Source organism: Eriocheir sinensis, chromosome 41 (genome assembly GCF_024679095.1).
Source record: "Eriocheir sinensis breed Jianghai 21 chromosome 41, ASM2467909v1, whole genome shotgun sequence".
Lineage (NCBI taxonomy): Eukaryota > Metazoa > Arthropoda > Malacostraca > Decapoda > Varunidae > Eriocheir > Eriocheir sinensis.
Genome location: NC_066549.1, coordinates 14,118,402 through 14,368,401, shown reverse-complemented (window position 1 = coordinate 14,368,401; position 250,000 = coordinate 14,118,402). Strand labels below are relative to the sequence as shown.

At 42.4% G+C, this 250,000-nt stretch overlaps 8 protein-coding genes and 1 long non-coding RNA gene across 26 annotated transcripts in view; 5 read left to right on the top strand and 4 right to left on the bottom strand.

Annotated features, from left to right (window-relative positions):
* Positions 1 to 212: 212 nt before the first annotated feature.
* LOC127009701 (uncharacterized) lies at positions 213 to 7,296 on the top strand. Its single transcript, XM_050883037.1, has 4 exons — positions 213 to 336; positions 5,150 to 5,291; positions 6,663 to 6,779; positions 7,004 to 7,296. Exons 1-4 carry the CDS (start codon positions 284 to 286, stop codon positions 7,112 to 7,114), a joined length of 423 nt encoding a protein of 140 aa, XP_050738994.1. The 5' UTR covers positions 213 to 283; the 3' UTR covers positions 7,115 to 7,296.
* A 2,369-nt stretch (positions 7,297 to 9,665) lies between these two features.
* Positions 9,666 to 44,310, top strand: LOC127009700 (ethanolamine kinase 1-like). Of its 3 annotated transcripts, none has more exons than XM_050883034.1 (9): positions 9,666 to 9,809; positions 12,944 to 13,085; positions 15,447 to 15,581; positions 18,967 to 19,128; positions 24,336 to 24,427; positions 30,318 to 30,544; positions 33,634 to 33,862; positions 36,037 to 36,143; positions 42,466 to 44,309. In XM_050883034.1, exons 2-8 carry the CDS (start codon positions 12,966 to 12,968, stop codon positions 36,116 to 36,118), a joined length of 1,047 nt encoding a protein of 348 aa, XP_050738991.1. In that variant the 5' UTR covers positions 9,666 to 9,809; positions 12,944 to 12,965; the 3' UTR covers positions 36,119 to 36,143; positions 42,466 to 44,309. The 3 variants fall into 3 exon arrangements, with proteins under 3 accessions (XP_050738991.1, XP_050738990.1, XP_050738992.1); XM_050883033.1 differs by lacking the exon at positions 9,666 to 9,809 and adding an exon at positions 9,872 to 9,992 and having other exon boundaries at positions 42,466 to 44,310; XM_050883035.1 differs by lacking the exon at positions 9,666 to 9,809 and adding an exon at positions 12,248 to 12,399 and having other exon boundaries at positions 42,466 to 44,310.
* A 6,623-nt stretch (positions 44,311 to 50,933) lies between these two features.
* LOC127009698 (carbohydrate sulfotransferase 11-like) lies at positions 50,934 to 70,511 on the top strand. Of its 2 annotated transcripts, none has more exons than XM_050883029.1 (6): positions 50,934 to 52,350; positions 57,147 to 57,308; positions 60,052 to 60,129; positions 64,119 to 64,240; positions 67,583 to 67,790; positions 69,470 to 70,511. In XM_050883029.1, exons 1-6 carry the CDS (start codon positions 51,793 to 51,795, stop codon positions 69,773 to 69,775), a joined length of 1,434 nt encoding a protein of 477 aa, XP_050738986.1. In that variant the 5' UTR covers positions 50,934 to 51,792; the 3' UTR covers positions 69,776 to 70,511. The 2 variants fall into 2 exon arrangements, with proteins under 2 accessions (XP_050738986.1, XP_050738985.1); XM_050883028.1 differs by having other exon boundaries at positions 50,935 to 52,350; positions 64,116 to 64,240.
* A 3,803-nt stretch (positions 70,512 to 74,314) lies between these two features.
* Positions 74,315 to 103,320, bottom strand: LOC127009699 (ZZ-type zinc finger-containing protein 3-like). 3 transcript variants are annotated; one of them, XM_050883031.1, is made up of 10 exons: positions 103,194 to 103,320; positions 99,443 to 99,642; positions 97,013 to 97,129; positions 87,819 to 87,932; positions 85,865 to 85,977; positions 85,492 to 85,568; positions 79,469 to 79,584; positions 78,107 to 78,253; positions 76,628 to 76,756; positions 74,315 to 74,693 (listed from the first exon to the last, which is right to left on the bottom strand). In XM_050883031.1, exons 2-10 carry the CDS (start codon positions 99,602 to 99,604, stop codon positions 74,502 to 74,504), a joined length of 1,167 nt encoding a protein of 388 aa, XP_050738988.1. In that variant the 5' UTR covers positions 99,605 to 99,642; positions 103,194 to 103,320; the 3' UTR covers positions 74,315 to 74,501. The 3 variants fall into 3 exon arrangements, with proteins under 3 accessions (XP_050738988.1, XP_050738987.1, XP_050738989.1); XM_050883030.1 differs by having other exon boundaries at positions 103,153 to 103,291; XM_050883032.1 differs by lacking the exon at positions 103,194 to 103,320 and adding an exon at positions 97,540 to 97,658 and having other exon boundaries at positions 99,443 to 99,591.
* A 1,679-nt stretch (positions 103,321 to 104,999) lies between these two features.
* LOC127009697 (TAF6-like RNA polymerase II p300/CBP-associated factor-associated factor 65 kDa subunit 6L) lies at positions 105,000 to 129,563 on the top strand. Of its 3 annotated transcripts, XM_050883026.1 has the most exons (10): positions 105,137 to 105,805; positions 109,373 to 109,486; positions 110,763 to 110,903; positions 115,177 to 115,274; positions 118,701 to 118,840; positions 118,980 to 119,131; positions 119,343 to 119,522; positions 123,588 to 123,692; positions 126,249 to 126,515; positions 127,204 to 129,563. In XM_050883026.1, the coding sequence occupies exons 2-10, from the start codon at positions 109,481 to 109,483 to the stop codon at positions 127,864 to 127,866; spliced, it is 1,752 nt and encodes a 583-aa protein (XP_050738983.1). In that variant the 5' UTR covers positions 105,137 to 105,805; positions 109,373 to 109,480; the 3' UTR covers positions 127,867 to 129,563. The 3 variants fall into 3 exon arrangements, with proteins under 3 accessions (XP_050738982.1, XP_050738983.1, XP_050738981.1); XM_050883025.1 differs by lacking the exons at positions 105,137 to 105,805; positions 109,373 to 109,486 and adding an exon at positions 105,000 to 105,107; XM_050883024.1 differs by lacking the exon at positions 109,373 to 109,486 and having other exon boundaries at positions 105,138 to 105,805.
* Positions 129,564 to 130,004: 441 nt separating this feature from the next.
* Positions 130,005 to 180,691, bottom strand: LOC127009695 (ATP-citrate synthase-like). Of its 2 annotated transcripts, XM_050883022.1 has the most exons (23): positions 180,532 to 180,691; positions 171,834 to 172,003; positions 171,042 to 171,164; positions 164,818 to 165,071; positions 164,448 to 164,706; positions 162,665 to 162,877; positions 159,788 to 159,945; positions 156,843 to 157,014; positions 156,535 to 156,591; positions 155,892 to 156,023; positions 151,965 to 152,088; positions 151,385 to 151,500; positions 151,073 to 151,269; positions 150,117 to 150,276; positions 149,881 to 150,001; positions 149,589 to 149,725; positions 146,000 to 146,101; positions 142,698 to 142,806; positions 140,458 to 140,654; positions 137,942 to 138,085; positions 137,486 to 137,682; positions 135,358 to 135,434; positions 130,005 to 132,068 (listed from the first exon to the last, which is right to left on the bottom strand). In XM_050883022.1, exons 2-23 carry the CDS (start codon positions 171,984 to 171,986, stop codon positions 131,974 to 131,976), a joined length of 3,297 nt encoding a protein of 1,098 aa, XP_050738979.1. In that variant the 5' UTR covers positions 171,987 to 172,003; positions 180,532 to 180,691; the 3' UTR covers positions 130,005 to 131,973. The 2 variants fall into 2 exon arrangements, with proteins under 2 accessions (XP_050738979.1, XP_050738980.1); XM_050883023.1 differs by lacking the exon at positions 156,535 to 156,591.
* A 4,337-nt stretch (positions 180,692 to 185,028) lies between these two features.
* On the bottom strand, positions 185,029 to 232,509 carry LOC127009693 (thyroid receptor-interacting protein 6-like). 3 transcript variants are annotated; one of them, XM_050883019.1, is made up of 9 exons: positions 232,347 to 232,509; positions 229,101 to 229,461; positions 223,897 to 224,434; positions 204,420 to 204,679; positions 194,460 to 194,718; positions 192,288 to 192,457; positions 191,898 to 192,076; positions 189,434 to 189,554; positions 185,029 to 187,492 (listed from the first exon to the last, which is right to left on the bottom strand). In XM_050883019.1, the coding sequence occupies exons 2-9, from the start codon at positions 229,260 to 229,262 to the stop codon at positions 187,361 to 187,363; spliced, it is 1,821 nt and encodes a 606-aa protein (XP_050738976.1). In that variant the 5' UTR covers positions 229,263 to 229,461; positions 232,347 to 232,509; the 3' UTR covers positions 185,029 to 187,360. The 3 variants fall into 3 exon arrangements, with proteins under 3 accessions (XP_050738976.1, XP_050738978.1, XP_050738977.1); XM_050883021.1 differs by having other exon boundaries at positions 194,475 to 194,718; XM_050883020.1 differs by lacking the exon at positions 232,347 to 232,509 and adding an exon at positions 230,152 to 230,226.
* On the top strand, positions 213,784 to 216,573 carry LOC127009694 (uncharacterized). Of its 7 annotated transcripts, none has more exons than XR_007762140.1 (3): positions 213,784 to 215,743; positions 215,779 to 215,813; positions 215,954 to 216,573. It is a non-coding gene; the product is annotated as an uncharacterized LOC127009694 (long non-coding RNA). The 7 variants fall into 7 exon arrangements; XR_007762139.1 differs by having other exon boundaries at positions 215,779 to 215,873; positions 215,979 to 216,573; XR_007762142.1 differs by adding an exon at positions 215,919 to 215,943 and having other exon boundaries at positions 213,784 to 215,813; positions 215,979 to 216,573.
* A 1,943-nt stretch (positions 232,510 to 234,452) lies between the features above and the next one.
* Positions 234,453 to 250,000, bottom strand: part of LOC127009692 (vang-like protein 2-B) — a 116,319-nt gene continuing 100,771 nt past the window's right edge. For both annotated transcript variants that reach the window (XM_050883018.1, XM_050883016.1), the window contains exons 2-11: positions 249,898 to 250,000; positions 248,716 to 248,866; positions 248,359 to 248,465; positions 248,028 to 248,177; positions 246,698 to 246,821; positions 245,944 to 246,092; positions 244,920 to 245,100; positions 243,386 to 243,557; positions 239,892 to 240,100; positions 234,453 to 237,211 (exon numbers count right to left, since the gene is read on the bottom strand). The exon at positions 249,898 to 250,000 is cut by the window's right edge and continues 767 nt beyond it. In XM_050883018.1, the coding sequence (XP_050738975.1) occupies positions 236,993 to 237,211; positions 239,892 to 240,100; positions 243,386 to 243,557; positions 244,920 to 245,100; positions 245,944 to 246,092; positions 246,698 to 246,821; positions 248,028 to 248,177; positions 248,359 to 248,465; positions 248,716 to 248,866; positions 249,898 to 250,000 (1,565 nt within the window). In that variant the 3' untranslated portion in view covers positions 234,453 to 236,992. The remainder of the gene's footprint in view (positions 237,212 to 239,891; positions 240,101 to 243,385; positions 243,558 to 244,919; positions 245,101 to 245,943; positions 246,093 to 246,697; positions 246,822 to 248,027; positions 248,178 to 248,358; positions 248,466 to 248,715; positions 248,867 to 249,897) is intronic.

Below are 250,000 nucleotides of genomic sequence, written 5' to 3'. Positions count from 1 at the left end.
ATAAACACAATGAGGTAAATTATTCATCATTTTTCCTATTTTTACTTTTTTTAATTCCTTTCTTCTTACTTTATTTCTTTTTATTATTCAAAAAGAATCGCCAGTACTGATATTATTGTTCTTATTATTTAGGTTCTCTGCTGTACATGCCATATGGTCACCATATCTGATTACGTAAAGTTATGTAAAGCCTTCCATCTGTGTTTTCGCAGGGTCGGAAGGACTATATAAAGGCGACGTTACCACATTATGGCAGAGAAGACGCATCTCCCACATCGACACCATGAAGATCTCCTTGGCCCTCGTTTCCATCGTAGCTGCCTTTGCCCTAAGCAAGTAAGGACATAAACGTAGAAAACGATTTTTTTTAAAATTATATATGCATCGTAATTAAGGTTCATTATTATTATTATTATTATTATTATTATTATTATTATTATTATTATTATTATTATTATTATTATTATTATTTACTATTAGTATTATCAGTATTTATTTATATATGCATAGTAATTATGTTTTATTACTAGTTCACTCCCTGTCACGTCGAAATTTCAAACTTTTCAGCATTTATTAAACCGATGTACATTTTGTAGTTTAATCATATTAAATGTCTTTTTTTTTTTTTCCCACGCCATTAACATACAGTACAATACTTCACACAGATGACAACCCCTTTTCACCATTACAACGCTATTTTAATGTCATTTAATTATCACTTACCCTTTTGTTGACAATATTGTCATCCACAGAGAAACTATCTTTTCCAAAAGACATGCCATTTTATCTGATACTGGCTCTCAACGCTTTCAGTTTTCATAGTATTCTTCCGGCATATTTTTATTATAGTAATTACCTATTGTTTTACATAAACTAATATTTAAAAACATTTAAATCATGTATACATTACGATCTTTAATTGCATAGATAATAATATTTATGCTATTCAATGGCGGCTGCCATTGGTGCGTTGTGTCCGTGTCGAACAGATGTAATGTGACCTAGGCATTTCGAGCATTCCAAAACCATACTTCAATAAGCAAGAATTATTGTCATTGACATGTTTGACGATAAAATCTCTCTCTCTCTCTCTCTCTCTCTCTCTCTCTCTCTCTCTCTCTCTCTCTCTCTCTCTCTCTCTCTCTCTCTCTCTCTCTCTCTCTCTCTCTCTCTCTCTCTCTCTCTCTCTCTCTCTCTCTCTCTCTCTCTCTTAATAATCTTATCAGCCGATTGAGATGAGAACTGAAAATCGAAACTACCTGATCAATGCGGAAGTAGACGAATTTGTGATATTTTGTCGAAATGGTATTTTTCTACAGCAGGAGAGGCTGATCAAAGGCCATAAAACAACCAAATACAAACAGAAACTCCGTTAGGGGCTCCTCCATCAAAATAAAAGGAAATGAGAAACTAGAAGAGAAGGAGAAATGTCTTAGGGTTGAAATTCTTTTACTTGACCGCTGCTCTCAATTTTTCGGTCCTACGAACCCAAGTTATCAAAATAGGCCAATCATGTTTTTTACCTCAAATGCGTGGCTGCCTGATGACTGTCAACCGTTCAAAGTATCAAATTCGCTGCAAATGCGATACAGTTTTGCAATGGTGTAACAAAACTAAAACTATGTAGAGTACGGTAATACCTTTTTAACCACAAATTATAGACATGATAAAGTACGTAAAATCGCATTCCTATAAACCAAGCTGAACAGATTGATTTATCTACGGTAAACTATGGAAAATTGGAATTTTTTCTTTCGTTAAAACTCAGTGCATAAAAATCTATCATAGACATGTTTGGTGGTATTGAGCCCAGGCAAAGCTATATTATGTAGATAGCCAAAGTAGAAAGATTTTGCAAACAAAATTTTCAAAATCACAAAATTACACGTATAATTATTCCACACTGCGAAAAAATCAGTTTCGAGATAAACACAGTTTTGTGATGTAAGCTACACTGCACCATACAGATCAAACAGTAAAGCATAATTTGCAAATATGGACTCACATGAACCTTTGGCTAGTCCAGGGAGGTCAGTAGTGCGAGGTCAGGTCATGTTCAAGCCACTCAAGGGTACGTTTATGTCACCCGTGTAGCCCATGTCAGGGAGGCCCGACTGCCCCTTCCACCTCAAGGCTTCTGATCCTCTGTTATTTATGCAATTATATATAATACTGGTTGTTGACCCGAGCCCGTCTTGGCGCAGGCAAGTGTTTATAGAGGCGCCATCTATGCTTTGCTCATATTGCCCCTCGAAGCTCATTCTTGATTTCCCTTGAACAGTTCCTCTAGAGTCCGGGTTGATAGGTGGTCTTCAGGACAGCATCTGGGTAGCCTTAGGCCACTCGGTAGTGACTGAAAAATCACAGGTGGTAGCGGCGGATTCGAACCCGCGTCTTCCAGAACGCGGCAGAACGGGGGACCGGCACACTAACCACTCAGCCACCGCCTCCCCCCCCCAAAAAAAAAAAAAAAAAAAAATATATATATATATATATATATATATATATATATATATATATATATATATATATATATATAATACATACTACACGGTTTATAAATAACAGGGTGTCGGTGGTGCCCACCGACCTCATTATTTCCAGTGACAAGGATGTTAGTCCTGATAGAGAAATAACAACCATTGTATTCTCATCATTTACTACACGAGTTTCTCTGTATTCTGCTGGCAACAAACTGTGTCTAAATTCGGCAGCTGAAACTTGTGAATCACGTGAGAGAGCGAACGATGTCGAAGTGAGGTTTGGCTAGGCAATGGCAGTCGCTGACGTGATGCGAGTTGATGAGGAATTGGCGACTGCCTCCAAATTGTATTGTATTTCATCTATTTAGTGTATTTTGGCGCAACAAGTTAAGCAAAGTCTTCCTTTTCTTGCTCACATACGGCATTGTCACTTATTTTCATAAAACAAAACAAGAACAAAACAAAGCAACAGGTTGTCAACACTCGCGAGCACATGTGCTCTGCCCAGATATCGATTGCACTGCCCGGTAGCCCCAGTGCAGCCAAAGCTGCCCCTGCCAAACGAACAGACCATCAAAACACAAGGAATGCAAGGCATGGTGCGGAGAGTGGGCGTGGCAGGGAGAACGGGCACCTAAAACGCAGCCATTAAAGCGGCAAATGACGCGTTTTTTTTTTTTTTTTTTTTTTTTTTTTTACAGCAAAGGAGACAGTTCAAGGGCACAAAAAAAGTAAACATTAATAAAAAAAAGCCCGCTACTCACTGCTCCTAAAAAGAATCCAAAGAGGTGGCCGAAAGATAGGTCAGTTTCGGGAGGAGACGTGTCCTGATACCCTCCTCTTGAAAGAGTTCAAGTCGTAGGCAGGAGGAAATACAGATGAAGGAAGATTGTTCCAGAGTTTACCAGCGTGAGGGATGAAAGAGTGAAGATGCTGGTTAACTCTAGCATAAGGGGTTTGGACAGTATAGGGATGAGCATGAGTAGAAAGTCGAGTGCAGCGGGGCCGCGGGAGGGGGGGAGGCATGCAGTTAGCAAGTTCAGAAGAGCAGTCAGCGTGGAAATATCGATAGAAGATAGAAAGAGAGGCAACATTGCGGCGGAATTTAAGAGGTAGAAGACTATCAGTATGAGGAGGAGAGCTGATGAGACGAAGAGCCTTAGCCTCCACTCTGTCCAGAAGAGCTGTGTGAGTGGAGCCCCCCCACACATGAGGTGCATACTCCATACGAGGGCGGACAAGGCCCCTGTATATGGACAGCAACTGTGCAGGGGAGAAGAACTGGCGGAGACGGTACAGAACGCCCAGCCTTGAGGAACCTGATTTAGTAAGAGATGAGATATGAAGTTTCCAGTTGAGATTTTGAGTTAAGGATAGACCGAGGATGTTTAGTGTTGAGGAAGGTGAAAGCTGGGTGTTGTCAAAGAATAGGGGATATTTGTTTGGAAGATTGTGTCGAGTGGATAGGTAGAGAAACTGTGTTTTTGAGGCGTTGAAGGACACCAGGTTCTTCTTGCCCCAATCGGAAATAATAGTAAGGTCTGAGGCTAAGCGTTCTGCAGCCTCCAGCCTTGAGTCGTTAAGTTCCTGAAGGGTGGGTCTTCTATTAAAAGAAGTTGAGTAATGCAGAGTGGAATCATCGGCGTAGGAATGGATAGGACAGTTCGTTTTGGAAAGAAGATCATCAATGAACAACAGAAAAAGAGTGGGAGATAGGACAGAACCCTGTGGGACACCACTGTTAATAGATTTAGGGGAAGAACAGTGACCGTCTACCACGGCAGAAATAGAACGGTCAGAAAGGAAACTGGAGATAAAGGTACAGAGAGAAGGATAGAAACCGTAGGAGGGTAGTTTAGAAAGCAAAGATTTGTGCTAGACCCTATCAAAAGCTTTTGATATATCCAGCGCAATAGCAAAAGTTTCACCGAAACGGCTAAGAGAGGATGACCAAGAGTCAGTTAAGAAGGCTAGGCGATCACCAGTAGAACGCCCCTTGCGGAACCCATACTGGCGATCAGATAGAAGGTCAGAAGTGGAAAGGTGCTTTTGAATCTTCCGGTTAAGGATTGATTCAAAACCTTTAGATAGACAAGAAAGTAAAGCAATAGGACGGTAGTTTGAGGGATTGGAGCGGTCACCCTTCTTAGGTACAGGCTGTATGAAGGCATACTTCCAGCAAGAAGGAAAGGTAGATGTTGACAGGCAGAGGCGAAAGAGTTTGACCAGGCAGGGTGACAGCACATACGCCTGGCAGCTGTCGGAGGACGTGCGTAAGAATTTTTTTTCCAAATAATGCAATTATTACCATTCAAACCGAAAATTTTCACCTTAATACTCTTCTCTTGAAAGAGTTCATCTCATAGACAGGAGGAAATACAGGACCCTTACGCGATCCATAACAATCAAATTTATTATTTCATAATAACTATAAATAACGTGTCCCTGTGAGTCCTGCAGAGCGCTTCGGCGGAAGTGGGACCAGATAAACAAGAAACAAGTTACAAGTAACTATGGTTCCAAAATGTCCTAAGCAGGAATTCTACCGTGCGACCTGGTAAAGATTATATAAACTCGCCCATCTGGGTGTAAAATTATGTGAAAACATGAGGTCACAGTGTTAGAATAGCCCTGTATGTAATAACATGTCTTCCTTTCACTTTCAGCGCCCAGAGCGAAGGAGGATGGTGCCGGTGTGCAGCTTTCGTGTCCTCCAGGACCATGGAAATCATGGTTCTGGAACTCCCAGAGGTTCCCATCACTGACTGTATGAGCCACAACCAATGCAAAAACCGTTGCGTGGACGAGGTGAGAATGAATATATATATATATATATATATATATATATATATATATATATATATATATATATATATATATATATATATATATATATATATATATATATATATATATATATATATATATATATATATATATATATATATATATATATATATATATATATATATATATATATATATATATATATATATATATATATATATATATATATATATATATATATATATATATATATATATATATATATATATATATATATATATATATATATATATATATATATATATATATATATATATATATATATATATATATATATATATATATATATATATATATATATATATATATATATCTATATATATATAAAACGGTCAGTCATTACATGTAATGCCTGTGAGGGGTCGGTCAGTTCATGAAATGACTGCAAAATTCTAGTCTTTTCGTGAAATGACGGAATTATTATTATCATCTGGCACTATTGTTTAAGCTCTACCATAGCTTTTATATTACACTCTAATATTTATTTACATAATTTTGTAGGTTGAATATTAATTGTTTATTATATATTTTTTTTTATTATTTCAGGTAGCGTTAGAATTGTCTCGCTCGGAACTGTCTACAGACCTTCCAGTTTGAATTGTGACGGGGTATCGAAACCCAGTCTCAAATGATTCGCCCATCACTGCTTCTGTCACTTCGCTCAGCACTCTTACTGTGAGAGCACACAACGCGAAGAATTGGCGCATTCCGGTTTATTCCAGTGCCATGACAACATGCCTGAGAAAATAGTTTAAATTTCGTGAAGTTATTTTCTAGGTATAAGAAGTGTCGCAAATATCGTATTCCGAAAGAGGAATATTTCCAAATGATTGAGGACATTCGTAAAGCTAGTGAAACGAAGAACACTAAGAGTCGCCATGAATATTATCTTCTGAGTAAATATGAAGTGCTACAGTGTGGTGATGTTGAGAAGCGACAAACTCCAGACGAAACACCGGTGTACTATGTCTCCATTGAAGACATATTTGATATAATTAAGCTACTACATAATTGCTATTGATCATGGTGGTTGTGACGACGAGACAAAATGATTAAACAGCTCCAAGTAAAATATGTCATTATTCAGTGGGATGCAATTGAACTATTCAAATCATTATGCCAGAAATGCCAGAAAGAGAGAAAGCGACAAATGACAAAGGTTGTTGAGGTTAAACCCATTCTATGTTTTTATATTGTATGATTATAGTAAATCTGTAATCATATATATATATATATATATATATATATATATATATATATATATATATATATATATATATATATATATATATATAATCACTATGTTTCACTAATTTAACGCTTATTTAACAGATCAACACGATGACAAACGAAATGGATCTGTGGTCAACAGTAAACGAGACCACCGTTGGCCAGGTCTTCTGCGAGGAACTCTTCAGCCACGGCCTATTCTGGATCCACAACTCTTATGTGAGTATAATAGTGTCATGTTTGGTTTTTCTTCAGAAGCTGACCCAAATACTTCAGTACGATTTTAGTGCCATGAAATATGTACTGATTAATCGTCCTCAGTATGTTTGCCATACACTCGGTGATTTTAGAAATATAGCTATTCTTGTGGTCTTACTTTCTGACGAAGGTAATCGCTGCTGGGTCTTTAAATGATCAGCACATAATCCCCCTTATTACTACAGATCCACGGATATTACGAGGTGTGCGGCGGACCTTGGGAATACACCGGCATTGATTCCCAGCAGATGCTGTGTTGCACAAGCAGTCAACAAATTCACTGTGTTACCAAGTAGAACTCTCTAGTACGTAATCCGACGATACGACAGGAAAAAACGGCCCCAGTTACGGAACATCTTGAAGTTTAGCCCTTTTAGTCATAATTTAGTTAATATACAGAGTCAGTCTCAAGCCATAGGAGTCAGCAGAGACACAAAATAGGACTGTATATACTCAAAGCAATAAAGATATGTGTTTACTTGCCTTGGATTTACATAACCTTATCGCCCTAATAGTTGTAATTGATTGATTTACTGATCAATGTTTTTTGGCGCTACTACATCACTGGTCATATGGCGCCGGATATAATTTCATATGCATCATATGCAACAAAAATCAAGGTTCAAAACATAGTTTCATTAGAGAAACTGTATTAACACAGTGAAAAACATCCCAAATGAACACCACTGAGTGCCAGGATTCGAACCCGGGCCTTCTGACTAGAAGTCAGGGCAGCATACCGACCAGACCACCGATGGGCTAAAAACATAACTTTGAGCATTTCTGGGTAGGCGGTGGCTGGGTGGTTAGCGTGCGGGGCCCGCATTCACCGCGTGATGGACGACGCGGGTTCGAATCCGCCGCTATCACCTGGGATTTTTCAGTCACCGTCGAGTGACTTAAGACTACCCACATGCTGTTCTGAAGACCACCCATCAGCCCGGACTCTAGAGGAAACCGTCCTAGTGAATTAAGAACATGCTCCGGGGGGGCAGTATGAGCCAAGAAAACATGGCGCCACTATAAAACACTTGCCTGCGCCATGACGGGCTGGGGCCGATTACCATCCAGGCCCCTCAAGAAAGCCTACCGGCGCCATAGGCTGGCACGTAAAAAAAAAAAAAAAAAAAATCATGCCAGCAACTAAAATCTATGTAAAAACATAATATAAGTATGGAATGACAAGAACATGCTCAAAGTTTGTGGACCAATCCAGCCTTCTCAACAGTACCGGGGACACACTCATTCCCAAGCATCTCCACCCCGGCGACGGGGAAGTCACTGCTCGTGTAGGTCCTTCAGACTGGAGCACTGGACCAGCAAGCGCCAAACAATCAGAGGGACCAAACAGTCATCGCAGTAGGGTTGAACTCTCCGGGACACTGGTCGTAGTCTTATATGAGAGGGGGCTATAGAAACACTGGAGAGAGATGCAGGTTGGGCCGCCGCTGCCTTGACAATGCGATCATCCCGCTGATTTTCAGTAATGGGGTGCTGCACTGAACACACCTGCCATCTACTGGCCCTGGTGGAACTACCGAATATTAATATGCATACGGCGTAAGTTCAAATAATTTTTCTTACTAGTTTTTTGCTATTATTTTGAAATTTTAGAAACGCTGGACTTACAAGTAGTATTTGAGAAACGAGGAAATGCAAGAAATAGGAAATTTATATATATATATATATATATATATATATATATATATATATATATATATATATATATATATATATATATATATATATATATTTCCCATATAAACACTCGTCACATGCTCTGTTGTTCCTTTAAAGTTTCATATAGTGAAAGTAATATTGTAAGATGCTAAAGATGTATGTATTATGATTTGAACTAGGAATTTTAAATAATTATAATACTTGCTGCCGGCAGCACGTACGATATGTTTAGAGGGGTTGCACTGACGTCACACCGCTTCGCTTTTGTTTTAGGAAAAACAACTATCAGCCATTTTGGGAGGCAAGAGCGATCACTGTTGGGCGATGGCGAGGAGGTTGAGGAGGCGTCACTGGTTGTACTACCGGCTTGACTGTTGGCAGGACTCCGGGACCGGTCTCTGGGCTCATTCCCAGGGAGGGAGTAAGCACGCTCCTGCTGTAGAAGCTGCCTGGACCGAGCAAGGCGACGTTTCTTGGCTTTGCTAGTCATAACAAAGTCAGCGTGGGGGGCGGGAACGTAAACCAAGCAACCCGCAAGCGGGCAGTAGGAGAACTCATGATGTTAATTGCTGTCTTTAATTTTTATGAGTTCCAAAGTATTAATTCTTTGTGTTACCTGTTTTTTTTATTTTTTAATTTGGGTAATAAAATTCCTTCAATTTGAGTTTTATATACTAATATAATATAATTTCCTTTAACGACACGTTTTGTATATATATATATATATATATATATATATATATATATATATATATATATATATATATATATATATATATATATAGTGCGGCGACGGCCTGATGAGCGAGCCTCCCATAACCCATTTAGCGAATGGGGTACCTCTTTGGCCGACTCGGTAAGGAGTGGCTCTCCCGTCACGTTGGTCGCGGGTTCAATCCCAGGCAGCCGGCGAATACCCTCTCCTTGATGTGTATAGTTTCTCGTGTTTCGATACACGCAGAGGACGTGTGGGACCGAGAGAGTAATAGAAAAAAGAGAATAGAAAACCTCGTCATTAAATATATATAGTGATATATATACATATATATATATATATATATATATATATATATATATATATATATATATATAAACGTACAATAATTTTCACAGGCATTTATAATATTGTACGAAAATTTAGGTCGAAAAGCGATAAATGTGGAACCTCAGTACGATAACTTTATAAAAAAAATCTGGCAACCCTGCTGACAGACGTAAACATTGACAGTCGAAGCAAGTACGTGGAGGCTGGATGTGCACTTTAAGGGCGGGCCAGTGCTGTGAGAGAACTGCCGGTGTTCATATTTACAGGTATTTATGTAATTTATAAGGACGTTTGTCGTTGAAATCCGTATCAGTTGAAGGTGTCATATCGGTGGTCCTAAGATAGGGAGGGTAGTGGAAGCTGAGGGCAAAGGGGCAGATAAGCGCGTGACCTGCATGTGGACAAACTCTTCCGCCAGCTGCACACTCCTGCCACTCCAAGTACTTGAGGTCAGCTGATGTAATCTGACATGACTGGTATTATTAGTTCATTTAATGTCACTCAATATCCTTATATTATGACGGACAATTTACCGTTTCACCCAACCAACGATTTTCTGACGTGGTTCATGTTTTTCTGGTGATAGATTTCGTGAATTGCACGATTTTGTACCTCATTTCCGTCGCAAATGTCTACTTTTCGAGTTATGCCTCTTTTCAAGTTATGCCTATCCCCTGCCCTAAACGATCTTGGGGACCTGTGGGAACACAGGGTTTTTGGGTGGGGGAGCATAAATTCGACTATAATACGCATTTCAAATGAGGTTGAGAAATCAACAGAATCACATTAGAACACCAGTGAAAAGGCATAGCCTACATTTGTTTTCATGAGAGCGGTGCAGGCGGCCATTAGGAGGAAAGCAGTGTTGCCAACGATCCGCTAGGGGTGAGCAGTGTTACCAACAATTCGCTGCATAAGCGAGCATAGGTAAGTGAGCAGTGTTGCCAACCAATTTAGTGGAAATACCTGCCGCCACGGTGAGGAGTGTTGCCATTTCATTTTTTACAACAAAGGAAACAGCTTAGAGGCAAAAAAAAAAGGGAAACAATCATTTAAAAAATAACGCGAATCACTGCTCCTATAAAAAGGGTTCACAAGACTAGCCGGCGGTAGCAATATACATTCCGTCCAGTAATGGTAAGGGATTATATATCGTTTGAAAGGGGGGGGGGGGGACCTTGGTTAAGAGATGGGTCGAATAGGGCGATGTCAGTTAATTAGGTCGCAAGGTTCGGCTGGAATAATTTAAATATGCTCGCCCACTAGGACCCTCCGAATTCTCACTGGTCCCCCAAGATCGTTCTAATGGGGGGGGGAGGGGGGGGTCCAGGGAGGGCGAAGCCCCCCTTGGTTAGGAGGGGGGGGGTCGAGGGGGGGCAAAGCCCCCCTCAGTTAGTCAGGTCGTAAAGTTCGGTTGGAATAATTTAAATATGCTCCCCCACCAGACCACACCGGGGGAGGGGGGGTCCAGAGGGGGCGAAGCACCCCTTGGTTAGGAGGGGGGGTCGAGGGGTTGCGAAGCTCCCCTCAGTTAGCTAGGTCGTAAAGTTCGGTTGGAATAATTTAAATATGCTCCCCCACCAGAACATCCCGAATTCTCACGGGTCCCCCAAGAGCCCCCCTTGGTTAAGAAAGAAATGTCTTTTTTTTATTTTTTTATAGTGAATCACACTCAATCAGTCAATCGGTATCAGTCATCAGAATCAGTGATTCATTCATTCTGACTTTTCAGTTATTGCTCAAAATTAAATACTAAATGAATAACTCAGAGTAAATCTGTTCGTCACTCAACCCAAGGCGCCATGACTGCCCCTGACGATGACTGTACATGGCAGTGTACAACAGTACAAGCAAGCACTAACATGATCGCCGCTCAATCTCATGTCCCATACAAATTTTTCTTTGATGCATAACATAGACCATAGTACGTACTATATCTGTTTTTTAACTTCATTTTAATTTCTCTATTTTATCATTCTCTCTCTCTCTCTCTCTCTCTCTCTCTCTCTCTCTCTCTCTCTCTCTCTCTCTCTCTCTCTCTCTCTCTCTTCAATGTAGCCAAGATCAATATTGTTTGATTATAATAATAATAATAATTTATCATTATTATTATTATTATTATTATTATTATTATTATTATTATTATTATCATCTCCTCGTTGAAATTTCCACGTGGTTTCTTTACTGAAGCATGAGACACCAGGGCTTACAGCTTTCCCACGGGAGCCGCTATTAACAGTTGCAGTTGAATCATGAGTTGATGTGTTTTGTCTTAATATGTCGGACAGTTTGAATAATGTTTCACTCTTCCTCTCATGACTTTCCTATATTAGTAATCCTTCGTTTTCGCTCAAATGCTGGAGAATATTCCTCCCCTTCCCCCCTCCCCTTTCACCCCCCCTCCATATCCCTGCAGCTGCACCACCCTTCCTTCCTTCCTTCCCACCCCCCACTTCCTCCTCCCCCTTCCCTGTCCCCTCCCTCCTCCCTCGGAAAGTTGCATTCCCTCCCCTCCCCCTCCTCCCCTTCCCATCCTCTACTCCCTGGCCTGTCCCCCCTTCCTCCTCCCTTACCTCCCTCTCTCCCTCCCCCAGTCCTCCTTTATTTTTTGTTTTTTTTTGTAGCAAGTTATTAGTTAGTCAATGGATAGCCAGGATAGGCACTGAAGTATTTTTTTATATTGACTAGTGACTACCGCTACCACAGTACTGCACACCGTGTACTGCACTGGGAAAGATAAAAAATGGGACCGCACTACCGCAACCACACTACTGATTTTTCAGTACCGCGCCCACCTCTGTCCAAACCCCTTATGCAAGAGTTAACCAGCATCTTCACACTTTCATCCCTTCATTGGTAAACTCTGGAACAGCCTTCCTTTGTCTGTATTTCCTCCTGCCTATAACTTGACCTCTTTCAAGAAGAGTGTATCAAGACACCTCTCCACCCGAAATTGACCTCTCTTTTGGCTCTCTATACTATCGTCTGTTATGGGAGCGGCAAGTTGTGGGATTTTTTTCTACACTCTTTTTGTTGCCCTTGAGCTGTCTCCTTTGTTGTGAAAAAAAAAAGGCAATATTTTCTTGATTATTGTCATTCTATGCTAAAGCACATTCAGTATGTATTGAAACACAAGAGAGAAATGTTCAAGCACTGAATAAAGTACAAATCTGAGGAAAAATTGTTTTTTCCAGTCCGTCCTAATTTTTTTTTGCCAAAAGTGGGTGTCTTAAGTTTTTTGCGCTGACTGTAACTCACCTCCCTTGATTTAAGTGGTGTTCCTGTCTTTTTAACTAAAAAATTTCCCACCGTGAGTGTCATTTGAAAATCTAAAGATGTTAAGGCTTTTACTGTCTAGACCTCATTCCTGTTTATAAAATAATTTTTGTGATTGTTTCAGATAAGTTGTGAGTGCATTAAAAATGCCACTGCATATCAATTTGACAGTGGATGGTTCAAGCAGAGTTGGTTTGGAGGAAGGTGCCAAGAAGATAGCAGTGAAGTTGAAACCTGACTGGATTGAAGATAACTTACAGTATCAGGTATGATATCTTACCAAAAAAATTGAAATTTTCTTCTATTAGTTTATATGAATTAATGTGAAATAGATAGAAATTACAAAGCTACATGAAAAAAGATCTGGAGGAGTATAAGAATTAGGGTTGTTTGATTTAAATCAAGTTGATTTTTATCAAATTTTTTTTTAAAAATCAAGATTTAAATTATATGATTTTTTTAATATCTTTAATTTGAATCTTCATATTATTACAGGGCAACAATATAGAAGGGAAAGATAAACAGAGAAAACATTCTTTAACTTTGGTATCAATATTTCCCTATCAACTTCCCAAATTTTTGTGAGCTGGTTAGTTCATTATATATACGTATCTTCAATCAGTTACAAATGGTCTGTCCTTGTTCTGGGGCATGACGGGATGTTGGGCACCTTTTTGACGGATCTTGCTAAGGCAGAGGGATATTTCAAAAATATTTTACAAGATAAACCAATGTTCTTTTATACAGGTTGAGAATCCCTTATCCGAAATTCCTGGGACCAAAAGTGTTGCGGATTTCGAATTTTTTTGGATTTCGGAATATTTTATTTGAATAAAAATATAATGACAACTGAAATAAGTCGACATTTTATTTTTAAAGTAATGGTACAAGTAATGACTCTAGTCATGTTACGCTCATGCATGGAGGTGAAATTCAGATCTCACGTAAAAATAATGTTTTGTACTTACTGGACCAAAAAAAAAAAAAAAAAGATCACTGCTTACAAAATGAAGATAAATGCACCCCACACATTACAACTACACAGAGCACACAACGCGGTAATCACAATGAGTAACAAACGAAGATGTTACTGTGACGACTGCTGTCAACAAACTAACGCAAAGCAGCACACCAGAGTTGAAAGGTTGTGGACTGTGCTCCCGCCTAATCCCATCCTAACACCCGCCCGAAACCCGCAACCTTAGTCTCAAAAAACAACCCCAAAACAGCCCAAAACCATCACTGGATTCATAAATTGGACTGACAGAGCTGCTTTGCTTACTATTTGATTAACAAGATAAGAGAACACCCCGTGCTGTGGAACCACAGTCCAAAAAACTTTTTCTCCAGTCTATGAAAATTGTAGATCTCCCGGGGTTGTTTCCCTTTTCTTCTTCTTCTTCTTTTGACCTGTAATGCATGGCAGCGACAGTGAAAAGTAATAGAGAAAAATTGCAAAAGGGCATAAAAAAGCAAAATCAGGGAAAGAAAAGGACAGAAAAACTCCTAAGTTCAGAGTGAAGTGTATAAGTGTGCACTGTTAAGTTAAGTGCATGTTGTGAAGTATAAAAGTGTGGAGAAGGAGGACCTAAGAAGAGATACAAAGCATTACAGGTCAAAAGAAGAAGGAGGAGGTCTACTACACTGGCCGGTGTTGCAAGAACTATCTCCCTGATGAAATTAGTCATTCTACTGTCCACCACGCATGAGCGCTGTGGGAATACACAGCATTAAAAGTATTAATTTGTCTGGTTTTGTTCTAGTCTGTCCGCTTGTGATCTTTGCGAGCGCTGAGGGAAATTTGGAAACAGTAAACAAGTTGAACCACTCTGCGAGCTATTTTGCGGCGGCGGCAGTGGTTTACGTTCAATAGGCATTGAAAAGTCAATCATGTCACCTGAATTTATTATTTCATGGGAGAGTTTTAATTGGTATCTTAAAACTATGATATGTCATAGTTTCTGGTTATCTCTCACTTTACAGAGGGCGCCGAAAATACTGGGACGCGCCCACTCTGATCGCGCTGGTAAACTCTGGAACAATCTTCCTTCATCTGTATTTCCTCTTGCCTACGACTTGAACTCTTTCAAGAGAAGGGTATCAGGACACCTCTCCTCCCAAAATTGACCTCTCTTTCGGCCACCTCTTTTGATTCTTTTTTGTAGGAGCAGCGAGTAGCAGGCTTTTTTTATTATTGTTTCCTTTTTTTGTGCCCTTGAGCTGTCTCCTTTGTTGTAAAAAAAAAAAAAAAAAAAAAAAAGGGATAGGATACTAGGGTAAGATTCTCCCACTGCACTAACCATAAAGCGACATCTGAAAGGGAGGTCCCAGTATTTTAGCGCCCACTGTAGATTTAGAATCGTACAAAGTTCAGGTAAAGGCATGTGTTTAGTAATTTCTGCAGATGTGCACATTGACCCTTGTCTCTGGGAAGTCATCCCTCTTTTATGAGTATTTTCTCCATTGCTTGTCATGCTTTCCAATGAGGTCATATTTTGGTTCCCGCTTTGTTTGAGCCAAACTTGATGAACAGTTTTATTTATTGTGACGTAATCAAGACCAATTCAGTAATTTTTGAAGAGCTTTGAACTTCAAACAATAATTTTTTATTCTTTTATCTCCCCCAGGTGTATACAAGTGGCATCACAAACCAACTCATTGGTGTGTGGGATGGTGAAAGGGACAGCCAGGTCCTAGTGAGGGTGTATGGTCAAGGAACAGACATGTTCATTGATAGAGATGCAGAGAAGAGAAACATTGAGGTATGTATCAAGCGTATGTCATTTTTCTTTGCAATAAATATCTCTTGTTGGAGAAGATAAAGTATTATGTTATATAATATATATTAAAACAAAACAGTGATATTGAACGGTAATAAAGTTGATCCCACATCATGATGAATATAGTAGAGTATGCTGAGGAATTTCATCATATGGAGATGATGTTAGTATGAATGGACTTTGTCAGTGATGTTGGCAAGAAAGGCAGGGAGGACTGACTTGAAGGAGGTGGTGAAGGATTGTTTGCAAGCATTGAATGGAAATGGAAGAAACTTGTAAGGTTGATAATTTTTAATATGAGTCGTGAGGTGAAGAAATTTTGGTTTTTGAGGCATTAGAGGACACCAAGCTCCTTTTGCTTTATTCAGAAATAACAAGGTCATACATAGCATTCTTCAGTTTCCAGCCTTGAGTTGTATAAATCTTGTTGTGATAGCCCTTTTTTTTTTAAATGTTAACCAATGCAGTGATAAGCAGATCAAGTGCCATTTTGTTAGATTTCCTACTAAGAAGGCTTTAATAAAATAGGTATTTAAGTAATGTAATTGCACTAGACATGGATGAAAACTTTAAAGGCATAAGGCCTTTGATTTATTGCTAGAGTGTCTGCCACATGTCACAATTGGGTTTAAATCCCACGCAGGTCATTGGGAAAAGTATTTATTCCCAAGCAGATCAGTTTATTATATGCCTTGAGAAGTGTTAGATTCCCCCCATGGCAGTGGTAGCATGAGTGCATCTACTATATGTTGAAGCACGAGATAATTATCTACTTGGTGATGCAGTCATACCTCAGTTTACGAGTCTAATTTGTTTCGGAACATTGCTCACACACCAAAACACGCGTAAACCAAAACGAATTTCCCCATTGAAATTAATGTGAATCACATTAATACGTCCTATATCTAAAAAAAATATTCATATAAAAATCATTTTACAGAATTAAAGTAATTTTATTAACAAATAGCAATGATAAATAATATAAAACACAAATCAATGTGTTATGGTTGTTACGGAGACTCCCGCAACCACTAACTACACTCGGCCCTTGATTTAACGGATTAAAAGGGGGGAAGGGTGGTCCGTTGCTTGAAAATACAGTTTTGACATTTCTAAAGCCGGTGTCACACCGGACAAATCTACCCAGCCTCCCTTCTAGCTTTGAACAATATATATATATATATATATATATATATATATATATATATATATATATATATATATATATATATATATATCTATATATATATAGATAGATAGATAGATAGATAGATAGATAGATAGATATAGAGAGAGAGAGAGAGAGAGAGAGATTTTTTTTTTATTTTTTTTTTTTTTTATGATCCGGGCAGCCAGGCGCATGTGTGCGAATGGCCCCGGCCACGCGCCGGGCTTGAGCAGCTGATGGGCGGCTGCTGATGGTGGTGGCAATGATGGGTGTCGGCTGCGTGGCCCCTGCATCGGCGCTGCCCGGACGGTGCTTTCGTTGCGCTGCCCGGGCGGTGCTTTCGTTGCACTGCCCAGGCGGTGCTGCCGTTGGGGCCCGTGTGTGTGTGGCTGTGTTTATTGTGGGCCCGGGCTCCTCAATTTGCTAATTCTTGTTTTCCACATGTTGCGTGGGACTTCTTTCTTTGCTTTAATCTCTTCTTTTTCAAAAAGAAGAGATGGAAGAAAGGAAAGGGGTACCGTGCAACATGTGGAGGATGGGAATTGGCAAATTGAGAAGCCCAAACCCATAATAAACACAGCCACACACGCGTGGGCCCTGATGGGGATGCCGTTTGGGTGCTGCCTGTGCGGGGGCCTCGCTGCCAACGCTCATCATCACCATCACCATCATCAGCCGCCCGTCAGCTGTTCAGGGCCAGGCTCGGCGCACGGCCGGGGCTGTCTGCACGCATGCGCTTGGCCGCTCGGATGGGTGGCCAAGCACAAGATGTCGACGGTTTTCAATTTTCCCCATAAAGGCGGACACACACTATACGATGCGTCCTGTCCGGCGGCCGAAAACTGGGCAGAGCTAGAGGCCATGAGGCGGTGTGTTGGGGTGTAATTTGTGCGGTGCGCCCTCACGACATGGCCCGATGGCATTCTGTTTAGGGTTTTGATGTTTCTAAAGCTGGTGTCACACCGGACAAATCTACCCAGCAACAGACAGAATGTCCGTTGCTGGGTATTTGTCCGTTGAGATTTTGTGGCCTGTTAAATCCGAAATCCATTAAATCGGGGTCTGTTAAATCGAGGGTCGAGTGTATACTCGAAGTGTAGGTCGAGGCACCAGAACTACGTTCGACCACCAACGTGAAGCTAACCTGACGTATCATATGTCTGAGATGGAGGTCAACGGGAGTCATTCACGTCCAGGAGGGCATACTAGCTGCCGGGTATTTGTCCGTTGAGATTTTGTGGTTCGTTAAGTCCGAAATCCGTTAAATTGAGGTCCGTTAAATCGAGGGCCATCAACGCAGACTCTAGATTCTCTTGACAAGTGGATCAAAGATGAGTTCCGGAGGGGGGGGGTGGCATGAGCCAAGCAAGATGGCGTCACTATAAACACTTGCCTGTGCCTCAGTGGCCTGGGGCCGACCACCAGGCCCCACCAAATAAGTCTACCGGGGTCAAAGACCAAATGTAAAATGTAAAATAAAAAATAAAAAGTGTTACAGAACCAATGCAGTGCGTCCTCCCTTTACCAACCTCAGACAGGCACTGAGGCTTTATGTGTGTGAGTCTGTGTGTAGAGAAGAAAAGATGCCAGATATCGCTAAAATGGCAGCAGTTTCTTGAAAATAATTGTAATAATCAATGTGTTACATGCCCAGTACATACCATAAGGTCAAATTTGATGTATGGGGGTCCATTATATGTTCATAAGAAAAAATAATATGCAAATTTTAACAAAAAACTCCAGATTTAGACTGAATTTGCATATGCATCTCAGGAATAATTTTCTCAATTATTAGTTTTGACCAATTTTTACCATTTTTTGCCCGGCTGACCCCCTTAAAAGTTTATTTGGATTCTGCTAATGCTGTAATATTTATGATTTCAGCATGAATTTTAACTCGGCAAAAAAGATTCAAGAATTTAACCTACAAACATTTGAATTTTCAACTTGTGTTTGTACTATATATGGCAAATTGAATAACTCACATTAGGTTGGTTTTTATGCTGGGGTTATTCATAATTCTCTGTTATTTGAGGTTACTTCATTTGTAAAAACAGAACCAATATCTGATTCCCCATAAAATATAAATAGTAATTTATTGCATGGATAAATATATCTGATGACATTCATGTAAAATTTTAATTTTAATAATTGGCAGTTTACCTAGGTCTAAGAAAACTTCAGAAAATCTATTTTCAGATTTTGCATAGTGTTGGTTGTGCTCCTAAGTTGCATGCAGTTTTCAACAACGGGATATGTTATGGATTTACCATTGGGATCCCTTCAACGCCTTCTTTAATAATCCAAGAGCCTGTTTGGAGAGCAGTAACTCAAGAAATGGCAAAGGTTCATAGAACAGAGGTAATGTTAACTTTTTTACAATAGTTTTATGGATATAGTCAAAAGATTTTTTTTACAGCAAAAGAGGCAGCTCAAAAGCTTAAAAAAAAGCCATAGTACCTGCTTTCCCAAAGCAAGAGTATAATAATGTCAAACTTTAAAATTAAAAATAAGTTGAAGGCAATTTCAGAGTCTATCAGCAAAAGGGATGAAAGAATGAAGATGCTGGTTAACTCTTGCATAAAGAATTTGGACTGTATAGAGTTGACTAGAATAGAACATCTTTTAAAGTAAAGCCACAGAGGGGGTGGAGGCATGCAGTTAGACTATCAAGTCTCCATATCTACATATGTCCAGTTTCTCTTTTAATTTGTGAATACTTTCCTGCAATCACTTCTTTAACACATTTGTAGTGTGGTGACGGCCTGATGAGCGAGCCTCCCATAACCCATTCAGCGAATGGATTATGGGAGGCTCGCTCATCAGGCCGTCGGTGCACTACACATGTTACCCCATCGCCGCACTGCACATTAACTGCCATATGCACCACCAGTGGTACATTGCAAACTTCTAGTTACTGCCACATGTACCACCGGTGGTACATTAATGATGAGAAAAAGATAATTTGACTCTAAATTAGGTAGAAACACATAAAGAGATTAATTAAATGCAAGTTAATGATGACATTACCCAAAACAGTGATACTGAAGGACTTTTCGTCATATCAATATAATACTTTTTATCTAACAAAAAATGCATGTCTTGTAAATTTGGCTAGGCACATAAGAGCCTTTCCTTTGAAATTCAATTAAATATTTTTTTATTCTGATGCAAAAACAATTTTTCTAAGAAGTTATAACAAATGTTTTCATTAGATGTGCCATATTACTCGCTAAAACACAGAAAAGGAACCTTTCATTCAACAAAAAAGTCTCCTATTTATGGCCACACACATAAAAAGCAGTATCCTTGAAAATTCATATAAACATTCCCTTATTCCAATGGAAAGTAATCATTCTTAAATCATCTAACATTTTCCTATTTGTAGTGCCATCATTACTCCTCAGGGTACAAAAAAATCAACTTTTCATCTCACATATAAAGAGCATGTGGTCTGTTTATTGGAAGGCATATAAACAGCAGTATCCTTGAAAAGTCAGCTAAATATTCTTTTTTTCTGAATCAAAAACAATGATCCTAAATAGAATACAATTTAAACAAAGTCTATTGCCTTTATTACTCATCAGAGTGCTTTCTCAATGATTTTTTATAAGTATTATTTCTTGAGACATACAGTATTTATCCTTTATGGGATTGGAAAAAGCAGACATTAATTGTAAATATATAATCTTTTTGTTCCACCGGTGGCCAGATTCTGAAAATTTCATTATGAATCGTAATTGTGTTGCCATATCGGTGTACCATGACTTTTGGGGTTGTTTTACAGAGTATTTAAGGAGTATAATAAACTACTGCCTCTTTGTGCTACTGCTGCTATAGCACTGAGCGTAACCACATGGGAAAATTAATGGCACCACAAGGGAGTTCCAATATTGCTCTTCGGCAGTTAATGTGTTTATCCATTCTAAGCATCTATGCCTCTGTGTGGACAGCAGCATTTCTCAACATCTTTCATGCATCAAGTCTTCCTCAGTTTGTTCTTGTGTTTTTTCTTTCTGTGTGTTTCTCAAGTTTCATGGTCCTCTTTCTGACTGGACAATCAGGTTTCCTCTGCTTACCTCTTCCAGTTAATGTTATTTGATAATTTCTTTTAAGCTTCCCTCATATGTTAAACTTGTCAATAGTGGAACCATTTTTTGTTGCAGATCTTTGTATTATTTCTGGTTTACTTATGTTTTTTTTGTTTTTGTGTGTGTGTGTGTGTGGTATGTGTGTGCGAGGGAACCACACAGTTGCTTCATATCCTAGTTTTGGTTTTATTTGCTGTTACTATTAGTCTCATCATGTCCTCATCTGTATAATGAAAAGTATTAATTATATATGTTAACATTTTGTATGTGGTCCTTAATATGCTATTAACCCCTTCGCGCCGGATGTTCAAAAAGCCCGCCTGGCTGATATACGGCGTGCTCGGCCGCGCGCGGTAAACCTGAGCCGGCATGTGTCTGCTTGTCGCCTCCGTATATTATGCTGCTGAAAGCCCTCATTACATGTATCCCGTATTTGCAAAGCAGCATACACAACGAGGCAACATATACCTGCTATGCATAATATAAATTGCGTCAACGCGAAATAAAAAAAAAAGCGAAATAAAGAAAGGGGGGAAAGGGGCAAGGGGGAAAGAAATAGAGAAAGCAGATGATTGTGTAGAGGAGGAAGAATGTCGAGAAATTATCAGAGAGAGAGAGAGAGAGAGAGAGAGAGAGAGAGAGAGAGAGAGAGGTGGGCGAGACGTGATGGTGTCGGCGCCATCGTTGCCAGATTATCATACTCGTAGCCTCGTATTTACCGGTTTCTGAGCCATAACTATTGCCAAAACACACCAATAATTAACCATTCTAATGATAACTGTATATGAAGGCAATTATTGGGGTCGAGGAGGCAGATTTTTGGGTCGGAAATTGGCAGACAGGAGGCCGAGTACGACAATCTGGCAACGTTGGTCGGTGCCTCGGTGTCTGAGAGAGAGAGAGAGAGAGAGAGAGAGAGAGAGAGAGAGAGAGAGAGAGAGAGAGAGAGAGAGAGAGAGAGAGAGAGAGCCAATGAGACTTCCTAATTTTAGACACAAGGCAGGAAAAAGGCGGTGCATACTGTAGCTCATTTTTTGTGATTGGTGGGAACAAGGATGGTGGGAGGAGCAATAAGATTTCAAGGACAGCATACGGCGTCTTTACTTAGTAACCAACACAAAGTACGGGACAACTCAATAGAAGAAGAAACGGAATAAAAATATGACGCCTACATAGGCGTCATCGTATATGCTACTGGGGTTTCATGACGCCTACGTAGGCGTCATCGTATTAAAGGGGTTAATATGTTTATTCAGTGATAGTGCGTCTTGTTTATCCAGTGATAGTGTCTTGTTTATCTAGTGATAGTGTATCTTGTATTACCACTCCTAAATATTTCTTCTGGCTTTCTTTATTACTTCCACTCATAGTTCATAGTTCCATGTGAGCCTATATTTGCTTTGTCATTTCAAACACATAATGTTCTTTGAATCAAATTTCACTTCCCACTTTTGACTCCAGTTGTATATCTTGTATATGTCTCCTAGCAACTCATCACAATCTCTTGTCTTTCACTCTCCTCATTAACCTTAAGTCATCTGCAAATAGGCTGACATAGCTGCTTAGTTCATCCATCATATCATTTTCATATGTCAAGAGTCTTATTGATCCCAGCACTTGACCCCCGCAACACTCTGCTTGCAACTTCCCTCCATTCAGACTGTTCATTCCTTAGAAATGTCCTCATTTGCCTTTCTTATGGATCAAGAATTTTCTATCCATTTCAATTCAGCCCCCTTCACCCCAGACCCCAGACTCTTTGGAAGGTTCTGGACAGGGAATTGGTACATGGCCTCATGAGACCTGGGGGAATGTAAGAGTGTCTAGGGGAAGGTGGTGTCTGAGTGGTCAACCTGCAGATGTGGTGTCCTGGAGGACCCAGGTTCAAGTCCCACCTCCCAATAAAAGCTGACAATTTTCAGTCATTACTGAGTGGCTTAAGACTACTCATATGCTGTCCTGATGACCAACTGTCAACCTGGACTCTAGCAAAACTTTAAAGAAAATTAACCAGGGATGGAGTATTTGTATTCATTATTCGTATTTGAATACATTCGAATATCATATTTGGATGTATTTGTATTTGAATAATTATTGATAGAAATTAAAGTATTTTCATTCATATTTAAATACAAGGGAAAATTATTCTTATTCTTCAAATATTCTGACAAATACTTCAGATTTTTTTAACAGAAATAACAGCCATTGTTCCTGACAACTTTAGCCTCCTGGGTGGACTTGTAATTGTCGTTTATAGCACAGGTTCGCAGACTGTGGCAGCATGGCGTCTGGAGTCTGATTCAGTTGCCACTTGCCACTGTGAACAGTGAGTGTGTAGTCCACTCATATGTCACTGTTCATGAGTTCATTTTACTTTTGCATAACTTAAGAACAGTGCTATACCCATTTACATCAAGAAGGTATTTTGCAATGAAGAGTATTCATGAATACTTTCATGAAGTATTCATATTTGTATTTGAATTAAAACCATTTCAGTGTATTCAAATTCGTATTCGTATTTGTTGGAATTTGAAGTATTCATATTGGTATTCGAATACACAACTCTTGTATTCACTCCATCCCTAGAATCTACCTATATGGCCATTTGTCCAAACGTCCAAACCCAAATTTGAGTAAATTGGAGGTAGAGGTGACATGTGGCAATCAGTGAGTCACTCCCAGGTCACTTGACAGCAGGAGTGTCAGGGTTGGATGCCGGCTGTCACAGATGGGTTTATTTTGTAACCAAAAATACCTAGTAAAAATGATTTTTTAGTGCAAGAATATACTGGTGGCTACATGGGTATGAGAGGAGCATGCTAATGCACACCCCATGCTGTATAGCAACGCTCATATTCCTTCCATTTTTAGCCATTTCTCATCCACTCAAAGCTTCAAGTTAGCTGAAGTAGATGGGTTAATTGGAGTTAAGGAGGGTAGCATGAGCCAAGCAATATGCCACCATGAAACACTTGCTTGTCCCTCTAACAGTCGAGGGCCAACCAGCAGGCCCAATCAAGAAAGCTTACTGGTGCTGTGGGTTGAATGGAAAAAAAGATAAGGAGTGGGGTGCCAAACTGTCATGTGTTTCAATGCCTCTGGAAAAAGGGGACGCAGGGTGAAATGTTTATGTGTGTGTGTGTATGTGTCTGTAGAAATTAGATGCAGTGAAACTATATGTCTGTCTGTCTGTATGTAGTGTTTGTATATGTGCAAGTTATGTATGGCAAGTTTATGTCAATGTGTATGTGGGTGCTTGCTTGAACACCTGTAGATTCTCATGGGGGTGGGGGGGAATGTGAGGGAGCTTTATGGATAGCAACAGACTGGCAGGCTGGATAGGGATGCAGGTGTGACTGTTATCACAATTGGTTGGATCCTCACTTACCCTTACATTAATTTGTAGTATGTTTAACTGGGTGTAGTACATGTAATTCTTCTGCAGTGAAAGTTGCTTATGGCTCTTTTTATTTCTAGGGAGGAGATAAAACAAGACCATCGACTTTTCTGAAAATCCGTCATTTTTTGGACCTTGTGCCTGAAAAATTTGAATCAGAGAAGCAAAACAGGTTGGTTAAATCATAATAATAAGGGATAAAAGTGCATTCATTTTCACTAAATTTTCTTTAGATTTGAGGCGCTCCGCAGCAGAAGGGTACTAAGCGCCATTTGGCCGAAAAACAAAATTTTCATACCAACTGAATCTCTAAACCTTGGTCTACATACTGGTGGAGGTAGTTCTCTTATTCAGAGACATTCATAGGGTCAAAAATCTCCTTGAATATAAGTATTTTTTTTCCTTTATCAGAGTACAGAATCCCTGTCCTGAGATTGCCGCTGTGGAAGGGTACTAAGTCATCACACACTGGCCAAGCCAATTGGAGAGTCGTGCCACATGACATCAGAGTGTCTGCCCAATCAGTGTGCTAGATTCACTATGCCTCTGCCTTCATGCTCCCTCCAGAGGAGGAGGAGGAAATAATTAAAGGAGGAGGAGGAGGAAATATGGGTTTGGGCAGAGAAAGAGGAATAGGGAAGGTGTTTAAAATAAAAATACCTGTGTTGACCCTCGCAGTCTTAGGATTATTTAAGGAATGCCAGGTGGCTGCCTTCGTTAAGCCCTCGGTGGCTGTAGGATATGGGCGGGTGTGTGAACACCTGAGAAACTGACCGCGTACACCTGACTGTCTTGGTGAGGGAGTGCCTGTGAAAAGATTAGCCGACCTCACTAATCCTGGAAAATTACAGACTTAACGAGCGGTACCAGGAGTAATTATACCCCTGGGAATAAATGGGGCGGGGTTCAGGGACGATTGGCAATTGGCAACGAACAAGAAAATACAGTGAGTTGTGATCTGACCGTTTACTATAGTAATAAAAGAAATAAAATACTCGCTATAATAAGTAATAATGTATCACTCGGGTTTGTGTTTAAACAATGTGTGTGCTGTTGTTGAAATACTATACTTTGTTGCCCTGTGACAGGTACAGGAAGCAGTAAAATTATAACACTTAACGTTCCACAGCGGCGGTGATGTCTGCTCAGCTGTGAAGTGATGAAGTTACCGATGAACGATGTACCTCTTCAAGTAATATCAACTATAGTTAAAATCCCCGATGACATATAAAGATTGCACAACACACTTGGTGAACACAAAACCACGGAAGCACGGTGAGCACTAAATCACAGAATCACGGTGAACACTAAATCACGGAATCACAGTGAGCACTAAATCACGGAATCACGGTGAACACTAAATCACGGAATCACGGTGAACACTAAATCACGGAATCACGGTGAACACTAAATCACGGAATCACGGTGAACACTAAATCACGGAATCACGGTGAACACTAAATCACGGAATCACGGTGAACACTAAATCACGGAATCATGGTGAACACTAAATCACGGAATCACGGTGAACACTAAATCACAGAATCACGGTGAACACTAAATCACAGAATCATGGTGAACACTAAATCACGGAATCATGGTGAACACTAAATCACGGAATCACGGTGAACACTAAATCACGGAATCACGGTGAACACTAAATCACAGAATCACGGTGAACACTAAATCACGGAATCACGGTGAACACTAAATCACAGAATCACGGTGAACACTAAATCACAGAATCATGGTGAACACTAAATCACGGAATCATGGTGAACACTAAATCACGGAATCACGGTGAACACTAAATCACGGAATCACGGTGAACACTAAATCACAGAATCACGGTGAACACTAAATCACGGAATCATGGTGAACACTAAATCACGGAATCATGGTGAACACTAAATCACAGAATCACGGTGAACACTAAATCACGGAATCACGGTGAACACTAAATCACGGAATCACGGTGAACACTAAATCACAGAATCACGGTGAACACTAAATCACGGAATCATGGTGAACACTAAATCACGGAATCATGGTGAACACTAAATCACAGAATCACGGTGAACACTAAATCACAGAATCACGGTGAACACTAAATCACGGAATCATGGTGAACACTAAATCACGGAATCATGGTGAACACTAAATCACGGAATCATGGTGAACACTAAATCACAGAATCACGGTGAACACTAAATCACGGAATCATGGTGAACACTAAATCACAGAATCACGGTGAACACTAAATCACAGAATCATGGTGAGCACTAAATCACGGAATCACGGTGAACACTAAATCACGGAATCACGGTGAACACTAAATCACGGAATCACGGTGAACACTAAATCACAGAATCACGGTGAACACTAAATCACGGAATCATGGTGAACACTAAATCACAGAATCACGGTGAACACTAAATCACGGAATCACGGTGAACACTAAATCACAGAATCACGGTGAACACTAAATCACGGAATCACGGTGAACACTAAATCACAGAATCACGGTGAACACTAAATCACAGAATCACGGTGAACACTAAATCACAGAATCACGGTGAACACTAAATCACGGAATCATGGTGAACACTAAATCACGGAATCATGGTGAACACTAAATCACAGAATCACGGTGAACACTAAATCACAGAATCATGGTGAGCACTAAATCACGGAATCACGGTGAACACTAAATCACGGAATCACGGTGAACACTAAATCACGGAATCACGGTGAACACTAAATCACAGAATCACGGTGAACACTAAATCACGGAATCATGGTGAACACTAAATCACGGAATCATGGTGAACACTAAATCACAGAATCACGGTGAACACTAAATCACAGAATCACGGTGAACACTAAATCACAGAATCATGGTGAACACTAAATCACAGAATCACGGTGAACACTAAATCACGGAATCACGGTGAACACTAAATCACAGAATCACGGTGAACACTAAATCACAGAATCACGGTGAACACTAAATCACAGAATCACGGTGAACACTAAATCACGGAATCACGGTGAACACTAAATCACGGTGAACACTAAATCACGGAATCACGGTGAACACTAAATCACAGAATCATGGTGAACACTAAATCACAGAATCACGGTGAACACTAAATCACGGTGAACACTAAATCACGGAATCACGGTGAACACTAAATCACAGAATCATGGTGAACACTAAATCACAGAATCACGGTGAACACTAAATCACAGAATCACGGTGAACACTAAATCACAGAATCATGGTGAACACTAAATCACAGAATCACGGTGAACACTAAATCACAGAATCACGGTGAACACTAAATCACAGAATCACGGTGAACACTAAATCACAGAATCACGGTGAACACTAAATCACAGAATCACGGTGAACACTAAATCACGGAATCACGGTGAACACTAAATCACGGTTAACACTAAATCACGGAATCACGGTTAGCACTAAATCACGGAGTCACGGTTAACACTAAATCATGGAATCACGGTGAACACGGAATCACGGTGAACACTAAATCACGGTGAACACTGAATCACGGAATCACGGTGAACACGGAATCACGGTTAACACTAAATCACGGTGAACACTAAATCACGGAATCACGGTGAACACTAAATCACGGAATCACGGTGAACACTAAATCACGGTGAACACTAAATCACGGAATCACGGTGAACACTAAATCACAGAATCACGGTGAACACTAAATCACAGAATCACGGTGAACACTAAATCACAGAATCACGGTGAACACTAAATCACAGAATCACGGTGAACACTAAATCACGGAATCACGGTGAACACTAAATCACGGTGAACACTAAATCACGGAATCACGGTGAACACTAAATCACGGAATCACGGTGAACACTAAATCACGGAATCACGGTGAACACTAAATCACAGAATCATGGTGAACACTAAATCACGGAATCACGGTGAACACTAAATCACGGAATCACGGTGAACACTAAATCACAGAATCATGGAGAACACTAAATCACAGAATCACGGTGAACACTAAATCACGGAATCATGGTGAACACTAAATCACGGAATCATGGTGAACACTAAATCACGGAATCACGGTGAACACTAAATCACGGAATCATGGTGAACACTAAATCACAGAATCACGGTGAACACTAAATCACGGAATCACGGTGAACACTAAATCACGGAATCATGGTGAACACTAAATCACAGAATCACGGTGAACACTAAATCACGGAATCACGGTGAACACTAGGACAGCGGGTGCGGGTGTGAGAGCGTGGATGCAAGCCGGAGCAAGCGGGGGTCGTGACCTTAGCCTGGGAGGGTCAGGAAACGAGTGTCTCAACTTTGCTCTCAGTTCTTGAACCTCCACCTCAATGACATTATTCTGTTGTCTACCTCATTCACCGAGTCGGACACTGAAACATTTCTTCATAACAAACGGAACCAACTGTCTCACTGATCTTTTATGTTTTTCACTTTTCACTTCTTTTTACTTTGGGGTTCTTGTTTCTCACTCCGGCCCGCAACCTGCTCCGGAAAGTCTCATCTGCCCTTCCCTTCGAAAAGGTTGCCCGCCCCTGGCCTAGGGGTTGTTGTTACTGGTACGAGATCAAAACTCAAAACACTTCCGTTTAGCGCAATAGTTCCCAGATGGCCCCAGAATGAAATATATACATTTATAAATTATTAGATAATGATTACAAATGAAAATAATGCTAAAATATAAAATTAACATAAGTCTGTCAGATCGTTGTCTTGATGCTGTAGATGTGAGACGGCCATTGTTGGTGTAGATACTAGATGGATGTTGTTGTTTTTGGCGCTAACACCTTACACAGACAAAATATGGCATCATTGTAAATAGTAATGCCCAGTTCAGTAATAGTTACAGTATTTTGTGAATAAAATCCTTGGTAATTTTGTCGAGGTAATGAATAGCTTTACGCTGAAGCCATAGCCATAATTTATATCAAGAAAGTGGCATTAGCTGATAACGCTTTGTGCACTTACCATGAAACATGATTATGCGCGTGCAGCCAGAACTGCACAGTGAGTGAATCTACCAACCAACCCTTTTGTTTACCATTGTTTACCATTTCAAAGCCACAGCTGCTCGGTGCAAGAGCACTGTAACTCTTCAACCAACAGTGGAACACTTTGAACAAAGAGAAGGGCAGAGAGCAATATACGGTCTCATAGTCATAATTGTTCACCAACAGTTATGATGATCACTGATAAACTGATATGATACTTCCTAAAGGAATAAAAGCCACTGAGATGTGTGTAATAAAATGTTCGTTTATAATGAAGTAAGGTGGCCAAATGTAATACTGGGTAGGTGGTGGCTGAGTGGTAGCGTGCTGGGCCCACATTCATCGTGTGATGGACGACACGAGTTTGAATCCCCACGCTACCACCTCAGATTTTTCAGTCACCGCCGAATGGCTTAAAACTATCCACATGCTGTCCTGAAGACCACCCATCAACCCGGACTCTAGAGGAAACCGTCCAAGTGAATCATGAGCCAAGAGAAGATGGCGCCACTAAAAAAAAAACACCTGCCTGCGCCAATACGGGCTGGGGCCGACTACCATCCAGGCCCCTCAAGCAAGCCTACTGGCGCCATAGGCATTGATGTAAAAAAATAAATAAATAAATAAGAATGTATACATTAAATTCAGGGAAATGTAGATTTTTTTTTTTTTTTTTTTTTTTTTTTAAATATATGTAGCCAAATTATAGGTACGTATTATACTATGGTGCATCTTATATGGTGGGAAATACAGTACTTTCAGTTAAGAGGGGATTTTAAACTTTTAGTGTGTTAAAAATCTTAAGGCATTGACAAAGTAGATTTTTTTTCATTTCATGATCATCACATTTTTCCAAATCTCAAATATAGTTGCTCCTTTGGTATCTTGTGAGGAGAAGCAATTATCTAAAACATTTATCTTTTATTGTCATTCCCAGAAAAGCAAATCAGAGATTACAGCTTTTTTTTTTTTTTTTTTTTTTTTTTTAGATTGGATGAACACAAGTACAACAAAAGGCTGTTAGATCAAGAAATCACTGAACTTGAAAAGATTCTCACTAGTTTGGGATGTCCAGTTGTCTTCTCCCATAATGACATTCTTCTGGGTAATGTAATCTGGAATGAAAACACAAAAACAGCCTCTTTCATAGACTTTGAGTATGGAGCAGCAAATTACCAGGCTTTTGACATTGGCAACCACTTCAATGAATTTGCAGGTAAGATATTCAATATACTCTGTCTGTATTGGCTGTAAGATGCATTTTTTTCAGGAGAGCAGGTCTAAAAAGCAATGTGCATTCTGTTCACTGGAGGTCAAAAGTTTAACCTTTAGCCAGCAGCAGAATTCATCAAGCTGTGAGGTGACTATATGTAGATGCTTCATATATCATGCCCTATATTTCCCAGCAAAAATTTTATGTAGCTGATAACATAGGATTGCTTTTAAGACAAAATATTGCAAGTGGCAAATTGTGAGTGCCCATGGTTCATGTGACTTAATACTCAAAGTCTCAGTCTGGTCCTAGCTGTCAGAAGTATCTAGAGCTGTGATATATATCAAGTTGCACTGTCCATAACTCCATGCATTAAGCTGTACCACACATCAGAACAATTTCCAAAGTAAGAGAGGGGAACCTCACAGCAATAAAGAGATAGAAAATATACCATATAAAGTAAGTGTAGTGCAACAATTTAGTAAGGAAGGGTGGAGGGAAGCCACATTCAGGTCACAATTCTAGGACCCAACTTTGACTGAGTGTGACTCCTTTTACCTTGTGAAAATATGAACAAAATCCACTTACAGACCTAAAGCTTTGGATGTAAACATACAGGAACATTTCCATATTGTAATAAAATCTATGAAGAGATGATGCTAAAATCTTACATATTGCTGTGATTCATATTTATTCTGCAGTCCTATGGTCAGCAGTTACTATATATAAATGATACTGTTTATCGGGCGCTGTTCAGCAACTGTTGCAGGGATAAAGTTACTACAGTACCCTCCCGAGTGTCACGCTATCCGAGTTTCGCAATCCTCTAATTTCGTGCTTAGTCCTAAATTCTTACCATCCCGACATTCATGCATTATTGCTTCGAGTTTCATGCTGCTTTGTCATGTACAGGCCACTTCTCCCTACCATCGGCATCACCCGTGCTTCCTAGAGGTGGTGCCATACTGGCTGTTTTCTTCTAACCGTTGGGGCTACTGGCAACTGCGGTTGCCCGTATGCCCAACTGGCAGTAAGTTGTTGGTTGTCCGTATGGATGGAAAACAGTTGGGGATACGTGCAACCGTGCGACTGTATGTAAACATACAGACGAAGGCAGTTGCCAAGGAGTGAGGATCAGTGGAAAATGGCCTTCCAAGAAACTCGTACAGTGGACTGGCAGAGCTGCTTTTTCTACTATTTAATGACAAAATAAGACAACACCCCGTGCTGTGGGACCACAGTTAAAAAACTTTTCTCCATTCTATGTACTGGAATAAACACGCGGATAACTGCTGGACCAATCAGCTGACACGCTCTTCTTCTTGTTACCACAACTTGCCGACCTCGCAAGAAAATAACTGATATGCTGGTGACTGAGATCCTGACTATAGTCTTCCAAATATGTCGAGGCCAGTCTGGCGGGGCCCTGAATGGAAAGTCCCCTGGTGCGGCTTTGCCAGATGTACTAGCAACAATTATTGTCTCATTGTTTGATTACTTTAAATGAAACTTCATAATAGTGCATTTATATAAATTTCTAATAAGGATGTATAGAGAGCTTTGAATATTGTTCTAGTGGAATAATAACAATGACTTTGTATAGATACCACAAAATGTGGCAACTCTGTTCTCCAATGTTGCTATTTCTGAGGCTGGGTCAAGGGTACATTGACTGCGCTAATCCACAGGTACATGAGAGGTCGATTCTCATGATAACCCGACACACACACACACAAGTGTGTGGTTCATGGTGACGAGAGGAAGGAAAGAAAAAATCTAACAGGAAAGGAGAAAGGATGGAAAGTGTCATATACAAATATCAATGGAATAGTGTCATTGTGGATAGAGTTTAACGACTATTTGAGAGACAGAGAACCTGATATTGTGGGGCTGACAGAAACCAAGTTGTGTGACCCAATTGAGGTGGTGGGGATTGGAGAAGGTGCATACAATATTATTATGGAGGAGAGACAGAAAAAGAAAACAGGGAGGTGTGATGTTGATGGTAAGGAAAGGCATTAGGGTGGAGGAGGTGATTGAGGGTGAAGGCTTGGCAGAGGTACTGAAAATGAAAATTGTGGGTGCTGAAGGAAGCAGGAGTTAGTACGTAGTAGGGTATGTGCCACCAAGAACCAATGCATGGAAGGCCCGAGAATATGAACAAATGATACAAGACACAGTGAGTTGCCTGGATGGAATGTTAAGAGAGGGTGAGAGAATAATTTTAATCGGTGATTTTAATTGCAAAGAGGTAGAATGGGAGGATTGGCAGACGCAGGGAACAAAAGAGTCGTGGGGAGGAAGACTCCTGCAACTGGCAATGGAACATATGCTGACGCAATGGATTAAGGAACATACTAGATTTGGGAAAGAAGGAGAGGCATCAAGATTAGACCTGGTTTCACAAAGTGATGGGAAGTGACCAAAATGCCAGTAACAGTTCCAAAACTAGAACCAATAATCCAATACCTGTACCAAAACACCAATAATGGTTCCCGAACTAGAACCAATAAGCTGATACCGGTACTGTTGTGACATATGTGGTGTGAATTAACATGGCATGCATGAAGATGGCCACAACGAAGGCGGAGAGTCTTTTATAACGTGATATCCTCGGTTCCTGATGGCGGAGGAGGCTGTTACTGGTGGGCTAGCATGTAGCCCCCTTCACCGTCCTTCTCACTGTTTGTGGTGCCACGGAAGGCTGGGGGGTGGTGGGCGGGTGGATGGAGTGGGCAGAGGGTGAATTTTTACTATATGTTTTCCTTGTTTTCCAGCTTAAAACATATTTCCTAAGTTTGCCTATGTATATTCATGTGTGCGTGGGCGTGTAAGGATTATGTGGGCGTGCGGGCGTGGGCATAACTGCTGTAATTCTATCATCATTTTTCATTTTATTTAGATTCAAGTAAAAATATTCCAAAAAGTGATAGGTAAACATTGCAAACAAATTACTCAAGTTTAAGTTTGTGTCTCTTTATGGCATTCAATTGTTACTGATTAGACTGTCATGGAACAATCTTGTGTGATTAAACAAGATTTATAAGCAATATAAGTATTTAACCAAGGATTTTTCTACTTTTCCTTAACAGGAGTAGATGAGGTCGACTACAAACTGTATCCAAATAAAGAATTTCAATACAAGTGGTTACGAAGCTACTTGTCTCACTACCTTCGGATAAAGGAGGTAGAAGTAAATGAAAAGGATATTGAAAAATGGTACATCTGGACCAATAAGTTCGCACTTGCTTCACATCTATTCTGGGCTTGTTGGGCTTTGGTTCAAGCCCACTATTCAACAATAGACTTTGATTTTCTTGGGTAAGTATCGCTTTACTTTGAATTCTAAGTAGAATGCCCTCTCTGCCCTCAATTCTCAGAAGGTTTATGGACCTGATGGAGTGCCTCCTATTGTCCTTATGGGGAGGTGAACCCCGTTACTTTGGAGGTAACATTCAGTTTTTCCCAATCCACATAATTTTTGGTGTTAGCCTTAGTACCTACATTATCACAGATCCCTAAGTTTTGGTGAGATACACTCTTTAGTTTAGGAGAAAAAAATACAATTTGCACTGTAAATGTAAAAAATGGCATTGATATTATTTGGAATTTCTCAATTATTTATGAATCAATTGTTTTGAAAACCAGTACGCATAGTCTGCGATCTTAGTTCTAATTTCCATTCTGTGGAACACCATCTCTCCTCCTCTAAACCTCACCTTCTCTTCCTCACCAAAACACAGGTTTCTGAGGCTACTGACAGCAATCTCTACTTTGTTCCCTCCTACTATCTCTATCCTAAATTTCAATCCAAAGCTGGATGTTGCGCCTACGTGCGCAACGACATCACTTGCTCTCGTGCCTACGACCTTGACTCTTCTGAATTTTCCACCATCTGGCTAAGACTTCATTGTCATTCTATTACTAAATACATCTGTGCTGTTTATCTCTCACCTAACTCTACTAAATATGTAAAATTCTTTGACTATTTGAACTCTAAAGTGGAGCACATCTTGACTCACTCGCCAGTATGGGTTCCGCAAGGGGCGTTCTACTGGCGATCTTCTTGCTCTCTTAACTGACTCTTGGTCATCCTCTCTTTGCCGTTTCAGTGAAACTTTCTCAGTTGCGCTAAACATATCGAAAGCCTTTGATAGAGTCTGGCACAAGTCTTTGCTTTCTAAACTGCCCTCTTTCGGATTCTATCCCTCTCTCTGTTCCTTTATCTCCAGTTTCCTTTCTGGCCGTTCTATCTCTGCGGTGGTAGACGGTCACTGTTCTTCCCCTAAACCTATCAACAGTGGTGTTCCACAGGGCTCTGTCCTATCACCCACTCTCTTCCTGTTATTCATCAATGATCTTCTTTCCATAACAAACTGTCCTGTCCACTCATATGCCAACGACTCCACTCTGCATTATTCAACTTCTTTCAAAAGAAGGCCATCGCAACAGGAAGTACATGACTCCAGACTGGAGGCTGCAGAATGCTTAACCTCAGACCTTGCTATCATTTCCGATTGGGGGAGAAGGAACATTGTGTCTTTCAATGCCTCAAAAACTCAATTTCTCTACCTATCAACTCGACACGAATATATGTTTCGAAGTGGAATTTAGTGAGGATTCTTATGGTATCCTCAAAATCCTCATACCCCTATTAGTTCCTGAGTTACACCAAGAAAACTGTATTTTTTCCTCTCCCATCAGAGTAGGCTAACAACTAAAAATTGCTCCACGCTCCTCATCTACGCTCCTTAGAAAGGTTGCCATATGTTACCATTAAAAAAACTTATCCCAACAAATGACGCTCCAATTTTGACGCACTTCCACTGAAAACTTAATTTTTGATCAATTTTTAAAACTTTTATGACGCGTTTCGCGTCATCGTGCGCCAGGATCTTTTACCCTTGATGACACGAAATGCGTCATCGTGCGTGAGAGGGTTAAGGTGGGGCTTGGGAGGAAGGTCATTGTACGTCGCAGGTGAGTCGGCGTATGTAAGATTTTGGCCTTGCCAGTGTGTTGCTAAAGTCTAAATTCGCAACAACTGATATCATTCATTTGAACCACTTTGTAAATATTCAGAGAAATTGAAGTGTGAAGGTATGCACTGCAATGTTCTCTCCATTACTTTGCAGGGATCCAGTGATTTAGAGGTTAGGATTTTATATATGACTTGTAGAATGACTCCTAATACTGACCTTATTAATTTGGATTCAAGGGTTGTCTTATATGCTGGCAAATACTCAAGTAATATATTATCTGTGGAAAAGATATCATTGTATGTGGCCACTGTAATAAGCGTCTTGACAGTGACACTACTCATGAGAACCCTGAGGGTCATGGAGATGTTTTAATCTTATTTTCATTTGGGTAATGGTATCCAGTCTGGTATCCTACAGGAGAGTATCCAAAAAGAGCAAATTATGAAAGCTATAACAAATAACCCTATGCTTACTGTAAATTATGTGAATCATTCATTATTTTCTTCTTTGCAGATACTCCATCATAAGACTTAATGAATATTCTCGAAGAAAAGATGAATTTTTGAGTCTATCTCCTGAAGGACAGCAAGATTAATCCTCTTATGTACAGGGATTATAAGGTAAAGGTGATCCAATTGTTAATCCATCCATGAGGAAAGCTAAATTTCTTGATATCTCATAGGCTCCTTGTTGTCCTCAATTTCTTTCTGTGACCCCTTGTATTTCAAGTATCCCATACAAACAGGTCAGCCCTGTTGATTATTTCCAAATTCTTAATTGTCATGTACACTGTCATCAGATCTCTTTCCTCCTCCAAGGTAGGGAAATTCAGTCTTTTCAACCTTTCCTCGTATGTCATGTCTCAAGCTTGGCATCATTTTTTGTTGCTGCTTTCTGAATTCTCTCTATTTTCCTAATATATTTCTTTCTGTGTAGAGCCCACACCAGCACTACATATTCCAATTTTGGTTGAATCACTGACAAAATCAGCTTCATCATATCCTCATTCATGTAATGGAGTGCCACCCTGATGCTGGTTAGCTTATATGTTTCTCCTGTAATCCTACTTGTGTTTCCCTGAGGACAAGTTGTTTTAGAATGTAACACCTATTTTTTTTCCTCTTGTGCTTTCCTAATTTTTATTTCTCCCCATTTTATAACTCCAGCTATGTCTTTTTTTTTTCTTTTTGTGTGTGTGTGTGTGTGTATTTACCTATTTGTAGTCTACCTTGCCCAGCCTTTCCTTCATTTGTTGGACACTGCTCACCTCCACCACCTCTTCCCGCAAGCTGTTCTGTGTTAAGACTTCCATGTGGAAAACTATACTTTTTCAAGTCACTCAAACAAGTTCCTTTATTAAGTTTCTTCCTCTCAGCCCCTGCGTTCTCGCAGTTGAGAAGAGATCATCTCTATCCACCTCATCAAACTTATTAACCAACTTATACAATGTGATCAGATCTCCTCTCTCCCTTCTTTGTTCCAGTGTCGTCAAGTCCATCTTCAATCTGTCTTCATACATCATATTCGAGAGTTCTGGGACTATTTTAGTTGCAATTCTCTGTATCCTTTCCAACTTTCTGATATCCTTCTTTTTGTGAGGCAACCACACAACTGCAATAGATTCAAGTTTTGGTCTTATCAATGTTGTTACTATTTTCTTCATCATTTCTTTGTCCATAAAATGGAATGATAGGGCTACCCTTATATTTTGCATCATCCTGTAGGATTCTCCAAATAGCTTGTTTATGTGCTTTACTGGGGATTGTGTGTCTTGCATCGTTACTCCCAAATCTTTTTCTTCATGTACCACCTTTAAGTTTTCTTCTCCCATCCTGTATGTTTTCCTCGGTCTTTTTTACTTTTCCCCATTTCCATAACATGGCACTTGTTTGCATTAAATTGGCTCCATCTGTACACTCTATCCAGGTCTTTTTGCAGTTCTTCACAGCCTTCCTTCGTCCCACTTTTTTATTACCTTTGCATCATCTGCAAAAAGGCTCATATAACTTTTTATACCCTTTGGCATATCGTTTATATATATTATGAACATTATTGGTGCCAGAACTGAGCCTTGAGGAACTCCACTTTCTACTCTCCTCCAATTTGATTTCTCTTCCCTAATCACTGTCCTCATTTCTCTTTCTGTTAAGTAATCCTTCATCCACTTGATAACCTTTCCGCCCATTCCTCCCCACTGCTGTAGTTTCCAGATTAACCTTTTGTGTGGAACCTTGTTAAAAGCTTTTTCCAAATCAAGATATACACAATCAGCCCATCCTTCTCTCTCTTGCACCACATCTATTGCTCTTGAGTAGATACATAGTAAGTTGGTGACACACGATTTCCCTTTTCTAAATCCAAATTGTCCCTTATTTATCGTGACTTTTTTGTTTTCCTTTTCTAAATGTTCGACCCATTGTTTTTTTCTTATACTTTCACAAATCTTGCACATTACACTTGTCAAAGAGACTGGTCTATAAATTAGTTTGTGTGTGTGTGTGTGTGTGTGTGTGTGTGTGTGTGTGTGTGTGTGTGTGTGTGTGTTGCCTTTAGCACTGGTAGGCTCTCTTGAGGAGGCTCTTGGATGAGCCCAGCCCAATAGTGGCACAGGTGAATTTTATTTGTAGTGGCTGCTGTGATGTTTACCTCTTGCTTGGCCCATGTCCCCCCCCCCACCCCCTTCAGTGCTCCACTTGAACAAAGTTGCTTAAGATATTTTATATATCTATCTATATCTCTGATGCCCTGCTCCCTAATGGGAACTTCCCCCCAGGGGATGGCCACGGCAGAAGAGTCTCCATCTTTCCCTGTTCTGGTACTCCCCCTCAGCACACTCAATCCTGCCACTTCCAACTCTCTCGCTCCATTACTCGCTCACCCTATTGATCATCTCTCGCCATTCAACGTTGCCGTCAATGGAGGACGAAATGGCGCCCAGTTCCTACTGTCGTCACTCATACGGGGACGTTCGTGACGTTATTAGTGTTGACGACCACCGTAAAAACGGTAGGAGCCCGGAATAGTGGGAACCTGGCCTGGTGCAGCATACGTGATGCTGATAGTAGGTAGATGTGACCTGTACATGTCAAAGCAGTGCGAAACTCAGAGGGATAATGTGCGAAAATCGTGATGGTAGAAATTTAGGACCAAGCGCGAAACTCGAGAATCACGAAACTCAGGTAGCATGAAACTTGGGTGGGTACTGTGCTCACTGTGGCAGGAAAAGTGTATGGAGCGGTTCTAAATGAGACGATGAAGAAAATAACTAAGAAAATTGTTGGCGATGAACAAGGGGGTTTTAGGAGAGGGAGGGATTGTATAGACCAAATATTTGCATTGAAAATATTTGTTGAAAAATACCTAGAGGAAAATAGGAAGCTGTTTGCTGCTCTCATGGACCTAGAGAAGGCATATGACATGGTTGACAGGAAGGGTTTATGGGATGTTCTAAGGATATATGGTGTGGGAGGGTGTTTGCTAGAGGGAATCAGATCCTTCTACAAGGATGTGAGTGCCTCTGTACACATGAATGATGAGTTGAGTGAGAGTTTTGGTGTTGGTTTGGGTGTGAGACAGGGGTGTGTGGTGTCACCATGGCTTTTCAATGTGTACATTGACGGTTGTATAAGAGAAATGAAAGCCAGAGTGAGTAAGCTAGGTCCAAAGCTGAAAGTAAGAGGTACAGAGGAGTCATTGGTTGCGGGACTGTTTGCAGATGATACAGTGTTGACGGCAGAGAATGAGGGGATGCTGCAGAGGATAGTAGATGAGTTTGACAGGGTGTGTAAGAGGAGAAAGCTGAGAGTGAATGCTGGAAAGAGTAAGATTATGGTATTTAAGCCCTTGGATGCAAACCTCCTACAAGAAGACACCACCAAGCTACAGAAGTGAAGCAAAAAGTGGCTGCTACAATTCAATGAAAAAATGTAGTCATGCATCTTGGGAGGGGATATCCAGCATACCAATACTACATGGGAAACACTCCACTATCCACCACAAAGGCAGAGAAAGACCTGGAAGTACATGTTACCCAGCTACCAGTGAAGGTGAAATCCATGCTAATAGCAGCAGAGGGGTTAAGAGGGCGAGAGAGCAGGTCATTGATTTTGCAAAGCCGTACAGAGTTAGAGCAGAGAGCACAACGAAGTGTAGGATAATTTTTTTTTTTTTTTTTTTTTTTTTTTTTTCGTCTTGGCCTATTGCGCCGGTTGGCTTCTTCCCGGTGGATCCAAGGCTTCCTCCCGGTAGATCCTGATGGTCGGCCCAGCCCGTTCTGGCGCAGACGAGTGTTTATAGTGGCGCCATCTTGCATTGGCTCATGCTGCCCTCCCGGAGCTCATCTTTAATCCAAGAATCTAGAGTCCAGGTTGATAGGTGGTCTTCTGGACAGCATGTGGGTAGTTTTAAGCCACTCGGCAGTGGCTGAAAAATCCCAGCTTGGTGGCACCGGTCGGGGATTGAACTCGCGTCCTCCTGAACGCGTGGCCGTCTTGCTATCCGTTCAGCCACCTGAACTGAGTTTAGATAATTAGGGACAGCTTTATATAAGCATGGAAGGTGAGGTGAGGGAAAGAGCGGTGAAGGGCAGACAGGTGGTGGATGCATTGGAGAGAGTTATGAAGGGAAAAAGTGTGAGCATGGAGGTAAAGAGGGGAATAAGGAACAGTATTATCCTACCAACTCAGTTGTATGCATCAGAGACATGGACATAGAATGCAGCACAGCAATGGAGAATACATGCAGTGAAAATGAGTTATATAAGAGGTGCATGTGGTGTTTTAGGATGGGGTGGAGAAAGTAATGAAAGCATGTATGAGAGGTTTGGTATGGGTGTGACAGCAAAATAAGTGGATTGTGGAGTGGTGGAATGGGTGAAGTGTGGTGCACTGAGATGGTTTGGACAAGTGATGAGAATGGGGAAGAATGAATTTGTGAAGAGAGTGAATGAGGGAAGGATTGAGGAAGGGGGTGTCAGGGGAAGACCACCTGTGAAGTGGATCAATAGGGTGAGTGAGTATTGGAGTGAGAGAGTTAGAAGTGGCAAGATTGAGTGTGCTGAGGGAGTGCCAGAACAGGGAGGGAGAGATGGAGACACTTCTGCTGCACCCCCTGGAGGGAAGTTCCTGTGAGGGAGCAGGGTGTCGGAGATATAGATAGAATATAGATAGAAGTGTTGACTCAATGTTGTTAGGCTTCAGCACTTCATCTTTTGACAGACTAATATTACTTGCCCTTATTTTTTACTAAACATTATCATCTGCATACTTTAAATTTTTGATACTCAGTAGGCCTTATTTTTCTTACTATTTCTACCTCAGTCCAACATTAAGATTTTCACTTTCCTCTGCCCAGCTAGATATTAGATACTCAAGGAAACACTGTACATTTAGTGTGACCTTCATCTATTCATGCTTCCTGTAAAATTGATTTCCCATATAACTTATCCTCTTCACTACATGCAGTACAGTACGTCCCATCCCACTATTAAAACTTTTGTTTTATAAATGCTGAAGAGGCACTAGAAATGTGTTTCTTCCATACATTCTCAAGGTCTTATTGCTGAATCTAGTTCTGTGCCCCATCTGGAATTCTCTTACTCATTGCTTATTTATCACACAGGTTTTTTAAAGCAATGTTATTGGTGTTATTATTTCTTTACAATAAAGAAAGCAGTCCAAGTGCAGATGAAAAAAAAGGTCAGCATAAGTCAGTTAAGTTCAGTTAAGTCTTATTGTTCACCTTTGGAAGCATTCAAACAATAGGAAGGTTGATAAAAGTGGAAGATTTTTTATTATATAGTGTAGTTATTTACCTTGTGATATACAGTAAATGATCTATTCTATGCTTGTGGGTTCCATTTCCATGTCTCAACTGGTCAAACTTAGGGCTGTATTACTAAACATTTTGTCGCCAAAGTTCACATATTTGACAAGGCTTTCCTAGGAGATTTCAATAAAAATCAAGTTTTTTGGGTCCCTATCGCAAACTCGGTGAATCGCAAACTTGAAACTCGCAATCCTGGAGACAGTACTGTATATATATATATATATATATATATATATATATATATATATATATATATATATATATATATATATATATATATATATATATATATATATATATATATATATATATATATATATACACACACACACACACACACACACACACACACACACACACCAAGCATGCCTACTATGTGTTTTCACACTATACAAAAGGCCTACTACACAAGGACCTGAAAGTTTAACCCACAATTGCAAAGTGCCCGAGTTGAACCCATAGTAAGCAAGTTGGAGACAAGGAATGGAGGAACTATTAAATTCCACACCAACAACAACACTCCAGTCAGTCAAACAAAACAACACAAAAACAGAAATAACCGAAGAAAATGCAGATTAAACACAATAATATATGGAAGGGCTTTGTGGTATGCACATGGCCCACCTCATTTGTTTGTTTATATACAAATGGTGTAAAGTCATTCTACATCATGCATGGATATATATAGCCAGTGGTTGTGTGCTCACAGGAGACTTATAGAGCAGTGGTACTTAAACATCATAGTCAAATTTTACACTTGATCTAATAAACAAATCCTAATTGTTTACCCCAAAAGAAAATATTGAATTTTACACAGAATTAACATTTACATTGGTGTATACTGTAGTTATGAAATGCAGAGTGCACCTCATTATTGCTTACCATAATTTTTGAGGGGTCTTGATGAATGCAGACCCAGTACTCTAACCTTTGGTAGGATCTTCTTAGTGAAATAATCTGGTTATAGTGGTTTGGTATCTTTTATTATATCTATTGGAAATCTATGTACAGTAAGATCTCGCCAATAATGATTTCCAAAGTATTGTTTACCACAATAACAGTAAGTCAGAATGAATATCAAGTTCCTTAAATAATGTATGATTGATTTTTTCTCAGATGTAGCACGCCCGGCTTACACACTTATCAACACATCATCAAAGTCATTTGAGGGATGCTTACAGCTACTTTTTAATTAACGAGGCAGAAATATCACATGACGGCACACACACCACTTTGAACTGCAATGTTTGAGAATTCTGAGCTATGAGTGCCCTGGCCATAACCAAGAATGATAGACTACAAGGACAGTTCACAGAGCATTGTTTAACATTCAGTGCATAATTGTTGTCATGATTCCTGGTCCAAATGTGAGCTCAGCATTGCATGATATCCTGATATTCCACTGCTTTAGTCTGTATATTATAACCATCCCACAGGTTGGCCACCATGCAGTGTTCATTGTTTGGTTCCATTCTGTATTGTGTGTGTTGGTTGGTAATAACATACAACACTTGATGCACTGGATTGCTCTCTTTTATCCTTAGTTGCAGTCAGTTCACCCACTAGGTCTAAAGTTCTTACAATCCATGTTTTAAAGTAGCTTTTGTACTGCTGTGTCATAGTTTTCCCTCTATAATTAGTAGTTGCAAGGGTTGGCTTTAAAGAGTTTTATGATATGTTGCTGGAAGTGGGTCTGCTAAGCAACAGGCGCCAGCATGGGGATGGAATGATCGGTACTCCACAGTAGCTGCTATGCGCAAGCCTTGGAACAGCCCTCATACAAAACACCTTTTTAACTCCTTCAGTTTAGGGCAAGTTTCATATTTCTCATACTAATTTATTTAGGATTTATTATTTTACAAAAGAATTATATTGATAGGAGGGTTTCAAATGAGAAAATGGCTGAAAGCCCTGGGATGGAGACACCTGTTATCCCTTTTTATACATGTATTTAAATATTATGCAAATAATAATTTGTTATTAACTGAATTTTTTAGGTACCAGTTAAACGTTATTGGTGAGATAGTACTGTATGATGGGTGGCAAAGAGTTTTTGTGGTTTTATTGGGTGAGTGGCTATATGGTTTCATAATGTCATTCATAGGAAATGTACTTATGTTTTGTTATTCCTGTTGTTATATTAATTTGTTATATTTGTTATAAGTGGTGTCATGATAATGTGCAAGGTATAGGTATAGATGATGCTCCAACACTGAAAACAAAAATTCTAGTTCAATGTAGTTGTAAAAGAAAATTTAGAGCTCAGAGCAGTTTCATGCAAAATATAGAAAATTATTTACTCTGCAAAAATCACAGATGATAAATGAGTGTTACTAAAATATCAAATAATATTCCTTAAAACAGATTTCTCTTCACAAGAAAATTTCTGGAAATTTCTTTGAGACTTTTTTTTAAATTTCACCTATGTATGAATCACAGACTTTCTTAAATGCTCATCATGTCTCAACTTCTCCGTCATGGCTTCAGAATAGCTTTTGACTTGGTGAAAAATGTGAAAGCTTTTTAACTTATCTGTCAGGATTGGTGTTTATGCTTTGAAATGGTCTCTGAATTGAAGTTGGTGACTGCTAAAGTTATGTCAACTCAGCATGTTGAATGTTCCACAAGTCTTGAGAATGTGTTCTCTATGATAACATGTGGAATTCTACATGAAAAATTAGGATTCTCAAAGTCTAGACTAGAGTCCACAGATTTTTATTTTTTTTCAGTTGTTGTTTTAGTTAGATTGCCTATTAGTATATCCCCAGAAAGTAGTGATGAAGCTTTCAGGGTTCTGCAAGATGACTTTATGAAAAGTATGCTTGGTTTCATCAATGAATGAAAATTCGGAAGTTGATGTAACATATGGAAGCATAATTAGAAAATCAGTAAATCTCCCTACCCATCCTAATAAAAGTGAATAATATATATATATATATATATATATATATATATATATATATATATATATATATATATATATATATATATATATATATATATATATATATATATAGAGCTGGGACTACCGATTGACATTTGGGATCGGTACTATAGATTACTGCTACCGATACGATCATTCGGTATTTTGAAGAAACTACGAATACCGCTACCGATCGCATGATTGGCAGTCAATCGGTATCGGTAGATTGAAAAGCGGACTTTTTGTTAAGACTTAAGAGAAGACGACCCGGTAAAATGAAACGGACAAGTTTCAACACGTTCGAGCGCATCTATGGGAAGCAGTTAGCAGGAAATTCCAGGTATTACTTTGACGTCATCACGCTTAGCCAATCACCGGCCGTTCTGGGCGTTCTCAGCCAATCAGAGGCAGCCACAACCTAGCAGATTCTCGCCCCGCCAAAGTTTTGGCGGAGCCCCACTTGTTTGGCCTGCCGACGCGAGTAGCCTACACCTACGCCTAGCTCCTACGCTCGACAACGTGCTCAGCCTCATCGCCTAGTGTTTTAAGTGGCAGTGTTTTTAAGTCCACCTCATGGCAGCAGCACTTAATCGTATTGTGCTTTTAACTTTTCAAGTGATTTTCCTTTTTTAAACTTTATTTTACATTAAAAAAGTTTTGATCAAGTCAGTGAACTATTTAATCATATTGTTACGAACCAGAGGTTAGGATATGCTGTGTGTTGAGTGAGTGTTTTGTATGTGGCGCAAGGGCCCGTGTGTAGGAGTGTGTGTTTGATGTTTATTTTTGAGGAGAAATTCATTTATTAAATAAGTTATGTATTTTTGAACTTAAAAAAGGTATTAAAAGACTCTAATTTACTTCTATTCTTAAGTTAACCGAAATAAGAGAGAAATAACTTAAAATGTGTGTTATGGGCCTTTAAAAGCATTTTTTTATTATATAATTATAGAGTTTTTTAATCTACCGATACCGAATCTATACCGATCGGTAGATTTCTGAAAATCACCGATCTACCGATACCGATTGACGCGGCTCACCATCGACTACCGATACTGTGGTAGATTTTTCTACAGAATCCCAGCTATATATATATATATATATATATATATATATATATATATATATATATATATATATATATATATATATATATATATATATATATATATATATACTCATAATTGAGGGCCTTACATATGCTTGGGCACTTAATTACAGTAGAAGTTCAGTACTAAAATTTTATATTTAACAAATGAAGACAGATCGAATGATACTCCAGTGGTTTATAATCCAAAACTTTTTTCTGTCATATGCAGTGATAAAAAGCACTAATCAGCATTCCATTGGATTATAGTTTTGCATCCTGACAAACATTAATCACTATCATCTAAGCTACCTGAACAAATTTACTAATAATGCAGTACTCAGGCCTCGACTCAACTTCATGATTGTCGGAGGGGCTCACATTTCCAACAGCATATATATATATATATATATATATATATATATATATATATATATATATATATATATATATATATATATATATATATATATATATATATATATATATATATATATATATATATATATACAGTCGTCCCTCAATTAGTACGGGGGTTAGGGACCCAGGATTCCCGAACTATTCGAAAATCCGTATAAAATTAGTGCCTCCCTTAGAAACACTCCTGGGTTGTGTTTGAGAGAGGGAATCGGGACTCTCAGAACATTCTGAGTGCTCTCAAATGCGTGACATGGCAGCACAAGTTGCCAACTCGGCATGCCCAGCAAGAATTTCTTTTTCACTATGATTTTCAGGGTGTTGGCCCTGAGGGAGTAAGCCATTTCAAAGACTGTAGTTGGGACGGAAAGGGACAACTACCTCCCGAACCAAGACCAAGGGAGAAATCCCAGGCCACTTGTGACATCAAGACCAAAATCAAGATCATAGATACAGTGAACACTGCTCTCATTCTTGTGGTATGCTCTCCCTACGGCAACATAACTCATCCCAAAACGTAACTTCTCCTAAGTCTGAATTCTGCAAGGTGAACACCTATCTCAAACGTTTTTGGGGTGCTTTCAGCAGGTGTTTTGGTACAACAGTGTTGCCACTCATGCCATAACTACTTGGTGCGACGAGCGGGAAATTTAAAAATCCTAAAAAAATTCTTCCATGACAATCCGTATAAAACTGAAACCGTACTATTTGAGGGGCGACTGTGTGTATGTATGTATGTATGTATGTATGTATGTATATATATATATATATATATATATATATATATATATATATATATATATATATATACATATACACAGTCAAGTAGTGTATGATGCGGATTTGTAAGGCACGGTTTCCTATGACGCGATATGGTTTCAGAACCGTATGTTCAGATCACACGGGTAAAACCATCTATGACGCGGTTCGTGGTCTCTCATGGCCAAACGAGCGCAGAGTTGCCAGGTTGGATTTTTATATCTGAGAGGGAAAATCTCATGAGTTGTTTTTTGGGAGGATTTCTATCCCGTCCGTCTCTCTCTCTCTCTCTCTCTCTCTCTCTCTCTCTCTCTCTCTCTGCGCCATGAGAAACCCACATACATATATAATCAGTTGTGCAAACATCCCAGGTTAACTCTATTTACATGGAGAAAAATACCATTACAATTGTTATACATTTTGGGCCATTACACCTATTCATTATCAGTTAATGCAAGTTGTTTGTGATATCATACAGATAACTCTCGATTTACGCGAGTATTGTGTCCTTGAAGAGGTCGCGTAAATCAAAAACAATGTAAATCAAACAAGAGGTAAGTTTCTATTGAAAAATAAATATTCACTTTATTCAGTGGAGAGAGAGAGAGAGAGAGAGAGAGAGAGAGAGAGAGAGAATATATCCATATCACCGAGATATCCACTCAGGCACTCAGTCTGAGCCTCACTTGTGTGAGGACGAAATGAGGGACACCAATGGGCAACTGGCTAGTATTGGTACCGGTACCGAGCAGTCTGGTACCAGTTCCGTACCGTATAGCTGGTACCGTTAGTACTGGTACCGGTACCTGCCCACCCCTCTTTTTGAGTAGCGTGGCAGCGTGGGTACTGTATTGTTGTTCAAGTAGCGTGCAGGAAGAACTGAGCTCAGCTGTGTGGCCACGGTGCCGTGTGAGTCCAGTTGCGTGAGATATCTGGTGGCCACTCCATAAAATATCGCGTATTAGTGAAAAAACGTGTAAATTAAACATTTATTTGAATTTTGGACCCTGCGTTATTTAACCCTCACAGCGTCGGCGTCGTACATGTACTACACAGGCTGAGTCACCTTCCCAGCGTCGGCGTCGTACATATACGACGCGACAATTTACGACACACACCGTGACTCAGATGTCATTTTTGACACTTTTCATGACTTAAACCTATGTTTTTTCAGCATTTCTGACATAATGGGAGAAAAAAAAATTTTGAAAAGTGCCGACGCTGGGGGGGGTCACGGGTGGGAAATGTTCCGACGCCATGGGGGTTAAAAAACGCGTAAAACAAACTCGCGTAAATCGAGAGTTACCTGTATTAACTATGAAAAAAAAAGTTTTCTTATTACCTTTAAGTCGTTTTAAAAATAATATTTAATACATTACTGATTGTGCAGTTTTTTTTGATGGGGGGATTATTTTTTAAGACTGAGGTTGCAGATTTTATGTTTTTTTGGCATGAGATTCCATGGAAATGCAGCCGGCAACCTGGCAATCCTGGCATAAGAGTCCAAATGGAGAACAAGGGGTGTCCAGAAGACCAACATGTGTAAGGTTGTTAGGTCTTAAAAATACTGGAAATAAGTAGGTGAGGGGGGGAGGTGATTGATGCAAAAGTTATCATGTTAACTAGTTGGAGCAATGGAGATTTCTAGTGTGGCCCTTGAAATGGATCCTAGAGAAAACAGGACAAAAAAGCCATTGACAGATAAAGTTGCACATTATCATGAGCCCACCAAACTGTACTTAAAGTTTTAACATGTACTTAACGCTTCTCTTAAATATTTTATGATGTGCAATACAGTCATACCCTGCTTATGTCATCAATTGGTTCCAAAAGCTCTGATGTAGCACAGTTTTAACGTAAATCAAACATAATGCTTTGAAATAGCTAAAAACTGTAAAATACCATAAAACTAGTATGTATGTGTGTATATACCATACAATACACATGTATACCACACTGTAACTGTAGCGTCATGTGGAAGGTATATCTATTACAATATGGTGCTGGTCCAGACCAAGTCTTGGTCTTGGTCATCAGCCATGAAACATTGACCAAATGAAGACTCACCAAGGTAAGCAAACCATTCATCTAGAGCAAGCAGATTACCTTCCATATGGTGCTGTCGTTACAGTATGGTATAGCTACATGTGTATTGTATGGTAAATATATTACAATATGGTGCTGGTTCAGATCAAGCCTTAGTCTTGGTCATCTAGCTAGTATAGGCTACATTACAAAAAGTCAAATTTGATGCAAGACAAAATGCTGCAAAGCAGGCTGTGACAGTGTGTGTGTGTGTGTGTGTGTGTGTGTGTGTGTGTATATATATATATATATATATATATATATATATATATATATATATATATATATATATATATATATATATATATATATATATATATATATATATATATATATACACAATTTTATGAACTCAATATAGATTTTGCAACAAAATTACAAACCAATACATATATGCTTTCTTTACTATGAGAAAATTAAGTTATGCAGGTCATGTTTGTTTAAGGCAACTAGTAAATCTGTTTGAGCAGTTGTTTATATCCTGATGAATGCCTCATGAAATTCTTTCATCTCAGTAAAATAAGTGAATATTGTAAACAGTGGTAATGGTTGTTAAAAACATGTTAAAGGACTCATTGATGGTAGAATGATGTAACATGTTCCTCAGTAATAGACATTTTTCTGGTTAATGGTTTTTAATTTATCTATTTATTTATATTTTTCTCAAACAGTAGTTCTTAGGATAAACAGACCTACAATTTAAGAATGGGAATAATTTTCCTTCGTATAGTATAGTGCAAAGGGTTCAAGATGAGGATTTAAGTGGATGAAAGATTATGTGATCCCAAAGCAATCACTGATTGGTGGTATCATGTTGTTTATTGATGGCAGAGTATACTTTTTAACAGTGCTGGCTGTCCTCTGTATTTCTGTTCACCAGCAGTGGTCAAAGACAGGAATAAGATTTATTGGGGGTTTGTATCAATTAGCAGGAGTACTAAAAGCACCCGTAAGAATGATAATTTATGCAGTCATAAATTTTGTAAATAAAATTTACTTCCCGTTATATTACACATATGTAATTAGGGAGGGATGATTCACTATTGTGGGGAAATAGCACTTTGAATAATTAAATGAGTTAGTTCATTATGATAAAGGTAATTCAACGATGGTAAATGCTAAATGGTAGTATCCATTGTACCTACAATCGCTTGCTGACATTGCATGAAGCAAGGTCTGCCGAATACCCATGCTGAAGCCTGCATTCCTACTTTGAACGGCACCCCATCAACACCTGCTCCTGACTCAAATCATCCTCATTTTTTCCTATAGCCTTTATGATTAACTCTTTGTTTGTACATATGTACATAAATTTGAATTAAAATGATCTGTATAGCAGAAGTATATACAGTCCCATGACCCAGAAGATCTCCAGGGGACAAGCTGATTCTTCCAACACCACTCAACTTCTCACCAGACTTCCTAAATGCCTGAGCTAAGTAAAATTAAAATCTTCAAAGTGAGGTAGTTGACAGATTAATATATCACTGAATCCCAATTTTATTATGGATCCGTAGTAGTATATATATATATATATATATATATATATATATATATATATATATATATATATATATATATATATATATATATATATATATATATATATATATATATATATATATATATATATATATATATATATATATATATATATATATATATATATATATTGATTGATTGATTGATTGATTTATATAGTGAAATGATTATATAAAAAAATAGTAACTTTTTATATAGATATCTTAAAATGATTTTAATACAAGATAGTCAACATATTGAAGTGTTCATATATGAATTTCTATGCAAATATATTATTTTTTGTGGCGTCAGGAAGGTTTTTCGTCGCGGCGCGTGAAATGAGTCAGATTCGGCGAATTTTCGTCGCGAATTCTGGTCAGGCTCGAGCAAAAACTACTAAAGCCAGGAAGGCGTGCTTGGTGGCAAATGAAAGCTCTATTAATACAGATTATTAATCAGGAAAAAAAATTGGAAAGCACAAAATAAATAAAAAAGTTGTAAGCAAAAAACTAGGACGTGTGCAAATCGCGGCAAAAGGGCCGAAAAACAGGCTATTATGTGACGGCTCGACGACAAATTTGGAATCGAGCTATCAAAAAATCCTTCGAGCTGGTCAAACTACATTGCCAAGAGGGGCTACTTGCCAAATTACAGCCTCCTAGAGGTAATAGCATGTGTGTGTGTGTGTGTGTGTGTGTGTGTGTGTGAGAGAGAGAGAGAGAGAGAGAGAGAGAGAGAGAGAAGGGAAAGGAATGGAAGGAGGAACAGGTGGGAGGAAGAGAGATCGAGGGAGTGAGGAAGAGAGAGGGAGGGATGGAGGAGAGTGAGGAAGGAAGGGAGAGAGGGTGGAAAGAGATGAAAAAAAAGGAGGAAGAGGAATGGGTGAAAGGAGAGAGAGAGAGAGAGAGAGAGAGAGAGAGAGAGAGAGAGAGAGAGAGAGAGAGAGAGAGAGAGAGAGAGAGAGAGAGAGAGTTTTATGCACACGAATGAATTTAGGTATGAAGCTATTTATGAGGTAATTATAAATATATGAAAATGCAAAGAAAGTGTTTTCTCGTCGATGTGCAGCAGGTCTGCCGCCGGTAGACCGGCGGTCTGCCGCCGGTAGACCGGCGGTCTGCCGCCGGTAGGCCGGCGGTCTACCGCCGACTGACCTGCTGCAGTCGCCGGTCGGAGAAATCGAAAATCGTATATGGTCGCCGGTCTACCGCCGGTAAACCGCCGGCTCACCGGCGGTGAGCCGCCGGTCCGGGGATTATTGCCTATTTTGTCGGCGGTCAGGCCCCGATCGGCTTATCGGGAGTCATCGGGGACAGTCGCGACCGGGACCGGGAATGTGTGAGAGCCCCTTTTCTGAGGTGGTTGGGGGTGGTGGTGGTGGTTGAATGCCGAGTATCCTACTCGGGGAAGCGGGGTTACTAACCTCCAGGCTCCGCCCCGCGCCGTTCCAGCCACAGCCATACCCATACCGCAACAAGACGCCGCGGAGTGAACATTATACCTACGCTATTCTACCTGTGATTTGCCTTAGTAATCCTTTGGAGGCGTTGCCGCTGAATATTTACATACAGTGATAATTTGTAAAGGGAATTCAAAGAAGAGTCCATATTTATTACAGTGCGGTGATAGTGTTGAAATACTGTACGTCGTGATGCCGCCAAATATGTTCCGAATTAAAAACATAGTGTTCGCTTTATTAATAATTACATTTATAATATATGCAAATATCAATGTAAACCAAGTGACAAAGCCTAAAATTGTTGAATATTTTAACGAACTGACGTCAACCAATTTTGGAAAACGGCGACACGAGCCCAACACCACCACCGAAAATGTAATTAGAATATGGAGAGAAAACCAGAACACACTTAATGAGAATGTGCAGGTTACATATGTGTCCGTTATTTTACCTCAAGAGATTGTCAGCACCACAGACTCACCACCACCGATTGTCGCCGAAACAGGCACCTTGGCTAACACAGGATCATTAGGGAAAGAAAATGAGGTGATATTTCCTGACATAACTAACTGTTCCATGAAAGAATATAAACGGAAATTGGCGAAGCACAAAAATTCTGCCAGGGCAAATATTTATATTTGTAGGAAATGGCATGAGCCCAACCCAAACGACCCTCTGTGGCCCATGGTGGTGCCGCCCACCAATGGCTCCATACTGAAGACATTTCCCATTCACCACCAGGACCCGGAGGTGAGTTCTAAGCCTGCGGGAGGGACTTTGTCGTGAGGTGTTACAAAAATATAATGGAAGTATGTTGATCTGACGTTATTATGTTGGTATGCAGAAAGTATGGCAGTGTGTGTGTGTGTGTGTAATTTACCTCTTGGTCTGCTGCGAGTCTCTCTGGAGACAGCCAGCCGTTCCGCTACGGAAGGAGCTCAGCAGTGACCGATCTTTGGGTACGACTGAGACCACACACACACAACACACCGCGACGACGAGGTCACAGCTCCTCGCCTTACGTCGCGTACCTATTCACTGCTAGGTGAACAGGGGCTATATACACGTGAAAAAAGATAAACCCAACTTATCTTCACCCGGTCGGGGAATCGAACCCCGGTCATTCTGGTTGTGAGGCAGGCGCTCTAACCACTGAGCTACCGGCCGTGTGTGTGTGTGTGTGTGTGTGTGTCATTGACCACGGCTTGATCACGTGTTGTGTGTGTGTGTGTGTGTGTGTGTGAGAGAGAGAGACAGAGAGATAGAGAGTGCACGCGTTGTCATCAGTGAGTGGATGTTGTGGGTCCCGTTAGACGGCAGCGGCAGGGCTGAGAAGGGTGTGTGTGTGTGGGGGGGGGGGTTGCTCCCTCTTGCACGAGGGAGCACGGGCCTTTGCCCAAGGCGGCCCGTAGCAGGGAGCCGACAGACCGACTCTATCGGCGATCGAAATCTAGCCGACCAAGTTGGTCCGTCGACGAGGACTGGCGTGTCTCTCGAGAAGGGTGAGGTCACGCAGTATTAAACAATAGGGGTGGGCAGGTACCAGTAGTAACGGTACCAGCTATACGGTACAGTACCGGTACCGATACTGATCAATGTCGCTCATGATGTCCCTCATTTCTTCCTCACACCAGTGACAGGCTGAGACTGAGTGCTTAAGATATCTCGGTGATATGGATATTCTCTCTCTCTCTCTCTCTCTCTCTCTCTCTCTCTCTCTCTCTCTCTCTCTCTCTCTCTCTTGGAGCCTTCTGATTAATGTAAAATCACTTAGGTTTAAGGACAGACCACCTAGTCTGGACCATGGGGTCTGTGTGGTCTGATTTTCTATGTAAATCTCTCTCTCTCTCTTGTATTGAAGTGAATATTTATTTTTTCGATAAAAAATAGCACGTTCTCCTTCTGCAGGCAACAAGGGCAGACTGAAAACGTTTGTTTTGAATTTTGATGCTACACGTGCGTCACTGATACACCAACCGGCTCATCGGTATTGCCAACCCTCCCGAATTATCAACTACACGAGTCCCGACGTTAGTAAAGGGGTACCCATAACTGTCGAAGATTTTATATAGATAGGAATATTGGGAAAATAATAAGTCTACATATCCTTGGTGACCCATTCAAATGGCTTGGGGACCCAACTTTGGGTCGCGACCCAGGGGTTAAGAACCACTGCTCTAGAAGCTGTGGCCCCACAGCCTAACTAGCCCCATAAAACACCCAAGAAGACTGTGGCAGGGTGTGTGAAGAGAGGAAGGAAGGAGAAGGCCAAAAGGGTGGTATGTGTGTCGTTTTCAGGGGTAACAATGGATAAGCGCAAACACTCACTAGTTTTAGTTAGGACTTAATTAAGGTGTGGAATGGTGGAGTCTGTGTTTCCCCGTGTGGGTGGAAACAATTATGATGTTGGTGCTACATATTCCCATGTGTGCATGTTAGTTTAAGGTGTTAATGTTAACCTGTGTTCATGGTATTGTTATGCCGGACGTGTTACTTGGGTTCCGTGTCGCCGTCAGGAGACTCCGTGGGAGGGAGATATGTAAACACTTTGCACAGCTTCTGTAGTTTAATATTCTTCCTTAGTAGTACACTTCACTCTGACTCTTCACTTACCACTAGCTTACTATGACTGGGACTGGCCCTCTCTCGCCCTCTTCTCCTATATATATCCAGAACAGTACAGTCTAGAATGTTACAGTATATTTTAGATCATACAAGAACATGTAGCAAAAATATATGCGAGTTGGCAACACTTCCCGCCTGGCGCCTGACCGCGCCCCGCGGGGCGCGAACGGCTCGCCTTGCTCCCCGCCCCCTTGCTCGTTTCTCCGGGAGCCTTCTAAAGGCCTATGGTCGCCGGGGGAAGCTTCCAGCACAACAGTATTTACAAGTGTAATTAGTGATGTAAGATACGTAAGCTAACCTCTAATCAGTGGACCCTGTCCTATGACCCTTAGTTCACCATCAGAATCTCTAAACAATAATTACCTCGAGTAACATTCTTAAAGTCGCGTTACCTATATTACTTGGACAGGTGATGATCCTGTGTGCGATAATGGTGCCTTATAAGACTGGGTGAATAAACTAGTAATTTTACTCTGTGGTTTAAATGATCAATTAATTCTACTTTGATGTATAATGAACCTACATAATTAATTAAAAGAGTGCCCATGAACGGCACGACAAAATGGTGGCAGCATTTTGAGAGCCATCATTATGACTGGGCTCTCAACCCACAAGGGTTTGTGAATACTCTAATGTACAAATATGCTGTTATCAAAAGTAAGTTCCCCAGTGACACCCTCCCTAAGCCCTATTGTCCTTGTTACCAAGCCAGATGGCAGTAAACGCATGTGTCTTGATTATAGAGAAGTGAACAGCCACCTCACCACTGACATTTATCCTCTCCCCAGACTGGAAGAGTTGGTGGAAACTGCATTAGGAAACAAGATCCTTCTCCACCGATGATGTTTCGAGGACTGTGTCATTCAAGACTTAGCTGGTGCCCGGATTATGTCTGCCGAAGTGCATGGTCCTGCACTTTCCCACATTGAACGAAAGCAGCCACTTCCTGCACCATTCTTCGAGTCGACTTAGGTCTCGCTGCATTGCCTCGATGTCTTCTTGGGTGGTGATGGAGCGGTATATCTTTGCATCGTCAGCGAAGAAGCTTACTTCAGATTCCAGACCGTCTGCCAGATCGTTGATGTATGCAATGAATAGGACTGGTCCTAAAACAGACCCCTGTGGTACTCCACTCTTTACTGGCAACCAATCTGAATGCCTCCCTCTGATCCCTACCCTGTGACTTCTGTCCGACAGGAAACTGGCGACCCAACGATGAATGTCGCCCCGAATACCCTGGGCTTCTACCTTGGCTAAGAGTCTCTTGTGGGGGACTCGATCGAATGCTTTTTCACAGTCGAGGTAGTTCACGTCTACACACTCCTTCCGGTCGATGGCGTTGACGATGTCATCCAGGTATGCAAGGAGGTTGGTTAAGCAGCTCCGCCTGGTCCTGAAGCCGTGTTGAGCGTTACTGATGATGTGGTTTCCATCCAGGTGAGCCACTATTTCTTGCCTGACCAGACCATCCATCACCTTGGAGATGACACTGGTCAGGGAGACAGGCCTGTAGTTGAGTGGCTGTGTTTTGCTACCTCTCTTGAAGATTGGCGTGATGTTTGCGCATCTCCACTCAATGAGGACTATACCCGTGTCCATCGACAACTGAAAGATGTGGGTGAGGGGTTTGCTGAGCAGCCCCGCACAGGTTTTGAGGATGAAGGGGGAGATGCCGTCTGGCCCTGGGGCTTTGCTCTCATCAAGCTCTTGAAGTCGTTGGTAAACACTCTCTGTGGTGAATCTTATGGTTGTAATTTCTTGTAGTGAGTGTTGCGCTGGTTGAGGTATTGGTTGTGATGCATCTTCTTCGATGAAAACACTGTTGAAAGCCTCGTTCATTACCTGAGCTGTCTCAAAGTCGTTGTTGGTCAATTCTCCCTCCGACGTGAGCAGTCTTGTAACCCTATCCTTCACACTGAGTTTAGACCGTGAGTACGCCCAAAAATGTTTTGGGTTTTGCAGGGAGTCAATTGCTACCCTCTTTTCGTACAGGCATTTGGCTTTCCTTACTTCTCTTGTCGCGATGTTTCTTGCTATTATGTACTGCTCTTGTCGGTAGGGTGTTCTTCTGGATCGAAATCTCTGCCACGCCTCTTCTTAGTAAGTTGACTGAACTTTCATCTACGACCAAGGTCTTTTTCGTTAGAATTGTGACTCCTCCACCTGGTGCTTGTTGTCTCCGTCTGTCTTTCCTGGTAACCACATAATGACTGGTATCATATAAGATGTTGTCCAACATGTCCTCATTCGTCTTGGTCTCTGTCAGGAGTACAAAGTCAGGTTGTTCCCTGTGGATGAGTTCACTCAGTTCAGCTGCTTTGTTGTTCAGTCCATCTAGATTGGTATACAGGCATTTAAGAGCCCTGGCGGTCTGGTGCGGGTGAGTGTTTGGTTTATTGCTGCTCCCGGGCTGCCCTGGCACGAAATGGCCTGCGCCCGGATTCATCAGCTGGCACTCGTTTGATGACTCCATTTCGGTGGTCTGCTATCCACATGTGGGTTGAATTAAGATAAAAAAAAAAACTTTGGGGTACCGGTATCAGTACCGGTACTAACGGTACCTGAGTTTTCGGTACCGGTACTACCGGTATTCAAATTAACAGTACCTCTCATCCCTAGTAAACAACGGGACCTCTGAGCCTTCTCATGGTCAGGGACTCACACGGAGTCAAGGGTTACTGTCAAACTTTTTTTTTTCAACCTGTGATATACGCTTAATGTTTGGCAATGGTGTGTGGTTAATAGATCACCACTAATCTATTATAATATAGCAAACTGCCAAATTCATATTCGTTTGGACTACTCGTGAATACAGCTGTGTTATATATTTGGAATCCACTCAATAGCATACGAGTACTCTTCCTGCACCCATTTTATTTGCACCTTTTTTTATCCTCTAATGTAATATACACGTGTTACAGGTGGAGAGGCAGCTGCTTGAACAGGTCGCAGTACAGGAGGAGCGGCTGGCGCTCCTTGCAACCACATGTCAGAGTCATCCTCACCTTGCTGTTCCGAGTAAAGTGAAGCTGGTATGGGACACTTCAAGGACACCTCCGCTCATTTATTGTCCTGTTTACAAGGTAGGAATCCACTTAATTCTCTCGCGGCCACTCATGGGCTTCTCTCTCTCTCTCTCTCTGCCTAATTTTGAAATAACAACCGATGAAGTCCTTAAAGCTCTCCATTCATTTAAAACAAATAAAAGTCCCGGACCCGATAAAGTATATCCTATAATGCTTAAAGAAACAAAGGGCGAAATACTCTCCTCCCTCTCAACCGTATTCAATATGTCCTTGCGACAAGGCATCGTCCCTTTGGATTGGAAAAAGGCTAACGTGACACCGATTTTTAAGAAAAGAGACAAAAAAATACCAGGTAACTACCGACCCATTAGTCTAACTTCAATTGTAGGTAAGCTACTTGAGAGCATAATTAGAGACAAAATTGTGAGTTACCTCGAACCCGAGACCTTCCGCTTGCCAGGTGGACGTGCTACCCGTTACACCACGGTCGCCTCTCGGTGACGACCCACATAGTTTGAAAAAATGGCAAGGGCCAGAACCAAATTGAATTTTCCCCATAAATTTAGTTATTCCTATGACACGGTTTCCTATGGTGCGCAATGCGGCCACCGCTGCGATTTATTATGGAATGTTCAAAACATATCGCAACTGCCTCTGCGATTCCCACATCACTCGACTCATCGCAGCGTGATCGCAGTGTGAACGCAGTGAAAGCGCAGCACACTGCGACTCGGCAACGATATCGTTGCAATGATTGCAGTGGCCTGCGACAAATTGTTGGCGAATCTAGCAACTTTTTCATCGCGAAATGTGGCAACAAAGTATCGCAGTGGCGTCTCCTATAAAATAAGCTGGGCGAGCGACGCTCCCTCGCTTGGTTTCCACACTGCCGTGCTCTGATGGCGACTGCCTCTCGCTCTGCCAATCACCGCTCCCGCCCACAGTGTGCCACACAACGTCTTGTCCCCTTCAGGACCCCTTCTACATCATGCCAGGACAGCAAACCCCCAAAAAAGACCAAGAAGACCAAAGTTCAAAACGTTGTCCTTTTTTCGATGTAGGGTCGAACACGCTCCACTATCTCGTTAAACATGGTCTCAGTGACGTGGATGAAGTTCTGGTAGAGGCAGAGCAGAGGGTCCTCGTCAGCCAGCTCACGCATCAGGTTTTGATAGTGGCCTTCGGTGGCTCGCCATATCAGGTATCCACGTACCCAAGTACTTCGGGCCTTCCTTTTCTTCCTTTTCTGTATCAGCTGTGCAACATTCAAAGGCCACTATAGCTGCCACTAACTGAGGATTCTTCACAATGTCACTGTCGATGAAGTCAATGAGGCTCATGGTGTTGGCATTGCTACTGCAGGGTAGATTGGCTAGTTACAGGCAGGTGGACCCACCCCTCATTTACATCCATGTTGGGACAACCAGCAGGTGGTCACGATTAGTTGCAGTACATCGTTGGGTTCGTTGCGAAGTCGAACTGGAAACGAGAGCCAGTCGAGCAGCAGTCGAGCAGCAATCTTTATCCATTTCAATACTCGTGCGTATGTCGCAGGTGCTCACGATGAATCCCTGCATGAGTTTGCGATAATTGTAGTAAGCTGCGATACGCACTCAATCTTTCCTCGCTTCGCCTGCAATGATTGCAAAGGTCTACGACTAAGCAAGCAGAGATTGAGCACACGTCGTACTGGATCGCCAGATCTTTCTTGTTGCAACAAATCGCGCTTCTCGGGTGGCGACCGAGTTGAGACTCCAACATTTTCAGTATCGCAGTAAGTCACTGAGGCAAAATCGCAGAATGTGATCCCAGCATATAACAGAGTCAGTGACAGATTGCCATGCGCAGGTCATCCCTAACGTGTAACAAAGACCAAGCCCCAGGGCTCAAATTAGAGTCGATAGATTACATCACTATAGTAAAATATAGTCATATTCACATACATGAATTACTCTAGTTAGAATGTAAAGCCTGTGTGTGCGTGTGTGTGTGTGTGTGTGTGTGTGTGCTAACCACAAAGTGGTGATTGATAGTGCTGTTCATAATTTACATCAGTGATGTTAATGTTGGATGCAATCAGCCTGTTCGTATTTTAACTTTCTCTTAACTTCATTAAGTAGAAGAGTGACTGAGCTATATTCAACTATATTCAACATCAATTTACAAAGGGAAGTTAACATTGATTGCCATAATGATGTAAGATAATGTCCCTTACAAATAGTCCCAGTACCCTCCCTGAATGAGATTGTAGCTCAGAGGTGATGGACCTGTGCACGGCTGAAACCTGACGTCCACACACACACCCAGGGGATGGAGCACAACCCCTAGCTGACACCCCATACCCATTCACTGCTGGGTGGACAAAGGGCATGGATCAAAGGAGATTGTCCATCTGTCTCCCCTTCACCAGGGAATCAAACCCAAGACCTCTTGGTTGCGAGTAAGCGCGTTACCATTGCACTTCATTAAATAAGGAATATCACTGGACAGAAGCTGGGCAACCACTAACAACAACAAGATAATGATGCTTGTGGTGCTAACACCATTATGATATCTGACATGCAATCCAAGTCATTAAAGTCAGCTGACCTTTTCAAATTCTAAGTGGGTTCACACATTTCGTATTACAGATTTTTCCAAATCAGATTATCATTCACCAAATTTATTGAGAGAGAGAGAGAGAGAGAGAGAGAGAGAGAGAGAGAGAGAGAGAGAGAGAGAGAGAGAGAGAGAGAGAGAGAGAGAGAGAGAGAGAGAGATTGCTTACAAAGTAACATTCTAAACTCTTAATTTTCAACAGGTAGCATCGACTACATGGGCAGCCTACTTCCTACGTTTAGCTCACATAAGAGCCAGTGAGCCACGGACAAAAAAAAAGGTGATTTTTCAGTCTATTTCTTTCAGGTACTAGATGTGTATATATACCTACAGTTGTATTTACCTAGTTGTGGTATAGTATAGGAAATGAGCTACACTTGTAGGTTCTGTCTCCAATTTTCAGTTTATAAAGTAAAGCTTTAAATCCATTAATACTTTTGGCTTAAACCATCTCCTTTTTAAGGTTATTCTAGGTGTCAATGCATCTGTGGGGAAAGCTATGTTTCTTGATATCCCTCAGGGACCTTGTCTTTCTCAATTTTGTACCATCTCTTTTGTGTGTGTATATACATACATAGTCACCTGTTAACCTAGTTGTGGTATGTGGGAAAGAAGCTACGCTCATACTATCTTGTCTCTGTATCTTCTATAATCTAAATTGGCTTTGAATTTATGAATGATCTTTGCATGGAGCACATTCTTTTCTAGGTCATTCCAGGCCTCCATCATTCTTTGTGGAAAGTTGTTCTTAACCCTCTTGCACACCGTAAGTTTCCAATAAGTTTCTGTTCCACTCACCATGCATTTCTCAGGCCCGACCGGCCTTTTTTAGCCGCCACGATACTCTACATTCCCGGACGTATTTTACCCTCAGATATATCGTACCCCAATAAATTTGGTATCAATGGCTTCATAAAGATTTGTACTAGAACAAGTGCACATAAAAATAGAGGAAAATAAACAATACAAACTCATTTCAAGTCTCCACATAGAGTATTGTAGACAATAAATTCTCTGTACCAACTCTTCCCTAGCTAGATAGCTCGAAATTTTGTGGGCCAACTTTTTTAGCCGAATATATGTTTCGAAGCGAAATTTAGTGAGGATTCCTATGGTATCCTCAAAATCCTCATACACCTATTAGTTCCTGAGTTACACCAAGAAAACTATTTTTTTCGAGGTGACTGACCCCTCCTCCATTTACTCCTCCTCCCTCCTCATCATTCCTCCCCATCTACGGTCCTTAACCCCTTGACTGTGGATTTAGACATCATTCACTGAAGAAAAATAAAGTCATAACACTCCATTATCCAACACAGAGGCAGAGAGATCTCTGGGAGTATATGTTGCCAGGCTACAGTGAAAAGCCAAATACGTGCACAGGGTTATTATCAGAGGCGGACACACACAATACGATGCGGCCTGTCCGGCGGGCGAAAGTGGGCAGAGCATTGTCGGCCGGATGAAGCACACACACTATGAGGCGGCCTCACGGAATACCGGGCGGCAGCCATCACTCTGAGCCCCACCGCCGCAGCGACGACAACACAATTTATGTTTTATGTTCCACAAACATGGATGGCCCTTGTACAGATCAATAAAACAGATCCAAAAGTCTTTATTTATCCAGACATCAGACATCGTGGAGCGCAGAGAATGTGTACACCACGGCTGTCGTCGTCGTCATTCAGATAATTCCTGCCTCAAGGCCACGCCACAAGGTGACACACACAGTGAGGCGGCGGGCCGTGCTGGATGGAATTTCAAACATAAACAGAAGGCCATCTGGCCGCGTCATGAGGCCGCGCCGCACAAATTACACCCATACACACTGCCTTAAGGCCTCTAGCTCCACCCACTTTTCAGCTGCCGGACAGGCCGCATCGTATAGTGTGTGTCCGCCTTTAGAAAGGTTGTCATATGTTATCATTAAGAAACTTATCCTAACAAATGACACTCCCAAATTTGACGCAATTTCACCGAAAACTTAATTTTTAATCATTATTTTTAACTTTTATGACGCGTTTTGCGTCATCGTGCGGCAGGACCTTTTTACCCTTGATGACGCGAAACGTGTCATCGTGCGCGAGAGGGTTAAATGCCTTTTTTAGGTCCAAAAATATGCAGTCCGCCCATCTGTCTCTCTCCTGCATTATATCTATATTTCTCTTGAGTAAAAACAATAGATTTGTGACACAAAGATTTACTATGTCTGAATCCAAATTGACTTTCATTTATTATCTCTCTTTCTAGATGGTTTACCCACTGTCTTTTAATTATTCTCTCACACAGTTTGCACATGACACTTGTTAGGGATATTCGTCTATAGTTCAGAGGCTCTTTTTTGTTTCTGCTCTTATATAATGGGACCACATGTGCCCTTTTCCATTGCGCTGGGACTTTCACAGTCTTAATCCATTCGTTACCGACTCCGTGATCCCCACGCTTCCCACCCCCCCTCTCCCGCACCGAGCTTTTCGCGCGCTTCTCCTAATTTCGTGGGGTTAGTTTATATTTATCCTTACACCCATATTTAGTTAGTTATGTATTTTTTTCACGTGTTCTGATAGATTTTGTTCACGAGATGTATACTATTTAAATCAAAAGTCCAAAGCACTCATGTCATCCCTTGGTACATCATGATGAACACCAGAAAAATCCTCAATTAGGGCAGGAACAGTGCCAGGACGATGATCAGCAAAGGGATCAGCCACGAGTGTAAAGGAGTGTAGGGGTGTGTGGAGTGTGGGGCTGTGTGGTGTTTCTTCATCGTCACCATTCACATCACTCTCATTTTCCTCGTCACTACTCACCTCTCTGTTATTCTCTGGCAAATAGTCTTCATCCGAATCAATTATGAAGCCTTCTGACCCTTGTAAGTCACCTTCAAGAGTCATATCGGACGGAGAAAAAGACGCCATGACGCGACACGTGTCAGTCACACATTGCCCCGCCACCACCCCCAGGCTTCACATCGTACCCCCCAAGGCCAGCGTCCCCAATGTCCTTGAAACACAAGGTGCCAACTAGTTAATTTGTCACTATGTCAAAAACCATACAAACCGAAAAAAATGAAGTCCTGTGTATCGTCAATGAGCGATGACGTACATATGTACTTCATTGGTTCCTTAGCCAAAATTTTATATGAAGTACTATAGTATGCCATCGGTAATGAAGGGGTTAATTGAGCAACTTATAATATCCTGAGTTGGTTCTGTTAACTGTTTACTGTACTCTTTTAGTACTTGACCTGATATTTCATCAGGACCCATTGCCTTCTTACCATCTAGTGATTTTAATAGTGCCAGTATCTCTTCTCTATCCTCTTTTATGTTCTCCATTCTCTTGACAATTCTCTCCTCATCCCTCTCTTCAAATTCAAGCTGGGATTTTTCAGTCATTGCCGAGTGACCTAAGACTACGCACATGCTGTTCTGAAGACCACTTATCAATCTGGACTTTAGATTCTCTTTCTAAAAAGAGGATCAAAGACGAGCTTTGGGGAACAGCATGATCCATCAAGATCACTATAAACACTCACCTGTGCCATAACCGGCTGGGGTGGACCATCAGACTCCCATCAAGAAAGCCTACTGGCACCGTAGGGGGAAAAAAAAAAAAAAAAAAAAAATAGAGTGCAAGGCAGATTGTTCCACTTGACTCATTATCAGCACCACTAGTTGGTGGATAGGCAGATGTCCAGCACTATGTTTGACAATTGATATTTTGTGTGGAGTTTGAAAAAAAAAAAAAATTGAAATATCAAGAGCAAAATGTCCAGTAATATATGGTCGAACAACAGGGGTTCCCTGTACATATATGGAAAGATTTTATTTAATTATTTATTTATTTATTTTACAGTTAAGCTTTTTCAATTTAAAACTGGAGTCCTCATGTTTTTGATTGTTAAGTATCAGGTAATCTTGTTTGTTGATTTTTAGCCATTCGTTATTTATTTATCATGATTGTCACCGGTCTTCTCTCATCAGGTGTTGGAAGGTTTAGTTTCTTCAATCTCTTTCTGCATGACTAGTCCATTAGTCTTAGTAGTATTCTAACTGCTACTTGTCACATTCTCTCTAACTTCCAGTTTTTTTTCACTAGGTAATTCGTCCTTTTTTGCTTGCAATTTCTTGTTCCTTGTGTTTGTGGCTCATGCCCACCTTGCATTATTAAACAAGTAAATGAGGTGGTGTACATTTTCTGTAGCTGCAACATCATATGATCAAAGGGGAATTACTTATTTTCCAATATTTTCTTTTTCAGAAGGCAGTTCCAGATGCTCACACCATAATGTCAGAGATATTCCATCCTCCAAAAAAGAGTAAAGAGAAGAACACAATATTTCCAAAGTCCTTACGTTTCATCGTGGTGCGACATCCATTTAGCAGGTGATTATTTCATAATAATATGCTATTATATAACAAATCCATTCATGCAATCTCTTCGATTTTCCTTATTTATATACTGCTTTATAATGACATTACCACCCCTCCCTGGTCTCTTCTCTCCTCTTTTGACATCTCTCATCTGTCCTCTTCATGGCTTTACACTATGGAATCTCATTACCTGTCCATACTTATTCAATGTATCATGTATCATCCTAACCCAATACTTAGCAGTTATTTTTTCCTTGCATATTTATACCATATTTAACTACCACCAACTAACGGGGAGCATATGCCAGGGGGCATGTTGCTGCTTCCATCCTCAACAGTCCCTCCAAGCAAGCCCCCATGCAGTTACCCTTCCGTCCGTCTGCCCATCCCATTCCCTTCCCATTCCAGGTCACTCTTGGAAGGGATCAGCTTGCCCCAACCCTGAGTTATGTAGCACCCCCAGCATCCCCTTGGTCTCCTCTACCCATGATAGTTTCATACATAAACAACACCTTAAGTAAGATCAACATCTGGGAAGTGTGCCATGTGCCCATATAGCTGGAGTTGGCATTCACAAGCCTTGATTCAGTTTCACCGCTCAAATCTGCTGATGATGGCCTAATATTTCCTAGGGATAATAGGTGAAAATTTATTTAATAATGGTGACAAGTATTAAAGTTCTATTATTTGGCAGATGTCAGCAAGACAGACTCTTCACCTATATATATTCATTACATTTGTTCATTATTCACACTTATTTAGGAGACTTCACATTTTTACATAACAGGGCTGATTTCATTATATGTATGCCCTATGCATACATATGAGCCTGTCTAGAATAATACAAAAGTTTGACCAAGAAGTCATTGCAGGTGATGGCAGTCAGGCTGGTGTTGTGAGAAATACATCCTCATACATACTGATAATGTGCAGCTTCTGATATCATAATTGGCATATTATTCTCACCATCACTTGTAGACTATGACAGACTAGGCAAGACACAATTCACACGGTTCTGGTGACAGCGCGAGCGTAGCACGAACCAACAAATGCTTTCTTTTCATTTTTTTCTTTTTCTTCAGCAAACAGCACAAAGCAACTGCTGCAATATTGGATCCATTGTTTGTTTTGTTTTCAGCTGATATATCTCAGAATGCAACAGTCCTTCGTGTGACCAAACTTGAGGATAAATTCACGGCAGAAAATTGTCAGGAGATAATTTCAGTGGAAAATTCCTGAGAAACTAGCCTTTAAGTGCTGGTGTCACACTGGGCCTTTTTCCTCCAACTGCGTTGGCAATAGGGGCAACTGGCAACTCCTACTTTTCCGAGTGTGCGTCACACACACGGCCTGGGTCGATTGCCCGTATTTACAATATAAACAAAGCAGTTGCCCTGCATCAACATGGTGCCATCTGCTAAAGTGCAGCTTGTGCTGCCGTTACCCAAGTTATGGACTTGTTTCTGCAGTTAAATGAAAGGAAGAAGCAGTTGTGGGCACGATCATGGCTTCAAAGATGGGAGGACAGGAGTGTCTACCCAAACCTTGTCAGAGAACTGTGCTGTGAAGATGGAGTCCTTCTACAATTTTCATAGAATGGAGTAGAGAGGTTTTTGAACTGTGGTCTCACAGCACGGGGTGTTCACATATCTTTTCAATTAAATAGTAAGCAAAGCAGCCCTGCCAGTCTACTTTATGAATCTCATGGTGGGCCATCTTCCACTGCTTCTCAGCCAATGCCGTTGTCTGTTTGTTTACATACAGCCGTGCAGTTGCTCATACACTATCCCTGTTTTCCATTCGTACAGACAACTCGCTACCGGTTAGGCGTACGAGCAACTGTGGTTGCCAGCAGCCCCAACTGATGAAGGAAAATGGCCAGTGTGATACTGCCTTAATGAATCGCGCGTGATGCCGACGGTAGGTAGACATGACCCATACATGTCAAAGCAGCGCGAAACTTGGGGCCATAATACGTGAAAGTTGGGATGGTAAGAATTTAGGACTACGTAAGCAGCAAGGGTGATTTACTAGTGTTTCATGTGTTTTGTAAAAGAACAGAACAGTTGTTAGCTACACCTAATTAATGGGGTACATTTTTCATAAACATCCTCTGACCTTTGTTTGAAATATTAGTTCAATAATTAGAAATCATAAAAAAAATATTTCATATGAAGGGCCCCCTAGTAAATTATGTAGCCAAAATAACTGATTGGAGAAAAGTCTCCTAGTTTCTTCAAAGTCTCATACCTTAGAAAATCAATGAAAATAGAAGAGGGAGGCAACTCCATCTTCCCAGAAATAGAGGACATAAGTGACATAAAACCTGGCCAAGTCATGGGTCTTGCTGCCTCCAATGTCAGCACCAACAGCGAGGCTTAATTTGGCACTTCATAAAAATTTAAAATTCACTAACAGCATACATTACCAGGGAAATTAATCCATTCAGAATGGACAATGCTTTTTTAGTTTAATTTGGCACTGCAAATTACATCAATTCCTTATTTAGTTACTTCAAATTTACATTTTTACATTAAATGATGCTTATGCTTCCTTCCTGAAAAGGTACAGGAGCAATCCAATGACATAATACAGTATATAGGATAAAGGACTCCTTTATGTTATGGCAATTATTCATGCAAAAAAAATTCCCGGCACTTCTAATGGTAAATCAAATTTCATTATTTTTTCTTTTACTTTGAAATTTAATATCTTACCTTATACATGATCATTATTAATGAAAATTATCTTAAAACCATATTTAGGGTCCAGTTAATGAACCATGATGCTGTTAAGAAACTTTGCCTTCATTTAAATATTATATGATTTTACTTTTTGATATCTATAGCTGTACGGATCATCCACACCTGGCGACGATCCGTACAATTTGAAAATTCTTCTTTAGGCCAATGTTTCACCTACTTGTGAAGTGTTCCCAGAGTTGTGCCTCACACTCATTGTAGTGAAAAGGTTATATTTTGTCATGCATAGAAAAGTTTTCCAGTTGATTCAATTTTTTTTTACAAATTAAAAAAAAAAAAAATTGCACAGATCCACAACTCAACCTACACTCATGTATAATTTTGTTTTTGTGTATCTATTTATATCTTTTCTTTAATGAATGAAATAATAATTGATACCATCAATACATTCTAGTTCTGGGGTATTTAACTTTTTGTCCAAACTAATCTGCACATTATCTGTAAACAACCAATCACGTATAATTTTCTGTTCTGCATTTCAGCTGTGATGACAGTGTCATTTATTGATTTTGAATATCACCTGATATGCAATGAAAGATAAGACAAATAAGAAGGATTAAGCAAAAAAATACAAATTATGATTAAATTTCAGGCTGCTCTCGGCTTATAGGGACAAAATCAACACACTAACCCCAAGGCCATTCCAACCATACTTTCTTGACCTACAACAAGCAATCATGAAAAAGTACAGAGCACGAAGCAGTAACATCACTTCGCCAACTCCGACCTTTCCTGAGTTTGTTGATTATGTCATTGACTCCACAGAAAAATTAGCAACCGCAAAAGATTGGATTGAGAAGGTAAGTTATATCTATTTGCTATGGAAGTACATGCTTTAGTCATTTAAATCCCTTAAATCTTTAACTTTAAGGATAAACTTGCTATATTATAATAGATGAAGATCCTGATGCAGATAGCATTCATTAGTAAATATTTTGCATGGTATAGCATGCTTAACCCATGTGCTTAGGTACGGCAATTTCTGTCCAAATGTGCTTTGTATCACTGATTCAGTACGGCTAATATTGTCTAATGCGTGCGACCCCAAATTTGAGTAAATTGGAGGCTTTGGTGACATGTAGCAATTGGTAGATCACTCTAAGTTCAGTTAACTGCAGAACTGTCAGGGCTGGATGCCAGTCGTTACAAATGGGTTAATTTTTTAACTCAAAATACTTGGTAACAATGATTTTTGAGGGGGAAAAAAAAAAAAAAAAAAAAAAACCGCTGCATATGGGTATTAGAGGAACATGCTAATGCACATCTCATGCTATTTTGCTACCCTAATATTCATTCCATATTTAGCTGCTTCTCAGGCACTCATAGCTTCACATTAGCTGAAGCGGGCAGGTTAAGTACCAGAAGTTGAAAAAGAAAATGGTATAGACTTATAGCCTCTTCCATTTAGCATAACCCATTTCTGGGTCGTGATCTGTAGAGTCCCTCATAGAGTCCCGACAGCCTAAGATTTGGACGCCATTATTGGCCCAATGTTTTTGCCGCGCTTTTCAAACGCTAGCGCACGCTCTCGCAGCGAAAACAGGGCCAATAATGGCGTCCAAATCTTGGGCTGTCGGGACTCTATCTATCAATGGACTCTACAGATCACGACCCAGAAATGGGTTACGCTAAATGGAAGAGGCTATTAGATCTCTCGCGCACACACACACACATGAAGGGAGAGGGAGAGAGATAGAGAGGGGAGGAGGGAGAAAGAGGGAGAGCAAGCAATCTCTCTCTCACACACACACACACACACACAAAACTATAAAATGTATAAGAGACAAGCTTATGTGGCGAGGTTTAAGAGCTCCAATAGGTGCATACACAATCATTTCGCTTATTATACTGATTCTGGTAAGGTACTGGTGAACTTGAGCGAACTGATTCTTCCGGAGGTGAATCTATTTTGGAGTGAGCTGAGTAGCGCATGTAAATACAGGAAGGCGCATGCGCAGTAGGTGGGGGGGGACCAGGAGGGACCAATCAGTCCACCACACCAGACAGCATGTGGGTGATCTGCCACTCGGCGATGACTTAAAAAATCAGCGTGTTTCGGTGGAGGCTCAAACCTAGTCTGTGCTAGGTCCTCGGACTCACTGAGTAGAAACAGCCCAAAAACTGACAATCAGTGACTATCATTTTTTCCCTACCAACTTTCGTTAAAAACAGCCCAATTGGATAGGTAAACCACAGACCTGGCAACCCTGTAGCACACAACAGCTGTACGTGGTGCAACCTTCTCATCACTTTGTGTAATTTTCCATTTGTGACGCATCATGTCAGCATTAAAAAAACTTTCTGATTTTGGAATTTCGGATAAAGGATTCTCAACCTGTATTATGTAATCTCAAATACGAGATGTGTGGTAGCATGATGCAAAAGATTTTACTAGCCAAAATTTAAAGAAGCATTTTTCATGTAATAAATGGACAAACATGTATTAGAGATGAATGCCAATAAGAATTTTATTTTTCAGGTTGTGTGCTGGACACCTTACTGGGTACAGTGTGGTGTATGCTCTTCTGACTACCAAGTAGTTATCAAACTAGAGACCATGGACATTGATGTACAGTTCCTAGCTGAAATTGCTCATCTGAAAGAAATTCAGAATGTACATGAATGGAAAAATCAGAGGAATAATTATACTTCATCTAGTGCATTTCCAGAATACTTTAGGGAACTGACAAAGAACCAAACACTCTTGTTATATCAGCGATATAAGTTAGACTTCGAATTATTTGGATATTCTATTGAAGATTACCTCAGTTTTGCTAAGATATAAACAAGACTATGTTGTTGTAAATATCAAAGGTTAAGAAAATAATTAAGTGGGTAGAAGAAATGCTGTTTACTTGCCAAAAGTACCATCTCTACTTAGTTACTCAGTCACTACTGTAAGCGCCGCCTGAGCATTTCAAATTTGGCATTTCATTGTAGTGTATTCTGCAGTTTTGCAACTCATATATATGTAACTTGTATTTGTTATTTTGATACATTTATAATTTTACATGTAGAATGGTGGCCAGTTTGATGTTACTTTTGTAATTTTTGCCATGTAAGTTTTGAGTGGATTTCGTGTGTTGTAGTGATTGCTGCGTAGGGGGGCAGGAAGGAGCCTTGGAGGGTGGCAGAGGTTCAAGACACACTTGTCTAGCACTCCGCAGCTTTAGGCGTCCTCCACCAGATTGAGATAGCGACACCGTGCTATTGTTGTTTGTGCTTATTGTTGCAAGATTGGAGAGGACTGGGAGGTGGATTTGGCTCGCAGGAGGTTGCTCGTTGAGGCATAGGAAGGGTTATAATCTTGATAAGTTCCCAACAGCAAGCCGTCAAATTTGCTGATGTTGAATATTTATAGTTTAAGGAGATGCCATTTTATGGCATGCATTATTGCTACTTTATTTGTGAGCCAAAGTGCCTATTTATTTTGTATGTCATTGTGATTGTGAAAAATGTTTTACAGAAACAAATATACCCATTTCAGCTGATTCAGGGAGGAATAAAGGCCAGTCTGACTAGGGGAGTTTTAGTTATACCATATGGATTGAGCATTCCTACAGTTTCAAGATTAGAGTTGAAGAGTTTCAAGATTCGTGTTTGAAGATTTTCAAGATCATCCCAATTCAAGGATACTTTCCATTCTCAAGGTTGGCACCTTTCAAGTTGGAAGTGTCAAGATCGTCCCATTCTGTGGCAAGGCTGTCCAGATCTCATTACCTCCCCAGGCTACAGGAACATCTACTTCACAGGTGTTGAATTTGTTTTGTTAGTTATTATATTGAATTAAGCATGGAAAGGTACACTATTGTTCAACTCAAGGAGCAACTTGAGTGGAGAGGTCTTAGCACCACTGGTAGTAAATGATTATTCACTGCCTCAAATTTGATATTCCATATTCGTTTGTAAGCATGCCATGGTATTGAAGGCACCCGGTGTTGCGTTATTTGGTGTCCCATCGTCAAAAGCTGGCGCTTTTGTTTACAAACACTGGTCTCGTGAACTGCTCATGTTCAGACCATTAAGTGTAGCCCTGACAGTCTCACAAAGCTTTTTAACACATTAAGAGTTGCTGGAAGGCTGAATCAGACATACAGTACCACCATCCTTACTGTTTCTAGAATGACACTCTGTACATATAAATACAACTCGTACAGAGTGTTGTTCTAGAAACAGCAAGGATGGTGGTAGTGGTACTGTATGTCTGATTTAGCCTTCCAGCAACTCTTAATTATGGTTGAAAAGCTTTGTGAGACTGTACAGGTCTATGCTTGCTGGTCTGAGCATGCTCAGTTCACGAGAGACCAGTGTTTGTAAACAAAAGCGCCAGCTTTTGACGGTGGATACGCAAAATAACACAATACCGGTTCAGGCGTTTCTAGTATTACCGTCCATATGTACATGTCAACATGTGGTTTTCAGGTTTTGTAAGTTTTCTAAAATACAGATGAAAATTTGAATTCATCTATGTTTTTTTTATTTGAAATATCAATATAGTATCGTTTTCGCCTATCGGACTTATCGCTAGCTAGTATCGGAATTGTGGATTTATATCGGGTATCGGTTATCGGTTATCGCCTATATTTGTGTCTCCAGTTAACGAATATCGGTTATCACCGATAAGGTTTTCCATTATCGGTTATTGGTTGTCGGGAATAAGGTTTTCTGTTATTGTGCCCAGCTATGAGGGTTTTAAATGTTTATAAAATATACGTATATAGATAAATAAATACAGTGGTACCTCGTGATTCAAACTTAATTGGTTCATTTGGGCTGTTCGAATTATGTTGTGCCCCGTGGCCAGATCACTCATAAATGGTCAACCAGATATATATTGTCAACTAAATATTGCCAACACGTGTAAATGTATTTTGTGGGGCACCGTGGAGAAAGGACGTATGGTTGGCGAGCTCCCCACTGATCAGCGCTGTTTCCAACGGGGCCTAGAGTAGTGTTTACAAAGAGCCTGGGTGATGTTCACTGTGGTACTCGTCTCCTATTATTGACCTGGTTGTAAGATGAGTGGGAGGGAAGATGATTTGGGGTGGAATACACCGAAGAGAAGAGGAATTGGATCACGAAGGAAGGAAAAACGGACGGATATGGAGAGTGCTGATGATGACATTAATGATGAAAGGTATGCTGGTAGTTTCTCTGGTTTTGTATTATTTATTCATTTCCATACTATAATGCTTAAGCTTCCTACCACCACTTGCACTGTCACTTTTCACTTTCTTGGGAGCCATAATGAGGGTTAATTTCAAGAAAATATGCAAAAAATATCAAGAACAACAAAGAGTGGCATTTAAAGCAGGGGAGTACAAGTGTGACTGACAGGAGTGGCTTCCAGCGTTGCTAGGTCCACGTTTTTCCTGCGCAATTGGGCTATTTTTCAAGGGAGTGTGCGGGAAAAAATGGCAGTCGCGGGTTGGCGGTTTTTGAGGCTGGAGTCCGCGGTATCACGTTCACTGACCTGGCTACACTGGTGGCTTCGTCTGCAGCCGTTTGTGTTCGAATTGTGATGCACATTCAAATTGGAGGACAAAATTTGTTTGATAAATGTGTTCGAATTGGGAATTGTTCAAATTGAAAGGCGTTCGAATCATGAGGTACCACTGTATAAGGTCACTACTTAGCAGATTTTCGCCTATCGCGGAGGATTCTGGAACCTAACCCCCGTGATAGACGAGGGACCACTGTATACCCATATCGCATACCTTGGGCCCAAAGGGAGGGGTATTGGGGCGCTTATTTGGGAGGAACAGCCTGGTAACCACTAAAAGGTGAGTCGGGGTGTGTGAACCTGGCCTTACAAGTATATTGCAGCAATAAATTCGCAATAGTGGCTAGCAGATGTTTTTGTAATTACCGGGTGTGTTTGGTTAAAAAAACATTCTCGGTCTGTCCCCGTAGATTTCTGACCCTCTGACCTTGTTCGTTTTATCCGAAATCCGTTATTTGTGGGTTCGTTATATCGAGGGTTTACTGTATTTGTATTTGCTTATAGATTAATAGACTAATAGAGCAAAGCTCTATTAGTCCTGTCTCCATATCTATATTTGTCCAACCTACCTTTCATCTTATGGACACTGCTTGCCTCCACCAGACTCTTCCAGGTGTCTACACTTCTATTAGGGAAACTATACTTCTTTATATCCCTTAGATGAGTTCCGTTTCTGAGTTTTCTGTCATGGCCTCTCTGACTCCTTGCTCCAGTTGCAAGTATCAGATCATTTCTATCTACAGCATCAATTTCATTTACCAATTTAAACAATGTTATCAGATCTCCTCTTTCTCTTTTGTTCCAAAGTTGGTAGTTTCATCTCCTTCAATCTATCTTCATAGATTATATTTGAAAGCGCCAGCACCAATTTTGTTGCAATCCTTTGTATTCTTTCTATTTTCTTGATATTTTTCTTTTTGTAGGGTGTCCATACTACAGCAGTATACTCCAACTTTGGCCTTATTAATGTTGTCATTATTTTTTTCATCATATCCTTATCCATATAATGGAAAGCAAACTTTATCTTTTGCAACATGCTGTACGTTTCTCCAAATATTCTATCTACAGTCGAGTCGCGTATGATGCAGATTCGTAAGGCGCGGTTTCCTATGATGCAGTATGGTATCAGAACCATATGTTCAGATCACGCGGGTAAAACCATCTATGACGCGGTTCGTGGTCTCCCCTGTGATGCATTTGAGGGTGGCTCGGACCGCCCGGACCACACACCTCCAATTGAACCATTCTTTCTTTCCCCTTTCCCTTGCTATGTACAAGGGGACATGTTGTTCTACTCCTTTGTTGTAAATTTCCAGGAATCTGTCATATTTATCTTGTACTAGTTTTTTTTTTTTTTTTTTTTTTTTACTTCATTCTAGTTAATTTTACTGAAGAATGACCTCATTCCTGTATAATCTGCCTTTGTATAGTTTTTCCTTTTCATTTTATGTACTTCATCTTTCTCTCCTTCTATATTGAGTTCCCATTCTAATATCTCTATATTGAGTTCCCATTCTAATATCTCTATATTGAGTTCCCATTCTAATATCTCATGATCACTTTTTCCTAGCGGACACACATACTTGACTCCTTTTAGTTGTATTTCTTTCGTGAACACTGAATCTAGCCTCGATGGTATATTTTCTCCTCTGTATCTTGTATGTTCTTGTACCGATTATGTCATGAGGTTTTCCGTTGCTATTTTCAGTAGTTTACTTCCCCAAGTGTCTTCGTCATCTCCAGCTTCAAACAAATCACTGAAAAATGTACTACCAGTGTGCAAAGTTTTATTTCTGTATGTGTTATTGAAAGAAACAGAGCTTATTTTCCAAATATATTTGGCAATGATTCAGCTTCACCTTGATTATGCCATTCAAGTCAGGCCTCCTTTGAATAAGGAAATTTGATATATTACATTGCTTCAAAAGTATTTGCATCGCATTATGAAAACTGCCTGCATTTAATCAAAGCAATGACTAATAATTATGGACAACACACCTGTTTAGGATCATTGTATCTCACTGAGGGCATCCTGTACACAAAAGGTTTTGATGGGCTCAAGATGGTGTGAAGGCAGATGATGTTCTAATGAAAAATTTGTCTTGACACAGCTTCCACAAATGTCAACACTTCTGGAGGGAGGACATTCCATGCAATGCCAGCGAGGTCCAATGATGGGCTCCACCCCACACCCATCACACTGTAAAAAGATAATAATGATAATAATAATAATAATAATAATAATAATAATAATAATACTCTGTAATCTTTATGCATGCAGGCCTATCTGGATGAATAATGCAGCACCCTCAACCACCACAAGCTGTATCTTTCTTTCCTTCTTCCTGAATAATCCTCCTCAGTGGACGTGCCAAACCTTAGTCCTCCCACATTTGCCTTCTGTGGCATCCCTGTAAGGCTAGAGGCTGAGCGATGCCGCAGTCATGTGCTGCAGCTAGTAACATACCTCTTTTGTCCCTTATTCTGGCTAAGATGGGCAGTCTCTCCTGGCTCAGAGATATCAATTGGGTAATCTGTGTGACCATAAGCCAAGCAGCCACCTTAGGTCAGGTGGTGCCTCCATATGCTCTGCTGCTACCTCTGGGCTCTTGCGCTTATAGACCCAATGATCAGCCTCCCCTTGTAGAGCTCTGTGGTGGGTGGAGCTTTACTAACTATTGAGGAGCATATGCCCGGTGGCACGTTGCTTCACTCACTCGCCACCACCCATCCTGATGGTCCCCCCGAGCAAGCTCTCATGCTGCTACTCTGTCCATCTCATCTCAAGTCCCTCCTGGCAGGATTGATTAAGTTGCCTCAGCCAGGAGTTATGTAGGCATCCCATTGGTCCTCTCCATTTGTTTGTTTTTTCATACAGAAACAACCCTGTGAGCAAGATCGATATCTGGGAGGCATGCTACATGCCCAAAAAGCCAGAGGTGGCATTTATGGACGAAGCTGGTAATAGGGTAGGGTAGGCGGTGGCCGAAGTGATAGCGTACTGGACCCACATTCGCCGCGTGATGGACGACGCGGGTTCGAATCCTCACGCTACCACTCGGATTTTTCAGTCACCGCCGAGTGGCTTAAAACTACCCACATGCTGTCCTGAAGACCACCCATCAACCCGGACTCTAGAGGAAGCCGTCCAAGCGAATCAAGAACGAGTTTCGGGGGGCAGCATGAGCCAATGCAAGATGGCGCCACTATAAACACTCGCCTGCGCCAGAACGGGCAGGGCCAACCATCAGGCCCCACCTGGAAGAAGCCTTGGGCCGACCATCAGGCCCCACCGGGAAGATGCCTACCGGCGCAATAGGCAACGTAAAAAAAAAAAAAGTCTCAACTCAGCTTCATCACATAGTCGCTGGTTCAACATGAACTCATTCCAGCGATACCTAATGATCCTGTGAAGGCATTTGGTACCAAAGGCACTTTAGGTCTGCATTAATGTGCAAAAATAAGTCTTTCATGCCTGAAACCAGTGCACAAATGATTATGAGTCTTGTGAGTATCTGGGACAGGCATTTTACAGATGATGGCAGCGCAAATATTCCAACACCTACACCACCTCCTGTTGAGCTAAAAATAATTCTCCTAGTGCTCTGCCAGCTCTCCAGAAAAAAGATGGAGATTAAACTCTTCCATAAGAACCATCTAAATTCTGGAGATCAATGCATTAAAGATAATTAAGGAAAACAACATGAAGTATTGTTAATCTGTAAGCACAGCATACTAATATGACATGCTGTACAGTCTGTATCCTTGAATTGTGGTGGCTGTTGTTATGGAAATGCAATAAAGTTCTCAATAATCGAATATCTTTAAAATACATTTCATAGAATTTATTACTTTCCTAGAGGTGCTATAAAACTACGTATATTGCAAATTACATATGCAGAAAGTACAAGGACAGACTGTACTATTTAATGCCAACACCAAATCAGAAAATGCCATTAATACAGCAGTATAATGAAAGTATGAGATCTTGATATCAAAGTAAATATTTTTTTATTGTTTATTACAGATTATAACTTCAACATAAACATATGCCTTCTTTTCTGGAGTGATGCAAAAATAAATCATGCCTATTCATAGTCAAATATGTTGGTGAGTAGTAAACCATTAACTTACGGAATAGCCATAATGATGAACAATTCCTGTTTCAGCTTCTTGCTCCTTGAGACGCTTTATGTGCTTCATCCTGAGAAGTTCACAGTACTCCTCACTGTTGCGCAGTTCATCAACAACATCTTCCTCATCCTGGGGGAGCAATTTCAAGATGAATTTCACGTAACACTAGTGATAACCATAAACTCACAGATGAGTTAAATATCTGTATGTAAGGTACTATCAGATCAACTCACAGCTGGTGCACCAGTGAGTGAAAAAACGAATATGCTTGACGGATGAGTTTAGTCTCCCGGGGGCACTTAATCCGCAGGTAGCCGTGGGGGAGGGACCCCAGGTCACTCTGCCCACGGCCATGATGGAAGCTGCCCTGGGCCCTGCCTGTCCATTCAGACTCTCTCGTTGGCACAACTCATTTGGGATCCTCCTGATGAACTGCGTGATCTCAGCCTTGAGTTCCTGAACTGTCTCAGAGTTATTTCTGTACACATTGTCCTTGGCATATCCCTACAAGAAAAAGTCCATAGGGTTGAGGTCCGGTGACTGAGGAGCCCAAATGTATTCCGTCTTGAATGAAATCAGACGGTCTCCGAACTTTTGGTGAAGAAAGTCAAGAGTATCCCTGACAGTGTGGGGAGTAGCCTCACCAGACCTCAACCCTATAGACTTTTTCTTGTGGAGATATGCCAAGGACAATGTGTACAGAAATACTAACTCTGAGTTCAGGAACTCAAGGCTGAGATCACGCAGTTCATCAGGAGGATCCCAAATGAGATGTGCCAACGAGTTATTGAAAACTTTGCAGTCAGACTCAATGCCTGCATGAATCGAAACGGAGGACACATTGAACATTTCATTCACTACCGAGATCGACGCTGAGGGCAAAAAGTAAAAAATCACGACACCACCGCTACCAGCCAAGAATTGATGACGCCACTATAAACGCTTGTGCCATGATGGGCCAACCACCAGGCCCAACCAAGAAAGCCTACCGTCACTATAGGGCTGGATGTAAAAAAATAAATAAATAAATAAAAAAATAAAAACATTGATAATTCTATAGGAGTAAGTTTCAAAACAATGGCAAAACGTTTTTTTCCAGCATGAGCTTCCCCCCGTTCATGCTGGATAAACAAGGTTCTACTGTATTCCAACCCTGCTTGATCAACTGATGTAGCTTGTCGATATTAGAATAATGCAAACACTGTATCGGGCAAATTTGATTCACAGAAATAAAAAGGATTCATGCAAAATTGAGAATGTGATCCTCATTTGGTTAGGGTCTAAATGTGAAACTGATAGTCTGAAATAGATTTGTATGAAATTGACAGTCAGATGTATGTAAAATAACAAAATACTTTGAAAAGTTTAAGATCAAAATAAAATAATATAAAAAATTAGTAGCATGAAGAAAACTTCCACTAAATCTCAAAATACTGAAGAGTTTAGTTATAGTAATACCAATAATATCCAGCAACTAACCGAGACATCATAAGTGTCTGCCTGAGAGCTCTGTGTCCCTTCTGAGGGTGTGGTTTTCAGGTTCAGGTCTTCATACATGTTGAATGCTTTCATAAAGCTGGAGGGGACCCTCCTGTAGGCTACTCCAGGTATGCCCCGTCTTCGTGACTGAAAGGAGTTTTCAAATGAGAACTAAGAAATACATTAGATTAATTATGGAGAAACATAACATGAAATTCTTTCTTTCCTAGACATATATCTGCATAGTATGAATCAACATGAGATGTCAAGACTCCATTTAAATCTAAACTAAAGTTTTTGAAATATTTATGGGTCAACGGGACTTCTAGGCTGATGCACAACTCTGCCGTGCCATTCTCAGTGTAACAATGGCAGGAGGAGTTTTTTGGATATTCCTTGTCTGATTCCGTGCCCAAGGATCCACAGCCAGTGACCTTGACTCCTCATAAGCCTCTTCTTGCTCCAAAAGAGCTCTCAGTGTGATCACAATTGGGAGAGAGCTGAATGTGACTTTTTCAAGCCGCAAAAGTGGTGTTAGTGGTGAAGACAGTGGCGGCAGAAGCGTTGAACTCTAACCCCTTGTCTTATCGGGAAGGCTGAGCCCCATTATTCTGCAACTTTGCTTTGATGGCTATCCTGTAGATCAATCTCATTACCGTGACGGTGGAAGTAATACTGAAGCCCCCGAGGATGCATCCAACCACCCTTCAGGGTTATCAAATTCAGAACATGAGGGTAATGAAGGGGCTTTGCAGCAGGCTTAAGTGCGGGGAGTGGAAGGGCCACTCGCTACACTGTGCCACCCATAACCTACACAGCCTTCCGAACACAGGCCTGCTGCAAGGTAAAAGTTACTGCAGTTCATCATGTCACCACAGAAACATCACATAATGTAGAGATTTCGGGTTTATGACAGACTGAAGAGGAAGGATGGGTCATAAATTTGAAGCTATTGGCTTAGGCAGAGCCATGAAATTGATAATGGAAAGTGAGCTATTTTCAGGAAAATGTCAGAACATTGCCGTACATCCCCGCCCTTTAAGGGTTAGAGAGGGAAGTAACAAGACACCTTTCCAACTGAAACTGGCCACAGGTTCTGTACTCTTTCTTTCCTGGAGGAGTGCTTGGCAAGTTTCTTTTCTGTTTTTTTATGCCCTTGAGGTGTTTTTATTGATGTAAAAAGTTAGCCCCCAGTCAGCAGATGTGGCAGTGAGTGAACAGCCAGGCAGTTGCAACAATAAACTATCATTGAAGTACTGTTCTCCCCTCTGTCAATGTTGATGATCCTGCTAATCATGATCATGACTAGGATGGTAATATTGGCATAATTTCTATGTGAAATGTGTGTACTTTCACTCTTACCATTTTCTTCAAAACTCTTTCCTTTGGGCATCTGCCAGGAACTGGTAGTCCTTCACGTTTTAGAGCAATGAAGTACTTCTGAACTCTGCTCTGTACTTGAAGTGGTGTTCGGGTGCCTGAAAAAATAAAAAAAATGAGTATCTAAAAATATAAACACTAGCAAAGTTCTTGAATAAGAGATGATTTTTTTTTCTTTTTTTTACAGCAAAGGAAGCAGCTCAAGGACAAAAAAAAGGAGAACAAAACAGTCTGCTAATCACTGCTCCTATGGATGAGTGAGGCCCCTTAGGGAGCCCCAGATGGATGTTGCAGTGGAAAGAGAAACTTATTAAACTTTTGGTGAGTGGAAGGGTTAAGGGAAATGAATCTGCCAACATTAGAGGATAGAAGAGAAAGAGGAGACTTGATAATGTTATAAGGACTAATCAATAATATGAAAGTAGAAGATAAAAACAGACGATTGTGCAATTGGAAAAAAAGACCACAAACCTAAAGGGGGTACAATAGCAAACTAAGGAAGACTAAATACATGGGTGATGTCAAGAAATACAGCTTTCTGCACAAAGGTATAGACGCTTGAAATGGATTGAAGAAAGAAGTGATTGCAGTGGAGTGTTTTCACAAATTACAAGAAAGGATAGACAAATGCAGATATGGAGACACACCAGGTTCTGTATACTACAATTGGGGAAGTACAAACATGGAGAAAAAGGTAACAATGGAACAGACGACGAATGTAAAAAAAAAAAAAAAAAAAAAAAAAAAGTCGGAGTTAATATGTAAAGATCAACTCTGTTCCAATTGACTCAATTCATTAATGATTATGACAAGATTGACACCAATAAGAGAGAGAGAGAGAGAGAGAGAGAGAGAGAGAGAGAAAGACAACAACAACAATAATAATAGCAACAATAACAACACCAACGGAAGCAGCAGAAACAGAAACAGCGGCAGCAACAGCAGTAACAACAATATAAACACCACCACCACAAACAACAACAATAACAGCAACTATAACAACAACAATAACAACAACAGTGGTAACAACAACAAAAAGAGGTAGTTTAAGAAACGGACCCAGCAGCAGGCAGGACCACACCTCACCTCACCGAGCACGCAACCCCTACCCCACCTGACTCACTCACAGGACGTCTGGTCACTGAGGGAGATCAGAGGAGGGGAAAGACGCCGGTGTGGATACTGCTTCCGCCCCGGCCACACAACCAAGGCGTGCTACGGCCATGATGCTGACCATCACCAGGAAATGCTACTCAGGAGAGTCCTGATGGAAGGCTTGGGGAGGCAGCAAACTCTCCAACCTCAGCAGCCCTTTCAGGACACCCAGCAGGCCCCCACCTGGCAACGCCAACAACAACAGCCTGAGCTTCACCACACCTGGCCCGCCCCCTTGTGGCAGGGCAGACACTAACACGTCTCGCCTCACCACCACACCTCGCTGCCAAGCCAACGCGAGGCGGCGAGGGCATGGGCGCCTCACCCGGAATCTCACCGTCGTGTCGGCCAATGTCAGGGGACTGCGCACAAATGTTGGCGACCTCACCCACAATTTTGTCCTGCGCCATCGAGCCGACGTTGTTGCTGTGACGGAAACGTGGCTCACTGAGGAGGTGGAGCCGACGTTTGGCAAAATCCCGGGTTATTCCCACTGGGTGAGGAAGGACAGGGAGAACAGAGCAGGCGGAGGTGTGGCTGCCTGCTTTAAGGACTGCCTGAATGTACAGGAGCTTGAGGTGACACTGCCTCACCAAACGGAAGCTCTATTTTTCAGGGTGGCACTGTCGGACAACAGTGGTCTCCTCCTCTGTGTCATGTACCGCCCCCCTAGGCAAGGGCAGGCTCCTCTGGATTGACTGACTCGACACCCTGCTCCTGCGTCACCAGTGCTCCCACGTGATGGTGGTGGGAGATCTAAACTTCCACCTGGAGCAGGGAGCCTTCAACAATTTACTGACGGTGCAGGGTCTGGTAAACCATGTAACTTTCCCCACACATGAGCGAGGAGGGCTACTGGACCCTGTGCTATCGGACCTCCCAGAGGCCAGCCTCTGCTGCCAGCAGCTGGGGCAAGTGGGCAGCTCTGACCACTATGCCGTACTGGCTCGGGTTGAGCTGACCACAGAGAGGAAAGACGCTGTCCCGCACACCATCTGGCTTTGGGAGAGGGCCGACTGGCCGTCAGTGAGACACGCCATGGAGGACACGGACTGGGAGACCCTGTTGGTGGGGGACGCCGAGGCCAAGGCACAGGCTTTCACCACCAAGCTTCTTGCCCTCCAACAACTGTGTCCCCAGCAGGGTGTACCTCGCCAGGCCTAGTGACCCCGCTTGGTTCGGTTTCTGATGCAGGGTTGCTGCCGAGGCCAAGCATGCCGCCTGGGAGAGGTACAAGCATCAGCCGTCACTCCAAAATAAGGTCCAACACTGGGAGGCCTGCAAACGGATGACAGCTACCTGCGCGTGGGCGAAGAGGAGAGGACCAGCAGCGGAAACTTTGCAGCCCAGGAGTTGGCAACAAAACCTGGTGGAGTCTCGTTAAGGAGCGGCAGGGGGCTAACCAACCCCATGCCGTCCCTCCACTCACCAGGCCTGACGGATCCACGACCACAAGCAGTGGAGACAAGGCCTCGCTCCTGGCTGAACTGTTCGCCAAGAAAATGAAGGTTGGTGACCCGGGACAACCCGCACTTGTGCTGCCCCAGGAAACCGATCGTGTTGTCTCCTCTGTGTCGGTGACGGCAGAGCAGGTTGAGCGGCTGCTCAACGCACTGGACGCAGGTAAAGCCGTTGGCCCGGATGACATAAGCCCACGCCTCCTCAAGAATTGTGCCAAGGAGCTCTCAGGTCCTCTCTCCGCCATCTTCACGTCTTGCCTGAGGGAGTGCAAGTGGCCTTCATTATGGAAGGAGGCGCGTGTGGTTCCGGTCCACAAGAAAAATTCAAGGTCCGAGCCCAGCAACTACAGGCCCATCTCCTTGCTTTCTGTGCTGGGCAAGGTGCTGGAGCATGTGGTGGCTGCAGTCATCTGTCAGCACCTGAGTGAGAGCCATCTACTCTCTGATAGACAGTTTGGCTTCAGGCCTGGCTGGTCCACCGCGGACCTCCTCCTCCTCCTCTCCAAGGATTGGCAAGACGCACTGGATGAAGGCCTGGACACACTCATGGTAGCCCTGGATATTGCTGGAGCCTTTGACAGGGTTTGGCACGCGGGGCTCATTGAAAAGCTTCGCGCCAAAGGTGTCCAGGGTGCCCTTCTGATGCTGCTCAAGGATTACCTCCAGGGGAGGACCCTTCAGGTGGTGATCAACGGGCAGTCATCAAGGCCTTCAACAGTGCACGCCTTAGTTCCACAGGGTTCTGTGCTCAACCCAATCCTGTGGAACATATATATTGACAATCTCCTCCGGCAGCTATCGGCAGTGTCAGCCTATGCCGATGACTGCACACTCTCCCGCTCTTACTGCTGCCCCGACAGCCAGCAAGCCGTCGAGGAGATCAACAGGCAGCTCAGCCTGGTGGAGCAGTGGGGAGAGGAGTGGCAGGTCACCCTCGCCCCAGAGAAGACGCAGGCCATGGTCATCTCACAGTCCCCAGACGCCTCTTGAGCAGTTTCAGGCCAGCTGCGTCTTGGAGGCAAGAGTCTGCCCCTCTAGGATCACATCAAGGTCCTGGGAGTGTCTGTGGACCAGAGCCTGCGCTTCGACCACCACGTCCAAGCTGTTGCCCGCTAGGCCTCCCTGCGAGTCTCTGCCCTGTGAAGAGTGGCGGGATCCCTCGACCCACGGGCATCCTCACTCTCTTCAAGGCAAAGATACGACCGTATCTGGAGTACGGTGCCCTGTGCTGGATGTCGAGTGCTGCCACCCACATGCAGAGGCTTGATGCAGTGCAGCGACGAGCACTGTGTCTGGTGGAGGCCAGCGAGCACCTGGAGGAGTTGTCTGCCACTGTGACGTTGCTGGAGCACCGCTGTGATGTCTCAGCACTGGTGGTGTGCCACAAAGCCCATGTGCAGGGGGTTCCCCACCTCAGCAGCTTGAGGCTCCCTCCACGCGCTGCCCAGAGGCTCACCCAGACTGCACTCGCCAGTGACCAGCTTGTGGAGGTGCCTCGATCACACTCCATATACAGCGCACATATACAGCCAGGACCACACGCCTGTGGAACATGTTCACGGCAGCCACTCCCCAAGTGGAGAACATGAACATGCAGAAGGTGAAGCTGGCTGCTCACAGGTGGCGTGAGGGATACCCAAGTGTGCTAGTGGTATAAATATAAAGTGACAAACTGACAATATTCCAAATTGCTTTTACATGTTTTCTTTCTTTTCCGTATTTTGTATTTGTATGTGTTGAATGTGCCAACAGACGACAATTCATTTTGTCCCATACGCAGGCTCTTAAAATAGTTACACCAAAAAAAGTGTAATTTTGAGCCTCCTTTTTTGTAGAAATATGTTTAAAAAAAAAAAAAGAGAGAGAGAGAGAGAGTGCGTATTTAAATAGTTGTGACGTAACTCTTTTCCCATATGTTACAACTAGGTAAATACGCACGCACTCTCACACACACACACACAAACACAGAGAAGGGGAAATGGGAAGCCTGTGGGGAGGGAGAAGCAGAAGTGAGTCAGGTCAGGTCCTGACCGAAGCCCTGACCTGACTCTCCCTCAGGACCTGACCTGACTCTCCCTACTAACCCTACCTCCCCACACCCTTCTCCTTTCTTCTTCTTCTTCTTCTTCTTCTTCTTTTTCGTGCATGTGTGTGTGTGTGTGTGTGTGTGTGGTCATATAATCTAATGGGGAAGGACAAAGGGAAGAAGAGTGATAGACTGAGAGATAAGGCTAAAGATACAAGGATGTGAGAAAGGAGGAAACAAGGGAAATGAGTGGAGGAAATGGGAGGAGAAAAGAAGAGAGAGGGTGGGAGGGTCAGGTAAAGGTGAGGAAAAAGGGAGGGAGAAAAGTGTGAGTGGGAGGGAAAGAGATTAAAAGAGAAAAACTGGGAGGGAGAGGAAAGGAAAAAAAGAAAGAAATGAGAAGGAAGGAGAAAAATACAGGGTAAAGAGGGAGAAGAAAGAAAGAAAGGAGGGAGGAGTGAACCAGGGAAAAGCCTAATGGCGCAATAGGCCGCGACGGAAAATCAAAAGTCGAAAATCGGGTTACAACACGTCGTTAAAAATGGAACTCCATCGTAAGTCAAGGACCTCCTGTACTCTTAAACACTTTCTACACTTTTAAACCAACGTAATTTTAACAACATATGAAATTCAAATTTTTTATAGTTTTAATTTTTTAGGCTAGAAAATGCTTTTTTTACTGCAAAAATATTTGAAATAATAAATATATAAAAATACCTATAAACCGCAAAATCCTGCGATATAGCGAAAAACCCGCGATACGATACAATTTAAAAATCCGTGATATAGCGAGACCGCGATAGGTGAACCACGATATGGCGAGGGATTACTGTATATGAAAATAATTTAAACTGTTTAAGCCATTAGGATCAGCTTGAAATTCTGTAAAACCTTTACTAAATGAGAATTATGAAAAATACTTGAAAACTTTTTTATTGTGGGTTCTGGGCAGTTGCTTGCCATATCTTTTGCATTCCTTAGGGATGCAAAAAATAGAAGAGATCTGTTGCAACAATGCATAGCTGGGAGAATTGCAGGTTTGACACAATTATCAAACCCAGGTCCTTAACACACTTCGCTTTGATTTTAACACCACATTTTATAATTGAACTTCCTGTTTTCTTTTCTAACTTGAAGAACCTAGCACTGATTTATGTTAAAAGGCACCTCCCATTTGTTCCTAACTACAACACTTTGTGAGTTCTTTCCCTTCATTCATTATCTTACTAGTATTCCAAATTTGTCTTTCCTGTGAGTTTCTTTGCATCTTACATTATAATCAACTTTGTTATCTGCATTTCAATTTACTAACATGATTTTACATCCTAGAATTTCAACAAAGAGAAAATAAAAAACAAACATACCGATTTCTTTAGAAATTTTTACCCAGCGATGCCAAGCAATAGGTTCATCTGGATACTTGATAAGAAGTTCTTCAAGCCTGAAATGTTATGATGAAACAATTAAGTAGTATACCATATTCCTACCTCAGTTTAAAAATTATTCATTATGCTTTATAATATTAATAAAACTATGACACTGAATAAAAATACAGGAAGGGTTTTTACTGTATGGTTACGGTATAAGGAGCCTGATGAAAATGAGTAGCAAGAAAAGGCACCACACAGTCAACAAGGTTGACCCTTCAAGCACATATGAAGCTTTTCAAACAAAAATTAACCAACTGGTTTTCATTAATAAAGGTATTCAAGAATTACCAGTCACACAAACTCTTACTTTCGCTGTTCTTCATCACTCCATGTCTGATTGAATGTTTGGGGTTTACTTTCATCATAAATTCTTCCTCGCACCATGACCTTGTGCTCAGCACTCAGGGATTCCTTACTTTCCTGAAATAAAGATTCAAACATTAAACACTTTGATAATCTAATGAAATTAGTTGACAATTTTGAATTTGCTTAGATCTGAATATCTGAGGTTTTATTACTTTTTTGATGGAAAACAAATGTTTAAAGATCAATGTAAAATTGGATCGACAGGGGGGGGTGGAGAGGGGTGAGATAGAGGAGGCAATGAAGAAGTTAAAAGTAGGAAAGGCCCCTGGAGCTGATGGCATAACAGCAGAAATGCTGAAGTATGGAGGAGGTGTAGTTGCAGAATGGATGTTGTGGATATGTAACCTAGCATGGCAACAGGGTGAGGTGCCAGAGGATTAGAGAAGGGCTATTGTTGTTCTGCTGTACAAAAGGAAAGGAAAAAGAGGTGACTGCAATAGTTACAGTGGAATAAGTCTACTCAATGTGGCAGGAAAAGTGTATGAAAGTGTTTTAATGAGAGGATGAAGAAAATAACTGAAAAAAGTGTAGGCTATGAACAAGGGGGTTTTAGTAATGGGAGGACACTGCAATGCACTGCAAATGGGTGTCCAGTGCAGATGTAGCTAACAGATGTGGAGTAGAGGACCTGGAAACAGTGCTCAGAAGGGAAAGACTCTGATGGTTTGGACATGTAAAGAGAGCAAATGAGGATACAGTGCTGGGAGTTGTGGAAAGATTAGAGGTATAAGGAAGGAAACCAGTTGGTAGACCTAGGAAAACAAAGAGGTGTATACAGGAAGACTTGGCATTGATGGGATTGGATGAACATCAGGCAGAAGACAGAGTAGAATGGAGGAGAGCCATAAAGCGTCCAACTCCTCAGGAAGAGTGAAAATGGACGTTACACGAAATGATGATGATGAGTATGGGCTAGATTACAAGTATGTAAGATAAAACCATCTTAATCATACTTTCTAGCTTGAACACATTTACCTTTCAGTTTATAAAGTTGACATGAATTATGCTGATATGACCTGTTGGTATCTGAAGGCTATGTTTGTTAGTAAAGCTAGACAAGTTAGATCACTGTCGTACTGCAATATAAATGATGGAGGTATTGAGAGCAAGTGATTGCAGAAAGCTGAGGTACATGGCAGGGATCAGGTGGCAAGACAGGGTGTCCAGTGCAGATGTAACTAACAGATGTGGAGTAGAGGACCTGGAAATAGTGCTCAGAAGGGAAAGACACCGATGGTTTGGACATGTAAAGAGAGCAGGTGAGGATACAGTGCTGGGAGTTGTGGAGAGATTAGAGGTAGAGGAAAGGAGACCAGTGTGGTATGCCAAGATGGTTTGGACATGTGATGAGAAGAGAATGAATTTGTGAAGAGTGTATGAGGGAAGGATTGAGGGATGGCATATCAGGGGAAGACCACCTGCGAAGTGAATCAACAAGGTGACCAAGTATTGGAGCGAGGGAGTTGTAAGTAGCAGGATTGAGTGTGCTGAAAGGAAGTGCCAGAACAGGGAGAGATGGAGACACTTCTGCCATGGCCACCCCTTGGAGGGAAGTTCCTATGAGGAAACAGGGCATCGGAGATATGGAATAGAATAGAATAAAACTGTAACAGATGGACAAAAGCATGGCAACCCAAGAATTGTGGAAGTCAAGGTTGACAGAGAACTAGATGGAGAGATGAAATCAGAACCTTTCTTGAGGCAGGATGGTGTACACCAACATCAGAGTGAAGTGGAGGACACTGGGAATGATCTTTGTCCTGCAGTGGACTAAAAATGCCTGATAATCATGATAACAGTTTCCTCTTACTACTATTCCACTTTTTTGGCACCCTGAAATGATTTCATCTTAGTTTGAGGTAATAATACAAACATGCTAAATCAGCAATTAGTACCTGATTGTATTGTTGGCATGTAGACATCTCTTGTAATATCTGCTTCCTTGTTTTTGGTCTCAATCCTTGCGTGATATAGCTGATGTTATATTTCTCCCAGTCAATTTGAGGGATCTGGAAAAATAATATAGAATCACAGCATCTCCTTTATTTGCAGGGAGGCAGCAGCTAAATGGTTAGTGTGCCGGTGCCTTGTCAAGGAGGAAGCAGGTTCGCATCTTGCTTGCCAGAACAAATTGGAATTTATCAGTCACCGCGGAGTGTAGTATGGAACATATATCTCTATTCCTCTGTTGTAAATATTCATAAAAAAAAAGTCATTTTCTCTTGAATATTAGTACTTCTCTTCATATCAGTCCAGTCTACCCCACCAAAGAAAGTCTTGAGTCCAATGCAATCTGCCTAAGCGTAGTTTTTCCTTTTTTCCTTATAAGCCTCATCTCGATATTCACATCCTTCCAAAGTTTTATCTCCAATAGTTCATGGTCGCTCTTTCCTAAGGGGCACTCATGACTTGACCTCATTCAAGAGGAGAGTATCAAGACAGCGGCAAGTCAACAGGACCTGACGGTTTGTCCCCTCGGTTATGAAAAGAGCTTAAACAACAAATACTTCAGCCACTCACTAACATATTCAACCAGTCTGTTCAATTGAACAAGGTTCCGGAAGACTGGAAGATGGCGAACGTAACACCGATTTTCAAAAGAGGAGACAAAAGCGTTGCATTAAACTACAGGCCCATAAGTTTGACATCAGTGGCAGGAAAAATACTCGAAAAGATTATTAGAGACAAACTTGTTAAGTTTCTAGAAGACAATAATGTAATCTCCAACACCCAGCATGGCTTCAGAAACAAGCGCTCCTGCCTAACAAATTTATTAGACTTCTTCCAAGGTATATATAAGAACTGGGATGCCTACATCCCCAGTGATGTTATATACCTCGACTTTCAGAAAGCCTTCGACAAGGTACCACACAAGTGACTCCTTAAGAAATTGCACTTGGCGGGCATTGGAGCCAATCTGATCGCGTGGATAAGAGATTGGCTCACTGACAGAAAACAACGAGTACTACTCAACGGACAGCCTTCCGATTGGCTTCCAGTCACTAGTGGAGTGCCTCAAAGGTCAGTGCTGGGACCCACTCTCTTCATTATATATATCAACGACCTCGAATCAGGACCAAAATCCACAATATCGAAATTTGCTGATGACACCAAGGTGGGTGGAAAGGCCCTCACAAAGACCGACTGCGAAATCATTCAGAAAGACCTCAATCACATTATCGAATGGTCGGAAAAATGGCAAATGTCCTTTAACGTTTACAAATGCAAAATCATGCACATTGGATCCAGAAATAGTAACCATACATACATCATGAATGGGAAACCTCTGCAAGCGATGCAGGAAGAAAAGGATCTTGGAGTCACTATCAGCAGTGACCTGAAACACTCGAATCATTGTAAAAAAGCATACAACAAAGCTAACACTATGCTCGGGTTCATAGCGAGGAACTTCGACTGTAAAATGCCAGACGTGATGCTATCCTTGTATAATTCCATGGTAAGACCGCACCTCGAGTATGCAGTACAGTTCTGGTCTCCTAATTACAGAAAAGACATTGATTTGCTGGAAAGGATTCAACGACGCGCCACAAAGATGACACCAACCTTAAGGGCTCAACCGAACTAGGGACGACTCAAGCAACTCAATCTCTTTACATTGGAGAAAAGACGCCTACGAGGGGATATGATTCAAGTCTTCAAGTCTCTGAATAAATTCAATAACGTCGATTTCTCCAAATTCTTTGAGCTGCAAACCAACCTAAGAACTAGAAATAACAGTTTACCCATTCAGTCGAGTCGATGTAACACAGACATCGGAAGGAGTTTCTTTTCAAACCGAGTCATCTGCCACTGGAACAATCTTCCCTCAGAAGTAGTAAATGCGAATACCATCAACTCCTTCAAATATAGAATCAACTGTCACTTCGCTGCATCGGGAGTAAACTGAATATCAAGGTGCTTTCATCTGCTCCTCAATGTTGAGGTGCTTTCATCTGCTCCTCAATATCGAGGTGCTTTCATCTGCTCCCCAGGCCCCAAGTGGCTGTCGAGCAGATCAAATCACCAAAGCGGGCAACCTCATAATGAGCCAATAGGCTTTCTGTTGCCTGCATTTCCATGTTTCCATGATCTCTCTTTTGGCCACTCATCTGTGCTTGCTTTTATAGGAGCGATGATTGACAGACTTTCTCATCTGTTTTTGTCCTTGAGCTGATTCCTTTACTGTAAAAAAAAAAAGCAAAAATAATGATAAAATGCTTCAACAATTTTTTGGAAAGGAGTGGAGTGGACCTGATGGAAAAAGAGGAAGTTTGACTGGCCTTATGCTGATATTGCCTCTCACATTGATCCTCAACAGTTTGGCAACATCAAAGCCACCTTAACCACACACTGCCTTGTCAGCCTTCTAGATTTTGTTTATAAATCTCTCGAAGAGAGGAAAACTGCAGTCATTTTAACTTTCATTGCCTTTACTACCCTATGGCTTTTGATCTTGTCAACCACACATTAATAATTGAAAAAGCAGTGAAGCTTGGAATACCCCCGAGCCTTGTGGAGTGGCTGGCAAGCTTTCTGTGTCAACGAAGTCAGGCCACTCAGTACCGATCCACCACCTCCCCTCCTCAGCCCATCACCTGCGGGGTACCATAGGGGACGAGAATGGGCCCACTTTGTATTTTTATCCTGATCAATGGAACCCTGACTGACACAGGCCACTGCTGGAAGTACGTAGATGACTACACCATTGATTATGCGGTTCAGTTCTGGTCACCTTACTATAGAATGGCTATCAGAATGTTAGAATCGGTGCAAAGGAGGATGACTAAGATGATTCAGGGGTTGAGAAATTTAACATACGAGGAAAGACTCAAACAGTTAAACTTGCATTCTCTATGTAGAAAGGTGAAGGGTGCGTGGAGATATGATTGAGGTTTATAAATGGATGAAGGGCTTTAAGAGGGCATGCAGGACAATACTTGGCACAACCTACACTACCTACGAGGAGGCACTCCAAGTTTTGGGCCTGCCCAAGTTATGAGACCAATGTGTCATGCACTTGAGGGGTTTGGACAGCGGCTTCACGCTCACCCCACCCACCACAACCTCCTCCCTCCCCGAGCCCCTCTACCATAAAGGTCAATGAGGCATGTCAACTGCTTAATCCCCATAAGGGCAAGAACAGAGATGCAGGAATAGTACCTTCCCCACCATAGTCAGTATCATCAACTCACCCTCCCCATCGCAAACTTAGATGGTTTGCAAGTTTGTATCTCACAATACATATTACCCCTTATGTGTTTTAGCTGTTTGTTGATTGTTACCTTGTGATTTGTTACCTTTGTTCTGTATGTTGTGTATATTTTTAGTTGCAAGGCTGCCTCTTTATCCTCAATAAACTGTTCGTTATTATTATTAACCCTTTCCATATGGTGATGCATCATAATTACATTTTGTTTTAGTTGTTGCTGAGTGATCCCATATTCTGTTCTGGGTGTACCTAGGAACTACGTTTATTGCCCTTGAGTTCCTATTTTGCTCCACCGCAGAAAATGCCTCAAGCCTGTTTATTTAATGGTAAACTATTTTCTCTCTCTCTCTCTCTCTCTCTCTCTCTCTCTCTCTCTCTCTCTCTCTCTCTCTCTCTCTCTCTCTCACAAACACACACACACATACACACACGTATGCACAGCATTTTGTGATGCATTATCAAGCATCAGACATCTCAACTACTGATGAAAACAGGCAGTGGACGCCTGTCTATTCTTTTTTACAGAGAGAGAGAGAGCAAAAAAATAGCTTACCACCAATTGAACAGGCTTGAGTGATTTTCTGTGGTTTGTCATCCACATCTTCAGGGTGAGAGAGAACGAGAGAATAGAAAGGAAAATATTACCGATGTAGCTTCATATCTTGTGTGAAATTATGAAAATTAGCTGCTGTAGCTCAGTGATGTATTGTGCTCTGCCATGACATATGACTGCCTGCTAACCACCTACACTGAACAGGAAGGGATCGAACTACGATCTTCCTAGGCGGAAATGAGCATTAGGTATATTGACTTTGCTGCCACGGCTATGGGTTCAAGAAAGGTTGCAGTTTCATCAAATCTTACTTTCCTTTCAACTCTCTCTCTCTCTCTCTCTCACACACACACACACACACACAAGACCCACCTCCGGGAGCATGGCCTTTCACCCTATTACTCCGTGAAATCTGTGTGTATTGCCGGTGAATCAGTGGGATATTTTCCATGATCTTACGTCTGTGTCCTTCCCTTCCCTCTCCTCCACTTTCCTCCACAAATCTATTTGTTTATCACAACTAATATAAGGAAATACAATTCAGCAGATACATGTCATCTACGCATAACACAAATTTCCCTGTATGTATATTGATGCATACATCTCAAAATTATCAACTAATTTATGTTTCTTTGTGCGCATCATTTAATTTTGCATATTTTTATATATAATACATGATGATTATGTTGACTTTATGGCTTAAAACTTATTATATTTAGTAGTGACGTTTGAAATTTGGCATGCGCGGCCAGACCGGATACGGGGCGGGGTGCTGTTGTCGCCCGGCCGTAATGAAGGGGTTAATATTCTTATTGTTACTATTAAGCCAAGTCTTTCATTCTCAAATTGAAACACAGTTTGATTACATCTCGATTTTTCTTGATACAAGTTCTAAAATTCAATCACTCAATAAACATCTATAACGTTTCTTATTTGTGGACCAGAAATTACCTGTGCAATATTCTGCGGGTCTGGCAAATCCAAGTTGTCCCCATTTTGCAGGCCTGTCACAAAGGCAACTGGGTCTTTGAGCACCTCCTCGCGTGCCTCCTGAAGTCAACAGGACCTGACGGTTTGTCCCCTCGGTTATTAAAAGAGCTTAAACAACAAATACTTCAGCCACTCACTAACATATTCAACCAGTCTGTTCAATTGAACAAGGTCCCGGAAGACTGGAAGATGGCGAACGTAACACCGATTTTCAAAAGAGGAGACAAAAGCGTTGCATTAAACTACAGGCCCATAAGTTTGACACCAGTGGCGGGAAAAATACTTGAAAAGATTATTAGAGACAAACTTGTTAAGTTTCTAGAAGACAATAATGTAATCTCCAACACCCAGCATGGCTTCAGAAACAAGCGCTCCTGCCTAACAAATTTATTAGACTTCTTCCAAGGTATATATAAAAACTGGGATGCCTACATCCCCAGTGATGTTATATACCTCGACTTTCAGAAAGCCTTCGACAAGGTACCACACAAGTGACTCCTTAAGAAATTGCACTTGGCGGGCATTGGAGCCAATCTGATCGCGTGGATAAGAGATTGGCTCACTGACAGAAAACAACGAGTATTACTCAACGGACGGCCTTCCGATTGGCTTCCAGTCACTAGTGGAGTGCCTCAAAGGTCAGTGCTGGGACCCACTCTCTTCATTATATATATCAACGACCTCGAATCAGGACCAAAATCCACAATATCGAAATTTGCTGATGACACCAAGGTGGGTGGAAAGGCCCTCACAAAGACCAACTGCGAAATCATTCAGAAAGACCTCAATCACATTATCGAATGGTCAGAAAAATGGCAAATGTCCTTTAACGTTTACAAATGCAAAATCATGCACATTGGATCCAGAAATAGTAACCATACATACATCATGAATGGGAAACCTCTGCAAGCGATGCAGGAAGAAAAGGATCTTGGAGTCACTATCAGCAGTGACCTGAAACACTCGAATCATTGTAAAAAAGCATACAACAAAGCCAACACTATGCTCGGGTTCATAGCGAGGAACTTCGATTGTAAAACGCCAGACGTGATGCTATCCTTGTATAATTCCATGGTAAGACCGCACCTCGAGTATGCAGTACAGTTCTGGTCTCCTAATTACAGAAAGGACATTGATTTGCTGGAAAGGATTCAACGACGTGCCACAAAGATGACACCAACCTTAAGGGCTCAACCGAACGAGGGACGACTCAAGCAACTCAATCTCTTTACATTGGAGAAAAGACGCCTACGAGGGGATATGATTCAAGTCTTCAAGTCTCTGAATAAATTCAATAACGTCGATTTCTCCAAATTCTTTGAGCTGCAAACCAACCTAAGAACTAGAAATAACAGTTTACCCATTCAGTCGAGTCGATGTAACACAGACATCGGAAGGAGTTTCTTTTCAAACCGAGTCATCTGCCACTGGAACAATCTTCCCTCAGAAGTAGTAAATGCGAATACCATCAACTCCTTCAAATATAGAATCAACTGTCACTTCGCTGCATCGGGAGTAAACTGAATATCAAGGTGCTTTCATCTGCTCCTCAATGTTGAGGTGCTTTCATCTGCTCCTCAATATCGAGGTGCTTTCATCTGCTCCCCAGGCCCCAAGTGGCTGTCGAGCAGATCAAATCACCAAAGCGGGCAACCTCATAATGAGCCAATAGGCTTTCTGTTGCCTGCATTTCCATGTTTCCATGATCTCTCTTTTGGCCACTCATCTGTGCTTGCTTTTATAGGAGCGATGATTGACAGACTTTCTCATCTGTTTTTGTCCTTGAGCTGATTCCTTTACTGTAAAAAAAAAGCAAAATAATGATAAAATGCTTCAACAATTTTTGGAAAGGAGTGGAGTGGACCTGATGGAAAAAGAGGAAGTTTGACTGGCCTTATGCTGATATTGCCTCTCACATTGATCCTCAACAGTTTGGCAACATCAAAGCCACCTTAACCACACACTGCCTTGTCAGCCTTCTAGATTTTGTTTATAAATCTCTCGAAGAGAGGAAAACTGCAGTCATTTTAACTTTCATTGCCTTTACTACCCTAAGGCTTTTAATTTTGTCAACCACTCCTTAATAATTGAAAAAAGCGGTGAAGTTTGAATGCGCCCGAGCCTTGTGGAGTGGCTGGCAAGCTTTCTGTGTCAACGAAGTCAGGCCATTCGGTACCGCTCCACCACCTACCCTCCTCAGCCCATCACCTGCGGGGTATACCACAGGGGACGAGATTGGGCCCACCGTGTTTATTTACCCTGATCGATTTAGCCCTGACTGACACAGGACACCGCTGGGAGTACGTAGACGACTCCACCATTGATTATGCAGTTCAGTTCTGGTCACCTTACTATAGAATGGCTATCAGAATGTTAGAATCGGTGCAAAGGAGGATGACTAAGATGATTCAGGGGTTGAGAAATTTAACATACGAGGAAAGACTCAAACAGTTAAACTTGCATTCTCTATGTAGAAAGGTGAAGGGTGCGTGGAGATATGATTGAGGTTTATAAATGGATGAAGGGCTTTAAGAGGGCATGCAGGACAATACTTGGCACAACCTACACTACCTACGAGGAGGCACTCCAAATTTTGGGCCTGCCCAAGTTATGAGACAAATGTGTCATGCACTTGAGGGGTTTGGACAGGCTCACGCTCACCCCACCCACCACAACCTCCTCCCTCCCCGAGCCCCTCTACCACAAAGGTCAATGAGGCATGTCAACTGCTTAATCCCCATAAGGGCAAGAACAGAGATGCAGGAATAGTACCTTCCCCACCATAGTCAGTATCATCAACTCACCCTCCCCATCGCAAACTTAGATGGTTTGCAAGTTTGTATCTCACAATACATATTACCCCTTATGTGTTTTAGCTGTTTGTTGATTGTTACCTTGTGATTTGTTACCTTTGTTCTGTATGTTGTGTATATTTTTAGTTGCAAGGCTGCCTCTTTATCCTCAATAAACTGTTCGTTATTATTATTAACCCTTTCCATATGGTGATGCATCATAATTACATTTTGTTTTAGTTGTTGCTGAGTGATCCCATATTCTGTTCTGGGTGTACCTAGGAACTACGTTTATTGCCCTTGAGTTCCTATTTTGCTCCACCGCAGAAAATGCCTCAAGCCTGTTTATTTAATGGTAAACTATTTTCTCTCTCTCTCTCTCTCTCTCTCTCTCTCTCTCTCTCTCTCTCTCTCTCTCTCTCTCTCTCTCTCTCTCTCTCAAACACACACACATACACACACGTATGCACAGCATTTTGTGATGCATTATCAAGCATCAGACATCTCAACTACTGATGAAAACAGGCAGTGGACGCCTGTCTATTCTTTTTTACAGAGAGAGAGAGAGAGCAAAAAAATAGCTTACCACCAATTGAACAGGCTTGAGTGATTTTCTGTGGTTTGTCATCCACATCTTCAGGGTGAGAGAGAACGAGAGAATAGAAAGGAAAATATTACCGATGTAGCTTCATATCTTGTGTGAAATTATGAAAATTAGCTGCTGTAGCTCAGTGATGTATTGTGCTCTGCCATGACATATGACTGCCTGCTAACCACCTACACTGAACAGGAAGGGATTGAACTACGATCTTCCTAGGCGGAAATGAGCATTAGGTATATTGACTTTGCTGCCACGGCTATGGGTTCAAGAAAGGTTGCAGTTTCATCAAATCTTACTTTCCTTTCAACTCTCTCTCTCTCTCTCACACACACACACACACACACACACACACACACAAGACCCACCTCTGGGAGGACGGCCTTTCACCCTATTACTCCGTGAAATCTGTGTGTATTGCCGGTGAATCAGTGGGATATTTTCCATGATCTTACGTCTGTGTCCTTCCCTTCCCTCTCCTCCACTTTCCTCCACAAATCTATTTGTTTATCACAACTAATATAAGGAAATACAATTCAGCAGATACATGTCATCTACGCATAACACAAATTTCCCTGTATGTATATTGATGCATACATCTCAAAATTATCAACTAATTTATGTTTCTTTGTGTGCATCATTTAATTTTGCATATTTTTATATATAATACATGATGATTATGTTGACTTTATGGCTTAAAACTTATTATATTCAGTAGTGACGTTTGAAATTTGGCATGCGCGGCCAGACCGGATACGGGGCGGGGTGCTGTTGTCGCCCGGCCGTAATGAAGGGGTTAATATTCTTATTGTTACTATTAAGCCAAGTCTTTCATTCTCAAATTGAAACACAGTTTGATTACATCTCGATTTTTCTTGATACAAGTTCTAAAATTCAATCACTCAATAAACATCTATAACGTTTCTTATTTGTGGACCAGAAATTACCTGTGCTATATTCTGCGGGTCTGGCAAATCCAAGTTGTCCCCATTTTGCAGGCCTGTCACAAAGGCAACTGGGTCTTTGAGCACCTCCTCGCGTGCCTCCTGAAGCCGCTCCACATCCTGTAAACAAACATACAAAGACATTCTTTTCATAGCTGTACCCCAGGCCTTATGAAAGCCTTACCCCAATAATTGTATTTTCATCCAGAAGCATGAAAAACATTGCAAGCAGGAAAGGAACTATCAGAATTTTACATTTTGAAGAATAGTGACCACTATGAATCTGGTACAAGTAACTGCAATTTCCACACATACTGACTCCTGACTCAAACTCCTTAGTCTCCCCTCAAGGTGTATGATAAATGCAATGCTCTTTCTCTACAGTTAACCCGTTAGCTGTGACAAGCCTAAATTGCAGCTTTAACCCTTTCATTGTGCAAGGCGAGGGAGGCGACTATCCCCCCCAGGCGCACTATGGCAGCCAAACAGGGGGAGGGGGTCTCCGTTTTTTTTTTTTTTTTTTTTTTTACGTCGTTGCCTGTTGCGCCGGTAGGCATCTTCCTGGTGGGGCCTGATGGTCGGCCCAAGGCTTCTTCCAGGTGGGGCCTGATGGTCGGCCCTGCCCATTCTGGCGCAGGCGAGTGGGGCCCTGCGGGGGGATACGTGTATAGGTAAAATTGCGCCAATCTCGCACAGGTAGACTAAACTTTTCTTCTGGTAGTTTATGGGGCGTTATGAAATAATCTGATAACTGTTTCTGTCACGAATCACTAAATGATTGACTTTTCAATGCCTGTTGTACACCCGCCACAGCCCACAGCTGCGTCACAAAATAACTCTCAGAGAGAGATGTTCAACTTGCTTACAGTTTCTACATTTCACTCACTGCTCACAAAGATCACAAGTGGACAGAATAGAACAAAACCAGGCAAATTAATATTTTTTCCTGCCATGTATCCCCATAGTGCGCATTTGTGGTGGACAACAGAGCAACTTATTTCTGTGAGAAGGTATTTCTCGCAACACCGGCCGGCAAACTGGACCACGCACGCCACCGCAATGTACCCGCCCCGCGCTGCGTATTTCCACGTCCCACACCGAGTGCCAAATAAATTTAAACTAAGATGTGTAATAATTCAATTTAAAGCACCCGGCGACGATGTTTATGACGAGCACTGTATATACCTACGTTTACTGGTTCGTCGGTATTATTTTACTTTTTTTTTTTGTCGCTCATAACGGACTTTCAGCATTAACGGACTAAGGTCCCCTCCAATTAGTTCATTATATCAAGGGTTTACTGTATTGTATATTTGGGAATTGTTAATCTAAAACCATTCAGATAAAATTAAGTAACAAGTGGTGCTAGTTAATACCACCAAGAGCAATTAGAAGCAGTATGAGGAGTGTTCAAATAAACCTTGAAGGATTCATTTTTAGCTTATGTGGCAGAGTCGACGAGGCAATCACAACCGACTTCAGAGGTTGGAAATGCAACCATGTTTTCTCTTGCAAACCAGACTTCAGGCTGAACACACCTCCCTCCACAAGTGTTAAAAATTCTCAGGAATTGAAAAGTAACCATGAAAATTCTGGCTGACCGAGTCATTCACCCAAAACAAAGTCCATGGCCATCTAGCGAGTACACGTGCCCACAACACGGATACATATCGGTCCAGCCACCCGCCACCAGACCGCATCCACGTTACCTCATCATCTGCCTTCTCCCGACTCTGTGCATTCCGACAACTAAGTACAAGATAGGATTGGCCAGTGCTAGTTTTGTCTTAGTTCTGGATAGGAATCAGGGAGAAGCTTTAAAGGTACTCACTTCCCTTGATTTTGTTAGTGATTACTCACTCAGTTTATAGTTAGTTACAACACCTGAGATGATATGAATTATAGACATCTGAAAAGCCACAGATCGTTCAAGTATGATCTGACTATACTGTTTGATACAAGCTTGTCTTTGTCTTTTCATGTGCTTGTAGAAATTATCAATGCAAATCAGTATGTTTGGGATTTATAAGGACTGTATTCTTTTTTTATATATAAACATGCAAATATATTATTGAAATATTAACCTGAATATCTATCACAACAGTTAATTTTCATGTATTCATGAACTAGAAATGCCACACTAGGTGCCACATCTATCAAAATTCCTGCTTTGTTGATGGACAGATGAAATGAAACTGACTATAGGGGTTTTACTGTACATCACCTGAAGTGGCTCATACCTATTGTGACAGGTATCTGACTGCCTACTCCTTAGGAGCATGTACTTGGGCCATGCCTCTTTGTATATAAGTTTTGTACCAGACATCCGAGGGCAGGGTTTATGCTACGCTCTCAGGATCAAAACAACAAAGCATTACAGAATTACCTGAGCATGGCAGAGATAGAACAATTCTGAAGATACATGCTCCTTACCTTAACTGCTTTCACACGCTGGGCTTGTAATTTTACAAGGGCTTTGATCAACTGTTGGTAATCAACATTATCCTTCAAAGCAAGAGGGTCAGACTCAAAATAATATTCTCCAACCTCCTCTTCATTTTCAGGTACTACAGGGGGGAAGCAATCTTCTGACATTTTTTTTTTTTTTTTTTTTGTAGCTTTGCACTGGATTTCTGTAAGGATATTAGAAGAGTAAGATGTAACATTTATGGCAAGAGGAAAAAGAGCCAAAATATCATATGCTTTTAAGTGATTGTATTTTTCAAATATTTTCTTAATAACAATGCAAGTAAAAAATCTATTTCTTTGATGCACATAACTGAAAGCTCTTTGATGATGAGCAGATCTAAATTCTGAACACCCAAGTCGTATTTCTGCCAGTTATTTTTAATAAGCCTACAACACAGTGAGATACCAGCTGTTAACTAACTTAGGTCATTTGTATTCATCAGTATGCTAATCAATTCCTTAATATTAATTAACATCCATTTATTAACCCATATCCATCCCCCCTAATGGAGTCCACGTCTCACATTTACACATCTATAACCCTACACTCATATCCCATTTCACTAATTATGCATTTCTTTTTTATTCCTTTTTAAAAATGTCTCATGATGAAAAGTTTTCCCTTTCTTTCTTCTTTCCAATGATACTTTTATATTTACAGTCACAAAAACAACAGAGAAATTGCTCTCCAAATAACTTACATTTTGAGATATGAGCAGTTTTAAGTTGAAAAGTGTCTATCATGATGGGCTTCATGCAACATAATTTTTACATTTTGAGGTAAAGACAAATAAAGGTAAACCAGTGTTTATTATATATAATATTCAGGCCCATTAAGCACCTGGTCCCCTCTTATTTTATAAATAAGACATTATACACTTGCAGGTGTGGGTGTCAGAGGGCACCACCCTCCTCACTATTACCAGGTTTTAGAAGCCTCCTTTCTCATAATGTTGGCTGTCTTTCCTTCTTTGTGACCTCTTTGTTGCCTTCTTTTGTGGTGTTTTTCTTTTGACTCTTGAATATTTAGAAGTCCTGCAACAGTGTGTTGAATGGCACCAAACCCAAGATGAATGAGAAGGCTGGTGTTCAAGAAACCATAATTGTAGTCTGTAGATGTCAAAGTACAAGCTGCAAATCTGACTCTGTTGGGCCTGCTGTGCTTTATTTTGCTGCATTTAGCCCACAATTTAGCGTGTAAGCTTTAATAGAGATTCTGGGTTCTACCCATCAGGCATCTCTCAAGCAGCTCTGTCTTGGTAAGATCAATGTAAATCCTCTTCTACTGCGGTGCGACCCAGCGGTGGACATACATTTCATGCGACCACAGGTGGGTCGCATCGCATTTAGAACAAAATAAATGTTGTGTTTGCTATATGACTCACTGGTGGGTAAACTGTATTTCATATTATTATTTATATCATTGCATTCCCTTTTACATATTCCAGAGTATAGAATATGGATAGACGGATGTTCTACGGCCACTCAGCGTCATCTGCAGAGAATGACAATGACCCCGATGATGATGCAAGTTTGGATGATTCATCTGATTCAACCTACAGGACAGAGGCTGCTTCATCAGATGATTACTCTGATTCTGATGACATTTCAGATATGCTTCAAAGAAAGCAAAAAAGGTGTCCACTTTCTGTCAGGTGTGTGAGGGAAACCCATACATGTGTGTCTCATGTTTTGCCACCAAGCATGCTTGAAATGGAACTGGCATTGTATAGCTTATAAATTATTTACCTACGGATTATGTATTATGAAAAATAACTTTTTGTTTGATCTGAAAGGCACATAGGCAGTTAAGTTCATACGAGCAAGGAAGAGCCAAGTTAGTTCAATATTCAAATTCGGTTTGTTTGTATTTTAAGGTATATTATTGTTCAATTACTTACTTAAGGAAATATTACAAAGAATGCTGATTTAATTGTCGAACATATCTAATTCACCAATATAAATTATAATGAATAATACTGAACTTTTACTTTACATTGATAAATAAATGGTCTTGAAATCTGGGTCAAATTTATGTAACTAGAATTGTGAATAAAATAATAAAATTTATGAAACTGTTTACTTTCACACCTTAAGAATGTGTTTGCCAAGCGTTCGAGTGCAATTGTTTGTAATGAACCTAGCCGCCTTGGTGTTGATTTGTTCTAACCTATCAATGTTTCTGTGTGTGTAAGGATCCCACACCGTGGAGCAGTATTCCAGTGTTGGTCTCACTAGTGTGTCATAAGCTATGTGTTTAATGTCAGGTATGCAGGTCTGTATGTATGTCTCTCCGTCTGTCTGTTTGTTTGTTTCCTATCATGTACATTTTTATATAATTCCACTCATCCACTCCCATGTGACGGTAAATGTCCAGAGAGTTGCCCATCTCACTGCGGTACTTCTCACCCTAACCATGGGTTAGATCTCACAATTCTATGCATTTTGAATCCCACATATATGCCTCGCAAATTGATAGAATCGCAGCAAGCGATTTTTGAAAAGTTGGTGTTTTAGTAATTATTGAAAATCACTCCGCGCCTCCAAAATACGATATTACGCCTCCATATTGTACTTAAGGGACGAAATACATGTCCCTTAACCATAATATGAAGGCGGAAAAACTTAAAAGTAATGAAAAAGTGGTAAAGGTAGTGAAAAGGCATATTGTACATACGCGCGATGTGTTTACATGGCGACGCCATTGCGATGTGAGCAGCGTTGCCAACGATCCGGTTAGCGGTGGTATGCTAGGCTAGCGATGGTATACTTAGTTAGCGATTAGCCCACGCATGTGAGACAGGTCCACCACGCGTGGTTATTTTTTTTTTTTTAAACACGCACCTTTACCCAAAGGCTTTTGTAAAGGTTTGGGCCGGGTATAGTATTAGGTAAAGGTGCGTGTTCTAAAAAAATAAATAACCCCGCGTGGGGGACCTGTCTCACATGCGTAATAATGGCTATCAAACTAACCGGATCGCGGCAACACTGCTCACCTCCCAATATGGCCGCCATCAAACACATCACAGTATAATATGCTTTTTCACTACCTTTACCACTTTGTCTACTTTTTTTTTTTTCGCCATATTATGGTTAAGGACATGTATCAATATTATCAAAGTATCCCAGTCCCCCCGTGACACCCTGAGGCGGCCGCAAAAAACTCACTAACTTTTCAAAAATCGCTAGCAGCGATTCTATCAATTTGCGAGGCATATATATGGGGTTCAAAATGCATTGAAGTATGAGATCTAACCCATGGTTAGGGTGAGAAGTACCGTGGTGAGATGGGCAACTCTCTGGACATTTACCCATGTGACACTCTATTAATCTTTATCATCCCAGGTATAGTAAGTAGGGCTACATAACTATATAATTATAATGTGTGTGTGTGTGTCTGTGAAATATACAGTTGAAAGTACTGAAAGTAGAGGAGAGGAAATGGAAATTAGCTAATAGCGGACTTACAATTTTGGCACTCCGCTAACGCTACCAGTAATCTGCTAAATTTTTCAATCCGCTAACGTTTTTTTAGCTCGATAATTAGCGATTAGCAGAATGCCCACCTCTGGTATTGACCTCGTGCGGGACTGACTGATTGACTGCGGAATGCCATCTTGGCGCCGCAACCTCATGCAAGATGGCCACTTTCCTTTTGCCCGTACGACTCTTACTTCTGTAGTAGCCGTGGGGTGAGTGGGGGAGCCAGGCTTACCGCTTGGTCTTCCACAGTGCTGCCCAAGGGCTCTAGAGTGTATTCTCTGGACTCGTCGGTGCTACCCACGACGCCAATGTGTGGGGGACCCCTTAAAAGTGAACCTCCGTCAACTCACCCCTTGAGGGTGTTTAGGGCTAGGCTGTGGGCCCCTGCCTCTGTTGACAGTGGACTAGTGTTATCAGGAGTTGTTGGTTGTTTTGTCCTGTGAACTTGAACCTGTCGAGTCACTTCTGCAATGGACAATCATGCGTGTTGAGGGCGTGGAAGGCAAATGGACAATCATCAGTGTAGCCTACTAATTTCGAGATGCTGACTGCTTATTTCTGGAAAAAATATGATGCTGTTTATCATGGATATAGTATTTTCTCCAAAAATTACTAAATGATTGATTTTTCAATGCTTTTTGTGGACCCGTCGCCGCAACCGCATAATAGCTCGCAGAGGTTCAACTTGGACACCCGTGGGAAATCGAGGGTTTTGGATGGGGGAGCGTATTTAAACATCTCCAGCCGAACTTTACATAACCTCCTCCATCTATTCTTCCTCCGAGATATAAACACTGTCTCAGAGTTCACACAATATTTCAGACTTTCACGCACAGCACAAGACCAGCGCTATTTCAGCTTGCTCCTCTTTCTCATATATTGAGGCACTATTTAGCACACAGAAGCACTTTTCAAACCATATATCAAGCATAATAATGAAAAAAATCTATATAAACACTCTGTCTCAGGGAGTTGTCCACAGCACGAATTGAAGGATCGAGTAGCTACTAGTAGGTAGAAACTTAAGTGTCATTTCTGCTTCTTGTTCCTCTTTTTATATAATGAGGCACTATATATTTAGCACACAGAAGCACTTTTCAAATTTCAGGTGTTCACAAACCACAATAAAACTGTTTCAAACCTCAAATTCTCACAACAATGCATCGATGCAGCAAATAAAGCGAACAGAATGTTGGGCTTCATTAAAAGAAACTTTTTATTCAAGAATAAAGATGTAATACTTCCACTTTGCAATAGTTTAGTCAGACCCCACTTGGAATATGCGGTACAGTTTTGGTCTCCCCACCATGCAAAGGACATTGCTAAATTAGAAGGTGTTCAGCGTTGGGCAACAAAAATGATCCCTAATTCCTTGCGCAACAAATTAATCTTACGAAGAAAGGTTTTCCACCCTTAACATGTTATCTCTTGAGAAACGTCGCCTCCGAGGAAAACTGATCGAATGTTTTAAAATACTTCATGGTTTCACGAATGTAGACAGATCAAATTAACATTGTTTATGATCGATGACACTTTGCGTACGAGGAACAATGGCGTAAAACTCAAATGTAGACAAGTAAATTCAGACTGCACCAAATTTTTCTTCACCAACGTTGTAGTGCGAGAATGGAATAAGCTCCCACCGTAAGTGGTCCAGTGTAACACGACTGACTCCTTTAAAAACAAGCTCGACCGTCACTTCCATGAGCTTAATATCAACTAGAGTTGAAATGCATCGTTTTGGAGCCTTCTGATTAATGTAGAACCACTTAGGTTTAAGGACAGACCACCTAGTCTGGACCATGGGGTCTATGTGGTCTGATTTTCTATGTAAATCTATGTAAATCAACTAATCCCAGAACCGAGTAAACCGAGTAGTACTCACTCAACTAATCCCAGAACCGAGTAGTATTCACTCAACTAATCCCAGAACCGAGTAAACCGAGTAGTACTCACTCAACTAATCCCAGAACCGAGTAGTACTCACTCAACTAATCACAGAACCGAGTAAACCGAGTAGTACTCACTCAACAAATCCCCAAACCGAGTAAACCGAGTAGTAATCGGACCGAAACTCACATCCCTATATAAGTTCAGTACAACACGCCGACACCAGCACACCGCCGCCAAGATGGCCTTCACCGAGGTAAACATCACGCCGCCCCCCCTCCCACTCTCCAATGTCCACAGCCAAACGCCTCATCTCCCGCACCTGCCACGCCTCCTGGGACGACATGCTCCCCCACACCCTCTGCATCACCTCCATGGGCCCGTACCGCACCAGCTCCACCCCACAGCCGTGGGTGAGGAAAACGTCCCGCGTCCTAGACGTGGTTCTGACGCGCCTCCGCCTGGGCCACACGACACTCGGCGCTCACCTCCACCGCCTGGCCTACCCCCGACCCTCACTGCCCCAGGGTGCAGGACCGTCGAGGAGACTATTGAGCACCTCCTGCTGCACTGCCCCCTTTTCCACTCCCAGCGAGTGTTTCTACGACACCAACTCCACTCCCTGGACGTGCCCACCTTCGGCCTGACCACACTGCTGGCGGCGGCAGACGTCCACCCCTCACGGCAGGAATCTGTCATCCGCCTTACCTGTGCCTTCCTCAGGAAGACGGGGCGGCTGACGCGCCTGTGAGGCCCTCACAGGACGACACCTGAAAAGAAGAAAAGTGGAGCATATAACTCATGAGTTGGAAAAGAAGGGAGGAACGTAGAGGCACACCCACTCAAAAGTAGACTGGGAATAGATAAATCACTAAGGCAAAACCGTCTGTCTGTCAGATAGGGGGCAGGGCTACACCGTGTGCTAAGGACATGGGAGACAGGAATGACAGCCGGGTAAGTAGCCCGTCATTATATGGATGTGATTCTGGTGCTATTATCTGGTGAGCCAACTGGCACTGCAGTCTCCATAGAAATAGATATAGGGAACCTTATATCCTCTAGGATACATAGATTTTGGTATTATTTCGGATTGTTCCCCATCTCACAGCAGTACTTCTCATCTGATATATGTCATTATTCTGTGCATTTTGAACCTCATGTATATTCATCGCAAACTGCTAGAAACGTTGCTAGCGAGATTTGAAAAAGTTAGTGGGTTTCTTGTGGACGCCTCTGGGCGCAGTGGGGGGGGCTGGGAGGGAGCATAACACCGAGGGGAGTCGAGGAGGGCGAAGCCTCCCCGTTAGCTAGGTTATGTCAAGTTAGGTTAGGGTAAATTTATTTGGCATGCAGGGTGGGGTGACGGAAATACTCAACGGAGGATGGGGCATGGCGGCGGGGGTGGCCCACTACGTGGGCGGGTGTTGCAAGAAACATCTCCTCGTCAAAATAAGTCGCTCTGCTGTCCACCATGCATGCATGCTGGGGGAATACACAGCAGGAAAAACGTATTTTGCGGCATATAATGCACACCTAAAGTTTTCACATAAAGAATGGCAGAAAGTTACCCCTGCGCAATAAATGCCGAAGGTACAAATTTGATTGCTTTTTTCTTCGGTCTGCCTTTTTCCACCATAATTTTTAAGTTTGTGTTCTCGCAGTTAAGAAGAGAACATTTCTATCCACCTCATCAAACTTATTTCCCAACCTATTTCGTGTGATCAGATCTCCTCTCTCCCTTCTTTATTCCAGTGTCGTCAAATCAATCTTCTTCAATCTGTCTTCATATGTCATACTCGAGAGTTCTGGGACCATTTAAGTTGCAATTCTCTGTATCCTTTCCAACTTTATGATATCCTTCTTTTTGTGAGGCGACCACAACTGTAGCATATTCAAGCTTTGGTCTTATCATTGTTATTATTATTTTCTTCATTATTTCTTTGTCCATAAAATGGAATGATGCCCTTATATTTTGCATCATCTTGTAGGTTTCTCCAAACAACTTGTTTTGGGGCTTTTCTGGGGATTGTGTGTCTTGCATCGTTACTCCCAAATCTTTTTCTTCATGTACCACCTTTAAGTTTTCTTCTCCCATCCTGTATATTTTCCTTGGTCTTTTTTACTTTTCCCCATTTCCATAACATGGCACTTGTTTGCATTAAATTATTAAATTATCTCCCGACAACTTTCTGCCTCAAATATATCTTCAAGTTTGGTTACACGGAGGACTGTTGCATTCTGGGATATCTCAACTGAAAATCAAAACAAATAATGGATCCAGATGTTGCAGAGTTTGCTTTGTGGTGTTTTCTGAAGAAAAAAAAAATGAAAGGAAAGCACTTGTTGGTGAGTGAGTGGTTAGCTCGGAGACCAAGGGAAAGTGTGTTACAGCTTCCTACCATTAAGTGCTATGAGAACTTAGCAGTGAGGACCCAGACACAATGAGGTAGTGGCTACGCTTGGAGGAGATTCAAGTCCAAGACCTGCTCAACCTGGTTACTCCAAGCTTATCTAGATTCATGGAACTCATTGTGGTACTGGAATAAAAACATGGATAGCTATTGAACCGATTGGCTGATACACTCTTCTTCTTCTTGTGACCACAACTTACCGACCTCACTAGAAAATAACCGACATGCTGGTGATTGAGTTTCTGACTAGAATTTCAATGAGTTTCCCATGAACTACAGCCAACTTTGAATCTGTACAAAATTCCCGAAAAACTAACGGTTGGGAAACCGTGTTCACACATGCTGGGGCGAGATTCACAGAGATGCGCACTAATGGCCCATGGTAAAAGCTACGAATTAATTATAATTATTTAACTACATATTAACGTTGCCCTCAGATTCATAAAGCTTTCGTTTCATCATAGTTAGAGCCAGTGATTGGATGAGTGCCATCGATCACATCATCAGACTCGGCCAATCACAAGCATGTTTTCAGAACTGTCAGCCAATCGTAAGGTAGCCAGCCGCCTTCAGCTGCGGCTTCAAAACGATCCGTTCTCTCTTCACATTTTCTTCCTTTTTACACAGTACACTCAACCCTCGATTTGCCGGACCTCCATTTGCCGGATTGGGATTTGAGAGACCGGTAAAAAAAAAAAAAAAAAAAAAAAAAGTCGTTTCAAACTAACTACGCGCCAGACAAAGGATGGGGCATCGCGCACGGCATGGCATGGCAGCGCATGCGCGTCACACGCTGGACTGTACACAAGTACACACCATGTGCACACATACATGTGCATGTTTATATATATTATATATTTATATAGGACAGTAGTAGACAGCATGTGGGTGGTGTAGTCCGGGGGTAGTTCGTGGGGGGGTAGGGTAAGACATTTTCCGGGGGTAGTATTGCCATTTCACATTTTTTGCCATTCCGGACAAAATTTTAACCCGTACAAAACCTTCTGTACAGTCACCTCTTGATTAACACGAGTTTAAATAACGCGTTTTTGATTTAACATGAGTTGATATCTAAGGAGATACGTTTAACTATTGCAATATGTTCGGTTTAACACGAGTTTCATCGATGAAACATTATTAATATATTGGTGGGTCACGGAAACAACAAAAACACACTCTCCCACTACTCAAATTTGCTCCTCACCCGTGTCGACCACTGTCCCTCCCCGCCCTGCGTCCCCGCCACCGGCTGCTCCCCTCACCTCCGCTATCCCGCCTCGCCTTCCTCCCTCCTCTTCCCCAAACCACCCATGCTATTGGTGACAAGGACAACTCCCCCAAGTTAAAGTTTTCTAAAGAAAGAATTGCTGCACCACACTTGCGAGTCGCTGAAAGACACTCACCATCACCACCCTGTTGATGCGTTGCTGGTCGCTGCCGCCGTCCGCCGAACTCTCTCCCCCCCCTCCCTCCCCACCCCCCACCTCCTCACAGAGGTGGGGGGTGTACCTGAAGGTTGATTCCCAACCACATGCTACGGTCCACAATGACATCAAACAACTCTGAGCACACCGCTCTTGTCTTATTCTGTAGCAGAGCATAAACACAGGAAACATGTATAGTGTTAAATGGAACGTTTAAGCACATGCACCTGAGTAAACTGTGCTGGTGCCATCTTGAAGTTGCCGTCCATGTAGATGGTCTCTGCAGCTGCCAGATGGCGCAGGTCCTCTTCTGTGGCAAAGGCAATAATGCGACTGATTGCCTCTGGCCCATTGTTGTAAAGTAGGAACTGCTGAGGGTTGGGTCCTAATGTATCCTTCCACTCATCTAGCAAAGTGAAGTTATGCAGGTGTTCGGGCACTGTTGGGGTGCGCCTGTGATACCTGAGGGATCGCTTGGTGTCTGAAGATCCTCACACGGAAAACGCTTCTGCACAGCATGGTCTTGATGGGCAACTGCCTGGGCAAAGATCTGGGATGGCTTGGGGAATCTTCGAAATAGAAACTAAAGCATTCAATATTTTTATTACTCTTTCCCGTTACATTTTTTCTTGTTACTTTTTTTCATGTTACTTTTATTCCTGTAACTTTCTGTCCTACAATCACAGGCAACCGCAGTTGCTCCTAGTTCCAACGGTTGGAAAAAAATACCCAGTGTGACACCGCCTTCAGACCATGTTGTACACTCGCAGAGGTAGCACCCGCATGCTCCGCTTATGCTTGTACGTACTCTAGTGCGCGATCTTTGTGTTTTCAGCACTATATTATTACTATATCATTTATACATTGTACTATATTATATATATCATTTATATTATTATGCTGTATTATTCATATTATTTATCATTGCTATTTGTTAGTAAAATTACTTTTATTCTGTATAAATTAACATTTAAAATAATTTTTGTTAATATTTTTTGGGATATAGGACATATTAATGGGATTCACATTAATTTAAATGGGTAAATTCATTTTGGTTTATGAGTTTTTTGGGTTGCAAGCAAAATTCTGGAATGGATTAAACTCGTAAACCGAGGTGTGACTGTAAATATACATCCTCTAGATGGTGTAACGGGTCCAAAACTACATAATGATACATCCCTGGATTGAAGCAGTCAATTGTGGAAAATAAATTTGCACACCAACCCCAGCTGCCTAAGGAGTAGTACCCTGTCACCACCCTAAACAAAAGGAACAGGCAGCAAAAGTCTTAACCCTTTCCTTGCGCGCATTGTGGATGCGACTATCCCCAGGCGCAGTCGGGCAGCCCAATAGGGGGTCTCTTTTAACCTCTGTATCTCAAAAACTATTCATCACAGCAAAAAACCAAAAACACCATTGGAAAGAGGAGGTCCAGATCTATAGGAGTCGGTTATGTATGCCTCTCTTGCGAACGTACATGCACGTTCAGGGAGTGTTGAATGTTAACACTTACATCAGTGCGTGCGTGATGATCAGCCATATTGAGGGAACTGTGGACGTCTTTTCTTCAGATTCTGGCAAGGGAGAATTGCCAACTGCAATATTTACAACTATTTGGTCAAAGAATCAGTCGGTGATAGGTGAAGCTATCCAAAAATGCCGCTATATTGGGCAAGAACATCCACCAGTTACTCGTCTGTAGATTTGCCGCGCTGGGCTGATATGATTTTCCACCAAATTTAGTGAAGAATCCACTCAATTGGCAATCCTATGTTGTGAGAATTAGTGTTGGAACACTCTCATACGTGGGAGATTTGAGTATGGGTGGAGGTCGCAGCGGGCGTTTAGCACCACCAGCAAATACGCCTAACGCCTGCTGCAAGCGTTTAGCAATGAAAGGGTTAAGGCTTAAGCAGTGTGAGGAACTGGGCAATCCCGGCTAATTTTTCTTCGAGAGTTTTAAAGGATACTAATTTGATTGTAGATCAGTTTATTTTGCCAATGGTCTATTAGTTCAGGTGAGTTTGTGGTTACTGTGTATATTTTATAAATACATTATATCTCAATTCATTACAGGGAGATGAGAAACGCTGTGCCCAGGTGGCTGTGGAAAGCATCATCACATGGGGGGAAGCAGTTGGAGTAGCAGACCTCCCTCAAGACCTAGCTCGGTCCATCGCAGCAGATGTCACTTACAGGCTTCGACAGACCCTCAGTGTAAGCATATATTTCATCTTTGGTTTCTGTTTGTACTGCATGGAGTGCCTTGAGATGCCAGTGGATACCTGCATAGCATCTACATGGTCCATTTCCTAGTGGCCTAGTAGCAGATAAAAAAATGTTTACCTCTGAACACAAATATTGCCATTGCTCACTTAATCAGATGTGACACTCTGTATCCGTACTACCATTTGCTTTTCATCAATTTGGACTCAAAATCTCTATATTTCAAATACTGTTATTTGTCCTCCTAGCCCCTATTTCTGTTTTGGGGTTGACGGGTGGTGCAAGTGTGATGCCTGCCCTCAAAACCAGGCCCAGGGTTAGCCTTCAAAGGGCTCTGCAAGTGGACTCATAGAACATCCTGGGCCTCTTGGATGATTACTAACTGCCTAACCTATTGAATATCTCAGAAAGCTGAAGTTGAATAAAGTGGCTGTCTGAGACCTGACAGTGATGTGATCAGTGGGGGGGCATACATACACCAATTGATGGTGTAACATGAGTAAGAGTGCCAGTTAAGGTGTAGCTATAGGCATCTCCAGCCATCCGTAGCCATTTGCTGAGGTTACTCTGATTGATGAGTGTATATACCAAAGACGAGTTGAAAAAATAATTTCTTTAACCCGGTAGCAGCGGGGATCACGTTTCTTAATGGTCCCTCTAAGCAAGAAAAATGAGAAAAAATCACCCTTCACACAAACCATTTCATAATATATATCAAAGCATTTCTGATCAGATTATGTATCATCTATTTGGGGGGGTTTAAATTGTGGCACAAATTTGGCCCATCGCTGCTACACGGTAAAGCCACAAATTTGACCCGTCGCTGCTACACGGTAAAGCCACAAATTTGACCCGTCGCTGCTACACGGTAAAGCCACAAATTTGGCCCGTCGCAGCTACCGGGTTAATCTCCGTTTTTAATTTCGTGTGGTTTGTGTGAGAAATGAGTGCTAGTAATTGAGAGGTGCCTCTGCTTATGCTGCTGCTCTCGCCCCACTGTGTGCTGGCCCATCTCCCTCCACCATCACTCCTCTCTCCTCTCGTGTGAATAGCAAAAGTCATCCTCATTAAATGTTGATTAAGACTTCAGCTTCTTTAATCTTCATCCTATATTAGTATGGCCTTTATGTAGAAATGAGTTCGGAGCCAAGAGGTGTCTACTGTCAGTCGGACTCTCATGAAGGAGTGGCGAGTTACAGGTTGGAAAATAATTGTTACAATTGGTCTCTTATGAATAACAAGGTGACCTCCATGCACCATCGGTGGTCACATTGTTATCATACAAAACTGAGACATTGTCACTCAGTCATTATCAGATACTATAAGGTATGGCGTGATCTATCTGTCGGGTTTTTCCATTGACAATTGTATTTCTACAAAACAAATCCAAATTAATAATAATACATTGATATCCTACTATAACAGTGTGAATAGCAAAAGTCATCCTCATTCATGTATAGCTGAAAAAATTTCTTTAATCTTCATCCTTTGTTAGTATGGCATATGTGTGAGAAATGAGTTCTGGTAACCAAGAGGTGCCTCTACTTACATCGCACCTCTCACCCCGCCATTGGCCGACCTATCTTCCTCCACCATCACTTCTCTCTGAGCTCTCTCCTCTCTTATGAATAACAACAAGTCATCCCTGAACTGCCTGTGCTTTGTGTATGCCACATTGTTGCCAGGTCAGCCAATTTCATTGTCACTCAGTCATTATCAGATACTTGAGATATAACAGGTACTTAGAACCCATGCTTTCCTAGTGGTTTTGGACCACAAATTCCATTTCATAATAAAAAATAGACTCAAACCCGCTGTTTCACTCGGTACATGTTTTAAAAAATAAGCACTTATGAAGGACGGCAGACTCTGCTGCTGCTGCTGCCACTGCCAACAATTGCATTGATAGTAGCGGTGGCAGCGGCACAGCAGCAGCAGAGTCCACCATTTTCATTGTGGGCTCAAGTGCTTATTTTTCCTAATTTCCATGTATTTCAAGGACAAAACCTTTATTTCTGGTGAGTTTTGATTTGTTTTATATTACTCTGCATTATTTGTTTCTCAGAAGTCACTAGTTTTTGGGACAACTTTTTGGCTTAGGTCATCATCATTTATCTCATGCCCCAAGCCTTTGGCACCATATCACACTCAGTATGGCAGTGGGTTACACTGGCAGGAGGGAGAGGCTGTCAAATTATCACATGCAGCAAATACTCATGACTGTTTCATCAGCTGACTTTGTCATCAAGATGGCGGCCGAGCCACAAAAAACTGAGATTGTACACTGGGAGTCAAAAATTCTGGCAGGAAGTAAACAATAACAATTCTGGTGGGCTGCAGTAGCCACCCTGTCAGTAATAGATACTAAATAAAATACATTTTCACTTCCCCATTTGAATCTTGATCTGAGAGGTGTCTTGATAGCTCTCCGAACCTTTTCTTTATTAACTTCTACAACATTCATGGTCTTCGTTCTAATTTCCCTTCTGTGGAACACCATCTCTCCCCTAAACCTCACCTCCTCTTCCTCACCAAAACACAGGTTCCTGAGGCTACTGACTAATCTCTATTCCATCCCCTCCTACTATCTCTATCGTAAATTTCAATCTAAAGCTGGATTTTGCATCTACGTACTCAATGACATCACTTGCTCTCGTGCCCACGACCTTGACTCTTCTGAATTTTTCACCATCTGGCTAAGACTTCACTGTCACTATGACTAAATACATCTGTGCTGTTTATCACATAATTCTACCAACTATGTAAAATTCTTTGACTCTTTGAATTCCAAAGTGGAGCACATCTTGACTCACTCTCCCTTTGCTGAAATCTCCATCTTAGGAGAGTTCAATGTTCACCACCAGCTTTGGCTTTCATCCTCTTTTACTGACCAGCCTGGTGAACAAGCCTCTTTTTTTTTTTTTTTTTTTTTTTTTTTTCCAGCACAGAGCAACTCAAGGGCAACAAAAAGAAGATGTAAAAAAAAAAAAAAGTCTGTTTACTGTTGCTCTCATATAGTAATAAGTATTGAGTGGCCAAAAGAGAGGTCAATTTCGGATGGAGAGGTGTCTTGATACACTTTTTGAAAGGTTAAGTCATAAGAGGGAGGAAATACAGATAAATGAAGACTATTCCAGAGTTACCAGTAAAGGGAATGAAAGAATGGAGATGCTGGTTAATTCTTGCATAAGGGGTTTGGATAGTATAGGGTTGAGCATGAGTAGAAAGTGTGCAGCGGAGCCGCAGGAGGGGGGGAGGCATGCAGTTAGCAAGTTCAGAAGAGCAGTCAGCATGAAAATATCGATAGAGGATAGAAAGGGAGGCAACATCGCGGCGGAATTTACGAGGTAGAAGGGTGTCAGTGAGAGGAGGAGAGCTGATGAGACGAAGAGCCTTAGACTTCACTCTGTCCAGAAGAGCTGTGTGAGTGGAGCCCCCCACACATGAGATGCATACTCCATACGAAGGCGGACAAGGCCCCTATATATGGAAAGCATCTGTGCGAGGGAGAAGAACTGGCAGAGATGATACAGAACGCCCAACCTCGAGGAAGCTGATTTAGTAAGAGAGGAGATGTGAAGTTTCCAGTTGAGATTTTGAGCTAAGGATAGATCTTTCTATAACATCCCCTATTCTTCGACAACACTCAGCTGTCACCTTCTACACTAAACATCCTTGGTCTATCCTTAACCAAAAATCTTAGCTGGAAACTTTATATCTCTTCTCTCACTAAATCAGCTTCCTTAAGGTTGGGTGTTTTGTATCGTTTCCACCAGTTATTATACAGGGGCCTTGTCCATCCATGTATAGAGTATGCATCTCATGTGTGGGGGTGCTCCACACACACAGCCCCACTAGACAGAGTTAAGTCAAAGGCTCTTTGTCTCATCAACTCTCCTCCTCATACCAGCAGTTTTCTACCTCTTAAATTCCGCTGCCATGTTGTATCTTTCTCTCTTCTATCGATATTTTCATGCTGACTGCTCTTATGAACTTGCTAACTGCATGCCTCCCCCCTCCTGTGACCCTGCTGCACTTGACTATCTACTCTAGCTCATCCCTATACTGTCCAAACCCCATAGCTTAGTGGTACTGTATGTCTGATTCAGCCTTCCAGCAACTCTTAATTACAGTTAAAAAGCTTTGTGAGAGTGTACAGGTCTACGCTTGCTGGTCTGAGCCCAGCGGAGAAAAAGTATTGTTTAGCTATGAATGCAATTTTCCTGAGTGTAAAATATTTGACAAGCAACTTTTATATCCTCAGGTGTGTGGACAGTTCCTAAGACACAGCAAGAGGCGCAGACTTACTCCAGATGATGTTAATCAAGCTCTCATGTGGATGGACATCCCTTCTGTCAATGGGTATTCAATTTAGATAAATGTTATTCCTAAGTTTTGTATAGCATTTGGTACATCACAACTCAGTGCTATTGGCATTGTACTCAAGTGCTCTGGGGATGGGTTTTATCTGCTGTTTTGATATGAAGTGTGGGGCTGAATGGGTAAAGGAAAATAACAGATGTTTTGAAATTAGATTACCTGAGAATAATTATGCCTTAGAGGTAGTATGACAATGAGAAGTAATGGTATAGCATATAAGTAGAAATTAGTAGTTTGCTGGATATGGCAAGTCTAAGGGTGCTAAGTGGTTCAGACAAGCAAATGAAATCTTAACCCTTTCACTACGGCCTGGCCAAAACAGCGCCCCGCGCCATATCCGGGCTCGCCGAGCGCCAAATTTCAAATGTCGCTATTGAATATAACAAGTTTTCAGCCATAAACTCAACTTAATCATCATGTATTATATATGAAAACATGCAGAATTAAATGGTGCACATAAAGAAACATAAATTAATTGATAATTTTGAGATGTAAGTATAAATATAGAGATAAAATTACTCGTATATTGGCTAAAGCGAACCAGGACGAAGTATGCTCGTCCTCTGATATGGTATGGGGCACGCAAGGATGCAGTATTCACGTCCTCATGTTGAAGGGGTTAAAGAAGGCAGGATAGGTAGAGTTTTAATAGGTGAAATGGAAGTATAAATATTTGAACGAAAGCTTAACCTCTTCAATCTGGTGACATATCTTTGTCCTTCTGTAGTTAGTCTACCTGAACCATTCACTAGTAGAAGTGCAAAAATGCGATCTAAGAATTATTCGTCCAGACCAGTGAAATCACAAAAATATCAAGACCTTCAAAAATTTTACCACTCCTGTTGAAGTACATGAAAGTGTCTCCAATTCAAATCCTTGTTTCCCACCATGTATGCTGTCACCAGCATTTCCATGGACAAGAGATTGGGAACATTGCCATTCAGTTGGGAAGGTACCACTGCTGTGCTATTTTCTTTTGTTTTTTCATTTTTAATCACAGTTCATGTGATTTATATGTATCACAGTATACACTTGTTAAGTGCAAGTGTTTGGTGCATATCATGTGTGATATAAATCAGATATATGATAAAATTATACAGTTGTGAAAAAAAATATTGTGCTGTCTGTGCTGGCATCTGTTTCATTGACATGATCTGTGCAGGTTTTCACAAATAAATGTTATTGTTTTCTATAGTTATCTGTATTACTGAAAAGCAGTAATTATTGGCCTACTGGAAGGGTACATCACACAAAGAATGATGAAGTGAGTATGAAATTCTTCCTCAACTTAAGAAAATTGGCTGCTTCAAGGGATTTCATTTCCCAGTTTGATGATGATTGTGCAATATGACAAAGATCTGGATCTTCAAGTTGCTTGTGCTCCATGTCTTACTCTTTGGCTATGAGACATGAACACTGACTGGTGACTTGAAGAGGTGGATTGATGCCTTTGACAATAAGCGCTAATGCAGAATCATTGGGTATCGCTGGAATGACTGACAAGCTGACGATTACTCCATGAGACTGATTCAAGGCCTTTCACATGCATAGTCTGTGAATGTCACACAGCTACACAGGCATGTGGCTTACTACCCAAAAGCCAACCCGGCTCACCTGATTTTTTTTGTAAGAGGCAATCCTGAGTGTAAGAGGCCAAGGGGATTCCCACAGAGCTCATGGCTTGATCATGTTGATAGATTCTGCCATGAAGTACTTAGGACGGGTAGGGGCCTGCATGGAGACTTACCTGGAGGAACCCCTGGGTCTGGTGTGGAAAAGTGGTCGAGGCAATGTTCCCCCGGAGTATGCTTCTATTAATTGATTTAGTGAGTGGACACAATTTTAGTCTTTTCAAGGACTACGATGATGATGTAGTTGGGTATGGTGTGATGTGTGGTAAGGCTGGGTGTGATGTGTGGTGTGACTGGGTATGATGTGTGGTGTGGTGTGGTGTTACTTGGTGTGATGTGTGGTGTGGTTTGGCTGGGTGTGATGTGTAATGGTGTGCTTAGGTGTGATGTGTAGTGTATTCTGGCTGGATGTGATTTGTGGTGTTGTGTTAGTGGGAGTGATGTGTGGTGTGGTGTGGCTGGGTGTGATGTGTGGTGTGGTGTGGCTGGATGTGGTGTATAGTGTGGCTGGATGTTGTGTGTTGCTGGGTATGTTGTCAGTTCCATACCCAAGGGGAGTCGGATGACGCCCCCATCTTCTAAAAGGTCCATTTTCAAAATCCCAAACTCCCCAGCTGATTTGGCTCACTTACCTTACCACTCGCCCCTCTTTAATGGGATTCACATTAATTTAAATGGGGAAATTCATTTTGGTTTGCGAGCAAAATTACGGAATGAATTAAGCTTATAAACTGAGGTATGATTGTACAGTGATACCTCAGTTTACAAGCGCCTTACTTTACGAGTGTTTTGATTTACGAGCCAAAAAAATTCACTAAAAATGCCTTGGTTTATGAGCAGTGACTTGGTGTATGAGCATTCTGTTTGTATAAGTTGGAGACGCGAGCATGGGTTCCCTTTCTTCGCTGCTAGACGAGAACACTCAGAGCGTAAAACAATGGGAATGGGGTCTCAGTCAATGTTGTACACTCAGTTAGCACAGTTAGCACCCGTGTACTCATGTCCGCTTACGTTTGTACTGTAGTGTGTGATCTGTGTTTTCAGCACTACAGTGTGCGTTCATTTTGGCTTACGTGTTTTTTGGTTTGCAAGCAAAATTCCAGAATGAATTGAGCTCATAAATCAAGGTATGACTATATTGTATATTTTCATGCTAACTATGTTTCTGTCAATTAAAAAACCCAAATAAAAGTGCATAACACACATAGACATCTGGAGGCTCTTAGTTTACTTGTATGGTTATTTATGAGGCATTAAAGAACATTTTCATCGTCTTTCAAACTGATGTTAGTCCACTGTATGTTCAAATGCATATCAATTATAACTATTTTAGGTATATAAATCAGTTATATGGAATTGATTACACAATTAGACATATCTGTAGGCACCTAGTTCACTCATGTGGGGATTTATGAGGTACTAAAGTATGGGTTTTTATTGTCTTCAACACGTACACCATCGTTATGTATCTGCTATTTATATGCCTTACTATTATTAGGTGAGAGTACAAAAAGTATCTGAGAAGAGTATGAAAAACTTTCCAGTTCAGTTTTAGCTTGTACACCAAATTTTTAAAATTGGCACTATTTTAAAATGACGTTGGCATGTCGTGCAGTTTATCTCGTCTGTTTTAAAATGGTGTTAGCATCCTGGAAGTTGATAGTATTTTTATCCTCTTAAACTACCTATTTTTTATTCTTTTTTTTCAGATATGCAGAAAGAAGCAAGTTGTCTAAAATATGTATTTTTTAAATCGGGGCAATTTTTTTTGTGTCAGGTACACAAGCAGTGAGCCAACGGAGTGGCAAGCAGTGCCAGAGGTTGGGGTGCACATCCCTCATGATCCCACAGTCAACTTGGCAAGCACGGGCCTCAGTGGAGATATATTTCACCAGCCCGGCAGCCCATGTGTTAGAGGTCAGAGAGGTTTAGCTTATTCGTTTTTGTTTGTCTTTAGTCATAGATGTTTGATTTTAGCAAATTAGTTTGTTTTTTCAGACTTATTTTAGTAAGAGCATACATTTCATGAAAAGCTATGACTTCTTTTTCTACACAGGAGAATGGGCCTATATCAGTGGACACACCATAGTTAAGGGAGAAGGTAGTGGAGACTCCATTCCTGCCCCACTATCCCTCTCTTCAGACCACCAACAGTATTATCAGACACTGTTCACTGTTATTGCTGGACCATCAAATGACCTCTTCAAAGTTAGTAGATATGTAATAGCTGCCACTGTTCTATGTCAGTGATACACCATTTAATGATCTGTTTTAAAAATAGAAATCATATATATACAGTGGTAAGGTTGTTCAATAGAGATGGTTGATTGAAAACATTTAGATTCACTCATTCTATAAAGATTTTTCTTAGAAATTGGTTGGTGTTAAACAGGAGCCCATTTTACACATTGTTCATCAGATGATGTGTGAGGATGTGGCCTCTAACCCTGGTGTGAATGGCATGGTGGGCTACATAGTGGGAGGAGTGATGCGCGGGGCTCACAAAGCAAGACAGAAGCCTTGCATCCTTCGTCGACTGCTCCTAATAGTGCAGGCACTCCTACTTAACTCCAACATTCATCTGGGGCCACAGAATTATGTGAGTTATTGGTAGCATGGTGTTCACTGGTTTGGTAACAGAGACTGAGTATCATCATAATAATCATCACAAACCCCTTCTTACTATTCAATCAATAAAGGAAAAGACATACCTCATGAAGCAAAAAACATTACTTATTCCATTCATTGTAGATTGGCATGACATTGACCCTCTTCTACTTCCTTGCACTTTCCCTTCTTCTATTAGACTGAATTTTATTTAATAGTTTCCCTGTATTCATTTAGTATTCAGTTAGAGATGCCATCAGGCCCGGGTGGCGGGTATGAATACACAAATTTTGCAATCTCCGTGCCAAGAGTGCTGGCGATATGTTCAGCAGCCAGCTGTTGACCCATGGCTTCATTTAAAGGGGCAGGTAGACCTGGGGGATGGAGGAGCTCTGTTGTTGGGCATTCAAGAATGTAATGAATTAATGGGTCCTGTTGCAGGTCAAGGCAGAGAGGGTAGGGGTCGGGTTCTCTATTGCTGATTTCAACTTTCGGGGTGGAAGGTTGGACGTTGAGGCTGGTAGTTAGTATTGGTCCTATACCAGGAGGCTTATCTGGATCCTTGGGTTATAGGCCTTGGTGAGGGTTGCAGGTGGGATTTGCTGTGGCGGTATTGAGTGTTCGCTGAGTTGTGGCCCAGCTTGGCGCCATATTCAGTGTGATTTTAGGCAAGGTCCATGCAAGGTTGGCTGCCTGGTCCGCCTCCTTGTCCCTGCCAACCTGACATGACTTGGTATCCAGTGCAGTAAAACGTGCTTGCCCTGGGATACAAGTCTTTCTGCTTGTAGGAAGATAGAAGTTAAGAGCTGTGTATTGTCAGTGATATTACCACTTTGGAGCACCTGGAGGGTGGATAGTGAGTCACAGTTTGTGACAGTGTTGGTGTGGGGCTGGTGTGTAGTGTAGAATAGTGCCTTTTTTTTTTTTTCACAGCAAAGGAGACAGTTCAAGGGTGTAAAAAAAAAAAAAAAACAATAATGAAAAAAAGCCCGCTATTTACTGCTCCTGAATGGAGTGCAAAGGAGTGGCCAAAAGGAGAGGTCAATTTTGGGAGGAGAGGTGTCCTGATACCCTCTTCTTGAAAGAGTTCAAGTCGTAGGCAGGAGGAAATATAGATGAAAGAAGATTGTTCCGGAGTTTACCAACATGAGGGATGAAAGAGTGAAGATGCTGGTTAACTCTTGCATAAGGGGTTTGAACAGTATAGAGATGAGCTTGATTAAAAAGTCGTGAGGCAAGGCCGCTGGAGGGGGGGAGGCATGCAGTTAGCAAGTTCAAAAGAGCAGTCAGCGTGAAAATATCGATAGACGATAGAAAGGGAGGCAACATCGCGATGTAATTTAAGAGGTAGAAGAATATCAGTAAGAGGAGGAGAGCTAATGAGACAAAGAGCCTTAGACTCCACTCTGTCCAGAAGAGCTGTGTGAGTGGAGGAGTGGAGCCCCCCCACACATGAGATGCATACTCCATAAATTATGAGGGCAGACAAGGCCCCTGTATATGGATAGCAACTGTGCGGGGGAGAAGAACTGGTGGAGACGATACAGAACGCCCAACCTTGAGGAAGCTGATTTAGTGAGAGAAGATATGTGAAGTTTCCAGTTAAGATTTTGAGTTAAGGATAGACCAAGGATATTTAGTGTTAAAGAAGGTGACAGCTGAGTGTTGTTGAAGAATAGGGGATGGGTGTTTGGAAGATTGTGTCGAGTTGATAGGTGGAAAAATTGAGTTTTTGAGGCATTGAAGGACACAAGGTTCCTTCTACCCCAGTCGGAAATGATAGTAAGGTGTGAGGTTAAGCATTCTGCCTGTTGGGATGGTCTTCTATTGGAAGAAGTTGAATAATGCAGAGTGGAGTCGTTGGCGTATGAGTGGACAGGACAGTTTGTTATGGAAAGAAAGAAAGGGCGCTCTCTCGGTGGCAATCAGCTCGCCACACCTACCAATATCCCCCCCCCTTTCTCTCGCTCTCGCTCTCTCTCAACTCTACAACGGACCTGGAATATCTTTACCGAACCTAGACACAACTGAATCCATTGAGTCAGGGTTCTGTAGAGCCATATTCTGGTCGCATTGTGGAGTCATGGGAAAAGTGGTGATGTTTTAGGCCAGTGGCAGGCAACTTACAGCCCGCAGGCTATATCAGGCCCATGAAGCCCTAGCTTCCGGCTTGCCACCCTGCTAGGCATTAACATTGCAATTCAGCCCGCGAAACCCCGGAAGAATCCTGCCAAACAGCATCTTCTGGCAAATATTGTTTGGCATCCATTTGCTCCTTGCCTTACTCCCCATGAGTTGCCAAGTCTGTCCTTTTAAAGACAATCTGTTCTTTTTAAGATCTGATTGTCCTATTTAATTTTTAAAAAAGGACAGGCTGTAACTGTCCATGCTATCTCGTGTGTGCAACCTGAAGCAGGAGATCAACATTTTCCTCCTCCTTTTGCCTTCTTCTTCCCCACGCTAATCATTTTGACCCACAATGGCTCGCTCACCTGGCCCTACTCATGGACGTCACTGTGCATCTAAATGCCCTCATTGTGAAGGCAAAGACATTCTCGTGACAGTCATGCATGCACACGTCAACACTCTCAGTCGTCTGTGTTAAGTTTGCATATATTCCTTGCCTTGCTGCTTGTGCTCCTGGTGACATGGAGCTGGACACTTGCATTAGTGTTGTTGCTTCTCGGCGGGAGGAATTTGCCTCCCATTTCGCAGGAGTCAGGCCACTGGCTGCAGACTTCAAGCTGTTCACCACCCCCTTTGACTTCCCTGTAGACGATGCCCTTGGCACACTGCAGATGGAGTTAGGCCCCCTTCACACTGTGCCAACTCTGGGCCACAACAACCCAGCAACTTTTGGATTTGACAAGTCGGCTCCCATGCTCCCAGACTTTTTTTTATTTATTTATTTATTTATTTTTTTTTTGGGGTGTCAGCTAGTATGATTGCTGACAGTCGTTGCCTGTCAGAGACATTCAACCAACTAGTTGCCAGCATGTCTGCGACATGCTGGCAGTTAGTCTCAAGACAAGTCTCAATGGTCATTTTTTGTAATGGCACCATGTCTACCATGACTCTGCCGACCAATTGTCCAACAGTCACAGAGGGTCGCCAATTCTCGACAAGACTCTGTAACCTGGTTGGCTGATCAGTTGGCCAACAGTTGTCAAGGAGTTGGCAGACAGTCTTCCCAATGGTCTTCCTGACTGTCTTGGCGGCAGCTTTGCAAACTGTCGCCAAATTCTACCCAGAATTTTAAAAGGATATTTTGGATGCAGACATCTGCCCAGGGCTCTCCTTTTCATGGGTCCTGGGGTATATACCATAATAATGGGCTTCGACTTTCTGTTGTGTCATTCAACCCCAGAGAGAGACAGCAGGAGTGACTGAAAAATCCCGACTTGGGGCGGGGCACGAACCCGCATCGTCCTGGATGCAGCGCCGTCACACTATCCACTCAGCCACCACCCTAGCAGACCATGGCAGCTTTTAATAAATTAACAATGGCAGTCATTTAAGGGATAAGGATATGATGCAAGAGTGAGTGAAATCAGGCTTCCAGTGATGTGATCATTCTAGGGATTCAACTAAGCACACATGTCAATTGTATGAGAAGGCAAATGAGCAGTCAGAAATTATGAACAAGTGTTTTCAGTAAGCTTTCACAGTCAAAAGTGATGAAAATTGGGAAGTGACCTGATGGAAAAAAAATTCAGAAAAGCATTATTGAGGGGCTTTGAAGTGGAAGTACAAGAGGTGAAGAATTTATTATAAAAAGATGTAAGAAAGGCTCCAGGCTGTGATGGGGTTTTAAACTGAATATTGAAAGACTGTTGGGATCAACTAGCAGATCACATACAGAAATTGGTTGAAGAAGGCCAAGTCCAAAAACTCTTCTGGTTAGATTGAAAGTTTTGAAGAGAATTAACATAGTGGTGGGTACTTTATTTCAAAACCCAATTTTTTGGAGGACAGATGGAATTTATGGCCTGATTTTCTTAGTAAAGGTCATCATCGGTCCATAGCATTTATACTTGAGAATTTTTTTCCTTGACAGATGCGTGACATAATCAACGTGCTTGTATACTGCATCATCATTGAGCGGAAGTCGCCACAAGACACCCAGATGATTCGGAGCTTGGCCTGCAATGTACTCCTTCAGGTAAGAAAGTTTGGTTCTTATCTAACTTTATTTAGCTCACATCAAAAATGTCTCTTGCAACCTTTTGACCCTACAAGGCATTTTTATTCCCCTCCATTTTAGAAAAGTAAGAAAATCAAAATAAGTAATTGTCTTTATTATACAATAAGCAAAGTCCAGAAGGCTGAGGATTGCTAGTTCCTGGTTCCAAAGATGCGACCCTTGCCGCTGGACTTGGTATAGCAATGCTGGCGGTGTGGTAAAGGAGATTGATCACATCCCTGTTAGTACTCACTGGAGGATCCTCCAGAACTGAAGGGTTTTCCAGAGTACTGAGCTCTTTACTACCGACCACAGACCAGGGCTGCACTCAGTAGTATGCAGTGGCAGTCTCAAATTGGTTTGAAATGCTTGGTACTTTGGAGGACCCTGGAGAGATATGGGATACCTTTAAACATGAAACTCTCAAAGCTGCTGAGGAGTGCATCGGAGAGGGCCCCAGGTCTAGGAGTGGTGTTACCTCGAGGGAGACACTGGAGAATCTAAAGGAGAGTTATGCTGCCAGGCTGGCTGGGGACTCGGAGTGATACAGGACTCTGTCACAAAGGACTAGAACCTTTCTTAGGAGGGATAAGGAGAGGTGCGTCAGAGATTTCACTGAGGATGTTGAGAGTTGTTTGAATACAAACGACCTTAGACCTGCCTTTTGAGCTCTGAAAAAGCTCTGCTCCAAATCCACATCTCAGATGAGTATTATCTGAACAGTTGATGGGCAGATAGTATCAGATGTGGATGGGTTCCGGGCCCATTGGGCTGAGTACTTTGGGCAGTTATACACAGCACAACCCCCATGTGGACAGCTCTCTCTGGCTGGGTTGCGGATGGCGACTGCTGATCCACCAATAGACGAAACTCCACCTTCTCTTGCAGAAGTGAGAGAGGTTGTGAGGAAGCTGAAGGAGGGAAAGGTAGCTGGGGGATCTGTAATATCATGTTGAAAGATGTTGAAAGCTGGAGATGAAGCCATGATATGTGGGTTGCATGTGATGCTGTCTGCTGTGTGGCAGTCTGATGCCATTCCTTTTGATGGGAAAAGGGGATTGGTTGTCCCTATCCGGAAGGGGAAAGGGGACTAACAGGACTGCAACAGTTTCTGTGGTATTACACTGCTCAGTGTGCCAGGCAAGGTGCTTGCTCATCTGCTGCTGGTATGAATTCAATCTCATCTGCTAAAGTTTCAGAGACCTGAGCAATCCAGGTTCATGCCCGGCAAGTCAACAATTGACCAGATCCTAGCACTTCACGTCCTCATGGAATGCCGACGTGAGTTTCAACAGGGGTTGCTCACGGCCTATGTCGATCTCAAGAAGGCTTTTGACTCAGCGAATCATGAGGCACTCTGAGATATTCTGTGGATCCGTGGGATTCCTGTAAGGATTATTAACCTGATGACTGGCCTTTACTCTGGAACTAAGAGTGCAGTGAAGTGTGGGGGAGGTATTTCCAGCTTCTTCACTGTTAATTCAGGAGTGAGGCAGGGGTGTGTCTTTGCTCCATCACTTTTCAACATTTACATTGACTGGGTATTAGGCAAAGTTGCTGATCAAAGTTGTTGCGGAGCATCTGTTGGGAACATGAAGATCACTGATCTTGTTTTTGCTGACGATGCTGGACTCTTTGTGGAATCACTGGAGGTCCTGGTGATGGCTCTCAAAGTGCTGCATGAGGAGGCAAAGCCTCTGGGACTGAAGGTTTCCTGGACCAAAATCAAGGTCCAGTCATTTGGAGGCTTGCTGGATGACACAGTTCAGTCTGTCCATGCATGTGGTAAGGATGTCAGGGTCACCAAAAGCTTCACATACCTAGGTAGCATAATTCAACAATGCATTGGTGGGCTGACCCACTGTGTTATGGACTCGCTCAATGCAAGTATATGGCATTGTAGATATCTTTGCAGATGGACAAAGATTTGAATCTTTAAGATGCTTGTGCTCCCTGTCTTACTGTATGACTGTGAAACATGGATACTGAATAGTGACTTGGAGAGACATGTCGATACCTTTGGTACCAAGTGCCTTCACAGGATCATGGGGTATCACTGGGATGACTTTGTGTTGAACCAGCAACTACTCTGTGAAACTGAATCAAGGCCAGTAACCAGGTTAGTCCTTGAATGCAAACTCCGGCTATTTAGGCACGTGGCGCACCTCCTGGTCGATCCTGCTCACAGGGTTGTTTCTGTACAAGACAATCCTGAGTGGAGGAGACCAAGGGGATGCCCATAGAACTCATGACTGAGGCAAGTCAGCCAATCCTGCCAGGAAAGATTTGGGATGGACAGGTCAGCTGCATGGGAGCTTGCTCGGGAGGACCGCTGGGAGTATGGACAGTGAGTGAGTGAAGTGATGCACCCCCGGGCATAGGCTCCCCATTAGTTAATTAGTATTTTGCACAATTAAGGGGTAGAATGTGAAAAAAACTTGATTGTTAATTTGCCATCTTAACAAGGAAATGAATCCTAAATTGTTACAGCTAATACCATTGGTGTCAGATAAGGATCAGATACTGTTCCTACAGGTAGTGTCACGGGAACCTGGCTGTCGTGTGACATGGGAAGGGGTGGTGAGCAGTCTGGGTGGAGTGGTGGCCAGTAGCAGCAGACCCTGGGGACAACATGTGGGAGCATTGATTGGCCTTCTCACCTTGGGCTGCCCTGCACTTCTCCACAGCCTCACTCCCATAGCTCGATCATACCACAACCGCCTGGCCCATGCTATTGCTCAGGCATCCAGCCCCAGCACCCGAGATGCCCTAGACGCACACACTGCCAAATGCTTTCTTCTGGTAAGTTACTGTCTTGATTTAATGCAGTTTTTCCCTGGAACTGAATGGACAGAATACCACACACACATTGTTCACATCCCTCTTCGATGTTGTTAATGATATAGATTATAACCTTCCTTTTTAAAACATATATAATCTCTGAGGTATGCTGGTTCATTATACAAGACTCAATTCCACTGCATGTTTTAAGAGATGACTAAATGGGACAAGACCCTTAACCCTTTCACTCCGGCGACGCCGATGTTGGCATCTGACGGCCGTCCGACGGCGTCACCGTTAGTCCTCTTCTAAACCTCTTAATCCTCTTCCATTTCCTCTTAATCCTCTTCTGAACCTCTTAATAGAAAATGGAAGAGGATTAAGAGGAATTTAGAGGAGGATTGAGAGGTTTAGAAGAGGATTAATCCTCTTCCATTTTCTCTTAACATGGAAAGGGTTAAATGATAGTAGATTTAGGTTGGGAATGGACAGTGCCCAAACTTTTTTGCAGACAATTCTTCATAAAATTTGCATGAATATTTTTTACCCCCACCCAACTTCTTCAGGAAATGGAGTCTATTGATCATGACATCATATTGAAGAAAATGTCTTGTGTAGGCTTTATCATTTTTTTTTTAATATTCTTGTCTTAAGATTATTTATAAAAGTGTATAAAAATGTATTAATTCAAAATTTATCTTCCCCATAGGCTGGACTTGTTAATGTCATGAAAAGCTATGTAAAAAGTCTCCCAGACAACATGGTCATGTTTGCATCATCCAAAGAATCTGCACCATCTCCAGCTCAGTCATCCAGTGGTATGGGTGATGAACAGGTACCCTTTGAACAAGTGCAAGAAATCTACAACCTAGGGGAGGAGGCATATGGGTCAGCCTTTATTACTCAGGTGCCAACAGTGTACCTTTGTTGCACCCCTAATCATGTTCCAAGCTTTTTGCAGTCATCTGTGTATAGGGACCAAGCCATCTCTGGGGATGCTCTTCTCAATCCCCCACCAGCCAGGCGACCCAAGCACAAAGCTTCAACTCCACACCACCACCACCAGTCCCCTAGCAGAGCTAAGGGAAGGAGGAGCCACCAGCCTATTGCACCATCACAGGTCTTTGAGGGGTACAGGAGCCTACCAGAAAAATCTTGTATCCAAGTCAATATTGGAGGATGTCCCACCAAGAACTTGAACAAGCTGAAGAGGAGAGAATGTTCTCTACCAACAGTTGTGCCACACCCACACCGACCCCTCCTCTCCCGCTATTGTGCACGCCTCACTGGCTGTATGCCTCACAACACTTTCACAAAGCCCCTGCATGCTCCACTAAGATCTGGACCCTCCTTACAGTACCTCATTTTGTAAGTTAAGCCATTATCATCATCATCTCCCATTGTTAATTTTCTGCAGAAGAAAGGCCTTTCCAAATACCCTCCTCCTCTCTTTCTGTTGTTAGCATACCCTATCTTCCATATTATTATTATGAATTTAAATATGCTATCAGCTGATCAACTAACAATAAATACAGTGCACAATAAATTACATGGACAAATTGGAAGTTATATTTATATTATTAATAGTGTACTCTCCCAATTTGTAAATGTGAAGCAATTCACTGTACACATTTGTGTTAGTTGTCAAGATAAACTTTAACCCTTAAACGACGGCCATCATTTATTTAATCAAACAGCGTGGTCCACACAGATGGCCATCGTTTATTTAATTAAACACAGCGTGGTCCACACAGATGGCCATCGTTTATTTAATTAAACACAGCGTGGTCCACACAGATGGCCATCGTTTGTTTAATCAGACTCTTTTGCTCAAATTTGACGGATTCTGTGACTTGCCGAGTTGTCTGCCAGCATATCTGATCCTCGTGGAATTGACGTAAGATCATTAGTCCTCATTGAGCAGTCCTGGGACCCTAAGATAAGAAAACCCAGTGACACATCAGGAGGAAAGGATGGGATAGAGAGTGAAGATTATTCTGAGTACAGGTAACTCGCGATTTATGCGAGTATTATGTCCCTGAAGAGGTCGCGTAAATCAAAAACAATGTAAATCAAACAAGAGGTAGGTTTCTATCGAAAAATAAATATTCACTTCATTCGGTGGAGAGAGAGAGAGAGAGAATATCCATATCACTGAGATATCCACTCAGGCACTCAGTCTCAGCCTCACTCGTGTGAAGAAGAAATGAGGGACACCATGAGCCACTGGCTAGTATTGGTACCGGTACCAAGCAGTCTAGTACCAGTACCGTACCGTATAGCTGGTACCGGTACCTGCCCACCCCTATATAATGTTGAGTAGCGTGGCAGCGTGGGTACTGTATTGTTGTTCAGTGTCGCGTGGGAAGAATTGAGCTCAGCTGTGTGGCCGCGGCGCTGTGTGGCCGCGGCGCCGTGTGAGTCCAGTTGCGTGAGACATCTGGTGGCCACTCCATAAAATATCGCGTTTAAGTGAAAAAACGTAAGTTAAACATTTCTTTGGATTTTGGACCCCGCATTATTTAAAAAACACGTAAACCAAACTCCGTAAATCGAGTTACCTGTACAAGGATAACAGTGATGAAAACATTGTGAGTAGTGATGGCAGTAGTGAGTGACCTAGAGAGTGATGATGTTATTTCACCATCTGTACTGCACTTTAGCCCAGCAAGTGCTTCCATGACAACAGAACAGGGTAAGAGGGCTACGCATAAGGCATTTGTTCCCCCGACTGAAACACCCAGCTCTGAGGTGGACTGAAAGTAAGAGAGTAAAGTAGATGTCTAAATTATTTTGGTGTAAAGAATAATTCATATTATTGACATTGTTGTGAGAGGGAGGAAGTGTGAAGCGTGCCGCCACTGTGGCCAGCCTGTGTTGACACGTGCATCCTGGGTGAAGGCCCGCCCCGAGCTGTCTGGAGCAGTGTTTCGTGCCAGCAGCTCACACCCTGGCTACATTTCACAAGCTCAAGCGTGACTATTACACAACGTATCGCAATTTGGATTTCACCACTGTTTTCAGCGAGTTAAGACGCTTCATATAATGTGAATAAACAACACAAAAATAGCAGCTGTTTTTACCTGTATCCAGGGACCATTCAGTGAAAACAATACCCATTGTTTAAGGGTAAGGTAAAGTTGGGGGCATACGCTGGAGCAGCGCGTGGCCTCGGTGCTCATCTCCGTAACATTGGGCCTTGAGCCTGTGGTGGGAGGGAGCCCATTACCCCGGGACACAGGGCCAGTGTGACATCCGGGTTACCACAGTTTATCTTCCCCAGGTTTCCCCAGGTACCCATTTATCGACCAGCCCGAGAGGGAGGATGAACAGCTGGGTGAGCTGCACGCCGACTGCCCTGGCCGGGATTCAAACCCGGGCCCGCGGAGTAGAAGCCAGGCACACTGACCACGGAGGCGTATAAGGGTTAAATATAGCTTAATTTATTATATAAAAAAATTTTAGCAATGAATCTTTGAATCTCATGATGTGGGGACTTAAAAGATGAGATTTCCCTAAAAAACTATTTATTTATTTTTCCAAAATTACTTATGCACAATACCACAACACAATGGAATGGAATGTATAATGTGATTGTAGATTAAAAATCATTGAGTAATTACAATAAATTGAAGTTGCATTTACTAAATTGACCAAAATCAAGTGATGCAACAGATGTGCACGAAGGACTACAATCACAGTGTTTTAACATCAACTAGGCTTTTCTACATTATCAAACTGCTTCAAGTAATATCACAAACTATGATGATCAACAATAAACATTAAATTCTCATAACAGTGTAAATCTACAACACTGTACAGCTATTCAATACTGACTCATGCCTTTTTCCACTTGATGTATTTATAGTTTTCATCAAGATTGCAAAAAGTCATGATGGTCAGTAGAGTGAATGCTTGAAGTTAGCATGCAATAGAAAATATGGTTCAACCCTCAGATTTACTTGTTTTTTCTGTATCTCTACAACAAAGTCCAAGTAGAGTTACAACCTGTAAGTATGAGTAAACTGATGTTTCCAAAATAAAAACCAATAGTCAAATATGATATGTGACCAAGTAAAATTAAAATTGTTTAGTGAGATGTTACGGATGTTATGAATATCTACACCAACCACTTAGATTCAGCATAGAGATCTTCATCATTATACAAAAAATAATGAGCTAAAGCACTTACTGGAGGGATTAAAGTGCATATCCTAACTAGAGTGCAGGACAACAACACTTTTACTGTACACTCATCTCTTAGGTTTCAGACTAAATGAGTGCACAGCAACACTAAAAATATCTGTCTTGCCTTAATGAGTTCAACTGTATTGGGGCAAGATTACTGGGTTATAGGAACAAGACGAGTTCATATATCACGATCAAGGAGTACACAACATACATAGATCCAGCATACACAAGAATCAAGAGACAAACAGTTTACCACTCAACCCTCATTTATCATCTTTACCCCACAGGAGGCAGGTTAAATTAGTAAAAATATGAAAGTGCTTCAGAATACTGTACTAATTGTCCTTGTGGAAAACTTTTGGTACTTGATAAAACAAATTTCTAAAATTACATTAACAGAGAGACAGCTATACAGTCACATATATACACAATTGAAGTTTTAGTATTTTCTATTTTGTTCCTGAGGCTGACTGCTCAAGACTGCTTACCTGTGTGAATAATTTAAATACAGCATGCTGCTGTTTATTGACAATGCTTTTGATGGGGATTAAAAGCTCATAAGAATGGAACCGATGAATGGCACCCATCAACCTGGACTCTAGAGGAAGCCGTCCAAGCGAATCAAGAACGAGTTCTGGGGGGCAGCATGAGCCAATGCAAGATGGCGCCACTATAAAACACTCGCCTGCGCCAGAACGGGCTGGGCCGACCATCAGGCCCCACCTGGAAGAAGCCTTGGGCCGACCATCAGGCCCCACCGGGAAGATGTCTACCGGCGCAATAAGCAGCAACGTAAAAAAAAATAAAAAATAAAAAATAAAATAAAGAAATATATTATGTCGGCACAAGAAAGGAAAATAACTAATCCCAGACTCCATCCTTAGTCTGTTGTGTATAAAAATATCCTGTACCTTATGTGAAATGTGCTGTATTCCATAAAATCATACTAAAAATAGCCATACAATCTGGGGAGCTATATCACTGATTTCAAAAAATATATGCGGTTTGACTTGTCTAGGCAATCTGAGGAACTATCTTAACAATCTTAAAAATATATTTGCAAGTTGATGATTGGCTGCAATCTGAAATCTGGTTCCTTTGATGCCTCACCTGCACTAGCCACTGGCATTGGCCAATCTCAGCACCAGAAATTCTCCTTATCTTTAAATGTCATGTTCCAGAAAAATAATCTTACAAAGTAAACTACTGCAATGCCATGCACTTTCTTCTGCAGTGTACCATCCCGAAGGAGTCAGTCTGTGTAAAAGTCACAAACAGCATAGATCCCTTATGAGGAGTAGTGCTCTGGCATGACGTAAGAGATGTCATCCCAAGGGTGGCGATACAGCCCTTGCTTCAGGCGCTTCTGATCCAAGTAGTGACCTGACAAAAGAATAAAAAAATTTGTTCATAAACAAATCATACACATCTCTTAGTAATATTTGCATGTTGTTAGTGCTGAATTTATGCAAACAAGCTACAGCTTAGGACCTCACAATTCACAGGGACTCAAAAATTCCAGATTGGGTTTTAGACCCATTTTTAGGTGTTGAAGAAACATACAATATGAAGAAAAATTAGGTGAATTACAAGGCAGTTTCAGCTCAAATTTAAGAATTGGCCAGGTGCCAGAAGTCACTGGAAGAACTGATTAGCAAGATTTTGACATCTATTAACCCTAGATTACTATCGTTGTCCGGAATCCCGGCATGGGGGGTTAATTTGTGTCGTGGAAGGAAATCTGTTAGACGTACGGTGCTGTACGGCCATGACATTTCAGTTAGCATTCTGCCCTTGGTACGTGAGATACGTTTGTGTTTTTCCCATGCTTAATTCCTGAACTGTTCCCAATTGTCCGGAATTCCGGACACGATAGTAATTATAACATATCAAGTATAATGCAGGCAATAGGGCTTCCGAGGCTGGAACATTTCGGGGGATGTGTGAACTCCATATGTGGCACAACTCAATACAATCAGCCAACACTGCCTGGCAGTGGTGCCTTCATTAGGAAAATGAGAGGTAGCATTTTTTGAAAGTTTCATACATTTTTTTTTTTTCGTAATGTTATTTTAGGGTAATATGTTAAGTTTGTAGGTCATAGAAGTAAGAATGTATTCTAGTTTAAGTAAAAATTTTGTACTTAAACTTTGTACCATTCTTATATGTGTTTTCAAGCCCGCAAATTTTTTCCGGAATTCCGGACATCGATAGTAACCACGTTAGTCCGACAGCGATAGTAATCTAGGGTTAATGAAAGTTTCTGGTGAGTTGAAGGATAAATTTTTCATGATTCAAAGCACGAATGTAAAGTGTGTGAATGTTGGATGGAAGGCTCAAGTACCTTTAATGAGCTGTCTCTCTTATCTTTGATAGCATGAGAAGCATGACTGAAAGTGTGTGGAATGTGTGCCTCCATGCCAGAGACAATCACCTCCATAATGCTCTGGGCACATCACACACAGAGGGGTCTCTGACCTGAAAGGGAATCATTCCACGGGAAATCTGAAAAGTATATTCCACCGAGCTGAAGCATAATGCCACAGGCACCACCTTTTCTGGGAAAGTAACGAGAGAGTGGTTGAAGACTTTGGTTGGAAGATATCAGCAAAATATCTGTAAAACAAGCAGCTTTTTTTACAAAGAAGTCAAGAGAAGCATGGGAAAGTAAGAGGGAATAATAGATGCTTGTTAAAGGAATGACAAGACAAAAGATGTATGAAAGAGGCACTTTAAATCATTGATGAATAAAAGTGTGGGAGGAAGACCGGAAGTGGCGAGTATAGGAGGAAAAATTAAGGCAGGGCAGTCATATTCACAGGGAGATGGAAGGGTGAGATAGAGGAGCCAGTCAAAAATGTTAAAATAGGAAAGGCAACGGACATTGATGGTATAACAGCAAATATGCTGAAATATGTGGGAGATGCATTAGTTGTGTGGATGTGTATTTTGGCATGGAAACAGGGGTAGGTGCCAGAAGATTAAGAAAAGTGATCATTGTTCTGTTTTATGGTAGGGCCCCGCGACTAGTTTTTCTAACAGGCGATTTCAAGGCAAGCAATAGGACAGAAAGAAGCCCTGAATTTTATAACTAATGACCAAAGCTGTGGAACTAACAAAAATATTTCCACTGGCTGGGAGGACTGAGTGGGGAAGTTGTGTCAAGATGGGCTGAAGAGTCGCTGTGTGGGAAGGGTGGGCACCAGCCCAGTATTCAGTTGACCCATTAAGTCACACAACACTGTGCAACATTATGCAACAGAGCTAATAATAATGAATTTTTACCAAGATGGTGGTGTTAGCCAAACACCCTGTGGAGGCATTGCACAGGGGGTTGTGCCAGCAGGGGGTGCAGTGTATGTAATCTAAGCATATGTCATAGTTATGAGTGTGGCCAGCATCACTTCTACATCTTCTTACTTTCTATGAATGATTCGTTTGACTAGGATTGCTGTTTCTGGTAAAGGGCTGCCTATAGGAGCTGCTGTGGGAATATTGTGAGGGAGCTGTTATGTGGGACACCATTTTGGCTACACAGTTGATCCACTGTTCTGTTTAGCTCACCCCTCACCCACAGGTTGTTGTGCATCTAAGAGGTCAACTCAATGCAGGTGTGTGACATTGCCCGTTGCCCCACTCAGTCCTGTTAACAAGGGGGTTGTAACCCACTGGTTGGGAACCCCTGCTCTAGACACACACAAAAAACACCAAGAGCAATTTTACACAAAATGTACCGAATAGAGCACTCATGTTACCTGAAAACAGCATAAAATATCGTAAGTAGCATTATTCATCAGCTATATGTATTACAAATTGTACTGTAGTTTATTGTAAATTTACCAATACATAATCATTAAAATCTTGCTTTACTGTTGGGTACTCACCATGAAGTCAATGCTACTTTCTTTTTCCATTTCATGTGCTTGAGCATATTATACCATGCAATTATTTACTAATGAGTGCTTCTTTCATTAAAACTTAGGTGATAAAAATATGAAATGAGTATTAATATTGGATCATCTCTGCAAGCAGCTGTTCAGCTGATAAAACAAAGAGGTATTCTTGGCTGCAGGGCTGGGCAGATACCAGTACTGGTACTGGTACTAACAGTACTGGCTATATGACATAGTAATGGTACCAGACTGCTCAGTACCAGTACCAGTGGATACCACCAGTGCAGTAAACCCTCTCTTTAATGAACCAATTGGGGGAAAGGGGGTAACGCTATATCCAAAAATCTGTTGTCCGAGGAATGCAAACTTTTGCCATGCAAAAAACTTTGTTTGATATGAGCTGAAAGTTTGCTAATTTAAACCATTTTTGTATATAACAATTATTGTTCGTTACATTAGATGAAAGTTCATATTACTTGTGTACAATTTTCTTTATAGCAAGGGAGGCACCTCAAGGGCAAAAACAAAAGAACAGAGAGTGATAGTATTAGAGGCAGACCACCAGTAAAATGCATCAATGGATTGGATGAATATTGGAGAGAGAATGGCCAGGCAATGGTTTGAATGTGAGAAGAATTACTAAAACCAAAAATTGGAGACTTCTGCTGTAGCCACATACCTTGCGGGGAAGTTGCACAAGGGGACAGGGTGTCAGATATAGACTGATAGACTCCAACTCATAACTTATTATGATTAATAATGATTATTAAATCACTCACCAATGAAGCCCATGGAGCGTCCAAGGACAAATAGTCCATTTATTGTTCCGATGTTGATGTACTCCTCAGCCTCTTCCCTGCCAACACAAGATTTTAACTTAATGTAAATCTTGCCTTGAAAACTATCATCACGATTGACTAAAACAGACAGATTTAGAAAAAAATGTAAAATTTTGTCAGTCATGTCCCTTCAATGCTCCAACAAGACATAATATAAAATCCACCATATTCATTGTAGAGTAAGAAAACAAGATATTATCAGTACTATGCTGGTCTCTTCTTCTAACCTACCAAATGTATTGGCATTCAGCTTCTTGCCCTATTTTTTAATTACACCCAACCCTAGGTTATAATGCAGTCAGCTATTACGCTTTCCTGCTATCATGCTTAAATGCACATATGCACAAACATGTCGATCACACCCCAAACACGTCAGTCATGCTATGGTGGCCATGACTGTAGCTAGATCTTGGCCAGACCTAGTCAGGACTTGTAGACTGGTAGGATATCATGCTAGGGTGTTGTGATTCATTGGTTATGATGTCAGGACATTAGAAGGGTAACATGATTGGCTGCCCAATTTCTAGACTATTCCTAGTGATTCCTGCCACTTCACGAGTGCACACTCAAGTACTCCCACTGCTCCCAATGACACTTTCTTCACTGACACTCCCCTGCCAACCACTGCTCCCAATAATAGTTTCCACACATGCAAACACTCCACTGTCAGCATAATGAGGAATCCCACTGCTTCCAATAATAATGATTCCACATACACAAACACTCCTCTGCCAGCACAGCGAGGACTCCCACTACTCCTAATAACAATACTAAATAACGTATGTTTTTATGATTCATGATTCAATACAGTGGTTCTTACAACAATGATGACCCTAAATAGATTATAGAAAACTAAAGTAAATAAAGGTGATAATTTTGCTTTTTTCCATGAACTTCTCAGTATTAACCCATGCTCTTGTTAAGTAAAAAATACTCCAACAACAGATATTCTAACTTTTCCTCCAGGGCTCGCACTCCCCCTGTAAGTTATTAGCGCCCCCCAGGGGAGCAAACACCCCAGTTTAAGAACCACCAATTTAATATATTTTTATAAAGGAAGACCTCACATCCAATGAGTAATAGGTACAAAAAACATTTGTTAAATGCAAATTCCTAAACATATGGGGAAAATTATAATGGGTAAAAAAATTGGCCCTATTTTCACTAACCATGCAAGTTATTTTCTGCTTCACATTCTTTTCCCTATATCAATGACCTTATAAAACAATGCAATGCATATTAAAATTTTTGTTCAGATGTTGAAAAGTCTTCATGGATAACATTTCCAAAACCTAGTGCAACAGATTAAACAAAAATGCATGTTGGGTCTTAAAGTGTGAATAGGTGCTTTCATTATTTCCTATATAGTACATAAATTAAACTTTGCATAAATATTGTAAAAAAATCCATCATATGAAATTAAATTTGATTAGTTGAATCATGACCAATAAATTGTTTTGTCTCTCAAATATCTATCACTTTTCCCTTAAAATGCTGTCAATTAATGTGTTTAGAATGCTAACTTGAATATTTTTAGTCATGTGTGTCTATCCCCCAAAATTATTTTCAGCCTACACCTTTGTTCAATTTGTTGCTGGAAAATTAATATAAATTGCACTAGTTTAACCCGGTAGCAGCAACGGGCCGAATTTGTGGCTTTACCGTGTAGCAGCAACGGGCCAAATTTGTGCCACGATTTAAACTCCCAAAAATAGATGATACATAAACCGATCACAAATGCTTCGATATATATTATGAAATGGTTTGTGTGAGTGATGATTTTTTCTCATTTTTCTCACTTAGAGGGACCATTAAGAAACATGATCCCCACTGCTACTGGGTTAATAAAAGCAAATTACAACTGCTAAGGCTACCTTCAAAACTATGAATCTCTACCTATGAAGTTGATAAACTAAGTTCTACTTGCTACCTTCAAGTTTCCTCTTCAGGTTTACACAAATTAGAGAATATTCATTCTTGATTAATGTGATTATTGATTGTCATGGTGAGCAAAAATATATCTCGAGAGAAGCAAATTAGACCTAAGGGATGAGGAAGTCAAACTTACCTAGTGAAGGAGCCAGAGTTGCGAAGCAAGTCTACAAATGCCACTCCAATAACTCCATCCACATTAAGGATAAGATTAGGTTTTTTGCTTGTGGTGATTTTCTCCACTTCAAGAGCATAGTCCAACAGAGGTGTGGTAGGGAAGTCCTTCTTCACAAAGTTCTTTATAATCTCCACTCTCTTGTCAGGATTATTTAGCTGTAATGATTGAATATTTCAGTTATATACATGGAAGGCCCTTAAGACTGGTAAATATATTAATATAGATCTAGAAACCCTCATTTATAACATCGCATGGAAATTTTCCTTGACAGCTGGCAAACTAATCATTCACAGCTATATTGTGAAAAGAAGGATACCTTATTCAATACATTTAGTCAAAACACCCTTGTCTCAGATTACTGCTTCTGAATAGTATAGAAAACAAATAAAATTGCTATTATTGCATTCCACTTACTGATTTCACCCTATGGCCAATACCCATGATGAGTTGGCCCTTCTTGCGCATGTCATTCACAAATTCCATGGGAAGAAGTCCTTTGTCAAAAGCTTCGCTGAACTGCCTTGCTGCTCCATCAAGAGCACCTCCAAACCTGTCTCCCTACAGAAAGGTAAAGAAAAACATCAGCACCACCACCATCACTCTCCATGATGAGCAGATTGAAACATGGAGGTGATATCCATAGCTGGGCACGATAACAGAAAACCTTATTCCCAATAACCGATAACTGATAATGGAAAACCTTATCGGTGATAACCGATATTCGTTAACTGGAGACACAAATATAGGCGATAACCGATACCCGATATAAATCCACAATTCCGATACTATCTAGCGATAAGTCCGATAGGCAAAAACGATACTATGTTGATATTTCAAATAAAAAACATAGATAAATTCAAATTTTCATTATCTGTATTTTAGAAAACTTACAAAACCTGAAAACCACATGTTGACACGTACCTATGGACAGTAATACTAGAAAAGCCTGAATCAGTGGTCTCTCGTGAACTGCGCATGCTCAGACTAGCAAGCGTAGACCTGTACTCACAAAGCTTTTTAACCGTAATTAAGAGTTGCTGGAAGGCTAAATAAGACATACAGTACCACAACCATCATCACCACTGTTTCTAGAACGACTCTGTGCGAGTTGTATTTAAATGTACAGAGTGTCGTTCTAGAAACAGCGAGGATGGTGGTACTGTATGTCTGATTCGGCCTTCCAGCAACTCTTAAAGTGTTAAAAAGCTTTGTGAGACTATACAAACTACTTACTGGTCTGAACATGCGCAGTTCACGAGAGACCAGTGTTTGTAAACAAAAGCGCCAGCTTTTGACGATGGGACACCAAATAACACAACACCGGGTGCCTCCAATACCATGGCATGCTCACAAACGAATATGGAATATCAAAGTTGAGGCAGTGAATAATAATTTTTTGGGCAAAGTTAAATGATTTTTCTCTTTGATATATTGATTTTTGAGTCTAACATAAAAAATAACCTAGTGTTTTAATGTTGATGACCTAAGTATGAAATCTCTTCACTGAAGATATTTCATACCCCGAAGTTTTTTTCATACAACACCGGGCGCCCGGGCCACGCATGCGCAGTAGGGAGGAAACAAGGTGTTTTTTCTGAGAGGCGCAAAAAAAGTAGCGATTATCGCTAGTTTCGTTACAAAAGTAACGAAGATACCGATATATATTTAAATAAGTAGTGGATGGCCGATAACCCGATTTTGTTATCAACGATAAAGTATCGCGATAACGCCCAGCTATGGTGATATCCATACTCAACTTGTATAAGATGGATAGAATCCAATTAAAATGTGACACAATGACTCACGCATCTAAATCACTAAGCTTATACTGTCCCTTAAATGTAAGTTTCTCACAATTATCATTAGTATTACACACTGCCAAGATAATGAATGAAATGTCTTGTAACCCCTTCAATATTCTAAACATGCTCACTCTAAGTAAACATTCATATTACCAAGGGTGGAAAATATTAATAAAGGGGGATGGATATTTGGGCAGGTTATAAGCTATACTGAAATGTATTCAAACTTTGGCATGTAGTAGGGGTTAAAGATTGTGCATCATTCTGGTTACTAAAGTTATTTGCTTCCATTAATTAGACATTACTAATAGCTGCACACTTGGGTAAGATGTTGAGGCAAAAAATCAGACATTTGGCAACCCTTTGGCCATCCATTCAGCCTTTGTTTCCATCAAGTGGCTTTATGAAAAGGAGAAAGATACTGCACTCATTCATCTAAGGTAAACAGAGTATCAAGCCAAAGTTAACGCTAGGTTGGAACATCAGTGGTGTGGTGTCATGGCTAAAATATAAACTTTCATCTCTATGGGCAAAATACACATACTGTACTACCAAAGAGCCAACTAGATCTGACACCCTTTCAACTGACAAGTGTTTTCAATGAAACCAAAATTAATAAAGAGAACCTCAATTAGGTAATTTCAAGTGACAATGACTGAACTTAAAAAAACATGGTGGGTATATGAACAGCCACTGCATAAATGAGATTATCTGCACATTTGGTTCAATCAAATGTAATGAATGTCTCTAGGCATGGGAATTCGCAGTAAAGTGTGATAGACCTTCACACATGGAATTAAACAGTGCTCCACATTGGCTCCATGCAACTAGCTAATACTATGAGCAGCACACCATTACTATACTTCTGGAAAAATTCTTTAACTATTTAGTGAAAAAGAAATATTATTAGAATAACAAAAAAAGTAATTCAAGAAATCAATTGCTTTTTATTTGTTTTAGAAAGAGAAAACACTCCATCCACTGCAATATCTGAAACTTCACATTCAAAAGGGATAATGGGGAGTTTAATGCATCTGAAGTAATATCTTGCATGAATTTGCAAAACAAAATATATGTATATATCCTCAGCAGCAATGCATTTATTTTGTGCATCACATTCACACTCACAATTGTCAAAAGTCCAGACACAAGGGAAGACACAAGGTCTTTGCCAGCTCTGGTGCAGACAATAGTGTTGTGTGCTCCGGACACTGCTGGACCATGATCTGCTGTCACCATCAGGCACATCTCCAGGAAGGTGGTGGCATAGGGAGGCAGGCGACGCTGGAACCATAGCAGTGACAGAGTTCCTCCAATGCCAAGACCTGCCACAAAAAATGGTCATTATTAAAGGTAAAGGTAGAACTGGGAGCATACACTTTAAGTGCATGTTGCATCAGCACTCATCTCCACTGTCTTAGCCCCTGAGCCTGTACAGTTGGGGACATGCATTAGGTTGCACATTACATTGCATCTCATTTCCATTACCTCAGCCCTTGAGTCTGTGGTGGGACCCCAGGACACTGGGCCAGCGTGATATCCGAATTACCACAGCTCACCTTCCTCAGATTTTCCCAGGTACCAGGAATTAAACCATCATACCTTCCACCATGATCACTCCTCCAGACTTGTTTAGGAGCAAATGCAGCAACCACAACCAAACAACTTGTGCTTTGCTCAGTTACAGAATTGTTGGGTGAGCCTGAATCAATTTTCACTCAAATATTCAGTGTAAGAAAACAGATTAGTGACCTAGGTTATGAAGAGGAAATCCCCCCAATGCATGGGTTCTCCACTGTCAGTACTTCCCTTGGGCTGAGTTGGATAACTTGCAATTTTGAAAATCTTTAGTGTTTTCATTAACCCTTTCCTTGCGTGCAGTCTGGACATGACTATCCCCTCAGGTACAGTCAGGGAGCCCAATGGGGTGGTTCTTTTAACCTCTATCTCAAAAACTATACATCACAGCAAAAAACCAAAAACACCACTAGAAAGAGGAGGTCCAAATCTATAGGAGTTGGTTTTGTATGCCTCTCTTGCGAACGTACATGCACGTTCAGGGAGTGTTGAATGTTAACACTTACATCGGTGCATGCGGGATGATCAGCCATATTGAGGGAACTGCGGACATCTCTTTTTCAGACTCTGGCAAGGGAGTATTGCCAACTGCAATATTTACAACTATTTGGTCAAAGAATCAGTCAGGTGATAGGTGAAGCTATGCAAAAATGCCGCTATATTGGGCAAGAACATCCACCAGTTACTCGTCCGTAGATTTGCCGCGCTGGGCTGATATGATTTTCCACCAAATTTAGTGAAGAACCCACTCAATTGGCAATCCCGTGTTGTGAGAATTAGTGTTGGAACACTCTCATACGCGGGAGATTTGAGTGTGGGTGGAGCTCGCAGCGAGTGTTTAGCGCCACCAGCAAATACGCCTAACGCCCGCTGCAAGCATTTAGCAATGAAAGGGTTGAGTGGAAATGAGCCTGAAGAAATCCTGGAGTCCTATCAGGAAAAAGGTGCTCACATATACTGACAGAGAGCTGGAGTAAGACAGGTACAAGAAAAAGATGCTGTGGCTGCAATGAAATACCTTTCTGAATAATTCAAGGCAGCCAGAAATAAGCTAGAAGAGTAAACACATTCCATAATGTGTGAAGTTAAGCCACATCTCTGTACCACATGTTTTGTGGAGGCAAAATGCATGAAAATCATACAGGCAAACTTTTCTCTTTTCACATAGTGGACATGCTGTTTTATGTAGTGTTAAATGTTATATGTTCTGCAAAACTTTTTTTTTCATGATTATGGGGAAGATTTCTGTGTAAGAATTTTTTTAAATTAAAAGGTAAAATTTGTTTCACCAAAATACATATTTGTCTTTTATTATAATGGGGTGTTTTCTTTTCAACCTGAGTGTGGTATTGATCAAAGAAGAGCAGACTGTTCCAATATCTTCTAGTATAAAAATGTAAATTATGGAAAGTTATATAATGTGAAATATTTTTTATTTATTTTCAATGATTGTGGTTTTCAATTTCCTAACTTTAGTTCTGCACAGCAATATTGTTTTAAATCTATTTTTGCATTTTATAATATTATTTTTTTGTAAATAAAAAAATATTAATACCTGCCAAAAGTCTGTTACATATGTACAAAATAATCAAGTGTGTATTGTATTATGTTTCGTTGTTCTTTTCTTTGTCTTCTACTTGAGTATCAGAAGCAGGAGGAGGTCCAATCAATATTTATGAAGGTGAAAAATTGTATACCTTTGTTTACTCATCACTGTACCTCTCCTAGAAAGGAATGTAATCAACGGTGCACATGTGGCCCAAGACACAGGTAATGTAATTAATACATACCTTGCTCAAGGACAGCTGAAATGGGCATGCCAGCATAGAGCAGTTCCTGGCCTCGTTCATCACTGATTGAAGTCATGAAGGAAGCAGGCTTACGAATCAGGCCCAGCTCCTGCAGGAGAAACATGCATCTTCACAGTTTATGAAAACAAAAGCTTGGTAATAGAAGATTGTGAGCAATAAATACATAATGTAACTATTTACTTTCTGGTATCCCATCTCCTTAATAATAACAAAAAGTAAATACAGTAGGATATCACCAATAACAGCTTTGAAAATATTATAAACAACAGCAAGTTAATATAGATACCAAGTTTACACAATAATGTTTAAATTCTTTCAAAGCCTTTTGCTGGATGGAGGAGTTTGTTTGCTGCCGTTTTGATAAAGTAGTCCTCAAACTTTTACCCTGATCATGGCCAAGTTTATTATTATTATTAGTAGTATTAGTATTATATACATACATACATACATACATACAGTCACCTCTCGATTAACGCAAGGGTTACGTTCCTGGAGATGTCACGATATTTAAAATCAAGTTATTTAAACATAATTTCCCCATAGGAAACAATGGTGATAGGGGGTTTACATTCCTGGACACTGGGAAAGTCTGCCTATTTTGGGGATTCTGTTACTCTAACCTTAAAAAAAAAAAAAAAAAAAAAAAAAACTATTAATTCATTAGTAGGTTACAGAAACAACAAAAACACACTTTCTCATTTTATTTAAATTTGTTCTTCACCTGCGTCGGCCACCATCCCTCCTCACCTCGCGCTCCCAACACCAGCCACTCCCTTCACCTCCGCCACTCCGCCTCACTTGCCTCCTTCCTCTTCCTTTGACTACCCATGCTATTGGTGACAAAGATAACTCCTTTAAGTTAAAGTTTTCTAAGGAGAGAATTGCTACATTACATTTGTAAGTCACTGCCACAACGGAAACACGTCCTCATACTCACCATCATCACTTTGTTGATGCGTCACTGGTCGTCGTCGTCGTCTGCCGAATCCTCACCCCGCTCTCCCTCCTCCCTCCTCACCCCATCCTTCCACCTCCTCAGGAGGTGGAAGGACGGGGTGAGGAGGGAGAGGGAAGAGCGGGGTGGGGACCCGGCGGATGGCGGCGGCGACAAGCGACGCATCAACAGGGCGATGATGGTGAGTGCAGGGACGCGTCTTTGTTGTGTCAGCAACTCGCAAGTGCAGTGCAGCAATTCTTTCTTTAGAAAACTCCAACTCAAAGGAGTCATCCTTGTCACCAACAGCATGGGCGGTCAGAGGAAGAGGAGTGAGGCAGGTGAGGTGGGATGGTGGAGGTGAGGGGAGTGGCCAGTGGCGGAGGTGAGGGGAGTGGCCAGTGGCGGGGGTGCTGGGTGGGGAGGGGCGGTGGCCGGCGTGGGTGAAGAACAAATTTAAACAAATTGAGAAGGTGCGCCCTTGCTGTTTCTGTGACCCACTAATGTATTAATAATGTGTTTTTTTAAGGTCAGAGTAACAAAACCCCCAAAATAGGGACTTTCCAAGTGACCAGGAACATAACACCCCCTATTACCATTGTTTCCTATGGGGAAATTATGTTTAAATAACGCGACATCTCCAGGAACGTGGGCTTTATATATATATATATATATATATATATATATATATATATATATATATATATATATATATATATATATATATATATATATATATATATATATATATATATATATATATATATATATATATATATATATATATATATATATATATATATATATATATATATATATATATATATATATATATATATATATATATATATATATATATATATATATATATATATATATGAAAAGTGCAGCTATCTGGCCCCCAGGTATCTGGAAACCCCAAGTATCCTGCAATAATGTGGCCAGTCCAAAATTGTGATAAAATCCAAGAAAAATCGGTGAAAAATTACGAATATTTGATCAGCGTAAGATTTGAAATACCCCCGTCACGCTTTTACCACCTCCAGAATAAGCTTGCCCTGCGTTTAGTTGAGCTGGTAGCCATACAACGTTGTGCAACAATTTTTTTTTTTTTTTTTTTTTTTACAGCTAAGGAGACAGTTCAAGGGCAAAAAAAAAAAAAAAAAAAAAAAAAAAAAGCCTGCTACTTACTGCTCCTGAATAGAAGTCAAAGGAGTGGTCAAAAAGAGAGGTCAATTTAGGGAGGAGAGATGTCCTGATATCCTCTTCTTGAAAGAGTTCAAGTTGTAGGCAGGAGGAAATACAGATGAAGGAAGACTGTTCCAGAGTTTACCAGCGTGAGGGATGAAAGAGTGAAGATGCTGGTTGACTCTTGCATAAGGGGTTTGGACAGTATAGGGATGAGCATGAGTAGAAAGTCGTGTGAGGCGAGGCCGTGGGAGGGGTGGAAGCATGCAGTTAGCAAGTTCAGAAGAGCAGCCACCTTGAAAATATACATGAGATGCATATTCCATATGAGGGCAGACAAGACACCTGTAAATGGATAGCAATTGTGCGGGGGAGAAGAACTGGCGGAGACGGTACAGAACGCCCAGCCTCGAGGAAGCTGATTTAGTAAGAGATGAGATATGAAGTTTCCAGTTGAAATTTTGAGTTAAGGATAGACTGAGGATGTGTAGTGTTGAAGAAGGTGATAGCTGAATGTTGTCAAAGAATAGGGGGTAGTTTGTTTGGAAGATTGTGTCGAGTGGATAGGTGGAGAAACTGTGTTTTTGAGGCGTTGAAGGACACCAGGTTCCTCTTGCCCCAATCGGAAATAATAGTAAGGTCTGAGGCTAAGCGTTCTGTTGCCTCCAGCCTTGAGTCGTTAAGTTCCTGTTACCAGTAGCCTATTAGCAGGCGTGGAGTATTTGTTACCCTGCTCACTTGGTTGCCCATGTAAGGGAATCCCAAGTGGAGGAGGCCAAGGAGGCATTCACAAAGCTTATGGCTACATCAAGTCAATGGATTGTGCTTAGAGATACTTGGTATGGGAAAAGTGCCTGCATAGAGTCTTGCTCAGACGACCCCTTGGGGGTGGCATCATAGAGTGAGCGTGGATATATGCTCCTTGGCATGTGTCCCCCATCACTGACAGATTGAAAATGAATAAAATATAGAATGTAAACGATAATGAGGGACTTTAGTCATGGCCTTTCAACAAAGGGAGTTCTTTAAAAGGTGTCTTTGTATGAGGTGAGGTTATTAAGCATAAATTTCAAAATGATCAGGCCCTTATAATTTTAATGGTAACGATCAATGTTTTTAGCTTCTGTTTCACTTATAGTAAAGTAAGCTTACCACTTACCCTGGCCCAGCTGAAGTCCATGGGTACTGTTGGAGGAGGAACCTCTTCCTTGGGGACAATGATGCCCTTTTGTAGCAACTGCTGGTATACTCTTCTCACTTCCTGGTAAGATCATAAAATATATTGTTATAATGAAGCAGATGATCAATAACAATTTGTATGTAGAGGTAATGTAAAATGGTAAACAAGATTTACAAGGTCTTGAAACATGTAGTATTCCCATACTAGTTGAACTTCTAACAACTTTTTTATGCATATGTTAGGAGGTACACTTTTACACTTTTAAAAGGGTATAATTATTCTTCACTCCTAAAATGTTATAAACTCAATAGAAGTCCAGCTGATTCTAAATCCAAAGAAAAAATATTAATTACTAAGGAGGCTCTAGGAATCAAAATTGAAGTCTTACCAAAAATAATAGGTCATGTCATTCTGATAAACTGTTACACTTACTAAGTCACCCTCTACCTATTACGGCCATCAAACTAGATTCCTGAAATGAATCTACACCTCATATCACAGTTAATACGTGCACCTAACATCTCCTCACACGACGTGGATTCAGCACATTTCAGAGCCAGAATGAGGTAATGTAACTATTGGGTTCCGTAAAGAATATTACATTCCAAAGCATCACTATATTTTTAGTTCTTTTTTCTTTTGCAAAACACTGAACAAATAACAGAATCCAAATATGAAAATATGTTCATATTTTGTACAACAACTGCAACCAGGTGCCAGAAGCCGGCACCAAAACACCGCCGAGTTTGTACCTTCACCGATGGTTAAAGACTTAATCTGCTTGACATTCTTCATTCTGGGTGTGGGTGATCTTCTCCAGTCATTGTAAATAAAGTTTTCTGGGTGTGGGTGTGCTTGGGAAGGGCCATTACTTGAAATGTTTGGAGCAGACATGTGAGTTTTGTTCCTCTCCAAGCCACACATCTTTTTATTCATTTTACATGATTTTTGTCTCCATGGCTGTGTTTTCTGGGATGGAAGAGTACCCTGTCCTTCAGCCTTTCCATACACAGGTATTTGTCTACTTTCTTCCATGAATAAGACTTGCAGTCGGCAACATCCCATGTATGCTGGCATGTTCTTCACATTAGCATTTCCACATCCAAAATCCCTGCGCTAAGTCACTCGATGTTTCCACATGTCTGGTAGCAGCTCGCGTCATGTTGCAGGTATCAGATTCATTGAATGAGCATATTTTTACTACGCAAAGCAGGTGATGTTACTTATTCTGACTTTGGTGAGCTTTCATATTTATGTCCATACGTTTATGTCAAAGAGCCATAACTTTCATTATTACTTTCAATTTTACTAGTGACAGAGATTTTGTGTGTTTATTACACTAGAATTTCACTCAATTTTGTGATTCATAATCCACAGCAATATTACCAGAGCATGTATGAATGGATACAAAGATAAGCACATCCTTTGATTTAACTCTAGTATGTTTCAGGCAACTGTTTAGGCCCACTACCCTGGCTTGAGACACAAAAACAGTTCCTCCACCAGGTTTGTACCGCTCGAGTGGTGTTGTTAGGTGTGCCAATTAATATTATAATTCACCTCTCTCCTTTATTATGGTACAGTACTGTCTCCAAGTTTGAGATAAATAGGTTGATGTTGCGGGTCGCAAATGTTGACATCACAAACTTTGAACCATTATTCTTATGGGGAAAATTGAAAACCGTCAACATCTTGTGCTTGGCCACCCGGGCGCATGTGTGTGGACGGCCCCGGCCCCCCAACTCACAAATGCCTTAATTTACACTTTGTTAAACAACTTTTTGCATGTTTTTCCATTATCTTACAATTGCTTAGGATTGTTTAAGCTCATAAAAAAAAGAAAAATCGGCCAGACGGGTCCGGGGTTGAAATGGCCGGCACCGCGCAGATTAAAGAAGACTCGCAGTGTAGTAGTTTAGTCTGTCTATTTAGTATTTAATTTTGAACAATAACTGAAAAGTCAGAATGATTGAATCACTGATTCTGATGACTGATACCAATTGACTGATCGAGTCCAATTCACTGAAAAAATCTGTGAGCATACCGCACTGCAAATGTCGTCTTCGATAGTTTTCAAAGTACCACAAAAAAGTACCGCAAAAAAGTACCGCAGGATTTTTTAGTGCGGTCTGTGTAGTGCGGTATTTTCAGAAAATTTGCGGTAGTGCGGTACTTTTTTGTGATGCGGTACTACCGCACTAAGTACCGCACTTGCCCACCTCTGGTCAACAGAGGTCCAATTTGATTGGAGATGTGTCTTGGTACTCCCCTCTTGAAGCCATTCAGGTTAGGGGCAGGAGAAAATACAAACAAAGGAAGGCTGTTCAAAAGTTTGGCAGCAAGAGATGAAAAAAATGAAGATGCTGGTTAACTATTGCATAAATATTTGGATAGCATATGAATGAAATACAAATAAAAACTATCCAAACTATCTCTATCCAAAAAGGTTGTGTGTGTTTGAAACCCTCCACACATGAGATGCATACTCCATGTGAGGGGGGTACAAGGCCCTTGTATATGGATAGCATTTGGAAGGGGGGAAAAACTGGTGGAGATGATACAGAATGCCTAACCACAAAGAAAGCTGATTTAGCAAGAGATGAGATATGAAATTTCTGGTTATGATTCTGAGTTGAGGATAGACCACGTATGTTTGGAGTAGAATAAGGGGACAGCAGAGTGTTACTGAAGAATAAGGGATAGAGATCTGGAAGATTGTGTCGAGTTATCCAACGAAGTAGTTGAGTTTTTGAGGCATTGAAGGATGCTTAAGTTCTTTCTGTCCCATTCAGAAATGATAGTAAGGTCAGACATTGTGTTCTGCAACGTCCAATCTTAAGTTGTGTAATTCCTGTTGAGGGGGCTTTTGTTAAAATATGTTGAGTAATGCAAAGTAGTCATTGGCATGGGAATGTATAAAACAGTATGTGTAAGAAAGATTAATGAACAAGAGAATGGAGATAGAAAAGAGCCCTGTTGATAATTTCAGGGGCAGAACTGTGACCATCTTCCAAAGTGGAAATGGAGCAGCCTGAAAGGAAACTGGAGATAAAACAAGAGAGAAGGATAGAATCTACAAGAGGGTAGTTTAAAAAGCAAAGAGATTTGTGTCAGACACTGTCAAAAAGCTTCAGAGATGTGTAAGGCAACAACAAGTTTCACCAAAATGGCTAAGAGAGCCAGAGAGACCAGGAGTCTGTTAGGAAAGCAAGATGATCACCATCATTGAAAGAACATTAGTTATTGTAATTCTGACAAAATGCATCGCCAGGACCTTCATGACATTTAATTATATTTTCTACTCCTGGAGCCTGGAGTCCAGCTACAACACTCAGAAGGTCCGGATTCAGATCGCGGACCACCAGTTGAGTACCCCTGCCATATAGGATAGCTCTATCAAGTTTAGGAATGTAAAACTGACAAGGAAATTACTAATATCGAAGAAAAAAAATCAATGTGCAACACTTTTCTCATGAATGTTTCTTTTTCAGTGTTTATGAATAAGTTATTTCTAAAGTCTTGAGAAGTACATATTACATTCATAAAAACATGCCACTGTGTTACCCACCTCTCCAAGGTCATCAAAGCTGGATGGAACATTAGCTCCCACCTCAGACAAGGCCTTGTTCTTGGCCACTGCTGTTTCACGCTCGGCATTGGCACAAGCTCCAGCATGACCAAACTGAACCTCTGAGCTAAACATGCCTAGAGAGATGGAAAATATAAACAAATATGTAAAATAAATGAATAAGTATACTTTATGGTTAGAAATTAACTCAATGCATATCCTTATGACTAAGACATAATAAACAAAACATGTGAAAATTAGTAGTCAGTCAACCCGCACCATACACACTCACCAGCACAGGTTCCTATGCACCATGCAACAATGGGCTTGACAATCCTCTTTGCCTTGAGTGCCTCAACCACTTCATACTCCTCAATGCCTCCCACTTCCCCCAGCAACACCAGCATCTTCACCTGTAGGATGTTAGGGAATACATTTTTAAAGGTGTTCTAAGAGGAGAGTGATTGATATCTAAATCTGGGAAGTGGTATATAATTTGATAGATGATTTGCTAATGGTCAATCATACCTCAGGATTGTCATGGTAACGAAGGAGATGATCCATGAAAGTGGTACCAGGGTAACGGTCACCTCCAATTGCCACACCTTCATACACTCCATCAGTATTGTGAGATATAATGTTGTTTAGTTCATTGGACATCCCACCAGATCGAGATACATAGGCAACACTGCAAAGAGAAACAGTGGTTGTGTTGGAAACCATAGGCGAGTTTTCCATTTCATAATAACCAAAATCTCACAAAAAGTAACATCATCAGGGGGAGTATTTTTGAGCTGAAGAGAGCTAATCACTAATTAAAATTTGCAATGACTAGAAATTCACTCATGTGCATTCAGAGTAGAGGGTTTCTATAATACTATCAGATGAATTCTTATCTGGGGGAGAATAAATACAATTTTCAAGGCATATAATGCACAAGTCCTTCTAAATCACTGGCAATCACAGCTTCCTAATTTTTAGAGCAGGAATAATAATGCAGCTGCTACAGGCAATATTCCTCCATATGAAAATCTAAATGAACAATACATATTTCTCAAACTCTGATCAATGTTTTTACATTTCCTGAGCAACATAACTAATATTCATTCTTAACATCTTCAGGTAGATCCCATTCATAATGTATGGGTATAGTAACCCTTCAGATATCTGCATTCATTCGGCCAAGGCCCTTCTGGATAAATGAAGGGTCTGGATAGTGCTGAAGGAATTTTTACTACCCTCCAATTCTCTTCAGTTGCTTGCACACCTGACCTGCATTATTATTTACAGCCCAACTGGACTTTGTGAACATACAACGATGTAGTAATGTTAAGCTATGGTCACATTAGCTTCTCGTACCCCTAGGCTGGGCAGCTTTTCACAAGCTGGAGGCTAGCCCAGATTTGCCCACCATGGGAAAGTGGTCACAATGCAGAAAAAAACATTCACCCAGTTCTTCCATCCAGTAATACTATAACACTAACCTGCCAGGACGGTAAAGCTTGGAGTGGAGGATGTTGTCCATCATGCCACCAGTGTTGCCAATTTTGAAGCAGCCAGGCTTGATCCCTCCAACTGTGGCTGGACCAATGATGGACACACCCAACTCTGTTGCCTTCTTGATAAGGATGCGAGTCATGTTTTCGGGAATGCCCTCAGCGATGATTGCAATTGTGCGGATCTGAGGTGCACAGAGTATAGCATTTTTAATCTTTAAATCTTCAGCATTTATGACTCGCTACAATGTCAGCAGGAATTTATTATCAGCTCTACTGACACTTTACTGGCACACTGACCTGTGGGAAAGTAAGTGTTTCAATGGTGGAGTCATAGGCAGAGCGGAGAGAGGCAAAACTGATCAAAACATCTGCCTCAGGATGTTTCTTCATTGAATCAGCCATGCTCTTGTACACTGCAAACATGTTACTTTATAAGAAAGATTATCTTGTTTGGATAACTAGCTGTCTGATGCTAAGATTATCATTTTTACTGATAAATATTCTCTCCATTTTTTGAATTTACAAAATCTAATACCATCCACTACTTACTAGTCACACACACACCAGTGACACCACACATAAAAAGCATGCATACATGCCTAAGGTTATCACTTTCCAAATCAAACTTTGTTTTACAAATTTACACATCCCTTAAGCAGAAAACTAATTATCAGAGCAGTGATATAACTGCAGTTACCGTAATATTCTTAACCGAAAACCATATGTAGATACACTGTTTGATTTTCAGTTGCTTATGGCATGCAGTGAAAAAAAAAATCACCCTCACTTTTCTCACTATGCACCAACTTTTTTCTGACCTACAAATAAATATGCTGACATTCCTACATGGTAATACTGTTGGGAACCCCCTTTCTACCTGGGATGAGGATCTCCTTGTGACCCCAATAGAACTTTTGTTTATGGTCTCCAGTGAAGGGGTATACCATAGCTGCAACCGATGGTTCAATGCGGGAGCAAACAAAGTCGAAGTCCAGCATGCCCTGATGATGAAGGAAGAGGTTCATTAGCATCTGCCCGAGTAGACAGCTTAGTAGAGTGTGGCCAACTCTTTCCCAAGGAACAGATTTTATCTCCTCTAAAGTTCTCAAGTAGATTTTCATTGGCCAAATTTTGACAATCTTTTCTTGAAACTCAAAATTGATATCCTGCAACAAAGTACTAGTTGATAAAGTACCAGAAGGATAACATCACTGAATATTAAACCTTTTACATCTGACATGTAAGTCTGTAATACCTGATGATTCAAAAGATGTGCAGGAAACAATGTGATCCTTCATGTGATTTTTCATTTACATACAATATGAATTTGAATAACTTTCTCTTACCATACAGTGCAGGACATGCCTGTATGGCTTATCACATAAATATGAGGCAGACCATAAGACCTGACACATTAAGTACCTTTAATTTATTCCTCTATTTTCTTTTTTTACAAATGAGGAGGTGGGGCAAGGGCACAACAAACTAGAAAAAAGTCTCCAACACAGCTCCCACAAAAAATAGACTCTGTTCAAAAGAGCTGTATGGGTGGAGCCCCTCAGTCCATGGGATGCGATGCATACTCTATACAGGGGCAGACAAGACCTCATATACAGTTAACATATCTCAGGAAAAAGCTAAAATATAGTTCACTCTACCGATGATAGGTAATATTAAGGACTACTTATGGCAGTCCATGCCCTAAGTTATCATAATCAAATGGGAGTGTAGATTGGGGAGGAATGTTGCCTCCCCCACCATGCCATAAATGAATGATCACTGCACAAGAAAAGTTTTTTGTTTTTGTTAACTTTTGCCACAAAAGAATGGCATTAATATTAACATAAAAAATCCCTTAACCCTCGTTCCAACTCTAGTGCAGAAAAGCGTTGAAAATCTATGGACAAGCAACCGGTGTATGTTGTTGACCAATATAGCGGCATTTTGGCATCAAGAGATCTACTCAGTAGTTGCATTACGGCTGACTGTATAAATGTTCCAATGGTGTTTTTGTATTTTTAGCAATGATGGATAGTTTTTTGAGGGAGATAAAGAGTGAGTGGCTCTTGGCCTCCTCTTTCCAGTGGTGTTTTTTTTTTGTGTGGCCGTAATTTTTTGAGATACAGCAGCAAAAAGATCTCTGTTCCTTTATTTCCAGTTTTCATGACCGCCACATCACGCCACATCTCTATCTCGTTCTCTGCAGGACTTGATGTTCATTCCTATGGAGATGTTTCTCATCCAATCAGGTATTTCTCTCTTTGTCGTCCTCTGTCTCTAGTGCCTTCCACCATGCCGGTCAGAACAGTGTTCTCAAGTTCGTCTTCTCATTACATGCCCTACAAATTGCAGCTGTCTTCCCTTATTTCACTCATCAACCGCTGTTCTCCTGCCATAATGAAGATTTCGGACATTTGTCTTCCTTTCCGTCTTCCATCTCATAAACCCCGTGCTGTTGGTGTTCCACAGGGCTCGTCATCACCCCCTCACGACTCTTCCTGTTATTCATCAATGATCTTCTTTCCATAACAAACTGTCCTATCCACTCATACACTGATGACTCCACTCTGCATTATTCAACTTCTTTCAAAAGAAGACCCTCTCAACAGGAGTTACATGACTCCAGGCTGGAGGCTGCAGAACGACCTCCTCAGACCACTTACATTTCCGATTAAGGATTGGGGTAAACCCTTCAACCCAACAGGCTGGGAAGCCACAGCTGGCAGATCACAGCAGATGGAGGCTTGCCATCAAGGCAGGCATTCAGACAAGTGAACAAAGGAAAGAGGGCCAGTGGGAGGAGAGGAGAGAGCGCAGATGGCAGACGGCAGCATCAGCACCCACAGAGACAGGCACGGACTTTTTTTTTTTTTTCAACAAAGGAGACAGCTCAAGGGCACAAAAAAAGGAAACAATAATAAAAAAAAGCCCGCTACCACTCCTAAGGTCAATTTGGGAGGAGGTGTCCTGATACCTCTCTTTGAAGAGTTCAAGTCGAGGCAGGAGGAAATACAGATGAAGGAAGATTGTTCCAGCATGAGGGATGAAAGAGTGAAGATGCTGGTTAACTTGACAGTATAGGGATGAGGTATGCAGTTAGCAAGTTAGAAGTTAGAAGACTATCAGTAGGAGGAGGAGAGCTGATGAGACAAAGAGCCTTAGATTCCACTCTGTCTAGAAAAGCTGAGTGAGTGGAGCCCCCCTACACGTGAGATTCATACTAGGCCCTGTATATGGATAGCAACTGTGTGGGGGAGAAGAACTGGTGGAGACGATACAGAACGCCCAACCTTGAGGAAGCTGATTTAGCGAGAGAGGAGATATGAAGTTTCCAGTTGAGATTTTGAGTTAAGGATACACCGAGGATATTTAGTGTTGAAGAAGGTGACAGCTGAGTGTTGTCGAAGAATAGGGGATAGGTGTTTGAAAGATTGTGTCGAGTTGATAGGTGGAGAAATTGAGTTTTTGAGGCATTGAAGGACAGAAGGTTCCTTCTGCCCCAATTGGAAATGATAGCAAGGTCTGAGGTTAAGCGTTCTGCAGCTTCCAGTCTGGAGTCGTGTACTTCCTGTTGGGATGGCCTTCTTTTTAAAGAAGTTGAATAATGCAATGTGGAGTCGTCGGCGTATGAGTGGACAGGACAGTTTGTTATAGAAAGATCATTGATAAATAACAGGAAGAGAGTAGGTGATAGGACAGAGCCCTGTGGAACACCACTGTTGATAGGTTTATGCCAAAGCTGGTGGTGAACACTGAAATCTCCCAAGATGGAGATTTCAACAAAGGGAGAGTGAGTCAAGATGTGCTCCACTTCAGAGTTCAAATAGTCAAAGAATTTTACATAGTTAGTAGTTAGGTGAGAGATAAACAGCACAGATGTATTTAGTAATAGAATGACAATGAAGTCTTAGCCAGATGGTGGAAAATTCAGAAGAGTCAAGGTCGTGGGCACGAGAGCAAGTGATGTCATTGCGCACGTAGGCGCAACATCCAGCTTTGGATTGAAATTTAGGATAGAGATAGTAGGAGGGAACAGAGTAGAGACTGCTGTCAGTAGCCTCAGAAACCTGTGTTTCGGTGAGGAAGAGAAGGTGAGGTTTAGAGGAGAGATGGTGTTCCACAGAATGGAAATTAGAACTAAGACCTCGAATGTTGCAGAAATTGATAACGAGGAGGTTCGAGGAGTTATCAGGACCCCTCTCAAGTCGGCAGCCAGAAGGGGAGTCCTCCCTGGGGGAATTTATGGTCCCCTCCCCCCCACAAGGGGACTCCGAGGCAGTGGTATTGTGTGCCATTTTGAATTTTGAATTTTGGGAAAAGGTGTGTATGTTGTGTGAATGTAGTGTGGTGTAGAAAGAGAGCATGCTGAACTACTCTCTGGTGTTGATGAGACAAAAGGGAAACGGTTAGTGAGGACATGGGAAGGGTCTTTGAAGGGATTCAGCACCCTCCTCGCTTCCCATATATCCTCACAGGGAGTAGCTCACGCCCGATCGGTAGGTGTCTTCCTACCTACTCCTACTACATCTGCAGCAACTGCAACAAGGCCTGCTGCTCCAGGATCAGGCTGTACAGTCACAGCAGGCACTGCAACTCAACCCCAGACTGACCCTTGGTGCAACTCCATTGTCTTTCGAGACAAGACGGATGCCAACAGTAACAACAATACACTGACTATATTTTTAGTTAATACGTAGCCTAAATTCTTGTAATAGGCTCTCTAGTATTGACCACTCCCACTTTCATTTGCTTCCTATGCCACAGTATATTTATGTACTACAGGAATCCACTATGTACCACAAACCTGAACAGCACGAGTCTGCATGCCCCATATGATGGCCTTGGTATTCTTGTGGAAAAGTTGTTTTGTTTCTTTACTTGGGGCTGTCACTGCTGGAGCTGATGATTCCTTCTTCCTTTCTGGCCTTGGAGACTGCTGCAGTGGAGAGGAAGGTGTGAGGATCTTAGAGGAATATACTGAACTATATGTAGCCATACTACCACGCAAAATTAACAAAGAGCAGTTAAGAAAAGACATTACAGCATTTCAATAGCTTAAAAATAATCATCAACATTTCTTAATGATAATCACAGGATATTTTAGAGGCACACTTAGTACTCACTACGAGAAAAGTAGTTATGAAATCTAAAAAATTGCTCAGCGAATAATATGGTCAGGCTGTAAATATGTTTCTAACAACATTCAGACACAGAAGCAGTAACTATTGAGTAAAAATAATGTACTGGAGAGGTAAAAAGATAAAAGGGAAATGAGGGAAACACACTCAGTCATTAAAATCAGTAACTATGATGCAGAACAACCTGTGTGAGTGCACTAGTTATATAAATTACTTGACAGGTGTCTGTCTGATGGGTGAGAGTCAGGGTTTGGACACAGGACATGACACACAGGTCAGGTAATGCCAAAGCCTTGCAAATGTGTATACCCCTGTGATTTTTGATGAAAACATTTCCTTCAGATAAGATATTTCCACTGGAGGGCCCTAGAGAAGGATAAAAAATAATCAAAATCACCCAAAATAATGGAAATTCCAATAATACAGTGTCTACAAAACCAATGAACTTACATTACAGTAATGAAAATAATTACATTCATAAACTAAAACAATACCTCTAAACTTCATTTGACTTTAAAAATAACGTGAGAATAAAAAGTCATCTAAAAAATCTAACTTGACAATCATTCCTCAAAAAAATGCCTTATATCTGAGGCAGTGAGGAAGCAATGACTTACAGCAGTATTCTGGCCTCCAGGGAGAAGGAAATTGGCTGTGTGACTCTCAACAGTGGGCTCCTTGGGGATGGGCCGTTTCCCAAGAGCCATGGACACAATGGCTGTCATGTGCGTCTCATTGCCAAACACATTAACAGGAATTCCCAGGGTCTTGCCCACCTCACGCATCACTCTGGAAATGGGAATAATTGGAGATTTATACATCACAACAGAATAAGAATACAAACAATGTTTTACAAAAAAATGGAAAATGAACTAGATAACATGCAAGTGAAACATCAAAGAATAGGGCTGGCCTTCAGAGCTGCACGGCCCAATTGGAAAAGTTTTTAGTGGAGCCTACAGGTTCACAGCCAAAACATATAAATAAGGTCTATTATGGACTTAATATATCTATGGTAGAATGGAAACAACCAAATATACACTTTAAAAAATGCATGCGAGTTATTTGACCTGACAGATCCCAGCTACACTTTAAAATAAAATTGCCTATTAACCCTTAAACAACAGCCATCATTTATTTAATCAAACACGGTGCAGTCAACACAGACAGCCATTGTTTATTTAGTCAGATTCTTGTGCAGCCCTTGTCTAGCCCAGCAAGTGCTTTCATCACAACAGTGCAAGGTAAGAAGGGTACACGTAAGGCATGTGTTGCCCTGACTGAAACAGCCACCTCTGAGGAGGACTAAAAGTAGATGTTCTCTAAATTATTTCAGTTTAAAGAACAATTCATATTACAGTCAACTCTTGATTAACACGAGTTTAAACAACACGTTTTTTATTTAACACAAGTTTATATTTAAGGAGATACGATTAACTAACGCGATATTTTCGATTTAACGTGCGTTTAATTGATGACGTCACACGCACCCACGCTACTTCTGGCGGGAACCGCGCTGAGACGCTCTGTTTCTCCTCAGTCTGAAGCTAGCCCACACTGTGATAGTGAAAGTGACTTTTTCAAACTTTGAAATCAGTGTTAGTGGTGAAGACAGTGACATCAACAACATTGAACTCCAACCCCTCGTCTTATCAGGAAGGCTGAGCCCCATTATTGTGCAACCTCAGTTTGGTGGCCATCCTGTAGCTCAATCTCATTACGGTGATGGTGGAAGTGATACTCAGGCACCTAAAGATGCATCCCACCACCCTTCAGGGTTATCAAGTTGAAAACATGAGGGTGATGAAGGGGTTTGTAACGAGGTCAAGTGCGTGGAGGTGAGGGCGGCTGCCAACCACAACGTACGCAGCGCTGTGAACACAAGCTTGCTCCGACCTAAAAGTTACTGTGCTTCATCACATCACCACGGAAACAAGACATGACGTAGAGACTTCGGGTTTGAGGCAGATTGAAGAGGAAGGATGGATTAAGCGAATGTTTATAAATCTAAAGCTACTGGCTTAGATAAAGCCGTGAAATTGATAATATAACGAGACCAATTTTCGGGAGAGTGTCTGAACGTCAGAACGCGGGGTGAGGAGAGATGGTGGCCAACGCAAGTGTCGAGTGTTGAAAGTGAAGTACAAATGTAAATAAAATGAGAACGTGTGTTTCTGCTGTTTCCGTGACCTACTAATGTATTAATAATATGTTTTTTTAAGGTTAGAGTAACAAAATCCCCAAAATAGGCAGACTTTCCCAGTGTCCAGGAATGTATCCCCCTATTACTATTGTTTCTTATGGGGAAATTATGTTTAAATAACGTGATTTAAATAACATTACATCTCCAGGAACATAACCCTCATGTTAATCAAGAGGTGACTGTATTGACATTGTTATGAGAGGGAGGAAGTGTGCAGCATGCCGCCATCGTCACCAGCTTGTGTTGACATGTTGTGCGTCCTGGGCGAAGGCCCACCCAAGCTACCTGGAGCAGTGTTTCGTGCTGTCAGCTCACACCCTGGCTACATTTCACACCTGCTAGCATGACTATTACACAACGTATTGCAATCTGGATTTCACCGCTGTGTTCAGTGAGTTAAGATGCTTCATATAATATGAATAAACAAAAAAGAATTAGCAGCTGTTTTTAAACGTATCTCAGGACCATTCGATGAAAACAATACCCGTCGTTTAAGGATTGAATTACCTACAAATATATAAAGTGTACATATAAAATGTGTAAATTACCTTTAAAATGCACATAGTTACAAAACTGCTTGTTATAGTGACTCCGAAAAGATTTATTAAAAATATCAATCTATTTTATATAAAAAAAAGATGAGTAAATTACCCTAGTATAGGGCCAATTTTGGTGTGGAGGCCACTTGGGTGCAGCTGCTCAAATTGACTTAAAGCCAGCCCTGTCCAAGAGGATACTCTGACAGATTTGGCCTTTTCTAATTCATAATGTTTCAAATTTTAAAATAAATAAAACCTACAAATCTCATACTTATAAAAGAAAACTGATGTAAAATTAAGAAATGGGATGTAACTGCAGGACAGGAGAATGAGAAAACTTAAGAGGCAGTTACGAGGAAAAGAATAGGAAAAACAGGCAAAAGTTGTGAGAATAAAACTAATAATAATGGACACAGACTAGCTGAGGGTTATGAAAATAATTATTGAATTTAGTTTCTAAACAAATCTAAAATAACTTAAAAATAAAAAAGACTGTACAGGAAAAGCAGGTGAAGAGAACCAGATATGAAGAGATAAAATGTTCAACTGCATAACACTTTTTTCTGAGTTTCACAGATAGCAGTGCATGATGCATCCTCCAGCTGCTATTGGTAGTATTTTTCCCTATTTATAAGTATTTTGGAGCTATGTGAGGCTTCACTATCTCATGTTAACCATGGAAAGCAAAGTTCACCAAATAAGATCAGTGAAAAATGCATCTGCTTACACCAGTGAAGGTTGCACCTTGGGCAGCATATACCCTAAATGGCTGAAACTAGTTAGAATGCAGGGAAGTAAAATGCACAAAATTATTCATTACCTCAAGCCCTCTTGATAGTTAGGTCCAGCACGGCGCACAAAGATGCTGACTTTCCCCTCAACTAGCTTTGTCTGGAACTCCTGAAGAGCCCTCACAATCCCCTTGAAGGTGGCAGCTACATTGGTGAAGTTAGCAATCCCACCACCAATGATGAGGATCTGGAGCACAGAAAGTATTTGATTTCATCTATATAATTTTTTGTACAACAAGCCTAAAATTATCAATACAGTGATTTTTCTTCATGCTTTCTATTAATATTTTCATAAAATACATTTTATTCATGTAGTCATTAAGTATATGTATGATCTTTACCTAAAAGCAAGACATCCAAGAAAATTACATATTAACATTATGCCTGATGTGATCACTTTGCCTGCTGTATGTGACCACTTTGCCTGCTGTATCTCCAAAGTATAATCTGTGATATGAACAGAGTTGAGCATCAATTTGACACACTAACAGTTTTTGCAGGACCAAGCATAGTCCATGGGTCGAAGTCAGAATGGTTACCACCAGGGGGACAAAACCCCATGCTGTATTTTGTATAGTTCGATGCTGTAAGTTGCTAAACTGTATAATAGCCATTTAAAAGGTGCAGTTCTTTTTACAGATTACATTTTAAGCATAGTGGAGTGACAAACTTTTTGGTCCAATTTTTTAGTAAAGGAAGCAAATTCTAATATAACTTTGCAACTAATCAATGTGTCCTTATAAATGTTTGTTTACTATTTAATAGATACAGGGAGACTGCTTTGTTTACGTTGTGAATACGGACAACCGACATTGGCTGTGTGTGACGCACACCCGGAAAAGTTGGAGTCGCCGGTTGCCCCTATCGCCAACACGGTTGGGGGAATAGGGCCCAGTGTGACACCAGCAGCTTAAAGGCACGGTCACACAAGCTAGTTTCTCGGGAATTTTCCACCAAAATTATCTCCCGACAATTTTCTGCTTCGAATTTATCCTCAAGTTGGTCACATAGAGGACTGTTGCATTCTGGGATATATCAGCTGAAAAGCAAAACAAACAATGGATCCAAATGTTGCAGAGTTTGCTTAAAAGAAAAAAAATTAAAAGAAATCATTTATTGGTTCATGAGTGGTTAGCTCGGAGACAAGGGGAGTGCGTGTTACAGCTTGCTACCGTTAAATGCTACGAGAAAGAGGACCCAGACACGATGAGGCAGTGGCTATGCTTGGACAAGACTAAGTCCAAGACCTGCTCAACCTGATTACTCCAGGCTGATCTAGATTAGTGGAACTCATTGTGGTACTGGAATAAACATGCGGATAGCTACTGAACCGATCAGCTGACACGCTCATCTTCTTGTGACCACAAATTACCGACCTCACGAGAAAATAACCAACATGCTGGTGACTGCGTTTCTGACTAGAATTTCCGAGTTTCCCATGAAATGCAGCTGACTTTGAATCTCTGTACAAACAAAATTCTTGACAAACTAGCGGTTGGGTGACCATGTTCACACATGCTGGGGCAAAATTCTGCGGTAAAAGTTACGAACTAATGATTTAACCATCAACGTCGACTTCAGATTCACAAAGCTTTCATTTCATCATAGTTAGAGGCCGCTGATTGGATGAGCACCGTCGATGACACCATCAGACTCGGTGAATCCCAAGCGTGTTTTCAGAACTTGTCAGCCAATCGTAAGGCAGCCAGCCGCCTTCAGCTGCGCCATTGAAATGACCCATTCTCTCTTCACATTTTCTTCCTTTTTACACAGTAAGTATTTTGAGATAACAAGGGAGTAAAGTGGGAAAAAAAATCAGCTTCTCCATGGACTGGAGTTTCGCAATCCACTAGTTTATCACTACACCTGCAGAACGGAGCAAGCGCAAAAGTCGGGATGGTACTGTAGTCCATTGCAAAACAAATGGTTTTCCTAATGTGCTCCACTTCGCTTTGTCTGATGTATGCGTATTCCATCTTGCTCTGGTAAATGGTCTAATTACATCAATCTATTTGGTTTTCTGTCTTCTCTAATTTAATTTCTGGGTTGCCACTCTTACTTTGGTTGTCCATCTGTTGTCAGTTCAACCCATGACATGATCTGCTGAAGTCCATTTCTTAATCGTAGTCATTAAAATATCTTCAACTTTTGTCTGTTCCCTATTCCATAATACTCACTTCCTATTTGGCATGCTGGGTCTCTCCATACCTCTCAATGCACTTTTTAGCTTTTTCTTTTGATCTTTAAAGTGCTTAGTATCCAAACCTTATGTTAAGACTGTTAGGATACTCCGATTATACAGCTTTCTTTTCGAGAAAAGAGGCAGGTTGTTATTCAGGGAAATACAATAATTACCAAAACTTCATCTCACTTCTATCCTTTATTGATGTGGTCTGAGTTTGCACTAACTGTTTTCCTAAGATATCTGTATTTTTCTACTCTTTTAAGTGTTTCACTGACAAGCATTATTCATGGTCCTACCAACCAATTGTTGATCATTACCAGACCTGGATCAATGATACTTCAGTGCTTTGAAAATAAGTAATTAGATTAATGCATTTTATCTTAAGGCTCAACCCAGTCTGAGCAGAAAAATGGGACCTGATGATGGTAAAAATAAGGAGGAGGAGGAGGAGAAGGAGGAGGAGGAGGAGGAGGAGAAGGAGGAGAAGAACGAGGAAGAGGAAGAGGAGGAGGAGGAGGAGGAGGAGGAGGAGGAGGAGGTAGAGGTGGAGGTAGAGGTGGAGGCAGAGGAGGAGGCAGAGGCAGAGGAAGAGGAAGAGAAGGATGATGATGCTTTATGTCTTGATGCTTTATGTACCTATCTGGACAAGGCACATCTCTAACACTGGTAGAGTTCATTCTAGCCAAAGAATTCTGTTGACAGGACAAGAGTTACACCTCACCTTGCCATCTGGATGCTTCTGCTTGGTCATGAGGGTCAGGATGGTCTTGGCATATTCATACGTCTGCTGTTCAGAAGGTGCCCCAGAGTACTCTCCATAGTTGGCCAGTTCGGAGGCACCACCCAGCTCACAGATAGTGTCTGAGTATATCACGGATGCACCACCTCCAGCAACCATTGTCCAAATGCGACCCTTCTCATTGAGGATCGTCAGCTGACCGAAAACATTGAACATTATAAATAATACAATTATGACATTTTATCAATACATAATAAAATGCATGAACATAACACCTTAAGGCTTTGATATCTGACACATGTACTTTATATTTATATTCGAAGTTATAAAAAAAACAATGACCTTAACTTATTCATAGCAAAACATTTTTCCCACATGATCTGCACTATTTTACTCCTCAAATCAACATAATTTATTTTCTCTTTCATCTACAATAACAATGTTAAATTTGCATAACATAGAAGATTCATACCAGACTGTTTTCTAATCCTCAGCCACTATTGAAAATGCAAAAAATACACACAAAACACACAAGTTCACTGCAGTTCTAAACCTTTCCTGTAATATTCTGTGCACAGATGACATTTACAGTTTACTACTGATTAATAATTTGAAACATTACATTAATTACAAAACCCATCAATTATTTCAATATTCTGAATAAATACCTATAAGCTAGTAGAATAATAAACATTAAATTCTCTCAAAACTTACTTTTTTTTTTTTCATTTCTAACATACGATTCATCATACAGTGTCAGTTTCTTCCCTATTATGGTAACACTGTCATGAGTCATTTAATGTAATCAGCAGAGGATGGAGAAACAATTTTCTACATTAATGCAAAATATGTCCTACAAAAGAAATTGGCTGTAGTTGTTTTGCTCATACACTGCCTCTGGGTGAAGTTAACAAAAAATGCAAAGAAGCTTTATTCTCAGTACAACACTGACCTGTAAATAAAGTGATCAGGGAAATAAAGTTATACTATATTGTAAAAGAATGTTTAAAAAAAAATAAGACACACAAAGATACATCCTGTAATACTAAAAAGTCATGGAAAACACCACCAGATAATTAATTACCAACAAAATACTGGGCGACACAAGAATGCATGAGCTGATCACTGAGTAAATCCCATGGATTTCTAGATACTACTTCACATCAAGCAGGGGATATGAGTAGTCTGTCAGCCTTTTATTTGAATAAACCATTGTTAGGTTTGACTACATTTCCAGTGGGCTCCATCACAGTTAAGAATTTTTATGATAACAGGTAGAAGGTTTGAATTACTAGCCTTCATCATTCTCCTCATGACATGCCATGCTCAGCAGAATATAGTAAGTGACTACTTGTAAAGGGAAATTCAAATGTAGTTATGAGTTACTTTTTCACAGCATGTTGTAATAATTTAGGTGTTAGAAAATACATCAAAGATACCTGACCACAAGCAATGGGGCTTCACTCCATGAGTGCTTTTGTAATGGTTGCTTGCTTGATGAGAAATTACATAAACGTCACCCATCCTCTGCAACAATGAATGAAGTGATGCATCCCTGCCAATGGCATAACTAAGTTGTAATCTTGAACAAGACATATGGCACATATAATCCTAATGCACGTAGAGAACTTACGGTAACGGTACCATACAATGGTTCATCTAATCATAACTCACCCGAATTCATGCTGAACCTGGCAGGAGTTTAGTATGTTTGTACATTAGATTATAGAAAAAATTTAAATGCATAACCAAAGAACCAACAAACCTTCAGCGATGCTCCACTCTTCGAATCCAAGTCAGCAATGAATGCTTCTTCAGGGAGGGCATCACGGCCAAATGGAGGAGGGTAGTCAATATCTCCCCACTTGGATTTGCATACAAACTCTGCTGTGGCATCGAGCTTGGCTGCCAGGTCTAGTATGTGTACATCCTTCTCAGTGATGACAAGGGGATTTATCTCAAGATAGGTGAAGCAAAGGTCAACATACAAGTCATACAGAGACTTAATGAACACCACAGCCTTCCTGAGGGGCAAACAGAACATACATCATGGTAAGCACAAGTGGACATTGAACAATCATAGTTTATACTATTCAAAGCCACATCAATAAACACGTCTGGAGGTAAACACATACTCTTTACGTGGTCCTGTAAGGTGGACCAACAGCTGCTCCTTAATCTGGGCCTCTGTGGGACGCTCCTCGATGGCCACTTCCAACTTGAGTGCCTTCGCATCCACATCCCCAATGTCAACACCGCCCTCGTGTGTGAACAGCAAAGTATCCCCGTGGCGGTGTGAGTAGATGCAAACATAGGCTTCAGTATCCTGGCTGTGAGGGAGGAAAGGCTCGATGATGAAATTACGCAGCCGTCCAACAGTCTTGCCCACCTGAAACATAGGAAAAATATTTAAAGAATAAAAGAAGCAGTAGTTTTAAATTGCACAAATAATAATTATCAGTATGTATTACTCAAAACAAAATATATTAAAACATTATGAAACACTGGGTGTGAGAAACAACCCACTATATATAACGTACCAACAAAAACCTTCCGCCCGTTCACGACTTGATACATTTTAAACAGCAAACATGCATTCAGTTATCAACCAGCTGCTGCATATATCATTTGAGTAGCCATAAAATTTTCATTTGGCATGTAAAATTCAAGGCAAGTGAACAGGAACACAGATGTGGGCCTTAGATTGACAAGTTTTAAGTAGTCCATAGTAGTGATTTGGTACGTAGTAAAAGGAGGAAAGAAGCTGTTGAAAGAGGTACTATCAGTAATAGCTTATGGTCACACAGGGAAAGTATGGATCAAACTTAAGTGTTTGATTGTTAAAATACATATGTTGTGTATTTTAGAAGCCTTAAAAGTCATGGTAAAATTTCAAAGCTACAGCCCACAATCTACCTTTACTACATCTTTTTAGTCTTGCATGAAAATGCAAAAAGGATTCAAATAGGAAAATGTTTCATCATACAAGTTTTTGCAAATTCACTTATAAAACTCAGATGTAACTCCAATACCCTATAAAAATACCTATGACAATAGCCCAGGGTTTCTATGTTAATTTGTTAAACAAAGAAATTATAAATCACTAACTGCTTAAACAAGTGTGATGGTGCTTTGCTCTCCCAATCTGCCCTCCACCCCCTTCCTTTGTCCCCACGTGCAAATCTTCTTAGCAGCTTTGTCTGTCTTCATCTGAGAGGGCTGAATGACCAATCTTTGCATTGTTGGCAAATTTATTAATTTGCTGAAGTCACAAAGATTGGTAATTCAGTCTTCTCAGATGACATCAGACAATATAAAGGACAGTATAAAAGTTTTAGATTTTGCTATGGAAATGGACAAGACAACTAAATACTAAGGGATAGTTGTATGCAAGTACAGGTGCATGGAGGAAAGAGAAGGGGATGAGAAGTGAAGGGCAGGCAGGTAATAGGTGAACATGAGAGTTATGAAGGGAAGATTTGTGAATAAGGGGATATAGAAGGTTGCAAGAAGTAGAATTATCCTCCCATCGAAGAAATATGCACAAGGCATGGACATAGAATGTAACACAGAAATCACAAATATGCACAGAAATAAGCTATATAAGAGGAGCATGTGTGTCAAGATGGGATGAAGAAACTAATCAGGATGTGTATGAGAGTGAAATGCGGTGAGGTTGAACAGGGGAAACTCTGAGGTGATTTTGACCTGTGAAAAGAATGGATGAGGATGCATTTGTGAAGAGTGTATGGGATCCAATAAAATGGATCCTCTTATTCAAGCTACTTCAACCATCAAAACAAACTCCATTAAATAAAAATTGCATTGACCATTATTATGTTGCATCAGGATCCGAGTAAATTACTGTATGTGCCAAGGTGCTTTCATTTGCTCTGCAAGCACTGAAGTGCCTGTCGAGAAGATTAAATCACTAGAGCAAGCAACCTCATGAGCCAATAGGCTTTACGTTACCTGCCTTTCCATGTGTTCATGTTTTCCCTCCTTCCTCCATACACAACTTCACCAATGAGAGGAAGAAAGGGGAAGGCTACTTCAAGGAGAGTGGCTAATCAATCACCCACTCTCTCTCTCTCTCTCTCTCTCTCTCTCTCTCTCTCTCTCTCTCTCTCTCTCTCCTAGTCTGGACCATGGGGTCTGTGTGATCTGATTTTTTCTCTCTCTCTCTCTCTCTCTCTCTCTCTCTCTCTCTCTCTCTCTCTCTCTCTCTCTCTCTCTCTCTCTCTCTCTCTCTCTCTCTAACTTAATATCAACTAGAGTAGAAATGCAACGTTTTGGAGCCTTCTGATTAATGTAAAATCACTTAGGTTTAAGGACAGACCACCTAGTCTGGACCATGGGGTCTGTGTGGTCTGATTTTCTATGTAATTCTATGTAATTCTCTCTCTCTCTCTCTCTCTGAAGAAGAAGAAGCAAGAGCAGTTGAAGGAGGAGGAAGAAAAGCTAGTGTGACGGAGGAGGAGGAGGACCGAAGCATAATCATTATCTGTAGTAGAAGTAGTAGTAGTAGTAGTAGTAGTACATAAGGAGGAGGACGAGTTGAGGGCAATCTATTGAGTAGGAGACTGAGGAGGAGGAGGAAGTGCGGAAAAAAGCAAGTTGATGGGGAGGGAAATGAGGTGGGAGAAAGTTGAGGAGGAGGAGAAGGAAAAGCAAAATGATGGGAGGGAAATGAGGTGGGAGAACAAGTTAATGGGAGAGAACAAGAGCAGGCTGATAGAAGAGGAGGAGAGGTAGGAGCAGGAAAACCAAGATGATGGGGGGGGGAAATGAGGTGGAAAAGCAGGTTAATGGGAGACAACAAGAGCAGGCTGATGGAGGAGAGTGGGGGTGAAGCAAGGACAGGCTGGGAGGAAGGAACAGGAGGAAGGAATGGAAGAACAAGCTGATGGAAGGGGAGGAGGAAGAAAGGGGGGTTGGTGAAGGATAGTATAGTGGATAAGGGAAGAAAAAGCTGGTAGGTGTGGGGAGGAAATGGATTTGTGTGGAGGTGGGATGTAGTAGCCTAAAACGAATAGCAAGCTGAAGGAAAGGAATAGGCCGGTTGACAGGGAAGCGACGGAGAGAGGCTATATACCTGCGTGGCACACTTGATATAAGGTCACGAGGGTCAAAGGAAGGGTGTGGAGGGGAGGGAGGACAGGAAGAGAAGACGGGGATGGGAGCCCAGGCAGGGAGGCGGGGAAAGAGGAAGGGAAGGTGTGGCCCACATACACTTGAATCAATACTTCGAAATCTTCTTATCTCACGTGTACAAGCCACACAATTTCCAAAGCGTAAATACATAGAATGCGAATGTAAGGGAGAGCAAGATCGAGCATGCCGTCCTTAACGGATCGTCAGTAACTTCAATTCGGTAGTGCAAAACTTCTAGAAATCTACCTACACTTGTCCCTCATAGTTTAGGCTTTTGGGAGCTGCGCTGGCTTTCTCTTACGTCACACACACACGCATACACACACACACGAGAGAGAGAGAGAGAGAGAGAGAGAGAGGTGCCGGGCGGGGCGTGGCGGTAGGTGGAGGTCCGCGTGGGAAAGGTGTGGGTGGGACGGGGCGGGGTGTGGCTTGTCAACGATCAATAGCTGGATCCACGAGGCTCCATGGCTGCTTATCCACAGGAGCAAAACACCTCAGCATCACGCCAACCATCTTACAGCTCCTACCATGTATAGTGCTACTGGGCAAGTTTCAAAGCAAAGTGAAGAGTCCACGACAGTTTGCAAGGGAGGCAGGAAACGATGCAGGTGCCACGAGCTGGATCGAGGGGTGCGAGGTGGTGATAGATAAGGAGTGAGGGGGGAATGAAAGGGGCGGGGCGTAAGGGGGGAGGAGAAAGGTCGGATGGACGTTAGAAGGAGGGTGTGGGCGGCTCTGTTCAATGTGTGTAAATATAGCGACTTTTTCCCCCTTCCTCCCCCATAACCGTGCCTGTCCCCGTACCTCCCTTCCACATCACATATGCGGTCACTGCGTGTCTATAGCCTGACTAGTTTTTGTTCCCACACCATTGGACGTGACAAGTACTCTCTCTCTCTCTCTCTCTCTCTCTGCCACAAAATTGATGAGGAATCACCAGCTCTTCATAAAATTTAATATGGGATGCAAGCCTGATATGTGGTTATCACTTGCTGCATTACTATTTTTTATGTTCACTTTTAATATTTACATGCACTACATTGTGAAGACATAGCAATGGATTCATAAAAGCAAAACAAAATATCCATGACGCTGTGTCCTCCATGATCTCTCGACCTTCAAAGTATGTATCACCGCTTTGAAGCCTGTTGGTGCGGGACGTACGAAAAATAAGCGCGCTGGGCCACAATGAATATACATGTTTACGTAGGGAAGGTGAATGGCGCGAAAATAAATGTTTCTTTGAAATGGGAAAAAAATACATGCAATGTTTACCTAAAGCATGCATGCCATGAGGGTATGCACTGCTTGTGTGACCAGTCTTTAACTTGTGGATTTCCAGGGCACCTAGCAATCAGCATCCGGTACTAAACTTCCTTCACAATCAACGTTAAAGTTAGTAGACTCCATCAAAATTGAAGATAATGGGTGAAACGATCTAATATTAAAAACTATCTGATATTTGGCCAGTCATTGGTGAAACTCCCGAAGCCGTTTCATGATCACTGTCACCACAATGACACACCTGGTCCATCTGTCACATGCAGCTTAGCGTGGAGACCTTATCTTATCAAGGACACAAATTACTAGACTGTCGTCAGCTGAATGACACGCGGGGATGAGGTGAGGTGACGACACTCAGGTGAGCCAGATAAGGTTTACGCGTTAAAGTGGCAAACCTCGTGGCAGACATCCCCTGGACGGCTTGAAGATAAACGAAGGTGCCCCCGAGAGTACGGCGATGATGCAAGGGACAACAGTGCTCTCTCTCTCTCTCTCTCTCTCTCTCTCTCTCTCTCTCTCTCTCTCTCTCGTAGTACCAAGATCCTACCATATAGTTATCTTTACCTCTATAGCCCATTTCTGCTTCAACATGAGGAAAAAAAATCTGCCTTATTTTAATATTTTAGTTATATACATGTATATAAGTAAAATATTTGTATCCCAATCAGGAAAAAAAATACCAGCTGAACACACAAAAATAAACCGAATTTTTACCCACAGAAGTATGTAGAGAAGAAGAAAAAGAAGAAGACAGGCTGAGATTAATTTTGTTTCCGTTTTACTCCTAAAAAAAAAAAAAAAGAAGATCCACGGTAGTGATGCGGACTATGGGCACTGAACGAGCAGGGCCGTAATTTCTGGAGGGCTAAACCCCCCCCCCATGACTTCTATATCGGCCTTAATGTCCTAGAAGTGCTGATTTTTCAAAAAAAAAAAAAAAAAAAAAAATCCCCCACTTGCGCATGCTCGCTTCGCTCGCCACCCCAAAAAATCTGCCAAAATTACGGGCCTGACGATCGAGCGACTGTGTGAGCCCGTAAGGAGCTTAAACAAGCCCATCCGACGTAATATTAAGTTAGACCCATGTGGCTCTCCGTCGATGCCAGATAGTCTATCCTAAGAGGTTTTGCAAGAATAATGCAAATATTTGATATTAACAAATGTAAAAGCGATTTATCACATAGCTTTCTTACACAATATTCACATGGCGCCTTGCATATTGCGCTAACACTCATTACGATAAAACAAGTCATTACGTAAAGACACCCAGCAACCAACAGTCTACCTTGAAAAATATGCCAAGGTCGTGCACCATACAGCTCATACGTCAGTAACTGTACTTGTTCTTCCTCCCCTTCCCCTCGCCAAACTCTTGACTCTCCCCCCAGCCGTGGCCACCCCTTCCACTCCCCCCAGCACCCTCCCATCGCGTGCCAGCAAATCGGAGAATCTTGGAGGTGTGCCACAGGGTGACGGAGACCTGTTACCCTGGGATCATTGGTGAGAGGCGCCTCGGCCCTTCGCCATCTAGCTGTAGCGACTGGTACTTCCTACTGCATGTTTTCGTGGGTATGAGCTACTTAATGAATTTAAGTTTCTTTCAAGGTGGAAAATTTGTAAAATTAAAGAAATCTAGAACGTGAAACTAGTTTTGGGAACGACAGTCGAAACGACCATCGATCCATCAGCGTCATGAAGGACAAGAGAGCTGGAGAGTGAAGAGGGACCCCCAGAAGTGGAAGGGGAGGGCAAACAGAGGTCGAAAGATTGATTACAGCCGAAGTGAATTAAAAACAGTGAATATAAAGGTTAAAACGAAAGCATAAAGATATATCAACCAATAAAACACGATTATTCGAGACTGAAATGAGTGCAACGGTACGCTGCCACTCATCAAGACGAGTGCATGGCTGCTCACCTGTTGTTCCTTGTTCATGCGTTCGTCCACCCAGCTCTGGACCCCAGCCAGGTCGGTGCCCACCTTGATGAGGCCAAGCTTCCCACGCCGCTTGATGAGCTGGTCGGGCTTCACCACAAGCTTCTGCAATTACCCACACGTGACACTGATAAGAACTTGAAAGAAATGTGTCACAGGTTTTCATCACAAATTATGTAATACACCTATTCAGGATCTGCAATATCATGACAATCAAACCAACACTCACTGCTTGTTCTGATTCCCTGGTTTCCATATTTTCACTTAGTGTTCATGGCTCATTCATAAATGCCCATCCATTTTTAATACCAAGACAACAGGATCACTATATGTATGTACTTACATTCAATAACTCAAAAATGGGCAAACTAAGCGAGCTAAGAGCGTTACGATGTCATGTTATTAGCCCTCAATAGCTTCATATATTAAGAAAACATATTTCCTATTTGAAATTAACTGACCTCTAGCAAAAACAAACGAATCAGACTCAGGGACAGCCTATTTCCTGAATTACTCCTCCCTGTAACTCAAACTTTTAAGGACGAGTATCAAGACACTTCTAATCAAATTATAGCTATTCTTCTCCCTTAGTTCCCCTAAGTGGGGCCAATATAGTTTTATTCTTTTAACCCTCCGCCTGTCTGACCAAAAATAATAAATCCATTAATGCCGAAGAAGCCTGACGCATTCCACATGTTCCTCGGGCCACAGACACACCAAAGGAAGCATGTATACGAAGTTGTTGCAAATAGGGCGAGGCGTGGAAGGGCTTACCTCATTTTCGAGCCACGGGTGTTGCTGCGCGAGTTCCTCCCACTTGGTGTCTTCAGTGACGGAGGCGAAGCGGCAGGGTGAGAACGTGCCCGAGGAGAGGTGTTTATTGAGCAAAGTCTTGCCCGTCGCCTCGCGGATCGCTTTCGCTGACATGTCGCTGTTCTGGTTTTCTGAGAGGAGGAAGATTATTGTGCTTGATTAATGAATTATACCACTGGGGAAGATGATGATGGTGGTGGTGGTGGTGGGGTTGATGATGATGATGGTGGTGGTGGTGGTGGTGGTGATGATGGTGGTGGTGATAGTGGTGGTGGTGATAGTAGCAATACTGATTGGTAGTGGTAACTGTAAGTGGTAGGAGTAAGTAGTAATAGTAATAATAGTTAAAGTGGTGGTAGTAATAGCAGTAGTAGTAGTAGTAGTAGTAGTAGTAGTAGTAGTAGTAGTAGTAGTAGTAGTAGTAGTAGTAGTAGTAGTAGTAGTAGTAGTAGTAAACATAAAAAATCAAACTGGCATATAAAAGTTAAAATAATATAAAAATTCTTACAACTATACTACATTTGCTGATAGTGGCTTTTAACTACTCATGTACTTTACTAAAACTTTATTACTCATGTACTTATTCTACTCATGTAATTATATACGCGTATGTGTGTGTGTGTGTGTGTGTGTGTGTGTGTGTGTGTGTGTGTGTGTGTGTGTGTGTGTGTGTGCTTCGCATCAAAGTTTGGAGACAAACCAACCCTTCCGCGGGTATTTCATCGGCAAAATCAGCTAATAGTACTGCTACTAATAATGATAACGATATCAATAATGATGATGATGATAAGTGATAATAACAATAATAATATTAATAATGATTACAATGGAAACAGTAACGATAATAAGAAATAATAATGGTAATAATAATAAAGATAATGATAATAATAATAATAATAATAATAATAATAATAATAATAATAATAATAATAATAATAATAATAATAATAATATACTAATAAATAATAATCTATATCAACAATGACCAGCAATATTTAATTCACGGTGACCGCTGCTTATAATCATCAACCCTAGCAACGCTTTTCAAGGTGAGTCAGTCTGTCATCCAGACACCTCCTGATAGATGAGATACGGCTATTGCACCGCGACAACTCCCGCAGTCACTCGCGATACACGTGATGAATGAATTCCTAACCCAAGGTCTAGACTCTATAGACAGGTTTTCCAGACACCCAGGATATTGGGATCACGGATAGGTACAGTAAGAGGTAGGGATTTTAACCAGTACCTTTGCATAACATACTAATGGCAATATAATAATCCCATAATACATTCCAAATTTACATGCTTTACTATATTTTAGAAAACCACCGTGCGATGGCATTACGGATTTTCAAGATCTGCGCCGTCTACAAAGGTTTAGGAAAATTGGAAAGTTTCGTTTAGTCGGCGCAACATCTGTGGTCAAATGCCGGAGAGAGACAGAAGGGGAAGGAATTATAGGAGAAAGGAACAGATCCCAGGAGACGGGACACAACCCCAGATTAATATCTGGTACCCATTCGCTGCTGGGTGGACAGGGGCGTAGGGTATCGGAAAAGCCGCCCACATTTTTCCACTCCGCTCGGGAATCGAACCCGGGCTCTCTCGATTGTGAGCTGAGTGTGCTAACTACTGCACCACGAAGTCCCCACAAAGGGTTAGGCCTCCCAGGAGATTGAGCTGTAAGGATTTTTTTTTCCCGTGCCCGTATGTGGTTTCAACTTCCTCTCAAGTGTATATGTTTTCGCATCCCTTCTCCTCGAGCAACCACAAAGATGAAGTCGATATACTCTCAAACATGCGAGTGACGGATACCTAACGCCTACAACCATGCACAGCCAAGACCACCCCATCATACCTTCGATTCGCAGATGACATAATCTTACTAAATTATTCTCTGGAAATTTATGATCGAGGAACTCCACATAAAAAATGAGAGTAGGTTTAACGAAGAATATGAAGAAAACAAACAAACCAAGTTTTAAAAAATCGGTTGGCAGGACAAATAATGACTGGAAAATAAACACTTTGGAGGAATACACATTTCTAGGACAAACAATTAGTGTAAACCCAGATCACGAATAGGAAAGCAGGAAGAAAATGAAAAAAAAAAAGAGAGGAAGAACCTTTGGTAAACATAATGATTTAACATACGGCTCAAAAACTTGGCGCCCCACGAAGATTTAGAAAAAAAGCTAAGAAGCTCGCAGAGAAATATACATAAAAAAATGCAAGAATGAATAACTTAGGACAGGAAGCGAGCATCATATATTAAAACTGATCGAGGATACTTTAATGGTGATTAAGAATAATAACTGGACTTGGGGAGGTCATATCGTACGTAGAACTTGTAACAGACGGACAACCAAAGTAAGAGTTGTCATTCGTAGACTGTCTGATGTAAACTTTCGTTTTTTTCAGAAACACGTGAGAAAGTAATTTTAGCCCATAGGATGCAAGGGATCTACCTATTCGGTCAATAAGGTTCCCCATGCCCAAGCGGAGGGTTTAGGCGTGTTATGGTCGCTTTCAGCGGGAGGCTCACTACAAGACTTTTCCTTTCTGACTATATGAATTTGCTTGACTTTCAAATTCACCTTTAACTTCCCTTTTCTTTTACCGGTTCTTAATCGCCACAAGAAAAGGATGTCACCACAAGTTACTAGCCTGATGGGAGTTACACACACACACACACACACACACACACACACACACACACACACAGGGCAACTATAGTAGCAATATCAATAACATCTTGCATTGTGGGGATTCGAAACGAGTTATTTCAAAATTTAATGTTTACTTCACTCCAAAGAGTAAAATTTTACCTCAAGAATATTTGGTGCGGCGGTTGCTGAAAGGTCAGCGTGCGGGTGCGATGTCCTGCAAGGGCTCGGGCTAAAGTTCAGTCACCGCAGGGTGGCTTTAGAAGTTTAGACTATTCACATGCTGTTCTGATGACTACCTTTCAACCCAGACTCTAGCGAAACGCCCAAAGAGTATCAAGTGGAGCCCCGGGGGGCAGTATGAGTCAAGTAAAACATAGCATCACTATATTTTATTTGTCTGCGCTACTGACGGGGTGGGACCGACCAAGAGACCTCATCGCGATAGACTATCGGCGCTGAAGGCCAGATGTAAATAAATAAAAAATACCTTTGCTGGTGTCATTTCATAGAGTGACACACACACACACACACACACACACACATTGGTTAGCGCGCTCGCCTCACAACCGAGAGGTCCTGATGGGTTCGATTCCCGGGTGGAGTGGACGGATGCCAGTCTCCGTGCCCCTTTTCCACCCAAGGAATGAATGGGTACCAGATGTCAGTCGTCAGTCGGGGGTTATGTCCCGTCTTCCGGGTGGTGTGTATGGTTGTGAGGTTTCAGAAGTGCCCAGAAATCTGTCACTTTAGAGCTCGCTCATTCGGGGAGGGTACTGACAGGCGATCGCGAGTCTATCGCGTGGTCAGACCATGGTGAAAAAAAAATCACATACACACACACACACAGAGAGAGAGAGAGAGAGAGAGAGAGAGAGAGAGAGAGAGAGAGAGAGAGAGAGAGAGAGAGAATTAATATAGATATAGATTGAGGTTATGTAAGCATTAATATAATCGGAGCCACATGCACTAACTGAACAGACAAGTTTAGTGAACTAAAGGTAAAGAAAAAAAAATCAAGGTCGACAGCTCCGCGAATGTGGCTCTTTGAACGGAATACCACTCCAAGGTTATAAGGATTCTAATGAGGCAAATGACCGGGCACACCAACAGACACTATAGCTTTGCTAATGAAAGCATTCATTCACACTCAAAGGCCATATCTTCCTTTTTAGCCCGACTGACAACCCCGCCCCGCCATCCACAATGCTAGACACAATCACGATAAAGCTTCGAACGTTGAGCAACACACCGGTGAGACAACTGTACCCAATATAACCACAGAGAGATATAGAGATATTGAGAGAATTTAAATACCTCTAGTTGAGTGCTTAATCAACTCATCGACGCCTTGGTTCTCGATCGATAAGCGTTTGGAAAATATGACAACACAAACGTTCCATGTGATGCCTTATCGCCAGTTAATCTCAGAAGTAATTACGACAGGAAAAAAGTAATATGTATACAAAGCGTCACCCCTGCCCAGCAACAGCAGTGACAACCACCAGCCGGCAAGTGGCTAAACACGTGGTAAGGTAGGAGAAACTGAGGAATGCAAAGGTTCTGTACGGGACGGGACCTTCATGTATATAACTACCCTGACAAGCTTTTTTTTTTTTTATCATCTTAACGGTGATTTGTCCGCCTTGGCTTTCAAAATGGTTGTGAAGAGTTAAGTAATGGACGGAATATGAAGCAAGACAACCTACAAATAAACAAGAATGCACTGCTGTCAGCGAAGCGGTTCTCAAGAGGGTTGCTCACATACTTTTTCAAATGTTCTTTAGGTATTCACCAGAGACATCATGAATAAACATTACATGAACATCTCTCTCTCTCTCTCTCTCTCTCTCTCTCTCTCTCTCTCTCTCTCTCTCGCAACAAACACGTAACCGTGATCCCGCAAGTACCACCACCTGTATTACCAAGCCTCTAGATAACTTAAAAATCCTTAGTTTCAATGCGCGTAGCCTAAGAAACAAATTTGATGATCTGAGATGTCTTGCTTTAACAGAAAATTTTGACATAATTGCTATAACCGAAACATTTATCGACACCACAAATATTGATTTAAGTTCCGAATACAACACAGATGGCTACAGACTTTTCAACAAAGATCGTGTAAACCGTAGAGGCGGTGGCGTCGCCCTTTATGTCAAAAGCTATTTGCAACCCACTGACAAAACACCGGGAAACAGTAACGTTGAACATTTGTGCGTGCGAGTAAACATTGCAAAAGTCAATTTAAATATATCTGTCACCTACAGACCTCCCGGGCAATCACTCGTTGACGACCTTGAAATGTACAGCGTCTTAAGGCAGTCACTTAATAACAGCGACTCACTGATATTAGGAGACTTTAACCTCCCCCATATCGACTGGGCGACACTGTCAGGTACAGAAGGCGAGTCACATAGAATGATCGAATTTCTAGAAGAAAATTATCTAAGCCAAATGGTTTCTGAGCCAACTCGACAAAATAATATACTCGACCTTGTTATAACGACCCAAGATAACCTTGTCAGTAGTGTCACGGTAGGAGAACACCTCGGTTCTTGCGATCATAAATTAGTGCGCGTCGACATTAAAGCTCAATCATCAGTGACTGAAAATAAAGTAAAGGTGCCCAATTTCAAAAGAGCTAACTTCGTAGAAATCCGACAAAACTAACAGAAATACAACTATCAGATGACGGCAACGTAGAGGAAGCCTGGCTAAGCCTTAAAGATCACTTACTCACTCAGCAGAACACATTCGTCCCCTTGTGCGAGAAGCGAATTAACACTAATAAAAGCCCACCGTGGTTTAATAGCGAAATTAAACAATCAGTCAATGAGAGAAAATTGTTTTACAGTTTAAAGAAAGAACAAAGCACGCCCGAGAACATTAGACTCTATAATGATGCCAGGCGACGAGTAAAAAGACTAGTAGGTCAGGCAAAGCGTAGATATGAAGAAAATATTGCAGCCAACTGTAAAAACAACCCGAAATCTTTCTTCAGTTACATAAACAACAGAAAGGCGATCAAAAGTGGTATTGGACCTTTAACAACAGCGACGGTGCACTAGTGACTGACAGCCAACACATTGCAAACCTCTTAAACAATTACTTTTCCTCGGTGTTTAATACTAACAGTCTTCCTCTCGCTACCACCAACACCAGTACTATTGTAAATCTCGAGCATGCATTGCCTAATTTTGAAATAACAACCGATGAAGTCCTTAAAGCTCTCCATTCACTTAAAACAAATAAAAGTCCTGGACCTGACAAAGTATATCCAACTCTGCTGAAAGAAACGAAGAGCGAAATACTCTCCTCCCTCACAACCGTATTCAATATGTCCTTGCGACAAGGCATCGTCCCTTCAGATTGGAAAAAGGCTAACGTGACACCGATTTTCAAGAAAGGAGACAAAAAAGTACCAGGTAATTACAGGCCCATTAGTCTAACTTCGGTTGTAGGTAAGCTACTTGAGGGCATAATTAGAGACAAAATTGTGAGTTACCTTGAAAGCCACTCATTGATTGGGGACTCACAACATGGCTTCCGAAACAAAAGATCCTGCCTATCAAACCTATTAACCTTTTATAACGACCTCTTCACTGTTTATGACGTAACCAAATCACTGGACGTAGTCTATCTTGATTTCCAGAAAGCGTTTGATAAAGTCCCGCATCATAAATTACTTTACAAATTAAAGCAAATAGGTATTGACGGTCAAGTAAACCAATGGATCGCGAATTGGTTGAGCAACAGACAACAAAGAGTAGTGATTGACGGATTTAACTCAGAGTGGGCGCCTGTCACTAGTGGCGTCCCTCAGGGCTCGGTCCTTGGCCCAGTGCTCTTCATTATTTACATCAACGACGTGGATGTTGGACTCAATAACCGCATTAGTAAATTTGCAGACGACACAAAGATTGGTAACTCGGTTCTCACTGACGAAGACAGGCAAAGCCTCCAAGAGGATTTGCACAAAATTTCAGCTTGGTCGGATAGATGGGAGTTGCCCTTTAACATAGACAAGTGCCAGGTCCTTCAAGTTGGAACGAGGAATAAGAAGTTCGAATACGAAATGCGCGGCGTTAAACTCAAAAGCGTTCAATGCGTCAAAGACTTGGGGGTCAAAATCGCGTCAAACCTCAAATTCTCACAGCAATGCATCGATGCAGCAAATAAAGCGAACAGAATGTTGGGCTTCATTAAAAGAAACTTTGTATTCAAGAATAAAGATGTAATACTCCCGCTCAACAACAGTTTAGTCAGACCCCACTTGGAATATGCGGTACAGTTTTGGTCCCCCCACCATGCAAAGGATATTGCTAAATTAGAAGGTGTTCAGCGTCGGGCAACGAAAATGATCCCTTCCTTGCGCAACAAATCCTACGAAGAAAGGCTTTCTACCCTTAACATGTTCTCTCTTGAGAAACGTCGCCTCCGAGGAAAATTGATCGAATGTTTTAAAATACTTAATGGTTTCACGAATGTAGACAGATCAACATTGTTTATGATCGATGACAGTCTGCGCACGAGGAACAATGGCGTAAAACTCAGATGTAGACAAGTAAATTCAGACTGCACAAAATTTTTCTTCACCAACGTTGTAGTGCGAGAATGGAATAAGCTTCCACCATCAGTGGTCCAGTGTAACACGATTGACTCCTTCAAAAACAAGCTCGACCGTCACTTCCTTCAACTTAATATCAACTAGAGTAGAAGTGCAACGTTTTGGAGTCTTCTGATTAATGTAAAATCAATTAGGTTTAAGGACAGACCACCAAGTCTGGACCATGGGGTCTGTGTGGTCTGATTTTCTATGTAAATCTCTCTCTCTCTCTCTCTCTCTCTCTCTCTCTCTCTCTCTCTCACACACACACACACACACCAAGTACATACATACAAACACACATCTATCTACATACATATGGGTTCTGATGAGACATTCCCCCAAGGACTAACAATTTCTCAAGGACACGAAACACCCTTAAGATCATTTACCAAAAAGAGCGGTGCAAAGTATACCTTACACGGTGGAGCCATATATACTCGAATTAAATGGGAAGGCTGTAACGAGGTTTGGTGGCACTAAGCTGCGAGGGAAAGCATGAAGATTTACGAAAAAAAGTATAAGAAAGTGTAGTTGACGGGTTGGTATGGGCGAAGCGGTAAATGTCAGTTGCTCAGGCCAGGTGGCGGCAGATATTGACGCCACTATCACTCACAGGGAACAGAGAGGCGAGATCGCCGGGATCTACTTTACGTAAATCATAATCCCATTCATCAGTACATATGGCATGACTGACACTTCATGGTCACCGCCCGCTCCGTGTAACCACCACCAGGCAGGAAGGTCCGCGGCACTGGGACCGTTACCTCGCCGCCTGCACCGCCTCACATAATGAAGGGCCCACCATCAGTAACGACGAGTGTGTGGCTTAATAAGCTCGAGCAAACATTACAAAATCCATGAAACTCGAACAGACATGTACCCTTAGAGGTCCTTCCCCTTTACTCGACCAACAGGCTTTTCTGCTTGCAGACACCCCTGTGCCGGCTCCGTCGCCTCGCCTGCCTTGCCCCACTTGGATGAGAGGACTACATATTACGCTTACAAAGTCCTGAAAGACCACTTTTTCGTCAACTTTAAACTACAATCCTTTCACTGTCTATCCCCATAGTCTGATTAGCACACATAGTTCACTATAGCGGGGCTTATGATAGCCTACCGCACGATGCCAACGGTAAACTTTCTAGATTTTTTTTCTCAATATACCTGTTTTGCAGCATTCCGTTTCCTGCCCATAAAATGAAAGCTTACTAGAGCACCGGATAATTCAAGTCAATCGCAAGTGTTTTGCAGATTAATACGTAGCGGTTTGCAACACGGTACGTCTACGGTATGTATACATGACAGGTGTTATGTCAGACCTTTAAATAAGCCGCTACCACACCGCCGCCTGTCACCACCCTTGCTGGTGAACCAAACATACCTCAACACAGCAGACGGCAGGATCGAAGTCAAGGTGCGAGTGAGGCGGGAGACGCGGCTGTATCTCCTCCCTACAGTGCAGCTTGTGGAGTGGAACACCTCGCGCCACCGTGGTCTCACTCTCTCTCCCCCTGCCATTGGCCGCGGGCCCCGCCCCACATGCCACACGCCGCCACATCGATCGCACCTTGCTCAATAGTTGTACTAAATTTACATTGTGGCAGATATCTATAAGTTGGAACTTGAATATATAACTTACCCACAAATGTTCATGTTATATCTAATGGCAAGGTCATTCAACTTGACAACTGATCAAAATAAGTTTCTTGCCGGCATTTCCTCCGCATAACACCTCTTCCTGCTGCTCACACTCGACACATCAGCAGCTCAATACCGTAAGCTATACTTTCCTTGAGGAAAAAGGATAAAGGAACAACTTTGTTGCTTCAAATTAATTGAAAGAAACATTGGTCCATGAAATATATCAGTTGATTGTATTCTGTCATTCAGGAGGGAAAAGATAATTAGTAAACACGTCGGAAAACTTGCATCATGCCCGCCCACAGCAGATAAATACACTTTTCTTGGTAACCATGCATGAGCATGCATACGAGTGCGAGTCATCCTGACGTGCTTGGTTGGCAAGGCCGCGAGGGAGCGAATTAATCAGACGCCATGAGCTTTTCAAGAAATATCATATTATATTTCCTTATCGATAATAATTACAATAACGCGCGCAGTACGGTATTAGGCTACAGTGTTCAAAGTGGGGTACGCAGCATTATTTACATGGGGACGGGAAAATATAGGTACTAATGATCAAATAAAAAATGTTTCATATAATTATTTCACCTGTCTTTTCTGAATGGTCAACTTTGCTGGTTGGGTATAGCGTACTACTACACATGCATTGTCGTCAGGAAACACTGCAAGAAGTCCAAAGATTCAATAATATTCTAATTGTTATATGATGCTCCGGGAGCCTCCACAAACCTTTTCTATAGTGTGACCACCTCTCCTGTCTTCAGATTAATTTCCGGTGGTTAATGTAACTTTCCCTTTTTTCTCATCTGAGGATATAACTGGTAAGGTTAAGTTGGGGGCATACGATGAAGCTGCGCGTGGTCTCGGTGCTCATTTCCGTCACATTGGCCCTTTAGCCTGTTAACTATATAGCTTATACCCTGGGCCGCAGGGGAAGTGACATCCGGTTACCACAGTTTGCTTCCTTAAATTAGGTTTCCCTGGACACCGATTTATCGACCGACTGCCCATGCTGGTTTTCGAACCCGCCCATGGTATTCATAGTTTAAATAAGCGTGCTAACCACTTCACCACTGAGGGTACAGTAATAAAAAGGAAAGCATTCAAGTAGATCGAGGCACGCACAATGAGTGAGTTACAAGAGTCAGAATTTGTTCAAGGAAAGCATTCTTGCAAGTAGAGGCACGCAATGAGTGAGTTACAGGTGTCATAATTTGTTCATGTATATAGCTATGTACGTTACGCTCAAACTTAATGGTATTTACCAAACTTGCGAACGTTGCACTTGGTTCACAAGACACTAATTTGTCTAAAGAATATGTAAATGCGCAAAAACGAACCCTTAAAAAACATTAGATCGATTTGATTTGCTATTTTGGTTACTAACGTACTAAACCAAATCTATTAATTCATTTGGGGTGGAGGGTTCATCAGAAGTATATAACAACCATGATGTTAAAAGCTGTTGTGAATAGCCTACAAATCCATGCTGACATTTGGAATTTAACTACCTGTCTGTCTTGATATGTTACTCTGCGCCCTTGCTCGATCCACTGATCTCAGAATATTTAGAGATCCAAGTGCCTTACTCATGTTGGGGTGGAGGTGGTAATATGGACAACTTTTTTTTATTTCAGGCGAAAACACCGATTGTGTGTGTGTGTGTGTGTGTGTGTGTGTGTGTGTGTGTGTGTGTGTGTGTTTAAGCAATACAGAGGACACTGTCATCTTGCCATAAGCGGCGCATCCCAGTTACATAAGATTCCAGTCGGCGTGACTCAGGGCATTCCCGTCCAGCAAAAAAACAAAAATCATAAAATCTTTAAAAAGAAAAAAGTAAAATAAGTCATATGTGCCCCTAATAATTGTTTATAATGTTAGTAATAAGCGTCACTACATAAAATGGCTATCAGCCGGTATTGTCATTGTTTTATGTTAATTGACATACATATTAGACTCTATCACCTAGGAAAGTAAACGAAAATGTCGCCTTTATACATATCTTTTTTCGTGGTGATGTATGAATAATTTGTTCCGCTGCTAGAGAGACAGACAAAAAAAAAATCTTTGAGAGAGTAGGCCTATGGTATGGAGGAAGGGTATTATGGGAATGCTTGACCCCCCATGAAATAGGTAACTAACCAAGTCCTCTTATTATAAATCAATGTCAGTCATTGGGATCATACGCCGAGGGGCACGTCGCCTCGCTCATCATACGACGCCAAACCCGGGGGTTTCTCCGGGCGAGTTTCCATGCAGGTCGCCCCGGAACTCATCTTTGAGCTTCTCTTTGGAGAGGTAATTTAGAGCGGGTTGATGGGTGGTCTTCAGGGCAGTATGTGGGTAAATTTTAACCACTCGGCGGTGACTGAAATATTCCAGCTGTCACTGAGCCGTGCGGCGGCCAGGATTCAAACCCGCGCCCCTCCTGGAGCTCTCAGACGCGGCGCCGGCACGCTAACCACTCAGCCATCGCCTGCCCCCCACCCCACCCCTTTAGTATTGTCTGACCCTCCCTTATCCACCAGTCCATCCATCAACCCTCCCATATCCACCAGTTCACTCACCAACCCTCCCCTATATCCACCAGTCCACCCACCAACCCTCCCCTATCCACCAGTCCACCTACCAACCCTCCCCTATCCACCAGTCCACCTACCAACCCTCCCCTATCCACCAGTCCACCCACCAACCCTCCCCTATCCACCAGTCCACCCACCAACCCTCCCCTATCCACCAGTCCATTCACCAACCCTTCCCTATCCACCAGTCCACCCACCAACCTTCCCCTATCCACCAGTCCACCCACCAACCCTCCCCTATCCACCAGTCCACCCACCAACCCTCCCCTATCCACCAGTCCATCCACCAACCTTCCCCTATCCACCAGTCCATCCACCAACCTTCCCCTATCCCCCAGTCCATCCACCAACCTCCCCTTTCCACCAGTCCATCTAGTACCAACCTTCCCCTATCCACCAGTCCATCCACCAACCTTCCCCTATCCCCCAGTCCATCCACCAATCTTCCCCTATCCCCCAGTCCATCCACCAACCTTCCCCTATCTCCCAGTCCATCCACTAACCTTCCCCTATCCCCCAGTCCATCCACCAACCTTCCCCTATCCCCCAGTCCATCCACCAACCTTCCCCTATCCCCCAGTCCATCCACCAACCTTCCCCAATCCCCCAGTCCATCCACCAACCTTCCCCTATCCCCCAGACCATCCACCAACCTTACCCTATCCACCAGTCCATCCACCAACCTTCCCCTATCACCCAGTCCATCCACCAACCTTCACCTATCCACCAGTCCATCCACCAACCTTCACAAATCCCCCAGTCCATCCACCAACCCTCCCCTATCCACCCGTCCATCCAGCAACCTTCGCCTATCTCCCAGTCCATCCACCAACCTTCCCCTATCCACCAGTCCATCCACCAACCTTCCCCTATCCCCCAGTCCATCCACCAACCTTCCCCTATCCACCAGTCCATCCACCAACCTTCCCCTATCCCCCAGTCCATCCACCAATCTTCCCCTATCCCCCAGTCCATCCACCAACCTTCCCCTATCCCCCAGTCCATCCACCAACCTTCCCCTATCCACCAATCCATCCACCAACCTTCCCTATCCCCAGTCCATCCACCAACCTTCCCCTATCCCCACTCCATCCACCAACCTTCCCCTATCCCCCAGTCCATCCACCAACCTTCCCCTATCCCCCAGTCCATCCACCAACCTTCCCCTATCCACCAGTCCATCCACCAACCTTCCCCTATCCACCAGTCCATCCACCAACCTTCCCCTATCCACCAGTCCATCCACCAACCTTCCCCTATCCACCAGTCCATCCACCAACCTTCCCCTATCCCCCAGTCCATCCACCAACCTTCCCCTATCCCCCAGTCCATCCACCAACCTTCCCCTATCCACCAGTCCACCCACCAACCCTCCCCTATCCCCCAGTCCATCCACCAACCTTCCCCTATCCCCCAGTCCATCCACCAACCTTCCCCTATCCCCCAGTCCATCCACCAACCTTCCCCTATCCCCCAGTCCATCCACCAATCTTCCCCTATCCCCCAGTCCACCCACCAAACTTCCCCTATCCCCCAGTCCACCCACCAATCTTCCCCTATCCCCCAGTCCATCCACCAACCCTCCCCTTATTCACCAGTCTATCCACTAACCCTAATTCTTTCCTAAATGTACAGTAAAATGAAAGACTGAGTGTGTATAGTCATATATATATTTATATATAATCCTTGATATCAGTCTCATGCACTTTATAAATTCTGGCAATTATAAATGTATTCCTGGAAATATAAACATTAACCTCCAAGTACTAACAAGTATGTTTTCATGTGCATAATACAAAAGTCATACAAATTATGTGGGTGGTATACACTCATGGAGGAATACGGCCCTGAATGCAGAGCAGCTCTTTGATGGCACTCAAAAGTTCACCAATGCTTCACAGAGCCTCGACTAGACCCCAGCCTCACTCCAGAGATTGTGTGTGTGTGTGTGTGTGTGTGTGTGTGTGTGTGTGTGTGTGTGTGTACACATGTATGCAGATGTGTGCATGTGCATGTGCATGTGTGTGTGTGTGTGTGTGTGTGTGTGTGTGTGTGTGTGTGTGTGTGTGTGTGTGTGTGTGTGTGTGTGTGTGTGTGTGTGTGTGTGTGTGTGTGTGTGTGTGTGTGTGTGTGTGTGTGTGTGTGTGTGTGTGTGTATTTATATGTGTGTATCTGTCCATGCATATTCTTTGATGGGAACACCAGGAACAGCCTAGACATACATAACCAAATGCTGTAGGAGATTATGCACCCAAAGTTTCACAACAGTAAAGTAAGGAAAATAGCTACAAATATACAGGCAAAAATGTAACTCTACAGATTTACAGGGAGACACAATACAAAATCTGTGTGGTTCTGTGACAATGCATTTCACTCATGGTTGCTATGTAATATATATTACCTCATGAGACCTGGGTAGTGTGAGGTGTAATTAGCTTTACAGGTATAAGTATAGGGAATAGACAAGAAACTGTAACACTACAGTATACTTGTGCAGGATGTGAAATGTTTACATTTAGCTAAGTTTTCTATGATACTTCAATAACTCTGTTCATACAAGCTGCAACCTTGATGTATATGACTCAACAGAGACTATAGAGCTGAAACACTCAAGAAAAGACAGTAAGCAATAATTTTTATTACTGGCTGCCTTTGTACTTGATACTTTTATTATTCTGAAGACAATACATATGATGGGAAAACTATCATTTACTCAGAACTACCACCTGGTGCCAAATTACATTACATTTCCCTTAGTTCAGGGACTTAACTAATTATTCTGGAAATCCTTTCAGTCAAAAGTGGGTCCAGCAAAGTCATTAACAGCTAGTAGGCTTTCTGAATAATATTTTTAAAATAACTGTATTGATCATAATGTTAAAAAAAGTTATATCGCACCAAAAATGTATTTCTCTCAAAAATGTATTTCATTATTGCCAATGGGAACATGGAACTCTTGCACTAACAGTGGTATCAGCAATCCAGAAATTTAAGTTTTTGATGTTAACCTTTCTCTCACTACCATCCTGGCAGACAAGTTTGTGTTGATTCTTATACTATTTAAACACTGATTTTCTGAGTTACGACTGCTACAGAAGGGAGAGGATACTATGTACAGTGAGAAAGATGAAGCTCTTGCACCACCTCATTCATCAATATGAATGTATGTCAAGTAATGCAATTTTTTTCTTATTAAACTAAGTTTCATGGATAGTAGGTCTATCCCATGAAGCTCATGCAAACCATGACTAACAGCTTTCAAAGAAAATGTGATTTAAAATCCCTTATTAAATGAAACTCATAACTCCTTGAAATCAGTTTTTGAAAAGGAATGATTGTAACTATCACCAAGTATAATTATGACTTTCACACATTACAAATCTTGGAAGCTCATAAATACTAATAATGTAATGATTGTGTTGAATGACTATTACTATTAATGCAGCACATAGGACTTCAGTAGTGATTAACTGTACATGCAAAATATGACAATCTGATACTGCACAATTATTATAACATAAGAATATACTTAAATTAAGCATTAAAGACCTTTACTATATTAATCATTTATGGCAATTTCAATGAAAATGAGTAATGTGAGCAACAAATACATATAAAAGGTCTCAATCTCTGCAACCATTAGCTTTTAGAACTTTTGCATATATGTTTAAGGAAAGATGAGATAAATTATGAAAAAGAAAAATGTGATGAACGGAAAGAGCACTGATATAATTTCCATATAAACTGAGTTAAATACATTATTCCAATTTCAGTTTATGGTGCACAACACAGTTCATTTGTTATGCACCCACATGCCAACATACAAACATAGGGAAATTGATGGGGATAGCCGCAGAACAATAAGTACAATCCTAAATTAATAGGTGATGAAGGAAACTGATGGAAACTCTAGTTATGACTGTTTTTAAAGTAATGGATGACTGGGTTATGTTGAAGGTGATAAGGATAGAAAAGGTAAGGTGATTAAAGATCAGTGGTGACTTTAGAAGTGATGGCTTGCACTCGGCGTGCATTGCAGCTTTTACACAGGACATGGCCATCAAGGGGATAGCACCCCCGCCCCTCAGCTTCAGAAGACAAAACCAGTCCACAATCCTGCAGAGAAGGGAGAGATGTATATTAATTTAGAGCTGAAAATAACAAAATAAGGTAAAAGGACATCCAGCATAATGCTGCTTGGCTCCTTTACATTCCCTTAGCTAATGGGTTTGAGGTAGATTTTTTTTTTGCATTGCTTTTTTTTTTTGTGACACATTTTCAATTGCCAGAAATCCCCCCAAAAAAAAAAAAAAAAAAGTGGTGAACTACAGAGCAAATTGAATGTCAGCTGCCTGTTGTGGCCAAAATTTAAACCCCATTCAGTTTAAGTTGCTTTCAGTAATACTCGATGCTGCAAACAATTTTAAAAATTAAATAAATTTTTTCAAGCCGTCTTTGCTTAGGTATAATTACACCATTTTTTCAGATTTCATCTTTGCAATGAATGTATTTTAGAAAAATAAAGCATTAAGTATTTTACTGAACACTGGCTTCCAGTTACTTAGTTATTTATCAACTTAAACAACAATTTTAGTGGGGCACAGTAGAGCATATAACTATTAAAATTAACCTTTGTAACTAAAGTTTGTCTATGACATGGCTGGATGTACTGTTAGTGCCACGTGAAATACATTTAAGATTAGGAGTGCATATGAATAAAACATATTTCACTATACTTTCATGGTTCAACTTATGTGGTTTTAGCAGGTCAAGAAATCAGTGGAATCTATGCTGTCAAAATGCATTTAACCTGGTTGCTGCAGGGATCATGTTTCTTAAAGGCTTCTCTAAGCGAATTAATGAGAAAAATCATCATTCACGCAAATATAATAGATAACAATGCATTTGTGATCAATTGGTGCATGCTCTATTTTGGGTGGTTTATGTTGCCACAAATTTGGCCCGTCGCTGGTGCGCAGTAAAGCCACAAATTTGGCCCATAGCTGCTACCGGGTTAATCACCGATAACTTTTATAATCACATATGAATCAGTAATAAAAGCAATGGTTCCTTTTCAAAAACAATTTTGGATGATGCCAAAACATTCTGATCATAAGAGTCCCTTTGCTTTGCTTTGTGCCCTTCTCTGTGTTCAAAGATTTCCACTGTTATCCTGAGCAGTTGTGACTATGGAATGGTAAACAAAAGCATTGGTTCGTAGATTCCCTCACTGCGCAGTGTGCAGGCGGTAACTTTCGCCAAGCTACTGAGGAAACTAATCACATGGGGATGCTACATTTGATGGGCAATCTTGGTCTTCATCTTGACTTTCAGCGACCATATACATACTTTCAAGAATGAATAGATCTTGATTAATTTGTCAAACATATTATGTTTTGATATAGTTATTTCTACAATGAAAAACAAAAATGTGTTTACAATAAACACTTTAGTCATCCACGGATATCCATTGTTTCGAACACGTATCACAGAAAACGTCAGCTGACCGGGCCACTACACAGCAAAAATACCTCCAGACTAATTCGGCCAAGTCTGCCCCATGGTCGCCGAACAGTCACGTCAGGCAGCAACCTGCTCCGCCAAAATTATTCCCATGTAATAGCCGCTTTAACCTACATCGCCAAGGTACCCGGCACACTAGTGACTGGTGCACCGTGGCAGAGTTGTTTTGTGTTTCGTGTTCACGCCGCGCCTCGGCTCCTACGTGTGATGCGTCTTCTTATTTTTGTGACCTGTATGGTTTTATCGCTTCGCATGTCCTCCTTCTCTCTTCTGCTTATTCACACTTTTCTTTTCTATTGCATCACACTATTCATTATTCAAATCAATTAAAATTTGCAGCTTCGGCATATACCGCGAAGGGTAACTTTTTTGGCATTTTCCGAGTGAAAAAAGTGAGCGTTATACACCGCAAAATACAGTATATTTCATTCTGGGGACATCTGGGAACTATTGTGTCAAACGGAGGTGTTTTGGTTGTTGGTTTCGTACTAGTAACAATAACCCCGAGGCCTAAAAAAAACCTAACCATCTTACCTCACACTTGTAGCAGTTCACATGGAAGGAGCGATCTAGGGCCACAACTCTCACTGTCTCATCCTTTCCAGGCTCTGGCATGATGGGCTCCTTACACACTGTGCACCGAGGGGCAAATTTTCTGCAAACATAAGTTTTCATTTACATACTTAAAGTAAGTGATACAATTTATTTTCATGAATATGATCTTGATCTTGTAACTTTATTTTACGGTGCAAGCTTTTAAATAAAAACTGGTCTTTAGAAAGTAGTCTTTGCTATTTGGTGAGTTGTTCTAATCAGAGTAAGGGTTGTTCTGCTCCCCCTTCCAGGTATAAATTCTGTTCCTTCTGAGTTGCTTGTCAAGTAAACTATTTTCTGCTTTCTTCTTGTTTCTCCAAGAAGAATGTATTTTTAATCCTTTGGCAACTTCATGCAGCATTAAAATACATTAATGTAAAAGGAGTCTGAGACTAAAGTTCCATCCCTTGAAATACCTTTATCACCCAGAATTGATTCTTGAAAGGTTCATCTATAACGTAATTACTTTGCAAATAATATCTCATTGACAAAAGTTTGGCTGTTGTACACCAAAAAGGGGTGTTAAAACCTTGATAAAGGCAATAACTTGTACAGTGAATTTGCATCATAAAAGGATTCACCTGCAAATGATGGGTAGATCTCTAGTTGTACTAATAATTTTGTTACCAATCCTCAACATGTAAATACTGTGTGGGAATTTTTTTTATTACTGATTTGAAATGTATTAGCCCTTGTAGACTGCCACATATCAGTTGATTAAGTGACTACCTTGTCATATGATCTGACCTGCAACAAAAGTGGGACAGTTATAAAAACTGGCATTAAAGTTTCTCATTACACTTGTGCTCTAAACCTCATGAGTTAACCCTTAGGTATAGTAAATTGTGGTGTTTGGTATACACCTGTCCTCCTAATTTGCAGGTTCACTACGTGTGAATTCACACATTCGCATATTTTCACCCAATTGCACAAAGGAGGCTGCGACAATGCTCCAGACATTCACGTTCTGCTCGTGAATGATTCAGCCATTCCTAAGGAGAGGATGATGTATATGTGCATATAATCATGTATGTGTGTATAATGAATTGTCAGCATCAAGAATACTGAATGCTGCAGTGTCAGTACCGACTGGTACTGGTAGAGGACAGGTGTATCTTGCCTCTAGCAGCTACGGGCAAGATACACCTGTCCTCTCTTTGTTCACAGGGGTTAGAGGACACGAATCCCTGTGAATAGAGAATTTTTGTGATTGTTTGGTATCCCTCCCTTGTAAAAGCCAGTAGACCTACAAAAAACTGCTGAGAGCAATTTTACACATAAACTGTACCTAGTGTCCCTGCCCATTGGCTAGACTCTAGCCAATGGGCAGGGACACCTTAAGTTGCTAATGGTTAATCCATTTATGACTGTTATTTTTACAGTCCACCATGCCCTCCACTACATTACATTTTTTTTTTTGGGGGGGGGGGCGGGGTTATATACAATAGTTTTTCCTAATAATTTTTTCCAATATTTCTTTTTCTTTTTTTTTCTTTTTTTTTTTTTCTGTTTGTTTGTTTCAACTCTGACAATCCACTATATAGTTATCATTCTCTATACAAGTGCCAGTTTCAAATAGACATTTTCAGGAGTAGACAGTCAAGCTCTTCAAATCTTTAACCCCTTCACTAGGGCCGGGTCAAAACAGCGCCCCGCGCCGTATCCGGGATCGCCGCGCGTGCCAAATTTCAAATGTCTCTATTGAATATGACAAGTTTTCAGCCATAAACTCAACATAATCATCATGTATTATATATGAAAACATGCAGAATTAAATGGTGCACATAAAGAAACTCACTACGGCCGGGCCAATACAGTGTGCCGCGCTGTATCCGGGATCGCCGCACGCGCCATATTTCAAATGTCGCTATTGAATATAACAAGTTTTCAGCCATAAACTCAACACAATCATCACGTATTATATATGAAAACATGCAGAATTAATGGTGCACATAAAGAAACATAAATTAATTGATAATTTTGAGATGTAAGCATAAATATAGATAAAATAACTTGTATATTGGCTAAAGCGAGCCAGGACGCAGTATACGCGTTCTCGGATATGGTACCGGGCACGCAAGGACGCAGTATACACGTCCTCGTGTTGAAGGGGTTAAGGATAGGCAGAGTGGACATATTGCAATGTAATCGGATTAAGTTTTAAAAATTAACTCTCAATGTATTTTTAAAGGAATAGTTATGTGCTCCCAAAACATTAAGTATACAGCAAAAAAGTATGAGGTGTTTAACAAAGTTGCAAATTAGAATACAGAAAACAACCACTGGCTGTGAATGAAACACCCATTTAAAAGAATTATGAACAAATAATTGATCCCAGAAAAAAATCACATCACTCAAGCAACACACTACTACTGGAAACTGGAAACATATGTTGGTCTCTTACTTGTGGAAGTCATCAATACAATGGATTTGGTTTGAAGCATCAACTGTGAAGGGAATACCATCAAGGGACTTGTGGCACTCAACACAGGTGAAGCACTGAGGATGGTAGGGCTTGCCTGTGGCGCGCAGGATGCGGTCCAAGATGGGTTTTGTACACACACAGCATTTTTCCAAAGTGTTCTGCAAAATTATATATTGTACATCAATGGTTGGTTATATATCAAAATGACTGATAAGTCTGTGACTTTTCTGAAGGGTAAATGTTTCATATAAAATCTGCCTTTCATAAGATATTTTCAATCAACAAGGTTAGTCTAGTAATATATTTGTGTATAATAAACATTCACATTCTACTGTGAATGTTGATCCAATAAAATGCTGAGGAACTTACCAAATAACAATCTTCACAGTAGGGTTTGGAGTCCAATGCATAGAAAGGTTTTCCCTGCAGTTGGAGATGACAAACAATACACACAAAACACTTGATGTGGTAAACCTGCTCCATGGCCGTGCAGCCTGTGCCTTCTCCCACCACCTTCTCTCCACAGCGTGTGCAGATACCTGCAGGAGGAAGGACAAAAAGCGATGGAAAGTCGAAGCTGACAATGACTAACTAACACTATTGCTAAAGCCATATTTAGAAAACAGAATGCAAGACATTTTACAAATACATTAAAGACCCATGAAACCATATTACTTCAGATCTTGTTAAATAATGATATTTGTAGAAAAGTGGTCTTTGATGTATGAATAGGGTTCAAAATCTGTGATCATAAGCATTAACTATTTCACAAAACAAAACTAAAAATAAAATTTCCATGCAAGGATTTTGATGGAACTTTATGAATACACTGTAGGCTTACAAAGAACTACGGTATAGTACAGAAAAATCCACAATACTACTAAAAGAATTCACACAATAAAGGAAATATCAGAGACAGTTCAGAGAATGATTTTTCCCTTGCATGAATACTTTTAAGGCGAGCGTCTGGGTAGCAGGTTTCCCCCCCCAATACCCACTTGACAGATGTTTTGTTATTTGTAGAAAGTCATACTAAAACATTTATATAAGAAAAACCAGCAAAGTTAGCATACATCTATTGATTTCCAGGAAAGTCTGGCAACCCTGGGTGAGTGTGAGAGCGTGGGCTGATGGCTGGGCACTATACATAATGAAATCAGTGCCTGTGTAGCTGAAAGGGGACGGATGCCGCCCGCCTTTCACTTGCCGATACTTGATACCGCTACACCGCATGTTATTTACCCACTGTATCCTGCTTTTTGCCTGCTGTCAGCCATGGGATCTAAAAAGATTAAGCAGAGGAGGGACGCCTGGAAGAGCAAGGACGCAAAAAGACAGCATGTTGAACCCGACACTACCACCGCCTCATGCTCCCGCAACTCTGATACCCCTCGCTTTTTTTTTTTTTTTTTTTTTGACGAGATAATACCTTGCATTTAGGAACTAGGGTACTAGGAGCCTGATATGCTTAGAAATACATCTGATTGTATAGTCAGATTGTAGATAATCATAAAAACACATAGTATACCTGAAAACACTACCTAGTGTGTTATAACAGGTGTGAGATCGATTGATAAACTTTATCGGCCCGTATCTCAAAAGGTAAGTAATTCATTCATCATTCATTCATTCATTTCATCGACGCCTGCTCCTAGGAGCTCCCACCAGGGGATGGCCACGGCAGAAGAGCTTCTAACTTTCTCTATCCAGACACTCCCTCCTTGCCTGCTCAAAGTTTCTCAGAGATCTTTCCCCCCTCTCCCCAACGTACTCTTGCACCCTATCCCTCCATTTCACTGGAGGTCGTCCTCTAGCATTCCTTCCCTCTATCTCACTCACTTCTGGTCATTTCACTCTCCTCCATTTGCTCCATGTGGCCAAACCACTTTAAGGTCTGTCGCTTCACTTCTTCCACCACTCCACACTTCTTATATACATATATACCAGAGATATAGCAACACTGTTCCCACCCGAACTCTCGCCTTAAGGTTTTCAGCAACCTTTCTTCTGCACTATCATAAATATTTTTTTACTTTTAAAGTGGGCCAAAAATGCTTGGACAAGAAATTCAGGAAGTTGCTTTAGTAGTTATAAACACTGAAGAATAAATTTGTGGATAACTGAAAAAAAATATGCCCAAAGAAATACTACACAACTGAAATGAAACACGCTCCTTTTTCATATAAAATAATTTCTGAGGCAAGGAAAAGGTAACTTACAACCCAAAAAGCAAGTCTTGACTTTATAGCATATTCATTATTCACTCACTTGCTACAGAATCAGTTTCCTTCAAGTGCAACTCAACTGTATAGCAAAGTTTTACAGTGTTAGGTACTATTAAAGAACACAAAAACTGAATTTGAACTTTCATGCATGATGTGTCTAACATGCAAAATAATGAAAAAGAAAAAACAAGTGATGTTTAAAACTACTGCTTAATTAAGTTATAAAATATTTCCTAACAATGTTAAACTCATGGTACAACCTGAGTACTGATCAACGTAAGTAGCTAAGAGAAAAACAAAACTGGGATGCACATACACGAATCATACGCACCAAAGAACTCTGGGTCATTGGTACTGTCCATGGACTGGACAAGGAGAGAAGTGAGGGCATCCACTTCAGCTTCCTTTCCCACTTTATCAGGGTTGATGAGGGGCTGGTTTGAGGGTGCAGGGGCCAGCCCCCTAGCCTGAGGGGAGGTGTATGGCCCATACAAGCTGCTGTAGCCTGACTTGTTCGACATCTGGCTTGAAGGTCTTGGAGTGATGGGCTCGTAGATGGACTCGTATGTGGAGCTCTGTGGTTAAGGCAAAATGCCGAGACTTTAGAAGCATGGAGATGTGATGAAAAAATTAACAAGGACAATTATGTAAAATGATGTCATCTACGCTAAACTGGTCAGGTATCATTGAGCCTTTAAAGCTGAGACATGAAGGGTCTGCAATAGAATAGCTTGCAGTTATGCCTGGAGAACAGATAAATGAATAAGAGTGATAATCAAAAGTGTATATAAAAGGTAAAAGACTTGGTTTCTGTAAAGGACATGTTTGGTAATTTAATAGTGAAACAGGTATATAAACTCTTTGCTTTTCAGGACATCCTATGTATGTCCCGGGTTACCAGGAAAATATGATAGGTCGAGAGAAACTAGTTTATTTGTTAAGAAATCCCATATATATGAGAAGGCAATGACTTGAGTTGTCAGCAAGGGGGTGTAGCGATTTGCAGATCTACATAAGAACATAAGAACGTAAGGAGTCTGCAAGAGGCTGGTTGGCCTATATAAGGCAGCTCCTGTAATCCTAACCCCACCTTACCTCACAATCCATGAATTTATCCAACCTCTTCTTGAATGTATCAATGATATTGGTACCCACAACATGACTGCCAAGCCTGTTCCATTCATCCAAAACCCTATTGGTAAACCAATTCTTGCCTATGTCTGTCGAATCTGAATTTATCTAACTTAAAACCATTGCTACATGTCCTACCTGGTTCTTTTACAACCAAAACCCTATTGACATCCCCTTTATTAAAGCCCTTCATCCATTTGTAGACTTCGATCAGGTCTTCTCGCAACCTTCGCCTTTCTAGAGAGTGTAGATTTAGATGCTTCAGTCTATCCTTATAAGGCAAGTTTCTTACCCCTTGAATCATTTTTGTCCTGCCTGCTGCTACAAGCTGAAATTTTTTTTATCTATTTGCTTCGGTACGGATGCCCACGTCCAAATGTGGGTAGTGTCACTGGTTCAGTACAGACACTTGCAACCCCAATTGAAGTAAACCGTAGGCCATGGTGACATGTGGCAATCCACCATATATAACCCAGGTCTAAAAACTGAACAGTGTACTTTATTCTTTCTCTGTCTCTCTCTCTTCCCCAGTGTGTGTGATGGTAAAGATGGCTAATAAGGTAATGTATGTAATTCTTCTCCATTCTTGGGAAGCATCAGGCCTGGAAGGAAGCCATTGCAATCAGGTTTATTTTGTAACCAAATCCACCTGGTAACAATAATGTAAGTGAAAAGCAAAATTCTAGAAGCTGCATTGTTATTAGAGGAAAACACTAATGTACATTCCATGCTGTTTTGCTAGTCTCATGTTTGTTCCATATTTAGCCATTTCTCAGCCACTCATAGCTTCAAGTTAACCAAAGTGGATGGGCTAACCATCTCTGAAGGACTGAAGACAACCCACAAGCTGTCCAAATGAACACTTATCAACTCAAACTTCAGTGAACCTTTCACAAGAGAATCAGTGGAGCTCCAGGGGGCAGCATGAGCTAAGCAAGAATGGCGCCACTTTAAAATACTTGCTCACACCACTAGTAGGCTGGGGCTGACCAATAATAATGCTGTGGTAGAGCCTGCATGCAGATGGTGCTATAGGGTGGAAGGGGTAAAGCAAAAGTAAAGAAAAAAAATATATAACATAATAATAATAATAATTAAAAAGGGGAATGAATATGGGAATGATGTAGATTGTAGATGGAAAAAAAACAAAAAAAACAACAACGATTGCAATAAAAGAGGAAAATTGCTAAACAATAAACTGTCCCAAAATAAATATTTTGCGCACAATCAAGCAAAGGATTTTTTTTTGTTAGAGATCACGTTGTGGATAACAAGAGTGAAAAACAGGCCTATGTAAGTTGAGAAAAGAAATATATCACCTTGAGTATTTTAAAAGTCATTCTGAGCTACTCCTCATACAGATTCAATGGAGATAACCCGGGGTTCCTGAATAGTTTAAGGCTTCTCCCTAGCACTGTCCTGGCAACAATATTCATTACCCCCACATTACCTTCAAGTATATTTTCAGGCATGGCTTGCTACGCGATTGGTTTATGTATGTTCCTTGCACACAACGGTAATGTCATTTATTGTATTACGACAGCATTATAAAAGGTTACAGTAAAGTACTACCAGTTGTTTGAAAATAAAGTGGTGTGGCAGTCATATTTGAGAAGGAGGAATAACTTGCAAGAAAAAGGCTTAAGAAAAAGGTATACATATGAAAGGCCAAACAATAAGGTTAACTACATGAGAGCATTAACCTTGTACCAATATGGCTGCTGGAACTGCAACACAACACCACTTTATCCATCACAAAAGGCTTGGAGGGGTGTGGTACAGCAAGTTTACTGCTGATGAAACTGTGACTGAAGGTGATGCAATTCTTACTATGTAAACAGAGGCAAGGTGAGAGGTCACATGAATGAATGTAGAATTAAACCATTATTCAAACAAGGCCTCTTCTTGTTTGTCAGGAAACAAACTATCATGGATGGAACTGTTGAGATGATTAAAATGTGTGATTTACAACATATTTAATTAACCACCATGTGTGTGTGTGTGTGTGTGTGTGTGTGTGTGTGTGTGTGTATATATATATATATATATATATATATATATATATATATATATATATATATATATATATATATATATATATATATATATATATATATATATATATATATATATATATATATATATATATATATATATATATATATATATATATATATATATATATATATATATATATATATATATATATATGTATGGTGCATATGTCAAAGGTTCATGGCCCAAATAAACAATCGCAGCAGAAGCAGATGGTCACCCCAAGAGCAGCAAGAGGTGAAGGGGCACAGGCTTACAAATTTGGTAGTGTAGTCAGGCCAGGTGGGCAGAGCCGCGAGGAGGAGCCCTTCGCCACATCGTACCCCATTACCACCATAACCATCCCCTTACTGCGTATACTACTTCATGTTGTACTTTGGCATGCGAGGTGATGGGAGGGAGAAAATCATTACTGTTCAGAAACACCAGACATAAATAAGTATGCCAATGAGGTATGCAGTCTTATCATACTTGACGTTTGTGCGTGCACACACACACACACACACACACACGTGCGGCCAGGTGCAAGCGGGGTACGTTGGTGGTTTGTGACCGCGAGGACTGAGGTTTGCGTCTCCATGTCTCTTGTTGCACTCACAGCCTCCCCATCGTGAGTCGCGGGAACCTTAAGTGAACGTACATCTGCCTGCCACTGCCGCCCCTCCACGCTGTCACTTGAGAACGCTGAACGCTGACTACGAGTACGAGGAGACGGGAGGAGGGGGAGACAGCTTCTAATCACCCGGCATGACGTTACAGCTTAAATAAGCGCCCTATAAACACCGCGTGGGTGTTGGCGTGGTCACCGCCCACATTACAAGGCTTCCTCTCACGGCTTTCCATCAACACTCATCTGCCACATCCACCACTACCACCATCCACCCATGTGTCTGCTGTGCTTTACAATGAATATCACGCCACTGCAGGCCACTCCCGTTCTTATTTTCTTCCCGACAATGGAGATTTTTTTTCTGTCATTAACACACACGAGTGCCAAAACTACCAGCAATACCTTTACTGTATTTTTGTTTTCCTCCACTACCACCACTATAGTCATCACCACAAACAACGCAGCACGCCACTGTCACTCCTTTTTTTCTCTCCCTACAATAGAGGTCTTTTCTTTAACCCGGTAGCAGCGGGGACAGAAGTCTTTGGTTAACAATTCCATCAATAACAATCATTCACCCCATCACCACCGTTACCATCACCATAAGAATCACCGTTCAATCACACCATTGTTCCTCCCGGTCCCCCTTTCTTCCCGTCAACAGAGGTCTTAAGTTAACAATTCCGCCACAGCAGTCATTCACGGATCTGCTCCACTGTGCTTGCCTTCCTCAATCACCACCGTTACCATTACCATAAGAATCACCGTTCAATCACGCCACTGTTCCTCCCGGTCCCCCTTCCTTCCCATTAACAGAGGTCTTAAGTTAACAATTCCGCCACAGCAGTCATTCACGGATCTGCTCCACTGTGCTTGCCTTCCTCAATCACCACCGTTACCATTACCATAAGAATCACCGTTCAATCACGCCACTGTTACTTCCGTTCTCCCTTTCCTCCCGTCAACAGAGGTCTTTAGTCAACAATTTCACCATTATCATTCACGGATCTACTGTAACTGCTTTCTTCCACCGCCACCTCCATAGGCATCACCACAAATCACTCCCGACCCCTCTCCCTTACGATATAGATCTTTCCTTTCCATTTAAAACACAGCAGCCACCACCAAAGCCTCGATCACCATAGCCACTACCATAAATCTAGCGCTAATTTCACCTATACCGATCTCTCTCCCTTACGATATAGATCTTTCCTTTCCATTTAAAACACAGCAGCCACCACCACCTCCTTGATCACCATAGCCACTACCATAAATCTAGCGCTAATATCACTTATCCCGATGTCTCTCCCTTACGACAGAGATCTTTCCTTTCCATTTAAAACACAGCAGCCACCACCACCTCCTTGATCACCATAGCCATTACCACAAATCTAGCGCTAATTTCACTTATACAGATTCCTCTCCCTTACGATAGAGATCTTTCCTTTCCATTTAAAACACAGCAGCCACCACCACCTCCTTGATCATCATAGCCATTACCATAAATCTAGCGCTAATTTCACCTATACCGATCTCTCTCCCTTACGATAGAGATCTTTCCTTTCCATTTAAAACACAGCAGCCACCACCACAACATCCACTAGTATACCGTAGTTGCTTTCCTTCACCATTACCACCTCCACAGCCATTACCCCAAACATCACGCTGCTGTCGTTATTGTTCTCGTTTCATGTCCGACAATTGACGTCTTCTCCCCTTGAATGCACCACAACCACCACCAACAACATTAACACCACAGCCCATGTTAGCTTTTTTTCCACCACCACCACCACCATCATAATATAGTCATGACCACAAATATCACAGTCGCTTTCCCTCCTATCCCGACAAAAGGAGTATTGTATTTCCTTTTATTCTTAATCTGTATAAAACAAATGCCCAACGTACACGCTGTAGCTTAATTGTGACCAGTGCGAATATCTACACTTCAACACACACACACACACACACACACACACACACACACACTCTATACAACCTTGACTCCTTCCGTATACAGCCTATTCCATCACGCCACCTACCTACACACAACCTGCACCTCCTACACTCCCTATATTGCAACACGTCACTCCCTACGCGGCCTCGTTTACGACTCGCGAGAATTAGCAGGAGGGAGCGTCTCGCGGGGGTGTACTTGAGAGGACTTGGCCGAGGAGGAGGGGAGCAATTATGGTGAAGTGGATGAGGTGAAACACGGAGTAGACATGAGGGCAGCGGTGGGAGGGGGGTGAGGGAAGGAATGAATGAGAAGGGAAGGGACCGGACAAGTGAAGGAACAGGTGAGAGGGGAGCGGGGGGGTTCAAGTGAGTTTAGGAGAAAGTTCCGGAGTAGTGAGTGAGAGGGAAGGAAGGTAATGAGTGCGTTTGGCAATAAAGGAGTAAGGAATTGACTGTCGACATGAAAGCAATGAGCGAGGGAGGGAAGGAAGTAGACATTGAGGTAAGGAAAGAATGACTGACGGGGAGGGGAGGAGGTTGTAAATGGAGTGAGTCTGGGAGTAGGGTCAGAATGAATGAGAGTTTGAGTGAGGTGATGAAGATTAAACGTAGGAATAGATGAATGAGGGAGGGGAGGAGGTATAGTAAATGGAGTGAGTCTGGGAGTAGGTGAATGAGGGAGGGGAGGAGGTACAGCAAATGGAGTGGGTTTGGGAGTAAGGTTAGAGTGAATGAGAGCTTGAGTGAGGTGATGAAGATTAAACGGAGGCATAGGTGAATGAGGGAGGGGAGGCGGCAGTAAATGGAGTGAGTCTGGGAATAAGGTTTGGAGTGAATGAGTTTGAGAGAGGTAATGGAGAGGAGTGAGTAGATTAAACCAAGGAATAAGTGAGAGAGAGAGGGTTTGAGTGAGGTGATGGAGAGACGGAAGTAGATTAAACGTAGGAATAGGTGAATGAGGGAGGGGAGGAGGTATAGTAAGTGGAGTGAGTCTGGGAGTAAGGTTAGAGTGAATGAGGGTTTGAGAGAGGTGATGGAAAGGAGTAAGAAGATTAAACAAAGGAATAGGTGAGAGAGGTAGGGAAGATATTCGAGTGGGAAAGTTTGGGAGTAAGGTAAGGAGGGAGTGAATGAGTGTGAAGGAAGGTATTCAGTGAGTAAAGAAGTTTGGGAGTAAGGTAAGGAGTGAGAGGGAAGGAAGGTATTTAGTGAGTAAGGGAGTTTAGGAGTAAGGTAGGCAGTGGAGTGAGGGCAAGGAGCAAGTAGAATGAGTGAGGGAAGGAAGGTATTCAGTGGGTAAAGAAGTTTGGGAGTAAGGGAAGGAAGGTATTCAGTGGGTAAAGAAGTTTGGGAGTAAGGTAAGGAATGAGAGGGAAGGAAGGTATTCAGTGGGTAAAGAAGTTTGGGAGTAAGGTAAGGAATGAGAGGGAAGGAAGGTATTCTGTGGGTAAAGAAGTTTGGGAGTAAGGTAAGGAGTGAGAGGACAGGAAGGTATTCAGTGAGTAAAGAAGTTTGGGAGTAAGGTAAGGAGTGGCGTGAGGGCAAGGAGCAAGTAGAATGAGTGAAGGAAGGAAGGTATTTAGTGAGTAAGGGAGTTTGGGAGTAAGGTAAGGAGTGGAGTGAGGGCAGGTAAGGTTGAAGGACCTGGCCAGAGTTCACTCGTTCATTATCCTCCCAGCTGGACTCCTGCTGCCCCGGGCCACTCCCTCCCGCACCCTCACCCCTTCCACGGTACACCACCACCACCTTCAGCACTACCATCACCACCACTACCATCACCATCAAACTAACTCGCCCCCTCCGGCAGTGCGCCAACACCAATCAGGGTGGTAAAGTGTAGCTGTGTGTGTGTATGTGTGTGTGTGTGAGGCACTACTGTGTTGGTGCCCAAAGAGCCGGGAGCACCAAGGGCGTGGCGGCGCGGCGGGCTGGGAGGGTAAATAAGGAGACAGACTTGTACTATGCTTCTCTCACACTGCCCCCCCCCCCCCCTCTTTCTTCCTCATAACCCCTTCTCCCTCCAAGCCTCCTCCTCCTCCTCCTCCTCCTCCTCCTCCTACTACTACTACTACTACTACTACTACTACCACTAATAATAATAATAATGATAGCTAATAATACAATAAGACAATTACCACCACCGCCACCACCAACATCATGCCGCGGCCTTCGCTACAAATCCAATCACGAGGCACGGGACGGGAGTTTGACCTGTGCGGCTGCGGCTGGGTGGGGGTCGCCGTAGCCGCACAGGTCAAGCTCCGGTCCCGTGCCTCGTGATTAGGTTTGTGGCGAAGGCCGCCGTAATCACAACAACAACAACAACAACAACAACAACAACAACAAATGCTACTACTACTACTACTATTACTACAATGCACATAAAAAAGTGCAGCTGATGAATGGAATGCTTTGCCGGACGAAAGTGTGCAAACAAATATTTGCATACAAGTTTAAACAATAAACTCATAAAATGTTACAAAATGCGGGACAACAGGCACTGCACGAACAAATATCAGAGAACACACACACACACACACACACACACACACACACACACACACACAAGCAGTGACCAAACAATCTTATTTAGATCACTACCGACAAAAATTATCGCCACCCTCGCCACCGCCATCACTGTGATATGAACAGAACCACAACCACCGGCATCACCAACACTTTCCCACACAACAGTCATCATCATCACAGCAGCCCCCACCTCCGACACACCCACCCCCAGTACCCCACTAACACTGCATCACCGGTAGCTCCACCAGCACACCACCAACACAGCCGCACCAGAACAACCCTCAGTATCCCCCCGACAAAACATCACTAGCACCATCACCATTGCGAAAGAATCAGCAGTATTGTCATCTAAGAGATCAACGCGCTCGACACACCACCGCCGTCACGCCACCAGCACCACTACCACTGCCACCCACCTGGTGATGGCCGCGGCGGGACTCCAGAGGTGGAGCTGCGACACTCCTCGGCGCTACACTACAGGTGGTGCCCCGCCACATGGTCTGCCCTACCCGCCCACTGCGCCGCGCACCGCCGCCCATTGGCTCCGCACGCTGAGGTAATGGGTGACGTACGCCCCATCCCGTCTGCTCACTGGACGCCGCCCCAGTGAAAGTGATGACGGGGCCGTGACGTTACAGTGCCCCGCGGAGGCGCCCGATTAGGATGACAACTTGGCTCCCGGTATGTGTGGGGGAAGGGGGGCGGGTGAGTCAGGCCGCGAGTGCCTTCCCCCTTACCCCCCTAATGAACCCACCGAGCCCTGGGTCCTCCTCTCCGCGGACTGGAACACTAAGTGGGCTGGGGGGGGGTGACATGGGAGGATACTGGGAGAGGAGCCCGGGGGTCGGTGTCCCCGAGATGTCTCTAAACATAGCCGTGCAGGGCCACTCTCTGCCCCGGACCAGCGAGCGTGCCAAGATGCCCTTACATGGCGGTCCCTCCACCGCCCCGTACCCGTGGTGGTGGTGGTTCATCCCTCTGCCGCTGTGCCCACCCCTGTCCCGTCCCGCCTCAGGGCCATGGGGGCTCGGTGGAAGCTTCGAGGTGGTGCGGTGTGGAGGGTGTGGGCATGAGTCTACAACCTGCAGCCCTCCTCTGTCTACCTGGCCAGGTGTGCGCCCCTTGTCTCAGCCCTGCCCCAGCCACCCGTCTGCTCCAGCCACGCAACCACTGCATCAAGGCCTCGTCTCCGTATGAAGTGCCTCGCCCCCACCCTATACCTGATCTACCCGGCTAACTAAGAACACCTTTTCCCTGTGCCTCCTTCCCTCTCGTTACGTAAATCGGGGTGAGCGAGACAGCTGGGCAACGCCTGGCAAAGTCCGTGCATGGCATAGTGAATAACGACGAAGAGTATAATGCGAATGAAGAGAAGGTGCAGCAACCGACGTAATGGACGAAAGATCACGGAAATTCGATAAAAAAGAAGGGAAGGGAGGAAAAAGGAGGTATGGTAAACGCCACAGGTAAGAGAAAAAATATGGGAAGGGGAATCACTAAGTATTTAAATGGCCGGGGAAGTGTATGCCTGACCTGCGTGGCCAGTGAAGGTCATGTAAGTTCACAGTTTCACTAAGTATCGTCCAGACTGAAAGTGAATAAGGTGCAAAATGAGCAAAACTATTTGGAAAAAGAAATGCGGACGAACGAGAGAGAGAAAGAGAGAGAGAGAGAGAGAGAGAGAGAGAGAGAGAGGAATGGGGGTCTCTCTCTCTCTCTCTCTCTCTCTCTCATGCCCGTCACACATAACCTTCGGGTGGGCTGAACATCTTGACCTGCCCGTTCGCTCGCCCGTCTGCCTCCCATCCTGCCCTCCCGCCCGCCCGTCTGCCTGCCTGCATGCCACCGTCTGTGTCAACCTGCTTAGTCATGGCTCCCTCCCTCGGGCTGTCCTCGTGGCTCGCGTGCCTGTCCAGTCGGCCAAACACTGTTACGTCTCTGTCGACTCTTATTATCACACACACACACACACACACACACACAATCACTTACCGTGTGGGAGCCAGGGGCGTAGGTGCCGTAGTTCGACCCCGGCTGCTGTTGCTGCTGTTGTTGTTGCTGTTGCTGCTGATGGGCGTGGGCGGCTCCATTGTGGGCGTGGGTGGCGGCGGCGTTAGAGGAGGGGGCGGCGCGACGTAGCTCCGAGTAGGAGGAAGAGACCGGGGAGGGCGGGGAGGGGGGCGGCCGAGCTTCGTCAGGGGGCGGCAGCGGGAAGTCCTCGTCAGGCCCGAAAGTGGCGTACTGGGAGAGTCCTGTGGCGAAGATAATAACAACACTCGATTAGTTAAGGAAAAAAGGTAAAATTTGTGTAATGGGTAAATTAGACCTGAAAATAAGTTGTTGGGAGTAACATTGATTAATATATTGAAATACGTGACTGTAATGTGGAAAGAAAATTTAAGTTCACGGAGGGAAGGGGGAAAGAGTTGGTGATGATGTTCAAAAGAGTGGGAATGGAACGGTATTTGTATATGTCCGTCCTGGCCAACGTTGCCAGATTGTCGTACTCAGCCGCTTATATTTCCCGACTTCCTACACCAAAACTGTCTTCTGGGCTCCAATAACGAAACTCATTTATAGTTATTGTTAAAACCGGTAAATACTATGCTCTGAGTACGATAACCTGGCAACGGTGGTCCTGGCCCTCGTGGCTGTTAGGACGCTGCAGGGTCTCACTGCTTTACGTGGCTGCCTGGCTGGGGGTTATGGGGAGGCTGAAGGAGGCAAGAGGTCGCAATGGGGGGTTGCATGAGAAATTGTCAAGTGCATGTCAAGTGCCTCTCTGTAGGGCGTGTTGGTGCCAAGAATCTTCCTCCGGACTCCCTTTTCAGCTCTCCTGAGATACCGGTATTCGCTCTGGGTGGCTGTGATACAATCTGATGTGAAGGCAGGCGAGACGTTTCCATGTTTGGGGAGGGTGTAGATCTTGTAAATACGTATTAGCTCAAAGGGAGGGGCATACAGCGATTTGAGCCGCCTAAGAAGGTAGAGGGGCGAGGTGGCGGCCTTTACAACCGTGGTGATGTGAGCCTTCCGGTGAGGTCGTCATCGATGGTGAGCTTGGTAGCCTTCACCGTGTGGAGGGTGTCGGGGCCGAGGGTGATTGTAGGAAGGATGGTGTTGTGTGGCCCCAGGCTGACGTGTGTGTGTGTGTGTGTGTGTGGCGGGGAAGGGTGAGGGAATAAGAAGGGCAGGGAGAGAGGTGAGGGGTGCATGCGAAGCAGGGGTGATGAGGCGAGGCAAGCAAGTGACTGCACGGGGTGATGGAGAACGAAACACACACACACACACACACACACACACACACACACACACACACACACACACAAACAAACAATTATAACGAATATCAGATGAAAAACGGATAACATTATCATCATAATAATAAAAATAATAATGATCATAATGATAGGCCCTACCCCATTTGCCATCCACTGGTCCCTCCTCCCCCCGAACCCCATATACCATAACAAGGTAGCCTTGGAAATAAATAAGAAAAATGACAACAACAATAATAATAATAACAATAACAATAATAATAATAATAATAATAATAATAATAATAATAATAATAATAATAATAATAATAATAATAATAACAATAACAATAATTATAACAATCTTATTACTTCTTCATCGTTTGCAATAAACTTAGATTTGGTCCGAGACAGAGTTCATGTTATTGTAGCTTATTCCCAGAGGGCCTTAAATACTGATCCTTATAAGGCTGGCCAAGGCGCTGCATGCACGTCAGGCTGGGCTGGTGCGTATCGGGTGTGTATGACCCGCTCGCCGCGGCGGTGCTCAGTGGGTCCTTGACGGCCTGAGCCACGTCACTCCGCAGGGCCCACACACCATTCCCTTCACACACGCTGCTCCTCTTGGAACAACTTATTCCCAAAGCAGAGGCACGAATAATACACGAATAATTAAGTTGAGCACGTTCCAATCGGGATAGATAATTTTATGTGCTGCTGATCCCCGAGTTATTATAAACCGATATTTCAAGGGCATCTGTGCCGTGACAGCATCAACGCGTAGGTTTAAAGTTTAGACCGCAGCCTCCAGCAGTGTAGTGGTGGTGGCGGCAGTGTTGGTGGTGCCTCCAAGGCCACGCACCACCTGACTCCTCTCCCCGTCCCTGTCTCCTTCCCGCAGAATATACACACTTATAATGTCATTCCCGGATTCCCGGAGTCGGCTCTGCTTCCTCACCGAGGAAAATAACGCGCACTGAACTTGACCTTTACTCAGCAAGAACTGCAGACGAATCCCAAACGTATCCATTACTGGCTCCGGATATGGAATCGATTTAAACTGATCACTCGTGTGTGTGTGTGTGTGTGTGTGTGTGTGTGTGTGTGTGTGCAACCCTATGCCCTGGAAAACGGAGACAACAATAATCTGAGGCTTGGCAAGCCACACGTGCGGCAGAGCAGTGTGCCATGGCTGGCTGCTGCACGCCTGGCTGGTTCACTCCTCGTTCACGGCGCTAATTAACACACGGGATGAGACAAAACTATCCTTCAGGTTCTGTCACATACCGTCCCTGTTCTGTCATTGTTTATCCATTACGATTAATCAAACAATGAGGGCGTACGCGGGGCCGCGTTGACTTGCCTAGCCTTCTAGGCTCTCCCTGGGGGGGGAAGAACGTCTCCATACACGCGTGCGCGCGAGAGCTCATCCACAACCGTGCTCGCGCGCGCACACACACACACACACAATCTGCTCCTACCCGCACTCAACATTCGCGCGCACACACACACACGACAGATGGGTCGAATAGCTATGCTTATCTGTTTTCAGATGATACGGAACACATGAATGTTAAAAAACGACAGATCTGGAGAAATTAAACAACAGGAGTAAAGCGTGGAAAATGAAATTATAAATGTCACGCTTTAGAAACGAGTGAGGAAAGATCCACATGAAAGTATAATGGGGAGGAGGCACTCAGGGAAGCATAAGATGGAAAGACTTTGGGGTGGTTGTATCAACAATCTTTGCCCAAACACAAGCTGGAAAGAGTGGCAACAAACATGGTGCCACACTTAATAACAGAACTGTCATACAACGAGAGATTTCGTAAACCAGAGCTGCCTACAGTGCAAGAAAAAAGAAGCAACAGCATGGCATCCAAACTCCCAAATGGGTTGGACTATATAGACAGGGAAGGCTTGCTGGTAAGGATTAGTGGATGGTATGTAAACATAAATTGAGGGAACAAAATACAGAAAGCATATAAAGAAGTTCAGCCTCCCCAACTGAATCATTGATACTTGGATCCGATGAAGAGGTTTTTAGAGCCAAGGACAACCATGAATTAAAAACTACAGTTGAATATGAGCTAAGCTCAAATCCTGTAAACTACATCTAGGTGCGCGTACGCGCGCGCACGAGTATATATACACACACACACACACACACACACACACACACACACACACAAACGCGCATGCGCACTCATACGCATACGCAGGCTTATACACACCCACACACATGCATACGCACTCATACACGCACGCGGGCGCATACCCACCTACACCCACACCCACACACATGCACGCGCCCGCGTGAGGAGGAGGAAGAGGATTAAGAAATTTAGAAGAGGATAAAGAGGAAATGGAAGAGGATTACGAATTTTAGAAAAGATTAATAGGTTTACAAGAGGTTTACGAAGAGGAGGAGAGGATTAAGAGGAAAAGGAAGAGGATTAAGAGGTTTGGAAGACGACTAAGAGGAAAAGAAAGATGATTAAGAGGAAATGGAAAAAGGATTATGAGTTTCTGACGAGGATTAAGAGGTTTAGAAGAGCTTTACGAGGAGGAAGAGGATTAAGAGATTTATAAGAGGGTTAGGAGGAAAAGGAGGGGGATTAAGAGGAAAATGAAGAGGATTACGAGTTTTAGAAGAGGATTAAGAGGTTTACAAGAGGTTTACGAGGAGGAAAAGGATTAAGAGAGAGAGAGAGAGAGAGAGAGAGAGAGAGAGAGAGAGAGAGAGAGAGAGAGAGAGAGAGAGAGAGAGAGAGAGAGAGAGAGAGAGAGAGAGAGAGAGAGAGAGAGAGAGAGAGAGAGAGAGAGAGAGAGAGAGAGAGAGAGAGAGAGATCGCATGCGAGAAAACAAACCAAGCGTAACATTATTCTATACGGCCAACGGGGAAAAAAATAGAAAAATAAAACTATGAAAAAAAAGAAGAAGCGGTGGACGGTACGGCGAGGTGTGAGGAGGGATGGAGTGGAGAGAAGGAGAGACAGTGGAGGGAAGGAGGGATGGAATGGAGGAATGGAGAGGTAGGAAGTTCTCAGCCTCTTGCCCACATTCCTCCTGAGCAGTTTCTTTTGCATCCAGCGGTTGAGTTGAGCCTCGGGGCCTAGACTGCTCTGAGGCTGCTGGCTGTGGACCATCATAACCAGGGCTCCTCCACCACCACTAGGTACCGCAAAATAAACCACTACCACTGCCCCCACCACCAACAACCACTACCACTGTCACCACTACCACTGACCCCACCACCAACAAGCCCTATCACTGTCAACACTACCAACTAAACCACTACCATTGACCCCACCACCAACAATCCCTATCACTGCCACCAGTACTAACTAAACCACCATCACTACCACCACCTAAACCACAACCACTAGCACCACCAACAACAACCACTACCCCTGTCACCATTACCACTGCCCCCACCACCAACAACCACTACCCCTGTCACCACTACCACTGACCCCACCACCAACAACCACTACCCCTGTCACTACTACCACTGACCCCACCAACAACAACCCCTACCCCTGTCACCACTACCACTGCCCCCACCACCAACAACCACTACCCCTGTCACTACTACCACTGACCCCACCACCAACAACCACTACCCCTGACCCCACCACCAACAACCACTACCCCTGTCACCACTACCACTGCCCCCACCACCAACAACCACTACCCCTGTCACCACTACCACTGCCCCCACCAGCAACAACCACTACCCCTGTCACCACTACCACTGCCCCCACCAGCAACAAACACTACCCCTGACCCCACCACCAACAACCACTACCCCTGTCACCACTACCACTACCCCCACTAACAACAATCCCTATCACTGCCAACACTACTAACTAAACCACCATCACTACCACCACCTAAACCCCCACCACGAACACCACCTCAGCTAAGACCTTCACCGCCGCCTAATCAGACCCCAAAACCGATGCCACCAGATCCCCCAGACCCCGCCCCCCTCTCCCACCACCACCAGAACTGTCAACACTTCTACCGCTACCCTCCACAGCACTGGCAAGGCACTCGGACCACCAACAGGGCGCCGCCGAAACAATACTACTGCCACGATTGGAGTACTATACCAACGCTGCTCTTTTTCAGTACCCCCAAGGCACTCTGGCAAGGATGAGCAGGGCGAAACCCGACACGCACCACCTTGCTTTTCATTGTTTGCTTTTCTTTAGTTGTATATCTGATTGTGTTGGGGCTCATTCTTCTCTTTTCTTCGCTGTGTTCATTGGATATATCTTTTAATTCATCAATCTTTCAAAGCAAGCTGAGACTAACCACACCTTGCTGCACTGTACTGATTTCTTTACTTGTATTTTACGATGTTCGAGTTCTTTTTTTCCCCTCTAGAAATAACATCAAACATTTTCCTTTATTCGTCAACCCAAGACACCCAGTTCAAACACATCAACTTACTGCAGTCCCTCCTTCCCTTCTTCTTAGCATTTAATACATTTACATGTTGGCGTTTCCTTCTTTGCCTTGCTCTAAAAATGGCCTAAAAATATCTTACTTTATTCATCCACCTAATTACATCTTTCCTTTTACTGTGCATAAACCACGCACTAATCACTTCCTTCCGCCTTGAGTCTCCTTGTGTTTCCTTCCTAAGTCAGCTCACACACTGTTGTATTTGGGTTGGAAGGCCCCCAAACACGCACGCCTCTAAATACTGCACCCCTCGTTCGGCCACCCCACCGCCTCTCAGCCAACTTCCTCCCACCCTGGCCTCCTCCTTCTAGCTCAGCACCCCAAATCACTTACATTCCCCGACACATGGCGCACAACAGCACAGGGAAACATGCAGGCCTCAAAAATACTGAGCCTCCTCGACCTCATCACCAACCTCCTCCCAGATCAACACCCCAAATCACCTACGTTTCCCGACACCACACCCCAGCGAAACATGCAGCCCTCTAAAATACTGCACTCCCTCGACCCCACCATCACCTTACAGCCAACCTCCTCTGAGCTCAACACCCCAAATCACCTACGTTTCCCGACACATGGCACACCACCTAAGCGAACCATGCAGGCCTCTAAAATACTTCAACCCCTCAACCTCATCACCACCGCCTCACTGCCACCGCTTAACCTCCTTCCACCCCTGTCTCCTCCTAGCTCATTAGTCAAAAGCATGGCCGTTTCTCAGCACAACACGGCACCTACTACTGCCACTAACCACTAAGGCACTACCACTTATACCTAAAGCACCACCACTACCACTGACCCCACTACCATTGCCACCTACAACACCACTAGCCGCAACACCAACTAAGCCGCGACCACCACTACCACCACCACTATCTAAACCACCGGTGTCCCAAAAACTACCACCACCAACAACACCTCCACCGCCACCTAACTTAAACCCCCACCACAAACACCACCTCAGCTAACACCTTCACCGCCGGCTAATCAGATAATCGTCACACCACATACACCACGACGGAGCACACTCCCAACGACGCTGTCACTCCATCCTATTCATCACTCCACGACAGGGAAAAGGAACTCCTCCCGTAAGCAGATGAATATACACATGCCAGTTAAACAAGTACATACAGATATAAATAAAGGCAACGCTACGAGATGAAAGAAAAATTAAGTCTTGCAACGATAAAAAAGGTCGCCCCATCAACACACACACACACACACACACACACACACACACACAATAACTAACGACACACTTCCGCTCGGTGTCGCGGCGTCGTTGTAGCCCATAACTTCATCACTGTTATTATAATTGTCTGGGTATGCGGTGGACGAGGCTAATTAGTTCACCGTTTCATTCTTCTTCCTCCTCCTCCTCCTCCTTCTCATTCATTCCTTCCTTCCCACTCGCTCCTCTATATACAACAAAGTACATATGATTCCGACAATGGTAAAAATGAACAAGGAAACGTAGCAAAGGTTATGGATACAGGTTGCCTTCGCTTTCGGGCTCTTGTTCAAATTTGTTGTTGTTGTTGGAGCGGCGTCTAGAGGTCTTTTTTTTATTGTCCTTGAGCTGCCTCCCTTGCTGTAAAAAAACAAAACAAAAAAAAAAAAAAAACATATTGGCCTATTAAATAACGAAGTATAAGAAACATGATTCTGATGGTGAAAAAAGCACAATGACGCACAATGACATAACAGGTTGAAGATACGAATATTAAAAGAGAACTGGTTATAAAAAAAAATACGGTATACATTAACATTACTCAAAAAGTTAAAAGAGCAACCCGTATCGACTAGTTAATGAAACGCATATATATTATTTCAAGCACTACCTTCCTGTGGCCCTTTTCTTCACGACACCAGTTTCGATATTATCACTAGGCCAGACACCATTTATACTCTGCAAGCGCTTTTCACGAACCATTTTCACGGCTACGTCTAAAATACTAATTCTACCTCAGACACATCATGAAACAACTAAGGAAAAGTAACAGTAAGGTAGAGAAGTATACGTGGAATTCAGCGAAGGCGGAAAACGGATTAAAAACTGCCTCTGGTTTCTTAGCAGGAAAAAAAATGTTATCTTAGAATACGGCTGAACCTCACATAGTACTGAGAAGATTGGCAAGAATTAGTTCGTTCATTCTTCCTCCTTCTCCTCCTCCTCCTCATTCATTTCTTCCTTCCCACTCGCTCCTCTATAAACAACATAGTAAATATCATCACCCTCATAGAGCAATTGGCTAAGTCATTTTTCAGCGATTTCCAGGTTTTTGTCTACATCAATTTTCCAGCATGTGACGCCCATTTTTGTATAGTTGCCTTCGACATTCAAGGTTTGAGTGTCCTAGAATTGGCCTCTTCATTTCTGCCTAAACCTTAACCCAAATGAGATAATGACAGTTCTTTTCTGATTTCCTGTAAAGTAGAAAATAATGACTTAGGCGGTCTGTTTATGAAGGTGACGATATGATTCCGACATGGCAAAAATGAACAAGGATACTTATAGCAATGGTTAAAGACACAGACTGACTGCTCTTGTTCTATTTTCTGTTCGTCACTGAGTTGAACGACGGCGGATGAAGAAATTTATGGATCGGGGTAATAAATGGTGACAGGATTGCAGGAGCTCCTTTGACTTATGGATCAGGATAATAAATGGTGACAGGATACTGGGACTCCCTTGAAGACTATACTCACTTCACTGCCTTCTATAATATTCTCCTTGTTCCTCTTTACCCTCTTCCCCCTTGCTTCTCTTGGTTTCGTACTGCTTCCTATACTTATTTTTTTATTCTTGCCTTTCCTTTCACTAATTTCTCCTCTCTATTTCCTGATTTTTTTCTTTCCCATAAGTTCATTCAATTTCCTTCACTTCCCTTCATTCATTCTCCTCCTCCTTCCCTTCCTTCATGTCCCGCTCCTTCCTCCCATTCCCTCCCCTTTACTTCATTCATCCTCATCGTTTCCTATTTTCCTTATTTTAATTCCTCCTCCTCCTTCCTTCCCTCTCCTCTCCCTTACTTCATGTCTTGCTTCTTCTTCCCTCTCTCCCACTTCACATTCTCTCTTCTACTTCCTACCTTCCTCTCCTTCTAATACTTTCATTCAATTTCCTTCACTTCCCTTCATTCACTCTTATTGTTTCTTTTTCTCCCTCTTGATTCCTTCTCCTTCCCTCCCTTTCTCTCCTCCCCTTCCCTTCCTTCATGTTCCGCGCCTTCCTCTCCTCATACCTTCCTTTTAACATAATTTATCTTCAGCGTTTCTTTTCCTCCCTCTTTTAATTCCTTCTTCTCCTTCCCTTCCTCATTGTCTTGCTCCTCCTTCCCTCCCCGCCATGTTCTCTCTCCTTCCGTGTCATTCCCTCCTATTTTATTATCTTCATTACTCAAGTCTTTTTAGTGTTAAACCAGACACGCGACCCTATTTGTTATACTCTCTCTCTCTCTCTCTCTCTCTCTCTCTCTCTCTCTCTCTCTCTCTCTCTCTCGTACACTGACCTGCCATCTCCACCATCTTCTTCTTTTCCATGGCCGCCTTCTTCCTCTTCCATCGTTCTAGTGTAATAAAACGCTCCTGCTGCCAGTCTGCTGTGCTGCTCATGGCGGTAACTTTACTGAGACTGGCAGGAGCAGGAAGGCAAGCAGGCAGGCACGGGGCGAGTGAGGCAGAGAAAGAACAGGAGAGGGGATGGGAGACACCGAGAGATTAAAAAGACAGTGGAGAAATAAACTTTAGTAATGGATATCAAGTGTTTAAGAGAGTGAGGAAGTTAAGGAAGTTATGGGGAAATAAGCTTGTGTAGATATAAGTGGATAGGTGTTTAAGAGAGTGAGGAAGTTCAGAGACGGTCAAGCCTAGGGCGAATGCTGGGGGGAGGAGGGGGAGAGAGAGAGAGAGAGAGAGAGAGAGAGAGAGAGAGAGAGAGAGATGTGACAGGAAGTGCTGAGGGATGATGGGTAGAATATCGATAAGGAGAGAGTTTAGTCCAAATAAGGATGAGGAAGGAAGGGGATTGAGAAGCGAGAGGTGTTGCTAATAAGGACGAGGGAGTAAGAGAATTGAAAAGTGAGAGGTGTTACTAATAAGGGTGAGGGAGTAAGGGAATTAAAAGTCAAGAGATGTTACTATTAGGAGAGACTTTAATCTGAATGAGGATGAAGAAGAAAGGGAATTGAGAAGCGAGAGGTGTTACTGATAAGGACGAGGGAGTAAGAGAATTGAAAAGTGAGAGGTGTTACTATAAGGAGTCAGGAAGGAAGGGGATTAAGAGGCAAGAGGTGTTAGATCTGCCTTTAGTCTGAATGAGGATGAAGAAGAAAGGGAACTGATAAGTGAGAGGTGTTACTATAAGGAGTGAGGAAGGAAGGGGATTAAGAGGCAAGAGGTGTTAGATCTGCCTTTCCTCGCCACTCCACGCCGCGCCTCGTCAACTGCCTGCAGGAGGAGCACGCAAGCCAACACATGGACAGGAGGCAAAAACTTAGCGTCAGAATACCCCGACCGGCGCTCACTTGGCATACAGAGGCACGCACATGAACAGAACACACCCCGAGCCGGCACCAGCACACGCCCCTTCACAGCCTGGCGCACTTCAGAGCATTATTGGCCTCACTGCCGCTATGTTAGGAGTCCACGATTCACTTTAGTCCTACGCCTGATTTTTTTAAACGTCGCATTAGTCTTTATCAACAACAGTTTGGGTGATTCGTCTTTTTCAACCCGTTTTTCAAGGCGTGGTTAATTGGCTTCGTTGATTTTTCTATATCACTTTTTTTTTTAAGACGAGTTTGTAATATGTCGACTTAATTCTGTAAAAATCCAACACTTCTAGCCAACTCCGTTCCAAAACAAAGAATTAAAAAGCCAAATTAGCAACAAAACACTTCATAAATGCCCCCAAATTGGCTTAGGGAAAACACGCTCTACACTCCGATATATCCCCCCGCCTCCTTCCCTGCGTCACCCCTCATCACCGCGGCTCGATCACCACTAGATAGCATGGCAGGGTACAGGAGGGAGTCAAAGGGCATAGGCGCGGACCGTTCACACACCACCTTGGCTCACACTCACTGCCGCGGATCTGTTTCCAAAGCCCGAGCGAAGCGTCTGTTGAGCTCCTTGACGGTGAGGGACGGGGAGGAAACTGCCCTTCATGGCACGCACTGGGAACACACACACACACACACACACACACACACACACACACACACACACACACACACACACACACGAGGCTATCTTGAATGAGGGCAGGAGGAGCAAAAATTATGAGTGAGAGAGTGAGTGCGAGGAACAGACGAGGAGAAAATGATGGGGGTCAGGCCGGGGCGTTAATCAGGCAAGCGGTGAGTGAGTGACCACCGGGGTAAGGGGGAGGGGGGGGGGCGGGGCAGCGAGACGGGGTATGGTTTATGGCGCAAGTGTGGCAGGTAAACAGTTTATGCCACAGGTGAGGGGAGGCGTCTGGCGGATAAGCAAGACTCCCTCCCTGACCCCATACTCTCATGAGGGAAGATGTAACAATGCTGGAGGGTGGGACGGAGGAGGGGGGGTGAAGGTAGGTTAGTGAGGAGAGGGGAGAGGAGGGTGAAGGTAGGTTAGTGAGGGGAGGGGAGAGGAGGGTGAAGGTAGGTTAGTGAGGGGAGGGGAGAGGAGGGTGAAGGTAGGGTAGTGAGGGGAGGGGAGAGGAGGGTGAAGGTAGGGTAGTGAGGGGAGGGGAGAGGAGGGTGAAGGTAGGGTAGTGAGGGGAGGGGAGAGGAGGGTGAAGGCAGGTTAGTGAGGGGAGGGGAGAGGAAGGTTGGGGAGGTGTAACAGAGGAAGCAGACAATACTGGCAGACCCCTCCTCTTCCTCTCCTCCTCCTCCTCCTCCTCCTCCTTCAGTAATCCCTCTCACTTCCTCCTCCTTTAATATACCACCCACACATCCCTTCTTTTTCCCCTTCAATAATTACCACCACCTCCTTTTTCCTCACCCCTTTCCTCTCCTCCTCCTCCTCCTCCTTCTCCAGTAATCTATCTCCCTCTCTTCTCACTTCCTCCTCCTCCTCCTCTTCCTCCTTACCCTGTACCACCCACCCATACCCCTTCATTAACTAACTAATCACACCCTCTCATTTCTCCTCACCCCTTCCCCCTTCCTCTCCTCCTCCTCCTCTTCATCATATACCACCCACACATCCCCCTCCTTTAATTAACAACCCCCACCTTCCTCCTCACCCCTTCCCCGACACAACGCCCACACCCCTGTCTTGATTTACAGTTTCACTCTCATCCATTTTCTTTAATTATCAATCCCCAACACCAGTCATGCCTCATTCTGTATATCAATAAAACTTTTCCTCTCTCTCTCTCTCTCTCTCTCTCTCTCTCTCTCTCTCTCTCTCTCTCTCTCTCTCTCTCTCTCTCGTTCTTAATTCTATAACCTTATTCTGACTTCCTTATTATCAACACATTCCTCACACCGCTTATTTCTCTAACAAACGGCCTAATTTCACTAACTAACAGCCCTTCCTCTTTTTCTCCTCACACCCTAATTCCTTTCTCTTTTATAATCACATCTCTCCCCTATCTTAGCTATCAGTCCATCCCTTCCGTCCCTTCCTTTCTTACAACAACCCCAAACACCCACTCGTCTTACCCTTCCCTCCGCCCACAACCCCACCCACTCCCATCTTCTAATAAACATAACCTTCTCACTCTTTTAACAGCCCCGCCCGCCACCCGCCCCCTGCCCACACCACCTCCACGCTTTTCCCCCGTCAACAGCATCATCAACTGAACATGCCACCGTCTGGGCGAGCTAGGAACAGGTCTACTGGCCGTGGTATGTTGAGCCATGTGGGTGTGAGGTGTGCGGGCGGGCGTGTGGCTTTGTGTCGGAGTGGCGGGGGACGAAAAGCAGCCAAACCACCTCTCTATGGAGCACACCACACAGACAGACAGACAGAGAGAGAGAGAGAGAGAGAGAGAGAGAGAGAGAGAGACAGACAGACAGACAGACAGACAGACAGACAGACAGACACACACACACACACACACACACACACACACACACACACACACACACATGCAAATCGAAGAAGCGAGGCCATACAGAATGGAGCGCGATGCATTCCAATCCGGGCCAACACGTCCCCCCCCCCCCAACACACACACACACACACACACACACTAACTACCACTGCTGCTACCAACGAATGGGCTCCCCTGCTGCTACTTCTGCTTCACCTACTGCGATTTCCCCTTTTCTACTGCTTTGTTTGAGGCGGGATATGGCTTACTGCAGCGTATTTTAGGTGTATAATGATTTTTTTTTATACTTATACATTCATGATGGCGGAAATCAAACTTTTAACACAGCTTTAAATATTTCACTTTTCCCGTATACTATTTATAATTTTTAGATGGATAGAACAATAAATAAACACACACACACACACACACACACACACACACACATGGCCCCAGACAGCCCCATGCATGCAAAGCCTCCGCCACGGGCAAGCTGTCAGGCGCCACTAGCCACCCAACGACCCTGCAGCCGCCGCCCGGAGCCAACTTATCGACGAGGGCAGGAAGGACGCCACTGCAGAAAGGCAAGGCTACAGGGGCAGGGGCACGGCGCGCACACACACACACACACACAAAGAAGGCGGATGGGTACCACGGGTTGTGTTACGTCTAATTAACGAACAGACGGCGTGACAATGATGTTAAAAGGGGATGATGATGCCAAGTCTCTCTCTCTCTCTCTGCCCCCCACCCCCCGCCTCCCTCCCTGTGACTGAGCGCTTCCGATGTCCAGTCCACCGTTGCCAGATTATCGTACTCAGAGCCGCGTATTTACTGGTTTCTGGCCCATAATTGTTGCCAAGAAGCACCAATAATTAAACGATAAACATATATGAAGGCAGTTATTTGGGTGATGAAAGCAGTTTTGGGGTCGGAAATCGGCAAATATAAAAGGCAGAGTACGACAATCTGGCATCGTTGGTGAAGTCACGTCACGTCAGGTCACCCCAAGACAGACACACGCGACCCACACAGCCACTAGTCATGTTCCACCGCTTGCTCCCTGCCTCCTCCTCCGTCCCTCTCACTTCCGCCCGTCACTCCCGGCAGCGTCTCCCTCACCTTCTCACTCAATCACAATGACATTATTCTTACGCCTCACTTCCGTCTTCTCTCATTTTTCCTCTTTTTTTGTTTCTCCTTTTTTTTCGGTGACGTGAATTTTTTTTCCACTTGTCTCCCTCTTTGCTATTTCATTATGACTTTGCTTGACTATTATTTTTTACGGGCTTTTCAACTCGACTTGTTCTTTGCTTTCTTGTTTTTCTCGTCTTATTGTTTCCTGTTCATTGTTTTCCACTTTACCCGTATGCTATTTCATTATGACTTTGCTTAACTACTTTTTTTTCGGGCTTTTTCACTCGACTTATTCTTTTCTTTCTCGCTTTCCTCGTCTCCTTCTTTTCCGCTTTTCCATTCGCCTGTCTCTTTTCCCATTTCGTTTTCCCTTCCTTCCCCGCTCCACTCGTCTTATATTTAGCTTCCTCGTTTTCCTTGTGTTATTAATTCCTGTTTAATTCCACTTTTCCATTCGCCTGTCTGCTTCCTATCTCGCTCTCCTTCGCTTCTCCGCTTCACTCGTCTACCTCCCGTGTTTCGCTCTCCTTCGCTTCTCCGTTTCACTCGTCTACCTCGTGTTTCGCTCTCCTTCGCTTCTCCGCTTCACTCGTCTACCTCCCGTGTTTCGCTCTCCTTCGCTTCTCCGCTTCACTCGTCTACCTCCCGTGTTTCGCTCTCCTTCGCTTCTCCGCTTCGCTCGTCTACCTCTCGTGTTTCTGGAGGCGGCGCGAGGTTGTGCCGGCGGCTGGTGCTGGGGAGTGTGTGGCGTGTACATACGTATTCAGCCGGGCGTCGCGGGTGCCTGCTGCCCGGGCCGCTGCTGGGGAAGTGTGTATGTGTGTGTGTGTGTGTGTGTGTGTGTGGGAGACGCTGATGATGCCCCGAGATGCCAAGGCCCTACCTCCCTCCCTCCTACAGATTCTTTTTCCTCTTCTCTCTCTTCCCCCTTCTACCTCCTCCTCCTCCACCTCTTTCTCTCCTCGCTTACTCCTCTTCGCTGGCTTGACTCCTTGCCAATATTTTGTTTAGAAGGAAAATTACTAAGATTTTGTGAGATACGATTTTGATATGTTAACTCTCTCTCTCTCTCTCTCTCTCTCTCTCTCTCTCTCTCTCTCTCTCTCTCTCTCTCTCTCTCTCTCTCTCTCTCTCTCTGTGTGTGTGTGTGTGTGTGTGTGTGTGTGTGTGTGTGTGTGTGTGTGTGTGTGTGTGTGTGTCCGTCTCGTTCTCCCGTTAACTCAAAAAATGTACACACACACACACACACACACACACACACACACAGAACACGTAGCGAACGCAGATACCAACACAGTGCCAGCATTTAGTGCCAACAATGTAGTATGCTCCCGTCACACACACACACACACACACACACACACACACACACACACACACACCAGCAATCATACCAAACATACCGGTGATAATAAAATAAATATGATGACGGAGGTGGTGGTGGTGGTGGTAAACGTGGCGGTGATGAATAAAGAAGGGAAGGGGAAGGAAGAAATGTGGTCAACATGTGCAAATGGGTAGAGAATATATATATAGGAAGGAAGTCTGCTGGGGAGGAAGGGAGGAACTGCCAAGATTGAACACCGCCATAATCACCACAAGCACCACAGCAACTATCAACCTCCCGCCACCACCACATACAACCCTTAACACCACTGCCTGATGACCTGAAAAAAAAAAAAAAAAAAAAAAAATCTCCACAACTCACGCCAACACCACTTCTACAACCACTATATCAACCTCCCATCACCACCACATACAACTTTACAACCCCTGACACCAATGCATTATAACCTGAATTCAGTGCTACTACTACTACTACTACTACTACTACTACTACTTTGACCATCCTATAAGCCTGGCAAACTGTCCACCCCCGCTGATGCCCCTTTTCCGAGAAGAGAAAACGATACCCAACCAATGAAAACACACACAGTAACTCTTACCACCACAGCCCCCCAGCCCTCCCCACCACAATCACCGCCACCGTAACCACAACCCCCGAAAGTCTATTAATTTATCGTCTTTCGGCAAAAACGCCATAAAAGGAGGAAGAGAGGAGGAGATCAATTAACAGAGGGAAGACTGGCAGGTTTTAGGTTCTGTCGTTTAACTCTCAGCAGTCCTTTATCCTTTGTTAACCCTCTCCTGTCTTCCCTTAACCTCCACTCTGTCAACCCTCCATGTCAAATTTATCTTTTTTCTTCCCTGTCAATCTCCACTCTTGTCAACCCTCAATGTCAAATTTATCTTTCTTCCCTGTCAATCTCCACTCTTGTCAACCCTCAATGTCAAATTTATCTTCTTTCTTCCCTGTCAATCTCCACTCTTGTCAACCCTCCATGTCAAATTTATCTTCTTTCTTCCCTGTCAATCTCCACTCTTGTCAACCCTCAATGTCAAATTTATCTTTCTTCCCTGTCAACCTACACTCTGTCAACCCTCCATGTCAAATTTATCTTCTTTCTTCCCTGTCAATCTCCACTCTTGTCAACCCTCAATGTCAAATTTATCTTTCTTCCCTGTCAACCTACACTCTGTCAACCCTCCATGTCAAATTTATCTTCTTTCTTCCCTGTCAATCTCCACTCTTGTCAACCCTCCATGTCAAATTTATCTTCTTTCTTCCCTGTTAATCTCCACTCTTGTCAACCCTCCATGTCAAATTTATCTTTCTTCCCTGTCAATCTACACTCTGTCAACCCTCCATGTCAAATTTATCTTCTTTATTCCCTGTCAATCTCCACTCTTGTCAACCCTCCATGTCAAATTTATCTTCTTTCTTCCCTGTCAATCTCCACTCTTGTCAACCCTCAATGTCAAATTTATCTTTCTTCCCTGTCAACCTACACTCTGTCAACCCTTCATGTCAAATTTATCTTCTTTATTCCCTGTCAATCTCCACCCTTGTCAACCCTCTATGTCTCATCCCCTGTCAAATTTATCTTCTTTCTTACCTGTCAACCTCCACCCTTGTCAACCCTCTATGTCTCATCCCCTGTCAAATTTCTTTTCTTTCTTCCCTGTAAACCCTCTATGTCTCATCCCCTGTCAAATTTATCTCGTCTGTCTTCCCTGTCAACCTCCACCTTAGTCAATCCTACATGTCTCATCCCCTGTCAAATTTACCTCGTCTATCTTCCCTGTCAACCTCCACCATTGGCAACCCTACATGTCTCATCCCCTGTCAAATTTATCTCGTCTGTCTTCCCTGTCAACCTCCACCCTTGTCAACCCTACATGTCTCATCCCCTGTCAAATTTATCTTCTTTCTTCCCTGTCAAACCACCACCTTTGTCAACCCTTCATGCCTCACCCCCTGTCAAATTTATCTCTTCTGTCTTCCCTGTCAACCCTCCATGTCTTGTCCCCTGCCAAAGTTTTCTCTTCTGTTTTCGCTGTCAGCCTCCACCCCTATCAAGCCTCCATGTCTCATCCTGTCAAATTTATACTCTTCCTTCCCTGTCAACCTCCACCCTTGTCAACCCGGCTGCCAAATTTGTCTGTCATGTAGCATATTCTCCATGCCAACACATTTTCATTCGCAAGATCAACAGTGGCCTGATGCAACCTTCTCTCTCTCTCTCTCTCTCTCTCTCTCTCCTCCGACACACACACACACAGAGAGAGAGAGAGAGAGAGAGAGAGAGAGAGAGAGAGAGAGAGAGAGTGCCATATCAATTCGCATCCCACACACACACACACACACACACACACACACAGCCTCCTAGTCGTCTAGTATTTGCTGTTCTTTCCGCCTTTCTCCGCCGTGGCCCCGTTTCCACCACCCCTCGCCCCGACCCGCCCCCAGCTGATCACTGTACCAGCAGGAACTCTCCCCTCTTATCTCACGTGCTCCGTCCGGCGGCACAGTAGCACACGGGCGTGGCCATGTAGCCAAAGGCGGCCCGTAGCAGGGTGCCCACAGACCGACTCTATCGGCGATCGAAATCTAGCCGACCAAGTCGGTCTGTCGACGAGGACTGGCGTGTCTCTCGATATACAAATTGTTCTTTCGTGTCCTTATACGGTAGATTATCGATGCAAATCGGCACGTTTGCGGTTCACATAAAAAGACGAGGATTCTTTGTATACACGAACATTCATATATATCACTGAAAATATAAAGTTGATCTTCACGCAATCACGAACTCACAATGCACAGGTGCCACATCTACTTTCGCGAGCGGACAGACTATAATAAGGATTACAATATTATGATGTATCTCCAAAGGTTATCCCTGTAACTTGCCACACATCCACGTTTTCTTCAAGCGCCCAAGGGATGACTCCTCGCCTACAAAGCGCCACCAAACGAGGGGATACTACTGGATAACTTCCCGAGCACCTTTAACAGCAGCATACGAACTTCATGACGATATTGAATTAATTGTAGCCATCTCAATACTTACATTGTGTTGTTTTTTGTTTCTGGATGCAATGCAGTAACTAACAGATTCCGGAAAATTAGAGAAACCAATGACGTAGTGTACTGCCCGAATTTCTCCTCGCTTTATCTCCACACCAACAAAGCGTGTCACGAAATACACTTGAAATTAATCCAGATCAGGAAACGATTTTACCGGCGCCAGGGATCGTACTCCCGCGACCAGTGAGATGAGAAGGCCACTCCTTAACCAGTCGGCCCACGAAGCACACCACTGGCAGAGTGAGTTATGGGAGCCATCAGGCGTGTCAAGCACTACAGTAAAGTTTGCAACCTTGAACGCAGCCCAGTACATTCTCCCTCTTTACCATAAACGTCTTCATATTATGTTTAAATTAGCCTAAGCAAGACTAACTTAACCAAACCAAGCCACGCCAGCGTCCCCGATGCGTAGGAGACAGTCGGGGCGCCAGCTGCCATCCGCAGTAACTAGGTCTGGTTTCGTTGTTTGCTTAGGTAGGGAAGTTTAGGTTAGTTTTCAACCATGGCCGCCTTCATATCATGGTTTAAGCGCACATATTTTCACCTTTTAACCATAATATGACGGCGTATTGGTAGAGTGGGAGAATTTGCTTGGTTGCGCTCGTTCATAAACTTTTTAAATCATTATATTAAAATTTCTTTAAACTTCCAGACGCTCTAATAAGTTACTGCATTTCATTCAGATACCAAATTACAACACATGATGTATTAACCTCACGCGAGACGGCTAAAAAAAAAAAAAAAAAAAAAAAAAATCATCCGAGCTGGAATACAAACGAAAGTGAAAGAAAAAAAATCATTCAAGGGTCTTTCTTACTCACTTTTGCTGGCAAAGTGCGTATGAAAGTAACAGTATCCACCAAAGCAGGACGACAGCAACAATGAAAGAGGGGTGAACAGGCAGATCAGAACGAAGAGGCGAGAAATCCTGTCACCGTTGCAGAGGTGTTTCCCGCTGACATCACTGAGGGGTTGTTTGGATTGGACGGAGGAAGCGGATATGACAAGCAAGTGTGGATATGTAAAAAGCACTGACCTGTTTGACGAAAAGGGGATGGGAAGGAAGTCAAGTGCGTGATGGTGAATGATGAAAGGTTCGTGGGGGTGGGAGACGAGTGGTGGGAGGCAGTACTCACCAGTGGCGGGGTTCACGTTGGCGTAGAGGGCGTGAGAGGGTGGGTAGGCGGCGCCATTGGTGCTCAGATTGGCGTAGGTAGGGGCAGCAGGCGGCGGCGGCTGCGAAGGCAGAGGTGGGGGCGGCGACTGGTCACTGCGGGCATGCTGTGCCCGCGGCGAGTTGCTGTAGATGGGCTGCGAAGCTGTGTTGGAGTAGAGGGGCTGGGCGCTCATGGCCACGGCGACACGGGACGTGGGCGTGTAGCTGTGGGCGGGCTGTGGCGGCGGAGGGATGTAGTTGGGATTGGGGCTGACGCCGCCTACAGGCACCTGCCCCGTGCTGCTGATGTACACGGCCCCGGGAACCACGACGCCGCTGAACTCCTGCCCCGCAGACGCAGGTGCCGGTACGCCGCCGCCCGTGTAGGCGTGGTTGATGCGGGCAGAAGCCACGCCCACGGTGCCGGGGGCGGGAGCGTTTACGGCATAGTAGTCTTCCACGCCCGATGAGGTGGCGGACGAGTGGCCCACGTTTCCGTACACCGCTTGATCCCCCTCCTGTAGGGACACGCAAACATCAGTTCAACGTATACCCCGACCTGTGTGTGTGTGTGTGTGTGTGTTCGTGAGTGCGCATACTGGCCCACTAAAAAGTGTACTTACTGGCTGTGTGTACAACCACCAATGCACGTATCACACCCATCTGATATGTACACATCCCAAAAGGTACCTACAAGGTACTGTGTACACACACTACACAGGTGTACACGTCACTGTAGTTAGCTCTGTGGTGTACACTAGTGCCTGTGTTTGGGTTTGATAGTGGAGGAGGGGATGTAAGGCAACACCGGCGACTGTATACAAGGTGTATACACTAGTTGTGTGTACGTACGTCATCCCACTACATATACAAGACATAAAGACGTCAGCTGTGTGTGCACGGCGGCCCACTACACTACAGGGTACACACGCTGGGTCCGGTTATGAAAAGGGGGAAGAACCAGGCACGGACGGGCGGAGAGGAGGAGGAGGAGGAGGAGGAGGAGGTGGTGGTGGTGGTGGTGGAAGAGGAGTAAAATAATGCAAGGAGAGGAAAGAGGAGGAACAGCGGAAGGAGTAGAAGATGGACCAAGGCGTGGTTGAGATGTGACGACCAGGAGCACATCCCTGAAACGTCACCAAGACTACAAAACATGGAAGTCCGACAGGTGTGTGACAGGTAATGGAAACACACACACACACACACACACACACACACACACACACACACACACACACACACACACACACACAAAGTGCTAGAAGATAGCTCCAGAGTGGCGCCTCGGCAGGCTGAGGTCGCCACCATCTACCCTCCATCTGTAGGACTGGAATGGGGAGGGGGAGGGGGAGAAGGAGAAGGAGAAGGAGGAGGAGGCAGCAACGTGGTGGCGTGTGTCGCCTGGGGCAAGGACGCCTCCTGCTCCACCACCACCAACTATCCCAGCCGCAGCAACAGCCTCATCCATGCCCCTACCACCATCACCACCACCACGATCAGCAGCACATCACCACCAGTTTCTGAGCGGAGGCGTCACTTTCACCAGAGAGAAGCAAGTGGCGGCGGTGGTGGGGCTGCGGTGAGGGGAGGTCACCTGTGTGGGCGGGGCTGAGGCGGCCAGTTATCAGGGCACGACCAAGTCAACAGCGACAGGTTCCCATTGTCAAAGTGTGTGTGTGTGTGTGTGTGTGTGTGTGTGTGTGTGTGTGTGTGCTATAATAATAATAATAATAATAATAAAGTTTTAGTCCCAACAGCCATTAGGCTGAAAATTTATAAATTACAAAGAAATACAAATATGAACGGGAGGGGGAGGGCTGAGGAATCTGACTGTATTTATGATACCCAGTACCTATTCACTGTTGAATGGATAGTTATGAATAGATGTAAGGAGACTGCCCAAACGTCTCCTATCCACCCGGAAATCAAACCTGTATATCTCGGCTGAGCCAAGCGTGATAACCACTGCACTACTAAGTGCCGTATCACACACCAACACACACAGCACGGGATGCGGAACACAACTTCCGACCGATAATACCCGATAAACATTCACTCCTGGGAGAACCGGGGCAGGGATGAGAGGTCACACATTCGTTTACGCTCCGCCGTGGGATCGAACCCGGGGCCTCTCGGTTCTGAGCCGATGAGCGCTGACCCTTGCACCATGGAGCTCCATAAAACAAGTGTGTGTGTGTGTGTGTGTGTGTGTGTGTGTACCCCGCCTGTCTATACACATGCATTGTGTACAACCTGGGTCATGCACGAATGCACACACACACACACACTTCCACACTCGTGCAGTGTGGTGCCTGTTGTGTAAACTCACTCTTTCTACATTACTTTATCTAAAGCTTGGTTAAGTCACGGACATATGTCACTGTGTGTGTGTGTGTGTGTGTGTGTGTGTGTGTGTGTGTGTGTGTGTGTGTGTGTGTGTGTGTGTGTGTGTGTGTGTGTGTGTGTGTGTGTAGTCCCGGTCACTTATCAGATAAGTTATCAAAAAATGTTAGTCAACCTCTCTTTCTGTACCACCCACACTCATTACTCTCTCTCTCTCTCTCTCTCTCTCTCTCTCTCTCTCTCTCTCTCTCTCTCTCTCTCTCTCTCACACACACACACACACACACACGTTTTCGTGTTGGCTGGTGCTGACATGCAGGAATCAGCACATTCTCCACGCCACACGTCAGCACCAACAAAATGGCACGGCGCAGGACAGGCATCATGTACCCCCCCCCCCCTCTCTCTCTCTCCAAATACTTTGCAATTCGTTCAGTCTTTCTTTTTCTCTCTTTCCTTTGCGTCTCTTCCTGCTGCTGTTGATAAGGGCCGAAAGGAGGAGTAGGAGGAGGAGGATGCAAGGTGTCGGGATGAGGTAAGAAAAGGAGAGAGGCTGACAGATGGAGGAGGAACAGAGCTGGCAGGGAGGGAGGGAGGGAGGGGGGACCTGAACAGTGACCCAACTAATGAGTTTGTCCTTGGCGATGACTAGACGAGAGGACGAGAACGACGACGTAACGGAGAAGACAGCAGAAGAGGGGGAGGGATGAGAGGACGAGGAGGAGGAGGATGGATGAGAAGATGATGAAAAGGAGGAGGAGAAGGACGATGATGAGGACGTAATGGAGATGGAAGCGGAGGATTAAGAGGATGATGACGACGAGGAGGAGGAAATAGCTAGGACGATTAGGAGGAGGAGGAGGAGGACGTGAATAAGATGAAAGTGGAGGAGGAGGAACGATGACAGAACGATGAAAAGGAGGAGGACGATGATGAGGACGTAATGGAGATGGAAGCGAAGGGTTAAAAGGATGATGATGACAAGGAGGAGGAGGGGGAGATAGGACGATTATGAGGAGGAGGAATAGGAGGAGGAGGAGGAGGAGGGGGAGATAGGACGATTATGAGGAGGAGGAATAGGAGGAGGAGGGGGAGATAGGACGATTAACAGGAGGAGGAGTGGGAAGAGGTGGAGTGAGTTGATAGCGAGAAGACTTAAGTAGAAGGCATGGTTTATAAATAGGGCGAGCCTTGTTCCAGCCCTGAGGGAGGAGGAAGGAATGAGGGACTGGAGGGGGAGGAAGAGGGCAATGTGGACGAGGAGGGTAAGTAGAGGACAGGGTGGAGGTAGGGAGGAAGGAGGGTGTCTGGGAACCAAGGTGGCGTCAACCTCAGATAAGAAGAGAGCCAACACAGCCTTACCTTGATTCACACTTTAGGAATGCAACCTTGCACTATCCCTTCTTTTCTCCCTCCTTTCTCTCATCCCTCCCCTGCCGTCTCACCCAGCAGCGAACCCTAACCTCACTGCGTCGGTACGCGGAACACGAACAACGTCATTTTCAAAGTATAACTGTTGCTTCCCCTCACTGAAGCCCCATCAGTGCGTAACAACAGTATTCTCTGGTTTAAGTGTTCAAAACTACCTCTATCACCTGCATCGCCATAATGTTCTCCGTGTCGCTTATCGCCTCGTAAATAAGACTATAATTTATAGTTTGCCTAAGTGGTCTATTTTACAACCAGGCTGTTCAAATCCCGTTATCAAGATCGCCCTCTGCCCTGCCCTTCACGGCCCCACAACAATTGTAACAGTTGTGTCGCGGGCCTCGTGACAGCCTCACAACAGGAGTTCATGGTAAATTATGGGTGTCACAGGCCATGGGGGTGGGAGGGAGAGCGACAGGCCTGCCTAGCGTCTTCTTTGTGTGTTGAAGCTGTTGGCTGGCCCTTACATGATCAAAGACGTTTTCAGCGACCAAAAAAGGCATGCGCTAGTAAAGAAACTTATAAGCTCTGAGCTGCATTGCAATACTATGTTGAATATTTAAGACATTGATGCATATATTCAAAATCAGACAGACTGAATTCCATTCAATGTGGTCATAGTCATGACAAAATAAAATGGAATAGACTATGATACTGTAATAACATTCGCCTCAAAATTTGCTAATATTTAACAATAACTTCAGTGTGGAGGAATTCTTGCTGTAGAAACCTAGATATATGTAGGGAGCATTTGGATTTTTTTCTCAAACAAGAAACAATACGATGCATTTACAGTATGTCTTTAAGCCAAAGGTGTGAGTATTTACACAGCACATGAAGAATGCAGCTTTTGAAATGACTTCCAAATGAGATGCATGAAGTGGAAGGCCAACAAGACTGATGGCAAACCAAACCATGGCCTTTACTGCCCACCATGTGGTACATGTATGCAGTGTCAGGCACTTTCTCATAGTATATCCTTACCCTCAGTGACACCCACTCACTCAGGTCAATCCAAATGTACACACACACACACACACACACACACACACACACACACACACACACACACATGCACTGCATCATCACCAGCACACACACACACACACACACACACACACACACACATACAATAAAATGCAAATATTTTAATTCCTCATCACAACACACTACATAAGCACAAAACACACACACACACACAAAAAAAAAAATGGTGGGAGAGCAGGAAGGCATGAATATTCATAAAAAGACAAAATAGAAACTGTAAAGTACAGAAAAAATCTTTTTATCAATTAGTATGTCAACTGCACAGAAGAAGCAATGGAGAGGTGGCAAATTACCTTAACCTCAGTTCAAGAGTATATACTATCATAAGGTTAGTGCTTTTCCACAAATACACATACAAACACTCACATGAGCACCAGCCCCTCCAGACTTCTTAGGCTTGGGTGGGACGAGTGGAGCAACCTTCTTCCCTCCTCCAGGAGAGTATTGCTGTGGGGAGGAGCTGCCGGAGCCCAGGTGGAGGCGCCCCAAGTCACTCGTCACGCTGCTGTATGTGTTGTTGCTGTACATGTTGTGTGTTTGGGGGCTTCTATGTGTATTGACTCAGCACTCGTTAATTGTGTTTTCTTTCTGTGCAGAGCGGTTTCATGAGAGTCCCCCTTCCTCTCCTTGCCTAGATTGTCAATATTATGGTCACGGTGGTCTGGGGTTGACTCGACAGATGACGTGTCTTTCCCTGGTGTGGACGAGCACTACAGTCCTTCCTTTCCTGTCACAAAGAAAAGACACGCATAGTGATAATGTCTTGCCAAGCCCTCCTTTATCAGTCAGCAAGACAATGATAAATGTAGTGGGTGATCATTGTCTTAGATAGATAAAGAGGTTCACAGGAGTCTAAAACATGACGTAAATGCCTTGCTTCTGACTGTGTACCACTACTACACATTTGTACATTCACTTTTCTTAAGGGATGAGGTCAGTAGGGTGCAGCTGTGTGTTTTGGGTCCCTTTGTCTCTACTGACCGAGTCTTATGAACTGACAAGGGAAAGGTGGTGACCCTGGTGAAAGGTGGTGGTGGTGGTGGCAGAGAAGGATGTGGAGGGGTGGGGGAGGTGGGGTGAGTGGTGCTGGGTGATCTGCAGTGGTAGTGGGAGGGTTGGTGGGGTGCTGTTGAGGGAGTGGATGCAGTTGTTCTGAAGTTGCAGGTGTAGTGGTGGTAGTGGAGATGCAGAGGTAATTGGAGCTAGGTGTATTTGAACTGCAAAGAGCGTGGGAATGGTGCTGGTGGAGCTGGGGTATTAGTATTAGTGGTAGTAATAGTGGTATATACAGTAGTGGTGGAGTAGCAGTAGGGGTGATGGTGTTGGTGACAGCAATCACTGATAACAGGTATTTCCCCTGATAACACTTCACTATTGCTTATCTGGCTCACTACAAATCTTGCAGCAGACCTAATACCTCTGACAAATGGAGCTGTCGTAATAAATGACTCCCTCCCTTGATAACACACTAAAAGGTACTAGTAACATGTTTACTTTCAAATGAAGGCCTGCCCCACAATCTATTTCCTGTTGAGTAAATGAGTGACAGATAAGTCAAGGGATTTCCGTAAGGGTTTTCCTCCTGCAATAGGATGTCCGTGACACCACAATTTACTCAACCATTCTTCCGTCAAAGGAAATGGGACACAAACACTTTACATCTGTGGCTTTCCCCTTTCCATTTATTCTACTCATGACCATATGTAAAGATTTTACACCTGCATCTGAATGTAAAAAGATCCCCTTCAGAAATATACTAATAAAATGAAAATATATAAACTAAGTGTTTTCAACTCTAACCATAAATAAATAAACAAACAAAAGAAGTGTAAAATTACCAATGGAAATTTTTTTATTGGAGAGAAAGCTAACATACATCAATTTGGTTCATGGTTTATCTAAAGGTTGATGAGTCCAGTTTGTACGGAAATGACAAGAGTGTAACCAAACTGACTACCTACAACCCACGTTTGTACCTGGTCTGCCAAGCGATATTGTTGTCACTGCTGCCTGGGCTACTGTGTTGTGCTTGGCTGTGACTCAGGGGGGATATATTGATACTGATCACTTCCTGCCTTACAAGTTTGGAGGATTGTTCCCCCAACTGGCTGGTTCTCTTAGCTCAGGGTATCGACAAACAACATGAACACAAGGGTAGCAGGGAGACTAGATATGTGAGCATTACACCAGTTCACAAACATCTATTAATCAGGGTCTTAGATAACATGCACACATAAGAATTAGTAGTAGAGGAGACAAGCATATCTGAAGGCATTACACCAGTTCATAAATATATACTGATCAAGATAGTATAGATGATGGGGTAGGGGTGGGGTGAAATAGGCCTGGAGAATCATGTACTTCAATAACAGTTCAGCATAAGAGAAGATGGCGCCACTATAAACACTTGCCTGCGCCATGACGGACTGGGGCCGAATACCATCCAGGCCCCTCAAGCAAGCCTACCGGCGTTATAGGCATAGACGTAAAAAAAAATAATAATAAATAAATAAATAAAAAAAATAAGAGTAGGTAATTCTGTCACAGCTTATTGAAACACAAACTACTGAATGATACTGGAGAACCAAATAATAAAAGACAATGATTGAAGCCCTGATGAATACTCTTAGACAGTAATACATCCAACTCCTTACTAATGCCATGGAACAAGTTAGCACATCAATAAGCATAACCAATCTGAGCTTCTTCTAACACACGAGTCCAAACATTGCAAAACAAAATCCGCCTCAAATGCCAGAGCCACAAGAGGCGGGGGCTGGCAGGCACTCGACCTCCGGCCCTCCCTCGCCACCACTTGACCCCTCCACGTGACCTACCACAGCACAGCACAGGGGAACAGAGTACAGCACACACAGCACAGAACTGGATAGGACAAGACAACACAGGATAGCACAGAACAGCATACACAGCACAGCACACAGCACAACACTGGATAGGACACGACAATACAAGACAGCACAGGATAGCACACAGCACAACACTGGATAGGTCAGGACAATACAAGACAGCACAGGATAGCACACAGCACAACACTGGATAGGACACGACAATACAAGACAGCACAGGACAGCACACAGCACAACACTGGATAGGACAGGACAATACAAGACAGCACAGGACAGAACACAGCACAACACTGGATAGGTCAGGACAATACAAGACAGCACAGGATAGCACACAGCACAGCACAGAAGAAAGAGCACACCACAGCACAGGGGAGCACAGAACACCACACGATAACACAGGACAGCACAGCACAGCACAGCACTGGATAGGACAGGACAACACAGGACACCACAAGACAACACAGGACAGCACAAGACAACACAGGACAGCACAGGACAACACAGAACAGCACAGCACAGAATAGCATAGCACAGAACAGCATAGGATAGCATAGCACACCACACGATAACACAGCACAGCACAGCACAGCACAGGACAGCACAAGACAACACAGCACAGCCCAGCGCCGCGGCCACACCTATCCACAGCCCCCGTAAGGCTCAAACTTCCCTCCCACAACCACCTCCTGCCCGCCACGCCTCCCACGCCCACTCAGCGGGTATTCCTCCCCCACGCCCCGCTCACCTGTGTGTCCACGCGGCTCCTGGTGGAAGACGAGGCGCCAGGCCCTCCTCGAGCAGTGACAGGCGGCCAGAACACGCAACGCCAAACCCTCTCCTCCACACACTGCCTTGGACTGTCACCCTCGAACTCCGGTGCCGCTCTTTATGGTGTTGGCAAGGCGATACTCAGCCACCATGCTCTTCACGTGGTGGTTAGTATTCCGTGTAGTTAGCTTGATCAGTTGTCTCAGGGTTTATGGTTTATCAGTCTTGAGTAATTGGAGGTGGTGTGTAATGGAAAGGGTTTGCTCTGGTGACCCGAGGAAACATTGTTGGAACGCTGAGTTTAAAGGGACGGCGGGGGATTTAAATCTGTGCGCCGCGCGAAGAGAAAGTAAATCTGGCGGTACATTGGCCGTTTTTTCTTCAACCGCTTTGGAAGTAGGCGCAACCCGCGACTCTGACTTGTAAATTTACTATGTGGGCCTCACACACGGCCAAGGTCAGTTGCTCGCATCCAAAGAGTAAACGTTGCTGCAGTTAAATGGAAGGAAAAAGCGGTTACGGGTACGATCATGGCTTCAAAGACGGAAGGACAGGAGTGTTTGCCCAAACTTCGTCAGAGAACTGAGTCGTGAAGACTGGAAATCCTACAATTTTCATCGAATGGAGAAAGAAGAGTTTCTTGAAATATTGGAAATGGTAGCCCCAGCGAAGAGCAAGCAACAACAATCTTGGACCATTCACTTCTTTTTAAATTCTTTTTGGAGATGTTTTCATCTTGTAGGCAAAGCAGCTCTGGCAATCCACTGTATGAGTTTCCTGGTAGGCCATCTTCCACTACTCAGCCCCTACCAAGGAGACAATAGTATAGTCTACTCGATCGGCTCCTTCCGTCGTCTGTTTGTTCACATATAGCCGCGCGGTTGCTCGTATGTGTAAGCTACCACATTATGATAATGTATGTGTGTGTATGCTTACACTATGGTATGTACTATATATCTAAAACGTATTCCATCCGTACGGACAATCAACAACTCGCTCTTGGTTGGGCGTACGTGGCGTACCCGCAACCGCAGTCGCGCTTAATTGGCTCCAAAGGCTGGAGGAAAACGCTCAGCGTGACGCCAACCGAAGTGACTGCTCGCTCCACCTTCTAGAAACTCTTTACTTGTTTGATTTATTTTTTCAGTTCATACTTGCACTTTTGTTGAAGGCTTTATGAAGAGCTATTTGGGAATATCTTGTACATTTATTAAAATTATTATTATTATTATTATTATTATTATTATTATTATTATTATTATTATTATTATTATTATTATTATTATTATTATTAACTATTATTATTATTATTATTATTATTATTATTATTATTATTATTATTATTATTATTATTATTATTATCATCATCATCATTATCAGCATCATCACTATTAATATTATTATTATTATTATTATTATTATTATTATTATTATTATTATCATTATTATTTATGATTATTAATTTTATTATTTTTGTCATTTTCATTTATTTATTTACTTTATTCTTAGGAATACAAAAGAGAGCTTGACTTCTACTAAGTGTACAACCCTTACCCTGCCAGCCTTTATTATCTGGGTCATTTCCTCAGCCGTGACCTTAATGACCTGACCACTGCTGCTGTGCTCACAGCCCCACCACAACTCACTACCGAGGGCTTCATAGCTCTCTCTCTCTCTCTCTCTCTCTCTCTCTCTCTCTCTCTCTCTCTCTCTCTCTCTCTCTCTCTCACACCCTCCCCCTATATATATATATATATATATATATATATATATATATATATATATATATATATATATATATATATATATATATATATATATATATATATATATATATAGATAGAGAGAGAGAGAGAGAGAGAGAGAGAGAGAGAGAGAGAGAGAGAGAGAGAGAGAGAGAGAGAGAGAGAGAGAGAGAGAGAGAGAGAGAGAGAGAGAGAGAGAGAGAGAGAGAGAGAGAGAGAGAGAGAGAGAGAGAGAGAGAGAGAGAGAGAGAGAGAGAGAGAGAGAGAGAGAGAGAGAGAGAGAGAGAGAGAGAGAGAGAGAGAGAGAGAGAGAGAGAGAGAAAAAATAGCACAGGTAATCAATTGGCAGTCCTTTTTATTACTGATTATAAACAGCATGTAGAACTATTCTATTTTACATCTTGATATGCCCAAGAAAACAACAGGCCAACCAATGAGGGAGTTGCAAGGGTTGGCTGGTGGCTGGGCTGGGAGGAGCCAATGGGTCAGACTCACTCTTGGTGCAAAACATACATAACAATAATTTGTACAATTAAAAGGTGACCATGGAAGCTGTTCTGAAGAAGTGGCCAGTGAAGTCTATGGAAGCCGAGGGAAAGTGGATTTTGTATAATGATAATAATAAAAAAGTTTGTTATGAATATTATCACAATTACTGAATTAAGTTTTGAGGACATGATACAGTATTCCCTTCATGGAGCCTGAAGACACACCATTACCTCCACAGCTCTTGCCCATGCCCACCATCTTCCTGACAACTCACGACCTTACTGTAAGTAATGGCAAGCTCTGGAATGGGACCCAGCTTTTGACTCCGTTTATGATGACAAATTTCCTTATTGTTTGCTCTTCTCAGCCTCATGTTAAATATTACCATGTTCAGAGGCAGGCAATTGAAAGCAAGGCCTGAGTGATGCTTAAAGTGGGAGGAACCACACTTGGGCATGTAAGTGACACAGAGACACTCACCACAGAAATCCCTTAACAAACTTGGAGTCACACTTACAGGTACAGAGATACATTTCAATAGCTTTATATAGTGTATATAAAGGTTTTCTTGAGTATTTTTTTCCAGGACTGAGCCTGAGGTGCTTCCTCTCCTGAACCAGGAGCCCCAAGAGGTCAGCAGTGGAACAGCATTCTCAGTGAGCCTCTGGGGTGATGCCTTTCTCTTATATAGACACAATTAAAAATAAATAGCAAACTAATGTTTGAGCTAAAAAAATAACAACATTAATATTTACATACATATATACAAGACAAAAAAATCCTTTGGCTGGGCACAAATAAGGTTATTGCACTCACATATAAATCTTATGCTGTACTGTGGCAGATCAGCTTGAATGGGCAGCTTTATCTATCACACATACTATACAGTAATATGGAAACATGAGATGCTTTCTGTCGTGCATGCTATTAGAGACACAAGGTAAATAATAGCTGCACATATTATTTCAACCAATAGCTGTTGTTTGTACATGATGTTAGTGATCTGTATGAAGTTATTTGAAGTTTCCTAGATGAAGCTTTGTCTTGATGGTAATTAGCCTTCAGATCAAATATCCCAAAATTGAGTCACATCACTTCTTTCTCTCAAGATGGGGTTCACAGATGATTCACAAAGCCAAAACAATAATTTAAAAAGCTAAATACATATAAGAAACCATCATATTAAAATACTTGCTACACTGACTTACAGATTGCATATAACACATAAAATAAATGGAAGTTATTAATCACTTTCTTTTGCACAGTACAGTTACAGGTCATATGAGGCCTTCCAAAGGCAGGGTGAGCAAGAGGCCAGCACAGTGAGCTGAGGCCACTGCAGTGGACCGAAGGACAAGGGACAAGGCCCATGGAGGTGGAGATGGGAGGGACAAAAGGTGGGGATTGGTGGGACAAGGGATAAAAGGGAGGACAAAAGTGAGGTGATGAAGAGGACAGCTAGCAAACCAGCAGCAGCTGAGTGTGAGGAGCTGTATGGGGGGTGATGGTGGTTTAGGAGCATTCCTTAACGGCTGCTCCAATTACTGGAAGTAGCTGTTTTAAGACACATCAAGAAATAGCTAATATACATAGTCATATATTAAAAGAACTCTACTATTAAGGCCTTTTACAAATTGCCATACAACCTTCTTTACATTGACAACACAAAGTACTTCACACACAACACAAATCCCCAGTGAAAACGACTAGAAAGTGGTGAACTTACTTTCTGCTCTCCTCTCATTACCTAAACGGACACACTTTGAGCTTATGTATTAATAAGGTCAGAGTCAAAACCGTTGCCCAGCCTCAGGACAATACTGGGAGTTTGACAAAAAAAAAGTGACACTACATAAGAAGTACACAAGGTACTGTATGCACATATGTATATATTACTTAAATATGAAAATTGGTTTAGTTTACCGAGGCAACACTGATCACTTGAACACAGCCGTAACCAAGCAATAAGGCTCCATGTACTGCCCACACCTTTACTGTGGGGCACTAGGGCTAGCCCCTTCGACACATTCACGAAGACAAGGCTTTGCATAATATGCACACTTTCTGGGGCATCCTGTACTAATGTGACTGCAGATATATTAAAGAGTACAAGTAAAATTTTGGTCACAGAGATTCTTCCACCATCCACATCAAACCACTCACAAAGAGTTCTTACAGCAGTGCCCATGTGTGGCTGCACTTACTCAGGTAAAGCATAAACCATTTATGTACTTTGGCATAACTCACTGTGGTAACACACACACACATACAATAGTCAGAGTTAATGATGAGAATTTTGTCCACATTATATTTCTGAATTACTTTTTAACCAAAATATGACACTGAATTTGGGATCCACTTCAAATCACACATTCACACAGAACCACTCTTATACACTGGTCTCTGAGTTCAGCCGCAGGACAAATTTATTGCTCTTTGGATGGATGATTTCTTCTGCTATTGAGAAGTGGGGTATGCGAGAGATAGTGCACAAGAGACACACATCAGCTTGCCTCAGCTGGAAAACAGTGCCACTGTTGATGGGGCGTGACAGCAGCTGATCACACACTAGTCCCCAAGACTGTACTCCCCGGTGCTCCTTGTCATTCTGAAAGGGGAGAGACAAGTTGAAACTGCTGGATAAGACAAAAATTACAGAAACTGAAGAAAAAACTTAAATCATGATACTGAATGGTTTATCAGTAGACATACCATATTGGCAATAGGGAATAATTATCCTAAAGATGCATATTTATAATAAATTTGTGAATATCAAAAGCGTCAGAACTTCCCAGAAAATTAAATGATTCCAAAATTTTTCCAAGCATCTTCTCATTCTTTATACATTAATAAATTTGGCTCATCTACAGCTAAACTGTGCATTCAACCAGAACAATGATTAATTACTATATGTTCATAAATACCCCCAAAAGTGTGTGTAAGGTACAGGCATTCCTTTAGTTGAGGTAATTTCATATTTTCACTAAAATCAACACCTCATAATTCCTTTTCTTTGGAACTGTCATCACCACCATCATTATCCCGCTCCCTTCTTTGAATCTTCAGTCCATGCCCATCATTTTATGTCCGTGTGTCAAAGAATTCAGGCTTTCCTCTACTTAAGCTCCAATTAGAATTTTTTTTAATTAACCCGAGAATGTCGGCAGACCCTTTTCAGGGCTTTCACGAGTCGTGGCTGTGGTACGGTGGACCCTAAAAAGGGCTCGCCATAAAACACCTAATTTGAGCTAATTGTAGGTGGCGGTGGCATAGCGCAACCCACCATGAATGCCCTAGGTCATTGTGGTGAGTGAGTGATCTTGAGGTGGGATTTTTTGTCATAGGTGGTACTGTTGTAATGCCCCGACGAGCTTCTTTTCTAAATCCTCCCTATTTCTCAACACGTCCTCTGCGTGTATCAAAATAACACGAGAAATTAATCAAGAGTGAGGGTATTCGCTGGCTGCCTGGGATTGAACCCGCGATCAGCGTGACGGGAGAGCCACTCCTTACCGAGTCGGCCAAAGAGGTACCCCACTGGCTAAGTGGGTTATGGGAGGCTCGTTCATCAGGCCGTCGCCGCACTACACGGCTTTCCCCCCTATGCAGATTAATTTCTGTGTGTTGACAATGTCCCTTTGAGACATAACTCCACAATGTCCCTTTTAGACATACCTCCAACATTCCCATTTTCTATCAACCTCGGAGCATGGGCCATCCTACCTGTTACCCCTTCGGGGAAGCTCAACAGAACTGCAGGAGAGGATCCCACCGCTGCCACCACTGTAATGCCCCGATGAGCTTCTTTTCTAAATCCTTCCTATTTCTCAACACGTCCTCTGCGTGTATCGAAATAACACGAGAAATTAATCAAGAGTGAGGGTATTCCCCGGCTGCCTGGGATTGAACCCGTGACCAGCGTGACGGGAGAGCCACTCCTTACTGAGTCGGCCAAAGAGGTACCCCACTGGCTAAGTGGGTTATGGGAGGCTCGTTCACCAGGCCGTCGCCGCACTACACTGTAAGGTCATGGCATACTGAATTAGCTATCCATACAGTAATCACTTGTCAAATTCTCTATAGTAGACAACAAGAGACTCTTGGCTAGATGCCACGTGTCACGAGACTGTTTATTTTGTAACAAATACCACCCAAAAAGAATGCAGTTTGAGTAAAAGTAAATATTTTTAACGGCTTTATAGTTATGAGATGAGTACTCTGATGTACGTTCCATGCTCTTTTTTTAGTCTCAAAATGCAGTGTAATTTTGTCGTTTCTCGGACACTTCTCGGCTTTCCCATAGCCGAAGCCCACGGGTTAATAAACTGCACCTCAAAATAAGAATTTTATAAATAATACGAAAATGGAAAAAAGCATATAAGATGTAATATATGGGAAACAGATTTTATAGAGTACACATTTCTGAGTAAGAACCAACCACCCTTAGATCTCTCCTAACCACTGTGCACACTTGTACTGCTCGGGCACTTCCAAGACTGAGGAGTTTTGTAGTGCTACTCTTTGCAGGTGTTTGGGGGCATATTACATTATATTATGTACCCAAGGTGTGGCAGTAGTCCAAGTCAGGGCAGATACAATTCAAAAAGACTTGGGTTCAATTACATTACAATTAAAGCTTACTGAATTGGGGAAATTTTATGAAGGAATGTGAGTAAATGGCATTAGTACTTCACTTTTGAATTGCTCAAATACAATCACTTTGCTCTTACCTCCCTTTACCTCTAATTTCCTCATGTAGAATATGAAAATGTGTTTGCTAAACTTTTTACTTTTTTTTCATATTTTGTAACAAAAATTAAAGCATCTACAAACACAATACCTATAATTTTCTGTTTAGCAATATCTATACACACTTCCAAAGCAAAATGATCAATCTCACATTCACTTCCCTTGTAACAATTCCTGACTGAGCAGCCAATGCAACATTCCACAACACTGTATTACATCCTTCAAAACTGACTGCAAAAATTTTCCTATTCACTTCTCAGCTTTAGTCCTCCCATCAGCATCCTTAGCATGTTAAACGCAGAACATGCCTGCAGTATGATCAGTGAACATATAATTACTATGGTGGTGCCTTTTGTCAACATCCTAAAAGTTCAGTACACATTTTTAATGGTTTCCCTTCCTTGAGTCATGTGGTAAAAATAACATTCACATGAAATATACCTTTAATAGTTGACTCTAAAAATATAAAATTTCTGCATTACATGAGACACAAAAAGAAAGATGGAGTGAAGAAGAAATAAGAGCTCTGACCAACCCACCTGCATGACAGGCGAGGAGACAAGGTACTTTTCCAGGAAGGCTCGTGGACTCATGTCATGGGCGAGGCAAAGTGCCAGGTGGCTCAGGATGGAGTCCATGGTGTGGCGTGGCTGCTGACGGGTGATGCGCAAGTACTTCTGCAACGCTCGGGCCAGAGAGGGAAAGATGGATTGGGCTGCCTCGTGAGGGTTCATTGGTGTGCTTTGACCTACAGGGAAAAGAGGATAACATGCTTCAACTTCACACAGACAATTGTAAAGGTATGCTGAAACAATACAGTATATGTAGTGTGATTCTTCTCAATGAAATGGTTGCTGCCTTTATACAGGCTTTTGCATCATAAAGTATGTCTACAATGTCTGAGATAGGCTAAATGGGAGGCAGTGGCTGAGTGGTTAGCGTGCGGGCCCCGCATTCTGGACGATGCGGGTTTGAATTCGCCGCTACCACCTGGGATTTTCCAGTCACCACCGAGTGGCCTAAGATTACCCACATGCTGTCCTGAAGACCACCCATCAACCTGGACTCTAGAGGAAACCGTCCAAGTGAATCAAGAATGAGCTCCAGGGGGCAGCATGAGCCAAGAATAGATGGTGCCACTATAAACACTTGCTTGCGCCATGATGGGCTGGGGCTGACCACCAGGCCCCTCAAGAAAACTTACTGGCGCTGTAGGCTAACACGTGGAAAAAAACAAAAAAAAAAAAAAAACCTTCCGTATCTCTATTGAATCCTTTCAAAACTGTGTCTGCATGCATACTTTAAACTAATTATGTGGTACATAAGTTAAACAAATCCATGAACTGCCAAAAAGCATACAAAACTAGTCTGAAATCAAGTTTATCAGACAAATGATATAAAAGTAAAGGGGTATTTTAAGCTGGACACATACACACACTGAACCACAACCACAGCCACTGTCTTTAGAGACAAGCTGTAATTTGTCTTTTTATTTCAGGAGTTTTAAATAAGAATAGCTAGCATATGTTATCACTTGAAAGTGTGGGTATGTTTTTTGATGCAGATGCATATCTGTAGATGTAGTGCCTGACCTGCTTGAGGGGAAAGCCTCCCGAACTTACTCTGTGAGTGGGGTACCTCTTTGGCCGACTGGTTAAGGTATGGCTTTTCCATCTTGCTAGTCATGGGTTTGATCCCCAGTGCCGGTAAAACCCTTCCCTGGTCTGGATTATTTTCTCGTGTGTTTCGTGACACGCAGAGGTCTTATGAAAGTATAATGAAGAGGAATTTAGGCAATACATGCATTCTAAGAACAATCAGTCCATCAAAGGGGAAAAATCTGGCAGCACATTGCCTCACACACCCTAAGATGCCATCCCCAGGGGGTTCTCTGGGTAAGTTTTCATGCAGGTGAAATGCCAGAATTTACTCTTTACTACACACCCACACGACCTCTGCATGTAACGAAACACATGAGAAACTAATCCAAACAAGGAAAGGTTTTGCCGGCGCCGGTGATCGAACCTGCGACCAGCGAGACGGGAAAGCCACTCCTTAACCAGTCGGCCAAAGAGGTATCCCCCTCGCAGAGGGAGTTATGGGAGGCTCGCCCATCTGGCTAGTTGCCGCGCTACACAGGTACCCTTCCCACACCAAGTACCTATACCTATCTCAAAGTAGGATATATCAGCATGCTCTATTCTTGAACTTTGTGAGTACCCCCTTGGCCTCCTCCACTTAAGACTGCCTCTTACATATACAATCATATGAGCATGCTTGCCATATGCCCATATTGCAAAAGTTGGCTTTCATGGACTATGCAGATAATAGGTCACAATTTAATTTTAAGGAGTATACTTGCTAAGTTGACACAAAGAAGTCATTCCAGTGATACCCCATAATAATGTGGAAACTTATTTGTATTACCAAAGGCATCAATTAGCCTCTTCAAGTTACTGTTTATTGCCCATGTCTTACAGCAATAAAGAATAATCAAAATTTTTGTTCTCCTGAAGAGACTATGACATATACATACTTGTGCTGAACAAGTCCATAACACCATGAGCCAAGCCAGTCCATCAGAAGACTTTGTGAAGTGACCAACTGCTGCTCTGCACTATGTTATCAAGGTATGTAAAAATTTTATACAGTGAACTCTCAATATAATGGACCCGCTTATAATGGATTTCGGGTGTAACGGACAACGGACAGTTTTATATTACTCCTGATCTCCATATTGCCAGTAAGACTGTTCTCGATATCCAACAGCTCCACTGAGGAAAAATGATGCCTTGACCTCGGGTGTTCTCCTAAGCTCTTCTTTGCAGCTTGAAGAGCTTCACATTTGAAGGTATCCTACAGTTCTACAGGATCTTCAAGGGTGCTGAGCACTGTCACTGCATACTCATGCTAATTCATGCAGCTTCTCAAGATAAAATATTGTATGATTACATATTGAGATTCTTCTTGACCTGACGTAAAACTTGCATGCAGCAACAAGAAGCTTATTATCATTTGCAAAGAACTCTGCACTTATGAAAAATCTTCCAACGAATACTTACGAGAATTGTGGTCAAATAATTGATAAAAGTGTAGGAGAAGAATGAGGTTTACTGGTAAGTGGAGCTGTGAGCTTGCGCTCATCATTTGGCGTGAGGCAAGGTTTGGGGGCCGTGGGCGTGTAACGCCCTTTGAGCTTCCAGCCGCGGCAGGTGTCAGACCACCACGTGGCCGATACCCGGTACCCATTCACTGCTGGGTGGACAGGGACGTGGGTGTAAGGAGATCGACAATCCTTCTCTACAATGCACCAGGTTCCATCAATCAAAAACCTTTTCAGTTTCACACATCTCAGTAATCTCAGAGCAGACATTGCAACAAGAAACATGAAGCCCTCAGTGTGCTTCAGTCTCACTCATGTTATATGCTCATCAACATTAGAAATTTCGACAAAAAATGACTGCAGCTGGCTGGGGATGCTTATAGCTGCCCTCATAAGATGGGTGCCATTTCCAATACCAAATCAGTAGTAAGCATGCCTCTCACTATTGATTTTGTTACTGCCAGGTTTTCTTGTCTCAGAGTGTTCACTGTACCCATCTCCAGTCTCCCAAGCTCATTTGACGGGTGGGGCAGTCAGTGGTCCTCCAAGGGGCTCCTAATGCATTGATGGAGCCTGGTGCATTATAGCCCCTCCCCCCCAGCAAAGCAAAGTCAGAGTCATGACTGGAGCCCCAACCCCAAACTATTTCTTACTTTGTATTGGGCAGGGATTAATGTTTTATAGGGCAGGGTTGCAGGCCCCATCCCAGCCAATCTAGATCACAGACTGGACTGATTGCTGGTTGTGGGTAGGAAAGCACAACCATGGCAAGAGATAGAATCTCCTGGTCACCTAGTTCTCCTAATGGCAGCTTTTAGGAGCCCCTATATTCAGGCTCTGTCATCTGTAAGAGCAAAGATGGTGGAGGCAGATACCAGGCTGCCTCCTGTCCAGTCCCATGGGGCAGGGGGATACAAGCCCATAACCTACCTTGATCATCATGCATGCGCTTGATGTGGGTGAATGCTTCCTCAGCTGCTGTAATGAGTCTTGCTTTTCGCTTCCTCACCCGCCGCTCATATTCATGTTCTTCATAAAATCTCTCGTTGTGAGCAGAGTCCCTGCGCCGCGCACTGGCTGTCAGCACCGCTCGGGTGTGGCCCTGGAGGTGGACAGATAAAATTAAAGCTCTGGGTGCAACCAGACGATATCCTGCACTTAGGTATAAGTTGTGATAAATTTCCCTGTCCACATCTTTTCACATTTAATATTTATTCCTGGAGTCTGGGGAAGGATTTGACAAAACATTCCCGCCATGGCTTTTCACATGTATCTTTCTTACATTCTTTATTCCTCCAGTTCTTCTTTGAGTTCCTTCCTTCACATAATTAAGGTTTCTCTAAATAAAATGTGACTTTTTTAAGAGCTTGGGATTAATATTTCAATATCATAGCTCTAATAACCTGATCAGTAAGGAAGGAAATAAGCTCTTGTTCAGCCAGTGTCAACAATCAAGTGAAACATTGTATGGGTAAAAAAAAAAAAAAAAAAAAAAAAAAAAAAATTAGCATATTCAGATTTTACAGCATATTAGTTAATACTCGCGGATTAAAAACATTAAATAAAGTGAATGAACTCTTGGTAAAATTAAGTAAAAGAGCATTATGCTACCAACCAAAAATTCATTATTAGTATTATCATCATAAACATTACTGCCTCATTTAACACAGGGCCAGGAGGTGGAACATCCAAAGGACCAAAATACAAACTTTCTTACAACAGTTCTGTATAAAAGAGTTAAAAAGACTGTTGCTAAGAAGACCCGCTCCTCAACTTCAGCTTCGTGTAATACAAGAGCTCCGTCTAATTTGATCAACTCTTACTACACAGTATATTTGTACATTTTTAATACTTATGTCTGGAGCAACAACATCGAAAAATTAATCTTGCATTACATTTTTTATATATATCATATGTATACATATTCTTAATAAAATTTCAATTTTATAATTTCTAAATAAAATCGACTGCTAAAGTTAGGTATAGCCATGTTGAAAAAAGACCAATCAGCTTATCATTACATGAAGCTTAAACAAGACTTAAGCAAGTGCTCAACTTTTAATGCGTGAAATACATAAATAAAAAACTCATACTGTCTAGATGCCCACTAGTCTACTTAGCTTCTGAGCCACTCAACATAAAACAATTTTGACTGTGGTATTCACAGATTATGCTTCCAATGTTTACAAAGGAATTTATTTATTGACTAACCACCTGCTAGACTGCTGTCACCTTTCTTGGCTCAATTTACACCAAATGACAGGGATTTATGGCTCGGCACACTGACCACCACATCAGGGACAGGACATGAATGTTACTGTAAATGACTCACATGATATTAATATTGAGTTTGTCATCAACTGGAATGAGGAGAAGAAAAGGGTGCTAGGCATCTTTAGCAAGACTATTAACTTTTGAATATAAAAAATATATATATCACTCCTTATTTTCTCTTAAGACTGACCTCAACATTTTCCTCGTTGCCGTCCACATCGTAATATTTGAAAGAGGAGTTCGTAGGGTGAGGTTTCTTCTTGGATGGGAGGCGGTCTAGGTATGGATTGTAAATGGGGAAGTCCTGATAATATTTTTCCAGCACCCAGGCGGCAGCTCTCTGGACACTCAGCTGTCCAATGTTGTACCACCTGGAGGGTGCATAATAGAATAACAGATGATTAAGATCATATGGTAAAATGGCTGACCATTTTGGTACAAACAAACATTTGCCTAAGCAAAGATGGATAAGTACAGGTATGCCATCAATTTGCCTGCAATGGATGCCATTTGCATGGTGTGACGCCTCCCTTAGTCTGGACAAAATTACAAGAGGGAGCTTGAAATTTTTACAACCGCCAATCTAGTTTACTGAAGTCATCAATGACATTTAGTGTAGTATGTGCTCACTTGGATTGTTTACACAGCACAAATTGATTGTCTCTCAGTTTTGTGAGATTCTTAGCTTGCTTCTCATATTTAATTCCTGCAGTAGGAATGTTCACGATAACAAAGAAGATGAAAACATTCTCAAGAGGCTGTCTGTTTCTATGGAAGCCAAAATGGCATCAGTAAGCTGGGATAAGTGCAGCAACTACATTCACAATAATAATAAGGATGAAGAGAGTTGCAAGTGGCTGGCCAGCTCCACATAAGCACAGCAAGCTGGGACACCAATGGTGGCAGCATCCAACACAGGTCTGTTGAATTATTGAGTGACTTCAGCTGGCCTGGCAAAATGGTTAATCTGGCAAGAGTTTGGAACCAAGGGAGCTGGTAAATCAGAGGTGTACCTGTAGCTACTACCACCTATTTGAGTAAATAGAAATAAAAATGAGACTTCTTTTATCTGCTCTATTAAATTATTTTTTTATTTTAGATGACAGCATATCTTACACTGAAATTCTCAGTTTCATAATATATATTTCCTTCTTATTCGCTAGAAGTATTTTTATAAAGTATTTGTACATATGCCAAGATGTGGTGCCTCTCACCTGCTTTCTCCATCTGGAGAGCGAAGGACCTTTATCATGTACTGGGGGGTGAGATGGCGCAGCTCCAGCAGGATCACAGCCAGGTAATGAATGAAGAGTAACGCATCCACCAGGCTCACCGCAAAGTACACAATGGACCGGTACCGCACCTGAGAGGGGAGACACAAGGTCACTGAACAGTAACTACATACAACAATCCTTCTTAACTTAAATATATCCCTCCACTACCTCCACTGCAACAATGGGTGTTGGTTACTTTTCAAATCCATGAGAAATTGGTCTACTAGGGAGATGAAGCCATGGTGAGTTGAAGTAAAATATGGTTGCAACAACAACCTTCACTGAGATGGGCTTGATCCCATAACCGAGGAGATGGGAAGGCAAACAGTTTTACCAATATGATAAAGAGATGTCCCTTTACTTCAGAGGATTTTAGGATTTTTTTTTGTTGCTTCTTTGCAGTCACTACACAAGACCTGTTGTTACTTTGGTATTTTGAGAAGTTTGACAGATGTGGCCTTCATATAACTGACAGTAAGAATAACATAATGACAACTGACAGGACATATGTTCTACATAACTGTACAGATTATGCAGCCTTATTTGCTGCACCATACCTGTCTTCACTTTTTTGTCCCTACAGTAAGATATTCTGCAAACATCTGATTGTAGTTCAGATTTTATTACTCTATGGAAACAACAGTGTTGAGCCACATGAGGAGGTAAGGCAAAGAGAGAGGATGGATGTACTCACCTCGTCACGGTTCTCCAGGATGCGCACAACATAGAACAACCAGTAGGAGAAGGTGAACACAAATATGAGCATCGTCACCAGAGCCCGGAATATGAAGATTCTGGGCATGGTGGCTTTGGGTTGTCTGAAATGGCAGATGATATGTTAGCATGGAGGACATGACAAAATTCCTTTGCAGAAAACACAAAAGTTACGGAGATATGAAAATTTCCTTGAACATATTGTGACATTAAATTCTGAGATAAATACAAAAATATGAAAATATGAACATTTCTTTGAGCTTACTTAAAAAAAAAATTGAGACATCAAAGCATTACAAAAATAGCACCACTCTTGAGATGACCCTCTCACTGGCATGTTCTCTGATATCTATAGCACATGCTCACTTGGAATGTATAAACAGCACAACTCATGACCCTCTAAATGGCACATTCTCTGATATTTGTAGCACATGCTCACTTGGATTGTATAAACAGCACAACTCATGACCCTCTAAATGGCATGTTCTTCGATATTTGTAGCACATGCTCACTTGGATTGTATACGCAGCACAGCTTGGTGGTGATCCCTCAATTTTATGAGACTCTCAGCTTATTTCCAGAATTCAACCTCTGCTGTGGCAAAGTTCACAATTACAAAAAAGAAAAGATTCACAAGCAATAGCTACAATTTGGTTGAGCAGAAATTTGCATCACACCAGAGGCAAAGCAGTGCCTTCCTGTTGCTGTGACGGGAAGATGCCTCAGCATCCCCCAGGACAGGGATTTTTAGTGGGTGAGGTGTGACAACCCGCGATGATATGAACTATGGGGATAACATTTTCGTTGCCGGACCACCAAATGACAACTTAGAGCCAGACTTCAATGGACAGATTAACTATCTACTTCTCCTTTAAGATTGCATTGGTATGTTGTTCATCTTTTTACATATTTTAGTTATTTGATTCCTGACCGCGGAAAAGTTTAGCGCCTCTCCCCCGTCCCCTCAAGCCTTAGATGAATTTCTCATGTGTTTCAGAATGGGAAGAGGTTCACATTAGATCATGGAATGGGATCAAAAGAAGCAGACGAAAGCATGCTTCAGAGATAAAACACCACCCTAGGAATAAAGGAAATGTCCTTGGCCATACCATCAAGAGGAAGGAGGCAGTAGTGGCACCTCCACGTGGCATACAACTCTTTTTAAAGATATCAAATCTGCCATCGCACAGATTGCAGCCCAAGCATACCTGGGTACCCGATTTGTAGTAACACACACACACACACACACACACACACACACACACACACACACACACACCACTGCCACTTAGGAAACGTGACAACCTCACCTGAAGAAGAGCGCCCATGAACCCAGTAGCAGAATGAGGAGCTTGAAGGAGAAGCTGATGAGGAGACCATCGCACTCCGAGTCACACTTGAGATGCTCACTCTTCAGCTGGATCACATTGAAGCGAGGGATCAGCACCATTGCGATGGGGCTGAAGGGAGAAAATGTGACGATAAATATTGGACGGCTGCGCGTTAGTGAACTCGGAAAGTGTGACTGACTTGATTAGTTGAGGGAACAGCTGGTATTGCCGAGTTGACAACTAAATGGTGGTTTGCATTACTTTTTAACCTTTCCATTATTTTTCTTCTACCAGTACACGTTTACTGTACCTGAGGAAGGCAAAGAAGGCCACCAGGGCGCACAGGGCCGACCCGGCATAGCGCTGGCAGGTGAAGGTCACGCCGGTCTCCTGGTCTCGGCCGATGATGGTCACGTCCTGCGGGAAAGGCCACGAGTCACGACGGGGTCAGTTACCGTCACGCCAGCTCTCCCAGGCCACTCCACTATATTCTCCTCTAAGATCTCTTCAATAAGCTTATGACACAGACATACGCAGGCCAGGTGGGCAATAACTCATCAAAGGTTAATATGAAATACACGAAAGAATGACGCGACTGTGTTGAAATACTAGACGAGGAAGAGCCTTTCCAAAAGCGTCACTAAAACACTGCCCACGTTTTGCTTACCTGAAAGGATTCAGAGCGGACCGAGGTATTCCCGGTGATGGCGGTGGTGTTGTCGCCCCAATTGTCATCCTGTGGGAGGATCTGCACCTCAATCACCTCCCCTCCCATGCCGCCGTCACCACCCGCTCCCGCCGTCATCTCACTGACCCGTCTGTCACGAGTGGGGAGACGAAGGGTTAAAAGACGTGTGTGTGTGTCATACACTATGGTTTAATCACGCGTTGGACTCGATACCGCCAGCCAGTACCCTCCCTGAATGAGCTTGGTGCTCAGGCGATGGATCTTTAGGTATGATGACTGGAATCACACATCAAACCCACACACACCCGAGAAGCGGGACACAACCCACGACTAACACCCATTGTTACCCATTCACTACTGGGTGGACAAGGGCCACGATTCGATTCCCTCTGGGATTCCCCCTGGGAATCGAACCCGGGATCTGTGGGTTGTGAGGAGAGAGTGCTCACTGCACTAATGTGTGTGTGTGTGTGTGTGTGTGTGTGTGTGTGTGTCAGACATGGGGTAATCGTAATCGATTAAAGTTTTTCAAGTAATCGTAATCGATTACCCACTTAATTTTTTAAGTAATCGTAATCGAATACATTAAAAATAATCGTAATCGTGATTACTTTTGCGATTACATTAGCAAAGTTTTAGTTAATAGTTTCTCGTACAGCAAGTGTGTACTCTAAATATCTGAAGTAATTTAACCAATTAAATATTTGGTATGGTACACGTGTATGAAATTTGCAAGTCCACCTTTCAGTCCTTCCTGTAATCACGATTGTAATTACGATTAATACATCATGTAATTGTAATCGTAATCAATTAAACCTAATTTTATTGTAATCGTAATCGTGAAAATATGAAGTTATCGTAATCGATTAAATAACATAAGTAATCGCCCCATGGCTGGTGTGTGTGTGTGTGTGTGTGTGTGTGTGTGTGTGTGTGTGTGCACGCGCGCACAACTGAAACTTGTTTTAGCTTAAAATTGATACTAATTTCAACTGAGTAAAAGTTTTCAAGATTTAAAATGAGCAAATCTGTATACACAACATTTCTTTTTGAAAATGCATAGGTCATAAAACATAGTTATTTAATAGTCTCTAGAAATCCAAACCTGAGTGAATCGAGCCACAAAGCCTTGCCTCTGAGTGCTGCTGCATTCCTCCTTACCTTCCTCTCCTGTGCAGTGGTCGTGCATTGACGTTCCTGAGGGAGACGAAGGAAGCCTTGTGTCTGGCTTGTGGATGCTGGTACTGCTGTTGCTGCTGCTGTT

Excerpts from the sequence above, each read along its gene's own strand:
- LOC127009701 (XM_050883037.1), top strand. The coding sequence starts at position 284 with ATGAAGATCTCCTTGGCCCTCGTTTCCATCGTAGCTGCCTTTGCCCTA. Across the intron at positions 337-5,149 it reads GCTGCCTTTGCCCTAAGCAA|CGCCCAGAGCGAAGGAGGAT; the intron begins GTAAGGACATAA and ends TTTCACTTTCAG. Across the intron at positions 6,780-7,003 it reads TCTGGATCCACAACTCTTAT|ATCCACGGATATTACGAGGT; the intron begins GTGAGTATAATA and ends TTATTACTACAG.
- LOC127009700 (XM_050883033.1), top strand. The coding sequence starts at position 12,966 with ATGCCACTGCATATCAATTTGACAGTGGATGGTTCAAGCAGAGTTGGT. Across the intron at positions 13,086-15,446 it reads AAGATAACTTACAGTATCAG|GTGTATACAAGTGGCATCAC; the intron begins GTATGATATCTT and ends TATCTCCCCCAG. Across the intron at positions 33,863-36,036 it reads ATAGACTTTGATTTTCTTGG|ATACTCCATCATAAGACTTA; the intron begins GTAAGTATCGCT and ends TCTTCTTTGCAG.
- LOC127009698 (XM_050883028.1), top strand. The coding sequence starts at position 51,793 with ATGCCGCCAAATATGTTCCGAATTAAAAACATAGTGTTCGCTTTATTA. Across the intron at positions 60,130-64,115 it reads AGCCACGGACAAAAAAAAAG|AAGGCAGTTCCAGATGCTCA; the intron begins GTGATTTTTCAG and ends TTTCTTTTTCAG. Across the intron at positions 64,241-67,582 it reads GTGCGACATCCATTTAGCAG|GCTGCTCTCGGCTTATAGGG; the intron begins GTGATTATTTCA and ends ATTAAATTTCAG.
- LOC127009699 (XM_050883031.1), bottom strand. The coding sequence starts at position 99,604 with ATGTCAGAAGATTGCTTCCCCCCTGTAGTACCTGAAAATGAAGAGGAG. Across the intron at positions 78,254-79,468 it reads AAAGAGTTTTGAAGAAAATG|TCACGAAGACGGGGCATACC; the intron begins GTAAGAGTGAAA and ends AACTCCTTTCAG. Across the intron at positions 76,757-78,106 it reads CAGACACTTATGATGTCTCG|GATGAGGAAGATGTTGTTGA; the intron begins GTTAGTTGCTGG and ends TTGCTCCCCCAG.
- LOC127009697 (XM_050883024.1), top strand. The coding sequence starts at position 105,782 with ATGGGAGACAGGAATGACAGCCGG. Across the intron at positions 119,523-123,587 it reads ATCTGGGGCCACAGAATTAT|ATGCGTGACATAATCAACGT; the intron begins GTGAGTTATTGG and ends TTTCCTTGACAG. Across the intron at positions 123,693-126,248 it reads CCTGCAATGTACTCCTTCAG|GTAGTGTCACGGGAACCTGG; the intron begins GTAAGAAAGTTT and ends CTGTTCCTACAG.
- LOC127009695 (XM_050883022.1), bottom strand. The coding sequence starts at position 171,986 with ATGTCAGCGAAAGCGATCCGCGAGGCGACGGGCAAGACTTTGCTCAAT. Across the intron at positions 150,277-151,072 it reads AAGCTTTACCGTCCTGGCAG|TGTTGCCTATGTATCTCGAT; the intron begins GTTAGTGTTATA and ends TTCTCTTTGCAG. Across the intron at positions 132,069-135,357 it reads ACGCTCCATGGGCTTCATTG|GTCACTACTTGGATCAGAAG; the intron begins GTGAGTGATTTA and ends TTCTTTTGTCAG.
- LOC127009693 (XM_050883019.1), bottom strand. The coding sequence starts at position 229,262 with ATGTACAGCAACAACACATACAGCAGCGTGACGAGTGACTTGGGGCGC. Across the intron at positions 204,680-223,896 it reads CAACGTGAACCCCGCCACTG|GACTCTCCCAGTACGCCACT; the intron begins GTGAGTACTGCC and ends TCTTCGCCACAG. Across the intron at positions 189,555-191,897 it reads TGTATTGATGACTTCCACAA|AAAATTTGCCCCTCGGTGCA; the intron begins GTAAGAGACCAA and ends TTATGTTTGCAG.